Source organism: Lagopus muta, chromosome 7 (genome assembly GCF_023343835.1).
Source record: "Lagopus muta isolate bLagMut1 chromosome 7, bLagMut1 primary, whole genome shotgun sequence".
Taxonomy (NCBI): domain Eukaryota; kingdom Metazoa; phylum Chordata; class Aves; order Galliformes; family Phasianidae; genus Lagopus; species Lagopus muta.
The window spans coordinates 47,757,570-47,997,277 of record NC_064439.1 but is presented as its reverse complement, the minus strand read 5'-3'; the positions used below and the strand labels follow the sequence as shown (position 1 = coordinate 47,997,277).

At 41.4% G+C, this 239,708-nt stretch overlaps 1 protein-coding gene across 2 annotated transcripts; it reads left to right on the top strand.

Annotated features, from left to right (window-relative positions):
* The first annotated feature begins 16,655 nt into the window (after positions 1 to 16,655).
* Positions 16,656 to 230,276, top strand: ITGA9 (integrin subunit alpha 9). Of its 2 annotated transcripts, XR_007378066.1 has the most exons (29): positions 16,656 to 16,947; positions 24,478 to 24,605; positions 25,787 to 25,893; positions 31,236 to 31,359; positions 38,273 to 38,340; positions 40,566 to 40,695; positions 41,610 to 41,695; positions 44,056 to 44,124; positions 47,262 to 47,399; positions 49,436 to 49,541; positions 49,929 to 50,023; positions 52,644 to 52,734; positions 53,255 to 53,300; positions 56,243 to 56,397; positions 63,040 to 63,200; positions 119,355 to 119,510; positions 132,236 to 132,312; positions 148,975 to 149,125; positions 173,935 to 174,021; positions 175,573 to 175,652; positions 178,753 to 178,842; positions 181,221 to 181,329; positions 184,041 to 184,148; positions 199,212 to 199,337; positions 199,857 to 199,976; positions 201,686 to 201,787; positions 210,167 to 210,286; positions 225,368 to 225,656; positions 229,801 to 230,276. XR_007378066.1 is itself a non-coding variant. In XM_048950756.1 (28 exons), the coding sequence occupies exons 1-28, from the start codon at positions 16,781 to 16,783 to the stop codon at positions 225,464 to 225,466; spliced, it is 3,096 nt and encodes a 1,031-aa protein (XP_048806713.1). In that variant the 5' UTR covers positions 16,656 to 16,780; the 3' UTR covers positions 225,467 to 230,276. The 2 variants fall into 2 exon arrangements, 1 of the variants encoding a protein (XP_048806713.1); XM_048950756.1 differs by having other exon boundaries at positions 225,368 to 230,276.
* Positions 230,277 to 239,708: the final 9,432 nt, after the last annotated feature.

The following is a 239,708-nucleotide window of genomic DNA, read 5'->3' as shown; positions in this document are numbered from 1 at the left end:
AATATGTAAATAAGGCATAGCTTTAATCTAAATAGGGAAAATGAGGGTGAAGGCATGAAAATGAAAGCTTTACTTTGAGCGATGACTTATTGTTTCTTGGAGTATCATCACACATCCTGATAGTAGTGCTAATGCAACTATAAACTAAGATACTGCAGGCCACAGATACCTCTGATTATAAAATATCCTTGCTTAGACACCCGTAGCTAAAAGCCAATGACATATCAAAGTTTTGGCTGCCTTTTTACCAAAGGTTAGAGGATCCCACGTTTCTTTACAACAGAATGTTAGAACGCTGTGCTGCAAGAGAATGTGTTTGGATTTTTTTATGTTGAACTTTCCTCTACTTTTACATGCAGTCAGTGCACATTGCATGTACAACTGTGCACCCATGTGCACGAGCATAGAAAACCAAAAGATCTATTTGTAGATCTGTTTATATAGACTTAAAGTGTTTCCCAAGCATCCTCTAGTGTTCAAAGGCTTCATCTCTTAATTCCAATGAAATATGTGTGGAGCTTTTATTCCTGTATTACCTCAGTGCCCAAGCTGATGGCTATTGGCAATGTACGGCTGTACGGTACTTGACTGAATGCTGAGCTGGGTTCATTTTGTAATTCAGACATCCCGCACCCAGTCTTACTGTCTTGTCCACAGTTGTGCTACAAATAAGTAAATAAATAGAATTCCTCTGCAGACTTTGCTAAATGCAGCAGCTTATTTTTTTAGTTTAATTTGCTTTTTCATGAAATGACGACTTTCCCAATGCCATTACTGTTTCATCATGGATAACCAGATGAGCAGTAAGTGGCAGCTTTTCCCTTGCTTCCTTATGTCCATACCTAGATACAGGAATCCTTGTGTTCCTTGCTGGTCTTGAAATGGTGTTTGGTTGTGTTTATTCATAACTCTGCATATTAGAGATGCTAGAACAGAAGTAAGCATCAAGTTGGATGTTGTTCTATGCCTCTGATGTAGGAGTTGTCACCTTTAATTTTCCCTTTTCTTGCAGGCTGTCGTTTACATTGACTGCAGTCTTCCCCTGTAAGCAGTGATGCAGTTTCCTTTGTTAGAGTAATATTAAAGGCACGTTGGCTCAAACTTTGGAAGGACATCTCTAGAGATTTCCTTCATTGTAAAGCATTGACAGCTATTTTCTTCTTGACCACGTAACACCATGTGATGTTTAGAGAAGCCATCATTAAGCCTGTGGTAATTACATGTTGTCTTATGGCTGTGCTGGAAGATCACTGTACAGCTATGGGGGAGTTATAAATGTGGCTCAGGCATCTGCTGTGTCAGTCAACCTGCTCTTCTTGGTTGCAGCTTCTAGATCAGCCCAGGTCACAACGTCACCTCTTAGTTGTTGGACAAATGAGTACAGTAGTTACTTGGCTTCTAATTAAGCATGTCAAATTAACTAAAGCTGCTCCGATTTTGTTGAAAGCTTTTCTAAATGGAGACCCAACGTGGACCCTGGGGTCTGGAGGCCACCCCTGGGATTGATGCTGAAGCTTGAATCTGGGGCACTTTCTGCAAGAATTTTACTTTGCTGGTAGGAAGAGGAATGAATAGCAGGTATATGTGCTGTAATCTTTGTTGCTGTTAATATTTTGGAAACTTTATTGGTTTCCAAGAAAATATTTAGTCCTGTTATTTAGATCAATAATTCCTATTTGTTACAGTGCTGAAGTCCGCAAGAAAAATTGCTGCTGTGGTTAGTGACATTATGCATCATCCAGTTCTATTGGAGTAAGGGAAGCACTTAAAAGCCTTCTAACTTGGATCAAACCATGTATCTGTTGCAAGAGAGTCGATCAAACAAAAGCAGTATGTGAAAACTTAGAAGAGGCCCCTCAGTGCAGCCAGCATTTCCTATGCTCTGTGTTTCCCAAGAAAGATACCAACAACAAAAAACACAGCCAATCCAAAAATTCTTATGTGCGTGTTGTTGCGATGGTATCTGAGGTTTACAGTTTATGGAGTAGCGTGCTTCAAAAATAATAAATATTTCCTCTCCTTCTAGCTAGGACCAGAGTTATATGGCAGTGATAACAGCGGTACAATCAGTGGCAAAAATAAAAGAGGGAGGGTGACCAGAAAGACTTGGGTCTTCCTTTATGTAATGAAAGTAATAATTAGGTTGGGTTATTTTCAGAAAATGAATGTTTTGCCTTCCCATTCTGAACTGTACCTTCAGCTTCCCTGAGAAGTGTTATTGCATAGAAATAACTGTCCTCACCTTGCAGCCCTGCAGCCAGGACAGGTGTTATCTGAAAATTATTTAAAGAACAAGAAGCTTCAGCCCGGGATTTCAGTGCTGTTCAGCAGCAAATTAACATCTGATCCAAACATGAATTCAGTACTGGAGGTATTTTTTTTTTTCCCATGCAAGGCCTGCTGCATACATCGTTTCTAGACTGGCCTGTAGGCTCCTGTGCCAGTAGAAATTGTGTCCTACGGGGGTCAGTGCTGGGCTGATACTCTTTATTTATTTACTCTTCACTGTTTACTTTGACAGTGGGGTTGAGTGCACCCTCATCAAGTTTGCCAATGATAAGCTGTGGGGTGCGGTCAACACACTGCAGGAATGAGATGCCATCCAGAAGGACCTAGACAGGTTTGAGAAGTGGGCCCAGGTGAACCTCGTGAGGTTCAACAAATCCAAGTGCAAGGTGTTGCACCTGGGTCGAGGCGATCCTCACTACCAATACAAACTGGGGGGTGAAAGGACTGAGCTCAGGCCTGCCAAAGACCTGGGGGTACTGGTGGATGGCAGGCTGGACATGAGCCAGCACTGTGCCCTCACAGCCCAGGAAGCCAACCACATGGATGCTGTGTATGTTGGCAGATCAACCTAACATGACAACAAGCAGCGTCAAGCACGTATTCCTTCACTGCAGCACTGGGCACGTAGGAAACAGCTCCTCCCAGCGTGTGCACCTTGGCTCACATGCAGATTGCACTGACGGGTTGTATTCATGCACACTCTTGTTTTTCCCTGGAATTTCATGCATATGCTAAATATTATTTTTGAAGTCACTGTTATTTCCTTAGACATGATTAACATCAGACCCTTCTCCTTGGAGCATGCGCAGTCACCCTTGGGGGGCTTTTTGGCGGTCATCTGAGGCTTGAAGGAAGAAGGATGATAGTCTTTGTCGCTCCTCAACTTTTGACCCCTGCTGTCAGGACAGTGCTCAGTTTGGTGTTTGCCTCCTCTGTAAATGTTTTTTTCTCTGGTATGTTCCATTATGGCCCGCCTATCTTCCATTTGACTTTGTTTTACTTCCCTATCTTTAAGGTAGTACACATGGTTCCTCCAGATCCTGATTCTTGCAGTATTAGAGGTCCTCACTCCACAAGTATCCATCAAAAAAAATGTGGCCAGAAAGGCCAAGGGAGGTGATCCTGCCCCTTTACTTTGTGCTGATAAAGCTTCACCTGGAGTACTGCATCCAGATGTGGAGTCCTCAGTACAGGAGAGGCATGGACCTGTTAGACTGTGCTCAGAGGAGGGCCACAAAAATGATCCAAGGGATGGAACACCTCTCCTGTGAGAACAGGCTGAGAGATATGGGACTGTTCAGCCTCTAGAGAGACCTGAGAGAAGCCTGTCAGTATCTAAAGGGAGCTGTAAGAAAGAATGGGACAGACTCTTTAGTACCCCTTTAGCAACTCTGTTGTGATAGGACAAGATGAAATGGCTTCAAATAGAGGGTAGATTTAGGTTAGCTATAAGGAGGATGTTAGATACAGTGAGGATGGTGAGGCACTGAAATGGGTGCCCTATCCCTGGAGACTTTCAAGGTGAGGCTGGATCTGCCCTGGACAACCTGATTTAGCTGTGCACATCTCTGTTACTGCAGGGTAGTTGGGCTGTGTGACATTTAAAGGTCCCTTCTAACTCTAAGGATTCTACAATTCCATGAAATGTTTGTACAGATGGAGAGTGAGCAGGAGAGACCCAGAGCGCCCCTACTTTTCCTCAAAAGGAGGATATCCCCATGCTACTTAAAAATACTGTGGATGTTTTGATTTTCTTAAAGAACTCTGTGTTCTGCCAATGAAGAAGTACTAAAGCATTGAGGCAGTCCCTGGGAGAGGGGGTAAGCCTTCATTTGTGAGCATATCTTCCCTTTCTCTGTAGTGTTTTTCGATTCGTTTGGTTTTCCAGGTGTCGTAACCCACATAGGTGAAAATGGCAAATGTGAATGAGGTCTTCAAGGACAGGTGTGGTGGCTGCATGACTCTATGCTGTGGCCTGCTTTGTTTCTCCCTGCCGTTTTGGGCAGATATAAGCACCTTAGTTGTTTGTAACAGCGTGCAGTTAAAAAACAAAAAACATGGATTGTAAAGACAGTCTTTCTGCTTGAAGAGCTAGAGTTGACTTCACATCTTTTGGACAGCCATGTGGAAACTGCAGTGGACCAGCTGGCCCAGTCAGGAGCCCTGCAGGCCCAGAGAGCTTTGTGTGGATACTGGCAGGCTCCTCAGCTCCTCTTTCATGCACTGCCCCTGTGCGGATCTTTATGAAATATTTCCTCTATTGCACTTGCTGACCCCTTTCAGGACTGGTGCATTGGTGTCTCCTCAGGAATGGCAGCTGCCTGGGGGTGACTTTGTGACGAGCCCTCGAAGAGCGTGGATCTGCTGTTTGCTCTGCATGGCAAGGGGAGACTGAGCTCAAAAGGCAAATGCGTTAAGTCACAGCTTTATTTTTAGGTTGAGAGTAAGGGTGTATTTCTGAGAGAGATACTGACCATAGGGTAAGCTGGAATTAACATTTACTTTAGATAAGCTTTGCTATTGACTAAAAATAGAAGTTGGTTTATGCATTGCTACAGACATCCTCCAGCAGGATCTGGATGGTTTTCAGAACGACCCTTGTGGTTGCAGTAATGGTTAGAGGAGCCAATAAATGCAGTGGGCAGAAGATAAAAATAACTTCATATCCTTTTGACAAGGTGACAGGTTCTCCTGACGTCTCGTGGCACTGCTGCTGTCAATTAATTGTGAGCATATTTTGGCTAATGTATTACACTGTGATGTCTGGACTGACTTACCATGTGCTGGAGAAGGTGATTTTAATTAAATATCTCACCTGATTTCATGTGTATGGGGACCAACACGGGCTGGTCCCAGTTTTGTGAGAATGTTTCTGCAAGTCTGTATGTATGCACAAGGAGGGCAAGGAGGCATCACATATTCTCCCTTTTTCTGAAGGATCTGCATTTCTCTTAAATCTGAGGTTAGGTGAAGCTTGAAGTATCTCTTTCCTATGGAGGAGCCTATAACCATACCATAAAATTGACAATTGTAGCTGTTCAGTCCTTCTTACCCAAGCAAAGGGGCTAGGAGCATGCAGCTTTGCTTTAATAGTGATGCTACAAGAACTTGACAGCAATCATAGAATCCTAGAATGGCCTGGGTTGCAAAGGAGCACAATGCTTATCCAGTTCAACCCCCTGCTGTGTGCAGGTCACCAACAGCAGCCCAGGCTGCCCAGAGCCACATCCAGCCTGGCCTTGAATGCCTGCAGGGATGGGGCATCCACAGCCTCCTTGGGCAACCTGTTCCAGTGCCTCACCACCATCTGGGTGAAAAACTTCTCCTCATATCCAACCTAAACCTCCCCTGTCTCAGTTTAAAACCATTCCCCTTGTCCTATCACCACCCACCCTCACAAACAGCCATTCCCCTCCTGTTTCTACGCTCCCTTCAAGCACTGAAGGCCACCATGAGGTCTCCCCGCAGCCTTCTCTTCTCCAAGCTGAACAAGCCCAGTTCCCTCAACCTTTCTTCATAGGAGAGGTGCTGCAGCCTGCAAACAAATCAGCAGGCAAACCACAAAACTCTGACACTGACCTCCAAATTTGTCTTATTATCTTACACTGCTGGTCTATGGGTGGCAAGGTTGTTACCACCAAATTGCTCAGAATGTCTCTTACAGCAGGACTGTTCACTGAGATGTGAGAATAATGCAAACTGGAGAGTTTGCTGTGTGATCACAACTGCTGTGCCCCTCTCTCTCTGTTGTCTGTAGTGAATGCCACTGGAGGATTGCAAAGTTCTTGCCTCAGTGCCACCGTTTTTAAATTGAATTATGTCCGTAAAAGCTTCTTCTGGGATGGGGGTTTGGCAAAGTACATTTTATATGTATATACTTAAAAAAAAAACCTGTTGGCATCAACACAGTACTCTTCTTGTTATCCAGATGCTCCAATTAATGTTTTTCACATTACTAAGCTAGATAAGTAGGCCTCTTCTGGCATATCTCATGCTGATAACAAATCCTATGTAGTCCCACAGCTTACTTTTCTGAACTACTGTCTATGTACAGCACACACCAAATTAAGCCATAGCATAGCAGGCCATTTAGGAATAACTGGGTCACAGAAGGGTCCTGCATGTCAGAAATTATTTAGTTAAGGGCTGAAACTTCAACTGCCCACGCACAAAACTGCAGAAAGTGTCATTTCTGGAGGGGTAGAATATATTTGGGTCTCTCAGAGATGATAAATAGGTTATTGTTCATCTGAACTTTTCACACAAGTATTGTATGATAGTTAACATGTGTAATAATAAACATGGAGTGGCCAGCTAATGAGAAGCAGATGTGACAGGAATTCCAAGCAAAACGTTTGAAAGCTGTGATGTAAATTGGGCTTTTTGACAAGTGGTCCAAGCTCAAGTGACCACCAGAGTTTCAGAGGAGCATATTTACAAGGAGAGGCAGCGCTTTGCTGTATAAATCTGTGAGGTTCAATGTAGTACAGAAAAACGGTGGGCCATAGGACCCACTACATGGCCAGTATTCATGACTTTGTCATGTCTAGTACACTTTTCCTCTTTGTGTTTTTTGTTGTGGTGTAGTAAAATGCTTGCAGATTTGCCCCCTTGTTATGGAGATGGATATACTGTCACCTGGCTTGCAAAACAGACACCAGCTGGGGATGCAGTTAGGGCATTTAAGAAAACTGTGATAAGAATCAGTTGTGGCTCTGCCTCCAACTCCCTGTTTCTTGGATATTGATGCAAAAACTGTCTTTTGTAGCAAGTCTGATCTCCTTGTGATGCTGGGCAAATAAGGCTAATCCGGAGGGAGATTTGATTTATTGTTTCTCTTGGATGTATTTCTCCAGGTAGCCTAGCACTGTTCCCAGGAGCCCAGAGCAGTGAGACTTGTAGGGGTGGGGAAGAACTTCAGTGAGAAGTCACAATTTCACCATTCACCTCCTTTATTTATAATACCCGTGAGGTTATTAAAAAGATTATGGGGAAAAGATAAAGGCTGGGGCAGTGCCTTTTGAAACCTATTGGTTTGTTCCATCCAACATACTAAGTCTGTGCTGTAAATTCTGCTGTGGGAGAGAGCTGGCTGATTAGCCAACCACCATCGCATCAGACAAGACTGGGATAATGCTGGCAAGCAAGTTCAGTTACAAGCGTATGCACAAAGGTATGTATATCTATTGCATTTTGGCATCCAGCATCAAATATACTGAGGCAATGTAACGCAGGATGTTATGTGGCTGTCATGTAAAAATAAATATTCAATTTAATGGTTATGTTTTAAAGTGCCAGACATTCATACGCTTAGGAAGGGCTTTAGTATGAGTTGCAGGATCAGCTAGTTTTTGTTTTTGTCCTCACAGGTCTTCCACAGAAGCTTTTTTGTAGAGTAGGACTTAAATAGCATTTAAACTTGCGCTAGACCTTTACAAAGGTCACTCTGCTCCTCTGGTAAGGAGAAAATAAACTTGATCAAAGAGACAAGATGTATGCAGAGTTTAAAGAGCAGAACAAGTATTTCATAAGCAGGTTTTATGAGGTGAGCAGAAATACTAAATTTGAAGATGTAGATAAGATGTATTATTGCTGTTTAGATTAGCAAGAACACTAAACAGAAAATGTTCACTGGATGAGAAGATGAGGCAAGAAAAAAGAAAGCTACAAGAAGATGCTTATGAAATCTAGTACTTGAACTGTGGTGTCCTTCCTCACAGCAGGTAACAGCTCTGCATGTGAGTTGTTCTGCTGCTTTAAGCTTTCACTCTGTAGTGAGGTGCTCAGCTTGACCTAGAAAAGGCAGTTCTGTACATTTAGGAATTTCTTTGTGTTGTGTCTTGTTGTGCTTTTATTCTAGTTTTGGGCACATCTGCAATGTACACTCAGGGTAATTTCTGTGAATCACTTTTCTCTTGGGTGAAATTCAGTAAAACAGAAAACTTTGAAAACAGGATCCTAATCCAGCTGCACACAACCCAAAGAAGATCACTGAGAAATAGATTGGTTGCTTACTCTTCATCTCCACAGATGTTCCTCAGGTAATAATGACAAATAAAATAATGGTGAGCCAACCAAACTCAGGTTGGCTTCAGGTTGGAAAATTTCTTTTCAGAAAGAGTGGGGAGGCACTGGAACATTCATCATTATCTGGATTATCATCATTATCATCATTATCTGGATTAATCTACTCTAGATGTCAGGCTAATACATAACAATAATTCATTATTTAGGTAGAATGAGGTGCTGGGCCTACATTTAAGTACTTTCAGCAAATACACCATCGTTCCTTCTGTTTTTTGTATCAAGTGTTTCCTCTGCAAAAGTTTGCCACGAGGAAGAGCTCGCTGCTTTTTCCATATCTGGTGGATCACTCCTGATCCTGGTACATCAGAAAACAAATGTCTGCTGGCTGCTGATGTGGTTTGGAGCCAGATGAAAGCAGTTCTACTGAGGTACGATGCTCTGATCTCAAGGCACTGTCACTGCCCTTCCTGCTTGCCAGTGGCTCGTAATGAGGTGGGTAGATTCCACTTTACTTTAGCTCAGAGATTTCAGAAAGCAACCTGAGTTCAAATGGCTTGATTACTTTTGTTGATGTTTTGTTTTTCTGCTGCTGTTGTTTTCTCAGAAATACTGTCTCCTCCTCTAGTTTTCTTAAATATGTGGACCAAACTCAGGTTGGCTTCAGGTTGGAAAATTTCTTTTCAGAGAGAGTGGGGAGGCACTGGAACAGCTGCCTAGGGAGCCCAGCTGAGAGATCCAGTGTCAACGTTGTTTGAAACCACGAGACGGGTGGAAGTGTTGGTCATCAGATTCTGGAAGCAAATGGCCTTGTGATGAGGGAGGCAAGTGAAAGTTACAGCTTCCATTATGCAATTGCCAAGTGCTCAGTCAGAAAGCAGCTGCCAATGTTTCTGCACAAAACAAATAAGCTGTTTTTGGGGAATACTAAATGGGTATTGTAAGGGTGTTCCTCGGGTGGATGGAATTGTCTCATTTGTGGATGGTAGGCTTTTATGAATTCCATCTTAGAAAAATGGAAGATTAAATACTGAGTTTTCCTCTTTGTTTAGGCTGTCTTTCCTCTATGTTATATCTTGTTGATAAGAGATGTTCAACTGAAGAACTCGATTGAATTTCCTCAATACAAAACAGTGTGAATTCATACTGTAGTTGTCTTTAAAGTTTTGCCTGGGAGAGACACATTTCACACAGGCTTGTTGATGCGTTTTCTTGCACAAGAACAAATTTGAAATCTTGATCGCTGTTCATTGCTTTGAGTAAGAGTCAACCATTCCTTCTAGCCATGCTAGAGCTCTGCAATGAAAAGACGTGAGGAACAGGGAAAAGAGGAGGGAATTTGTGGAAGGACATGCATGAGTCCTAAACTGGTTGCATAGAAACTCTGCTATTGAGTTTAGCTGGCTAAAAGCACTGTTTGCAGACAACAATTTGGCGTTACTTGGCTATGGAGCTGTGACACTTCTGTGATAGTTCCTCTGCTCAACGCAGAGTGAGAGTAAGAGTGAAAGTCAGTGTTCTGCCACAGAATGATCACTGAATCGTAGAATCATTTGAGTTGGAAGGGACCTTTAAAGCTCGTCTAGTCCAACTCCCCTGCAATGAACACAGACACCTACAGCTAGATCAGGTTGCACAGAGCCCCACCATCCCTGATCTTGAATGTCCCCACGGATGAGGTATCTACTACCTCCTTGGGCAACCTGTTGTGTGTATCACTGTCATACTTCTCCTTATATAGAGACTAAATCTCCCCACTTTTAATTTCAAACAATTTTCCTTTTTCCTATCACAACAGACCCTGCTGAAGAGTCTATCCCCTTATTTCTTATAGCTCCCCTTTAGGTACTAAATGATCCCATAGCACGTGATCACCTTCAGCAGTACAGACAGGAAAAGGTTCAGAGAAAGCCAATAGCAATCTTACGGTTGGATTTGATATCTCCAAGGTCTTTCCAAGCCTAAATGATTCTGTGATATTTGTTAGCTGTGTTTCAGGGCTGTCATTACATTTTTGGTTGCAATACAGTGATTTAGGAGGTACTGACAAGGGCTAGCTTTGGAGCAGTGATGTGAGTGTTTTTGGAATTTCTCTGAAGTCACATGAGAGAGAAGTTTTCTCTCTTGACCACTGTTTTTTTTTAACTCAGCTGCAGGTACTCTGAACTGCCTTTTTGTGGAGCTTCACTTTTCCTTAAGCACAGCTCTCCTACTGTGCTGGTCTGTCTCCTTCCTCACAGTGGTCCTGATGGGCACCTGTCAGTGGAGGGTAAGGACAAGGGGCTTCTCCATTGTATCCCTTACAGGTGAGGTCCTGAGTCATGTTGTATTTACTTTTAAATATATTGCTACATGGCTTGTTTCTGAATTTATGACATATATACACGAGTCCTCCTGTAGACACTCTAACATATATATCAGAAAAAAAAAGTAAACAGAAAGAGAATTTCATTGCAGTATATTGCAAAATAAAAGCGTGTCTCCCCTTGTTACGGTGATAAAAGCTTTTGGTTCTGCTGATCCCTGGGTTGTGGTAATGAGGTTCAATCATCTGAGCGACCAAGGACATGGTATCACTGGTGTCAGCATGAAATAAAAACATGCAGTGACAACTCTAGCACTGAGGCCAATGCAGGTGAACAAAAAGCATTTCAAAATAAGCCTGTGTGTGGTTCTACAGTGTGTGTGTGTGTGTGTGTGTGTGTACACGTATTTAAATACATAGCATATGAATGAGTACAACGCCGTTGTAATTCTAACTATATGCAAACAAATATGTGACGGCTGTTGGAAAATGTGAGAGCTGCAAAACTTGACCACTACTTGCTGTTAGCAGTGCATCCCTCTGAGTCCCACTTCAACCCAAACACATGCTTACTTTCAGCACTGCCATCCAGTTCCCCTTAAGTCAATAAAGCATAAGCACGCACTCATGGTTAAGCAGAACCTAAATGAAGCGTGCAGCACTGCTAAATAGAGGCAACTGAGTGCAGGCCTACTGTGTGACAAAGAGAATGGAGAGATCCAGATGTACAGAAGAAAGGATCTTAACTGTATGAAAGGAGAAAAATGTAACTGATGTAATTCTTTTCTTGTACTTGGCTCTGATAAATGTATTCAGTTTCTGGTATAGAGAATATGATAACTGGTTTAGAAATATGTTTTGCATCACATGATGCATTTTCATTTGGTCAAATACTGACCATAAATCAGGTTGAAACATATCCCCAGTACTGAAAGCCTGGGCAAGGTTTACAACTAATGTTAGTGCAAAGTCTCCAAGGGGATAGAAGAATGGTGAATCTAAATTACTAAATTAATGGGATTGCTGCTGAAATGGTACAGTTTAAGAATTAGATATTTGAAAACAGAAAGTGTATATATATATATATATATTTTTTTTTTTTTTTGCATGTGAGGCTCTGAAAATTATGGCTTTCCAATCTATTCTAGCTGTCATTATGTGACAAGAATTTTGATTAAGTTCCAAGCTTCTATATCACCTAAGATTTGTACTAACACGATCCCCAGTCCAGATAAAGCTTTCTGGATTGAATCTACTTGGAAAACTCTGATAGAGCTCAACAAAAAAGGTAAGATACGGTGGCTTGAGAGCTAACAGCAGTACATGTAAGAGAACCATTTTCTTGATTCCCTGTTGATTCCTCCAGCTGAAGAACTGGCTACAGCCAAACAGAAGAATGAAGCATTAGGACTTAAGTGAGTATATAATCCAAAGTGATCACTGAAAACACCTCAGTCAAATTTACAGTGGAAACTTCACCTGATACATGCTACCTACCATAAGAAATTCCTCTTGCATTCTGGTGTAAAAATTGGGGAAGACATCTCCTCCACTTAATGGAAGTAATGATTGAATATATGGTTTAAATAACGACAATCACAGTCTAGACTTGCTGGTAAATCTAGATGCAGAAAATGATTTAATACCTGACATTCATCATCAACACTTGTAGATTCCATGAAACAAATAGGAGGCGTTACTTTCAGAACAACCTATGTATTTAAGTTTCAATGCCACACTCTTCTCCATGACAGCTTCAGCAGCACTGAGGGCCTGGGAAGAGGAGAGAGAAGTCTTTGTGCTTCTCTTTACAGTGTAATAAAGGTGGCTGTGTCCTTCGCTCCTGTTCAACGGAGATGCAACCAGGATCAATCTTTTTAATGAAGCCACAATGAAGGAGGGATCGAAAAGTTTGCTCTCAGCATGATTTGTGAGCAGAGCTACAAAACTGTCTGGAAAATTTCTCCTCCACAGAAAGACGGGAAGAAGCTCTGTCTCCTCAGCCTGTTACAGTGGAGTCAGAGCATGGATTAGATCATAGAGCTCTGTGGGAACGAGCTAAAAATAAACGACAGCATCATCATGAAGACTGATTTACAAACATTTACCGACTTCGTTGTACTGAGCACTGGCCAGTGAAATATGGAAAATGCCTGTGAAGAATCAGCTGGCTTCACTGCTGTGATGGGAAAGCTTTAGCACAAGTTTGCTTAAAGCCACCTCGCTAAGCACATTGATGCAAATGTGTGGGTCGTGGCAAGGAGACACAGCAGCTGTTCTGTCAGTGAGCTCATGGGGTGCCTTCCCATGGCTGTGCACCCTGAATGACGGTGCTGAGGTGGGAGAAATGGATATAGCACAGGCAGACATGTTCCCCTTTTCTTTCTCCCCGTGTGGGAGCACATCTGAGTTCACTGTGGAGGTGGAACAGCCTGCAATTGAATGTAAAACCTGAACACAGTAACATCACTGGGACACCACAGCACTAAATGCAAGGAGAAGCAAACAAGTAGCATAGCAAAAAGAGGTGTCCTAAAGCTAAGCTATTAAATAATAATATTAATATAAATAAATAATAATATTAATATAAATAAGCTATTTGTCAAAATAATGAAAATTGAATTGAGTTGGGTTTGTGCAGCGCAGGAGAAAAGCCGTATATATTTAAAATAAGAAATTATTAGATGAGAAGTTGCACTGTGGGAAGAGACCCCCAGGAGGGGAACTACCTGTTAAGAGTGAGTCTTGATGAACCACGTCTATGTGCAACTGATGCTGCAAGAAATTCAGACACCATGCATTTGTTTTCTCTCTTTCCTCAGCTGGAACATCATTGTGCTTTTTTTTTCTCTCCTTAGCTCTGCAATTCAAGTTATTAATGAACAAGTATTGTCAAGGGAGTTTTTGCTGTTGGTCATCATTTTACAAATAACTTTTCTAATTTAAAACCTGATCTTGAGACCAATTGCAGACAAAATACAGCACCTTAAGTTCCAGTTAAGTACTTAATTAATATAGATATGTGTAAACTACAAATTGCCCTTATGATGCAGGTATAGAACTTCCCTAGACAACGCAAACATCAAGGTTCAAGCAGACAGAACAGGGATATAGGATTAGCTACATCTGCATTTCTAATTTGAATAGTTCATTAACAAAGAGCTGGCATATTTACTGTTCCTTGTTCTCAGTGCTTACTGCTAGCATCGCCTTCATTTGAGGTACATTATTATTACACTCGCAGCTGCAGTTGGATGCTTCCCATTGCTTTCATTTCTTCCACGGCACGCCAAGATTTTAATATTAACATTTAACATTAACATTAAGCTTCAAGGTCTAACCTTGCAGTTTCTGCTCTGCCTGACAAAATTCCCATTGGGTTAAATGTTGTGAGATAATTTCAGTATTTGGATGCATAGTAAAAAAAGGAAAAAAAAAAGTGTGGAGGAGATGGGAGTATTCCTTCCCTTTCTCTGTATAATCCTGCTTGCCAGGAATGGAAGCAAAACAACCTGACACACTTCCATACCATATCAATTCCAGGTGAAACAAGCCCCCTTGGGAGCTCTGCAAGGTGAGAGACAAGCTGTGCTCATCTCATGCAGCCACTTTGCTTCCCTTGTCTCTCTGGAGATGAATGAGCCCTTCCTTCTCCCCAGCCAGTGCCAGCTCACATTTCCTTTAACTTCACTGGAGAGCTGTCTAGCATCGTTCAGTGCCTGGATAATTAACTGAAAAGCCCCATTGTTTTCTTGCTTCAAAGTGCAGAGAATTTGGCTTGGTAGTGCTAATGGGATTGCATGTCATCTGTGGAATTTGCTTAATCACTGCATATTGACTTTCTGGCTAAATCAGATTATTTTAGCCATATTGATTGGACAGTAATAAAACTGCTGTGAAAATCTTTTCATTAAGTGTTATGAATATCCCTGCTAATTCAATGAAAATGCCCCATTGTTTCCATTTGGTTCCCTCATGATTAAACCAATTCTTTCAACTTGCTTGTACAATGATGTCTGAAAGTATTGAGAAGTGACCTCTCCATTTTATTTGATATTAAGCACGTTGCCACTTGGTTTTAAAAGTGGAGAACATTCACTGTTCATTTCTACATAACCCGTTGTGTGTGCATGCCTACAGGCAGAACTGTGTGGTTTGTGGCCACGTCCCATTCACTTGTTCAACCTCTAAAGGTGATGCGTTGCTACGTCATCCTCACTTGCAGTTGCATCCCTCCAAAATTAGAAAATTGGAGAGTCAAAATGTCCCATTGCTTTCATAAACCACTGTGAGGATGGGCTTTAAAGAAATATTCTGCTAAGCTTTCTGCAGCACGTGTAAACTGCACTGATGGCTACAAACCTCCCTTCCTCTGCCGACTTTTTCAGCACCCAGTTCTGTAATTACTGCTGTTCTATTAAACTTGTCCCTGGTATATTACTCTGCTGACCTCTACTTTCTAGCATCACGGTCAACATGAAGAACGTCAGCTTCCAGGCAGTGACATCTGCACATACAAACAGCAGCAGCATGCTTGCTCCGTGGATGAGGACACCCAAGGTCAGTGCTTACAAACAATCCGGAGATGGCTTTTATCTGATGAGGATGCTTACCTGCAGGAACAAGCTACACTTCTGTAAGAGCTACATCAATAGCGTGAAACAGCTTACCACAAAATTACCTCCTTGCTGAACATGCATTCTCAGCAGGAACGCACAGTCAGCTCCATCCCACCTCAGGAAATACTGAGAGCTTCCTGAGAACTTCCTGTGCTGAAAGACTGTTCTACCTTCAATAAAGTTTTCCCACAACAGTTCTCAGCCAGCCCCAGCATCCAGAACCCACCTCTGCATCTCACTGTTGCTATCTGAAGCACATTCCCTGTGGAACACCAGGTGTCAAACACACTCAAGTTGTGCCTACGCCAGAAACTTTGCTCTGTACGTCCAGCTGCTTGCCAGATGAAGCAATCTCCAGCACATCAGAGCTCCTGGCCCCTCTCCTGAGTTTCCTGGAACCTGCTGTGCTTCTCCCAGTGCAGCTGCTCACAGATGAGAGGAGTACATGGGCTCAGATAGCTACAAGAAGGGCTAACAGCAACAAGTAGAACTGCCGGTTATCTCTGAGGGAGCACTTCTCTCAGCTCCCGGGGCTGATCCTCAAGAGCACGCTTCTAAGCTCACTTCCACTGGAATCCCAAGGGGATCCTGCAGCTTTTTTTGTTGAATAACACAAGTGTGGGCTCTGCAGGGCCACGAGCTGCACAACACCCTGCTTGCTCCTGCTGCAGAAGCACGTGGCTACTGTTGTACCCACTGGAGGTGGTCACCTTGCCTTGGCTCCTGCCAATTTACTGGGCGTTCACTCATTTTCAGTCGCAGATAGGCTATTAAAGTAATACTTTACACAATTACTTTCAGCTTAGCCATGAATGCTGCCACTTCACTTACAGCTCTGGTGGATGTTTGCTGGAAAACAGTGGTCTGGTCTTCCTTCTAGGTGCATGCTTGTCTGTTGCTCCAGTAAAAGACCCCATCTCTTCCCTTGATTTTTGTCCCAGTCCCTTCGGTGTGACATGAATCAGGCCCTCATTCACTGCACCACCACACCCAACTCGTGGTGCCTCGGCGGTAAGCAGCCCTGGTCCCCCATCACCTCTCTGGGGGCTTGGGGAAGCAAAAGGGCTCACGGTGAGGAGTCAGATTGAACATCAGGAGAAACTTCTCCGCAGGAGGAACGGCGCTACATTGGAACAAGCTGCCTCAGGAGGTGGGGGACACACCGTCCCTGGAGGCATTCAAGAAACGTGGAGAGACGGTGCGTCGCTGAAAGACACGGTTAGTGGGTAATAGTGACTGTAGGTGGACGGTTGGACGAGATGATCTTCGAGATCTTTTTCAACCTCCGTGATTCTACGGATCCGCAACAGACAGCGCCGGACAGACGCAGCCCGAGGGGATGCAGCCCGCGGCCACCAGGGGGCGCGCTGCGGCGGCGCGTTGCGGCGGGGCGGAGCGGGGCGCGCAGTCCCCGCGGGTCGCGGCGCGGGGCGCAGCCGGACCGGGCGGGCAGCGCAGAGACGCGGGGCGGGCACAAAAGCGCGGCGCTGAGCGGCGCCGTCGAGGAGTCGGCGCTGGAGCGGCTGCGCGGGGACTCGCAGGGATGCCGGCGGGGCGGCGGAGTTGGACGCGGGTGCTGAGCGCGCTGCTGTGGGTGGCCTTAGCGCGTTGCTACAACGTGGACATAGGACGTCCCGTGGTCTTCCGGGGTCCCAACGGGTCTTTCTTCGGGTACTCGGTGCTGCAGCACTACCACGACAGCACGCGGTGGTGAGTAGCGGGGCGGTGGCGCTGAGGGAAACGGGTCCGACCCGAGGAGCGGGAGCCGCGTGCCCCGAGGGCGGTGCCGGCCCGGCTGCGAGCGCGGGGTGCCTCCGGACCAGGGGACCGCGGGCGTTCGCTCGCGCCCCGACCCGCCGCGAGGGGCTTGTCGTGCCCGTGGGACTTTTAGTAGCGACGGGGGACGGAAAGTTCGCCCGCATCCGAAAGAATCGTGCCGCTGGCGTGCTTGTCCCGGTGGCTGGAAGGAGCCACGGAGCGGGCTCTGCCTCTCCCGGTCTGGTGAGAGGCTCTTTGTTAGAATTTAAGCTGCTTTCTCTTAATGGGACCTGTCCTTCTAATGTGCCGCTGCCAGAGAACGTCCACAGAGCTTCTCTTTATCTCCCGCGCCGACGGCTCAGCTGCGGTGGGGGAACTGAGGGGCACTGTGATAGACATAAGCGTATTCATGCCGCGTCCGGTTCTTTAAAAAATGGGCTTCTTTCAGCCCCCCTCCTCCCCCCAGCCCCCCCGGTTAAGACGAGTTGTGCGCTCTGCCTTTTGCATAGCGGCTTTCACGGGGCGGTCGCGGCCGGGGGCTTCTCGGGCCGCTTCACAAAGAGAGAGGAGCGCTCGGCTGGCAGCGCTGCTCGGCTGGGGCAGGAGCGCCGGGCTGGGGGTGCGAAAAGCGGCCTTTGACGGCGGGTGGGCGAAGGCTGGGGAGGTGGAAGGGGTTGCAGTGCGTAACGGGAGCTATATCCTCGTCTGGCACCTGCTGGTGTGACCCTTTGGGGCGGGTGGAGGGGTGCAGGTACCTGCGACGTGCCGCCTGTGTGGGAATTGAGGGCACGCATCTGCGACGCTCGCGTTTTGCTCCCGGTTTCCACAGTAGAGCTTGTTTGCTGAGGAGCACCCAGAAACAAAAGACGTCTGAGGTGGCCGAGTGGTGTTACACGGATTAATCGGGGGTTATCCCTGACAGGAGCTCGGTGTGCTCAGAGGCGGCACCGGGCTGTCAGTGATGATGGGGAAAGCCCTTCTGTCACTGCGGAACCGGGGAGCTTGTTTTCATGGCTGCTTCAGGGTCCCGTGCCTAGGGGAGGTGATAACAGTTAGGGGAGATACAGCCAAAAATATTCTTATTTTTCACAAGCAAACGCTGGTCACAGAATCATAGAATCACTCAAGTTGGAAAAGACCTTACAGGTCATCGAGTCCAGCCACAACCCAACTGTACTGCCCTAACTCTAACAACCCTCCTCTAAATCATGTCCCTGAGCATCGCATCCAAACGCATTTTAAACACATCCAGGGATGGTGACTCCACCACCTCCCTGCGGAGCCTGTTCCAGTGCTTATACACACATAGAGTATCATCCAGTGCTCGTAATACATAGATGGAGTCTGAAGATGAAGGCCCAGCACTGCGTTGTTCTGCTCTTCAAAGGATATGCAGCTGCCTTCCAGTTTTCTGAAGCTGTCACTCTGTGCTGCAGGGGCAGTGTCAGTTTTAAGTGCTTAATGAGTTTCTTCTGGAGAGCTTAAAAGATCTGAGCATTCTTTCTGGACATTCAGGCCATTGAAGGACTGAACCCTGGTCAGTACCATTAGCTTTGTCTTCTTAATGAGAAGGGCATGAAGGCTTGTGGTGTTGTAAAGCACTTTTACAAAGCCACATTCATACTGGACAAAGCCTTACTACGGATACCACTTCAGAGCATAAAATTTCCATTGTGAAGTGATTACAAGTTGCATATAATTCAAGGACAAGATGCAATCTTAGTTTTATTGTGTGAGTGCAGAGGAAAATGGTTAGCAGGATGGGCGGCAATCTGTCGGGTTTTTGTGTGCGTTGCTTTTGTGTGCGGAGCTGTTGCATGCAAAGCTGTAGAGCTGTTTTCTTAGTTGGCCTGTAGGGTTAATGGGTGATGGTTTTTCTTTCAAAATGAGATAGGCTGGGGACAGGATGGGGGCTGGTATACCAAATAGGTGTGTTGCTCCTAAAGTGACGTCTCATAATAACACTTTGATAAAGCAGATTCTCAGCTACAGGACGCTATTTTTGAACACAGCCTCCACCTTGAGCAGTGCAGTTTTGCCAGTGATGAACAAGAGGCATCGTGCTGCATTTGTAGAAATCTGCACCAGTGGAAGTGACCTGCTGTCACTGATGCCACTGCTGAAACGCGTCACCCACCACCTCACTGTGCTCATATCCATTGTTTGGTCTTCATAAATGTTCAGCAACTGTTGATGAGTGCCATTTTTTCTGCATGGAGAAATTCAGTGATCCACCTGTTTGAACAATGTTTGGTCAGGCTGCTCCTCTGCTGCCATCTGTTACAGGGCAAGAACATGTACTGGAAAACTGGTGGCAAGGTTCAGCCCCTGCTGCCATACCCCCACCATCTACCTCTGATGCTGTGGGCCCACGCAATAATATAGGAGCCATTACTTTTGGAGCAGTCCTTGTATGTAGTAAAAAGGTTTGCTGTTCATCCCACTGTAACATGCAGCTGCTGTTAACAGCCATAGTGTTATCTGTGTGTGTCAGTTTTGTTCTTAGCTTTATAGCTTTTCTTTCCATGAAGAGGCGTTATGGTTTGAGTTTCTCACATTTCCTCGGCCTAAGGACTGCTGTGGGAAGTTAACCTAGGTTAACTTTGAGCTGTGATACTTTGGTCATATGTGGCTTGCAGGGTCAGCTTGGCACTGTGTAAGCCTGTAAAAAATGAGATCAGTGCTATCCAGAGCCATCTTTTGCCTATGTGAATTTATTTAATGTGTTAACATGCTCCAAAGCATTGGAGTGTTATCGTGATAGCTCAGGGTTTCTTAATCTTCATTGCCCCAGGGCCCAATATTCCCTAATGATCATCAGAGCATCTTAGTTGAAATGTGTTCCTCTCAGCAGCCTGTCTGCTTTTTAATATATGTGGAACTTCACTGTCTCATAATAAAAAGGCATCTGTAATTGCCAGCTCTTCAACTTCAGTGTTTCACTCATTTTTCCACACCAGAAAAGCACTTACCTGCATTGTTTGCTACAAGCCTGTAGATTTTAAGCAAATGAGCTCAGAGTTGTTTTTTTTTTTTTCTCTGAAGATTTATATGAACCAAATATTCTGCATGAGGATTGTTTCATTTGAGATGTTGTGTCAGATGCAGACCCATAAATTAAGATGGAATATGAGTGTTCATCCTGCTCTACAGTTGTGATGCAGGTCTGTGCCTCTGACCTGTCTGAAATAGTTAAGCCCAGCAGTCCTTCCTTCTATGAGTTATTTTTGCACAGTTTCTTTCTCAGGAGTAGCTTGTCATCACAGATGTGCTGAGGTTATTGTTTTTCTGACAATGCCCCATTTTCCTTCCTTACCCGGGTTTTGTGACTGTAAATCTAGAGACATTTACCCAGCTCCCTATCGTCCCCATTTCCAGCAAAGCAAGGATCCAGGTGGTTGCTTGCATTTGGAGCATGGACAAGCTGAAGTGCTTCTGTTCTCTGGAAATAATTTTCAAGCTTGGACTAAAGACCCAGCAGAGTGACCAAGAATGTGACTTTCTCTGCTTTTGTGAGGAGACGATTCAAGAACAAACAACGTCAATTTTGCACCAGTAGAAGACGTCAGTGATGTGACATCTCTCATCATTCTTTTATTAACTTATTAATCTCCTTTCCCCATCTTGCTGGCACTCCCCCAAATCCCTCAGCAAGTCCAGGTTAACAACTTCATCTTTTCTGGCAGCACGATCCGGCACTAAAAAGTAATGGAGTCGGTTTAGCTGCACGGCATCCTGCTGTGAGAATTACAGCAAGGAATGAGCCTGGCTGTTGTGCTGCTGCTGCACCCCTTCGGCCCCATGCTTTGCTGGATTCTGCTGCTGCTGGAACACGGGGCTGGTTTTGCATCTCAGGCTGGTGGGTGCGAGTTGTTGGGGTACGGTGAGCGTGTGGGCGACCCACATAAGACATGGGAACAGATCAACCTGGTGAAGGGTGGACGCTGTGTTAATGATGCTGTGCTGCGTTGGTGATGCTAGATAGAGTTGGAGTATTTGGAGAAGGTGGAGAGTCAGGGCTTACTGGTGTTGCTTACAATCTGCTGCCCAAATAACGTTCCTCCCACTTCTAGTTCTGCACATGCTAGATGAACCACTGGGATTTTTATTCTGAGGGCTTGACGTGTGGCAGAGACCCTTCTGATAGGGAAAAACCCAAGCGGGCTGTGCTGGTGGGGCAGTCTCTCCTGGTTCTGCCTTTGAAATCTGCTGTGGTATGTGGGGATATTTAAAGACCTTTTTCCCCTGCCACTTAACATTGCAGTGAAGTGAGGTGCCCACACTCCACAGTCCTTGAGCTGTGATTGCCTAATTGCTGCTGGCGTGCTGCGGGCTGATGTTCGGTGGGTTTGGCATCCCTCCATGCCATTGGGCAGCTCGACACTTCCCTTCACTGCTCTTTCCACTAAATGTGGCACTTAGCTTCCAAATCTATATGTGCTGAGGGTCAATCACCAGCAAAGTAACAGTTACTGTTCTGCAGGAAGTAATTTTAAGGATGCGTAATTGCCCTGTGGCCAGAAATCTCCTTGTCATCCATTAATACTGGCTGATGCGGTGCCTGTGTTGTGATTTTTGGCTGCACAGCTGCAGAGCCATCTCCATACAGATGAGGATGTTTGTCCTTGACCATGTGGGTGTAGATTCAAGAAGAGAAAGTTAAATGGCCTCTCTGCTTACTGCTTCTCACAGCAGCTTACATACCAGTACTCGGTTCACAGGGTCAGTGAGATGTGGTCAACTCTTAGAGATTCCTGTGCACATCAAGTAAAAGAGACCTTAAAATGGCCCCAAACTGCACTTCTACTGCCCTTGGTTCTTCCCCTTGGTCTTCAGGGGAAGGTGATTCCTTTCCCCTGGTTGGGTTTCCTGCTCAAGGTGTCTCCCTGCTGCTGCTCACAGATATCCCAGGGGGCTTCCTGCACTGTTAGGGCTGTGGATAACCTCTGCCAAGAGTACCAGCCTCATCGTGAGCCTTTGCAAAAGGTTGCAAGGCTGCTCATGCTTGCTTTCTGACAGGACTCCTAGAGAAGTCCTGATGAGCTCTACCACAGCATTAGGGTATTTTAACCTAGGGCTGTGTTGGATGGTTGCCTGATAATAGCAAAACCCTCAGAGTAGTACTTCTGTGGCTTTTTACATATCTGTAATGTATTATTATCCTTAGAGCATTTAGGCCGGGCAAGAATGCACAGTGCTGAATCACAAGAGTATACGAGATTCTAAGGCTTTATTTTCTAAGGTTTGTAAATGGTACCAAAGAAAAACACCTTTTCTGGCTGCAGTGTTGTTTCATAGAAATCTCAGAAGATTTCCAAGGTGCTTCAACATGTAGGGAAGGCACAAAACGGACATTTGTTTTGCTCAGTGGGCTTCAGAACATCAGGATGCAGAAGAGTCTTCTTCCCAGGTCTGCTGAGGAGTCTTGTGACAGCTAGATAGGTGACCTTCTTCAACAGGTTAAATGCTTGTGTACAGATGCTAGCTAAAGATTTAAGGGAATCTTGTATTGACAAGAGTAATAGGCTAATACTCCAGCCTCAGTTCTTTGAATAAAACTGGACTGAGTGGTACATGGTCAATGGCAACTTGAGCAGCCAAAAGCGTGTGGCCCAGCAGATGGGGACCTTTGTGCCATCTCCCCAAAGGCGACTTCCCAGGGTCTGGGCAAGCATGGATCACATCAGCCAGAGTGGGAAATCCAACGAGGCTTCAACCTCTGGAGGAAGCGCAAGAGTGAGTGAATGAAAGAGGATCCTGAGATAATACAGAGTGTGGTGCAGGTGAACTGCCAGTTTTAGGTGTCTGGTATTCAGGACAATCCAAAATAGATTTGCTTCTGGCACATGTTATTGCTGCTTCCTTGTGCTCAGTCTGTATGAAGAGATGGCCACAGACTGTTTTCTGAAAGGTGTGTTCACTCAAGACAAATTTGAGTGATGTGATGTGTGGCAGTAGCCTACTCAAATCTGTAATTGCCATTTTTTTCCCTTTTAGCTTTTTTTTTTTAACAGAACCAATGAGTCTTTGTGATTCATGCTCCTTAAGCTCTGTCTGGGGTTCCAACCCAAGGTATCTTTTGTACTAATTGCCTATTCAGATTTACTTTTTTTGGGTTAGAAGAAAGCTTTGTTTAAACTGGAGGTCAGCACAGCTTACCTTATCTTATTTTTCTAGCAGTTCATAGAAACAGTTTCTTGCCGTTTGCAATTTGAACCTGTAACTCTTTAAGCTAGTAATATCCCCCCTTATTTGCTTTTGTTAGCCCTCACGAATGTCAGTAAGTGAACGACACACATTCATTGCCTGTGTAAATGAAATGACTGGCATCTGATTTTCTGCCTGCTGTCTGCGTGGTGGGGTTTCCATGTCAGGCTGTTATTTCTGGATCCTTTGCTCTGACTCCACAATGTGCTCAGGCCTTGTAGGCTTCAGCAACTCAAGCAGTTCAGCCATTAATTCTTCTCACTTGTGAAAATAGGACCTGTGGTATTTAGGACAGCCCCACTGAACTTGTCTAAATAATACCACTTAACTTGTGAGACTTGGGAAGAAACAGTCACTCAGTGTCAGGGTTGCTTTTCATTTTTTATTTCCATCTGCCATGGGATGGTTTTGTCATATCTGGAGAAGCATGTTAGAGAAGAATCACCTGGCAGCAGCTATTTCAGGTGGCCTGGGTTGACTGGGATACACGCATGCCCCAGGTCTCCCTGAAGAGGTGATGATGGGTGCTGGTTGGCTTTGGAACCTCACATTGGAGGCTGCTGAGGAGGATGACAGAGGGGTCATTTAAAAGAAGGAAAGCTGCTTTTTTAGGTCTGATACTGGGCTGCTGATCTGTGCTGTGTGTGGGCTGTGTACAGGGATTGACTTTGCAGCAGTAGTTCCCTTGGCTAAACCAAGAAAGGTGCCTCCACTGTAAGTAATGGCCGATAGCAAGGCAAGGCACTGTGGAAGAAATTTGCTCCTGTGTTTTGTGTTTGTTTTCAAGCTGTAATTACATAAAATCTTCTGCTAATAGGGTGCCTCAACTTTCTTAGCAATCATTAATCTTTAGCTGGCTGGAAACATTCAGGTTCAGGTCTTTTCCTCTCAGGGCTGTGTATTTTAGGTCTTTATTTTTTGTAATGCCAATAGAGATGTAGTTAAAACTGAGGAAAAATAAATGGGGCTGCTGTTATGTGTCTTAATACTTTCCTAAATGCTATCTGGGGTGAGAAAAGGAATTGCTTTACGAGTGTTACACTCCTAATGGAAATCTAGTTTATTAAAGTATTCATGGCTTTCATGCCTTCACTAGTGGAAAAATGCTTTTACTGTTGGTGTTGTTGTCAGTTTGTGAATCAATGTTATCATTTCACAAAGTTTCTGGAAAAACTGCTTCAGCTGAGGAATCCCTGGCAATGTGAACCTTGATGTTGTTATTTTTTATTTTTTTTCATGCAGTTAGTAACTTGTTACTTTGTGCTTGGTTTCCAGGGTCTTGGTTGGCGCTCCCAAGGCAGACTCTAGATACAGCACCTCTATTCAGTCCCCAGGAGCAGTATTTAAATGTCGAGTCCACACCAATCCTGACAGAAGATGCACAGAGCTGGATATGGGTCGAGGTGGGTAGCAGTGATACTTTGAGGGGAGGGATCACAAAGCACCCCATGTGGCTAACAGTCCTGCCAGCCTTAATGAGGTCCCAGCTTTCTCTATGCGAGTCCTACTTGTGCACTGCTTTATGTAGTCAGGATTGACTCTTCTCAGTCATACTGTCAGAATCAGCCTATTCCCAAAACTTTGATCTAAAACCTTCTGCTGGATTCTGATGGAGAAATTGAAGTCATTAAACATTCCAATTTTCTTGGTCATGTGATTAACATTATTTAATTCTCCACCTATAGTTAAAACTAAGTATCGTTTTGTAAATCTTTTCATGTTTGAGTTAAATAGGATTTGTTTTTATGAAGCTTGTGTAGATTACAGTAGTACTTTGGCTATGTTTGACTTGTCCATCTACAACAGTAAAAAGCATCTTTAGTGGATTCACAGATACTGCCAGTTGGGACTAAAAATGTTGTATAATCAAAGGATATCAAGATGTTATTATAACAATGTAATCAGGAGAGTTAGGCAAAGTGGACAATGATAACAAAAGAGAATAAAATGGAAGGCTTACTCTTCAGCTGGGCTCACCACAAAACACCAATAGAGGCAATCTCCAGAAGAGATCCTTCCCCTCTGGTAGCCAGCTCTTAAATGGGTCTAGAAGAGGTGGAGCCTGGCTCCATCCCTTCCTGCAGCACAGTGAATTGCCTTCACCTGTGCTCCTCTGGCTGGCTCATGGCTCACCTCAGGTGATCAATCAGAGGTTCAGGCCGTGACTCAGCAGTTCCCATACAAATGCAGACCTCATTAAAAAAAAAAAAAATTAAAAATAAATGCCCCAGATCTCATTTTCCAGGATATCTTTGCTTTGATTGCATTCTGGAAGCAATTGCACGTGTATTCCACTAACTTCACTTGGATGGCTTATTGAAGTAAAGCTGTGGGCATGCTGCAATAGCTGCTGGCCGTTTGGAATGGAGTCTGTCCTCTGCTATGGACAGTGTCTGGTAACATTGGGAGCATCACCCTGAGTAGAGCTTACAAGAAATAAGCTTACAAGAGCTTACAAGAAGTTGGGATGAAGGGAAAGGGAAAGTGCTGACAGGCAGATGTTTGATGGCAGTCATTTTTCCAAGAGATTTCTTTCTAGATGCTTATGTCTCCCTGCCTTGCTGCCGTTCTTTTCCTCCTGTAGGCAATTCTCGGGGCACGCTCTGTGGAAAGACGTGTAAAGAAGACAGAGACGATGAATGGATGGGCGTGAGCCTGGCTAGACAGCCTAAGGCTGGTGGAAGTGTGCTGGTAGGTCCGCTCTTCTCTTTGATCTCATTAAAATCGTCGCTGCTGTCTGACTTTAATGCTAAACACATCAGAATTAATGCGTTTGGTAGTGACTGATGGAGTCCAGCTTTAAGGGCGGCAAATTCTGTAGTCCCTTCCTTCCAGCAGAAGGAAAATGAGCTCCAGCCAAAAAGCTGTATTTGTAGACGAATGACTTCAAAGCGATCACACCTGACTTGTGTCACCTAAGGGCTTCCTCCCAAATCTGGGGGATTAAATCTTCAAACAGAATGAACAGAACTTTGTCTGTGAGGTATCTGCTGTTTTGCTCTTTTTGTAGGTTGTCTGTGTTTATGTATGCATTCATTTTCCACGAGCATATGCATTACGTATCAGAACTCACCGTGAAAAATGTAAGATGAGACTTTAGGGAAATATTTTGTCTTTATGTATATGTATTTTCCATTAATGAGGCGGAAGCACTGAAAGTGAAGATGAATTAGTTGTGTGTGGGTGGCCTTGTTGTCTTTGATATGGTTACCATGCAGAGGGTCAAGGAGAGCAGATGTGGTCCTTAGGATGTGGAACTTATTTCTGCAAAGCATTTCCTGTACTGGAAAGAAAATCTTAAGAAGAACTGGACAAACATCATTTTAAAATTTATGGGTATATTATGGTCAACATTTGCCTGTGCTTGCATCTGTTGTTGAGCTCCATCTGGGAACTTGTGAAGGAATATTAAATGAATAAGAAAAATTTTAGTGGAATGTTGTGCATAATGTATGGCTGGCAAATTTCAAGCTCATGTCACAGTACCCCTAATAACAATCTAATGCTAAATGCTACCTTTTTTTTTTCAGTTGGAAATTTGCAGCATCTTTCCAGTGAGGCAGGGAATCACACTGGTGTGTGGGCACCCATGAGTCTCAAACCTGCTAGCAACAGGAGCTCTGTACAGCACCTTCTCCACTGACCACCTACTCAGTCAAGTGGAGGAAGCTGCTTAATGTGAAGGCATTTTATTTAATATGTGGTGAGACACATTAGCACCACGAGTCTTTGCACAGTGACCTCCTGTAGGGGAACAGGTGGATTTTCTACCTTTCTGTGATAGTGCAGTGGTATTTTATCTGATTCTCTCTGTTGGTGCACAGCTTGCTAGTTTTTTAGAGGCTAGCTGGTTCATCACCTTAGTTGAATGTTTTAACTACGTTCAACTGTAGAAGAAAAGGGGAAAAGCAGAATGGGACAAATAAAATACATTATACAGCAGAGCACAAAATGAAGGCATTCCAACTAGAGGAGTGCGTAAGCAACGTGTATTTTCAAGGGATAACCCAATGTGTGTGCTTGGAAGAAGTCTGCTTGGTGACTGAGGAGTAATGTGTTCTGATCCAGGCAAACCAGCCTCATGCTATGATTCCGTGTTGGAAGTGTTCAAGGTCAGGTTGGATGTGGCTTTGAGCAACCTGATGAAAGGTGTTTCTACCCACAGCAGCGGGGTGTGGAGCTGGATGATCTTTAAAGGACCATTCCAGCACAAATCCTTGTGTGGTTCCAAGACACGTAATTCTTGCCATCTTCTAGTCACTGGCCAGAGCTAGACAAATTCTTCTGTCATATTCAGAAGCTAAGCAAAAGCAGCAGAGGAGAGGGAAGTATATGAAAAAAGCCAGGCAACTGCCAGAGCTAGGGCTGGCTGCTCACTCAAAACAGAACTTTTCAAAGTGAAAAGTTGAGGAACTATCAGGCTACTTAGCCCCAGTGTCTTCCCAGTAGTAGGAAGGCTGTGTTTTGAAAGGAGTCCTTACAGCTCTCTACAATTGTAGGAGGTTGTGGTGAGCTGGGGCTCGGTCTCTTCTTCCACATAACTAGCAATAGGGCTAGGAGGAATGGCTTCAGGTTGTGCTATGGGAGATTCAAGTTGGATATTAGGAAAAATTTCTCCAAAAGAGAGGTCGGGTGCTGGAATGGGCTGCCCAGGGAGGTGGTTGAGAAAGTACTTTCCCAAAAGATGTTGCAAGTGCAATATTTTTGTGGTCAGTACCCTGGATTCTTTTGTTAGTTTCATAAATGTGAGCATCTCTTTTTAAACCCATGTGAACTCTCCATGCTCTTATGTCCCATGTTAGAGCATTTAGTTCCACAGTGTAATTGTGGGTTGTAGTTGCTCCTTTTGCTTTGAGATTGCCTAGTGGCTTTGTCTTATCAGTTTCCCCAGATCAGATTCCCCTTCTTCAGATGGAAATAACAACTTCAGTGGAAAGAGGAAGGTTAGGAGTGTGCAAGAGGGTTGGCTAGTGTTAGGTAACGTGGATTATGTCAGCCCATCATGTGCCAGGATATTACTGAAAAAGAGTTTCAAACTGATAATGAAGACTTTAAAAGAGGAAGAACTAAGATTATGGATAAAAAATAAAGTTTGCAGTTTAGTGGCTTCCTGTCCTGGGTTATACTCAGTCAATATTTGCATTAATCAAAGTGCTACAATAATACAGCTGAGATTGCTGGCTCTTCCCAAACTGAAACGGCAAAATTCCTTCTTTTGCTTTTGTTGGGAGAGGAGCTGGGGACGGTGCATTATGATTTGGAGATAAGCCAACATGCTTTAATCTTGCTCTTTGGAAATACCTGCCACATCTGTTGTTACTCTGCTTTTTATCATGTGTTGCTGTTTTTCACTTTAAGCAGCTGACTTACTGGCACATTTAGTGATAAGCTTGCAAAGGAAGGGGTGAGGGAGGGGAACCCATCACTGTGCCAAAGCCTTCATAGTGAAGAGCAAACCAGAAGTGGTCTGACAGTGGTACACTTAAAAAGTCCCCTGTCTGGACTCTAACTTCAGGATTCAGAAGTCTTGGCCTCACATTCCTTTTTCTACAATGCAAAGCCTATGACTGGCATTCAGTCCTCAAGAAAGCAAAAAACATTTGCTGTTCTGAAGTGATCTGTCTGTTATATCACAGTGATGCAGTGTCTGCTAATATTAGAGACCTCTGCATGCTTGGTCCAGGAAGACTTTATTTTTCCTCAGGAATTTGCATCCTTTCCCCTGTGTTCCACATCAAATTTGAGTGATTCATCTCTGTTCCCAAAGCCTTTTCAGACATGTACTACTAAAGGAGGAAGGCTTTAACCGCCTTTGGTAGTGCATCACCTTAACTCAGCAGTGCTGAGACGTGCAAGGATCCTGCATTGTAATCCAAGCAAATAATTTGGTAAAGGCAAGAGAACCAGAAGCAAATGCAGACAAGTTTTGCCGTGGCAGGGAGACAAATGTGCTGGTTGCCTGATTGCAGAGAGGTGAATTTTTGGGAGGGAGGGGAGATACTGAACTCCACTTCATTGGGAAAATACCAAATTCTACAACTGTGGTCTGGGGGAGAGTGGGGAGAGCCATCAGCAGACTCAGGCTTACTGCTAGTTAATTGCTTTATGCTTGAGTATGTGCAGGACTGAGGGTATGGAGAAGTTTTCATCACTGAAAACAAAAACACGGAAAATATCACAAAAAAAAAAGAAGCTCACAAACAAAAATCAGGCAACTCCCCCCTTCACAAACAAACAAAAAAACCCACGCTGATTAGGGGATAGCACTCAATTACTGAGACACATCCACAGTCTCACCTTGATTTTTTGAGTGTACTTTTGATGTAGAGGCTGCTTTCCTTTATTTTTTTTTCTTTCTCCTTATATTATTCTCTTTCTTGGCCTCTGCGCTTCACTCCTGATTGCTCCTGAGCAAAGCCTGCTGCTTGTGATGAGATGCTGCTGCTCACCCTGTCTCTCTGTCATTTGTGCTCCATTGGGAGAGATTAGTAGGTAAATTTATGCAAGCCTCTGAGAGTTTTCAAAAGATAAAATGTCAGGGGATTTACAATATCATCATGCTTGATTTATCTTTCCATAATTAAAAAAATATATATGTATATATATTCTTTATCATTTTTCATTTGAGTTAGTGTCTAGAGTTGAGGTTGACTTAACGCCAGCTTTATTGCTATGTGTCTTTATGGTGCTGTCTTCAGAAGGAACGTGCCTGTGCGTATTTGTGCTCATGGTGCTGATCAGTCATAAGAGAAACTACTTCCTTGTTACTCAGGGAATGAGTGTTGCTTCTGGTGCTGTTGAATTTGGAATGAGCAGTGCATGGGGGATTAAAGTCATAAGCTGAGTCCCTGAAGCTGATCTGTGCTGAGCTGCTGACACGCATTTGTCTGTCAAGCCAAGTGCACTATAAGCATCCTTTGTATGATGGGTGGCAATCTATGGATTATTATTATTATTTTTTTAATTTGCCATAGAATCATAAAATTGTTTCAGATGAAAGGGACCCCTAAAGGCCTTCAACTCTCCTGCAGTGAATAGGAACACCTACAGCTAAACCAAAATCCTAGGAGCCCTTTCCAGCCTGACCTTGAATGGTTCCAGAGACAGGGCATCCACCACACCTGTGGTCAGCCTGTTCCAATGCCTCACTACTCTTATTGTAAAAAAAACTTCCTTATATCCAGTCTGAATCTCTGCTCTTTCATTTTGATACCATTTTCCCCTTGTCCTATCACAACAGACCCTGCTAAAGAGTCTGTCCCCTTATTTCCTGTAGCTCTGCTTTAGATATTGAAAGGCTGCTATCATATCTCCTCGGAGACTTTTCTTCTCCAAGCTAAACAGCTCCAGCTCTCAGCCTGTCCTTGTAGGGGAGATGTTCCCCTTAAATCATTTTTGTGGCCCTAATTTTTGCAAATATTGAGATGTTTCTATTGGCAACATGAACAGCTCTGAGGTGTTGAGGCAGGAAGGTGCTATAGAATGAGGACAAGGGAAGAAGGTGTCCCATCTGGGGATGATAGGGTAAAACATGGGGCTTGTGAAGGTGGCTGTTGCAGGCTTCTATGAGATAGCAAGGCTGGTGCAAAGTTTCCAGGAAAACTTGAAAGCATGTTAAGGAGGTGATTTGTAGCAGAGAGATTGCTTCTGTGCTCATGAGACCAAGCCTTAAGTGATACAAATTGATGCATCTACACTAATGTTCCCAGCTTAAACCAGCTGGGGACATGGCTCACCATGTGCATAAATTCAAAACCCTCGCTGTTTCACATCTCATTTCTTTTGATTCTGATTAATCCTTGTGCATGAGGCAACTTGTGGCGTGTCTGGCAGCAGTGCAGTGTTATTTTTTTGGAGCAAGCTAGCTTCTGGGAAGGTGTGAAGCAGTGTGTCTCTGTGAGGCATTTATCCTGAGCACTGTGCTCTAGTGAGGCCGGTTTAGCCTTTGTTGCTCTTACTCTGCATGCTCTGCCTTGGTCAGAGGGCTCTCTTGCAGCTCTTGGTCAGTAACACGTGTGGTGTGATTTGTTCAGGCCTGTGCACACCGCTGGAAAAACATCTACTACGAGACAGAATACATTCTGCCCCATGGCTTCTGCAACATCATTCCCCCCAACCTGCAGCCCAGTGGGAAGAAACTCCTGCCCTGCTATGAAGGTAAGGATGGAGGGGTGGGAGCGGGGCTTGCCTCCATCTCTGGTCTCTTGTTTTGTAGCTTCTGTGTTTTCCCTTTGTTTCCAAGACCATTTTAGCCCTCACTGCTGAGTTTGTGTTTATTTTATTTTCTATTTCTCACTGTAACACACAGTCTTGAGGCTTAGCTGGGGTTTTGCATGGAGGTGGGAGAGCAGCACAGCAGCAGAACAAATCCTGAGACTTGCTGTGCATGATTGCAGTTTGCTAAAGGAGCAGAACCGTATTTGGAGGCTATGGTTCTCTTTCCTGCGTATGAATTATCAGTAGATACAGGTCACTCATGCTTAGTTGTAGCACAGATTAATTTGGGAATACTAATTGAGAATCAATTTGCTTATGGAAATACTTTCAGTTTTTTGTTTCGATTTATCAGAGGACTAGAGAGGGGGGAAAGCTTGCTTAGTACTTGATTCATTCACTTCTGTGGCAGCTCAATATAACTGGTGCTGCACTTTGGGTTCTGTAAAGTGTTTGGGTGTTCCAGAGGTCTGGATTTAGGGGGGCACGGCAAAAAAAGGCTCCAGCACCCAGAGCGATGGGCCTGTGTCCCTGTTGTCTTCACTGTAAACCCCAAGTGTCAGCATCATAATTTTCCAGTTTTCTGATACATTTGAAATTTTGGTATCATGTTTCCTTTCCTTAAGACTTCAGAAGACAGCATCACCTCAGCCAAAAGCAGTTAACTAAACCAGGGGCGTAGGAATGCTGTTAGAAGGAAGATAAGAGATCTCCCAAGGTTTCTCAGCTCCCAAAGCGGCAGTGGGGAAAAGGCTATCTTGGTTTTTCCTTCCTGTCCTGGGCATCATTCTTTAGGATGCCCTTAGGAGCCTGTGTAAGCATAGGATCTGGAGGTCAAGGAACAGCATGGTTTGTTATGGGCAAAACCTCTGATTTTATTTGTTTGTTTTCATTGCAAACCAATGAGATTTTTGTCTTGAATGAATATGTCTGCTTGGCAGCAGCAGCACGCAGATGTATATAACAAGTTTACCAGCCCTGAAATTATTCATTATTTGAGATGTGAGAGGTTTTGAGTCTCTTGAACCAGCCACTCCAGCTGGTCTGTGGCAGAGTACACGTGAACTGTGTAAGCCTTCCTGTTGTGAGTGCTGTCCCATTGTATTTGTTCTTTCTTCTTCGTTCCTGTCAGCAAAACTGATCTTGTGCTTCACAGCGAGGTAATGTGGTTCAGATAGTCCAGTGCGAGCTGTGGTGATCAACACGCGTGCGTGGAGACGCTGCCAGGGTTTCCTCCGAGCCTTTGTCATCACTCTGATGTTTGCTTTAAAAGCTGCTTGTCTGAAGCCGTTGCAGGGAGGTGGTTTCTGGAGGAGACAAACTGCTTGTGTTTTTCTGTGCGTCATGTCTTGGGAGTAAAGCGGCTGCTAATCTGACAGGATATTTGCCAGGAATTGCTAGAAAATAGAAGTGTGTGGGCCTAGTGTATGCAAAGCAGCCAGTGGAAAATTGGCAGGGCTGGTGCAGTACAATGTTGGCTTAGCTTCAGTTCATGCTAGAATGAAAATCGGAGTTTTGGGACTGATTTATCCCTCTTCCCCCCCATCTGCCATTGTCAGACATGAAATTGCGAAGTGTTACAAGGGATGGCTGAGCTTGTTTGCTCCTGGAACTTTTAGGTTTCAGCAAAACAAGCCTGATCCCCAGTGTGGATGATAGCCATGTTACAGCACACAGATGGGTTCGTTGTTTGAGATCAGCCACGATCCACTCGTCTTGCAGCAATCCTTCACTTTCTGAAGGAGAAAGAACTCTGACACGCTATGGATTAAGAGAAACAGTCTGAGGGGGAGAAGCTGGGGGTTTCATAGGAGCAGTAAATGCAGTGCATAATGCTTCCAATGGGCCCCTAAAGCTGAAGCCTGTAATTGGTGCATCTAGGGTGATAAACCTGGTGAGAGGATAACGTGGCTGTCTGATCCACAACTAGAGCTGGCTCTTGCCAACTGGCAAAGCGTGCAGGCCAGCTGAGTGCACATCAGTTGCCATACATTTGTGCGTGCACACCTCAAGAAGGATTATTAGCTTGTGTAACAGAAGTCTTGTGCCTGAAGGGGAGAGGAATCTGACTGCTGGACAGGCATCCTTAATGCATGCAGTATGTTTTCCTTCCATGTAAAACAGGCTGTATAACTAAAGACAAAGAGGAAATGGAAGTTTCCTGACTGGGTGGTAATGGTGCAACAATGTGATGGTCTCAATCCATCTTATTCTTGTCCAGTTTCCCTGAAATGGCTGACAGAAATCTGGAAGCTATTGATTGCTAATGAGAACAGCAGCGAGCCTAATAGTTAAATGGAGTCTTTCTGAGTAGGAGCTAATCTGGTTTATATGAGCTGGATGTCCTTTGAGGTATAGCTGGGGTCTGGAGCCATGGTCTTCCAAGCAGAGCTTTCACTTGTTTACTTTTTTCTGTAGCTGTATCTTCGTTGTCCTGATGCATTCAGTTTACAGTGAAGAAGTGTGGCTGCTTCCAGGGTGAGAGGTAGTCCAGCTGTATGGAGAGAGCTGGGGTGGTTTCCTAGTCCTGTGGTGATGGATGCAGGGAAAGCTGGTAGGCATGTGGTTAGTAAATAAGGGGAACAGCACATCCTTACATGCCTGCCCTCCAAAGGGATGAGCAGGTTTGCCAAACCACACTTGGTTTTCTGGGAGGCATCAAAATATCCCTGTGGTGTGGTGCAAACCCAATACCACAATGCTAGGTCAAAAAAAATTACTACTTTTTCTTCCCACTGTGGTGAAACACAGAAAGATGGGGAAAAAGAGGCTCTCAGTGCAAATGACAGTGTATTTCAATTGCCCATTGTAATGCTATCTGAGAAGATGGTAGATGAAAGATGTTATTGCACAGTGAAGCTCGTGCTGTGTTACGATACTGAGGTTTGCTTATAGACTTGGATTTGCTCAGAGAAGAGGCATTTGTCTTCGTAGTCATCACACATCACAGCTCATCCTTCTTGTGGATTATTTTGTCCAAATACTTAGTCAGCCTTACTGCTTTCATAAACTAAAATCATTCTGGCTATAATACACTACCCTCCCTTTTTTTTTTTCTTTCTTTTTTTTCTTCCCTTTTTTAAGCAGTTATTCAAAATCACAGAGTCAACCACATCTCTCAGGCTCAGCCTCATCTTACTGTTTTGCTATCAACCATTGCCATAGCAGTTAGTGTAGTGGCTTGTGGTCTGCATGATCAGGGGTGTAGAATGGTCTGTGGGCAGATGTGAGAACAATAAAGTAGCATAAAAACAAAGGATTTGTTCATGGCAGCAGTTATTGCTTGCAGCTATGTGGAAACTACCGAGTTCACTGCATGCAATATTTAAACCTCATGCAAATGCTGCTATTCAGGTGTGCAAAAGCTGTGTGCTGATGAATATTTGCACAGTTTCCTGCTGGCTGATGGCTTGAATGAATGGGTGATGATGTGAGTGACAAGTATCACAGCTGTGACACCACTGGGGTGAAGGAGAGGTAGAAGCAGTCTTGTTTTTTATGCTCTTTGGGCTCATCTGCTGACTGGGAGGGGCAGGCTGGCTCTGTGAGGGCACTGAAGTCTGAGGGGCTGATATATGACCAGTCAGCACATAAGGAGCTGCTCTGGACTGCATGAGTGAGAAGGAGACCTGCTTGTGGGGATATCCATATGCTGTTGACAGTGAGGTAGGGTGAAGAGAGGAGTGGGTTTTCTGCTGGAAGGATTTTGCCAGAGTCCAAGAGCATGGTGTCTGCCCAGACTGGGCTACTATCCCCCATATGAAGGACTGCCTTTGTCGGCATCCTCTTGAAACATGATTTTAGTTTGCACTCCACTTCAGTGGAGTTTCAGATGCTCAAATAGCCTTGGCATCTGATGTGTTTGGGGCCCTGTGCTACAGATATCCCTTGCAAACTGTCATTAAGTTCTACAAGACCAAGTGCTGGGTCCTGCTCTTTGGCCATGGTTATGTCCAGATTCATCATTTACTTGTAATGCTGCAGTCCCTCTCTGCTATCTGCTATTACAACCACAGTATAACTAGTTATTTAAGTGAAATGTGTGGCCATTAGTTTGAGCAGCCAGTACTGCCAGTACCATAAATGACTTAAAAACAGAACACTACAGATAACCATGACAAAAACCATGAAGAAAGCCACGTTGACTATTAAGTATGAGCTTCTGTGGACAACCATTTAAACCATCAAATGTTTCCCATTTGTAATGCATTATTGCAGCCAGTCACCATTCAGTTCATTTGAAAGTGAACTGTTTTTTCCTTGCCTGACAATGAAAACAATGATGTGTGTTTCTATTCATTTTTTCTAATATGTATGTTGCTGATGAAAATCAGCTGTGTTGTGTTCTGTGATGTAGGAGTGTTGGTTTTCAAGTTACTCCTAGACCTGAATTTGGTTTCTTTTGTAAAGTAGGAAAAAAGATGCTATTATAAAACAATGCTAATATGCTCAATAAACTTTTGACGTCATAGGAATAGTAGTTTAATTTTTGTTTTATTTTATGAGAAGGAAAACTGTTTATCTCCAGAAATGAAGTGATCTCACGTGTTTGTTACACACAACTGGATAAAACTCTGGGCTCATCCTTGAATAGCTGTGTTGTATGGCTGAAGCTGTTACTGTTTCTTCTGTTGTCTCCTGTAGTTTTACATCCTCTTGGTTTGTATTTGCAGCTGAATTCAAGGGACACCTTGTGTGAGCTGGGCCACTTACCACAAGCATTTGCAGAGAAAGCCTTCTGTTGGCTTGAGTTCCATGGAGCTATGGTTTGGAGGATGTTCAGGGCTTGCATCCGGCTAGATTCCAGCCTCTGAGGGAGTTACAGTTGTGTTTGAGGCTTTTGTTTGTGCTGTGGAGGCTGTGATGTAAGGCACAACCTGGGCACTGTGTCATCAAAGCTTGGTCAAATAGCTGAGGAAGGATGGATTGGGAAGAAGTGTTGCAAAGCCTGTTTGTAAAAGGAGAAATATGAAAAAATTGAAAAAATCCCAAGAAAGAAGTTCTATTTCTTTCATCCTATTTTGAGCCATTCCGTGCAATTATTTGCTAGATACAATCTATGGCAATTTCCCCCCTTTGCTTTAAAGCAAATTTAATTGATTAACTGGTTGAAGGAGATGCATGAAGAAGCTGTGAGCCAAGCGTGATGCTGTTTTTGTAGAGAAATGCACCATTTCCAGCCCATCGCTCAGTCAGTGGGGCTCAGCTGCAGAGGCTGCTTGAGGCCTAGAGCTCTGCACTGGGTTCACCTCTTGCTAAGGTTCGCAGTCAGGGGGGTGCCTTTGGACTGCCACGACTAGGGGAGAATTCAGGAGGAGGCAGGATCTGTTTTGTACCTCAGTATGTCAGGTAGAAGAAGAATACCGTGGTTGGAAGCAGAAGTGCCTGATTTGGGCAAATGCAGGGCTTGCTTGCTGCAGCGCATCCCAGATGAGGCTGGAAACTCAGCCATAGGGGAAGCGTGAGCTTCAGGATGCTCAGGGAGTATTTCTCAGCAAATGCAAAAGGGAGAAACCACATACCCTCATCAGTCTTAATTACAAGCATTCGTGTCTACCAACAAGTATTTTTTTCCAGTTGGAGTGTGCCTGACTTAGCAAGAAACTATACGTGAGCAGCCAGCAGTCTGAGCCGTGGTGCTGCCTGAACAGCCAAGGGTGAACTCATTTCTTGGTGCTCTGCAGGCACGCTGCTGCACATTGCTGTTGTGAAAGGTGTGTGTTTGGGGACACGGCTGCTCTGGCAGTCCCTGTATCTGCCTGGGGCAGCTGTGCTGGGCATTGGGGCCTGCCAGCAGAGCGAGCCTCTGCTCTGCTTGCACTGTCCTGCTGTGCTTCCCAAGCGCCTGTGCAACTTCTGCAGATCCCTGAGGATCTGAGCTTCCTCAGGACCGCAGGAAGAGAATTCTGTTAATTTTTCTTGGTTTGTTTTTATAAAAATTAAATACAGGTATTGATTAAATACAGTAAGTAGCAACTTCCTTTCTCTCTCTTTTTCATCCAATGTATAGTTTTGTATCTAGTAATGTATGTATGTATTGCAAAACATGTAATACAGTTTAATATATACTTTTTATTTATTATCTTCCTAAGATCTTAAGGCTATAATGTTTATATATATCTGTATATAAGAAGATATAATTACAGGTTATGTGTGTTGTTATGTAGAATAAAGAAGTGGTGAGAAGGCAGCAGTTAATTCATTTTTGAGCCTCAGTATGATAAAATGCAGCTTGTGAGGAATTTACTTTGCTCCAAAGACACCATTTGCTCACAGATTCCCTGCTTTTTTTTTTTTTGCTTTTTTTTTTATGATTTAGGAATGAGTTAATAATGCTTAACAACATTGTAAGGGAAAAAAAAAATTCCAGGCTACAGAGGGACTGCTTAGAGCCTGAATTACTCTTTCTCCTGGAGGTTTTTTTTTTTTATCCTTTGGAACATACTGTAACATGCATTGCATGTTGGAAGTGGCAGTACACTGAAGCTGTGCACTCATGGTAAATATTTCAATGCAGTACTCAGGAAAAAAAAACCTGCAAGGTGGAACATGATTTCTTCCCCTCCAAGCCTTGAGCTTAGTGTATTTTTTTTTTTTTTTTTTTTTTTTTTTTAAGAGAAGTGTGGGTTTTTCTTGATGTTTTTGTTGCTGTCTCCTTTACTCCAGTGTCCCGAAGCATCTCTCCCCCAGTGATACTTGTGTGGTACCCCATCCCACCCTTTGAAGCCTCCAGGCTGCATGTAGGGTGGTACAGAAACTCAGCTGGGATCTGCCCGCTGTGCAGAGGTGGGGTAGCATCCTTGTTGCCTGCATGACCACAGACTGACAACAGTTCTTCTTTCCTTCTTTTGCCCAGAGTATAAGAAGAAGTACGGGGAGGAGCATGGCTCATGCCAGGCGGGGATTGCAGGCTTCTTCACTGAGGTGAGCAGAAGTACTGAGAGGTGGGAATTAGGTTTGTGAGTGGGCTCTCCTGGCACGTGTGTCCAGGGAAGGGAGCCTTCAAATGCAGCCATCATACAAGCCTAATTGCAGTAACACAGCAAACACTCTCCTGCCTCTATGCTGTCTGTCTATCTGCTTGTCCATCCAGGGCTTCGTAATGTAAGTAAATTCATCTTGACAGGTCTGTGAACAAACATGAATGAATAAACTCTGAAAGTTAACCTCAGGGAATGCTTTTGCACGTCCATTTCAAAACCTACACCAAAATATTTCTCTGTCTAATACTAACTGTTTTCTTTCATTGGTGACCTGAAACAATTTTCCCTGAAAGGGTTTGTTTGAACATGCATGCATGTGGCTGTATGTGCATCTGTGGGTAACAGAGCACTGGAGCAGGCTGCCCAGAGAGATTGTGGGGTCTCTTTCTCTGGAGACATTGAAAACCTGCCTGGATGCATTCCTGTGTGACTAATCTTGATGCTCCTGCTCTGGCAGGGGGATTGGACAAGATCTTTCAAGGTTCCTTCCAATTCTCTGACATTCTGTGATCTGTATGAATGCATAAATGTACACACGCACATATACACGTAAGGTAGGAAACATTTTTTTTTCCAGTTATGCTTCAGTTCTTCATTTCAAAAAGGTGGTTTAAAAAAAAAAATAAAAAAAACAGCATCCAGAGGTGGATGCTTGTATCTTTGTCAACCATATTTTAGCTAAGGCAAAGATTCCCTTATGTGAAATGTTTTTGTTTTTTAAACCTTGAAACAACGAATGCACACCTGTTTTAGTGCACATCAGAGTCTTGTTGCTGTCATGTGCAGTATACACTCACTCCTAACTATACATGTGCTGGGCTGCAGAGTTTGCTGTCCAAGCTGATACAGCCAGACTAATGATGTCCTCAGTGCTCTGGCAGGAGCTGATGTCCAAGTAAACCAGAATGGCAGGTGCTGGTGCTGCAGTGGCTCTGCCTGATAACTTGATGCTCAACAGCAGCAGCTGTTTCCTGGCTTCTCTGTTCTCTCTAGCTTGCTGCTGTTCCCGAGCTTTAAACCCTTCTTTACTCCCTAGTTCAAAAGATAGCTTTGAACTTTCATTGCCTGGGGCCTTGTGGTGGCTCCAGTGCTTCCAGACTGGGCAGGAAATGCAGATAAATCACTTTTTGGGTCAAAGAAGCAAGCTGCTACCATATTTTCAGTGCTGCTGATGTGTGTTGTTCCCGATGGTCAGTGATCCCTTGACCTCAAGAACACGCTGCTCCCAAGGAAAAAAGCTGTGGCTGAGCATATCTCACACTTTGGCTGAGTATGTGGTCCTGTCCCTTAGGTTTATTAGGAAATTCTCTTGTTTAACATCCCTGAAACAGCAGCCACTCAGTCCAGAATCTGGGGCATGGAATTGATTTGCCACAAGTCCACCCGTGGTTTGTATTGAAGGGAACAGTCAAGCACAGCAGCTGTCTTCAGTCTTTTCTGAGGCTGGAGAACTTCCTTAAGCTTAGTGCTCTTCAGGCTTCACTAAATCTTCTGTTGTGGTATTTAAAGCCACATCTGCTGCTCTCCAGGGGTGGAGATTTGCTGTGAGGTTTCTGGATGCTTTGCTACATGAACACACCCTGCATCTTCATCTCCTCCCTTCATTTGTTTTCTGGATAAAATTATTTGGTAGTCAATAATGTCTGGTTTTTTAGGCTGAAGATATAATTCACAAAACAACAAGTAGTTGTCCTGCAACAGGATCCCCCTTTGACTGTAGCGTGCTAAATGAATAAATAAACAAATCTCATGTCTTAATTTTGTCATATGCTGATGGTTCATGCTACTGCTTTGTCCTAGCAAAGGTGGGGGGGGGGAGGGAGGAAAAAAGTCTACCATTTTGCCAGCAGCGAGTGAGATGGTGATATCAAATTTGATAGTTTGTAATTGCCTTTCATTGAAGTTGCAATGCAACTGAGCAAAAGCAAGCTAAAGAAAAGGAGCCTTAATGTTTTCAGAACATGTGCAGTGGCCTCCATGTTTGAAAAGAAAGATATTCGTGCTTGCAGAATGCAGGTTCTTATAGATAGGCTTATAATTGGTGTTTTATGTTAATATCTTGTATCCTTCCCCATTACTGCACAAAGCAGAAATTCTTGTCCAGTTTTGATTATTGCCTGTATTTTCCCTCATTCTTTTCCCATCTTGCTGTTTTTCCTGCTGCAGGAGCTGGTAATCATGGGGGCACCAGGATCTTATTACTGGACAGGAACAGTCAAAGTACTGAATCTCACTGACAACACGTACTACAAGTTGAACGACGATGCTGTGATCGCCAGGCGTTACACATACCTTGGTAAGCAGCTCTGTGCTTGCTGTGAGAGTGGATTAGCTGAGCAACACAGTTCAGACCCTGTTAAAAAAAGTACCACTTGGAAGATGCTGCTTAGAGATAATGAAATGAGGAGTGTATGTACACATACATAGGTTTTGTCACTGATAGATATGAATTATCATGTTTACAATGCAGACAAGAGCCTCATACTTTACAGAAGATCAAGTCAAATGCAAGACAGCCTTAGAAGGAAAGTACTTCACTCTTCTTTGGCTATTATATATCATTTTAATGTAACAGATTAGATAAAATCTTTGTTCTCCTGTCAGATACGCTCTTTGATCTATCCTCCCTTTTTTACTTACATAAACATAAATCTTTTATGGCCATTAACTTTTCTGACCTTTTTGTCTACTGTCCTCTGCTCTCCTCTCAACCAAAAAAGCATGTATGCAATTTTCCTGACTTTTTCTGGGCAGTCATTTTAACTAAAGGAGGAGACTTCTGTCTGGCTGATGAGGGACTGTAATGCTTCCATGCAGTGATGTGCTCCCCTTGCTCTGTTTCCTCTGTCTACATGCTCCTGTTTTTTTCCTTGTGAGACTCACGGTTTTCAAACTGTTCTCTGTAACTGCTTTGCATGCACTTCTGCATGTTTTTTGCTGACAGTACCTACATCTTTTTTTTCCTTGACTTTTGTCACTGTACCAGAGGCTGTGCTGCCATTTCCCGTTGCCTTTTGCTCTGGAACTGAATATTGGTGTATTCTGCACAAAATGGTTTTGTAATGCTGTGAGGTACAGTTCAAGTGTAGCAATGAAACCTGATGAGGACACCCTAGATTGCTCAGTTGTTTCTCAGTCTTTTTCCTTTTGCTCTTTTCTTTTTTCTTTCTGTTTTTGTTATTTATCTTCATCCTCTCCTCTCCCACTCAGGATATGCGGTGACAGCAGGCCATTTCTCTCAGCCAACTACCACGGATGTTGTGGGAGGAGCTCCCCAGGATGGAGGCATCGGAAAGGTGTGGCTTTTTGTCCCAGTAATAATGTGGTTGGATGTAACTGGGCAAACAGAGTGGTATTGGCACAGTTCCCACATGTCAGAGAAGCCAGGAGATTTTTGTCTGCAGGGTAGTTTTGGAACACTGTTCAAGGAAGAGGTGAGGTAGTTTGATGAAGTCAGCAAACTTTCTCCACCTGTGCCCTCTGGTGCTTAACGTCCCTCCTCCCTCCCTTTCTCTCCCACTCAATCCTTGCTTTCTTCATACATTTGATAGTGCTTTGCATTCTGATGGGTTCCATATTTTCTTCAGGATAGCACCTATGATAGCATGAAATGCCATTTACTAGCTTTTTTGATGTCTCCTTAGTAGGTTAGCATATTGGTTTCTGCCAGCTGTGTTCAGAAGTCTTGGTGACGGGCTCTTGCAAAAAAACAAAAAATAAAAAGGTTTTCCTGTAGGTATACATATGTACAATCTCAAGGATGTAAGCATGTGAGTGGTCAGGAGGTGTTGTGCCTGCAATTCCTGTGCAGGACACGTGGCTGCTGTAGGGAGCAGGGTGAGGCTGTGCTGGGACCCCGCTGACACTTCTGAACCAAAGATGGAGGAGAAAGAGTAGGGAAAGGGAGGGAAGGATGCAAAGAATCAGCTTTCCCCACTCTTTAAAGTCCTTTGGGGGCTTACTGCCACCATGTGTTTCAGCAGAGATGTCCTGTCTTTCCATCTTCTTCCCTCTTCTGTTCCATAGGGGCATCAGCAGTAGCTGAGTTGTAACAATACAGAGTGGGTGGCGTCCATTAGCAGGAACACTATCCCTTGGCTTAGATTGTTTTTGGTAGTAACAGTGTCCTGAGAGTAGCAGATAAACAGGGAAAATGAAATAAAAGTAGAGGATGAATTTGGTATGTACATCTGATCTGGTATGCCTAGGACATAGGGGATATAGTAGCAGTTAGGTTACTGTTGAGGAGACGTTCACAGGAAAGCCACAGATTCCTTATCCTGGGTGTTCTGTTGCAATGGCTCCAGTGCATTTCCCTTCCAGTCTCAGTGGAGAAACATTTAAATTCTGTACAAGGAAGAGGCTAAAAACCCAGCTGCTAACATGAGTTCCATGAGGAAGCAGCTGGCTCTGCAGGTTAATGACTGTTGCTCTGGTTGCAGGGGCTTCTGTTACTATCCTTTGCATGGGATATGGGTAGCAGGGACAAACGATGAGGGCGGCAGTAAGAGGTGTTGAATACAGAACATTATGCTGAGCAGTCCTGTTGTGCTTTCCACACTCTTTAATGAGCTAATCCTTGCCACTTTCCTGAGAGAAAGTGATTATCATTGTCACACCCTTTCCATTGAGGAGGAAGCCAAGACACTTAGTGGGATGGAGTCATTTCCCAAATGGTACTGGGAGTGTCATTAAAACTGGGTTTGGAGATGTGACACCTGGCACCACATACTTGCTGCTAAACTTGCTGCTGCAAAAACTGGGGAGTTCTTTATATCTAAAGCAACTATCTGCAGTAAATGCATGTTGTGTTCTCAGTCGAGAATGGCTTTGAACTCTCGTGTCTCACCACCTACTAATAACTCACCACATATTCAAATATGTCAAGTGCTTGGCTGTGCTGCGTGGCCTTGGACGTAAGAAATCCTCTGTCCCAAAGACATCCTAAGGACTGTTGGGAAATGGCCTGTCCACTGCTGGAGGAGTCTCATATGCTGACTAAGCCAGCCTTTCTGCTAAAGGGAATCCCTTTCTGCACGCCATGTGCTCTTCAAGATTGGACTTGTATTAATACTTTTATCCCTAAGAGTTTGTGGTTAAGCAGTTTCTTCTACAGAAATGAGCAACAGGTGGAATGTGTTTGAGAAGTTTGGTGATTTACAGATTTTCAGGCAAAGCATTGCAAATGCACTGAGTGGTCCTACTGGGATTTTGCAATGATGCACATGCAGGCACTTGTGCTGGGGAAGGGAAGGATTGGCAGGAGAAGGGGAACAGCCTCATGCCTTTTCAGCACTTTGCCCTGCTCGTTCCCTAGTAGTCTACAAATGTAACTTGTTTGTGACATGGAGTGCTCCTTTATGGGGTGCTTTTAAATACTCATGTGTGCACATACGCGTGTACTCACAAAAAAGCAAGTGACAAGATACTGTACAAGCATCTCTGATGAAAGGAGGCCTGTGATTCCTTAGGAAAGTGGAGAAGTCAATACTTTGCCTTTTAAAAGAAGAATGAGTAATAAATAGTCTTGAAATCGGATCTTGATGGTAGCCATGGTTATGGTCATGATGCACATGCACTGAACAAGCATCAGTGGTGTACTGTTATGTACTTGTATTTTAGCATTGGTTAACCTTTTTCTTCTTTTGCTTTTCAGGTTTATATTTTCAGAACAGACAGACGATCAGGCTCTTTAGTAAAAATATTTCAGGCTTCAGGAAAAAAGGTGAGCTTTTATATTTGTATGCTATCATGTGAGGGTGGAGGAAGGGGAAATAATGGCAGGATCATCTCAGAGCATCACTTTCTATTCACGGCTCCATGAGTTTTCAAGCAAATGCTGTTTCTCCTGAGCCTTCCCGAACACGTAAGTCTGTACAGACCAAGTGTATTCCCTTTTTTCTGTAGTGGTGGTGACTGCAATGTCTGTTCAGTGGCCATGGGACTGAAATTGAGTGTCTTGCTGAATATTTTACTTGTTTCTTTAGCCTTGCACAAATGTAGCGGCAGCTTCGGCTTTTGCTTTCTCAGGCGTGGCACAGCCCAGAGGGAGAGATTTCCTCTGACTGGGTGTTACCAGTGGCTCTGGGTAGCCTGGAACTTGGGATTATTGCACAAAGCCACACACTGTTTTTCTCTGCCCCAGCGAGACATGGCAGTGACATGAGAATTATGCTATTGTGTGGAGGAGCTGTTTCATTACTTCAAAGAGCCATTGATTTTTCCTGTATCTGCCATTAATCTGTCTTGAGTATTGCTATTAGTATTAGTGCTCTCTGCTCTTCCTTAAAAATGTAGTGAATGCTAGTGGGATCCAGCTCCCCTGTGCAATGTTGTGTTTGAGTAAGAAACAGCCTGCACTCTTTGCTGGAGATGTGTCACATGGAGAATGAAGCAGACAGTACATCCAGCTGTAGGTAAAAACAGAATAAGTTGGTTTATTTGGGAATAATATACTGAGGACAAGATACCCTTGACATGGAGTTGTCTGTATTCTCCTGGGATGAGAGGAAATACAGAAGAAAAGGTTGCTGGTGGTGCCTTGCTCTGGAAAGACCTTCCAAAAAGATCTCAAGCATTTGACTGTATCAAGTTAGAAGTACTGCCATGTTTCATTTCTTTTTTTTTCCCCACTGAAACACTTTTGCAGTCTTCAAAGGCATGCCTGGAATAGGTAAAAACTGCAGTGATGTGTGGGTGGATGCTGAAGCCTGTGTTTGAGAGTCTCCAAAGTTTGTCTTTCTCTACACTGCAGCAGAATTGCCAGCATCATGAAAGGAAAAGCTCTCCCAGTTCATGGAGGGCAACTCCTGTGCTTGATTGCTTCCTGTTCATTTTTATCCCTTTTAACTTTTAAATGTCCCTAGGGATTTGCTCCTGGAGATCTGTTCTTCAGCCAAATAAACAGAGCTATCAGGAAGTTTCTAGATCTCAGCCAAAACTTTCTTTTTTGAGTTTAATGGTGTTATTCTTAACTTATCAAGTATTTACATCCTTCAAGTACTTCTAGGCTGTCGTCGCCTTATTTCCTGGTAATAAGTTTGCTACAAATTCTGTGAAATCAAAATGAAAATTGTATTTTCAGAGCAGCCCACCTTAAATCTCTGTTTAGTGACTGAGATATAACCAGCCGTGCTCAGCACTGAGCACTGAACAACGGTTGGAAAAAAAACTCTCACCAAGTGCTGTGTCCTTCGCAGTGGTGTGAAAGTTCATTGCTCTGCCATTCCTGTTGGACAGACTTCAACAGCGGGCAGTTTCTTCTTTCCCTTTTTTTTTTTCTTTTTTTCCTGTGGGAGGCTGAACAGGGAAATCAGATGCAGAGAGGAAGAAAGAAAAGGCAGTGTCTTGTTACAGATGTTAAGTGTACAAACGTCAGGTTCTCACAGCGCTGTGAACTCACCCACATTGCAGACGTACCACACTGCAGTTAAGTAAATAACAGCCTTCCCCTGAAAACTGTCTAAACACACAGTGAAATGCTTTGCATAAGTTTCACTCCTTACCCATGAGAAATTTGTTTAAAAACCTTAGTGGATTAAAAAAAAAAATAAATAAAAATCCACAAGGGAACTTAAACTAGAAAATAGCTGGAATCAAATTAGGTTTGAGGTCTGACCTTAAACCCACTCAAACACAGAAATCTGACTTACAGACTGAAACTCTATCCTTAACTCACCCCATTATATACGTGTAGCAGCTTTTAAATCTCACAGACTGTAAGGAGTAGAGTTGCTGCTGCGCATCTCCTGTTGTGCCCGGTAGCTCTGCCTTATGCCTCAGAAACCATCAGCTGTGAAGGCTGTGGGGTCAGGAATCTGCAATGATGAACATGAGAATATAGAAGAGCTGCATTCTTTTTAATCTCAGTAATTATTTTTGTAACCTCAGTTTTCCCTGGTATGTTAACAGCTCTCAAGTTCAAATATGAAGTGATACCTTTTCAATTTTCCTTCAGAAGTTGCTTTTAATTTAGTGAGTGTTATTTAGCTGATCTCAAAGAGTATGCCTTGTGGTACCTTAGCAGAAGTGGATGAAATAAGAGCAGAATATCATTCTTGCTTTTGGTTTCCATTTTGTGTGCTTTTAAATTCACAGTGTTGGTTCTGGTTGGAAGATTGTCAACGTCTCATATTCACCTGTGTTGAAAATGATGTAATGAAAGTGATTAATTTCTTAAACTTAAGCAAATTAGTTTTATCAAGCAAGAATAATTAGAGATAGAAAGTGACTTGTTTTCTCTGTATCAACTGGCAACTTTCTGATGACAATTTATTGACCATGTCAACTCACCTGTCTGCATGAGAGAGAAGGCTATAAGTGATAACCCACAGCCAGCACTGCTAATTGAAGGGGACTGATTTAAGCAGAGCAGGGGGAAGTATTCCAGAAATGAGTGGTAATTTCAGATGCCTCTTCTCATTGGCTTTTCCCCTTATTTTCCTTTTCTTTTTTTTAGTTTTTTTTTCAGAGGATTTGTTGTGTGGAAAGTTCAGCTCTTTAGGAAGTGTAGTACTAGGTGTGAGTGATCACTAGTAAGGTCTTTGTTTAGGAAACTTATTTCACCCTATTGCTGGTTTTAAGCATTTGACCAGCGAAAGCTAGGCTAGGAAGGCCTGGGTGTCTCATAGAGGATACAAGATGATGCACTGTTACAGTAAAGTGTTAAATTCTTGCCAGTTATTCCCTGAGTATCCCCTCGGGTTTCTCTGTAGGAGTATTTGTGAGTGATAAAGCAGCAGGTCATCATTTGAAATGAAAACAAAAGATTAAAAAAGAAGCAAACAAAAAACACGCCTAAATGATTTCCTCCTGTGTGTGGGCAGATACTGAATGCTTTGTTGTGACTCGGCTTGGTTACAGATGGGCTCTTACTTTGGCTCCTCCTTATGTGCAGTTGATCTGAATTCTGACGGGTTGTCAGACCTGCTGGTCGGAGCACCTATGTTTTCTGAGATCAGAGATGAGGGTCAAGTCACAGTCTATATCAACAGAGGAAACGTGAGTATGTCCAGGAACTACTTGGTAAGGGATTTTATGGGTGTGGGTCTGGGCAGGGTAAAGCTGATGTCCCCTCCAGCTCCGCACGCTGAAACTCTGTAACATGCAGTCATGGAAAACTCATCTGGTATCATGGTTTCCCAGAGACCAGCCCACATTCATCACAGAGTTGTGAATCTTTCAAGGAGGTCTGGGAAAGTTTCTGGTTTTATGTTGAAACTTTGCGGCACTTGTGGCTGTGCACGATTTCAGTGCCAAAACCAAGTGAAGTCAGCTGCTTTGACTGAGTTTTACTTTGTCTTTTGGGTGGTCGCTGGGACCTACAAATGGGAACAGAAACGGCTGGGGATTTAGGATTCCTTATGCGAGGAGAGCAGAGACTGAATTCACGTTATCTTCACACCGTGGCCTGTGGTGGGAAGGTCCTATCAGCTGATACTGTTGGATTTCTTGTGTGCCAACAGCAGTTTTGGAAATGTCTGAACTTTCTTCTGTCACTAAAACAACATCGTTATTATGTTCTATTTATAGGAAAACAATGAATGCTTGCTTATTGCACAAGTAACATTCAGGTCCAAAACCTGCTGTCTCAGAGGGGAACTTGTTACATACTAAAACTAAATTGATTTGCTTCAACAGAATTTTAACAACTCTGAAGTTTGTGTGAGACACAGCAGTCAGTGCAAGCCTTATAGGAAACATTTGAGAGACTTGCGAGTTGTCTTTGGTGTAGTTTTATTTTGTGTTAGTGCTTCTCCTTTAAATGAGCTTTACTTTTTCAGTTTGATCCCCAGATTGCCCAATATATATATTGGAGTGTGGCTGCTAGATCATCCAGCAGACAAAGTCCCCAATGCTGAGCCAATTTATACCTAATACTTCTTGCTAACAGTGAGAGCATACATGGATTCAGTTTATAAAAGATAAAAGTTAAATAAGAAAACACCTTCAACAAGAACTACTTGAAAGAGTAGTGGCTTCCAGGACTGTGGACTTTCTTTTGGGATGTGGCCATTAAAGCTTGCAGTTTCATTCTGCAGGCACCAGTGCTTAAGAGTTCATTGCAGTGAATCAGAGAACACTGCGCTGTACTACAAGCATGCATAGTGATGCTGGGTATAGCATACTTACATTTTTCCCTTTCTTAGGAGGACTGCAGAGAAATGAGTTGCACATATGGGCCCGAGTATCTCTTCTCTTGTGTTTCAATTTCATTATGTGGGATTTTCTTAAAGTCAGCAACTCCCTGCAGCCAAGAAAAAGATTTTATTACATATTCCAGAGGGCAGTTTACCCTCATTCACAAAGGAAGCAAAAACAAAACAAAACAAAAGCCAACAACCCTTGAGGTGGATACAGAGCTGGATTGTGTAACTAAATCTTGTTTTCTTGTGGAAATGTTCCTTTCCCCTTGAGGGAGGACTGCAAAAAACTGAGGCTTATGTATGTGACCAGAAAGTGGGTGGCAAGAAATACCAGATCCATATATGGCTTCTCATGGCATGTGAATACAAAGTTGATTTATTCTGATGTTTTCTCTGTCTCTTTATTTCATTAAAGCTTTTTCCTTGTTCTTCAATTCAGAAAGCTTTTTGGGGAGTTTGCTTTAATCCTTCCATCCAATACTTGAAAAAGTTTCAAATCCAGTTGCCCAAGCGTTCTCTGCGTAAGGAAGAATTCTCTTTGATTCACTGAGGTTTAGCTGAGTAAGCCTGGATGGAGGCTTTTACTCCTCAGATGAAGTCTGCCAGTGGAGCAAAATCTGAGCTGTTACATTTTAGATGTCTGAAATCTTCATGAGCTCAGTCTGTGCGATTTAGATTTATCATTTAGTTAACTTAGCGGTTTGTTTTTATCTTATCATTTGCCCGCTCTCTGTTTTTTGGTTTTATTATTAACCCTTTCAATTTTTAGCACCCAGCTGACCTACACTGAAAGGGGACTCCTTGGCAATGAGGGTGATAGTCATCTCACAGCTCTGCCCCTGCTTCCTGTGGCAGGGTTCCCCTGAGCCTGCTTTATTTCCTGTTTGCTAGGGTGTGCTGGATGAGCAGCTTGTCCTGGCTGGTGATGGGGCCTACAACGCACACTTCGGGGAGAGCATTGCTGCCCTTGGTGATATCGATGACGATGGGTTCCCAGGTTGGTGCCTTTTCCCAAGAGATGTCGGTGGGGCTGGTCGTGCTGCTCAACTCCTCCCTGGGCTCAACTCCTCCCTGGGCTCATGCTAAGGACAGGTTGCTTGCTTAGGATTTGCCTGCTGAAGTCCTTGGCATCTGGCTGTGTTTGATAACAGTGGATGAGAGCGAAGCCGTTGGTGCTGGTGCCTTACTTTTGGCAGCACGTATTAAGGGCTGACCTGGAGACTGACCTGCTCTCTGTACGCCTGAATTTATTTCTTCCAGGCCACTCAGGGCGTGCTGTTCCATTAAGGCTGAGCTGGTGTTGCTGCAGGTTGTCATCACAAGAGATGGGGGTATTATCCCTTTGCACGGAGATGGAACGTTTGTCATGTGAATTGTTTTACAGATGTTGCCATCGGGGCACCTAAGGAGGATAACTACATAGGAGCAGTGTATATTTATCATGGAGATGCCAACGGGATTGTACCTCAGTACTCAATGGTACGTGGCACCTGCTCTCTTTTACAGTATCTGACTGAAATCTTTTTCCTGGGACCTGCAGGAATTAGCTATACTTAGGGGTCCCCTTATAGGTAGCCTCATGCAGTTCAAGCTCTGCATTGTTTTCTCAGTCCCAGTTTGATGCTATCTTCTCCCAAGGTTTGTCTGTATCTCTGCTGTGAGGTAAAATACTGTTAATCAGGAGATATTTTTCTCTGTCATTTGTTCTAGTCTTACTTCTTGTAGCTTTCTGCTTGAAACAGATGAAGTCTTGGGATTTCCATGTCAGTTTTTAGAAGTAATAGCTCTATTTGAAGTGAAAATTTTGCAGAGATAAAGCATATATAAATGATGGAATGGCCGGTGAGAGTCAGGAGGCTGTGCTTTCTTCCCACGAAGGCAGACCATGAGAAGGAAGAGGACCTAAGTTCTCTTTCATTCTCCCCAGAATTGCCTTTACAGAGCTTGTTGACTTTCTGCTTTGGATATGAGAATACATGACAGTGGTGGATTAAGTGTACCACCTTTCTGGCCACTATTAGGAAGTTAAAGTTAGGCTGGAATAGGCTCACACTGCCCAGTGTGTCCCCTTGTCTCTGTCTAGCACATTTCTTTTTTCCCAGAGCCTAAGTCTTCCCTCCCTTTGTCCATGTGTTTGAAGTTCTGGCTGTTTTGTTTTGTTGCTGGGTGGGATCCTCCACAGTAAATCAGTTTAAGCAGAATTAAAAGAATTTAGTGGTTATAGTGGAGGCTTTTCTGACAGACCATCGAAGTGCAGTCCTTCCTTTTAGCATGTGTATGTCATGCACTGCTTTTTCAAAAAGGCAGTTGAATGTTTCTTTATGGATACTTATAAAATGCACTGATTTGTGGCATTTGGACATCTCTGAGAGCTGCTGGATGTGGGGTTCTCAGGCTGTTCAAAGGCTGGAGCATTTCAGCTGAAGAGAGTCGGGAACTTGATATAGGTTTGGGGTTTTTTGGGGGGGCTGTTCATAGGGAAATGCAACATTTTTGGAAGAGACCAGATCAGCAGGGTGATAAGGAAAACATCCCTCTTGCTATCTCGCCCTCCTAATTGGAGCGGCAAAGGCAGCAGACACAGTGCATGCCTCTCCACTTGCCCTGGAGGGACAGAGCCCAGCTCCAGAAGGTGGCAGGGTGCCTTGACACTGTTTCCCTGAGAAGGCACTATTTTTGTGCCATTTCCCAGGACCAGCAAACCACCAATTCACTTCCTGCATGCAACACCAAAAACTTGGTAACAGCTTCACTTTTTTACCTGTCTGCCCTGGATTTGAATCTAAAGGTGAAAGGGTCTGTATCCTGTTACTGTACCCCTGAGCCGTCTTAATGTGCTGGGTTTCCTTGATTAAATCAGCCAAGAGAGGTGCATGATGGTGGCTGCAGGGTATGCATTTTCACTCATTTATTTTTGTTAGCTTTTCCCCCACCTTTCTTCATTCCCATTGCTGATCATTGGTGCTGCCTTAGGTTACTGTCGTACTTCTGTACCGTAACAACCTGCAGATGGCTGTTGGGATGTGATAGGCAGGATGTACCACGCTAACTAGGAACTCCTGCCCCAGAATGTGATGTAATATGGGGAGGAAGTGCCCTCCAGTTGCATTATCTACCCGTGGGTGGGAGACCAGGGGGATCTGAACATGACAGAGCGCTGGGATCCTTCAAGCTGGCTGTCAGGGTGCAGATGCCAGAATGTCTTTCTTCCCCTCACCTTGGTGTCCTTTTTTCCCACAAAGTTCCTGTCTGACCTTTTGTCAGATACTGTGCAGGAAGATCCCATGGGCCACATGTCCCAAGCTGTGAAGAGCCACCAGCAGCCTCACAACTGCTTGGTGGGATGGGTTTCTTCAGTCTGCAGCTTCTGTAATCAGATGCTGGTTTGAATTCAGGTCTTGCATTGGTGGCCCAGCATACTGAGTAAGAGCTGTGAGACATTGAATTGCCACAGAGAAAGAGATTTTGGTGTATTAATTTGCTTTAGAAAAAGGCATTTGCAATTCAAGCTGTTTAGAGAAAGTTTTTTGTTAGTAATTAAAAGAAAGAAGTGATGTTAGGAGCTAATTAATCTCCGCGTTGGGGAGGCAGAAATGAGGTACAGCTTCTAAACTGACACAAAATACTGCATAATAGTTGATGAAAAACAAATTTTCAAGTGGGGTGAAAATTAATCATTTTGACTTGGAGTATGCTAGCAAACTTTGTGAAAAGAAATGGTTGCACAGGGTTTTCTGTTTCTCTTAATCATTAATTTTGCAAAGATGCTGCTTCAAACTTTTATTTACATAAATGAAAGTAATGAGAAAAAAAACCAACAACGAAGAAAGGAAAATCTCTGGGGCACAGTTGAACTTCCTCCTTTCCCCCATGAAATGTGTTTGATGTACTCTTTATTTGTCTTGGGTCTGCATGAGGGTTGCAATGCAGGTGTGTAAGCCAATGCTGGCCTCTCCTAGCCCTGAGCAGAAGGGCTTCCTGCAGATGTGTGGCACTCCCAGCCCATGAAAATCAGGCTCCAAGGTTTTTCTTCTTTTATCAGAGGCATCTCTGTGTTAGTGACTGTGAGTGATTTCACTTGGTATGTTTTCCACTGCAGAAGCTGTCTGGGCAGACGATAAACCCAACGCTGCGGATGTTTGGGCAGTCCATATCAGGGGGCGTTGATATGGATGGCAATGGTTATCCAGGTATGTGTGCTACTTCACAGCAACAGGATGGAGAACAGTGGAGCTGGTAGCTTCCAGGTTGCTAGTTCTCACAGCTATGGGAGGCTGTTGATGCTCCCTGTGTTCCTGCCTACTCTCTGTTATCTAAAGCTCCTGATAAAAATTCAACTTATTTCTTAGTTCAGATGTTTGGGCAGTCATGGTAACGAACTCAGGTATTAAAGTAGGGAGTGCTTGGTATCCTGACAAGCATCATAAGTTGTGGGGAAGCTGCTCAGTCATGATGATAAACTTACAAAAATGTAGTAATAATGATAATAATAGACAAATTCTGAAGTAGAAGTGAAGTGTCGTTGCAGACATAACCCTGTAATTATGTTTTGGACATAATAAGGGAGTGGCTGGTTGATTCTAGCCAGGAAAGCACTTATTTTCTAATGCATGCTTTGTAATTTACCAACTGACTTGGTGGTGAGAAGTGAATTCTGCATCTCTCTTGTCTGAATTGCCTCTAATTGTCTAAACATTACAAACATTTCAGATATGACTGTTGGAGCCTTCTTGTCAGACCATGTTGTACTACTAAGGTGAGATCGATGTCTTTTGTGCTCCATTGCTGTTTTAATGTTGTTTCTGCTTTCTGTTTATATCTAATGTGGTCTGTGTCCTCTACCCCACAGATTTTCTCCTTAATTTATTGGAGTCAGAAAGCAAACTGGATTGTTTTTCAAGCATAGCATTACAGCTGGTTAGCACTGAAGAACATGCATTTTAATTTAAGCAGAATTCTGAGGGATAACCTCAGTAGGCTTCTCAAGGCTGCGAAGAAACTAATGGGTTAAGGAGATATGTTGCATCTCTGCCTTTTGAGAAAGGTCACTCCAAGTTTGTGAGAAGTTTTTTTTTATTGTTCTTATATGTACATAAAGTACATAAACTATGATTTAAGGAAGCAGAGCGTAGCAAAAAGCCAGCTGCATATGATGCCAGAATTTAATTCTGCGAGTTAGAGTGAGACGCAGGATGAAGTAAGACTCTTCAAGGAAATTAAATATAGAGAAGTGAATACACACAGCATTTGGGTTACTATTCAGTTGTAGGCATTAAATGAAATAGCTTGTTTCATCAGGTGGAGAGAGATGTGACAACTTGGTTCAGCAAATTACTCCAGCGGGAGCAGACTGTATGAGCAGGCTCGAGGCCCACAGACCTAGGGAAAGGAATGGGAAGTTTTAATTTTGCCAATGACTCCAGTATTTCACTTGTAAATATTTAATAGAAAATTTCTGCCAGTAACAAGGTGTCATTAGAAGTGGAAATACCTGTGTCTTAATGGAAGATACAGGGGTGTGGTAAGGCTATCCAGACAAATGCTTGAACTGCTGAACAGTTGTGCCAGCTTACCTGCTGTTAAAAGCAGGGAAATCGTGGCTCTCTTTCCATTTGAGAAAGAGCAAGATAGAGAGACAGGGAGAATGAAATGACAGGTGTAGCAAGTGGTCAAGTCTTTTGAAGTGCTTTCTATGCCATCATCATGCAAGCAGAGGCAGCCAATTGCCTCTCTGTAAAATGCTGTGTGAAGGCCTGAAACAGGACCTCACAGCCCTGCTTCTGTGAAACTGCTTAAAGAACAGCTGTGTCAGGTTCTCCTGCACTGTTGTTCCTTGCAGAATGGAGAAAGGCAGTCAGAAAGATAAGGCAGTGTGCAATGCAGCAGGGTAGTGATCTCCATCAAAGTGTTCAGTTGCTGCCTGTACGTTTCTAGGGAGAATCGAGTGTTACTAATTATGTGGACAGATTGATTAATGGCCCCTGCTGCCGGTTCAGAGTGTGTCTCTTTAGAGGAATCTGTTTAGATTGAGATTAAGATGAAGAAATCAACTTTTTCTTCTTTCAGAAGCCTTTGTAAAGTCTGTTGGCCAAAACCAACAAACATTTTGCCAAGTGATATTAAAGGCTTTTGTGGAAGGCGTGGGGCTTGGGGCAGATTGCAGTTACTGTGTTGCTTGGGTGTGCATTTGGCCATTTAATGGATGTGTTGTGTTTTGTTTGTTTGTTTTTTTTTCCAGTGAATAACCAAGTGAGTTCACATTAAGGAAAAATCAAACAGTGCATCATGACTGGATAAATTTCTTCTTTCTAGAAGAAATATTTTTCTAGATCAATTACAACGTTTACTTCTTTATTTCTCCCCAAGCATTTAGAGAGTAATTTCCATAGTTTGACATAGTCCTAGAGCTCCTAGGAATCTCATTATTTTTCCTCCTTTTTTCTTCTCTTTCCTTCCCCCTGCCACCCCCTACTACTGTATATATTTCTATGATTAGCATCTATCTCCATCTTCCATATCGAACGGCAAACTTAGGCTTTTATTTCAGGCTGTGGTGAAGGAGTCTGAGCAGCTGTCTCAGAGATTGCTGTGAAGCTTGCTCCAGTCAATATGAGTTAGGTGTAACTACAATCCCTGCTCACTGCTCCCCCCTTTTCCACACCTCCAAATTAAGTGGCTTGTGGTGTGAGAGCCCTGAAGTGGTTTGCTCATGGCCTTGTGGAGTGCAGGGACTGTGCCAGAAGTGCCTCTACTGCTTGCTGCAATTTTGTTCATTTATGTATTTATTTCTAATTACTGGATTTGGTTTTGGAGAAGCATGTTCATGATGAACACACAAAGAACTGAAACACGGAGAATAACAGTTCTTGGGATGAAGTCTTTCCTTGGAGCAGCTCTGTAGAACCTGAATTTCTGAGCTGCTTTTCCCTACCAAGCTGGCAGCATCTCTATGCCTTGTGAGAAGGTGTACGTAAGCCCTGGTTGCCCTCAGCTTGATCTGCTTGATCTCTTCAGCCAGGACTACCTGTAGCAAAAGCTTGGTGCAGGACTTAAGGGCTGGAAAGCTTTCATTCTCAGTGCACCAGATGATTCCCGAAACTGAGTTCTGCAATGTGAAAAATGTATGTGTGCAGTCCTTAGCACCTGCTGGGTGAGAGTTGCCCAAATGTTCCCTTTTCTAGAAAATGTGAATGTGGTGTCTGTTGACCTTATGGTGGAAGAAAGAAACGTGCATAGATCCATATCCCACTTCATGCTCCCACCTCAACTTTTGAGTCACAGATTTTACTGTAGATCATTCTGTGGAAACCTAAGGCCTTTGCTTATCCTGTATTCACCATGCTCCTTCAATAATAGATAAAATGGGCTTATTATCCTTTATTGCTAATTTTGTCACTTTTTTTTAATCATCAAGAAGACTTTATGCAACTTTTGATAGAGATAATTGTTACAATTTCCCCTCCTGCCTGTTTGGAGTGTCATGTGGGTATTAAACCTCAATCTCATGCCTTGATTTTCCTTCAGAACCTAGTTGTCTTTGCCATCTATGTCAAGGGCTAATTCATTTTAGAGTTCAAATGCAATCTTCTGTTTCTCATGGTTACTTGAAATCATGCACATTACCAAATGTACTGTATTTTCCTTTGAGCAACTTATCTCTGAATGATTCTTCAATTCAGCTTCTGTATTGATCTCCAGATCCAGACCTGTCATTACCATGGATGTCTCCATTTTCCTGCCAGCGTCCATCAATATCACAGCTCCTCAGTGCCATGACAGCTTGCAGCCTGTTAACTGCCTCAATGTCACCGCGTGCTTTCGTTTCAGTGGCAAGCATGTTCCTGGAGAAATAGGTAAGGTACCTGTGCCAGCACTCTTAGGCTGACATGGAATTGAAGGTTACCTTTGGATCAGTTACAGAACTTTTCCATTAAAGAATTTTTTGTGATGACGTGAGGTATGCTGTTACAGGAAGTTGGAGGCTTCTGAGGTGCTTTCTTTGGCATTTGTCTTAATTTCAGCTGGGACAGAATTGTTTTCTTTAGAGTGTCTGGTATGGTGCTACGTTTTGGTTCTAGGGGAGAAACAATGTTGATAGGACAGCGATGCTTATGGTTGCTGCTAAGCTGTGTATACAGTGCCAAGGCCATTCTAAGTGTAGGGCCCAAGGAGCAGGGAGGGAACAGGATTAGGACAGGTGACTTAAACTGAACAAAGATATCCCGTGCTGTACTGTACTGTCACCATGCAGAAGGTGCCTGTTGATAATGCATTTTTGTGTACATATCCTCTATCATTGTTATCAGAAAGCAACTGATTTGCTCTGGATGAATAGTCTTTGAAAATCTACAAGGAGCTCTTGAAATGGAGCACTGTCAATCCGAACTACGGGTGTTCAGATTCGTATTTGTTCACTGCCAGATGTGAACAAATCCTTTTCAGTGCATCAGTTTACCCATCTGTAAAATGATTATAAATATCCCAGAATTCTACTGACTGTAAGAATATCTTCCAGGTTACTTAGTTACTGTAAACCACACTGAGTTTTTTGGGTGAATGGAATTGTATAAGGTATATAATTGTGCCAACCATTACATCTTGACTGCATTAATTTATTGCCTATGTCTTTTACATCGCAATGTTTATAAGTCTTAGGTATTGTCTTAAGTTTTATGGAATAGATACAGCGTTTCTAAATACCGTAAAGTCTGGATTTATTTAGCTTAGCCACGCTGTTTTAACTTGGCCATGCTTTAGGAATGGTAGTGGTCTTGTTCTCCTACCATTCACATGGAATAAGAACTAGAAGCAGCTTGTTGGAGTCGCTCTTTGCAGCTCAGCACTCTATCACCTGAAAGCCCAGGAAACAGTTATTGAAGATACCTCTGGATTCTAACAGACAGATACAACTGAAACATCATTTTTTATTTCTGCACCTTTTCCTTCCCTGTAAATGATGGCAGACTCTGCAGACAAATGCCTGCTTTGAAACAGTGATGTTTTTGCTTGCTTGCTTTTTAGATATTCTCATCTTCTGTCAGTTAGAAACAACTTGTCCTTGGGTGCTCTAGGGGTGTTTATTTGTGTCTTTAAATTCATGAGTAGAAGTACTTAATATCTCAGGTTTTTGGTGTTTTTTTTTTAAATAATATTTCTAGGGATACTGTTGAAAATGTGTCCTTTTGCTTTAATGTCACATCACCTGCAGCTCATAAATGGTCCGTCTTTGTCTCATTTTAAATCCATGTTCCCCTTTTTCACAAAAGGGCTATCTTCTGCTTTGCTGCATCTTGTAAAAGCCAATTGAATTCCTCTGCATGGTCATACAAACTGTACTCTTGATTTTTCTTGTGGTGAAAGTACATGTGCATCTTCTCTGGTGGCTAACATCTGCCTCATTGCGAGGAATTTTTATTCTATTAAGTAGATGATTATAATACTTCCAACCATTGTCTTTTTATACAATGCTTCTTGTAAAGTGAATAGTCTTGAAAACATTGCAGGCAGAACAATCTGAATGGATAAAAGCCCTCAGGGATATGATTTGGATACAGTATCTCAAACAAGCTTTCAGTTTGTAATCTAACAGGCCATTTTAATTATGTTGTAGTTGAAGAGTATCAACTAACAAAGGGTGGAACAATTCATGGAACTATTACAACTGTTCATCTCTGTGGCTAAATATGGGGAAAAAATATTCCTCTAAGTACATCACTGTCCAGTTTGGACTCTAAAAGGCACGCAGACATTTTGAAATGCTATGGTTAAGTTCTGTGGCAGAAGCACTGAGATGGTCTCAGCTTCAGATGTCTGGGAGCTGTCTGATAAGTCAGGCAGTGAGAGTACAGTGCTCACTGAAAGTGCTGCTCTGCTAACAGTGCTCCCTTTGTCAGTGTGGACTCTCAAAACTGCAGGTTGGGCAGTTTTGAGGCTTTTCTCTGACTTTTGGGCAGCTAATGTTGGTTACCTACTACAGAATGTTTAGAAAGTCAAGGTGCAGGCAGCATTCTTTTGTCTGCAATGCTTATGTGAATTTGTGCTTGTGTCATTAACAGTCTTGGGAAGAAAAGCTATCTTCTAGCAGTGTCTCACACTTGCATGTAAACCATTCCCACTCTTATTTTTCTCCCCCAACAGCAGTTGCAGCACTATTGGTCATGTAATAGCTATCTGGGAGTTGATGGTTACTAATCCAGTGACTGTATATTTCCTATCCCTTTTGTATGTACTGCTTGCAGACCGTGGTCTTCAGAAGTATGAACTTGTAGTAGAAATGATTTTGCCTGAACAAACATCCATGCCCAATTGAATCATGTGCTTTGCTGTAAATGCCAAGCATTGTCCATCCCTCACTCTCCCTCAGTGCTAGCTGGAGGGCTGAGCATCCGCCAACAAACACAGCCAGCCACTGGTATGTCTTGGATTTGTGAGAAATACAGTGATTTGTCTGTCCCCCCCAGACTTTCAGTATTTGTAGAATAATTCTCTCCTCCTGCGTCAGCTCTCACAGGGTGAGAAAGAAAGGAAGTAGCTTTGCTGGATTAGGTAGATGTATGTACTACACACAGTTTAATAAAAGAAAAGGAAGAAAAAAAAATCCCGTAGGCATCTTAAAGTGGCAGAAAATATTCTGTCCTCCTCTGTTAGCTTCTACACTAAGGACGCAGGTAGAGTTTAGATCTGATATAGCTATTGGCATGTAACATGGCTGCATAGCAGGGTGGCTGTGGGGCTACAGGAGGCATGAGCAGTACTGATGAAGACAAGAGGGACTCTGTCATGCCCTGGAAATAACGGTCAAAGGCTCCTGGGGGGTTCTGCACTGCACAGTCACTGTTATTCATGTCATCTTTTATGGGCTATACTGAGAGTTTGTATGCTCAGAATTGCCATGGTTGTTTTGTTCAGTGATGTTTCATGCTTTGCCTGGCCACAGCTACATCTCACGAACCTGAGCATCAGGCTGAATCGCAGTTCAGAAAAGGCAAGAGTGAGAAGTTCTCTTTTAGCCTGGATGAGCAGGATCCAGCAGCCTCTTCAGGCTTCACACTTCTGAGTGACCAGAACAAGAAACAGAAGTTGCTGGTATCTCCATGCATCAGTTCCTTTTATTGCATTCAGTCCGTCTAGAGAATGGATTTTAACATGTGGCCATGATCTAGATAATTTCCTGTACAACATTAAAATCTAAAAAACCAGTACCAGTAGATGGATTAGATGAATTTTAGTGGCTGTGAAAACGAAAGTTTTTGGGTATTTGGCTACAGTTAGATACCTTAGGTAATTCTTCTAACTTTCTCCTTGCTTTTTGCTTCAGATGTGCATTGCTTGTGTGTTGATACATTTCTGGGGCAGTTCTCATGCACCAAATGTTGTTATCTGAGCGTCTAGATTGAGATTTAGTTCAGAATAATGGATTATTTCATATTTTTGCTCTGCTTTGACATGTTTCTAGGATTGAAGAAACATGCCTGATCCAAAACCTGACAAAAGTAGGCACTCCTTATCTGCATCCTGCTGTAGTTTGGTGCAGCAGTGTTATTTGTCTCTTTTTTCCCATCCACTTGGATGCAGGCCTGAATCACTGCTACCCTCTGAATCCCTCAGCAGCATTGCTGGATGTGTTTTTCAGTGCATGCTCGGGGCAGCTTAGCTAACTTCCTACTTAGAAGCTAGGAATGACACAGAAAATTTGAAAGAAGATAAGAAGGCTTTCTGGGAAAGGATGGAAGGCAATGTCCTGTGCGTGTTGTCATTTGCCAGAGCAAACTTTCTAAATAGCTGTTTTGTATTTAAGAGTTTTCTCTGTGAGCAAAGTTCATGAATAATTTTATTCTCACAATTATTGGTATAGAAGATGAAGAAACGCGTTCCTCTTCCAAGGACTTTTCATTCTTATTTAAGAAGTTCTTTAATTTCTCCATGTGCTCTCCAACCCCAGGTCAGTGCCAGTCTGACAGCACGTTATGGGTGGGCTTATTCCTGCAGAGCATTTTGAACCCTGCTTTTTGTGCACCATGGTATCCTCTGAGTGGGCCGTGAAGGGTTTTGCCTACTGGCTGGGGATTTACAGGCCCTCCTTTGCTCAGCCTGCGGCGGTTCTTGTTTCAAACCATAGGATGCTGCTGCCTTGTTTCCCCTCTCTCCTCACTTGTGTCTTCTTCAGGCTGCCTGCTTGCGTGCTGTGCTACCTAAGAGTGGAAATCCACTATAAAAATGCTGTTTACTCAGCAGGTATGTTGCTGTGGTGGCCAGGCACCAGTTGGAGTAACTCTCTTGCCCTGCTGGCGGGGTTTGTCTTGCAGATGTGACCTGCAGTTTCCCAGAGGAGCTGTTATCGACACCTCTTAGGCATATGGGAAAGGAATAGTTACTAGAAAAATGAATCTGTTTGTCTAAGCTCATCAAATCCATGTTAGAGTTTTACTTTAATTGCCTGAAGTGAACAGGCAGATCCCCAGAAAGCATTGCTAGCTATGCTTAAAGCAGCCAGAGGGGGACTTGAGAGCATTACCTGCAAGAGTTAAATCTCCTGCTGGGTGAGAAGGAAGAACTTAAACCACCAGGAGGGATGAGTCTGCCAGTTATTCCCCCCCTCCAGTGGCTTTTTGGAAGCAATGAGGATGGAGAAGGGGGTGAGGGGAAAAAAGCCTTACTCATGATAATTCAGTTTTTCCACCGATGTGTCATCATTGGATATAACATAGAAACAAGTTGTCAAAATAAAGGGGAGGTGGTGGCCGGGCAGGGGGGGGGGATGGGAACGGCGCGGTTTGATTGAAAACATCCACTGCTGCTGTGGTAGCTGGAAACGTTCTGCTTGAGGCCTGCTATGGGGCTGGTGGCGGGACACAGCCTTTCTCAGGGCCTCTGTCCCTCTGGCCACAGCCTGTCCCTTTCTGGAGGGATGTGTGGCCTTGCAGACGCAGGCTGCTCCGGGTCTGCTGGCAGAATTCCTCGGTGTCGCCGAGAGGAGGGAGGCACAGCTTTCAGCCTGCACGCCTCAATGTGGGGTCTTGGAAGCAGACAAGGGAAAATCGGGGATGGGTGTGGGATGTGAACGCTTCAAAGGGAAAGACTGCTGGGATTTCAACCAGGCCAAACCCTGAGCTTCTGATCAGAAAGCATCATGTAGCGCAGTGAGGCAGGCAGGGTGTGACTTACAGAAATGACAGTTGCCCACACAGGCTTTTGCACCAAGTTTATGCTATTGTTAAATGAATTCTTCAAAGTAATGAGACGTTAGTGAATAATAGGGATTAGTGGTGATTGCATGGACGGCAGCATTGATTTTGAGAAACCAATTCTCAGTGATTTTAAAGAAACAACACAATAACAGCACAAAACAAGCAGCAGACAACAACAAAGAGCCCTTCCTGAAATCAGGTAGAAGTCCTCACTGAGTCTAGTCATATATTACATTCATGCTGGTTTTTGTATAGAATTCTAGATTAAAAAAAAATTATATATAAATGGAGCACTTTATCTAGCATCAATCACCAGGAATTTAAAACATGAATAAAAAAGTAGTAATATCACAAACACTCTACTTATGTAATTAATCAGCACCAAAGCTGTTGTGGGCTGTGGTATTCAAAGATAATTAACTAATTAAGCTTATAGTGGATCGATCTTATGGTACTGCCCTTATTGCCTTGATGGTGGCTGAAACCGGTACGGACTATTGCCTGCCTTTCCCCTGTCTGCAGCCAGCAGAGCAAGCTTTCATGCTTCTATTGTAGTTTCCCTGCCCTTATTGTTGACAGAAAAGGTACAGTTTGATTATTTCACTGCTATACTGCTCCTTGATACAGCAAGTTTTCTTTTGGACACAGATACATCCAGCTGCAAATCCATCCGTTGTGTTAAGCTACCTGTGCTGTAGAGCAGCAGGAAACAGGATTTAGGGAGATACAGCTGGTTAGTCTCTGAGGATGTCTTTTATAAGCTGCCAGGGATCTGTACTGTCTGAAAGGAGGATACCAAGTGCAAGGCAGTGATCTCTAGTTAAGGGCTAAATGCAAAGATGACTGTAAGTGAACAAAAGTAACTGTTGGGAAATTCTGCATCCTGTCTGGCTCGTATCTAGTTTGTCCTTTTGTATGAGGAAAGCAAAGCTTGAGGCTTTTGTTGTTTGTATCGTGTTTTTGCTTTTTCTGTTAACAGCATAGTTAATGCTTTTTTTTCTTCTTCTTTTTTTTCTTTCTTTATTAAAGTGTGCTTGTCTAGGTATGTTTTTACATGACTTCCTACTTCTGCTCAGCATCCTTCAGGAAGGGCTGGGAAGCCAGTGGCACAAATCCTGGGAGTATGTCAGTAATTAGATTTGGTTTTGCACAGCCACAGGAAACTTCGTGATTGATTGAGGGCCTGCAAGGCCTGACCTTTATTTAAGTGTGCATGCCTCAGGGGCAACAGGATCCATTGATAGGGGCTGAAATATAGCTATTGTTCACTTACATCCTTTGTTTTCTTCTTTTTCTTTTTTGAAACAGGTTTGAATTATAACCTGACTGCAGATGTAGCAAAGAAGGAAAAGAGCCAACAACCCAGAGTTTACTTTGTGACTTCTGGAGAGACGGTGGGACAGATCACAGAGAAGTTAGAACTGTCATACATGCAGGAAAAATGCAGGCATTTCCTAGCATATGTCAAGGTCAGTTCATTCCTATCTTTATCTGCGTTGGCCTAACTGCAGTTACACCTATTTTTATTTGTATTAATCTTTTTCCCAAAATAGCCAGACAATTAAAGTGTGCAGCGTGGCTCCATACGCACTTAGTTTTTCTACCAAGTGGATGAAGTTTTTCAAGTGGGACATTTGAACTTCTTGTTTGGCATGGCTTGTCAGCATGAGCATACACTGTTGGGCTTTTGAGACTTAATGAGGAATATGTAATTGCCTTACTTTTCATCTGGTACGTTTGTGGGGGAGTTATTCCTTTGTCTTGCTTTGTTGTTACCATCATTTTACTCAAAATAAGGAAGCAAAGTTTTATTTTGGCAAGAGCAGCAAATTTGATGTATTAGTTTTGTGAGGTGTTTTCCTTTGAACCTGGGGCTGATACTGGGATCTGCACGGGAATGACAGGATTATGTAGGATCTTTCCTGAAGCTGTTGCACTCTCAGGTTTGAAAAGCACACCAGTTTTCATTTGGGCTTAAAATTACCATTGGGATAACTGAATTTCATCTATATTGTAAACTGAGAGAATATAGAAGGCACTTCCCAGAGGTGGTGGGACAGAGAGGGTGTCTGTTCTTCATGTGACAAAACTCTTCCAGGCCTGCTAGATAAGACCTCATGACTTGTGCTATCTTTGCTCATAAGCAGCTGTTGAAGAAATGCTGTACAAATGCCATTTTATTTCCCAAGTAAACAGATTTATTTTCTTTTTAGCGCGTTCTCTCTATATCTAGAATGGATTTGAAAATTACATAGAAAGGAGATTTACCTTTTAAACTGCCTCAGTCTTGGAAGCACTAATCTGTACCACCACCCTAGAGAGCAGTATGAGGTAGTTTGATTGTGTGGGTGAGTTTCATATCCTTCTTGCTGAGGGACAGATTCCCATCGAAATGTATGACCTAACCTCAGAGGATGTCAGTTGGTACTGCCTTATTTTTGAGAAACCAGTGGGTCCAAACATCCCTAAATGTATAAACTTTTCCAGGAAACTTCTATGTACCTAAAATATCATGAGAACGGGAGATAAGGTTCATCCTTTGACTTTATCAACATTTTATGCATGGTTGTTGAGGGAAAATCAAATAAATAAAGGGACCACCACTAAGGAAATGATGTCATCTTAAGTTTATGGATCTCTGAGAAGTGACTAGATATCTTCCATGGTTGTTTTTTTTTTCCTGTTTGTTTCTGGAGCAAACTTTGGTTTTTGCTGAGGAAAAGCTTGTGATGGAAAATGTAGATATAAGATTAGATTTTCTTAGTAAGAGTAGCTGTGAATTTAATAATTCTGATCTTTCTCAAACAAGCACATCTGTTCAGGCTTCCATGTATTGAGTTTAGGTGAAAAGGAGCATGACCCTTTCTATCTTAAGCCAATGATGATTTCTTTCACACTAGTCCTATTGAAGTTTTTGGCTACTGTACAGAATATATTAAAAGGCAACATATGCCCAAAAATTGTTACATTTATTGTAGCATTTGCAGCTGATCTTGGGATTGCAAAGGTAAGAACTATTTTTTCTGGACAGTTTCTGGAAAAATTGACTTTTATAGTGAAGAGAAACATTTATAAATGTTTGGATGTGTTAACTTAAAACAGCTGGTTAAAAAACAAGGCTGGTGGCTTTGTATTTTATTTAAGTGGCTATTTTTCACAGTTGGAAGAATCGCAGGAAGCGTCATTTCTGTGTATAAGGGAGAATGCAAATAGTGGAGAGGGACAATCCGTGTAATTTCATGGGAAAGGTGATATCCTGAGACTATGTGACATTAGAAACATCAAAGAGAGACCTACAGACTCTGGAGGAGTGGAAATAATGAGGTCATGATCTCGCACTGATATCCTTAAGTAACAGCTAGTTTAAAAACAGCAAAAACAAGACGAAAACTCCAGACTTGAAACATAAAGAAGTGTCCAAAATTCTGACTGAAACTTTCCTTGATCACATAGTTTTATGATGGAATTGATGATTAAAGGCCTGGGCTTCAAGTATTTTTTAGTAAGTACTTTGCTTAAGCGTTCCTCTGCCCTTTGGTTTACTGTCGCCTCCATGGCTGATGAAGTTGTTTGCAGCTGCATCCTTAATCTATTCACTTTATTCTGTGTTTGAGTCCCTGGTGATAAGTAGACTCGTAGGTTAATATGAGGCTGTCAGTTTTGTGTAATGCCTGTGATGAGGGATAGAGATCCTGTCTGGACTTGTGCATGACCTCATGTGCCAGCTTGACAAACCATCCTGGGGAGGCAAGGCACCCAGTCCAATTGACATACAGCACAGATCTGTACATTGCCTTAGTTAAATGAAAGCCTGTGCCAAGCCTTGCGGGGTGGCATGGTCTTAGCAACAAGTAGTTATTGCATGCTGGTGATGTAAAACTGGAGGACTGAAGAAACTCATGGAAGAACTAGGTTTGTACAAGCTCGCTATGATCTCTTTTGAGATCTGAGGAGACATCAATGAAACCAAGCACTAAAGAATTGAAGGCTGCAGATGAACTGGCAAGGATAATGGTTAAATCATTCTGCAGTTAAGAATCCTCACTGTTCTGATCACGACTTGTTTTCTATTTGTGCTCTCAGGACAGGAGCTACTGTCCTTCTGCTACTGAATTTGAGTGCTAAAGTCTGTCTTTCCTCGTAACTGCACGGCTGATATAAATGGTTATCAAAGCTGTCCAGCTCAGAACTTGATCTTGTACAAGACAGGCTACTGAATTACAGTTCAAATTGGTAGAGTTGTGGTGGTTCCTGAGAAAATGTACTTTTTCTGGCTGGGGTCAGAGGATGTGGAAATTCTTTTTGAATTGATGAAAATGCTTTGAGTATGTTTCAGCACTGGGTGTGGGGAAGTAGAGGAGAGCCTCAGTTTCTTCCCCCCTCTGTCTGTTGGAAACTGCTTGTTGATTTCTAGTTCAGAAAACCCTAACTTTTTAGTATGCATTGACAGTAATTTCCAATACTCACAGTGCCTCCTTTGTCGTCTGCAAGGGCTGCATTTAATTTAAACAACCTTTGGAGGTTTGACTGGTAGTAGAAAATGAAGAGTTGGTACAAGTGGCCGTTAATTATGACCTTCAGAAGTACTGCTGATTTTCTTGTGATCCTGTGTAGATGCTGCTTATTCTTCCTCAGGAGATGCTTTGCTGCTGGGTGGTAACTCCTCTGTCTGTGATGCCAATACAAACCTTCTACTTCAACTGTGGTGAATCCAGCACCAGCTTATGTGGGTTCCCTTATATTAAGGGTAGATTTGTCTATGTACTGGGCAAGAGAACTTGATTCAGACAGCAAGGTAAGCTAGCTGTATGTGCAGGTTTACGTGCAGCCAAATATTGTTGTCCTTGATTTATCACAGAAATCACAGTGAGGATGCTGGTGAAAGCCCCATGTATGATTCGTACATGTATTAAAGAAGCTCTTTGTGGTTTCCTAGCTCACTGTATGCCAGCCAGCTAAGCTGTCTCTTGCTACCACTCTGTTGTCTGTGTGCAGAGTGAAGGCTGTAAGAGCTTCAAACACCATGAGCAGTCCTGGCACAGGATTAAACCGGACACAGCATTTATATTTTCCAGAGATCTTTATCTTCATTGACTGTCTGGTTGTTGCAGGCAGTCTCTAGTTGCTTGTCATATTAACTCTTACTGGATCCAGTCATAGCTGGTAGGGAGGATGGAGCTGAGAAGTGGTGAGACTTTTCATAGCAGCATGTAAGTGAGAAGCTCATGCTGTTTGTACAGCCAGGGTTGGAATAAAATGTTACCTGTTGAGCAAAAACTGTACAACTACATGTTTTGTTCACTGCTGAGCTCTGTAGCCAAAGGTTTTCCTTTCTACATATGTCACCTCTGTCTGCTGTGTACAGCTGTTATATCAGATCCCTGAAGATACTCTGAGCTGCTGATCTCACACAACTCAGTCTGTAGTACTCATGAAATTGAGTCACTGTATGTGATTGTGATTGCTTTTCCCCGTGCAGCTCTTTCATCTGTCTGAGAGGGATGCACGTGTTTTATTCTTTTATTCTTAATCCGCCATACTCTGCTCTTTCCTGGAGTCTGGCTGGCACAGCATTCTGCCCCACTGTCGTGTGTCATGTTGAGATGACTTCACCTTGATCATTTGCCAGGCATCTTCCTGAAAGCTGCCTGACAGGGATTAACATCTCCGTGTTAAGGTTTGACAAGCATTGTTACAGCATGAAGGGAAATGCCCGCAGACATTTAAGCTTATTTTGAAGTATTTATTTATTTTTAATAGAGAAGCACTCTCATTGGATTTGGTGGCTGAAGGCTGAGCCTCGTTGCCCGCGTGTGTTGAGACCTTCTCTGAGAATCTGGTGTTGTGAGAGATTGTGTATTGGGCATGGATGATAACCATGCTTTGCAGGGGAGGAGGTGAAAACCAGTGCCTCGTGAAGTACAGCTCCCCTGGGTAGTGACCCAGCTGTCCTGCTTGCTTCTCTGTGGGAGAGGAGAGAAACTGGAGCAAGTCAGGGGGATAATGCTTGAGGCACAGACTCATTTCACAGCAGCAGCTATGAAAACCTACTCATAATTATCTAGAATTTCACAGGATTTGAACGACTGGGCAAGCAAAGGGAGCAGTGACCTATTCCAGCCTTTAGCAGGAAGTTTAAAGTCACTAAGAGAGACGAAAGCTGCTTTGTAGCATTGCCAGGAATGATGACTGCAGTGAAAAAGAGCACTAAGACCAATACCGGAGTTGATATCTTACGACTCGTTCCTTTTTGTTTTATTTATATTTTTTCCTCCATTGCTGAGCCAGTGGGAAAAACTGTCAGGCATATCCAGATGTAGCCATAGCGTATGTTCAATATTAAAGGCTGTGGGATAGGTAAGTTGATCACAAAATGCAGAAGCTTATTTACAGGAGCATGTCTTCTGGGACAGTTTTGTTTTCCAAAACTGTGCAAAGTGTGCTTGTAATCTGTTAACAGCCTGGCTTCCCTCCGGCAGAATGAAATACATACTGTCTTGGCAACGTGAATATGGTGTGTTTTGTCACCTTGCTCTGATGTGATCAAAACTCTCCTTTTGGGGACCAAGCAGAGGAGAAATTGCGTGCTTGTTCTGAGAAACCCACGTGGGTGAGGGAAGAACAATTAGCTGCATTACTTTGGGTTCCTTTTCATTGCCTCGTAAATGCAGGGATTTAGATGCACCAGAAAGAGTGTTAGGAATTGGCAAGAAGGCTGACACCTTTAAGCATTAGCAATATCAAAATTTAAATACTATTAATTATCATGGGGTTGGCTTTTCCAGCAGCTTTTTGCAGGATTCATCAAAAGCAAGTTCCAGACCAAATTCAAAACTGTTCCATGCAATGTGGCCAAACTGAAGCAGCCAAATTTTCCTGGCGCTAATGTCGTTTCAGAGGAGACCCATGCTGCAAGTGGTGAAGTGCTGCAATAACTGCTAGGGCTGGTAGAGCCCTTGTGTGGCGAGCAGATCGTGTCAGATACTGTGCTATAAGCTGTTTGGGGCCTTTCAGCCACTGGGCAGTGTAGCCAGGAAGGCTGTTTGGTCTTGTGTCCTGAGGCCAGTGGGAGGTGTTCAGCTTTGAGCTTGATGGTGGGGGTTTTGTCCAGATGCTCTTCTTGCTCCATTTTCCCAGATTTTAAAGAATTCACTGTGTTTTTGTTTGCTTCGTCACTCTGATTGGTGATGTGATTGGATGGCAGATCACTTGTGCCTGGATGGAGAGTGGCTGTACAAGGCTTGTTGATGACAAAATCAATGAACAAGCAGAAAATAAATCCCTATCTTGTTTCAAATTGTAGCAAAGTAACTAATTTTCCTTTAGTTCACTTTTCTGCTTCAACTTCAGTCAGCGTTTATGAAAAAGGCCAAATGCTTTGTTTATGACCCAAGTGGAAATTTGTTGTCATGTGTAGCTGCTGTCAGATAAATTGCATATAATAAGTTAATATTAAAACATTAATAAATCCAAGTGCTAAGATGTTATGCTCCTGAAATGAAGTAGGTATCATATTGAACAAGGCTCAGTCAGCACTTAAAGCACAGCTTTGTTTTCCTTCTGTTTCTTTTTTACCCACCTTTGTTCATCTGCTGTGTCCCTTGCTAGTCCCTAATGGGATCCAGATCTTCAGTCTTGAGCCCTTTGACATTCTCGTTCCTTTGATATGTTCTACAGAGGGAGAAAAAATTGTATTTTTTTATGGACTCAACCTGCAAAAAATCACATTTCTTTAATTTTAATGGAGACTTATTTCTGAGGTGTGTACAAAGCATGACACTTTGTTATTGCTTTTAAACACTTAATTGCAGACTTATGCCTGGCTGTACATTTTGCCCACCGATGCCTTTTTGTCCGATACAGTAGTGACTCAAAAGAAATTTCATTTGGAAATTAAACCTTCTGGAGGAGCAGGAGGGACAGAGGTAGGCCTGGACAGAGGACAGCTCTTTTAGAGAGGGGAATACAAGAGATCATAATTTGGGAGAGGTCTTCCATGGAGCTCCTCTGAGAGGATTCTTTGTGTTTCCCAGTGACAGCTCTTCTAGGAAGTGAGCAGCCAAACAGATTAAAGAGGTGCTATGCTTTGTTTTAGCAAAAGTCATTCCAAAAGCCAGGTGATGATGGAAAGAAATATTTTTTTCTGCTTTTTCTGGCAGTCCTGGTTAACCAAACAGCTTGTTTTCTCAGGTGGAAGGAAAGAACAAAGGTGGCAATGCTACTGTTTTAGAAACATTCTAAGCTTGTTTTTCATACAGAGTTACACAAACTTAAGATGTGATGGCTCATTCTACTCTAAAAGTTTATTAGTACTTCTTTGGGACAAATTTACACTTGTGAGGTGGGGAGAGGGGATATGCTTAATCCTAAATGCTAGGCTCTTGCTACAGAAAATTACAATAGGGGACAGCTTGTTTGTCTTAGTGGTTTTCCTGTTTATAACACATGGAGCAGTATCAGTCTGTGCCATGATCTTGGACACACATCTACATGATCAGCCTATCCTGTCCAAACTGGGGAGTGCCTAAAATTATCACCTTTTCATTTTGCTGCCCTTAGGAAGGAATGAGCAAGGCACTTCATCAGAAAACACTGAAGGCATCTTCCAACAGAAAACTCCCCTGGGCTAGAAGGAAAGCAATCCCTTTTGATGGCTGTGGATTCTGGGTGTGTTCCAAATCTATAACCTTCTGATGGTCAGAATAGACATTGGTCTCCTGGGAGACTCTTAGAGATGCTAGGTTTGGTTTGGTTGGCAACAAGTAATGCTAATCCAGTGCCTTAATTCATATTGAAAGTACCTGATAACGTGTTTGAAGAAAGGTGGGAGTAATATGTTACAGGCATAGACTTTTTTTGGCAGAAAATGTCTCTGTTCTGTTTTCCCTCCAACTTGTACCTTCGGTTGTGGAACTGAATTCATCTTGAACTCCTGAGGTTCAGAAGCAGTTGAGGTAAGGCCCATACTCTGTGCCACCAACCTCACTTCATGCACCCATCTGCATTTCTGTATCTAATGGGATAGTTATAGCTGGTATGGCTGTGCTGCTGATAAAAAGTTGCTTCCCTGGCCATACGCTTCCAGTCTGTTGCAAAGTTTTCATCACTGATTCTCTTTGTACAACTCCGTGACATCTCCTAGAGTCTCAGTTATCTGAGGGAATGTTTAAAGTTCCGTATCTGGAACCTGCAAGTTGTCCTATTCTACTTCTGCTCCTCCAGATACTTGAAATTGGAAGCTTTCTGGGAGTTAGAACTATTTTCCAGTTGTCTACAATGTCTTTGACTTGTTGGCATATGCTTCAGCTTGTTCCCTGAGTTTATATTCAACATGTTCTTAAGAACTGGCTGCATTAGATAGGCTTTTTGATCTGCAATACATGAATGTACCTGATTGTGTAAGGCTAAGACTGGATAATAGCTATATTGTAATAACAAGTAATAATGAAAAGGAGTAGAATCCTTTAATAGCTTACACTGCATTTATTTGGTCCTGGGAGAAGACCCAGGCCTGGTGCTAAATTCTACACTGAAGTATAAACAGTTAGCACTAAATCTAAAAGAATCTAATGTGAGAGTAAAGTAAATTTACTACTTCCTTCTTTTGGCCCATGCTCTGCACTACTTAAGACTTCCTTAGTTGAGAAAATAAATTAGAAATAAAACTGATTAAACTTGTCATGACTTAGTAATTTTCATCCTATTAGCAGTCATCTAGAGGCAGCTCCTTGTTTGGCAGGAATGGATGTAAGGGAAGTGACATTAAAGTCACAGAAAAGAGTGTAAAAATAGAAACAATGACAAAAAAAACCAACTTAAAATAGAGTATGTCATATAAATTTGTACATTCTTTCACATGTTTTTGACCTGCTAGGATCTAGCAAGCATGAAGTGAAACATATCTCTAGCCATGAAAAGGAAGCTTCAGTGAACCTTGAGTGTATGTGGACAATCAACCAATGGAAAGGCTTTTAAAATCCATTCCAAGCAAGACATGAAGCCCTGTCACTGGGCAAATTTGGTTCATGCATTTTTGCTCTAGAATCTGGAAAGACTGGAAAAATTGTGGGTAAAAGATGTCAAAATATGTGCAAGGTTTTTACCCTCTTCCATCTTCCCCTCTCGCCAAAAACAGGCTGTGGATCATAGATGTTTTAACAATGGACTAGATAGCTGAGGTTGTCTCTGAGATGTCCTGAATGTTTTTAGGTTTTCAGTCCCAAATAGGAAATTTGGAGACAAAAGTCCCTGCAAGTGCAGCGTTGAAGCAGCATAACCTGGAAACTTTGATTTTGTTCTTCGGGTTGCATTCTGTCTTTTAGGTACTAACTCTTTGAAACAAGAGTGAAAAATTGTCAATCAGAATATATTTATAGTTTTCTTAAATAAAGCTTTCTATATTCAGAGAAAGCAGGTGGGTTCATGCAATTGTAATAGCTATAAACTACTCCTTTTAAATGATTGAGCAGACAGTTGTCTGTTATTGGAGGAACAACTGCTTCTTGCCCTGGTCAAGTGCCTGATAAATTCACAGAGTACAAATCCAATTTGATATGAGAAATATTAGCCCTGTGAAAGTGAGTTTAGTTTCCATTTGTGCTAGGTGACACCCGAGCAAAGCCAGGGGGACAGGACTATGAGCAACCTAGTCTAGCTGTAGATGTCCCTTTCATTGCAGAGGAGCTGGGCTAGATGATCTTCAAAGGTCCCCTCCAACTTAAACCTTTTTGTGATTCTGAGATGCCTGTTGCCCCAGAATAAGCTTGCCTGGGAACTGCTGCTGTTTTGTCCCTGTTCAGCGAGCTGCGCTGCTCATGGTGAAGAGGAGATTCCAGCTGTGCAGCTGTCACTGGCATCTCGTGAGCAATCCCCTGCCACTTGGAGATGTTGGTGGAGGCCCTGGCACACGCAGGCTTTCAACCCATCTACTGCTCAGCTGCAGGAAGGGAGCTGGAGGAGGAAGTTTCCATTTTCTTGTGTTTCCCGCAGCATTGTTTCCATAAAAGCTGCCCTGGTTTGCTCTCGGATAGCAGCAGCAAAAACCATGAGCTTGCTTTGGAAGGCTGAGCTCTGGATTGCAGCCAGGTTTGGAAGCTCTGTCCACAGCCTCTGCCAAGATAGCACAAGCAGTGCAACCCTGGCAATAGAAATCCATTGCAAAAACTATCCCCAGTTTTAGTCCGGGGTGAGATTTTGCCTGGAGACCAGAGGAGACTTTTCTCCCTGAAAAAAGCATTACCAAAGCCTTCCTGAACACACTGAATATTTCTAGAATGGGGGGCATGGATCAGCATTAAAGCTGTAACTGGGCAGTAATTCCACATCTGGCATTTCTGTTCCTGCTACATGCACAGGAGGAGGTTGTGCTGTGCATCTCTGCTTGGCTGCTGCATGGTCACACAGCTGTGGCAAGTGCATTCTTCACATGGAGATACTGCATGATGCTCTGCTGTGATGCTATAGCCAATGTAGGCAATAAATATTATCTGGAGAGGCTCTTTTTTTTTCATTTGCCCCTTTCAAGAACTTGAATGAGTGCCAGAATTTATTTTTAAACTTTATATAAACAATTTAAATATTTGTGATGGTTCATTTTTCTTTTCTTACTACTTTGGGAACAGGCTTTATTTTGCTTTGCATTGTTTCTGATCACTTTCGACGTTGGTTTTATTTCTTCCCTTCTGTAAGAAAATGATCTGATATCCTGTGTTTACCAGAACTGATGGGTTCAATATGAAGATGCTTGCCCTGGGGAATGATCAGATCACAGCAGAACTTCTGCTGTGCCCTTCTTCTGCCTTCTGAGACAGCTACCTAAAAATGTAATGTTTCTGACTGGACAATCTGTGCATACCTTGGTAGTGGTGTTCATGTTATCTCTTTTGTCTTGACTGAAAACTTCTGAGTGTGGCTCAAGAGACTGAATAGCAGGCAGCTAGTTTAATATGTTGTATGGGAACTGCTGAATCGCAGCCTGAACCTCTGATTGATCACCTGAGGTGAGCAATGAGTCAGCCTTGGGAGCACAAGTGAAAGCAATTTGCTGCTGGAAGGGATGGAGCCTGGCTGCACCTCTCCTAGACCCCATTTAAGAGCTGACTGCCAGTGGGGAAGGATCTCTTTTTGGAGATACCTCCTATTGGAGCTTTCCAGTGAGCCCAGCACAAGGGTGAGCCCTTTATCTATTCTTTTTGGTGTCATAACCTGCTTAGCCAAACTCTCTTGTGTGTAATCAATGATTATACAGGTGTTATAATTAAGAAATACACATGTACTTACATATTATTGTGTTAGTCTCTCACTGTTGTAAATATTTACTTTATATCTGTCCCCACTTCCTTAATGCGCTGTTTCTTCTATTGTCAGCCTTGAGAATGTTGCAAAGGCAAAAAGGAGAAGATGTTGCTTGATGGGGTTCTGTTGGTCTCTTGTAGTTGTTCTTCTGACTGCTAAACCTGTTTAGGAGTCACTGCTCCCACCTGTGCCAGAGCACAGAAGCTGCCACAATTCCTCATCGTTGCACCACAAAGTCAGTGGGATTATTAAGTTACAGCAGTGCATCTAACTTTAATGATTATGTTGCCTAAGACCTGTTTGTCTCTTCTGTGACTGGTTGCATCAGGTCACGATTTTGATTGTGAGCTGTTGGGATTGGGGGTCTGCCTTTAGTACAAACCCCCGTGTAAACAACAGCAGTGCTAGTGGCTAAAAACACAGCGAGGCAATTACCAGCATGGAGGCTTGGATGTTTGAGGGGTGATTTTCTTAAAGTAGACCCCCTGAAAATAATCCAAAAGGGTATACAGATTATCTAGCTCTTTTGGGAAGACAAAGTTTAGGCTGGAAGTCCTACAGCAGGTTTTCCTTTTCTATATTTTTTGTTCTGGATTGTCTGTGTTGCAGAGGTGTTTCTAAAATGGATGTGCTCTCATCCGTCTAGTTCCATTCAGAACTAGAAAGAAAATAAAGTCAGAACCAGTTCAGAGGTATATTAAGGAAAAAAAAACAACCTAATGCTTGTGAAAAGTCAGTCCTCAGTTCATGTAAAGCTTTGTGTGTGGTTTGTTTGTTTGTTTTTTCATTTAGCTGCAGTCTTTGCCACGTGAACAGTGCAGTGTTCTGCTGGTAGTTGAGAAGCAGCAAGTGAAATTAAATTAAGTAGGTATAAAGAGAAAATCAGGAGCATCTCTGATAAAAGTGTTTCTGTATATTGCTCTGTATGCATTAGGTATCATCCTAGTATCAACACTGAAGAATTCTTTAAATGATACTCTTCTAATTGTCATGTTTTCCCAGTATTCCTATATGGCTTTTTAATTTTTCCTCCAATCCTGTGAGTGTGTAGGGTTGGAGAACTTCTTAGGGACCTGTGTATGGGCATGTAGTGACAGGACAAGGGAAAATGGCTTTAAACTGGAAAAGGGTAGATTTGGGCTAGATATTGGGAAGAAATTCTTTTCTGTGAGGGTGGTGATGCACTGGAACAGGTTGCCCAGTGATGCTATGGATGCTCTGACCCTGGAAGCTTTCAAGGCCAGGCTGGATGGGGCTGTGAGCAACCTGGTCTAGTGGGAGGTGTCTCTGTCTACAGCAGGGGTTGGAAGTAGATGATCTTAAAGATCCTTCCAACCCAAACCATTCTGTGTTTCATGTGAGGTAAAAGGTAATCAAATCAGCTGGATGAACGCTTACGCTTTGCCATGTATTTTGCAAGGAGCTTGCTATAAAGCAGGTTAGATCAGTATCTGGGAATCTTCTTCGTAACAGCACTGACATTATTCCTAGAGGGCTGCTTTTCCTGCTACTGCCTCTCATCGCATTCTGCTGAATACATTCCTCCAGTGCCAGGCTGGATGGTAGGCGCAGGCCAGGAGACAAAAACCGATGTATTGCAGTTTACTCTTGCCAACAGCTCATTATTACCCTCAAAAAGCTTGATTTATGACCCCTGGAGAGCACGGTGTGTAGGTTGGCTTCGGTTACCAAGGAGCGTTCTGCCAAACTTACGCTCCACCAGGAGCTCACTGGTCCGTGCTGGACCCATGGCTGACTAGAGGCTTTGACAGAGGAATTCAGTGCACCTCTCTTGCAAACTACTCCTTGCATTCATTCGCATACAAACTTTGAAGTGGGTCAAATATTCATCTTTTTTTCTCACCGTTTGGTCTGCGCTTCGTGCTCAAAAAAGATTTTCATTCTGAGAAGTTGCAAGAAGTGATTTATTTATTTATTTTTCTTCTTGATGCATATTACCATATCTGGGTATGAAAGACAAGTCTATATCAAGCTGTGGTCTGCAGATGATTATCTTATGTACATAGTAAACACAGATGATAGAGGTCTTGGCCCATGGGACTGCTTCACTAGACAGATGGATGGAAATAACTTAAAATATGCAAGTTTTTCATTCCCTTAGGAAAGGCCCTGAGGTCAAAAAGTGTCTATACAAACAAATCTTTATTATTAAATCTGTGTTATTACCATTAATTTACTAATATTTTGACTAATATTTACATCTTCTCAGTATACACTTTCGGTTTATCCTCTATTTTATACTAGTCACACATTTCTGAGAAACAAGCTAGAATAAACTGTAGTCTTTTGTCTAACAAACCCTTATGCTGCTCCTGATTTCTGTTACTTTGGAGTTGGAATGATGTTGTTTTTTATGGTAATTATATTTACAAAGATTGTCCCTAAATGAAACTTGTTTGAAATGAAAACATATTTAGAAGTAAGCTTATGAAACATCTTCTTGATGAAAAAGGAAAAACACTAAGGGTGTATTATACAAAATACATTAACTTGTAGTGTGACTTGAACTTGTACTGTGCTACAGCATGTTGACAAAGTTATAGAATCATCAAATCACAGCATGGCTTGAGTTGGAAAGGACATTAAAGCCCATCCAGTTCCAACTTCCCTGCCTTGGGCAGGGACACCTCTCTCTAGATCAGGTTGCCTGTGGCCCCATCAAGCCTGGCCTTGAGCTCATCCGGGGATGGAGTATCCATAGGTTTTATGGTCGAAAAAAAGCAGAATTAGGAGCAGTCCTTTGCCCTTCAGCTCTGTTTACCAGGTCTACTCTTACCCTCTTTGCACTGGGACCTCCACTGCCTAATGCAGGCAGGGAGATCCCTGCTGGGAATGAGAGGCGGCTGCAGCGTGTTTTATTCTGTAGTTATCTCAAATAGATCCCTTTCCAGACTGCATTTTATGGATGTAACTACAGGGGTAAAAGGTATTTGTGATAAGCCACGTACAGCATATGCAAAAGTGCTCCATCGAGCAGGGCTAAGGTACCCTGGTGAGTGAGAAGGTGAGTATGGCCTTAAGTAGACAACACATGCAGATCAATTTTGTTTGATGAAGTCTATACCTACAGCTCATCGAAACTTTCTTCCGCCATTTCATTTGTAACTTTTAATGTATTGATACTTAAATCAACATTTGCATTTGTATCTTTTCAGCAGATACTCTTTAGGTTTTGTTGAAAGACTAAAAACAAGTGTAACTTTTGTTTCTGCATGAAGAAAGCTTTTTTTTTTTTTCCCCTGTACAGCCTTTCCTAAGTAATACAAAGGGACTGAGCCATGATGCTGAGCATATTTCATTCCAAATGAACTATTGGAGTTTGTTACCCCATAGTTCCTTAGAGAGAAACAAATGATTCTGTTACAGGGGAAAATAGCATGACTTAAGGTGTGGGTTTCTTGGTTTGTTTTGTTTTCTCCTGGAACAAGATACCAACAGTGCTCACTTAAGAGAGAAATTGCAAGCAGTGCTGGCATTAATGATAGTTCCAAGCATGACAGGGTGATACTCATCTCCCTGCTTTCTGTCTAGAGCTGTTCACTTCTGGTTGTCCTTATGATTACTGGTAAGAAATATTTCTAGGGCACGAATCCCCTGGCTTGCTCCTCATGTGTGTTAGGGGAAGGGCAGTTGTACCCATTGACTGCATCTCCACTGGCTCACACAGAAGCCAAGGGCGACTCATTGGAGGTAGCATCTGGAACATACTTGTCTACGTTTAACTAAATGAATCCCACTCAGTCCAGTCCAGTGTTGTCTGATGTTATTTGCTAGGTAAGAAGGGGAAATGATCAGTTGGCAATGATCTACTCATCTGTTTCCAGCATTTTATTTATTAAGGGACTTGAATTCCTTTTTAGCTGGAGAGCTGGGATAGAGAAGTGGTACAGTGAAAAACCTGCTTTTCCCCCCATTCTCTGCAGTCATATAACAAGGCAAACATTAGACTTTTAGCTATAAATTTCAACTCAATGTGGGATACACAAAGTCTAGTTGAGTGAAAAGAAATGAAAGCCAGCACAGCACAATGCTGTCATGTGTTCCTCTTCTTGTTTGCTGGCTGTGGGTTATAAAGTTATAGGAGTCTTTTATGCAAGCAAATCCTGCTAATTTTCTTCATCTTCACTGAAATGTGATGTGATGGCTATTTGTAATTAGTGAATGTGTACCCCTGTATTATGTCTCATTATGCTACATGTATCCCTGCCTTGCATTTAAAACAGCAACCGATATCATGTGGGAGTTGGTTGCGACCTGTCTGTTGGTAGCTGGATTAGTGGTTGGATTAAGACTCAGAGAACAACCCGACAGCTGTGAAAGGTGCTGGTGAAGTGGTTTTAAATGATGTTACTCTCACTGGAGAGTTTGAAGTAGCATTACAGCTTATTTTTTTGTGTTTGAAATGACTGTAAAGCTACCTTGCTTTTGAAACCTAATCTTTTGAAAATTAAGTGGGTGTAAGGCTAGAACTTGCTTCGTTGGAAACGGAGTGCATGTAAATGAGTTGTACTACTGCATTCACAGTATTTACTCATTTGTGGGTTTGAGGAGCAGGCTGCAATGTAGAGAGCAGAAAATGGGAACTTTAATACAAGGGGTTGGTGGGGACTCTGCCAGGATCAGGTACTGTAAGATTTTGCTGCTCCCTTGTAATGCCCACAGCTGCTTTAAACATTTCTGCGAGCAAGCAGGCACAATTAAATTCAGATATGACTTCTACCTTGACGTGGAGAAGAGTACTTCTCCTTATTGTTCTGTGAAAGCATTTTTTCCCTTCTGGATAGGAATAATAACTTTTTATATTTTGTGGAGGGCTGGGGAATGAATGTAAATCTTAACAACTGAAAATACGCTTGACGTGTTTTGGATTTTAATAACTGATATGATTTGGTTGTGAGAGCTTATAGACTTGTGTCTTCACTTGCTTTGTGCTTATCTGTATCACCAGAAAGTTGCATTACGCTTTCTTGGCTCCTCCCAGTCCCATCAAGGAGTAAGGTGTTGATGAAACATTTCTCCTGTTGTTCCTATGTTGAGCAGTGGAGCTGGAATTTCATCAAGGTTTTCCTGATTCATGTGCTTTACGAGAATTACCATGAAGACCTTTTACGTTTTTGTCTCTAGGGACAGAAAAATAGGAAAGAGAAATAAAACATGTGGATGAGACTATTAGGAAAAGCCAGAAGAAAATTGTATTCTCCTCTCCACTTTGTTCTGTTGTGTTTTTGGTTGTTTTTTTTAATTTATTTTGTTTTAAGTTCCAATTAGATGTAATTTTTTGGAGTTGTTTTCACTGCCTGGTAATTAACTTGATTCACTGCAAAGTAAACAGTAAGACCCACTTAATCCATCTCCAAACAATTTTCCATCTATTTTTAGGTCTGCTGTTAGACTGGAACGTAGCATCAGCATCCGTCTGACAGACTGAATTTCAGCTAGTTTCAGAGAGAGAGGTTACTGGAATGGAAGAAACAGTAAAGTATCTTTCATGTATTGTGGTAGGAAATAGCTGAGCCATTGTCACCTCCTCTTCTAAGTTGAAGTAAGCAGCTGTTGAAACCACACAGTGAGACCTAAGTAATGTCAGTGATACCTGTGAAAGCCAGAGAATGCATAGGGCTTGCCTCCTTATGTAAAGCTGCTACACTGAATGTGGTCTGAACTGCAGCAAAATCAATGGAAAGTGTAGTGCTGATCTGAAAGGGATTTCATGAAATAAATACAGTGACCGTGGTGGTACTTGGCTGGGGAAGAAGGTCATGGACGGTAATCAGATGTCATCACCTTTCTATAGCAGACAGCATTTTTGCTGAGACGTAGCAATGGATGTACTTTAGTCTCTTTTGAGTTTTTAACCCCATGGATGAAGGGTGGGTTTTTTGATACCATGGGAAGAGAAGAGCTGCAGGAGAGCACTTGTTCTTGCTGTCACTGGGTTAAAAAAAGAAAACAATAATAAAATATGCATCATTGCTGCTGTGGGCAAGCTTGCCTCTACCACAGCAGTCATCATCCCATGCTCCCTGGCCCAACCTGCATAGCAGTAGCCTGAATTTTGGATTCTCAGCAAAGGAGAGGGATCTGTTGCCTTGGTGGTTAGTGATCTGCTTGTGAGTACCGTCTGCCTTCTGTTAGGGCTTGCAGAGAGGAGCTGTGCATGTGCAGCCCTGCACTGCTCACATGCATTTGTAAGTTCACTTGCCTTCTCAGGAGATGAGAGCATCCCCTCTCACCAGAACCCTGGGAGGAGTGGTCAGATCCCAAAGGGTCACACTGTGTCTGTGGCTCATGGACCTGGCGTTTCCACTGATGGACAGCAGGTGTGAAAACAGCATCTGAAAAGATTTGCTCAACTTTGACTAACTCCAGCCTGTCCCATTTTCTTAACTTCTTAAATGCGTGGCAAGGAAGTAGTTAAAAGATGTTGCATCTTTCTTTCCCAACCATGTTCATCTTAAAAGCTTTGGAAGAGATGGAGTTTCTCACCTTTTGTGCCACCCTCTCTGAAGCCTTTTGTCCTTCTAGGACAAAAAATGGTCTATTTCTGCCAGTGGAGCACTGCTTTTGTGGAAGATGATGGTACTTTTGTTTTTTATTTCTGTAACTGTTTCCTGGTTTCTGTAATAAATGTAAAACTTTCTCCATGTCTTTGGCTTCTGCTTTTGCTGAGTTTAGTGCATTTCCTGCCTTAAAAGAACAGTGAGGAAAACTTCAAAGGAAACAACTGGACGGGCAGTCAAAAGAAGTTTGTTAGTGAAAGGGCACTTTAATCAGCAGGGCCTTTGCTGCAGGGGTGGGATAATGGTGACAAGGTGAAACAGAGCTTTGTGCCAGCTCCTCCCTGTAGCAGCAAAGCATGCTCTGTATTTATATGGTCACCACTGCATGCTTGACTGATATAATTTGCTCTCCCATGAATGGAAAAGTTAATCTCAGTAAAGTGGCTTATTTTTAGTAAAGCTACAAGAAATTAAAATGGAAGAGAGGCAGAGTTGGCCCCACGATATGCTGGATTAAAAAAGTCTAAATCAATATTCAACACAGAAACTTTGTTTTCTGTAGCATACCACTGCTGTATTTAATGTAAAAGCAATTCCTTTCTTAGTACTGAAACTAAGAAAGGGGAAAAACTAATCTTTTGGGCCTTCTCAAGATTTATATTTGTTTCATTTTAACATGTACTTTGCCACACTGCAACTTCTTTCCTTTTGAACTCGCTTGCTCATCTCTGGGTGAGAAAAGATAAAAATTGTGGGTTGCAGCATGTTGCCAAGCGAATGAATAGTGAGTTTGAACATTGTCCTTGGGGAATGTAAAGAAGCTCGTGGTAACTTCACTTCAAGCTTTATATTATAAGCAAGTGCCTGGTGTTTTCTTTTTGGAAAATCTTATGCCTTCGTCTTGTATGCAAACCAGGTACAGTAAATAATCGTCTTCTACATAGCTGCCTTGGAAAGCAGCTTTTGCTGCTGGCTTTTTAGAGAGCATTCCTCTTCTCTAACTCTCATGCCCACTTGCAGTCATCTTCTGTGACATGGACTTCATCCAGCTACGTGCAGGAACAGTTCTGAAGATGCCGTTCATGCCTGTGTTTCTCTGATCTGTTCCAGAGATACCACTTTTTCCCCATGCTAGCTGGCGCGGTCATTGATATCTACGCCAGGATCCACAAGAGTGGAAGCTCGGGCAATAGTGTGCAAGTGGTGTTTAAAATTTCAGTATGTAAACATGTAAAATAATCTAAGCGCTCTAGCTCAAGCTGAGATTGCGACAGGGAGATTGTTAACTTAAACAAATTACCTTTTGGGCACAGGAGTGCTGTTGCTACAAATGCTGTTGACTAAAATGATGTGCACCCTGCTCTTTACTACTTTTGCACGTAACCTTTCTGCAGCTAATGAAGCTGTCTGTATCAGCAAGCCTTGTCTTATGGCTTCTACGCAGGAAGTTCATGTTTTTTCTGTGGAGATTTATGGCTGTATAATAAACATTCTCCCAGATTAGCACAATGATATTTTAGGTATCAGAGGTGAATCAATCAGTATGTGAAGGAAGCCTTGGCAGGGCAGGAAGCTGACAAAACCACAGCGCTTGGAGTCTCCTGGCTTTGTTTTTCGGTTGCACGCATGGCATAAGGCAATTTGTAAAAGGCAGAAGTGTCCCTGAAGGCTTCTGATGGCTGAACTGCCATTGCTCTGTGCTCAGAGGGGAAGAAAACAGACTGCTTTTGTATTTGTTCATAAAGCAACATTGTGGGTTGCACTGCTTGAACCCAGCTGAATCTACCTACCAGTATCAACCAGAGTATGAAAAGGATGTTGCATGGAATCTGGTCTCTCTAAGATGCCTGAACATACAGTATTTTGCTGTATTTTTACTCCCATGTATTAGGAGAGAAGCTCACAGTATGAGCTTTGTACGTGCAATAGATGCTGCTCTCCTAGCTTCATCTTCCTCTGCTTTCTGTTGTCAGGTCTGTCTCTGCAGCTTTCTCCCAGCCCTTCTTTTTGTTGCCCTCTTCCTCCACAGGAGCCAGATTGAATCTGTTTTTTGATGTTTTTATGGCCCTGCTGCCTTCTGACTGCGTGTGGCTGCCATGCCTGCTCTGTCACCAGTCTTCCTAGAGAGTAACTTACAAAATGCCTTTCTTAATGAACAACCTCACACTGTACTGTGATTTCCTGACATTCACTAACCATTTTGTGCTCCCACGTTAACATTAATAATAGTTTCTTTTGCCTTGTTGTCTGGGAGTGCAGGTGTGGTTATATTCAATGATAAAGACATCTGAGTTGAACCACTGTTCCTTATAAAGCTATGTTAGCAATAGATTTAGCCAGCAGGTCAACTGAGGAGACTATAAAGTCAGTATCTTTCATAAAGACATAAGCACAATGCTTCTGTTCTGCTCTTTCATGTATGCCTTCATCTATGTATGTGTTTTCTTCAGTTAAACGTTATACTTTTGGCACAAGTGCTTGCTTTCTGGTTTGCGTTTGGACAGCAGCCTGGTAATCTACCATAACCAATATTTTGTCTTGTGGTAATGTTTGTTTCTTTTTGCACTGCCAAAAATTGATTTTTGTTGTTGTTGACATATTCAGGAACAGTGATTTTTTTTATTTTTATTTTTATTTTTTTTCCTTCTCATTTTTCTAGGAGAGTCCCCAAGAGCCTATAGTAGTAAAGAAATGGTTAGAAATATGAGAAAGTAGATCAGTTTCCTCTTGTTCCACTGCTACCCCTACCTGCTCTGTTTTTGGTTCCAGTAATTACATAATGTGCCTTACTCTCTAGTAACAGAGAGAGTTTTCAGTTGATTCTCTACAAAGGTGAAAGCTTTCCAATGGTTCCATTTGTGTTAGTACGTGAAGAGAAAAAATGATGCTCTCAAAAGGAAGCTATCATTCTCATTTTGGTAAGTAGAGATTTAATCCTGTACATGCATATGCCTGTATAGATGTCTTCTGAGCCACCAGTGACTGGGATTGCAGTTGCTTCTTCATTTTCATCAGAGTTCACTTTGTCAAGCTCAGAATTGTTCCAGGATGTAAGTACAGAGTGTGTTTGCCTGAGGATCCCATGAGCTTATTGCATACGTAATTATATGCCACTGTGTTTCAACACAGTGTAAACAGCATGACTCAGGACATGAAATAACAGTGAGCCTCGGCCAGGCAGCTCTTCAGACAGTCCTTCACTAACGTAATTTCTTTGACAACAAAAAAAATCCCTTGTTTTTTGAAGTCAGTCAAAGCAGTTCCTTTGAAGAGATGGGTATCTGAAACTTCAAAAATCAAGCTGCAGGTTCAGGTGTCTGTGTTATCCCTACCACTCACTTCTAGATGTACAAAAAATGCCTTTTTTTGTCAAAAGTTAAGCTGACACACAACTCCCGGGTGTCAGTGACATGTGATGATCCTTCCCCATGGGATTTTTGTGAGAACCTGAACTTTCCTTTAGGTAGGAAGTTGAAGTCCAAGGAAAGGTCAGGGAAGAAGCCAGCCTGCCATTTTCTTTTACAGGCTTAGCCTACAAAATGAGAATGTATGTGGAATTCTGTATGAGAATCAATGGGCAGGGTTGTGTTTCTGCCAGGAGCTTGTTCTAGGCTTGGTTTTAGTGGGTTGGGCTCTGTGTGACCAGGGCAAACTGAAGTGAGTCCATCTCCACTGCACTATAATTTGTGTTTGTGTTAGTCATGCCATGCTGAACACCATCAGTATTTTCACATCAGTAACTCAGTGGCATAGAAATGTAGCAGTGGTGTTTGTCTTTAGTGTATCTTTGATCAGAAGCAGCACAAGCAATATGTCTGTAAGCACCACTGAAAACTGCTGTGTTATTAGTTTAGAATGCCTTTTCATCAAGGAAACACATTTTGTCTGTTCAGGAATTGAAGCTTTAGAGCATGTGGAACTATAAAAATGTGGTGGTGGTGTTGCCTCTCCTCTCTCTTTTTTTTTTTTTTTTTTTTTTTAAACAAATCTTAAATGCAGATAAAAGCTCTCCAGAGCTTTAAAATCACTTTTATTTGTATCTTGGTGTGTGGTGGGTAAAAAAAGATACCCGAATTTGACTTCATTGTTCATCTAACCCAAAGAAACAACTCTAATTCCTTGTAATAAATCTTCCACTACCTTGGGCAAGGGTGGGTGTTACTGTAATTCTGAGAATCCCAAGTCAGTATATTCATACTCAGCAGGCACATTGTTGTATTTTTTTTCTACCAGGCTTTCCAATACTCTCTTGGTGTGATCAGTCCTAAAAAATGAATGTTTTCTGTGGCTGAGATTTTGAAGCAAGGACTATATGGAAGGTCATAAACACTCTCATACAAGAAGACTTTACCAAATGGTGCAGGAAACCTTGCAAACATTCTGAATGATGTCTGACTCAAAACTTCCCCCAGCATTGACATCTGAGGCAGGACTACTGCTCCGTTTCAGAGGCAGATCTGTAATGTACTATTCACTGATGAAGCCTCAGCCAGCTCTTCAGCTGGAAGGCTGTATTTTACTCAGTTTTTGGACTCAGTGAGAGAATCATTACAGATAGCAGAGTGAACTGGTTTATGTTAGATAAAGCATCTGTGCACTTCATTTCTAGCAGAAGCTCCACATGCTTTTAAATGTACTTTTTTCAGGCTACTGTCAGACAGGAAGCAGGAGGTGGTTCTTCCTGATCTGTTCATAGTGCTACTCACTCTTCTTCTTGTGAGTGGTACCCAATAGTATAAGTTATTTCTCTAAAGTGCCTGTTACATTGGATTTATCAAAATTAGATTTTGTTTGCCCTGGCCTACTATTTCAATTTTCTATATGCTTCTGAATTTCATCAAAGTCTTTTCTAGTTTTGGTTAAACTTAATTTGGCATCGCTTGCCGCTTCAGTGCTTGTCTATTTTTTTCCAATCACTTAAATTACATTAAACAGTGATCCTCACTTTTTTAATGTCAGATTGCCCTCTTAACCTCTAGCCATGTCTCTCCTATTAATGGTTTAACGTGATGAAAATTCTGACATGAATCACTCAGAGGAGGAAAAACGTTCATGTGAAAAAGAATGCCTGAAGCTTGGACCTGAGGACCTTGGAAATAAAAGCTTTTAGAGGCAACACCACATCAGTAGTAAAATGGCCTCTTAAAAGCACACGCACATACAAACTATTAGCAGTTTAACATGATAAAAATTCTGACATGAATGACCTGGAGAAGGACAGATGTTCATGTGGGGGGGAAAAAAAATGCCTGGAGCTCAGATTTAGGAATCTTAGAAATAAGAGCTGTTACAATCAATACCACATCAGTAGGAGTATTACCTCTTAAAAAAACACATGCACGCACAAAGCAAATGGTGAAATAATTACTTCTTTCCTCTCAAATGTACTCCATGTTTTATAAATTACTTTGGAAGCAGTGAAGTATCATCTGGACTCGATGATCTCTGGAGGTCCCTTCCAACCTCTGTGATTCTGTGATCACTGAACTAAAGATGTAAAGATAGGAAGTGTCTGCTCATCTCCATGCTTTGGGTGATTTCAGGTCTGGACTCTGCTCTGGTCTGGTCCTGTGTTTGATCTTTCTCAGAATAAAAACAGGCCCTAGAATGTTGCTGGTCCCTCTTTGGTTCACTGTGAGACATCCAGTAGCTTTCTAAGTGTCTGTAGTTTGACAAATGTGATGCTAAACATACTTGGAGTTACTGCCTCTAGCAAAGAAGAAATCCCAACACTTCATCTTCAAGGCACAAATCCCTACTGTTTGAACTTGAAGGAATAAGGGAATCACTTTATTAGCTGCTACCACAAGCTGTCACCATCTACTTTGTGAACCAGCCAGTATTTAACAAGTGCTCCTGACCACCCAGGCTCCTGTTTAAATCATCCAAAGTTAAGAAAGGAAAAAAAGCAATAACAAAAAACACACAAGCTCTTACACCACCGCCACCAAACTTGGCATGTCCTAGAGAGCTTTGTTTGGAGCTGGCATTTCTCTTAAGAGGAAATCTTATATATTTGAAGTCCTGAGGTCTGAGTTCGATTCTCTGCTGTAAAGCAGTAATCTGGTGTGAGGTTGGGAGGTATTTATGATTTTTCTTTTTTCCCCCCCTCTGCCTTGCCCTGGTCTCTTGCTCTTGTGTTGTGATGCCTGTTTTCTTCCCAGGCTTTTTGCACTTTGAGTGTAGTCTCTAACTTGCTTGCAGTTCCTATGGTGATCACTTGCTTTATGTACTTGAATATTAGAGGAATGATGTTTCTCTGAATCCAGCTTGGAATTCAGTGTAGTTCTGCCAAACAAATTAGTTCGCTTTTTTCTTTTTTTTTTTTTTTCCCTTACACTCCATTTTTTCCCCTTACTTTGGGTGTTTTGGCAAACACAGACATTACCAAATCTCAGTGCCATATCTTGGGTGAAACTGTGCAGATTGTTTACGTGCTGCTGCCAATGGTGTTGTAAGAGACTGAGCACTCCAGGGTCAGGGGCCAAGGTGATAGATCACAGAGATGCTTTTAAGTTGGAGGCATTGATTGTTTGCTTTAGAATTCTTCTCATCTTCCACACGCTTTGTGTGTACACAGATCTGCCAGCTGGGCTACATCAGCCTCATTCTGTAAATGTATTTTTAACTGTGCTTTCAATCATGTTCTCTATTTGAGACCTTCTGTTGGATTGTTCCACCCAAGTCTATTTTAGTGCATTGTCCAGCCAATGGTTTGAACTATGTACTCTCTGCTGTAGCTATCTGTTGATATTTTTCAACAAAAGCAGAGCAAGCTTTTCCTTGGTTGGCTGGTAGCAATGAAGTGCATTGAATGCCTCAAGCTGTTACACCTCGAGTTGTGAGCTTGCTGGATTTCTTAATAAAAATAAGGTCTAGCTAGTGGGAAACTTTGTGGGAATACTTGAAATGAAGACCAAAAAGCGGTAGCAAAGCTGATGTGGGGCTTTGTGTTTTGGCATTTCTTCCTCTGACTTAGCAATGAGCCAGTTTCCCAGCATGATAGTACTCTGCTATGGTAGGTGCTTTTATTTCAAGTGGACCGAAAGATTTGAGGCTTGGATCGTGCCTTCTGACTTAACTGTGGCAAAGTGAGAGCTTTGCTGCCATTGTCTATCTGAGCTGCTGAATGAAGGAGGCAGGGGAGGAAGGTAATTTTGGGGCTAGAGAGTGAGGGAGAGAAAGAGAAAACACCTAAGTATCTGCTCACAGGTTTCAGTTGAGATGCTGGTTACAAGATATCTCAAGCTTAGTTTTCAGGAAGTATCGGTATTACAGATAATACAGGTGAGTTGGAGCCAATATTTCATCCTTCTTCACCTCAGCTTCAGCTTATCTGCAGAGAACTACCAAGGGAGGCAGAGGTGAGGATTTGGTTAAAAGAGAAACCTGGGAGGCTGCGTATTGCTCAGGTCTTTATCTGAATGACTATCAGTAAACTGAGATATGTGCTTATGGAAAATCAGAGCTCCTAGTACTGCGTGGTAGAGGTCAACTGGTTGGAGTTGAGTTCCTCGTGGATGCTAAAAATTTACTTTGGTTGAAAAAGTGGTTGCGTGGCATGAGACTCGAAAGATAAACTCAAAGATGTGGTTCTGGATGCCTTTACAGATTACTGGAAGCTGGGACAGCACATGGAGGATATGTAAGTATCACCGTGTTTGATCTCTGCTTATTCTTCTCTGAAAAGATTTGCTATTTGTCATGGTTGAGAATGGGCACAGATTGAGATCATGCCCTGGTTTTATCCAGCGCTCTCACTCCATATTCTAAGCCTCATGAATATTGAGGAATGAATAATAAGTTATTTATAGTTGAAACCACAAGCTCGTTGGAGATACTCACACAGCATTTAAATGAAAGCCTGCTCATGCTTTGGTTGGAATCAAGCTGGCTGAGCAGCCATCAGTGACTGGATGTACAAACAGTACTTCTCATCCACAGCTGCACCCATAGCATTTTACAGGGACAGACACCTGCAGGCACGTTACTGGCAGGATAGTCCCTAAAGCTGGCTCTGACATCGCAAGGGGTGAGAGGGTGGGCTGGGAGGAGAGATGGAGACTGAGCCTATGCTGAGAAAGGGATGTGATTTAAAAAGAGAGTATTTCCTCTTGCAGTAGTTGTTCCTCCCAGTTTTCTATGAATGTTTCAGTTGATGAAAAGAGGATAGCAGCAAACTTACTTCTTCACTGTTGTTCTTTTAGCGGGTGTGTATTTGTTTCCAGATAATGAAAGCGAGGGGGGAAAGGTTCTGGAGTGACCATATTGTTATTAAACAATCCTAATTTTTATCAGTATGTGCTTTTAAGAAATCGACTTTTTGCACTGCTTCCTGTTTCTACAAACAGCTGACAGTGCTCCCATTAAATGAATAGGAAGCAAGTATTTTGCTAGATTGCAAGTGACATGAAAGTGAACCTAGCTTGAAAACCTCCTTCCTCTCTGCCACCTCTTGTTTAACATCTGCTTTCTTCTCCAAGATACTGTTGCAGAGGCCCAGGATGAATATCTTGGCAATTGGCACAGGAACACAAAATACCCAAGCAGGTTTCTGATTTTATCCTTAGTTGTAAAAATAGCGGCTTTATTTGAGTCTGGTCAACAGGCTGCATGACAACCCAAACAAGTTCTTTTGCTGATTCTAAGAGTGCTCCTTGGATATCTAATGAAAGGGAAAAAACAACTTTTCAAAGTTGAACCAGCTTTGGAAACCTCATGTGTTTTAACATTTTAAAAATGAGGGGAAAACCTGAACTCTGGGGTAATGACTAGACTGGAGAAAGATAACGTGATTTCAGACAATATTGTTAAGCCCTGGCAGATGTGTCGTGTGCTGGGATGGGCGGCTGAGAAGTGCTCCAGAAAATGTGATTTCTTTTACACGAGGTAGAATAGAGCAGCTACAGCTAATGGCTCTGAAAGGGAAGAAACAGTGACAGTTGGCAACGCTCAGATGTCTTGGTGTGTTTGGCCCCCTCCTGCTAAAATTATTAATGTTCCTTTTTCCTCATGTACACAGAAACACTGACGACAGCGTCTCAGGGATTCAGACTGTTTTGATTGTTTTTATCTGTGGAGCCCTGAGAGGTTCTGGGCAGGATTTTTTGCACATACAACACGCAAGCTGTTCACCTACCATTTTGTAGATCTGACTCAATCCAATTCAAGGAACATGTTTCCCCTATACCTCAGGGACAAATGCTCCTTACAGCAGATGAGCACTATCTTGATGTGGCATGGTAACTTGAAGAGGAGAGTCATGGATGAGCAAAGAGGTGTGGTTAATCTTCTAGAGATTGTCTTGGAAAGTGTAGGAGAGAAAGATGAGTTGTCTTATACACTGGAGTCATCTGTGTTGTATTCTTCCATGTTTCAGAAACTGCACTTTCCAAAATAAAATGGTGTCCTATGGAAGGATGGTGTCTACAGTGTGTATTCCCTGTATGGGACTTGAGTCCATAGGACAGCCAACTGATTTTTGCAACTGTATGTGAAGTATAGGAGCTGAAAGAGGAATATTTCTCCTATGAAAAGAGCCAGCTAACACTTAGTAGGCATGAAGATCTGTGACTGGGAACACATCAATGCAAAAAGGCAGAGATGGAGCCTGGTTGGAATTTGGGTAGCCCATTAGGACTGATTGAGGAACAGAGGAAGCACTCTGTGGCTTTAATACTTGGGTTTTCTGATTTGCTTCCAAAAGATTACGTAAGTGATTTTCTTATCTCGTAAGCATCAGTTATTTGGAGACTGCATGAAGTCTGAAGTCACAACCCTGACATGGAAAAGTGTGAGGAAAAGGAGAAAGAGCTGAAAGGGAGGACAAAGATTGGATTGAACAGAAGTGGTTTTCTCATATTTCTAGACAAATCTATAGGGGAAGAAAAAACCCTAAGTCTTAGATACTTTCAAATTATTTCCTTCTGTCGAAAACAAATTGTGTCCAGCTGAATAGCAGTGGAAGAAGCTATATGGTAAATTGGTGGAATGAGTAATTCCTGTTTCCTGTTCCCAAGCAGATCAGTGCTCCCACTCAACTCAGCTCAACTCAGTGTCATCTTCTGTGTTGCCTGTCCTGGTCCTGGCTGAATGTGCTGTGCAACTTTGGTTCATTTCTGCTCTTAAAGAGAAGAGGGGGGGACAGGAAAGCCAAACTGGTAACGTGTTCTTAAAGTACTTAGAGTTCCAAAATGAAACCAGTTAGCAAACTAGCAGAAAGCCACGTTTTGTTTACTCAAAACAAACAATGTGCGTGTGCAATGGAACAGTGAATGTGTGAGTGAAGACTCATGCCTTATTTCAGCTTTCTGTTGACACTCTGGGGATGAAGTACAGTTGTTTATAGTATTTGACAGGGGATTTCAGAGTAGATTCTTTGCTTTTATCTAGCAGAGTAAGAAGTGCTCAGGTCATCATTCGGCACAGTAGTAAATATTAACTTTATAAAACCAGTGTTGAAACTCTGTGGAAGCCTTTAGAGCCAAAGTACTCGTTGGTACAGACATTTGGGAACTAGCTGTCTAGAGATGAAAGGAAAAAGAAGGAGCCTGAGGGCTTCATTCATTGCTTGTCCATGGTGAAGCAAAGAAGCCTTCTGGGGCTGGGCACTGCTGTGACCTCGTGCTTCGATTCCAGCTATTCTTATAGGTTGCACTCCTATATCTGATAATGGCACTGAATTAAACTCTCATAAATGTGTGGACATCAAAATAGTTGCTGTCATATTTGCTGCCTTCTAGGGATGTTAAATTCAGGAAAACACTATGAGGGAGAGGGAATGCACCCAGCTGCCTGCTAGTTTGCAGATACTTTGTACATTTTGTTTCTGTACCAGGATGATTTGCAGAATGTAATGTTGGGTTAAAGAGTACCGGCTATTTGCATCATTATGAGATAACGTAATGACTAAGTTTTACTGAAAGGAACAAAGTTTTAGTGGCTGAACAAATCCTCTGGCAGCAGGGGAATTTTCCATTCCAAACACTTTTCCCACTCAAACTGTGAGGAAACCTTGTGATGCTGCTTGTAAAAAGTAACACTGGTGAGTTGACACTATTTGTAGGACAGGAGGTCACACAGCTTCTCTTCAGAGAGTGCACCAGATGTTCCTTCCTAAAAAGGACATGCTGTACTCTTTCCCCGGTGTTCTGGAGCCTCCAATATTCTGTATATCAAGGGCTGCAGCTTTTGTGCAGAAGTCTTGGCATTAGATATTTATAGTTACTCCTACACAGGATGACTCAGCCTCTCTTTTACGTGAAAGAACACGACTGGTTCAAGTGTTCCAAAAATTGTCAAGTGGGGAAACTTTGTGACTGAAATGGATTGTGCCCTATGGGTTTCACTACTGTGTGTATTTTGATTCGCAAATGAAGTCCTGTGGTAGTCTAGTGCCTGGGTTCTTTTCCATGGAAACAAAAAATAAGGGTGAGGATACACTTTCTTTCATTTTCACTACTAAAAAAGCCTCAGTGTGATGTGAGGGTGCACCAGGTTGTTTTCAGGGTGCCACTGGTTCATGTCCACTGCTTCTGATAAAACACAGTGAGTCCACTGTGAGAAGGAAAGATGTTGTCAATGTACTCAAGGCAATGCATAGTGTTTAACTTCAGTTTTGCATTTTTACTGGCATTATAGGTGGCCACTGTTCTTGCTGCTGTGCTGGGATTCCACCTGCTGTGCCATGTGATACATTTTCATCCATTTGCTTTAATAAATGAACTATCAACGTGTATTGTTTAGATGAAGGTTGGTTCGTTTGGTGCTCAGCACTGATTTTGGCCAGCTGTTGAACGAGGATAACGCTGAGAAACTGCCAGGCTACTGAGCAAAAAGGGTGGTCGCTTCTAACTTACTCCCCCTACACTTCCTCTGAGATTTGGGCTAGGACTTGCTGTTTGCAGTCCAAACCAATTACCATCCAAATAATAATACCTTGATTTACTGGAAGTCAGAGATAATGGAAAGGTAGTGTCTTCTTTGTGCCAGGAATTAATCTTTGGTTAAAAGACCCAAAGCGAAGGGTGATGGAACAGACATTTGGATGCATTCTAAAATGAAGCCAGTAGATTTTCATCTGCTAATTCTGGAGTCAATCTACTTCCTATTCTTCTCTCTCTCTCCTTTTATTTTTTATTCTAAACAATACTGCAGAGATTATGCAGTCCTATTACATGTTTCTGTACTTCCTGAGACTAAAGCAGATGCCAGCTCTGCAGGATGTGGATGCAACATGTAGCCCCTTTCTCACCTGAGGTTCACTTCATGCACAGGTTTTTTAGTTCACAAAATGCTGTAAATAAGTAAATTAAAGCAACATAAGATTCCAGCATTACATAACTGAATAGTCCACAGCACTCAGTTATGTCAACCTGAGTTCACTCTACACAGTTGTATCTGTGTTTAACTATGTCAGTTCATAGAGGATGCTAGAGATGATTTTCTTGTTCTTTCAGGGGCACTGGGACAAGTCTAACTACTCTTAACTGTTGAAATTGCTTCTTGTTTAGATGAAATGAAGTCAGTGAAAGCTATGTGGCTTCTAGAACGAAAAATATTTAAAACATTGCTTTTTTATTTTATAAAGATACTATTTTGGTAGCTAGTCAAAACATTTCTTAAACCTTGCTGTTGACATTTTGTATATGTGTGTGTATGTATTTGTATACATTTATATAAAAGTAAGGTGCTCTGAAAGTAATGCCTCCTTATTATTTCCATGGAAACTACAACTGTTACAAAGGGCACAATAACACTATTTGGTAAAGCAAATTCTCATCTGCAAGGCACTCTTTTTCAACACTCTCACCACTCTTAGCTATGCATTTTCACCAGTGATGAACAAGAGCCTGCATGTCATGGTCATAAAAATCTGCATAGGCATCCAGAACAGGGCTTTGTGTTTCAGCTGCTGTCACCACTGCTGAAATGCACTACCCACCTCGTACTGGAATCCAGTGACACACATTTGCTTCATCCACACTTCCACATCAGATACTCTACTCAGACTGCCCCTCTGCTGCTATCTGTCACATAGCAACAAAATGGAATGGGATATTGGTGGAAAGGTTTAAGCTCTGCTGCCATACCACCAACATCCACATCTGATGTTGTGGGCCATCATAGTAAAATAGGAGGCATTACTTTCAGAGTAGCCCTCATATGTATTTATATATTTACAAATATGTATAATTACGTATATGTGTATATATACACACACATCTATATATGTATGTAATTTTAAAAGGAATGCAGATACACTGTTTCCACTCATGACTCATGTAATAGTGCTGAGCATCTGGTAAAAAAAAAAAAAAGCCAACACAAAACCCTGTATTTCTTTCTGATCTTACGTCCCTTTGCAGTTCTAATTCTGAATTGGTTTGCCTTATTTAGTAACCCTTCTAGTTTTCTTGCTCCTTCTTGTCTCATTGATTATTCTGCACTCTGGAGCAGCGCTCAAAACTCGTGCCAGCATTGCATCATCTATTATGCAGCTGAATCTGAAAGCAGCATCACTAGACTTTTCCTCTTTCTTGTTTCTTTCCAATGGTAGTTGCAGTGGTTCTGGAAATTCTTGATCTGGGAGATCCTTCAAGGTGAATCTTTCAGTACTACACAAGTTATGGAAGCACAGTATGTTCTCCTGTGCCTTGTTTCTGTCTCATCATTGACCACCCTGTTGGCTGCCACTGGCATAGATGAATTTCAAATTTGTACCATGAATTCAAATGGCTGTAAATTAGGAGTAAGCCCTAATTAACCTTCTCCCCACTTCCCCAGGCTTGCTGTGAAATGACAGGACGTTTCACAGGGGGGAAAAAAAGCCAAATACCAAACCCTATGCCCCATATCCTTTTTTCCACCTCCTGAAACAGCCTGCAGCTGGGTTTTAGTCCTTCAGCTGTGCTAGTTGTTATGCCATTGGTGTGCAGAGGCTTGGCTTTAGCCCAAGTGCAGAACATTTTTCTCCTGGTCAGATGTTGCCTCTGAACCATGTGGCACTGAATACACAGTGGGTTGTGTTGTTTGTCTGATTGCTGTATTTGTATTAGCATGGTTTAATCTGAGCCTGGTTTTCTTTTGTGATATGAGTTAAATGGTGTGCAATTACACTGGGGGTAATGTACTTCTGTGAGCCTCGTGGGGAAACAATAGCTCAATGCCTTGTTTTATCTCAAATGTTCTCCCCTTGTTAATAAACAGGACAACAATAGGAATTTAGGCTGACAAATATTTTGCTTAGCACTTGTAGAGCACGTTTCTTTAGAGATTTCTTTTGTTTTGCAGGCATTATGTAATAAATCCCCAAAAAGTTCCTCCAGTATAAGTGAACAGTATGATTTTTATTTTACAAATGGGAAAGTGAGACAAAGTGTGCTCAAAACCACATAGGAAGTAACTGACAAAATGCTAGGATTAGAACTTTGGCTCCGTTTCAGGTAAGGTTCAACAGAGGTTGGCCATGTTGTGCCTTATGCAAGCTGTATCCAGCCTTAGAGGTCCTCCTCCCACTCCCCCCTACTGCAGTAAGGTCATTGAGGGTAATTTGTATGGAAATCATTTTCATTTATTTACTTAAAACGTTTGTTGCTTGGATGTAGTGGAACTTCTTTGTTGCAGTTTTCTGTTCAGCATCCATCTTAGCTGTTAGATGTGGCTAAGAGGCTGCGTAACCTCCAGTGTTGCACAGATCTCTTTAGGGAAGTCATTTTTTATAACAAACTGCAGTGGGAAATGACCTTTCTTCTCAGTAGTCTTCTTTTATAGTGTGCTGAAGAAATCCCAGTCTAGATTTGAAAGCAAAACCAGACCAGCAGAGAATGCGATGAAATGCTTCAAACTGGCTTGAGAGCTTCCTGTGACTGCATTTCTCCTTGATGTAGGTTGTTTTCAGCCTATAGATTTTAGTGGATTTTGGTAGAGAAATGTAACTTTGTTTCACATATGGTGGCTTTGGTGTTTAAAAACTTTGGGTTTTTTGTTTGTTTTGTTTTCCAGTTTGGCAGTTCTAGCAGAATGGCTCATATTTACATGGGAAAAGTGGGCTTTGCTCTTTTTGCTAAAAAAAAAAAACATTGCTGGGAAGCACTGCTAGCCTCTGTGATTTAATCTCCTGTGGCACCGCGTTGTGCATCACACGTTGGGTGGATTTGGTCCAAAACAGCTGCCTTGGATGATTCCTGGGCAGGCTTTAGGAGCTGCTATGGGCTATCCATGGCTCTGCATGGGGAAAAGTTGACAAGTGTCTCTGTGATCTGATTGCTACTGGGGATGCTCAGCCTACCAGGGATTTTTAAAGCGATTAAAAGCTCTTCTGTTACTGACTTTTTAAAAAATATCTCTTCCAAAGATTAAGTGCACATTTTGAAACCTTCTTATTGCACATCAAGTTATAACCATGTCATTGTCATACGTCTGCTGGTGACATCTCCGTTGGATTAGCTGCGTCTCTCTGTGAGACATTTCACATGTGGAACAGCATAAGCAGGCATGCAGCCATCTCCTCATTGCAGAGCTCCCCTGAGATCCTGTGCGGCCCTGACAGAGTTACTCAGAGGCTTTGAGAGTCCCCTTCATTCGCCTGCCCTTGTAGTTAAAAGAGAGACATGAGGGTAAAAGGAGGAACAGCCCATACTTTCCACAAGCCAAAACATATCCCTGTGCTGATGCTGCAGCTTGTGCAGGACTTGCCGTGATGTTGGGGTGAATTGAACTGCTTGCCACACAGGTTTGGCATGGCTGCTATGGAACGGGTTGTGAAGGATGTACAGGGGAAGCAGGGAGCTTGTGGTGTCCTGACTTTCCCTCCATCCCTTCTTCTTCCAGCACGGGAAAACCTCTGCTCCTTCAGGGGAAGCTGAATTTCCACCTCCAGCAGTGTTTGGGTTGGTTTATTTATAACACAGTAGGTGAGGCCCATCATTAAAGCAGCACCATGTTACCAAGGTGCTGTGTTTCCATGCGGGGGAAGGCTCACTGGAGCAGCTCCAGCTCACGAGTGAAAGCATTTTTTCCACTTTTGCCACCCTGTTTCTCCACAGGCAGTTCCACCCAGCCTACATTAGCCATCACAGTGAGGGGGAAGGAGCTGGGTGTCCCCTCTGAGGGCTGGCACAGCACTCCAGGCCTCACTTCTCTCTGCTGCGAGACCTCCAGCAGCTATGCCATCAATGGAGCTGCACCTGGGATCATCAAACCTCCAGCTGCAGCAGTTATCCTTAGGGGACAGATAGGTGGTGGCCAGGCCATGGAGACTTGTGGGTTTGGGACTGAAGCACAGATACCATCGTTCATACTTAGGCAGAAAGTGAGTCCTCGGGAAGCTCTGGGTCTGTAGGTTTCTAAACATTCATGTTCTTGTGAGGCTTTCATGGTGGAAGAGTACAATGTTTTTAGATGAGAGTGAGAGTAGCAGAGAATATAGTGGTACAAGCATGTCTGTGCAGCATAGAGCATTGATTAGCGGGAGCATATACGATTCTGATTATTAATCGAGGTTTCTTCATCTCCTCTGGACTCAATCTCGACTACTGCTAATTTCTAGGAATGCTTTCAGAGAATTAAAAGTAGATCAGATAAAGAAGTATAAATCCCACAGCAAACTTCACCAGCAGTTCTTTTCCACTCCCAAACAGCCAGGAGTCCCTGAAAAGCAAAGCTGCAGCTACGTAGTTATCAGTAATTCAGTTTAAGTAATTTAGTTTGGATATCACTACACAGTCTTCGGATATGACACAGATCATTAGGTTACGTCTCTCCCAACTCCTAGTGAGTGTTCCCTTTTCTTTTTTGTTCTGAATGTTATTTGCTTTATTGGCCCATTTGAGGAAGTCCACTTTCCAAAATAATGACAATATAAGAAGTTTAAGAATAAATGAAACACGAATAAACTTTTTTTTTTTTTTGAAGTTGTCTTTACCATGGATTGGCAAATAAACTACTTTTATGGAGGTAGTTTATTTACATCTTTTATTTCCCTTTCCTGTGTTTTTTGATATGAAATACAATGATTCTGAAGTCTGTTACTTGGAATAGTTTGAAAGCCTATGTAGTCTTTATACTCTGAAGAAGCTTCCATTTGTTAACATCATGCCCAGGAGGGAAATGTTTCTTTGTTATTGTATTGTTCTCAAGGGTTTTGTATTATCAAGTCAGTGGGAAGTTGACAGCTTGCAGATTGTACCTGGTCGCAGGGTATTTTCCATAACACAAACAGTGAGATGCAAGAGCAAGAAATGGCTCTGCCTGACTCAATATCCAAATTTGAAACAGTCTTTCTGTGCAGACCCTAGGGAAATCGAGGATCTATCCTAAATCCTTTTGTGCGGCCATCTGACTTTGGGAGCATTGTTTGTCAGCTGAATCGATCCACACTGGATGTCTGAATTACTTCTGTTGGGACAACATTGTGTTTCAAACACAAAAGCGTTGGTGGCAAACATACAGGCTTTTAGAGTATGAAACTGGTGTCCCATCGTGGTCAGCTTGGCACAAAGAAAGAGGAAAATACTTTCTTTCTCATTGTGCTGTGCAAGATGCATTGTGTGGCAACTCTCTTTTTTGGGTAAGAACAGTCAAATATGTAGAGAAGGCATTCATATGGCTTAAAATAATCTTGTGTAAATGGGTGTTCATGAGAAAGAGATGTAAAGAAACTAATCTTATTTTCTAAAGAGAACTTTTTTCTACTGAGATTTTGTTTGAGTAAATATGAGCTTAACTTGATATGAGAACAAGTTTCTGTAATTAAAATATATGTTTTTTTTTTTTTCCATCTTTCAAACACTTGGAAGGTGGAATTTCACAGTCTAGTAAAACTATGTAAGCTTTAAACGACTGCACTACTGCTAGTAAGCAGTAGTGCTTTTCCATATTAAATTATGCTTTGAAAGTGAAAGAAAAGTTGTAAAGCAGGAAAATTAAAAGATATAATGCCTAAAAAACAGAGGTCATGTGGAGCGCACGGGGCTTCAGGAAAGAACAAGTTATATGTAGGTTTTCAATCAGCACTGAGGAAAGAAACTTTGTAGAAATGAAAAAAGATAAAGACTCTTAGAAATTGATGTAAATACTCAAATTTTTGCATCATCAGAAAAGCAGGTATTTGTATATTTCTTGGTACAGTATTAGAAATCATATAGATATTCTGTATCATACTAGAAATTGTTATTTTGGTCAGACACCTGTGTGGGAAGGGAAAGCCTGGAGCAAGAGACATCTTTTTTGATCTTGTGATTTCTTTCTGGCACGTATCTCCTTAGTTAAGAGCAGTGAAAATCATCGTCATCTCTATGAGCCAGCACAAGCTTTGTCTAACTCTACCTCCCAAAGCAAAATGCAGGTACCTAGAAAAAGTGTAGCAGCTATATAAAACACAACTGTGTATTCTCATGTATGCATTTCTCCTCTATGTGGAATTCACAGATATCTGAACTTACAGCTTTGTGTTGTCGAGATCTGTTGCTGCATTGGATGTTACAGGAGTGAGAAGCAGCCTGGGTTAGTGCCATACTGGTTGGGAGAGTTTGATTAATGGCTTAATGTAGCCTTCTCCTCCATTTATGGTTGGTTCAGTTTTCTTCATCAGCTTTGTATTCAAAGCTTTTGTGATTTGGGACAGTAATTTTCTTGATAAACAGATGTGAATTTTTCTCTCGTTTTCATTTTGACTTTTTTTTCCATGCCAAATTCAGAATCAGTTTTTCATGAATAGAGTTAGTTTTGAACTGTTTCTTTCAAACTTCTCCTTACAGAGTTAAAAGTTTTAGGGTAGTTTCTTGTCACCAGAACAACTCACAGTTTTTCTCCTTCTGTTTAGAAGGCTTTCTGAACCTTGAATATAATTTCTTTAATCCTTCTATCAGAAGAGAATGAACAGCAGGCTCTGGAGTCTTCCTTATCTTTAATTACAACTGTAATATGCATTAAGCTTTTATCTCAAAGAAAATTGGTTTAAGAAGGAAAATGAGAGGCCTTGTAGATGCAAGGAGTATAGACTTTGTATTAAAGTAGATGGCTGATAATTAAATGGCTTGAAAGAGTTCAACTGGTTCGCTGCAGCAATATTTTAAAGCTCAGGTGACTAGAAATAGTATGGTGTGTTCTCTTCTAAACGTGGTCAAACTGTTAATTTGTACTTCACTGCTTTTTCAGAATGGATGCTTAGCCATGCTACAGAGCGATGGATGAATGCTTTTCCTTGGCTAAAAAAGCAATTCATCTCAAATGTAGGAAAAATATAAAAAAAAGCTTTTATTTGGAGAATTTTTATAGCTCAGGAAAAAACACAACCTGATCTTGCAGCAGTGCTGAATTCTGTTTAAACAGTTGATCATAATCGCGCTGCAAACAGGAACGTGGGACCAAATCAACCCTTGACTGTACTGCAGCTGCTTGGGCTGAGCACACTGATGTGTTTCAACAGGTAGTCCAAGGGCTGAAACATATTCTTTAGCAAACTGGGAAGTAAAGAATGGATAAAACGTTCAATCCAGAAATTCTTGGATTGCTAGTGGGCCCTCAGCCTAAAGAAGACTGGAACCGTATCAGGTTATTCTCAGGAATTTTCTTTGGTATTTATTGTGCTGAAAAACAACAAAGTCTGAGGGGGGGAAAAAAAGCAGAGCTGTTTAAATTAAAAAATAAAATAAAGCAAATTTTGTTTTCTGTTCAGTTTTTTAGATGGTAACTGGGTTTCTAGGATGTGGTGGAAGTCTGGGAAATGAGGGTGGGTGATTGCTTCATTCAAGCTGCATTTTTCAGTGAGGATGTTCCCTTGCAGTCTGCTTGTTTGTCTTGGGTAGAATTTATGCATCTGCCTCTTTCTGATTAGTTTGCTACACTGTCTTGATAAACTCTGTGCAAATTAATAGCTTCTCTGGAGCAATGACAGTTCAAGCCATGATGGGGCCTATTATTGGATTTTGGGGCTTTTAAAAAAACAAACAAAACAACTAAAAAACTCATTGATTACTTAAATAGAAAGAAGGAGGATTCAATTTGGGTAATGTTCCAGGTCATTTTCGAATATCCCCATATGCTCTGGTTGGAGCTGGTTGCAAAAGTACTGAGGAGCTTGGATCTCAGCAGAGAGTATTAATACATCTTTCATGTGTCTTCACAGCCCCACCCTTTGCTACTTTGATTGAACAGCAGGGGAGGAAAGAGCCTCCCTCGTAGCTTTCCAAAACAATTACAATACTTTTGTTCCTTTTCCTTTAGTTTGGCTTGCAAAAATTACAGCCTTGGCTTCATAGCAACTGCTGTAATTACAGCTGTGAGTGAATTTCAGTTATAGCACTCTTTTTTCACACTAACGTGCCTCTTCAGCAGATTGTTTTTTGGGGAATGAAATGTTCCATGCAGTGTGGCTGTGGGAGGAAATGGGACTTTCTCCACATGTCCTTGGGTTTGGGCAAAGTCGGAAAAACACACTTGAGCCTTGTTGTTTCTTTTTTTCTTTCTTTTAACATCTACACATCTTGCATTTGACATGATGCGTAGATGTAATTTGTGAAGATGAAATGGTCATCCTCAAGGAATATATTGTAAAAGTTGGAAAACTGAAGTACTTCCTGGTAAGCTCATGATAACAAAATTAATGTCTAAAAGCTCTGTGAGTGCTTTCGAAGTAAGTGCTTTCAGAGAGCCTGAAAAATGTGCTTTTTGTGGCAAGCATCAGATAATGCAGACTCCCCACGGACAGTGGGGGGGAAGATATGACATACATCTTCCTCTAAAAGTGGTGGAGAACAGCCATCCTTTTGGGATTTGGGGAGTATCCATGAAAGAGATGGATATGCTGCAGTAGAGTAAAATCCTTCAGTCCTTAAACAGCGGCTGCAATAAGAACCCGTTCTTGCTGTGGGGTTGGGCAACGTGGCAGACAAGTAACATTTTGAAAGGAAAAAATATCTGAGAAAAAAGCAAGGGTTGACATCTCTGTGCTTAATTCCTAGGTAAGCCATCCTTCTCTCCTGCTTGTGGGCTGTTGTAGAATAAGGATTTGCCTCTGGCAAATGGAGTTTCCATACTGTTGGGGATTCATTGCATGCTAGTGGGGCAGGGTCAGACATCTGGGGAAACATCTCCTTGGAAATCCTACACCAAAGTCAGATGGAGCCCCAAGACCAAGCCCACCATTCTAGTGTGCTTGGAGCTTAAACTGAGAACCAAGTACTAAATGCTTCTTCAGTGGATTTGATGGGGAAGAAGAGAGTGTATATGGTGGCATGTATGAGCCCTTGCTGACCTACAGTGCATTTGTATGAGATCAGTGCTGGATTTTTTTTTTTGTTTTCCTTGAATTAAAATTATCATTGCCCTGCTAAGAAGGTGGAGTACTGGTAGAGGGGTTTTTTTGGTTGTTTTTTTTAAATGGAGGTTTTTAAACTGGCTTTTAATAAGATAGGGAATCCACTTTGAGATTCATGACAAACCATATATGTTCAGTGTGGACTAAAATGGGTATTTGGAGATGCAAGCCTGTCCTTCAAAGTGGCTTAATAATGTTATGGCTTCCATTATGCATGCTGAATTGCTCACAATTGAGGGTTGAATGAGAAGATACTGGGGTTCCTACAAGCATTACCTGGTTGACATACGCTTTCAGGCCGTTTATTGGAAAGCCTACCAAAATTGTAATCTACATTTAATGCCTAGATTGGAATCATCAGGTGCTAACAGGAAAGCACGGTGAAGTGGATGCACTTTATAACAACAACAAAAGCAGAACAAGGCAGTTATCAAGAATGTTTCTAGAAAAAGCATCCCATTTATGTATTTGCTTAGGCAGGAGATGGAGGTAAGGGGAACAATTCACGAAACCTCTTGCTAAGCAGGAAGTGTTTTGATTCATTATTCAGATTGCTGGGATTATATGGCATCATCTGCTGCTCAACTCATGTAGGTTTTCCACATGTTCTTTTTCCAAAAACATTGCTTCCTCCATTGCACAGTTGTATTTATTTGCTATCTGGAAGTCCAGATATTTATACCGTATTATTAGGAAGAGGTGTTTTCAAGAAAGCGAAGATACGCCTTACAAATTCTTCAGCTGAGAGATCAGTGATCCAATTTTATATTGTTTTTTTTTTTTTTTTTTAAGGTAGAAACTAAGGAGAGATGAGAGTGCATGGTATCTCCCTTTTTTGGTTTAAAAGATACACAGTGTATAACTTGGTATACGCATGAATCCTGCCAGCTGTACAGAGGTCTTCTTTAAGGTTGACCAAAGGCCAAGTGCTTCCATTAAGAAAGAGATGCCACAGAAATTTTACAAAGCAGAAATGTCATTTGCTTTTCTCTGTGCTGCTTTCCCTCCCATGGCACATCTCCTCAAGGTCTTCCAAGCACTTCCTGGTATCTTTTTTGCCTTGTTAAAATCAGTACTTTTGTGCAGAGTGTAAAGAAGAGCCTCTGTTACAGGCCCAGCTGGTAACAAATCTGAGCAGATCCAAGGGGCTGGCAGTGGTCTTGGAGCAGGGAAGCACTCTACAGATCACTGGAAGAGCAGAAGGTGAGCATTAGGAGAAGCTGACAGAGCCTGTAGGATCTGTGAATAGTAGCTGAAAATGGTCTCTTGCATTATGTTACTGCTGAGTTCACAGAAATGAGACTTTGCCTGTGCTCCTCCTGAATAAGCAGGAGATATTGACAGCATCTGACCTCATCTTCAGTCTTAGCTTCTAACAGATGTGCAACAGGAGTTTATTTTTAGGAGTGTATAATTTGGAAAGCACGTCCAGTCTTCAGGATCACTGACTAAGGTATTCTTCTTTCCCGTCCCATCCTATTCAGGTGCTCTGTATTTTTAGATTGTCATATATTTGGGAATTTGTTTGTTAACGTGCTGTTTAGTCTCTGTGGGAATTGCCCAAAGCAATTCCTAAGTAGTAGTTTATATTCAAGCTATACTTTGTCTTGATAGACAGCCAACTTTAATTGTAGGTAGGATTTTTGTGTGTCTAAGAAGCAGACTTAAAGTGAGCCCTAATGGTGCTACACTTGAATTTTGAAAATGACTGATCATCAAGTAGAGGTCTCCCAGAATCTTTCAGCTGTCATATTTTATGATGTCTGTTATGTTGTAGTACAGTAAAAGCTCAAAGAAGAGAGAGAGAATATGTTAAAGTTTTACTAAACGGAAAGAAAACCAGGAGCCTCTGTTGATCTGATACACTCTGTATAGCTCTTGCTGTTGGCTGAAAGCTGTCTGGCAGCTCGTGAGGCTACCCAGAGTTTTTCATTTCAGGGAAATGATCAGACCAAGGGCAAATTTCAAAAATAAGCACTTGAACGGCATCAAAAATAAGCATACACGTGGTCAGTTGAAAAGATAGCCAGTTGATTTCCATGTAAAGCGGCAGTGCCATGAGGTCTAAAGAGAATGTAAGTGTGCAGGTTGCAGTTAGATGGGATTTTCAGAGAGCTCATTTTGGCCAGTGGTTGGGCTTGATGCTTGAGTGTGACAGTTCTCCTTTGGAAGTCGTAGGTTACAACATCAGGTTACAAATTCTTGGTCATGCAGGAGTCATTATTTAATGAGTTCAGTAAGTTTCTACACATTGGGTTGTGTAGTATCAGAATGCTTCCTTTGAGCCAGGGTTTTAAAGTCAGATATAAGGTGAATGGGGACGAAGAATGTGTCATGTGCCACTTGCAGAGTGGTTTTGGCACATCACAGGTATGTTTCAGGGCTGCACAGCTGCAGTGGGGCTTTGTATTCACTTGCACTTCACTGCTGAGACAGAGGTTTCCATCAGTTAGGTGCCCAGGTCTGTATTTCTTCCTTAGCATTTCATTCAACATAAACTTTTGACATGGAGTTACTGAGGTATTTTTTAAAAGGGATTGCTTTTCCTGTTGGGTTCCGAAGGAAGAAGATGAGCAAGTTTTCAGCACTATTATTGCAAATCCTAGGGCTAGCATCTCCTAGGCAGCCAGTTCTCATTTTAAATTGCATTGACATTTTGCTGTGGGGGAAAAAAGTGGCAGACCCTCACTCTTTTTAATGGCATTTTTGCAAAGTTGATAGCGGTTGTGTCGCATACACAGAACACACCAAGCATCTCAATGATTGTTTCCTAAAGCATTAAGGTGTAACAGCACATTGTGTATTTTTCTTGCCCATGTATTGAAGTTTTAGTAAAATGTTTCATCTCTCTATGGTAAGCTGGGAAACTGCTGGCAGAGGAGGCTTGTTCCGTTAGGATCCTAGAGAGGATCCGTAATGGTTTTTTTTTCTGTTTTGTTAGTTTATTTTAAATGCCCTTTCCAAAGAAAAGATGCGGTTGTTAATTTGGTCAGCTCTAAAGGTAGATCTGGAGATTATATGTGCTGCACACTGGCAGTTAAAGGAGTGGAAAAGTCAATTGAGGCTATTTCTACACAACGGAAAGGGTTTTCCTCTCAGAGGCCTTGGAAAATCTTGCTGGAGGTGGATACCTACTACCGTAACATAATCTGTATTTTTCCCTTTTTGTTTCCTTTTTAAATGTCATACGCTGAGAGAAGTCTCCTCTTTACTGATGGGTAGATGTGAAAACAGGAGTTTTTTGTGTGTGTGCATGGAAAGAGAATTCCACCCACTTCAAACAGAAAGAAAACCTAAAAATCATTTTATATTTTTAATGGAAGAGTAAGTAAAGCTAAGTAAACCTTTTTGTCCTGTCACTTATGATGTATCGGTTTATTCCTCCCTGCTTGCCTGAGGGCTTTTAAGAAGAAATCAGATCACCTGTGGGTGGTTGTGAGCCATTTTCACCTAAACACCTACTGTGCTGCATAGGAGCTTTTTAAAGGATTTTTTTCCATTCTTAATTAACAAATAAGGATAAAATAGAAATAGGATTCTATGATCCTATAATAAAACACTGTTTCTATTGAGCTGCACTATAGCAGTAAGATTAGGATCTAAATTTGCCTTCAAGCTCTTGTTGTTATTATTATTTTCACAATTTTGGATTATGGAGATTTGAAGCTGTTAATCTGGATAAAAACAGGGCAGTCGGTTTCTTCCATTTATCTTTACAGAGCAAAGGAAAAGGGGCAGAGCATTTTTAGAGGTTTTTCAACCCACATCAGTTCTTACGTTGTTCCCAGAGATGTTAAAGCATTTATGGAATATTGCCCTGCTATTCCATGGGATCCATAATGGGAGCATCAGTACTTGAGGGACAGCAGCTGTGCTGCTTGCCCTTGGGGTCTGTGGAATACTTTTCCTTTATGATTGTAGCCTCTTGAGAATGAAGTTGATGCATTAATGAAATAAATCCTAGCAGTAATACTGGGGCATCATTTGATGATGGTTATAAAACCATTCATACAGGTGAAAAGAGAAGCGTTTTCATGAAATGCTTACGCTTCTGGAAAGAGCAGGAAAATGCACTCATTTCATTAAGATTATTTTGTTCCTTTAATGCATTTGTAAATATGGAAAAATTCAAATAATGTTTACCAGAAGTCGTCACATTAAAATGGTCTGGAGAGTTAAGGATCCCAAGGACTGGCTGAAGAGCTCTCTGGCTCCATATTGCTAACTTTCCCTAATACTTGAAATTCAAGGGCAATTCCAGTAGGCATTACAGGTTCTGAAGTATCAGTATACCAAATAAGGGTAGGAAAGCAGATCTGAGGTGAATTGACATCACTGCACAGACAGTGTAATGGAAATGCCATTGTGTTGTGTGATTGTTCAAGAAATTGCTCAATGGAGTGAAGGAGTGGTAGGGGTTCTGGGGCTTGCAGTTCTTAACATCTTAGCTGCCATTATTTAGAAAAAAATAGTACAAAATCTGTAAATATAAAAATTAACAGTTGCACAGCAAGCTGATGTAAAAAGAGATGTCACTGTAGGGTTAGGTTGTTACTTCTGACGTTCTTCAGGGAAAGTTTAGTATTTATCAATACAGTATATAAGTGTCTGAAAATAAATACAAAATGACTTCCAGACCTTGCATATAAAAAACCCCCACAGTCTTTTAAAGGGGAGGATGGGGAATATTTTTATGAAGTGCTTCGAACGAGTTGAGTGACTTCAAGGCCAGGCTGGATGTGGCTCTGGGCAGCCTGGGCTGCTGGTTGGCGACCTGCACACAGCAGGGGGTTGGAACTGGATGAGCACTGTGCTCCTTTGCAACCCAGGCCATTCTAGGATTCTATGGTTCTGTGACTTGATCCAAATGTATTTCAGTGTAGTGAGGTCATATATCCACCTATGGAGGTGGAAGAGGCTTGTTATGTGGAGCAGGGTCTCTGTAGGTGATTTCAGAGGTATAGCAGACCAATAATTAACATGGCTTTTCATTGTAATGATTGGCAAAAAGGAGTCAGTTATTTGGGTGAGCATAGGGAATAGTAACTTGAGGTGATTCTTATTCCATAAAGAACATTGCTTGGGCCAGTGCATTCACTGACAAGCTGCTTTCCATCTAAAGGAGGTTGTAAGGAACTATAAAATGGCATTCAGGCATCAAAGGGAAGGCTTTGCTTAGAAATTTGAAGTGGTCACAGCATTTATTTTAATGAAGACCAAGAGATACTTAAGAAGGTATTTGTGAACAGTAGAGAGGTCTTTAATCTAGCATAGAAGTGTGACAAAAATCTGTGACTGAAAGGTGATGCCACATACACATTTAGAAGGCGCACCTTGGGTTTGCTGTAGGACTAAACTGTATGCATTTCTGGAAAATAAACTGTAATTGAACAAATGGTTTAATGTAATGGAGGCTTAATGAATGAAATGTAATATCTGGAATAAACAAGCAGGCAGACTAAATAATGCAGTCTGTTGCTACCTCTTGGGATCATTTATTTTTACAAAAAGGAGAATTTCAAGGAGCATCATGAATATCTCAGTGTTTGTTTTTAAGGATTTCCTGTTGATAAAGCATGGACAAATTATAACAGAGCAGTATCAGTTTTTGTGCACTGGATTTTTGAAGCAGTTCCAAAGCAGATAAATAGACAAAATCCCATAGCCAGTAGGACTGGGAAAAATATATATATATATATCTGTATCTATATATATAGATATAGGTATATATTTTTATATAGTTTGTGTCTGAGACTGAAGATATGATTTCTTAACAAGTAATGTAAAAATAAAGATAAGGTAAAAATATTACAACTTGCCAGTACCAGTGGGTATATATTCAACACATTCACAGCATAGTTGTTTGAATATGGTGCTGGTAAACATCCAAGCCTAGGCAAAGCAGTGCAAAATAGGCTGGTGCTTGAGCAGGCTGTTCTTGGGAGTCTGATGTGTACTTCTGACCTGTGACTGTGCCATGAAAGACTGTCTCGAATTCGACCACTGAAGCTTCCCACACAGATATTTCCTTGTTTTTTCTTCAGCTATTAGTAAACATATGCAGGTTGCTATTTGTTATTTTCAGGATTTGTTACAAGCTGCTTGTAGGATCAGAAAGCATTGCCATCCTATTCAGTGGCTTTGTTTTCTTTCTATCCCTTTCCCTTTGTTCTTTCCCAAGCTCTATGTCACAGTTATGATGCACTTGCAGCATCCTCCAAGTGCTCCCTGACCTCTGCAGCTTCTCCTTGTGCTGTCTGAAGCTTTTCCTCTGACACATGCACCGTTCTCCAGTCTGCTCTTACTTTGGCCCAGCCAATTTGGAAATGAGCAAACCCTGGAAAAATACGTGCCAAAAGATCACAGAGTAAGAAGACTAAAAGAAAGCTTCACCCCTTAAAATGAAACAGCCTTTTTTAACCTAATTTCACAGCTATGTCAAGTTATTTCTTGCTGCTGGTATTTTCAAGTCCAGTGCTGCTGAGTTTGCAGCCTTCAAAAGCAGCTTTGTTGTCCTTGGAATCGTGTTTTGGTTGTCTGATAAAGGTGCCATTTCAGCCTGTCCCCATTCTGGCATTTGTACGTAATCGTGTGACCCAGCCTAACAGACTGAACACACAAAAAAACCCAGCTCTTGAGGTGAGCTTGGTTGGCTTTGCATCCATTAGGTAAGAGGAAGCTCCTTCATAGAAGAATAAAGGGGACAGATTATTTTATAGATCTACTGCAAATAAATATGCTTATCTGGGGATTTTTGTTATAATTTTTTCTTCCTGAAAACCAGAAAAAGCCAATCTACAACCTGCCAACCCCCCTTTACCTCCAGTACTATCTTTCTTATTTATCTGACTGCTTCAGACCTCTTCCCATGGATATGTGTGTATGAGCTGGCATCACTTACAGTTGGGTCAGGGCTAACTTTGCCCTTTCCCAGCTCCCCTGGCATCTATTCCTTTGCACCACACCTCAGGATATTCCAGTTACCATGGGAGTGCTGCTGTTAGAATGAGAGCTATATAAAATAACCAGAAGCTGGCACACATCAGCTACGGATGTATGAAGTGGCAATACATTAACTTAACCATCTCTGCTTAAAATCCTTTTAGAGTCCATATCACAGTTCTAAAGGGCCTTTTTTTCCCCTGGAGAATACTCCATGAATATGCCTTCAGCTTCAGAGCTCTCAGCTTTTATCTGGAGAAGTGTATGATTAGCTCTTATTTGTGGAAACATTGAGCTTGTTTATGTTTAAAGCCTGCGGAATGCAAAGGGAAATGTGTTTTTCCTCGGTTGCCCTGAGAAGCATTCATTCATCCTGCACTCATCCCACCTGACAACCATCCTTTGTCACCCTACAACACCCTTGGTTCTTTTCCCAGCCCCAGGTGGCCATATCCTCTGGTGTGGGGTGGATTGCGAGGCTGCTGGAGCTGCAGAACAAGGGGAAGAGCCTTGCTTTTGCTGCAGCAAATGGCGAGTTTTCCATCTGATCACAGTTCCAATGTGCTAAACGTGCTGTAATGCCAGCAAGATTCCTTGTACGTGTGTGTCTTCTAGTTTTGTGTGGTGAGCACAGCCTGGGAAACTGAAGAGGGGGTTGTTAGCAGAGCTGTGTCCGAATGATGAGAGGGGCAGAGGACGGGAGGAAAGTGATGGGGGAGGTGACACAGGCAGCGTGTTTCTGAGGTGGTTGTCAGTAAGCTGAGATTTAGGTATGTGCAGAACAGGAGAGCTGGAAGCTAATGAAATACCCTTGGAGTCATCCATAATGCTTATGCTACGTAATGGATAAGTTTCCTTCAGCTCATCCCTATTACTTGATTAATAACGGTGCTTCCTAGTAATTAATAATTGGGATAATTATGTTGCTTTACAGAATGATGGATGGGAATTTGTCATCCTCAGAGGTTCCACAGTTTCCAGCACAATACTGTCTCCTCACTGTCTTCAGAAATTGCTGCAGTCATGTATAAGGAAGATGTAGCAGAGCTTTGGGTTCCGTTTGATAGTGCTAGGAGCTTTGTATGTCTTCTGCAATGTTTCTGTTGTATGCTCTTGTCTAGTTGGAACAGCACATTTAAATTGGGCGATTAGTTTTCTTATTCAATTCTATGCTTAAATGTTTGCATTTGTAAAAACCACATTGAAATAATGGAATTCCTTTTTATTGAAAAGCAGCAATTCATTAGTGATGTTAAGATACAGTGAGAGACTGAATAATTTCTTTCTCATTCCCATTTATACATGCACAAATGCTTTAATAATAACTGAACAAGTTATTTTTTATTTACTTACGGGAAAAGATATCCCCAGATTAAAGTGAAGAAACATTGGTGGGTTTTGGTTTGGAACAACTAAAGAATTTAAGTTTATAATTGCAAGCTTATTATAGATTCACTCTATTAAAAGCGGAAATAGCAGGACTACATAAAACAATCATCTGTTATGATGCACTTAAGATTCAGGTTTTAAATCTGATCTGAAACACTTTACACTGGTTAGAAGGGAATTCTGCTTTGTGTTTGTGGTGTGGGTTTTTTGTTTTTTATTTTATTTCAAAGCCTGTTTTAATGCATAGTAACTCCATGTGGATGGCAGCATGAAGAGTCTTCATAACCACCAAGACAGTAAATCATCTGTTGCTGATTTCATACTTCTGTGTGAGAATTGAGGCCAGAAATCGTACGTGGGTCATAGGGTCATATCACAGAATCATAGTATGGCTTGGAGTGCACCTTAAAGGCCATCCAGTTCCTACCCCCCTGCCACGGGTAGGGACACCTCCCATTAGATCAGATTGTCCAGGGCTGCATCCAAACTGGATTTGAACACCTCCAGGGATGGAGCATCCACAGCTTCTCTAGGCAGCCTGAGCCTGTGCCTCACCACTCTCGTATGGGAAAAATTTCTTCCTTATATGTAATGTAAATCTCCCCTCTTTTAATTTAAAGTCTTTGACCTTTGTCCTAATGCTGCACTCTCTGATAAAGAGCCCCTCTCCAGTCTTTTCTGTGGACTCTTTTAGGTCTCTGCAGTGAGGTATCCTAGAACCTTCTCCAGGCTAAACAAGCCCAGCTCTCTCTTCTTTTTTTAGACAGGAGAGATACTCCAGCCTTCTGATATCCTTGTGGCCCTGGTCATATCAAAGCAGTCAATCAGTCACAAATATTTATATATGACGTATGAAGGCTGCTCCAAAAATAATGCCTCCTATTTTATTATGTTGGCCCACTTCGTCAGAGGCAGATGCTGGTAGTATGGTAGTAGGGGTTGACCCTTCCCACCAGTGTTCCATTACATTTTGTTGCTGTATGACAGATGGCAGCAGAAGGACAGTCTAAGAAAATGGCATCTGAAGCAAAGGTGTGCAACTGAATTCCTCTACGAGGAAGAAATTTACATTTACACTTGCTGAACATTTATGGAGACCAAATAGCGGGTGGATTGTGAAGCAGTGGGTGGTGCACTTCAGCAGTGGCAACAGTGATGTGAAAGACAAGCCATGTTCTGCGTGGCCAGATCTCTATGAGCCCAGCAAGCCAGCTTTTGTTCATCTCTGGAAAAAAATGCATAACTCATAGTGGTGACTGTGTTGAAAAACAGTGTTTTGTAGCTAAGAATTTGCTCTGTCAGGTAGTGTTACTGTGCTCCTTGTAGTTTCTGTGGAACTAAGTAGGAGGCATTACTTTCAGAACAACCAGATATGTATCTGCATATGTGTTTATGTAAAGGCAACTATATGTACACATAGGTATATTTGTAGAAACATCTGTGTGTGTGTATGTATGCACCTACGCTATGTAAGTGTGTAAGTGCATAGACGTGCACAGCACACACTCGTGCTATTGGCAGCAGTACATTTCCTCAGGATTTGCAAAGCATGACTTAATGCTCCTGGAGATCTCCTGCCCAAGATTTCAGTTGTTTACATTTTAAAATTCATGTGGCAAAGTATACAATCACAGCACTTTTTTCTTTTACCCAGATTGATTTTAAATCCTGCTCTCAAGAGATCTATGCTAATAAATAATACCTCTTCCATTAGATTAGATCACGTTTCCTCTCAGGCCTCTGTTGTTGAGCTGTCTATTCTCCTGTGATTGAAAGAAGGATTCATATTTTTGTGTCTAAACATCTCTAGTTTTTTTAAAGTAAATTATTCTCCTCTCAACAGTATGTTTTCTTACGCACTCAGCCTCTTGCTCTGACTCAGGCAGGTTGAGAACTGCATTGCATTTATTGCAAGACTTCCAAGGACCTTTTCTATCAGATCTTCTTAATTAAAAATACTGTCAGCAAAATGTTGATGATAACCTTCTTTCATCTCTGTCTTCTGCAGAAGATTATTCTGCTTCCTTCCAATCCTGACAGAATGCTACTAATTCGTTCCTGTTGCTGTTGATTACTGGACTTATGTAGAACACTTCTTTGTCTCATACATGTGTTTCCTATAAAGCCACTGATGAAATGCTTTTTGACACAACAGTGTTGAAAGGATCATAGCAACACAGTGTTAGGCCTTCAAATCGAGTCAGCTTTAAATGAAGTGTTCATTAAAACATTTCTTCCATGGCTGTTGTGATTTTTGATAGTCAGACACATTTTCTGTCACTTGTAGCAGGTATTCAGTCACTCAGAGCATTTGAGATACCAGGTTTGCAATTGAGCCCAAAGATGTTTGACCTATTGAGGTACTTCCTAGTGTCTTGCTACATATTAGGGACATACTGTATGAGATGAAATGTACCCTAAGACCCACATCCAAGAAGGTGTATGGAACCTCAATCTGTTTGCACAAACCTCTTAGATCATTTATCCTACTGAGATGGTGTAGGTACCTACAAATGGGAACAGGCATTTAGAGTCAGGCATTTAGTGGGGTGGTCACTGGGAAGAGTGGAGGAATGTGTCTTGTATCCTAGCTCTTCCTACAGCTCTGGAATCTTTTACAGACATTTGGGAGGAGCCTTTTGATGATTCCCAAGAGGCAGTGATTTAATGGAGGTGCTTTTTCCCTTTCTTTGAAAAAAAAAAAAAATCAAGGAAAAAAAATCCATCTGGAGAGTGAGGTAACAAGGCAGCTTCATACAGAGACCTCCATGCTTAGCTTGTGCATCCATCAGGGTTGGAGGGATATCTTGCACAAAGAGAAACTGGTAGGTGAATTAACTCAGACTGTGGAACTGATGTATTTTAAGGCAGTGTTAGAGGAAATCTCTGAAGCTAGGTTTTAGATAAAAGCTTGTATCAGCAGAATATGAAATGTAGTAAATCCAGTGGAAAAGACAAGTGACTGGTAGGGTTACATATGTGCAAGAGAAGCGTGGGTTTACTTACTGTCTCAACTCGGTGTGTAATTCCCTACCGAATACGAATGGTTCAGTATTTTCAGAAAGAGTAACATAAGTGCTTTAGTTGTTACCCCTGTTATTCTTTCTTATATTCTTTTTTGTGAAATGAATCTCTCAGCTTAGGTGAGCAGTGAGCTCACCATCAGTTTTCAGACGTTTTTTCCAATTGTTAGTATGGCAGATAGCCAGGCATATGTTATAGAGATGGCTGTACCAGGCAAAAAGCTAGCTGTCTACGTGTTCCAGTTTAACCTGTTTCAGTCTTCAATCAGTCAATCAAAAAATAAGAAAATGATCCTTAGGGACAGAAATGGATGATTTAAACAAACAAACATACAAGCAAAAACCCATCCTGGAAGAGTTAGACTCAATAAAAGAAGCAACATTCAACTTTACAAATAAGCCATTGGGAAAACAAAGCTATTTGAAACTATATGGTCATAATGCATGTTAGTATTGAGCTGGAAATTGAAGCCTGGGCTCAGTAATACATGATATTGTATTCAGGTCACGTATGATTACTCTTCCTACTGATTACCATGAAAGGATTATCAGCAATATATTACTGTTAAGTCTCTGTAACCTTTGACATGGAATGTTTACAGCACTGATCTCAGTCTCTCTCATGCCGACATCAGTGATACCTTTATCATCCCTGGCTGATAGCGGGCAGCCAGATGTGCAGAGACACATTTTAACTCAATGTGAGCCTGTATCCAGCCGGGGTTTGGACTTGCAGCTCAGCCCCTGCCATCTCAAGGTGTCCTTTCCATGCATGCAGGCTGCTTGACGCCTGGTGTTTGTTCAGCATCAGATCCCTTCAAGATTTGCTTTTTCCTCCCTTACGTTTTTCCCATTATCAGGGTTTGAGGAGGGTTGCTGGCCTGCTTGAAACAATTGTGTGCTAGACTAACACAGCTGGGAAAAGGACAGAGGGAGCATTCCCATTCTTTCCAGCAGTAAATAATGCTCAAGTGTGTGACGCCCTGCAAGTCCTTTGCTCCTTTTTGCTGCTCTGAATTTTGGGATTCTTCAGAAGCCATGTAATGTTTGAAGTTTAGCAACAAAGATAGTCTGCCTACTTTTTGAGTTATAGCTGTCACAAGATCTTAAAAGAAGACAGAAGCATGGATTATTGAAGCGTTAGGCCTCTAATTGCCTTCATATGCTATTAATTTCACAAAATTTCACCAGTGATGTTGTAAACGAGCTTTTACCAACCGAGTAATCTTCTAGTTCTGTCTCATCTCTGAAACAGACTTGGCAATTGTGATTTTCCTCCTTTAACTACAGGCAATGTCTAAAATATACTCTGTGTGTGCATGTTGTGTACAGAATGGAAACTAGATCTCTTCAAGATTACTTTCACATGACCATTTTCTGTTTGACTTTGCAATGGGGAGATACAAATGCTAAAATTACATCAATCTGAAACAAATTATTTCAAGTCCTAGAATGTCTTTATCGAAGTAAATGCAGGAAGGCTCTCCTGAGAACAGAGGTGGGTTTTGTGTTGCACAGGATTAGTAACAGGTTGAGAGTAGAAACTTGGCTCATGCACTAGAAATTGGTAACCTGAGGCGTCTAAAACTTGGCTACAGTTTAGATTTGTTTTAAGTATTGTGAGGAACAGGATGAGCAAGTTACTCCTCATTCATTTTCAGGTACAAGAATGAGACCTACGCTTTCATTTGTTTGGAATGAATGGAAGCCTGTCTTCCAGTTTAAAGCCAATTTGTCTGCTATTTTTATTGTATTGCATAGCTCCAAAATCTCGTCTCCTATATGATTCACAACTTAGAGAGGGAGGCTGAGATAATAGGAGAATGTAATTCATTTGGAAGTCACGCACTATAATCTTGATTGGTTAATGAACCATTGTGCCTAGTTATTAAGATCTACAGCTGATATTCCATATGATAAATTGTGAAAGTAGTGGCCTTTAGTTCCAAAGACTGGTGGGGGCTTGAGTCATTTTTAAAATCACTGAGCAGGGAACAATTTATCCCTTGGCATTGAGTTGATGACATAGGTGTTAGTGACCTGTGACTTGACTGAAGTGTGATTAGCTATCATGCTAATGCTAGCCCAGCATTAGCATGATGGCTTTATATATTTTACGGCATTAATATGTTATCTACTAAATTAGGTTTTTAAAATCTATTTTGTATGTTCTAAGCCTTTAAAAATGCTTACAGTTTACTGTTAGTGCTTGTTTAAAACTTGAACGTGTTTAGACTATAATGTTCAAGTTGAGTATTTTAAAAGACACATTCTCAAATTTGTTCTTAGTCATTAAGCTAAACAAAGCTGAATTCTCAGAATACTGAAAAGCTGTACTGATTTAACTGAAAGCTCTGAAACTTTACATGGGTTGATGTCCTCAAGATCATGTCAGAGTAGAAAAAAGGCCTGATAGAACGTAACTTTCCCAAGAAGAATAAGAATTGAAGCCCTCAAAACATGCAAACCAGGATAAGTCAGGGGCAATCACGGAAACCATCCTATTGACTACATATATTTTCTCATTCAACACTGTTGAAAATGACTTCATTCTCACTTAATGTTTTGCTGCTGTAAAAGGGCCATGTTTCAACCTTTCATCCTGCAGGACTCTTGCGGTAGATTATAAAGATTATTTACATCTCAATTTGTTTTTCAGCCCATTGGCCATAATTAAAAATGGAATTTGGCAGTCTCCAGAGCCACTGCTGGAGACTTTCACCTTGCAGGAGAAAAGGGGATTAGATGTGATGATTTACTGGGCTCGTGCGTAGTCCCCTAACTGTACTGTGGCATTGAGCCTAAAGAAAGCTGAAATGGTATCCAGTCTTCTCTGGCAGCTGCTCACACCGTGAGAAGAGCAAATCCTATCCGCCATAACAAAGCCCTGTCCTGTTCCATCCACGTTTTCCTGACTTTCTGATGTGTGTGGGCTCTTGGTAGCTCGAAGTTAAGGTTGGAGAAGACAACCTTTAGGAGGCTGGAATCTGTGCCTGTGTTTGTGTTGTCACTGTGTGCCTTATTCTGTGCCCACAAACTGTGCAGAAAGTAATTTCCTACAGTCATCATCCTCCGCTGTAGAGGGGGAATCAGAAATGCTGTTCAGGATCAGAACTATGGCATTTGATAGTTGCACTGTGATTCTTTTTCAGATTTTTCAGACTTGTTACTAAAGCCAGACAGAAATGCAGTCAGAAATCTGGCAGCGGCTGGTTTGCTTGGTTGCTTTTTTCTCCCCTGCTCAGCCAGAAGAGAAAATGAAGAAGCTGTGCCCAGCTTCTAGCCTAGCATTATAAAAAAAAAAAAAAAGTGTATTTATTCTGGGTGGTGAGATGGCAGGCCTGCTCTTTGTTAGGGTGAGTGCCCAGGACCACAGTGTCTTTTGCAATTTCTGTAAGCAACTTACTGCTGTTGTAGATGCTCTTGAGTGTTCCTTTCTTAGGGTTACATCCTTGCTTGGTAATAACGAGGAAGCACCCTGGTTAAAAAAACCAACAGTTCATACCTAAACACCTTTTTCATCACCTCAGGGTGATGTCATGCAACCTCAGAGGGGAAGGTAGAGCATCCAGAGGAAGGAATACAGCCTTCCAGAGGAAGGCTGGCTAGGGATGTTTGCATTGCAGGAAGTTGCACTGGACAGGACGGTTTGCTGAGAGAGGAAAATAGCAACACCCTAGAGAAATGGCTTTGTGAGAACAGGAAAGCTACATGGCATAGCTGATGGCTGCTAGAAAACCCACCTTCAGGCCCCTGATCCAATTCAAGCACTGTGAAAAAACTTGCAGCAGTTCAGTGACATCTAGTTATTTGTTACTGTTAGGCATTGAACACTTGTTACATGGCTGCTTCTGTTGATAATATGAACTCCTTGAGTAGCATGCTGGTTTTGATGTGCTCCAGGCATCTTTGCTGCTAAAAAAAAAAAGCTGTGCTGTCCATGTGCTGTGACTTGCCAGGGATTCTTTTTCACGTTGCAGAAATGTCATTAACCTTCAACACTTTCTCAGCCTAGTGAAAAAGCGTAAATATATGTAAAAGCTGCTTGTAGAAATTATCCCCCTTGGCAAATCCACTCAAATAGGGCTTTTTCGATAGAAAAAGCAAGTAATACTTTCCTTGATTTGAAGAATTTTTCAGTTTATCTCAAAACTGTTTGTCATTGCATCTTTTACCTTCTAGAAATCAGAAATACCTGAAGGTGATACATGGGCAGCAGCACCTGGTTTGACTGCTGGAAGTAGTACATTTGGGTAGGCTGTATGAGGAAGAAACAGTGTGTATTTCCAGCTTAAAATAATGCTTCTCCAGATTGCATTTGGGCAAATATTCAGTGTTCTCATTTTGTACTTGCTTCCCAGATGGTCTGTGGTGTACCTGCGAGACAGAACTGTCTGCATCTGTCTTACTGAGGAGAAATCCCACGTAATGTTGTCTTCATGTTTTAAGATTGTGAGCAGAAGAAACTGAACATGTGGCACAATTAGTAACTGGGCAGCATTCATACTTTCATCCTTAATTAAAGACAAGTGTGGTGAAGGAATATCCACACATGTAATTAATCTAGCTGCTGGAAGTCACAATTTCAGCACTAAAATGAAAAGGCAAGAGACACCAGCAAACAATATGGGCACGCTCCTGCATTCATTGAAGTCAATGGGAAACTTGTCTTTTGACTTCAAAGGGGATTGGACTGAGCCCTCCCAGGTCGTGTTAAAACACTTAGGAATCGTAAGCACTTATTGTTGCCATACTGCAGTACCAGAGCTAGAAAAAAAACTGTAGGTGGGTTTTAATTCCACCCACTGTACCCACTTTCAGTTGTTCTTCGCAGACATAGTTGGCTGCAAACGGTTGGATTTGGTGGTGATCTGCCCGATGATTTGTTGTTTCACTGCTGCCTCATGCTGTGCTTTTAGTGGTCTTGTTTTTGAGTATCTATAATCTCCTTGTATGCTGATACTGTTCTCGCTGAAGTCATTGCACGTGATTTTCTGTGAGAGCAAAGCTAGTAGCTTATGTGAATCTTAGCACTGCTATTTCTGTGTTACAACTCCTGCCCCAGGAAGGAGCTGAAGAAGTGGATGTCCCATCCCCTGGTGCAGTACAAAGTCTAGTTGAGTGCTGGTCCATTTGAAGATCTGTTGTCTTTGGTTATCTTCTTATCTTCTCAGTTTCATCTGCATTGAATTCACACACAATTTTTTAAGTAGATAAAATTCAAGAGGGATGTTTGCTTGTGGAAAAGTAGGATGTCTGCCACTTCCATTTTCTGGTAAATTGGATTTTGGAAGTCAAGTCTAAAAAGAACACAATGAGCATTTTATCCTCTCACAGAAGACAGGCTTCAGGCTTCGCTTGTGTTAATAAATGGTATGAGTTTTGTGGCTTGGGCTCAAGCAACAAGAGAAGGCAATAATAATAATAAAGATTCATCCTATCAAACAAATGACGCGGCACTATTTAGTACATCTGATGTTAATCCTAAAATATAGTGATTAGAAAGGTAGAAAAGCTTTATTTTATGCAGGTGTTACTGCTCTTAGGGTGGTGGGTGCTATGAGTTTTGCTTTCAGAACAGCGCTGGCAGGTGGCTTTCCTCACCCCTGCATGTCTGTAGCCTTGTTTTTACAGCCACGCTGGTAACTTTATCCATTCATTCATTTAATTGATAATAATATTTTTAACAAGTGCAACACTCGAGATGGAATTCTGACTTTTTTTTTTTTAAGTAGGTGGAACGCACTGGAAGTGACCTGAATCAAAGCCTAGAATTTAGAAACCCTAGAGAAAATACACCCTTTGCTTCCAATTTTGTACTCCTAATGGAAAATATTCGGGTTTTAATTAGAAAGATTTGGTTTACAGGTATGGAAAATGTGCCAAGGATTCCAGTGAAACCAAGAGTGCTAGAAGAATAACTCACTTCTTGTTAACTGTTTTTTGATCTGACTTCCTTTGCTGTGACAAAAGTTTTTTTCCTGTTCAGCAGTAAGAAGACCAAAGATACAGAGGCCTGCTTCATGTCTGCAGTGTTGAAAACAACTTATGCTTTAATTGTGCTTACCACTGTTGTGTATAAATACCTGCCTACCTGTATGTAACGGTAGTATCTCTGTTTGTTTCCTTTTACAGAGGAGAGTCAAAGATGTCATATCTCCAATTGTATTTGAAGCTTCATACAGCCTTGGGGAACATGTAATAGAAAGAGGAAAAGAGGACAAGGAGCTGCCTCCTCTGAAGCCCGTTCTCCGTTGGAACAAAGGACAGAAGATTGCACAAAGGAATCAGGTCAGGTTTGGCTTATTCTATTTCCTTGTGGCTCTCTCATCTTGAACTGGCAACAGAAGTGGCTGTAAGAAGTGACTGCAAAGCTTAGAGTTATTTGTGCACGGTATTATCCTTCCTGTCATCGATATTAGTGTCTCTGAGAGGCAGTAAAGAATTGTGCTGGCAGTGTTGGGCAGCAAAAGAGAAGGTCACTTGCTTCTTTCAAAGTGTCTGTACTGGGCAGAAAAAGACTGAATGAGGAAAAGGAGGAAAAATCCTGCTCCTCCTAGCCCTTCCCTTTCTGAGGGCAGTTCTCAAGACAGACTTGACCCAGCTCTTCTTTCAGGTTAAAGCTTAGTCTTGGAGGGACGGAACTGAGTTCAGGAAGGGATGCAGGGACTTGTACCTCTGCTGGAGGGAAGAGTGGTGGGTGAAATGAAGAGAACTTTGCCTGGCCCACAGCCTTCATTTATCAAGGGCTTCTCACATTCAGCAATGTGGCAGGGGAAATCCCCTCTGCTGTTGTAATTATAGAAAATGCCTTGCTGAAGTAGAATGTTTCTTTTTGAGAGAAAGTAAAGTATAGGCTCAGCACTGTGTATGTATAGGATCCTATTTTACTCCTGCATTTTCAGAAAACTCCTTCATTATTTTTGCTCAGAACAAGAGAATTCCTTTGGTTTTCAAGCACTTGTCACTTAGAGAATGGGGATCCCAAATGTTCCCTAAGGAAATGAAGTGTACGTGGCTGGGCTGCCTATCTGTTTGTCTGACATGGTCTCACTAGTATCTTTGGAAAATACTGACTGATTTTGAGAGTTTTTTTACAAGGGTCATCAAGACAGTTCTTATGAAGGTACTAAATATTAGGGTTAATGAAAGCAGGCAATAACGTTAAGAAAAGAGGCTGCTGGTGATCTTTTGAAAAGCTCCAGTTTGAGTGTGGTCATTGTAGATGTAGGACAGAGTGCCAAGGAAGGAACCTGCAGGACAATGCCACTTCCTGCTGTGCTGACACTGGAGCATCCAGCCATGAGGCTACAGGCTCTGAATGCAAGTATGACTTCTGTGGCTTGCAGCACCGATTTGAAGAATCACTACAGGCTGAAAAGGACCCTTGGAGGTCCAGTCCCTTGATCAGAGCAGATCCATCTTCAAAGTTAGATCAAGTGTCTTGAAGTTGCATCCAGTCAAGTTTGATTTCCAAAGCGTGCTTACAGAGTTACAAGCTGGCATTGCTTGTGAAATGGAAACCATTTCTTCCTTAAACACTGAAAAGCCCGTCTGGAGTTTAAGACTTTTAACAGTGGATTATTAGGTCTGTTTTTTAACCAGATAGCTGATCTGGCATCATTATCTGTAGCACTGCTTTCTGGTGCTACCTGTAATTATGTTTTGTTGTTCTGAAATCCGCAGATCCCCAAATACTCCTTAAAGAAGGAGCAACTGAAATGCTTGCGGAAGTTTGCTTTGCCACATACATTGGAGTTGGTTTTTTTTGTTTTGCTATAACCCTTTTACTCAGAGAAAAGAGTATTTAAGAATGTTTTATAAGTGAGTGAATGAAGATTAAGTATAATAATTACTTATTTTTATGAAGAATGATGGCGATGCTCTTAAATATCTAAATGTTACCTTGCTGCAAACATACAATGGGAATTTCTAAAGAACTTTGGAATAAGAACAGTGTGATGAAAACTTGGATGTTACATAAACTAAACCGCTTGGACGCTTTACTACAAGGTTTAAACTCCAAAGAGCACATCTTACCCTGCAGGCATACTCTCTGATCAATATTAAAATACCTAAATGCTGAGATTATAAGCAGAAACAAAAATATGTTGGGAATTTCCCTGGCTTGTTTTCTTGTATAATTTGGGTGAGGGAGAGCCAGTTTAACGGCGCTTTTTCATTTGCTTTCCAGATGTTGTTCACTGAGCTTAGTAAGAAAAGGACTATGACACGGGGTGTGCCTTTGAATGCACTTTCAGCTAAGGAAGTGGGCAGAACTTCAGATTAATTGTGGCAGTCATGGTGAGAAAGCCTTGACTGAGCAGCCTCGAGGTACTGACAGGCTCCTCAAAGGCCAATTGCATGGAAAAATCAAGACTTAGTGTTCTCTTTTAGAACTTTTTTTCATCTTGCAAGTAGAAATTGTTTTTCAAGGGGAAGAGGAATAGTAGGAACAAAACTTTACCTAACAAAGGATTTACGTTTCCAGTGAAAACAGGGGTTTTGGAAAAGCCTTACAGTTTGGAAATCCAACTTGATCTAGTGGACGCTGTTTTCAGTGTTTCAATGCCCTCTAAATACTGGGTCTGACTGGCATTAAGATGAGTACTCAGCAAGAGAAGCGGAGGTACCACTTCTTGCTTTAGCAAACAGCACCATTTCAGAAGGGTGGAGAGAGAGACGGATCAGTTCAGTTTTACTTCCAGTAGTGAAGTCTTTCTATGGAGCTACTGGAGTGGGTTTTTTGGAGGTTCTGGACCCTGTATATCCAATAATTGGTGGTGTTCTGAAATCTAAAATGCTCTATCTACTGCTTAAAGGTACTGTTCGAGGTTGGCATTTTGCTAATAGTCTCGGGTGGCTAATTTCTGTGAATGGAAGTAGTGCGCAGATGGTGAAATGAAAGGGAGCTGTGGAGAGAGGGTGAGCCTTTCATTTGTCAAGATCCTACTTCAGCTCTGCTTGACCTGTTTGAAAAGCCAGTTGTGCAGATGATCACCTAGATATGAACTAAAGTGATGTCAAAGCTAAAATGATCACTTTCACTGGAATCTCTGTTTTTCATGACCCAGGTGTTCCCTGTACGTGTGCATGGCTTCCCACAAGGAGAGGACAGCCTTGTGGCTAGCAAACAAAAGGCAGGAAAGCTACCAAGTGGCCTCTTGATGTGAGAGTTAAAGATAATATTGAGTGTGCAAACTTTTTTGTGGCACTTTGCTTCCAGCACATCAAGGAGTCAGCCTGGAAACAGAGTTCATGGGCATGCACCAGAGGGATGGTGTATCCTTTCCTGATGACATGATCACTAAAGAGGATTATGCTGGACATGCATTCTTTAAATCAGTATTACTTTGTATATAAGAAAAAAGTTTAGTCTTGAACAAAAGAGCAAAACAGAGTTAAGTACTTGCAGTAAATGAGTGCACTGATGTGGAGTTTTCATTCAAAATTCATTTACTTATTGATCCCATTTATTTTAAGAGAGCAACTTTAAGTGCAAAAAAAAAAGTTTATATGTAAAAATGAGCATATTATTGACTGATCATTGAAGGGAGTTTCCTTCTGTTCCTAAAACTACTGGCCTCGAAGCAATCAAAATACAAGTAACAATTTGAACTTCTGGTTGGTGAGAGGAAAAGGATCTTCATGGAAATTTCCTAATAAACATTATGCAGTTGTGAGGTTTTATACATTGGTCATTTCTGTAAGCAAAGAGGCTGTAACGCTTCAAAATGCAGTAATAATGCAGTAGAAGTGGCCTGAGGACTCTGTGGCGTGGGATACAGCAACAGCTGTTTCCTCACAAACTTATTTTCTTGGTTCTTGCATATGCTTACCAGAAACTGTGGTTGCTATAGCTTGGTGTCATAGTCTGTGGTAGCAAAAGCAAATCCTTTGGGTTATGTGTACATGTCTATTGATAGATGTCTCGGCAACTTCTGTACAATAGTTAGGTGGAGACCAGTTACATGAAGAGGATGACAGCTGTCCAAGTTGTCAGAGGCTAGGAAGCTTTTGTTCAAACTGAAAACCTCTGATGGGTCAAGAATGGGTGGAGAAACAAAGCTTTTACTGTGAGCGTGTGTTACGAACTTTAATAAAACTTCCCACCCCAAGGATGACTTTCCATTAGCTTTCTCACTGCTTCCCAATCCATTTGCTACCTCTGTCCACTGGAAAAAAATAATAAATCTTCCTACTTCAGGGAAATTAATGTGTATTTAGAACTTGGTTTGGCTTAGTTCATTGTAAGTGGTTTGTACTATAGCATTTATTTTTGTATACCCACTGTATAAATACATGTCAACCAGGAAGGAGGGAGCTCTCCTGCCAAATACAGTGGGGATTTATTCTCTAGTATCCAGTAATGTATCTTAGAGCTTAAAATGCGGCATGCTAGAACTCGGTCTGTTTTGAATACTGTAATAAAATCACCTGCTGTTATGTGGATGGAGACACCATTTTGTTATAGGAAAATATTCTCAGTAGGTTTAATTGCGTCAGCGTCTTCAGGATTTTGGGAACGGTCTGTCATAAAACTGCTTATAAGTTGTAAGAGAAAATGTTTAGGACATTCTGTTCCCAGCTATGTCAGACTTGCAGTGAGAGTCTGGGTATAGTGCAGTATCTTTGGTGTCTGTGCGGCCGCTCGTCTCTGGGATAAACTTCACCTTTTTAAAGCAAAGTGCTATTTTTGGAAATATTTGTCTTTGAGCAGCTAACTTAAAGCTGACTAATTAGTTACACATAGATTAGCAAACTTGACAGGTATGAGAAAATTTAGAAGGATTTTGGTGAAGCTGAGTTATGAACACCTTTAGTAATTTTGACTTGCTGCATAAATATTGGCTTTTTCGTACTTGTAAGACATCCCCCCACTCCCAGCATCTCACACTGAGCACAAAGCAACAGTGGGTTTGCACAGACTGAAATGCAGTGTGGTCCAGGTTTGTCAGTGGTACCTTCTCCAAAACAGAGATGCCTGTGTGCTTGGATCAGGTTTCATCTCTGCCAGCAAACTGGGCTGTTTCTGGTGTTTCTCAGTGCAGGAATGACATCTCTGTCCTGCTTAGCTGCTGGAACACCTTCCATATCAGCTACCACGTTCCCCAGGCAAGGCTCATGAGCTTGGGTGCTTCAAGGGCATTTTCCTGTCTTGGAGGCCAGGACAGTCTAAATTACTGGTACACTGAAGCCCCGATGGCTTAGCATATCCGTCAGGGTGAATGGAAAGAGTGGAGACTCTTGGATCCAAGTTGAAGGAGGGAAGATTTAGGTAGGATGTTAGGGGGAAGTTCTTTACAAGGAGAGTGGTTAGGCCCTGGAACGGGCTGCCCAGGGAGGTTGTGGATGCCCCGTCCTTGGACGTGTTTAAGGCCAGGTTGGACGGGGTCCTGGGCAACCTGATCTGAATGTGTATGTTTGGTGGCCCTGCTAGGCAGGGGGGTTGGAACTACATGATCCTTGGGGTCCCTTCCAACCCAGGTGATTCTGTGATTCTGTGTGAGACTGTTTTACACCTGGGCACACAGGAGGTCTTTGGGAGACTGCAGAGTCAGCCAAATTGCTGTGCTCCAGATGAAACTTCTTGGCACTAAATTCCCTTTCCTCCTTGGGTTTCCAAATTCTCTTTTGCCTTTATTCTTGCAGTCTGTGCCATCATTACTGCTTAATCACCACTGTTCTTCCATCAATTGAGGTGGTTTTGCTACAAGTGCTGATTCCTACTCCTTCCTATGCCCTCCCTTAATTAGTGCCTTTCTTTTGCTCTGACCAAATTTGTCTCGAGTCAGTTCTGAACTGGCAGGGATTGGGTGCTGTTCGTGCCAGGACATCTGGGAAGGATGGGGGGAAAGACCCACCCTGAGCATGTGCTGGATTAAGCTGAGCATTGCATTTGCCTGCTCTCTTTTGTTGAATGGTGATAATGAGGAAAGATTTACAAGTCTGGATGAAATTCAGTACTGAGTGAGAACAGCAGGTGTCCAGATGTGTTACTGTACCTCCGAGGTGTTTATAAGCAAACCTGCTGAAGTAAGAATTAGTGGAAATTGACATCTCTGCTGGTATCCATGTTTCTATAAGCTTGTTCTTGAGCAATGACAGGCTTGGTCAGTAATGGTCCAGCTTGTTTACATTGCTGTTTGAAAGTACAGGCCAAACAGCGTAATGCATGGGACATAGCCTAGATCTCATGGGCTTCCTAAAGAACAACAGCCAGTATCACACACGTGTGTGTGTGTGTGTGTGTGTGTGTGTGCATATCTAGGTACACACAGATAGACACCTTCACATGTAAGCTGGCTGTACATGCCAGGGGGAATCACACTACAAGGTGATCTTGTCTGAGATCTGAGCACAAGCATTATCTGATTTAGCTTATAGATTCTCCAAATACATAGACAAGGCAGTGAGAGATGATCACATGAACTGAAATTCCTATGGGGTAATTTCTGCAGCTCCCTGGAACAGCGTGCATTTCATTCCCATACCTCTCTGTGGATGGAGAATTCTAAGTGGAAGAGATGGAGATCTTCTAGTTATGTGTGGAATGTTAAAAACAAAAATCATAATATACTTGAAAAGACACACAGACAGGTGACAACCTTCAGGAGGCTAGGCTTCATTAGCTCTCTTCAGACTTTTTCAGCACTTAGATGAAAGATCAGTGGAACTTGGAATACCCAACATCTGGAGAATAGTTGATACGGTAGTGTTAATACTTTCAGCTCAGAATGCCTCAGTGCTGGCAGCTTAGAGCAGCATTCATAAAAACAAAAGCACTGAAGGGCAGGTGGATTATAGAAGACGACTTCTCTGTATCCTTGGGAGTGTAAGTGAGCTGAAAGTAGACAAAAATTGCTTATCTGATCATTTTAAAACACTTTTTTTTGTTTTTTCAAACTATCATCAGTTACCACCTTTTTGTTGCATTTTTATTTATGTTTTCAATTATTCCATTGCATCATCAGCAATACTTTTAACTCATATGTGAAAATGTTAAGAGTATAGGAGCATACTTGGTAGTGGAAATAACAAGACTTTGGAATAGAAAATGTTCTCATTAAAAACCCTCCTGAGATGATATAATTGAATTACTCTGTAGTCATTGAAAATAAATGGAAGATTATTTAGGATGAGTCAGGAAATATATTGAGAAATGTGCTACAGAAGTCCATCCTATAATGGTATTGGGAGATGGAACAATAATTAACCCAATAAGTCTTTCTCATCTATTGTTCTGTGGATTTATAAGGTCTGAAATCCTGTGAAATGAGAACACTTTTTGGCTGATTTGAACTGCTAATAATTTCAGAAAGAAAAAAATTGCCTCAGCCTGAAAAATGAGTGAGTCAGACTAGAAATCTAATACAGCTCCAAAAGGCTGGGAGTGTATTTCTATTGCCACCAATTGTAATTCTTCACCCCAGGAGAATACGAGAACAAAAAACTGCATTATTAAAATTCACTCACTGCTGTGAGGAATAACTAATACATAGGTTCATCAGTACATGCTTGTGTTTGATAGCTAACAGGTTTCATGCCTGATCTTTTCTGAACAGCTGATTCAATTTGGGAGTAATTGTAAGTAATAACACTTGAGTGTTCTCTCTCCTTAGTGCTCCAGCTCGGTTTTCAACACTTAGTGAAAGGTGTAAATAGCAGGATATAGCTGGAATAGGGGAGAAATTATTGTATTTGGCCTTAGATGGCTTTATGAACGTCAGTCACAAATTGTGAGCCTTAGGCCTGGAGTCCTCTGCTGTGTAGAGTGGATGAATTTCTCTGTCTCCTTCCTCAGCTGCAGAAGTTCCACTTGTGTTGTGCATCCCTGTTAGTACAATACAATGGTTATTATCAGTCAGTTTCTGCTTTCTGATACGAATGCATTAGAAGTGAGCCAGGAAACTCCCCAAGCTCCACATACACTTCATCAGAGCACGCTTTCCCACCAAGAAAACTGATGCTCACCTCCATCCAGTGCCCCACACAGCACCAGCACGACTCTGGTTTTGTGATACCATTCTTCTATATGCTTACAACTCCCCTCATACTCCTGCCTTTGCCCTGTGATTCTCTGCCACTCGTTACAGGCATTGGACGTATTGTATATTCTTTTTTTAGCTTGCACTCCTGATGAAATCCTAGAGAGCTTTTCAGAGTATTAATTACTTTTCTACTGAGAATTTAAATCAGCTTGTTTGCACTTGGCTTAGCAGGATATTCGAGTGGATCATTCCATGTATACTAAAGCGTAAGATGTCTGAGAAGCAGCAGTAACTATTTTTTTTATTTGAGGTCAATAGATACACAGATAATGGCTCTATTTGTCAGGCAGCTGGAAAATGGAAAGACAAAATAAAGCTCTGAAGTCAGGCTTCTGTATCTGTGTAAGCACATTAATTTCCCAAGTCGTAGGTTTGTAAAGCCGTAACATAGGAAGTAGTTCCTGGAGAAAGCAGAGAGATCTGCTTACTGGTCAGTACTTTTGAAATCCAATCACACTACCTGCTCCTTAAATAAGTAACTTCATCACATAACATGCTAACAGCCATTGCATTAGGATGTAAAATGTAAAAAGTTATTAGCCTAACAAGCCCTCTCATTCTGCATCCCTGAAGTAGCAGAGCTTTTGTGTTACTGATGTGATACAGTTGTTAAGTCATCCCTACATATAACCTGAGTTATCCTGAAGTGTGTGGCACAGATCATGCAGTTAAAGGGGTTGATCCTCAAGTTACTGAAGACCAATTCTGCCATGTTGTAAAGGATGCACTACAAACTTGTTGTGGACTGATTTGTGATGAAGCAGTTAAAGATGTAATCTAGAGTGAATTCTGTCATCTAAACTGCAAATCATCGTGCTTTCAAGAGTTCTTTTGAAAATCTCATTTCTGCCCCTTCTCATCAAGCGTTGTCCTTCACCTGTCGCTTTCCCTCATCTCTGAAAAGCTGGGTGCAACGCCTACAGAATACAATATTGGCAGCCTCTCAGAGTGTGATGGCGTGTTTTGGCTGAGACTTGAAATTTTCACGTGCTTCCCTAAATTTTGGAGGGTTGAATGTCTTGAAATACTTTTTTCTCTGCTTATTGGATAACTTCCAGTACCTTCTGTGGGCTGGAGCACCATAAACACAGGTTTTTTCACTTTCCTCTGTCCAGTTCTCTTCTCTGCTCCCAAAAACTTAAGTTTAGATAGCATTTAAAGAATCCGAAGGAATTTGTCTAGTCAGGTTTGAAACCCCACATCATGTTCCTCTGAGCAGAGCTCTCAGCACTGGGCTGAAATTGGGCTCACAGAATGGCCAGGGTTGGAAGGGACCTCAAGAATCATTAATCTCCAACCCCCCTGCCACATGCAGGGCCACCAACCTCCCCAATTAATACCAGACCAGGGCTTCTTTTCATTTGTTTTCCTGTTGTCATTTCTCATCAGTCCAGTATCAGCAATAAGGAGGATATCTTCCTGCCAGCTTTGTGCTTAAGGATGTTTAGGATGTATGGATTCATCCTATTATTTTGTGGAGCTAAGGACTGTAGATTTGGCCTGGCCCCCGGACCACAAGAAGTAGCATTTAATCCACCACCTCTCTTCAAGGGGCAGACTGGACATGAAGATACCTGTTAGGAGGCTCTGAATGCCTGTCTACACACATCCTCTTCCCTGTCATTTTGCTCTAGGTCTCTCCTTACTGTCCATTTATTGTGTATATATGCCTGTATTCGCACTTGATAACAAGTATGCTTTAATGTAGTACCCTCTGGAAGACTTGGGCAGCAGCTGTCTCTGCTGATCTTTCAAGATTAGCAAAGATCTGTCACACTCCTTGATGATGAACAGTTTTCCACCCAGAAAAGCAGCCAGGCAGAATATCAGAACACCATGTTTGTTTGGGATGTCTGATGACTTGCTGAAACTGCTATAGAGCAGCTCCCTGTAGTTGTTGGGTTCTGAGCAGCAAGGGAGAATACAGGGAAGAATCACTGGATCTGCTGTGTGCTGTGCTGGGATTGCAGGAAGGCTGACAGACTTGCTGTGCACACATAGCTTTAGCTCTATGTTTACCAGTAAAGTCATATCCCAGAAGCACTGATATTATTCAGCTTGTCCTACTGAGCACTCGCACACCTTTTTGGCTTTTGGAAATGGCAGACAGAAGTTTGATGACATTCAGATAAGAAATGCAGCTGCGTTTCTGATTCAGGACAACAAATGTGAGCTTTTCTGGGAGCTTTTCACAACCTTCCCACCAAACATAAAAATCTTCTTGAATAAAGAATCTTCCTGACCATCTTTGATGATCTGTGAGATGCTTGGTACAACTAAAGTGGAATCTGGTAAGAATCATTTGAGTTTGAACTTCTGTAAAACCACTGCTCCTCTTCACCTTAGGTAACAGCAACTACAGAAATTATGTAGTGTTTCTATTGCAGAATGGCTGTATTTTCTTCTACTTCCCTCTTGCCTGTTCCGAATAATATGTATGAAAGTTGATTATTTTCTTCAGCATTTTGAATATGTGAAGACCTCAGTAAATCCCTAAAATTGTTATTTTAAAGTCAAGGCCACTTCAAAAATTATTTAGAGCTAAAAATAGTGATTGTATTGTAATAGAGCTTATGCATATCCTAACTCCAGATTCCTGCTCCTAGAGTGTGCAGTGTTGAGTTAGGTATGGTTTCTAGTCTGAAGAGATCACAGCACAAACAGACCAACTGAGAGTACAATAACAGAATATATGAGCACTGTTTGCAAGCATTATGATAACTTAATGTGTTTACCCCTTAATTCTTTAGGAAGTATTCAAGCAGGCAGGAATCAGTCACCTGGAATGGCAGAAGAAACAACAGACTGGGGAAGGAAAGGCTCAAGTTAGCAGAGAAAGGGAGTGGAGGAAACAGGACTGAGGAGCTACTGGGCTGAGGCTCTAGCAGGCACACAAAAAACAAGAGGTGGAATAGAGGCATGACAAGATCTATTCAAACCAGGGAAATACTGCAGAATGGCAGTATAATCCAGAGATATCATTAGCTTCTATGGAGCTGAACAAGCAATAGCTGCCCAGCTGGGTCCTAGCAGCTGAACGGACTGGAGATCTTTTCTCCCTGTCTCCTCAAACCAGAATGAGCCCAAGATTTTCCATAGAGGCAGAGAATTCACTGCTAGTCATTCACAAAACTGGGGACTCTTCTTTCTTTCTATCTATCATCTCAGTGCTATATAGGAACTCGAGTTTTATGATGTAAGATATGCCTGATGTTTTACAGAGAAGCTTGCTGTCCAGTGCATGGTGTGTTGGAAGAGATACATGCTCAGTGGTTTCAGAAAAATGAGATGTTTGTTCATTCTTTCTGAAAAAGCACTACTATAGATTTAGTAATAAAATTCCAAGATTGTTAGGTAGTTACTTCAGTATATTTACAGTACTTGGTTCTTTTAAAAGTGCAGATCGTATCTCTGATCACTCTGTTCTGTTTGCCAGGATTTCTGCAGTGCAAATAGGGAAACTGTCAGGCAAGAATATTTTTACAGTTTATTTTTCTTCGTCCTCTGAAGGTCAGAAAGTGTTTCCTATATATAGGTACTAAAATTGTTGAGGATTGGCTCTGAGGACTTTTGAAACTGTACCTCTGAAACATGCCATGTTTTGAGAGGGATGCTTTGAGCCAGTTCCTGACCCCAGGCTATTGGGATTCTTGTTCTCTGACCCCAAATAAAGTCTCTTATTAAGGAGGAAGAATAAGTTCAGCCCTTGTGTTTCAATGATCACTGATTTCCATATCTGAGGTTTTGAGAAAGTAAAAGATGGGAAAGTAAAACTAAAGGACAGAGTAAACCACTCCAAATGTACTGGCCCCTCCCAGATGTCTTTGTTCTGTTTGTGATTTAGCATAACATACAGAGTAGTTTGATATCTTCCAGTCCAACACTGACTGCCTGTTCACACCTATGTGGAGGACTCTAACCATGCAGAAAAAAGGGAACAAGCTGCATCCTTACACAAGAGTCTTCCTGAGAGAATGAAGACTAAAACATCTTCATGCTGTCCAGACTTAAGATTCAGAGTCTTTCTCCAGTGCTGATGTAGCCAGGCAGAGATTGTCAAACACGTATTACCTCCATCTTCTTTTAAATGAGTCTGACCATTGTCTGTGTCATGCATAAATTTGCTGTCTCTTTGCATTTATGTTTGAAATGTATTTACTTCGGTGATAAGCCAAAGCCTGTAGATGGGAATATTCATACTAAAGGAAGAAACCAATTGAGTCTCAGGTTTGTGTTGGCAATGCTCATTTAAGGTATTGGTCCCTTGAATACTTGCTGAACTGAAGAGCATTACATATTGGACAGAATGAATCCACCAGCCTGCTCAAATGCTCAGGAAGATCTCACTCTCTGTTCCTAGCAGCATGGGAAAATAGCCATGATCTTGACATCATTTCTTGGATGGATTTCATCATTTCTTGGATGCTAGGAGCATGTTCCCATTCTTTAATTTCACTAACTAGTGGCTGCCTTAGTTAACCATGGCAAACTGCTGTAGATAGATCCTAGAGTATTGCTGGTATGTAACTGTCTGTACTTTTTTGTTGCTTGCAGGATAGCAGAACAAATTGCAACAGATCACATGATCTTAAAGCATTTCTAAATAAATCCTTATCTTTAATGTAGGCCAGTGAATGTTTGAATTACTTCCTTTCTTCCTTTCTGGGACCGAGAGCAGTTTAATCAGTAACTTTTTCATTTTCATGCATATGTTTTGGAAGGAGAAAACAGGGTGCCAGAAATACCTTCTTTTCCTTTGGACCTTCTTTTTCATCTACAAGAGAAGGGAGGCAGTTCTGATAAAGATGAGATTTGGCTCCCCTTGAGTTTCATTGGCACTCACACCGTATGTTCCCATATCACAGATTTTGGTGGGTTTTGAGTTCATCCAAACATGTTGCCGTTTTGTGGGTGTTTCAATCTTATTCTTTTCAAGCTGTAACAGTTTTTTTCTGTTTTCCACAGACTGTTTTTGAGAGGAATTGTCAATCTGAGGACTGTGCTGCTGACCTGAAACTTCAGGGCAAATTACTGCTATCTAGGTGAGTAGGTGAACTTTCTCTTTTTGTTCTTTCTTAGACGCTGGTACACCATTTGTTTATGTAAGATGTGTTCAAAACTCAAACTACAAATGCAGACATCTTATTCCAGACTAGGGTGTTGGTGATGATATCATGTCTAGTGCAGTAAGTGTGCACAGAATCAGAACTGTGGTATTGGGTTGGGTGCATGCACAGGGCAAGACCTGTTCTCAAAGAGTTTGCAGTTGCAACAGACAAAACCAGTGATAGCGTAGTGGAGAGGGAGAGGGAAGGTTAATTCTGTCCAAATTAAACACCAACGTGTTCCATATCATTTTTAAAAGATGATAAAATACTGTTTGTGACATGGTAGAAGTAATCTGCATGGAGAAAAGCATTTTTGTTTAGAAAAAGTGTCATGGAGCGTTTTAAAAACTATGTTTAAGGATGTGATTTTTTTTGCCCTTTTTAATTTCTGAGCTTGTATTTTTCCTAACTAATTCTGCTCCTGTCTTTTTGTGAGTACCTCGGAGGTGTCTGATTTCACTTTCTTCTGAGATAATAAACCTAGTCAAATAGTCCAGAGGTAAAATTTATGTTCTGTCCCTTGAGACTGGTGATCCTAGGAAAACGCCTATTGTTTTGCCAGGACAGTTATTCAATTTCTGGATAAATCAGGCTAAAGGTGAACTACAAGCACCGTTTCTGTTTCCTTTTTTTTCCAGCTTTTTAGCACATTTTTAGAAATGGGAAATGCTGATGTAAGTGATTTAATTGTGTTCCAGAGGTTTTACTGTTTGCAGATGCTTGCTTTGCTTCAGGTCAGGAAAGAGAGGGGAAGAAATTCTGGTTGTTAAAAAAAAAAAGAAGAAAAAAAAAAAGTAATAGGAGATGTGCACACTTTATGAAAGTGTACAGCATGCTGTAACTGTAGTTGGAGAAGAAACTGAACCAAAGTCAAATCCATGAAGTTATGGACTTAGCCAGACACGACTGAAGTCCACAGGAATGTTTTGGGGGATTGGCTGGGAGCAAGGTTAGGTCTCAGGTTGCAGTGTACAAGCTTTGTCTGTGGTTAGTCTGGGTTTTTGACCTTTCATTAGGTCTTAGTAGTGAGAAAAATGTGTTTAGAGTAGAGGTGGAAACCTGTCTGTGTGTAGTGGGGAAGCGAGTGAGGGGGTTTGTCCTGCAATTGATGAATAATCAATTAAAAGCGCATTATAAAAACTTGTCAGCCACTGTGTGGGAATCAGTAAGAGCTGTACTTGTGACTGGAGTATCAGACTGTTTACTTTTATGGCTGTTATTTATGTTATCCTGACAATATAAAAGCCACAACTGTCAAAAAAGCTGAGGATATTCAAATGCAGCTTCTGTGATCGTATAGCGAAACGTCGAAGGAGCGCTCTCAAGCTGACTTTGTTCAGTGACATTCTGAAGTTCTGTTTGAAGTAAACAGGATGTCATAAAATCTATCACGTCCACACAGAATGGGTTTTCTTTAGGTGAAGAGCTGCATGAACTCCAGCTGTTAAGAATCATAACACAGTGAGTTATGTCTGAAGAAAAGAGATTTATTTTTAGCGGTCTGTAAAAATTCAAAAGCATGCGTAGGTTCTGATTGTAGAGGACTGGTCCTCTGGAAGATTGCGCTCATCTTTTCAGCGCCATGCATCTCATGCTAGAGACCTCTCTCAGACTTTTTTCAGGTATTTTGTGTTTATGCTAATTGTGTGTGAAAAGGTTTGTTTTAATGTGTTTGTTTTTGGAAGAGCGTAAAAGGTGAGTCTTACTATTGGCAGCTGGGAATTGAGTGACTTTATTAGCAAAATTTTCACAATGCCTTATTTTACACAGTTGTGTCGGACAGAAATTGGTTAGGAATGAAATAAATTGAATGTAGCTAAAACAGGTACTCCAGTAGATTGAGGTGAACAGAATGTCTATGGGAAGACAGTATGTGCATTGTGTCAGGTATACAGCAGCTCCTTGAAGGTCGTTGCTGGACGCGTGGATAGGGTGATGTGGTTGAGATCACTTACCTGACCTTCAAAAAACTTTCATTAGGATTTATCCCCAAAGATCCATGAAGAAAGTAAGTTGCCCAGGCTAAGAGGAGTGGTGGTTAAGTGTTACGACCTAATTAAAAAGCAGTCAGCAAGGGGAAATATAAACAGTCTGTTTTCCTGGTGGGGAAACTTCCACGAGTGTTTGAGTTGTGGCCAGAGGTATTCATGGTACTCAGAAATGATTGGGGAAATCTGCTAAAAATGAGTAGCAGGGTGGTGAAGTTTGCGAACCATATCGAGCTGTTGGGGTAATGAAAGAAAAAATGAGGAATGTTTTTAAGCAACCTGTGGCTAATCTGTGGAGTTTGCTGTTGAGGATGTTGTAGAAGTTGAGAATTTAAATGGTAGAGAAATGACTAATTTGAATGCTGGAAGCTGCAGAAATGTATCAGGAGAATAACATGATATGATGTCCTTGTTATTCTATGGGCCTCTGTTTTAGACATGGTTGGGTATAGAATCACAGAATCACAGAATCGTAGGGGTTGGAAGGGACGTCCAGAGCTCATCGTGTCCAACCCCCTGCCAAAGCAGTTCCCTACAGCAGGTCGCACAGGTCGGCATCCAGGCAGGTCTTGAGGGTTCTCTGCTGGGTGGACGGACTTATTCTGGCTGTTCTCACAATTTTTTTCATTAATTTGTGGTGTGTTCGAGCCAAAAGCTGTACAGAATGCTGTATACTGTAAGGCATAGTTTTGTCCATCCCAAGCTGTCAAATGTGTGCTGTTCAGAGCAGTTGAGCTCATATTACGTTATCATCAAGAGAACTGCTTGCTGAGGTCACGCTCAGGAAGTCAGGAACTACACAAGCTCCACCAATTTCCAGTTCACCTGGGCTATATTTCAATCACTAGGCTTACCCAGTGGATTAGGACTGCACGTGGCTTTGAAGGTACTGAACATACTGAGTGACTGATCTAATGTGGCATTTCTTGGGACACTCCTTCTCTCCCTAAATTTTAACCAGCCACCTCAAATGGGGGCCAGTTACTCTGAGAAATAACAGACAGCATGACCAGGTGACAAAAGTGGTCAAACCAAGCAGATACATGTGTGAGTTGGAAACTGCTGTTCTGACCAGATACGGCTGGGTTTGCCTCGTTGTTTCCTGTTGTTTCTTGTTGGAGCTGCTGCAAGTGGAAACTGTGCTGCTGGGTGAGCTGAAATCCTTCCCTGTGCTGCTGGTAGTGGGGAGGAGAGGAGCAAAGGGCATCAGAGTGGAAAATAATGAAGCCCTAATAAAAAATTTAGAGATGATTTGGGTGGGTGATAAGCTTATGATTCCAATGTTCTGTGTTTTTTAAAGTATTTCTACTAGAGTGAAAATTGTCCTTGGAAGTGTGAGCTGAAGACTGAGGTTCCATGCTGCAATGGAATAAAGACAAGCTCATAGAATTGCACTTATTTTGAGTAGAAAAGGGCATGTTTTCAGTTATCAAAGGAATCTTATTAAGGCTCGATTTCAGTTTACAGATGGATCTCTTTAGGGCTTGTCCTCTTTCATTAGCATACGTTTGTATGTCAACCCACCACAATTCGTTGTAAGTATTGTGGGATGATGTAACCAGCCTCTTCTTGCTTGTGGCAGATGACATGAAGGGCAGGTCACAGAGTGCGGTTTGGCAGGCTCAGACTGGAGAATGTGAAGAGCTTCCTTGCATGGGTGGTTTGTGCTGCACTGGGGAGAGGTGTGCAGAGATACAAGATTCTGGCATTCTGGATTCCAGGACTTGGAGAGTCCCAGCTGGCCTCATCTGCGGCTGAGAATAGTTCTGTGTCAAAGAGCAGGATGGCTGCTATGGCCTAAAAAGCAAAATGCAATCAAAGAGTGTTCTGTTGGCTGTTATTTTTAAATACATTGTTTAATTTTATGAATATATTTACTGCATATCATACTTGACTTGAATGCCTCACTCTGTTTTCTCAACACAGCAGATGTCTTCTCCATCAGGCTTCTGTAGCAAATACCATGTTTTTATTGAGACTGTCTGTAGCTACTTGTTTAGAAGCTGAACTGCATCTGTTTCCTCAAGATGTGTTGGGGAAAACTATGAAATGTGTGTTTTGTGAAGGATTAGGCATCCCTAGCCTTTAAAGTTTGTTAATCCATTCCTCCGGTTCTTTATATGGAAGGCAAGCACTCTGATCTTTTAAGAGTAATTACTTAAAAGGGCTGAGAGAACAGAGTTCATGTGGACACAAATCTGGTTTTGCTCCAGTGTCTCATTTGTGCAGACAACTAGCTACAGAGGTAATAGCAGTTTTCAAGACCTGTTTATACCTCTGTGGGAACCAAGTGAAAATCATGGAGAAGACATCCAGGTGACAGTAAGGCTGTTTGGAAAAACAGGCGTTCTTCCTGCTGTAATAAAGCAGCTTAAAGAACAGAGCAGAATGGCAGGTTCCTGATTTAGGGAGGAAATCCTGTCTCAATGTGTACATGACACTGACAGCTCACGTGCTGCAATGAGTAGAGCAGCTTCACAGAAAACAAACAGCAGCAGCAGAAAGATGCTGCAGCATGTTAGGGAGCTGCTGCATTCCAGCCTGAGCTGTGTGCATGGTGTGTAAATTAAGGTTGTAAGGGATGGGTCAGTCAGCCTCCTGGATGTAAAAAGATGTAATCAGTATTGCTGAGCAATTTCAGGAGAAAGTTGGTCTTCCATATATTTACGTGATGTGAGGTTGTCCTCATCTGTCATTAGAAACAGCTTTACTCACCCATTGGAACACTTATTCTTACGTTTATGCAGCCTTTTAAACACATTGGCTTTGGAACTTCTTCAGATGTTCTAGATCACTTGTTAGATTCAAATTTGTCTTACTTCCCTACAGACTAGTTGGGATTCATATCTGTACTTCTGCAAACTGTTTATTTTGGAAAAGTCAAATTGGAAGTACAAGCTGTTGAAAGCCAAAGAGGCAACAGGTGCATTTGCAGAGATTTTTAAGGTTTTGCAAATTGATTTCATTTTGCATTGGAGTGAAAGCTTTTTTGTGTGCAGTGGAATTTTGGGGAAATGTCCTTTTCCAGCTAAAGGTCAGGCTTTTGATTTGGGCCATCTCTGCTTCTGCCAGTCCCTCTGGAATTAGCCAGAGGAGAGGCAGAAACTCGGTGTGTCAAAAATTTCATCTAGCTTGAATTGTTTCCATTTTAATAAAACAATGATTTATGAAGAAAAGATATTTTCCAGATATCTCCTAGTTAGCTCCATAGAAGCTTATTTTTTCCCTTTCAAGTAAATTCCTTCCGTGGCTTACTAAAATATTAACATGTTTTCTGCCAGTACTTCTTTTGCTTATAAGATATGCTTTATCTATCCTGCATATGTCTCTGCTTGAGTGATCTTCTGAGGTGTAACCTCAGAGCTAACCCAGGCCTCACTGAAGACACCTGCGTCACTGTTTAAGGACTTGTTGGATGAGATCTCCTAGGAAGCTGTCCTTAGAGACAAAGGAGTGGAAGAAAGATGGCTACTCTTCAAGGCTGCCTTTCTGGGAGCACAAGAGCTCTCTGTCCGTCAGAATAAGAAGGCAGGGGAGGCAGGAAACCAACATGGCTTGGCAAGGACCTGCTGATCAAACTGAGGGGAAAGGAAGAGGTTGTACCAGCTGTGGAATCACAGAATGGCAGGGATTGGAAGGGACCTTGAAAGATCATTTTGTCCAGTCCCCCTGCCAGAGCAGGAACACCAAGATTAGTCACACAGGAATGCATCCAGGTGGGTTTTGAATGTCTCCAGAGAAGGAGACCCCACAGCACCTGTGGGCAGCCTGCTCCAGTGTTCTTTTACCCTCGCCATGAAGAAGATTTTCTAGTGTTTATGTGAAACCTCTTATGCTCCAGCTTGTACCCATTGCACCTTGTCCTGTCATTGGATGTCACTGTGGCTGTCAGGAAACAAGGGTATGTCAACTGGGGAGAATATGGGGATGCTGTCCGAATTTGGAGAGTGGGGATTAGGAAAGCCAAAGTGCAGAAAGAACTGAACTTGGTGAGGTATGTTAAAAAAGCAAGATGGGATTCTATAGTTACACTGGCCAGAAGAGGCAGGCCAAAGAGAATGTACCTCCTATGGTAAATGAGACAGGGGAACTGACTGACAGATATGGAGAAGGCTGGGGTACTAAATGAGTTTTTTGCCTTGATCTTCACTGGCAGCCAGGATTCTTATATTTCTCTTGTCCCTGAAGCTCGTATCCCTGTGCTTCTAGGTGGGAACTGGGCGAGTAAATCCCTGCCACTGTAAAGGCAGGGCAAGTCTGAGACTGCTTCGTGAGACTGAATGTACACACATATATAGATCTGGGGCTCCCAGGGTCCTAAGGAGCTGACTGATGTGGTTGCTGAGCCACACTCCATCATATTTGAAAAGTTGTGGCTATCAGGCCAAGTCCCCAGGGACTGGAAAAAAGTAAACATCATTCACATTTGCAAGAAAGGGGAGAAGAAGGACCTGGGGAACATTTGGTGGGGACGGGAGGGAGCAAGCAGCTTGGAAGGCCAGTGGTATCCTTGGCTCCATCAGAAGAGGGGTGAAACAGGTGGCCAGCAGGGACAGGGAAATGATTGTCCCTGTCTCCTCTGCCCTTGCCCCATCTTGAGTACCACATCCAAGCGGGAGGAAAGATGTGGAGCTGTTGAAAAGGGTCCAGAGGAGGGCCATGTAGATGATCAGTGGGCTGGAGCGCCTCTCCTATGAAGACAGAGGGAGCTGAGCTTGTTCAGCCTGGAGAAGAGGAGGCTGTGAGGAGACCTCATTGCAGCCTTCCAGTATTTAAAGGTATTATAAAAAGGATGGGAATCAACTTTTTACTTGGGTGAATAGTAGAACAAGGAGGAATGGTTTTAAATTCAAGGAGGGAAGGTTTAGATTGGATGTCAGGGGGAAGTTCTTCACAGAGAGAGTGGAGAGGTGCTGGAACAGGCTGCCCTGGGAAACCTGACCTAGCACCTGATTTGGAGCTTGGTGGCACTGTCTGTGGGAGGGGGGTTGGAACTTGCTGATCCTTGGGGTCCCTTCCAACCCAAGCCATTCTGTGTTTCTATGATCACCACCTTGTCAGTTTACTGAGCTTTGGAACAATTCCAAAGTTTATAAGCATAAGCATGATTTGTATTAGTGGATAAAGAATAATTTCATATAAGTAACTAGATATGCAACTGATAGAGGCATGTGGTTATTTTGCAAATATTATGCATGGCCACAATAAAGAATATTTTCACGAACCTATTAAAATCAGAGGTCCTCCTTATGGTTCACTAGACAGATGATCAGACTCTAAGCACCTAGATTTAAAGAATGAATCTCAGCAATTTCATATTGACTTGTCAAATTATTGCAGAACCTGAACTGAAGGAATCCAGAAGCTGTAGGAAAAAAAGCATGTGTTACGACAGCTTTGTCCAATTTGTTTTTCACCAGCACAAGATGTGACAGCGTAGACCATAACTGAGTGCAGTAACAGTGCAGATGTTCAGTGCCTTCTAAAGGAAAGAGAAGTAACATCAAATTCTGGTCAGAAGGATTAAAACTGCTCAAGTGTATCTCATGAATACAGTAGACTTTCAAAGAATTTTTTTTAAACAAAAAGGTTTTCACAGGTCAGAGGCTTTTTAAACCCATGGAGAAAAGCTGCAAGATTGTGATTTAATGTGGGAAGCAAAGTTGTTTCATAAATTTGACCAGACTCACGCCTCAGCACTTATCTTCCTTTGATCACACAGCGGGATTTTGTTTCCAGAGAGGCATCACATTTCATGGGCTGCCCCTTGTGGTTTTGTGCCTCTGAAGTGCATCTTAACAAAATAGTCGTGATGAGGAAAAACAATATCCTTTCATTTGGAGCTTAATTACACATTCTGATAATATCTGCTTTTCCCTTCCTCTTCATTCTTTGCAGATTAATTTGTTTTCGCTTATCTTTCATTGCACAAACACTTTCAATGATATTTTTAACAATCTATTTACCCTCGACAAGCTACTTTAAATAGCAGAGCTGGTCAAATGGAGCTAGTTTGCTGCCTTGTGAAGAACAAGAAAAGAAAGACGAGCAAATTTAGCATGCCTATTGCTGGAAAAGTGCTCGTGAGCTTTCAGTCCAGACCACATGTTCATATGGCTGTGTACTGGCATGGATATTCCCAACTTTTGGGATGCAGATACCAAGCTTTAACCCAATCCCTTTGCAGTCATGTACTGCCCAAAGGTTATTTGGTCTTGCCTGAGTACTGAGCCAACTCCAGATATTTTAAAGTGCCAAAAGAGTGATTACAAGGGAGAAGGAATGGAAAAACATTGGAAGAATGGAGTGGTTGTGAGTAGGTTGCTTCCTGCTTTCTCAAGAAATTATGTTTCACTCTTTGATTTTAAGTGATTTCATACAATGTAATTTAATACTACCTCAAAGTAATTTGGTGCTCTGTAAAGGTTGCTATGAAAATGCTTATGTCATTATATCAAACAATAGATACAGGCCACAAAATCCCTACCTGTGTGACCTGATGCAGGCTACCTGCTTTAGCAGGGAGTTTGGACTCAATATCTCTTGAGATCTCTTCCAATCCCTGCAGTTCTGTGCTTCTGTGAAAACATCATCATGACACACTGTGCTTCACCCAACACAGTGCCATCAGGGTGCGAAATTTCAGGTGTAGCATCTCATGAGTGCTTAATTTCTGCAGAGCTGCCAGATGAAAGCCACTTAGGAGTGGAGAGAGCCTGCACCCAGCCTCTGTGCAGGTCACATTTGAAGTGCAAGTTTACATCTGTATTAATGATAATTTCATTTTGTTGTTGTTGTTATTTTTTTTCCTTTTGTTTTTGATTATTTAAAAAACAAAAATTAAAAAGAAAAGATCTTCTGCCTTATTTGTAATTCCTTAACTGATATTTTATTCTGTGGCCCATTGAGAATGAAGGGAGCTTCAGACACTCTCGCTCAGCTGTGATGCTCAATCCCACCGCCCAACATTCAGGAGACTTTTCACTAGGAATCATCTAGTATATTGGAGAGGCCTCTGTAAGCAAATGCCAGGGCCAAATCCAGAGAGGTTCAAGTTGGATATCAGGGAAAATCTCTTCTCAGAAAGATGGGTGACGTATTGGAAGAGACTGCCCAGGGACATGGTGGAGTTGCTGTCCCTGTCCAAGAAATGTGTAGATGTGGCATGAGGGATGTGGTTAGTGGGCATGGTGCTGTTGTGTTGGTGGTCTTCTGAGGTACTAGATGACCTTAGTGGTCTTTTCCAACCTTAATTATTCTGTGATTAACACATTAGCGTAGATTAGTGTGTTTGTAATTCTGTTTGGATGTAGGTCTATTTGATGAATCCAGGAAAGAGAGATCTAGTTTCTAACTTAAACTTTTATCTTTTACCTACAAACAGTTGCTAGTGAATTGAATGCTGCATTTGCAAGGCACGTGGAAAACTTTGTTGTAGCAAGAGCACTTCCAGCATCTGATTTGCAGTTTCCTGAAAGGGGAACCCAGAAGAGCCTGCAATTAATCAAGATGTAGTACAAGTTGCATAGGGAGCACCATCTCAGGAACAAGTGAATGTTTCCCCTGTTGAGGGTGAAAGGGGATGAAGGAATGGAATTTTGGTTTCTGTTTAGCTGGTTACATGCAGAGCTTCATAAATCTCTCCCAGAATTAATAAATAAGGCCAGTTTGATAGCTCTGGGCAGTCCCTTCCCATAGCACTTGGTAATACCTTACCATGTGGTTGGTAATAGAGCCTTCAAATGATGAATGGTAGTGAACTGCAGTAGTGCACTGCTAACACAGATTCCTAAGTTGTTTTAATAAGAGGATACTGACTGCCAGTTAGGGACACCATACAATCCAATCATATAACTCCTTAAATGCTGCTGTATGTTCATTTTTGCTTGTTTGTTAAGAATCACTTGAGTTTACCCATTGGAATAGAATTTTTCTGTTTGTTCTCTAAGCTAGACCCTAAAAAGTTGTGATTTTGCACAGTTTAAATTGATTGTTTAACTAATGTATAGCCTGGCCTTCTTTGTGAACATCCCAACATCAGTGTTTTATGGATCTAAGATGGTTCAAGTTGTAGTTTTTTCTTGCTCCAGCAACCAGAGTATAAAGCTAACAGAACAAAAACTTAACATCTAGCAATTCTGTCTTATATGAGCTTCCTCCGGTGCTGGATGGCCTTGATACACTACAGACCACAGTGCAAAGCAGATGCATTGTTGTTTTGGATTTACAGAATATTTCTTGACTGATAGTTAGCTGCATGCATGCACACACATTTGTTGTAAAGCTAGCTATGTTAACTTTTTCTGTAGCATATCCTGCAACTACAAAATCTGTTAAAGCTGAGTTTTGTTTCAGTTCACCAGGAAAATCCTCTTGCTGGTTCTGCCTGAGCTGTTGGCTTAAAATGAAGGAAATGGGATGGTGTAGATTTATGCTGGTTATCATGTTCGAGGTTGAGATGTAATTTACTCTTGACATATAACACCTGCTACTGCAAAAAAAAAACTTCCTAGAATAACAAACCTGTGCTGCTTCTAAATTTTCCTCTCTAATTAGCTGCCTTTCATTGACCTCTGAAGGTGACTGATGGATGGGGCACTGGTCTTTTTCTCTCTTGTCAATGCTCAGCTGACCATTTTTTTAAAATTACATATTAAACCCCAGCATTCCAGGAATGAGGCAAGTAATCAAACCTGTCTCATCAGGTTTTAATAGCTCTGTTTCTGAAGGCATGAGTTCTATGATAGAACTGTGGTTTGCGTGATGACTTTGATTTTCTGATTCCTAGAAACAATATTTTGCAAAGCGCTGCTTGACTCATTCTCAAACTGCACTTCCTTTCTATGGCTTCTGGAAATCAGTCTTCATTTCTATTAATATTTGTACTCTGGAACAGCCTGCTCAGAGAGGTTGTAGGGTCTGCTTCTCTGGAGACATTCAAATCCCACTGGACACGTTCCTGGATGACCCAATCTTGGTTTTCCTGCTCCAGCAGGACACGATGATCTTTTGAGTTCGCTTCCAATCCCCGACATTCTGTGATTCAACATTACTCTTCCACTGGAAAAATACATCGATTTTGGGTTTATTGTTTTTTGTTTTGTTGTTTTTCCACATCAGGCTGATGTATGCAACTTCCAGCTACATGCCAGGCACCATTTATCTTCTCCATTTGTTTCTGCCACTAGTTACTAGCTTTTGTTTGTGCTCTCACCTTAGGACACATATGCTCACACATGCACAGACAGCTGTCTCAGGAGCATAGTGTCATTGGTTTGCCGGACACAACTTGTTCTAACAAAAGATGTTGGTGTGTTTGCATTTCTTCAAGGGTGAAAGATTAGAAGTTCTGGAGATGTTCAGCCTGATCTTGCTTTCATGTGACAGTTCCATAAACCAGGGTAGCTTCACTCAAACCAAAAGCTACTTGCTAGAGTAAACACAGAAAACGGAGTTGGCTTCTTCCCCATTGTCTCTTAAGTTCTGTTTATAAAGGGTTTTGAACATCTGGGTACAATTGAAATTACTGATAATAAAAAAGAGAGGCAACGGATTTCTGCAGTGCGATAAGATAAGCAGTGTTTTGATGTGGATGCTGTGCCCTGCTCTGTACTTTCTACTTAAATTGGAAGACATTGGTGGCTGGTAGTTGCATCTGTGGTGTAGTTACGGGGGATTCATCTGGATGAATTACATTTGAGGAAGAGAATTTCCAAAGGAGCCTTCAAAACGTAATAACTAGTTGTAACTGTAAAGCACTCTGTTTCAAGACTCGTGAGAAGAAAAAACAACTTCCTAGAGTGTTGTTTTTGTTGTTTGTTTTTTTTTGCAGTTGTTCACTGCTTAAATTTATCTATTTGCTTACGTTAAGATGTAGGAAAGGTGGAAAAGATAGCATTCTTTGTCACATCCTTGAATTGCAATGTGAGACCTGAAGAGCTGGAGGGAGGAGCTGTGCCCCACAGCACAAACAGCTCTACCTCCTCAGCTCTGGACTCGCTGCAGCAGGTGCCTTTTTCATACAGGGTGTTTGATCCCTTCCTATGGGGAAGCATTGGCCTGTGTTATTTCATCATCCCAGAGGGCAGTGTTGGTGCCGTTTTAGTGCCATGCTCTGCCAATGCAGGCCCTCTCTTCAAATTCTGTTAAGTTTTTCCCGTCATTTGGACTATCTGCTATTCAAAGCAGACTGGGAGAGCAGAATTCAACTCTGGAAGCAGAAATGGTCATTAATGAAACAGGCTGCTGGGCCCAGAACTAGCTTACCATAGCTGGCTCCCTGCATCTCAGTTTGACTGCAGGAATCGGCTCTGTGAGGTCTCCTGCAGCACGTGGTAGCTGAAGTTTCTGTGCAAGAGGGGCAAGGCAGCAGTTCAGCTAACACCAAATTAACCATGGCATACAGAGTGTTTGCCTGAGCCCTTGCCTGGATTGCTTTGAGCTTTGCACAAAATGGAATGCACAGGTGATAGTGAGGCGGTGTAAGCAGGTAGCGTAAAATCCAATAGCACTTCCTTCCTGTGGGGTTGTTTCACGTGGGTTGGCTCTGCTTGTGGGGCTGTTAACTCTCTGTTTTGCTTTAAGACTTAGAATGGATTCTCAGAAGATGAGCTGAGAATCTGAGCTTTTCATTGGCTGTTGAGGTCAAAGTGTTTACAGAGCTCAAAGTTCAGCTGGCCCTTGGGTCTGTGACAAAACTCCCGAAGGAGAAAGGTTTTCAGAATTTAGACAAATATACTGAAGAAATATTTGTCAGGGAGACAAAATACAGACTCAGTATCATAGTGAATGCAAAAAACAACTGTGATGCTGATTGGTGACACTGTAAATATTTGGATCTGTCAGTGTTGTTCTCTCAGATCTATTATTGATCTAAAAGAAAGATGAGACTTTGGCAGTTTAATTTCATCTGTTGGAGATAGGGGACAGGCATGTTAGCCTTCAGTCACCTCAAGCCCTTCACCTTCATGCGGTCTGCCCCCAGCTGTGGCTTCCCCTGGCCATTGGGCAATAGCAGTGATTCATCATTCATTCAGATTTGCTGTAAGAAGAAAAAAGCTCATAATATTAAAGGGAAAGTCAGTGGCCCAGACCAACAGGGTAAGTACAACCCCACTACATTCCTTGACCTATGTATGAGCTGCTCAGGCTAAGGGGAAGCGCTAAATGCTTTTTAAATTCTTTAAAAAATGTTCTCAAGTACAGGAAATAGAGAAATATGTCCCTGCATACCTTTTGGAATGCAGATTATGTGTCCCTTGATCCACGTTAATAAAAACACTAGCATCTTGCAGGGTGGGGAAATGAAAAACTGCAGATCTTTTCTATTTGTTTTTCGCAGCTGGTCATCCTTCCCCCACTGGCTGTAGCACAAGGCCTTGGGATGAGCACTAACAAGGAATGTTAAAGTGCATTTAAAAAGAAATTGTTTTATCCTGGATCTTGAAAATTGAGTTTCTTTTTTTTTTTTTTTCTTTCCAGTGAAAAGCTGAATGAAGATTTTTGTTAACAATTGATGCATAGTAGCACAGCCAGTAGATTTAAAACCATGGTAGAATTGTCATCTGTGTAGCATAAAATTGGATCCTGATTTCCAGATTTTTTTATTACCTGCAATCTCACTCATGTGTGAAAGCTGCAGGTATGTCAGATTTATCTCCCTGTCCATGCTAATAATAGGTAGCGTGATGTTTTGTGTGCATCTGTGTCCATGGACGCAAACAGGGTTGCCTGTATTTAATCTACAGATTAACCAGAACATCTATGAATGTCATGTTTAATGCACACTACCTGGCACCACGGTGGCAGCAGAGCTGCTCCCACACTGCAATAGGTTGTGCTATGAGCAGCGAATGGGGCCTGGGAGCTCCCCTGTGAGCAGAGAGATTCTAATCCTTTCCTTATAGCAAGTGAGCCTGATTTGTTCCAGATGCATGCAGATTTAGTTACTTGCAAGTCTACCCTTGAAATGTGACTTACAGCACAAAGAATCACTAGTGTGCCCTCAGAAAGTGGCTTTTCTGTTTCTGCTTAGGAAAATGTTGTTATAAACATCATCATTTAGTTATGATGCACTTTTAATGGGTGATTAATAGCTTTGCCAAGGAGTATGACACCATAATGGTGTTTAAAATTATGTCTGTGTGGTTACTTTTGATCAGGATTTCATCTGAAAATTTTCTTCATAATTCAGTAGGAAGGACAGGATATCTGGGTCCCTTCCAACTTGGGATATTCTGTGATTATCTCTAAGTTAAATCTCAAATTGCTGCTGCCACCAATTCGCAATGGATTCTTTCCTCCTTTGCATATAATTCTCTTAAATATAAAGTTACTTTAGAAGGGAAAGAAGTAGTGGCAATGTCTATGTTAAATTGTAATTGTTGGACACGAATGTATAGAGTGCGTAACATGTAGTGCATAACATAAGTATCATGTAACTTTCCTTCGCTTATTGAAGTGATGCCTCCAGATTTTGCTAACAGGTTTGGTAGATGTTAACTCAGTTTTTGAAGAGACTACCAGAAGTGAGATTATAAAGTTCATGGCAAATAATTCACAGTTATAAGTGGTTGTCTTTATTTATTGCCTTGCAAATATGTGCTTTTGATTATTAATGAATCCCAGCTGATCATTTTGTGTATCTTCATCATTTGCATGCTTTTCAACACTAAATGTTGGCATAGGGGCCAAAAACATTAAATGCTTCCAAGCACTCTCATATAGTTGTCTCTTTCATTTGGTGCATAATAAGTAAAGATTCCGAGTATTTTGACCTCTCAAAAGAGTTTTTCAGTGGATCTTGTGAAGTGTACACTTTTGCAAATGTTTATTTGCACTGATAGCTGATTGCAAGAATGTACCAAAATGTTTAGAAAGCAAAGTGTCCAATTATAGGTAGGATTGATTGCTGTCTGCAGTTCAGTGAAAGCTGGAGAAAGCAGGCATGTTTCCCAAAGGTTTAGACTTGCTTTTTAAGAACTTCTGATCGAACTGTAAGCCATAGTTTTGGGCTGTAATAAATGAAGATCATCATAAATAAGTACAGGAAACCAATGGCATAAATATTGCCTGCATTATGTGGAAAAGTTGCACTCAAAATCCGCTAGCATCAGCTTCAAAGCCTGAGTCTACACCATCTTGCTCCAGACTTCCTCTACATCAGAGCCTTGGTTACTTCAGCCTGTCCCTTTGGAAACCCAGGTCTGGAAACTTTTTGCAAATGCAGAGACAGGTCAGTTTGCTCTGCTGTTGGAGTTTTGGTAGGGCTGCAGCTGGCAGAGTAAGGTTTGTAAGTGCCGTTATCTATGGAAACACCCTACTGATGCAGATGCTCCGGTTGCAACCCCATGAGTTCAGCTGGAGGCTGCCTTAAACATGTTCACATCCAGCACCTATGCCACTTTCAGACAATCTCTGATATACCAAGGTGTGGTGTGCACCAGTGCTACCGTCCCTGGTCAATCCTTCAAGAGATGTGTGAATGGCAGGCTGCGTGGCCACCTCTGGATTGCTGCGTGATTGCTGCATGCTACAGCCTGGATGTTGTGCAACAGCTTCTGCTAGGGTGGTGGTGTGTGGGGCCTGCAGGGCTCTGCCCTTTTCTGACCAGCTACTTGATGGTTTCCCTGTGATGCTGCCTCAATTTCTTCAGGGTATATGAATGATTTTACATTCCAGTTACGATCACTGTAGCCAGTTTGATATGTATATCTTCCCTCTCCCTTTCCCTTTTCCTTTTCCTTTCCATTTTTGAATGTATACCTGGTATATTGAATAAAATCTTTCAGTATATTTTTAATTCTTAGACCTGGAAGCCTGATACTGTATTTTCCTGTCATTTATCTTAAGCCTGTGTTCTTGTGAGCTCATCTTTTGGGGAGACTAACATGATTAAGCGTATACCAAGTAAAATGTGTGTAGTTGTGATCTGTGATGCCTTACTACAGTAGTGTACCGATTCAGGATGTATGGCTGTTACCTTAATTCAACCATTCTCTTGATTTTTCCATTTGCATGAACATGACTCCATCACGTTAAGTCCAGCAAAAACATCCAATGAAAGATTGGTTGCATTCAGTAGATGGTTATTATAACTTTCATACATTTTTCCATTCATACTAATTTCTGGACTTCATTTAACCCTCTTTTCCTTGTTTTTCACTGCATATACTGTAGTTCTAAGATATTCAGAAAGTTACTAGAATGTTTCAGTAACATTGAAAGACAAAATCAAAATAGATTTTGTGTTTGAATGGGAGCATAATGTACATAATGTTTTGTACTTGTTGCTTTTCACCCATCCTATTACTACAGTCTTCAGCCATTTTATTCCCAGTAAAACCATATCAACCATGAAATGGTTTTACATGAAAGTTGTGGGGTTTTCTTAAAATCACACAAGGCAGTGTAAGAACTGCCATTCATGAGCTGCTCGTTTTCCACACATCTGCCCATGCCATGCACTGGCTGTACAGTATGTTGCCGAATTACTGATCACAGTTGTATTGAGACCCTTCTGTGGGAGGAAGTAATTGTGTGAAAAGATCTGTGAAAAGATTGTGTGAGCTGCTGAAAATTAAACTGATGTAATTGTTTTTGCCCACAGTGTTGATGACAGGACAGCCTACCTGGCTCTGGGAGCAGTGAGGAACATCTCTCTTAACATTTCCATCTCTAACATTGGAGATGACGCCTACGACACCAATGTTTTCTTCAACTTTTCTGGGGAGCTCTTCTTCATCAAAATGTGGCAGAAGGTAAGAAAGGCCAGTGTTGCTGTGAGCAAATCTCTTCACGTTGAACCGGCTTACTTGCAAGATGTTGGAACATGGGTGGCCTTGTCCCCAGTACTGAGACATTTCAAAGTTGTTTCTGGTTATGCTGGGCTTGAATTTCTTCCAGGCTCTTTATGGAGGTTTTCTCTTTTGTGGGTTTGAGCTGTGTAAATGATACCCTTTGTGCTTCTACAGAAAAGAGCACTGTTATTTGGGGCAAGTTAATGAAATAGAAAGGTTGTTTGCTTGAAGTATTAAGGTATTAAGGGACAGACCTGTAGGATAGCAGAGGTCACTGATATGCGAAGGCCACAATGCATTTGGCCATGTTGGTCATCTCCTGGCCTGGATTCTTCTATTTTCTCCTTGCAGAAACCAAAATGCAAGGCTGTTCTTTGCTCATGTTTCAGTGCAAGTTTGGTTTTGGCCAGGGCACATCATTAGTTCCAAGAGCTCAAAAATACTTTTTATTTCACCTGCGTGGGCTCTCATGAAGATTTTGAGCTTTAGTCTCTCCACAGTTAGATTAAAATGCTCAAGTATTTTCATCAGCTTGAGTTTATCTAGGGTTGTTATATAAATACTGAATTGAGGTTTTTACAAACTGGCTATGATAGCTGTCTGCTTGAGTAATGTGAAAATAATTGTGCACAACAATAGATTTACAATAACAACATTTTGTTCCCGCTTTCTGTTGTGATTTGTGTCTCTTGGAGCTTTGCTATGCTTTGTAAGCCATAAGAGCAGTATTAAAAACAGTGGCACAACTGTCACAAAGTATGGGATTAACATGACTCTTTGGAACGATATTTTGCCATTATTCATCAAATTTTATAGAGGAAAACTGATCGATTTCGCCTATTATATACCTCTTAAACTGTCTTGTTACATTAAAGTATGAGAAATTCTGACATAAGTTAATTCTGTTGGTTTTCAGATTAGGCTGTGACCCTACACACAGTTACAAACCTGAGAAAGTTCTCTTTGCATTACAAGCTTCCATTATGGATATTATGTATTTGCAAGCGTGCAGTTTATCAGGAGAAAAAAAAAACAACAACACAAGGAATAAACCAGAAATGCCTTATCCCAATATGCAGCTTCTCCTTAATGGAATTTTACTTGAAGACTACCAGGGTGGCCCAGCTCCTGTTGAAGTCAGTGACAGGGCTTCCATTGCTCCACACTAAAGAGGAAGCCATTTGATGTATGTTTTTTAAAATACAGTTTGTTTTTCAATACTGTGCTTACATATTGTGTATTTTACATGCAGATGAACTGCAACGCTAGTTGCTTTCGTTGGCCTTCTTGGCCAATGCTGCCAGGGAACAAGCTGAAGATGATGTGCTGTTCCCGCTGTTCCCCTTGGTGTTTTACCTTGAGCTGAGATCTAAAGCAGACTTGAAACAGCTGTGCTAAAGGCTGTCTAGAAGGAGCAGTTTCTGGAAGCAGATGACATTGCTGTAGGGTTATCTCACCACTCATTGTCTTTGCTAATCGAAGCCAGCATTCTTTAAAAAATACAGAATAATAAAAAGCAGCACATATCAAAGCAATATATAGGCTTCTTTCTTCCTCAGGTCTTACAAGCAGTAGGAAGACATGTTATTCTGTTATTCCACTGTTTGTGTGATTGATTTGATAACGTGTTTTTGGTTTGGGGGCTTTTTTGATAGCTTAGTAACGGTTTTCTTGGGCAACTTTGCTTCCTCTCAATGAGCTTTTGCTTCAAGACATGCTAATGGATTGTTGGCCACACCATGCGTCCAGGTGGGAAACTGGATTACAATTCATAGCCTCAATTAGTGTTATATTTTCCGTAAGCTCCCTGAACAATGCTTCTCTAAAATAAAAATATAATGGATTGTGTTTTTCATAAACTACTCCCATCCCTTGACATCTATGCATAATATGTACTGTGCATGTACTTTAAATAGATTTTGTTCCTGGTTGAACACTGCCCAGGCAAAAATCCAGAATATAAAGTTGGAGTAAAAATGATGACTCATAAGATTTCCCTTAGCGGAGCAATTTCAGAATCAAAATTGCTGTTTGATGTTGGAAGCTTCTCGCTGCAGTGCTTTCTAACAAGTAACACTGGGGTGGAAGAGAAGGGTATCTTGACACTTTTCCTGAGCACTGTATTCAAAAAGGGTGAGGGGTGCCTTGAGTGCAGGATGGTAACACTCCTGTGATAACAGCCCCTTAAGGAGGGCAGCAGTGACAACACAAGTGAGACCACCACAGGAGCCCGGAGCCACCACTGGAGCCACCACTGACCCCGGAGCACTGCGTGATGAGCTATTTAACCAATCCTTTTGAAAGCATGTCAGTCTTCTGTTTAGCTTACTTGTGTCTGCAGTGGAGATTCTGGCAGATTCAGTCTGGCTGTTTCTTGCTATAGACTGGTCATGATGAAAACTTGACAGTGCAAATCTAATGCTGTTTTCCCAATGGAGTTGCAAGATGCCACAATTCATGTTTGATAAGGAAAGGATGAACAAGCCCACTGCTGGTTATGGTACGCTCCCTGAAGTGTGTTAGCAGGGATAGCTCTTTGCTCTGTGGAGGCTGAGAGTTCATGAGCCATGATGGGCAGAGCATCTGGCAGAGCTTTGCTGCTTCTCTGCAAGGTGAAAAAGTGTTTGCTGACTGACGTTGAAAAGGCTCAATTTATTCCACTGTCTGATTTTCCTGCTGTGCTGCTGCCAGTCCTCTCTGCTCCATGGATGGAGCCCAGCATTTTCTTTCCATAGCATCTGACAGGCAGCCCTCCTCCTGTGGCTCAGTACGTGGTGTGGGCTCCAGAGGACAGCTTCTCATCCCTGCCCACCCTGTGGTGGTCTCACTTGTGTTGTCACTGCTGCCCTCCTTAAGGGGCTGTTATCACAGGAGCGTTACCATCCTGCACTCGAGGCACCCCTCACCCTTTTTGAATACAGGAAGAGACTGTTCTGGAGAAATGAACACCTAATGACAGAGCAGCAAAGGGGTGAAATTCCTGAATTCTTAACGTACAGTGTGGGTTTAATCTCCAGTAGCTAAATGTGCAAACTATTTTCCATTCAGTGTGGTTTCATTAAACATGTAGTGTCGTATGAAAGTAACAACATCCATGTAATTTTTCAGTTCTTCCTAACGCAGTGGAATTAAACTGAGATTTTAGAAGCCAGATATAATATTTTCTTTTTTTTCTTTTTATTAAATAATGTCAGGGAAAAAAAAAGTTCTCTCAAAGCTGAGCAAAGCCTGGGTTTCTTTTCAGGAGTCTGACAAAGTTTGATCATCAGTGTAACTCCTCCTGTGCAAGATTTACAGTTCAGATACAGCAAGAAGTGGTGTTTCTTACAGGTGCATGGGAGGATTGCAGTGTAGTCAATTTCAGGAGGTGTCCACTAGAATAAATGTTCCTTTTGAGATACGAAGACATGTAATTGCTCTCCCCCCCCCTCTCTCTCCCTCTTTTTTTTTTTTTTTTATTTATTAAAAAGAAAGGAGTTGGACATCTCACCTGTTCCCTTTGGCTTTAAGTAATGTTGATACAGATTGGCCATCTCTTCTGTGTACAGTAGATTTGCTAATTAATTAATTTTTTTTTTTTAATCTTAAAGTTCATTGTCCCATAATCACAATTCAACTCCAAGAATGCTACTTCAGAGCCTGAAAAACCCACTTAACAGATGTGTTGTTGCCACTTCTGTGTAGAATGCAGAATTCTGTTTGTGTGCTATGGAGTCTGGGACAGGAATAACAAGCTATCACTTCTGATTTTGACATCATTTTGCATCTATTGGAATTGCCATCTGACTTGTGAAGTTTTGCTGAAAATGCTTCTCAGAAATAAGCTCCTTACTAACCATTTATTAGCTGCTGCTCGGAGCAGAAGGGTATTTTTAGTATAGTTGCAGAGAAAACACCATAAGCTTTCTGGCAGCTGGCCCTTGTCAGAGATTTCCCAGGTAGGCTGATACAACAGCCACCACTGAAAGGTGAAATTCCATTCTTCTGCACCTGCTCTCATGATACAGCCTTTTCCCCTTCTTTTTTGGGAGTGGATATTCTTCAGGTTCAGTGTGATGAATGGGCTTCCCAAGGGTATCAGGTGAGTGCAGGGAGAGCAATGGAAGCACATCATCAAGGAGCTGAGTTTGGGTGTGAATGTAGGCAGGGCCATATCTTTATGAAATCAGTTCAGGAGGTTGTATCCCAATGGTATAAAAACAACATATGTAACATAATAATAATAATATAACCAACAATAACCCAGTATCTATAGCATTAATCTCTGGCTGCTCCTGAAGTTCTCTATGAGAGCCAGAGGGAACATCTCAGGGTTAAAGAGAGAGGAGGTCAGGAAGTCCTGCTGCTGACTGTCATTCCCAACCGTGGTTTATTTCTGTTTTCAGGCATGCTCCCAGCATCCAGAGCCAGCTGTGTTAGCACTCCTGCTGCTTCTCACAACAGCTTTCACCAGCAACAGCTGGATGAAATTTGTGGGGCTGGGCCCAGGGCAGAGAGAGCTGCAAGGTTATGGCTTCCTAGAATGTATGAATTTCTTGTAATTCCTCTGTGTGCATCTGAAACCTTGGTGCTCATTATGAATACAGTGATAACCTGAGTCACGCTGCTGATGGGCTCTGTGGTTTCTCTTCTGACAAGTAGTGCGGTGCCTTGTCTGGGTTAGCAGGCAGGTCAGGTACAAACCTAATCTGGCTGTTTGAGAGCTTGCTTCCATCTCCTGACAAAGAGAGCCCAGAAAAGCTGTGCACGCAGGAAGAATTTAATTTTTTTCCAGTTTGGAAATTCTCTTACACTAGTTGCCCATGCTGCTCATACTTTCTAAGGGTCCTGTCAGAGTAGGATTCTGATAGAGCCCAAAAGCCTAGGACACATGCCCTCTTTTAGATCCACTTGTGCCAGTGGAAGACACCACAGATCCTGGGTATTCTTAATATCTCTTTTCCAGTGGTTATTGCTCCTTTAGGTCCACTGGCACAGAAGCTAGCTGGTTAGCAGTAACCTCTTAAATTAGTGGTTTGAGTTAAGCTAGCTGATGTTGTATGGAGTGAGCTGGAGTTGCTCCTGTCATCCCCTCTGCTGGGGTGTCAGGATAGCAATCCCGAGTGGTGTGGAAACTGTAAGCTCTGTGCTGGCACAAGCATGCCTGTAAGGCTGTCCAAGCAATACATCACATATGTGAAGGGATGGTAACCCTTTGGCCAGGAGAGCTTTTATTGCCAGAATTCAGAAGTATGAGCAGAATAGCAGTCATCTTCACGTGGTGCTTCCATGCTCCTGTGAATCTAATGCTTACCTGTTGTGCTGGGGTGCATCCTTGAGTACAGCTGTCTAATTTCTTGACTGAGAAGAAAAAATGCTCGCAATTCAAGCTGTCTGACTTCATTGCTTATTTTACGTAGGTTGCTTTGGAAGTAATGCCTCATGTATTGCCCCTCACTATGAGGAAGACATCAAGGCCTTGGAGCATGTCCAGAGAAGGGCAGTGGAGCTGGTGGGGGTCTGGAACACGGGTCTTATGAGGTGCAGCTGAGGGAGCTGGGATTGTTTAGTCTAGAGAAGAGGAGGCTCAGGGGAGCTCTCTACAACTACCTGTAAGGAGACTGTGGCATGGTGGGGTTCAGCATCTTCTCCCATGTAACAGTGATAGAAGGAGGGAGGTTGTGGAGTCTCCTTCTCTGGAGATGTCCAAGACCTGCCTGGATGCCGACCTGTGCGACCTGCTGTAGGGAACCTGCTTTGGCAGGGGGTTGGACACGATGAGCTCTGGAGGTCCCTTCCAACCCCTACAATTCTGTGATTCTGTGAATTAGGAAAAAATTTTTCTCTGAAAGAAAGCGTGGTCAGGCACTGGAACTGGCTGCCCAGGGAAGTGGTTGAGTCACTGTTTCTGGAGGTGTTCAAGAAATATTTAGATGTTGTACCAGGGGACATGTTTTAGTGGGAAAACATTGGAAGGGAAGTGGATGGTTGGACTAGATGGTCTTGGAGACCTTTTCCAATCTTGGTGATTCTGTGATTCTACAGTTCTGTGATTTATTTCCACTGAAACTGTAGCAGGTACAAAGAGCACAATAGCACTGTTTGGTAGAGCCTCTTCTCAGCACTATTTCTCAGTGCTGTCACTGCCATTAGCTATGCATTTTTTCCGGTGAGGAACAAGGCCCCACACAGAACATGAATGTGGCACTGGAGAAGGTTGTCCAAAAATGCCCCATCCCTGGAGGCATCCAAGATTTGGGCCCTGGGCAACCTGAGCTAGTGGTTGGCACCCCAGTCCACATTGCAGGAGTTGGAAATAGATGACCTTTAAGGTCCCTTCCATCCTAAGCCATTCTATGATTCTAAGATTCTTTGCTGTGCTTATAAATATCTGTGTCAGTGGAGGTCATCGACTGTTTCACAGCTACTGTGATGATGTTGTTAGGAAAATGTTGCCCATACAGCCCCAGCTTTCATCATCCCAACCAGATGGAAATCAGAATGTGCCAAATCCAGACAGTATAGTGGGTGTGGTAGGGCAGTCCAGCCAAGACTGGCAATGTGCTCCACGGTCTTTAGAATGATATGGGGCCTGGCATTATCGTGTTGGCCTGAGTGGAAATTTGAGTCTTCAGCTTAGTCACTGGCACGAAGTAGCTCTTCATTTTGTGGTGTGACAGCTGTGCGTGGTTGTCTGGAATGTGACTGGTCTTTCATATCATTGCCTGCACTGCTGAAATGAACCACCTACCACCTCACTGTGCTGACACCCACTGTTTGGTCCCCATGAATGTTCAGCAAGCATCAATCAATGCCAATGGAGGAAATCAGTTCTGTACCTTTGCTTCATACACAGTTCCGTGTTAGACACCTTTTTGTCAAACTGCCCCTCTGTTGCTGTCTGTCACGCAACAACAGAATGTAAAGGAATGTTGGTGGGAAGGTTCAACCTTTACTGCTCTACTACCAACATCCACCTCTGACATCTTGTGCCAACATAATAAAACAGGAGGCATTACTTTCGGAACAACCCTTGTAATTTTCTTTTTTACTATGAATATGTATTGAAAACTTTAGAATCATAGAATGGCTTGAGTTGGAAGGGCTCTCAGTGATCATCTAGTTCCAACCTCCCTGCTGCGTGTAGGGTTGCCAACCACTAGGTCAGCTTACCCAGAGCCCCATCCATCCTGGCCTTGAACGCCTACAGGGATGGGACACCCACAGCTTTTCTGGGCAGCTCTTCCAGCACCTCGCCACACTCTCATTGAAAAATTTGCCCAACATCTAATCTAAAAGCCTAACTTTCATGCTTTGTTAAGGGTAAGAAGTAACATTTTTATCAGGGCAGAGATTACTGGATGTGTTTGCTATCCCCTAGTCTTAGCAGGTAAGAATTGAAGGCTAAGCTTCTGATCCAGACTTTCCTTTAGAGATTCACGTATCACTTGCATAGTGACTGAAGACATTTGCTGCACTGGATTTAGTTGTGTAACTAGTACTGATAGTCCTGTAAATTATCCTCTTACTGTGTGTATTTGAAATAAATCTTAGTTATTTTTTCCCAACAAATTAGCTCAATGAATAGAATACAAAATCCCCCAAGTCTGTTAGCACAATCCCTATTGGAATGATTCAGAAGTCATGATTTTGCAGGAATGTAGATCTTGTTCTGTTTAGTGCTGGAAGAACCAATGTGAGTTTGATCGTTTAAATCCTATTTTCAGGAGCAGCTTAACACTTAAAAATCAGATTGAAGGTTGATAACATGTACATTTCCAAAACCCTCAGGCCTTGCAAAACTGGATGTGGCTAACTCCAGCTGGCTTTGAAGATCCGAGTTTTTGCAGTCTTAAGCTATTTGTCTTGAAAAATGACTTGATGTAGAGAATCATCAAATACGTATCCGCAGGAAGCAGCAGAAATTCCAAATTCAAGAACAGAATACCTTTCATGACGTGTGTGTTTCTTTTGGGTGAGGTTAGAGTGAAAAATTGTTCCGTGATATCAAAAGGTGGCGTTAATGTATGTGAGAATAGGGGAGGTTTATTTGTTTTAAAACACCTTGTAGCACCTTAAAACAGTAGGCTGTAGTCAGACATTGCTTCTGAAGACTCAGTGGTGCTGGAGTAGCATGCCAGATACACTGAGTTTTCTGCTGATCAGATTGGGCTGTGCTCTGGGTTTTGTGATGAGGAGAGTGATTACCCTGGAAGTAGCTCATCATGACTGTTAATGTGACCGTTTCCATATATAACTGGATGTAAAAGTAGGGGTTTGGGGGAATAGCCTGGGATAATCTGTGTGGTTCCAATTAAGGGAGGTTTTATTTGACTGCCTAGCCCCGTTCTCCCCATGAACCTAGAAGGGGAATGACTTTCTGAAGGAAGAAGAGCGATGTGGATGAATACACTTATGTGAATTCACTTTTTTTGGAGGCCGGAAGGCAGCCTGTGCTGTAGCAGAGCCTGCTGATGATAAATAAGGTCCCACAAGCTGGAGTGCCACGTACAAAAGTAAGGAAGAATTTCCTCAGCTTTTAGTGGCTGTAATTGCAGAATGAGGTTGTTGAGCATGGGAGTTGTTTTTGTTGTAACCTGAAGTTTCAGTCTATTGATTTTCTGGTATGAGAGGTCAATTCTGTTCCTCTAGGAGTTTCCTTTCATCACTTCTGAGACAGGCGGATCAAGATGGTGCCAGAAGATAACTGATACCCTGAGCAGAAAATCCCAGAGAATTGTGTAAATATATACATTCAGGTTGCCAAGTTCTGTGGCAGGAAGTGGTGGTGATTGCTGTCTTTAATCTAGTTGTTCAGATTTCTCCCGTGATGCTAAGAGGATCTATTGAAAAAAACCCTCTTTAAATATTCTCAATAAGCATAAGGCATGATACTGCAGTCAGATTTTATAAAGATGTGCAAAGAACGACTTTAAAGGAAAAAAACAAAACATCCATGCAACAACAGCACAAACAAAAACTACCAACAACCAGCCAAACAAACACAAAACAACTCTATTTTATTTGCAGTCAAAAAGATTAGTAAGGTGTAAAGGCTTCTGAGCTGAAAATCTTCTAAGCTGAGGGATTTGTGTTTGCACCTAAGCAGTGAGCAGCTTTGGCTTGGTACCAGTGCTATGTTTTTCTGACCCTCCTATGAATTGATGGAATCTCCTGATTGATTCCGGTGTAAAAGGCAAGTCCCGGCCGTTATTTGTTCTTAATTTTTTTTTTGCATTGTTTCCTCTCCCTCTTTCTGCTCATTCTTTTTTCTTCCTTCAAATACACCCAGAAGAGCTTGATTTCTTTTAAAGAATGAGGCAAGGTTGGCTCCCTCCTCTCAGCATGTCCCTCCTTGAGCAGCATTTGCTCAGTCTTGTGTTCAGCCAGGATCATCCTGATCTCAGCCTTACTGCTAAGCTTTTGTTTTTTCCTAAAACAAGCAAACAAACAACAACAATTTTGCAACTTTTCAATGTCCCAGTGCAGAAGGTAATAATTTATATCTTTGCATTTCATCAGTGTCACTAGATAATACAGTATTTATCATGTCATCAGTTTCTTCTGTGGAAAAAGTCCTGGTGTGCCTCGCATTTGGGTTTCTGCGTGACCAAAACCCTGTGTGTGTTTTCAAAAGGCATTTGGTTTGGCATTGCATTTTGGTGACTGAGGTAGGCTGAGGTAAGGTTTGTTAATTCCAGTAAAATGCTCAAATGCCAAACTCATTATTACTGTTATTACCTTAACAGTATTTTCTGCACTAGAGAATTACCACCAAAGAAGAAGGGGAAAAAAGCTTTTTTTATTATTACAATTTGTTTTTAATCTATTTTTTTTTTAGTAGTAAGCTTTTCCACTTGCTTTTTCGTTGAACTGTGTTTAGTTGATGACATTTGAATTTATTTCCTGACCTTGCTCTCAATTTAAGCTTTTCATTATAACTCCAAGAGGGAATAGCTGTATTGCAGTTGAATACGCTAATATTCAGTATAATTGATGGCCTACACACAGGAGATTCCTTATGTGGGCATATATTATCTGTGCTTTCAAAAATACCACTAGGAAATGAATGTTGATTCTCTGGTTTCTGCCACCTTGTGTTTTTTTCTGTTTCTCATTTTGAGAAGCGTGTTTTTAAATATTTGTTTTTGTTACTGAAAAATAATAATGTTACAACCCACGAGTTATCTGTAGTATTGGAAAAAACAACTCTCCTGCTGTTGTTGCCAGGCAACTGTGATTCCATAGTGTGAGATGCATGTGTGTGCACATGTAACATCTAGCTGTGTAGTCAGGATGGAGGAAAGCTTACTCCAGGGTCCTTTCTCCTCCTAATGACTTTCGTGTCCCTGTGTTTTGCTTGGGCTGTTGAAGAGCACGCGCTCATGTACATGAGAATGTGTTACTGATATGAAGCTTATTTCAGTGTTATTATGCACAGGTCATGAAGGAATAATCTAATCCACAACAAGACAGGTTGTCATCCACAATTATTCGAAATAAATGTGTAATCAAATGAAGTGCACTGCTGGCAGGTTAAAAAACATGTGTAGGTTGGTTATGCGTGTAATGATTATGAATAATATAAAGTCATGCCAGTGTGTAATTCTGGGCATGCATTCTTTTGGACACTAAGGAGAACTTCATTTGCTAGATAACTGCCTTGTATCTACATATTTAATCATACAAATTTTCTGTAGTTCTTCTCTCTAAATTGGAAAGGTATGGATTTGAAGGATGGACTGTTCAATGGATTAAGAATTGGCTGGCTGGATGCAGCCAAAGGGTTGTGATCCATGATTCTGTGTCAGGGTGGAGGCCGGTCACAAGCGGTGTCCCACAGGGGTCGGTCTTGGACCGGTGCTGTTCGACATCTTCATCAATGACACAGATGATGGCATCGAGTGCAACCTCAGCAAGTTTGCAGGTAACACCAAGCTGAGGGGTGCAGTCGATACATTGGAGGGAAGGGAAGCCATCCAGAGGAACCAGGGCAGGCTGGAGAAGTGGGCCCATGTGAATTTAATGAGATTCAACAAGGCCAAGTGCAGGGTGGTGCACTTTGGTTGGGGCAGTTCCAGGCATATGTGCAAACTAGGAGAAGAACTCCTTGAGAGCAGCCCTGCGCAGAAGGACTTGGGGTCCTGGTGGATGAGAATCTGGCCATGAGGCAGCAGTGTGCGCCTGCAGCCCGGAAGGCCAGCTGTGTTCTGAGCTGCATGAAAAAGGGGCGGCCAGCAGGAGAGGGAGGTGATCGTCCCCCTCTGCTCGGCTCTTGTGAGGCCCCATCTGCAGCGCTGCGTCCAGGCCTGGGGCCCCCAGCACAGGAAGGACGTGGAGCTCTGGGAGCGGGGCCAGAGGAGGCACTGAGATGAGCAGAGGGCTGGAGCTCTGTGTGAGGAAAGGTTGAGGGAACTGGGCTTGTTCAGCTTGGAGAAGAGAAGGCTGCGGGGAGACCTCATGGTGGCCTTCCAGTACTTGAAGGGAGCATATAAACAGGAGGGGAATGGCTGTTTGTGAGAGTGGGTGGTGATAGGACAAGGGGGAATGGTCAAAAGCTGCATCTTCACATTTTTATAAGCAAAGGTTTTATGTTGGTTTGAAAACTGGTTATGAAACGGGCACTGTTTTGTAACAATTCTGTACACAAAGATTTGAGTGTTTTGGAGATCAGGGAATTTTTCCTGCATCGAAGTCTCCATTTTTTCATGTGTTTCCTGGCATCTAAGTCTCATTTTCACAGGATCATAGAATGGTTTGGGTTGGAAGGGACCTTAAAGATTGTCCAGTTCCAATACCCCTGCTGTGGGCAGGAATTAGACCAGGTTGCCTGAAGCCACATCTAACCTGGCCTTGAACACTTCCTTGAATAGGGTGCCCACAGCTAGTCTGGGAATCTGTTTCAATGCTTCACCATCCTTATAGTGAAAAATTTCTTCCTGATATAAACTTATCCTCTAAAAGAAAATCAAAAACAAATTAAAAAAAAAAAAAAAAAAAAAAAAAAAAACCAAAAAGCCCAGCCATTATCTTTCGTCCTATCACTGCACTCCCTGATAAGGGTTATCACAGTTTTATGATTTTTGCTATTAGTATTTCACATCATAACATCATGTCAAGCTTGGGGAATTAGAGTTCTGTGGTGTTCTTCTCCAGTGAACTTCTCCAGTTCTGTGGACTGACAGCTTTCCAGATATCTGGTTCTCAGGAGAGAGGAAGAACTGTGTATCCCAGACTTTGCATTCAGAGGGGAAGACCCACGAGCCATGGGACTCTCACTGCCTGGCACTGTGTAGGTGTGCTACCCAGCTCTTTTGTCTTCAGTTCAGAGTAAGGCCTTAGGTTTCAGACAGTCTCTCTCTCTCTCATTTTGTTTGATTTATTAGCATCAATTTCAATTATGTTGTTATTATAGTGTGTTACCTTGCATTCCGATATCATATTTAGTAAATCGAGCTTCCTCCTCAGATCATTGCTGCTGTTCTGTTCTTGGGTCCAGCTCCCATCTCTGTACCCTTCCCATTTCTCTTTTGGGCTGGTGGGCTTGCTGCTCCTCTGTCACAGACACAGACAGATTCAGATAATTCCATGACAGGGGTGCATTGCCAGCTTTCTTATAGGCTCCATATAAGAACTGAGAGGTTGCTAAAAGGTCCTCCTAGAACCTTCTCTTCTCCAGGTGGAACAGCCCCAACTGTCAGCCTATCTTCATAAGAAGTGCTCCAGTCCTCTGATCATCTTCATGGCCTTCCTCTACACCTATTCCAGTGTGTTCATGGCCTTAGTACTTCAGGTGGCACCTTGTGAGGGCAGAGTAGAAGAAGACAGTCACATCCATCACCCTGCTGGCCACCCCTTTTGTAGCAGCCCATGATATGGCTGGCTTTCTGAACTGCAGGTGTGTTACCAACTACTGACTTTTCATCAGCCAGCACTCTGTAGAGTTCTCAAGTCTGCTCTGAATCCATTCTCTGCCTAGCCTGTATTCATGTTTGGGATTGCCATAACCCAACTGCAGGGCATTGCGCTTGATCTTGATGAACTTCATTATGTTTGCATGGACCCACCTCTCAAGCCTGTCCAGGACTCTTTCGATGGCATCCCTTCCCTTCATTGTGTCGACCACACCATGCAGAGTGGTACTGTCTGCAAATTTGCTGAGGGTGCACTCAGATCCATGTCCATGTTACCACAAAGCTGTTAAATGGTATCAGTCCCAATGCCAGCAGCTGAGGAATACCACTCGTCACTGGTCTCTGCCTGGACATCAAGTTACTGACAACAAGTCTGAGTATGACAAGCCAGTTAGTTCTGATCTGCAGATCAGATCCACATCTTTCCTGTTTAGAGATGTCAGCAGGACAGCATTGAATGCTTTGCCCAAGTCCAGATGATATCACTTGCTCTGTGTTTTTTTTTTCTTTTCACAAAATCTTTAACTTGAAGAAATGATTCTTAACACTGGCAGTTGTGCACTAGATTACCTTGTGCAAGTTTATTTTTTAAGATGAGAGGAAGCAAACATATCTTGAATTCATCCTTGTAAAATCTTATCTGTATCTTCCAAGTAGTAGTATATACTGAAGTTCCAGTCACAGTTGGCTTACAGTTTAGAATTGTCTACATATCAGCCTCTGGTTGCTTCAGAGAATTGTTGTGTAAAGATACCAATTATAAAATAAAGTGCAAGTACATGGAGGAGATTGAGATGGAATGAGGTTTAGGCTGTTTTCAGCTTTGCATTTGTCTGTATTGATATCTCAAGGACTGTTCTTGATACTGGAGCACCTGTAGCCTGCACTGGTATCTTGCTTGAGAACAGCACCCAAAGCAGTGCTCCAAATGGAGAGGAGGTTGCTCAGCCCATTTTCCATTCGCCTTTCATATGGTGGAGGTTCAGCTGCCCAGGGTGCTTTCCTGCCAATTTGTTCCTGTTTTTTCATTGTCCTTTAGTTGCTGCTTGCATCATGGCAGTCTGTGATGCCAGGTGCTCTCAAAAGGGACAACTCTGCTTCTCTTGGAATAAAAGAAAAACATTATTTCAAGAGAAGGCAACAAAAGATTTGTCTGCCAGGGTAGCTACATAAGATAGCAGCTAGTGAATCAAGCACTAGTTAAACTGACTATGGCTTCATCTGCTCCCATCCTTACTCCCCTGTTGTTGTCTTGGACACCCATTTGCAGTGCTGCTCCCTTTGTCATTTCCCTTTTCTGTGAGGGCTCTATAGCAGAGATGGGCCTGGTCAGTGGTTTCTGTAATTCAGGTGCACTAGGGAAAGAGCAGTGGCCCCTTGGTCTGCAGCTAAGCAAAACTGGCTGTGCAGCCCATGTCCCTGAGCCTGAAAGATAAGAATATTAAATGATCTGTGTGATTAGAATTCACATGAGAAGTGATGTTTGCCGTCCCCTCCAATGCCAAATTGGAAAACTCATGCAGAAGTAAACAGTGTGTATCACAGTCTTCTGAAAGACCCCTGCAAATGTACACATTATACGCACGTGTTTGGCCCTTCAGTGATGATATCTATTGATGGTAATAAGGTGTGGGTACAAAATACCTGTGGTGAAGTGTCTGGGTCTGGGTTATTTGTGGATTGTGTGTATTACTGGCTTTGGCTGTAGGAAATAGTTTCTTTTGCTTGACTGCAAGTACACAATGTTTTATTTCACCTTGTGCCTTCCTAATAAATGGAGCAATGTGCATGTGAGTGTGTATGGAAAATTGAAGTTGAATTTGTATAAAAAATGGTACGATATGAATAAGTTGTTAGTATAAATACTTGTAACAGCACTTGATCAAGTTTGGAATCCTGTAGTCCCTAATCCTTCTCCAGCTAGGGCAGAATAGCTTAGCAGGTCTTACCTAAAGATAACAGTTTCCCCTTTAAATCACCATCCCCTTATCTCTTTGGATGTGTTCATTGGTTGCATCCTCAGGCTTTCAGGTGTATGGGGGATGTTTTTGTGGGGAACAGCTTAAATGTTTTGTTTTGTTTTGTTTACTTTTGTAGAAAATGAATGAACTGCCACCAGGTACTGACCTTACTCCAGTGTTTCTCTGATCCTTCTTTCACAGATTACATCCCAAAGCCACCCCTTGAGCTGAGCATTAAAAGCAAGGAGCTTTTGCATGAAATAGCTAGGTGAAGCTCTCAAAACTGCATGGTCCTACAGATCAGCAGAGTGCCTGGGAAATGGCACAGTGGGAGGCTTCCTCTTGGCAGTTCCAGTACCTCCAGTCTGGTAACTGCTGGCCACTACACATCTGTCTCCCTTGCACCTTTTCAGCTCCGGTGGTTCCTTTTCCAGCAGGAAAGCATTTGAGCCACATGGAGATGGGCAGGAAAGGCAGCTCTAACTTTCTGGCCCTGGGAAAACATTTGTTTTGGGTCATGTTCAGGAGTTAGAAAGGCTTAATCAGGAGCCTGAGATTATCCTGACTGAACCAGCAGACCCTGTGCTGAGAAATTCAGTGGGGATGCCAAGTGTGAGGTAACTCATGGTCCTTGGGGCATGGATATGGCTGCAGGGGCCGGAGCCCCAGCACAAGTTCCTAGACTGATGATGTCAGCAATGATGTAACTTTTAAGATACTAATTGCTGCTGGGGAGAGGAGAAATGCAATCTTGTCATTAACGGCCATATTCCAACAAAGACATATTTGCTGTGGTGAGAACTATTTTCTGTTACTGCTACTTTTCTGCCACTGTCTGAAAGGCTATAAAGGCAAGAATTAGGCTCTCATCTCTATCCTGAAACACAGTAAGGAGATTGCAGGGAAGGTGTGGTGTCTCCAGCCTTTACTCATCTGGGCAGTTCTACAGTGGGCACTGTGGGCAATTCACCTGCTGTTGTAGAAACAGGCTACCGTCTTCTCCTTCCAGGGCATGCACTCAGTTTATCCTAAATAACAGTCTCTATATCCCTTAGTCTTTTGTGCCCAAATTGAACTAGTGTTCTTCATATTGCTAATATTCTCTGGCATGAGCTGGGTATCGCTTGATGGGGTGAAAGTTGCTGTGTGGGCAAGTGGAAGCCTGACCTTTAAGCTGTTCCTAGTTGCTTCCTGAGTAAGTGTGACTGGACGTCAGCACATGGGAAAAAGGGTAAGGAGCAGCTTGGCTGAAATATAGTCAACCTCATAATGGATGCATGACAACTGACCTAATAGTTACAGGGGACAGTAGGTCTTGGCAATGTACCTTATTATTTTTCCCTCTGTAGAAGTAAAGATTAGCAGTTCTCACCTGTTATGGGGAAGAGAATGGTAGAGCTTGTGTAGTGGAAGCTGATGCAGCGTGAGAGCAAAGGAGATGAAACTTCTCAGGTTGGCAATAAATCCCCCTTTCTCCTTACAGCTTCAACACCTGCCCTGCAGGTCCTATAAAGAGAGAAGCTGCGAAACCACAACCAGTTTTATTGACTTGTTCAAAAACCTCTGAGATGGCGTGCTTTAAAAATCTGCTGTAGTATCTGTTCTCCAGTTAATATGTATGCCATGAGAGAGAAGGAGGAAAGATGAGAATGCTGGGAATATCCAGCAAATAGAAAAGCTTTTGTTTTTCTCTCCTTTTTTTTCCTCAAAGATTTTCTGTACTGGTTGGGATTGGTGATCTCATGGTCTATAAATAGGTTCCATCCAGGGAGGAGAGGAAAGAGGAGGGAGGCTCTAATTAATTATATAGAAATAGTTGTTTTTGCAAAATAAGCAGCAAATCCAAGATGTTTCAAGCCAGGCTTTCTGTGCTTGGGGGTGGGGTGTGCCTGCATCATTCACTAATGAGATCATGGAATAGGGCAGGAAATCTCTCTCTGAAGCCAAAGCAAACTGTTTTTTCCCCTCTTGTTCTTTTTTTCTGAAACAACTGAAGAGGTTCCTCCATCACCTTTCAAACTTGTTGTCTGATAATGAATCAGAGAATTGATTCACTATCGGAATTAGAGGTCTAGACACCCTGGTCTTCCAGCTTTGTGTGTGTGTGTTTGGTTGTATGCCCGTCAGCGTAGTTGGGGTAATGTAATTTTGCTTGCTCATGCAAGCACGAGCATGACAAGGGTCTCTGCCAATGAAACAGCAGTTTGTACAGCTGCAGAATTTCTGTACATCACATTTGCTGACTTAATTTACTGGGGAATATCCGCGTGTTGGAAGTATCTGTGTGAAGGAAAACTCGGAGTCCCCGTGGTGCCTTAAAACAGACCCTTGCAACACACAAAAAAATCTTTTCATTCTGTCGTATAATTAGATTGCCTGTCCGGTGTTCTTCAGTCATTACAGTCAGGGGAGTAAATAGATGTCAGGTTCATGACATACACTCAGAGTAAATACACAGAGACATACACAGAGTATGTCTGTGTTTAATCTGTATTTTCTTTTCTGTAATATTTTTCCTAGCATGCAATGATTAACAGTAACTTACATATAGTAGCTGTCACTGCCCCTGATTTATTGTTGAATTGTCCTTCACATTATTCACATTGTTGCTTGCATTCCACCAATATTTGGAAATAATTTAAAACAGAATAATGTTATGAAGCTTGGAAAATAGAGCTTAAAAACAAAATTAATGATAGAAATAAATCTTATTTCTGTGGCTCCTTGTTGCACATTTTGCTTTGGTGAGTGAAGAAGTGCACATAGAAGAGTTTCTGAAGACAAGGCTCAGAAGTTGCTTGAAGCTATTGAATTAACCATGCACCAAAAAATGGAATAAAACTCAAGAGGCTTTTGCTCTGAGAGCAAAACTCACAGCAGTGCATGTGAGAATTTTATTTTTGATGGCTTTTAAAGCAGTGACCACCTGTACTGGACCGTTGCCAACCATTCTGAAAGCTGCTGCCAGTAATAGGGTCTTTTTCCCAGGCCAAATCACATGCTTGGAGCTCATGAGAAGCCTCATGGCCTTCCCATGGGAATAGGGACTCAAACTCCAAAACTTCTGACCTCGGTCTGTTAGGTAGTGAGACTTTTAAATGTGAGTTACTGATGCTTTCAGCATCCACTAGGACCTGAGTGAGTTGGGGAAGGTCAGTATGTGGCAGTCAGGCCCAGGAATCATAAATGAAATATTAGTTTTAAATTCAGAAAGACTAAGACAACAAAGAGGCAAAAGCAGGCACTAGCTGCTAGTTGTACAAATGGGACAGAGACACAAAGAGCATTTAGGAACCATAACGAGTAACTTCTAAGAGGAATTTGCTGTAAATCAGACCATCGTGGCAGGAATCTTCTGCTTAAATTATGATGCAGTGCCAGGAAGAGTTATATGAACAATACCAGTAAAAACCACCTTCTGTTCCTGCAGTTTTAAAATCATAGAATCACAGAATGGCCTGGGTTGAAAAGGACCACAGTGCTCATCCAGTTCCAACCCCTGCTGTGTGCAGGTCACCAACCAGCAGCCCAGGCTGCCCAGAGCCACATCCAGCCTGGCCTTGAATGCCTGCAGGGATGGGGCATCCACAGCCTCCTTGGGCAACCTGTGCCAGTGCCTCACCAGCCTCTGGGTGAAAAACTTCCTCCTTATAACCAACTAAACCTCCCCTGTCTCAGTTTAAAACCATTCCCCCTTGTCCTATCACCATCCACCCTCACGAACCACCAGGACAAGGTTACCAAAATTGGTCACATTCACAGGGAAATTCAGCCTGGGCCAGTCTTTTTATTGAGAAAATCCCGAAGGTTTCAGGAACAGAGACTTTCCTAATTGCTCTGTACATGTGGGTAGCTGTGACCCACATTATTTGGTGACCTTTGTTGCTGTGGAAAGAAAGTGCATCAGTATACTCATGTGGCTGTTAAATGAATTTACAAATATTTATATCCTTGAAGCCGCAGTGAAGGCGTTAAGAGGATTGGGAAGCAGGGAGAGCTAAGGGCAGGATCAAAATAAAAATTATGCTCTCATAACCTTTGGGAAACACACAGGGAGCAAGAGGGAAGGTTACTGAAGTGCAACCGAAGGACTTAACCCAAGATTTGGAAGGGTTATTAGAAAAAGTCATCTCAAATATCATAGGAGAGGTGATCTTTATTTTATGTTCCTCACCTTAGAGATGTTTGTATTAAAATCACAGAATCATAGAATGGCCTGGGTTGAAAAGGACCACAATGATCATCCAGTTCCAACCCCCTGCTGTGTGCAGGGTCACCAAGCAGCAGACCAGGCTGGCTCAACGTGCAGCAACCAGCTGTGATCAGACACAGACATATGTTCAGTGATATCTCCTGAAAGTGAGAAGCTTTTAAAATGCAGTTCAGGTCTATGTAATTGTCCTCTTCAGTGGAACAGAAGGTTCGGATTTCATCTAAACTTTCACTTGGAAAAATGTCCCTGTTCACCGAAATTCCAATCTGTAAGTTGAAATTATTGAGACATGAGTATGTTCTTCAAGACGGAGTCCATGTGGATTATACATGTAAAAAAAAGTACAGATTTAGCAAAACGTTTTTCCTAGTGTCTGCTGTAAGCTTCTAACTGGTGTACAAGTCAGGTTACTTATGTTTTTACATAACTAGTGTGGAGAGTGAACTGTAAAATGTGTACTGGAGAGTACATACTGAGTATGTAGTATCTAACTTTGGAGGTTTAGCATACTGTAGGAGAGCAGGTAGCCCTCCTTAGTGCTGTTTCCTTCAATACTTGTTGTAGGACCTCTCAGATGAGGATGCTCTTTGTGGTCCCCTGTGGGGTCAGCTATGATGATTCTCAGACAGGTGTCACAGAACAGGTAAAGCAATAACAAGAGCATGCGCCCTGGCAACAAGAGCAGGATTTCTCAGTATGTACTTTTGTGCTCTTTGGAAAAGCTGCAGCAGCATCACAAAACAGAACGAGTTAAACAAATTCTCAACATCTTCAAAATGAGTGTTCTGTCAACATGTTATCAAAGCTTCCAGGACATTTTCTCCACCGTTCCAGAGTACTGGTAGCTAGGATCTGCAGAAGCATTTTTCCAACTAAGCAACAACAGAACAGGTTTTTATTTGAGTATTTGTGAGGAAACAGAAAGATAAACTGCTCTTAGGTATGTTATATAGCAAATTTTTCTTTTTTTTCCTTTCTCCTAAGAATGTATACAAATTATCCTAACAATTAGCAACAAGGATATTTTCAGTATCTTTCATTAGTGATTTTAACCCATTTTAACCATAACAGCTCATCAGAGGGCAGAATAAGAGGATTGGGTCATCTCTGGCACAGATAATCAACAGTGTTCAGAATAGTACTAACCTTCCCAAAAGTGCATAAATGCATACAACTTTAAAAAATAAAAATAAAATCAGAGCCATATCCAGGACATCATTTTGCCAGGTTCTCCAAGTTGAGTATTCTTCTGGTGCAGCTTCATGCTGACATGGAAGGTGTAATATCTACCAGTATCTTGTATGCTTAGGAGAGTGGAGAGCTGGCAGGCAATAAAGGAACGTTAGAAAGCTCTAAGTGCAAAATACAACACAAGTGACCTGTACTTTTACACTTGTTTGCTTTTGCTGATAGTCATAATCTGGTAGAAGAGCTGTCAAATAAATCAAGGTCTGGGTGCTGAAGGGGAGTTAACAGGCTGGGGGAGATTAGATGAGGAGTTGCTTGAGGTGTCAGGCTTGCAGCTAGTCTTGGATGGGGGTGGGAACAGGTTGGAGAGTGTGTGATTGACTCTGGGCTGGGGATGATGATGTGAAGTCAGAGAAGAGTTGCTTTTTCGTTGAGAAGAAATGAATAACCCTAAGGATGGGAAAAAATGGAAACAGATGGGAGTACAGGAACTGCTAGGTCAGAAAGGCAGAAATATTTTTCCTTTAAGACTGGAGGTTTTTGTTTGGACATGACATGAATGATGTGGAAGAGGGTTTTATCAGCTGATGAATAAGTCATCATTGCCGGCTATGTGAGATTCTTAAGGGAAAAATGCATGTGCATTCTGGTATGAAAACTGCTTATCAAGATGCAGCTGAGGATGTCTCAGCACCCTTTGTGCCATTTAATGTGTGCTGTCTGCATCTGGCCATCCATCCTCAGGAAGGGAAAGCATAACAAGTGTACTATGTTGGTATGTCACTGTGAAGACTCCCTAGAGGGAGTTTTTGTCTTTTTTCCACCAGCATTTCTTTTTTTTTTTATTATTTTTTTCATAGGACATTCCCTTTGTCTTAAATCTTAGATTTGGCAGTTAACGAAGTTGAAAATTACCCTTTAAAGTCAGAGTAAACAGTATATAAGAAATCTTGTTTAAAAAAGTCTGTTTCAGGAAGAGGGGGCACAAATGGCTGCTGTCTTTGAGCAAGATTTGGTTCTAATAAATGATCTGTAGGATCATCCCTAAAATATTTGAGTCCTGTGCTCAAACTGGCACTGGTCCCACCTTTATACCAGAACATTAGGCCCATCAAGTACTAAGGAAAAACAATCTTTCCAAATGCCAGAATGCATGTAATCAAAGACTTGCTTGGTACAATCTGTTCTAGTACTGACAAGCTATTTCCTTAGTGACAGCCTACCTTTTGCCGCCTGAAAAGCATGCAGTTCTCATGCAGTCCAGTAATGATCTCTGATGGGGAAAGAGCAAAATCTGGAGTTGTTCTGTGTGTTAAATCCCCAGATGTTCAGCTAGGTGAAGTCAACAAAAGGACAGTGTCCAGCATCCCGTCTGTGTGGTCAAAACAATTTACTCGTGTTGAAATGTTTTTTGTTCACCTTTCTCAAGCAAATGAGTCTCTGAGCTTTTTTTCTGGTTAAGTATCTGAGTTGTTTGAGGCAATAAGAACTGCATGTAGTGTTAAGGGCAGGGATATAAGGAGATATTGCTCCAGTGCATATCCTGTGTTGTCAGACAATAGTCAGATGTACTCTGAACTCCCATGTTCAGTAGCTGCCCACTTCTACCAAAACATGTACTGTCAAAGATGCCAATGGAGAAAATAGCTGGTGTCCCTTGGTGCAGGCAGTGTGGTGCACCAAATTAATACCTGAAAAAGCTGAGAGTTGGATCTGAGGCAGGAATAACACAAGCATTGTAGAACTTCTTTCATTTTCAAGTTTTAAATTTAACAACATTTCTGAGTTGCTATTTCTACCATACTATCTTAATATGATCATTATTGCCTCCCTGCACTACTCAGTCAGATGAAGCCACACAAAACATTTACTCTTCAAAACAAGAACCTCCAGAAATAAAGCCGTTTACATTTCTGAGCACCCCCTGATTAAATGCCCCAGCACATGACAGCATTATGCTACAGAATTTCCATGATTTCCATTGGGCTGCTCTTTCCTCGTGTGCCTCTTTCAATAGCGTTAGAACTCAGCTGTTTCATTGTTCTTGTTACAGTCATCAAGAACTTTTCTTTCTGTTTGGAGGAACAGACTGTTAGTCATCCTAAGCTGTTTCTTCATTTGTTATGCAGTAGTACTACAGCTCTTTGGCTAATTAGCTCGCTGTTTAGCTGATTGACTCTTCTGAAAACATGAAATGCTGTCAGATGTTTCAGAAGGAAGACAGAGTTGTCTGGATAATTCATGTTCTGTAACCAGCAGAGAAGCTTCCATCCGCTTTGGCTGCATTTTCTAAGCAAATTAGAAACTCTGCTAGGTAGTATAGAAATAGTGAAGAATACCAATCCAGTGATTCAGCAAACTTCTTTATGCCATTTCCTAGCTCTGAGCAGTTTGACTTTGCAGCGTGCATAGTGTTTTATTAATCATTAAACTGGATGGTATGCTAATGAAGTCAGAAGGTCCTTCTAGTCAATCTCAGCACATCTATTAAGCTGTTGCAAGCAGCGACAATAGAAATGGTCAATGCAGTTTTATCTGTCATTTCCTTAACTGACTGTTACAAACAACTGGCATCTGCCTGCCTGTTGTCAGGACTGCAGAGGCAGGCAGCCTCCAATTTGCAAAATGAAGAAGAATTGCACTTCTTCCATGATCAAGATGACTGTTCTTTCTGTTATCGTGTTTTTTGACATCTCTGAAGCGATACAGACATGGGGAGAGGAGGCAGCCTCTTGGGTCTGTCTGGTCACTGTCACCACCAGACAGCTATGTAAATAGAAATCTCTCTTGACTGAGCAGAAACAGGGAGATGATGAAAGAGAGTTCATAGGTTGCTACAGTCAGACAGCTAGGGATGCTGGAACAACACAGAACCAAGAATGTTCCCAGAGAAAACAACTGTGAAATTTTTCATTTGGTTGCGCAGCTGCTCAGAGTGAGTATTCACCGGATCATCCACATAAAACTAGAAGAGTTCCCAGATCGCTGAGTGGAAAAGGCAAGTGAAGGAGATGCTTCACCTATAAAGCACTTTCTCTGCTCTTTTTTGTTAAATGGAGGAGAAGATCTGACCTAGAATAGGAAGATGACAGCTTTGTACAACTGAATCTAGATAGCTGATTTGCTGGGCAGTGCCATCTTTTGTAATGTTGGAAATAGAATCATACAGAGGACTGCAAGGAAATAAATCCATAGAGAAAATGAACATGGAGGCCACTGCTCTGGCAGTTGGGTACTACTGAAGTGATTTCATGCCGTCTCAAAGCATGCATGGATTTTCCCCTTAGATTATTTTCTTTACACATGATACCAGTCAAATAACTAAATCAGGGGAGAAAAATGACGTTAGGGATATAATCATCTATTGACATGTGCTATGAATTGAACCATGATTTTGAAGATAGAGGGGAAACAAAAGGAAACAGCTGAAAGATCAAGAATGTGGATGCAGTCAGAGTAACAGGTAATGGTCTGACAGTCAGACAGGGTAATGTCTGTAGACCACTAATGCAGTGCTCAGATCAAAACATGAAACCAAGAGAGACATTTCCTGGAGATGCTTATAGTCTGGGTCCATGTTTTGGGAAGCCACTTCAACATGTGCTTGTTCCATTCGAGAATGGTACTCATGCAAATGCTTAAATTGAAGTACATATTTAAAGCAAAACTCATGAGTGATTTGGGAAATGTGCCAAGAGCAGACTGAGCTTGGGTTTCACAAACTATTGTAGATTCCTGAAATAGATTGAATAAATGATATATCCTGTATCTAAGAGATTTCCAGATAGATGTCCATAATTGGGTTAATTTTCAGATTCATATCTCTCAATTCAGGCATTCATATTACAGTTGCATACTTCAATACCACAGCTCCAGTGTTGATCTATTCAGTAGCAGGGCCTCGTCACTTCCTTGGCTCACTTGGGAATGAACACCTACATTTGCTCTGCTTAGCAGTTTTCTAGCTCTGCTAGGATGGGAGCACCTGGATCATTTAGCAGAACTCTTCTGGGTAGTCACCTGAAGGTGTGCATCCAGATTCTGGAGCTGAATCTCACTCTGAAAATTTTATGTTATGAACTTTTCCATAGAGACAAGGCATGCAACTGTCTTCTGATGATCTGGAGATGAGAATGTCCTAACCTGGAGCCAGACTCCTATTTTATGGAGCAATGGAAGGCTTTCTATTCAACAGATTCATTTCTGTTGTTTTAATGGGCTGGCTTTTATGTTAGTGCTCTGAACTTTTCAGTTTGTATTACTGACAGTGCTCATAGGCCATCATGGTTTAGTGTGAGGAGGGGATCATCCCCTAATTTACTCTACACCACCACTGTGTCATTAAAGAAGAGCTGGTACCCTTATCATTGTAGTTCATCCCACGAGACTAAGAGATCAGGACCATGAGTAACAGCGTTATGATGGGAAATGTTTTATTTTCTAAGATGCTTTATCTCAATGACATCTCTTGGTAGTCTTTCTCCATCGTTTTGTGGTCTTTTTATTTTCTTACAGGAGGAGCTGGGAATTTCCTGTGAGTTGCTGGAGTCAGACTTCCTCAAGTGCAGTGTGGAATTTCCTTTCATGAGATCAAAATCTAGGGTAATGTCATGATATTTTCATCTGCAGTGATGGTTTCTTCCCCTGTTTTTCTCCAAAGAGTGTCGGGAAGAATAACTGCTCTGTTAAATGCCTGTGGCTGATACCTTATGTAGCTTTCTAACACAGATATCCAGGCCTTGTATGGATGTGGGAAGGCAAACGTACTCACCAGATACAGCCAATAGCGATAACTTGTGCATTGCAATTAAATACTCTTGAAAAGATGATGCAAGAGTTGTAGCAACCAAAACCTCAGTGGAATATTAGAAAAAGACCCTGTCTCGTTTGTGTTGCCTTACTGTATTTTTATTTTTGCCTACTCTCAATTTAAATTGTGACTGCTTTCGTATGAACGACAATGAAAGTTTTGTAATAAATTTTTCATATTATGGTTTTCTGATAGCTCTGAAAGAAGGTTTTTTCTTTTGGTAGTAGTAGATGAACTCTCTTATTATATTTAGAAATCCAGCCAGGTTCTTTCTGTCACTAATCAAAACTATACAGTGACCAACCCAGGAACTGAGAATAGGCATAATTTTAGGATGATCTGAACAAAATGTATCTGAATTTTCTTACAAAATTTAAATTTTAAAAATTAATCCTTTCTGTTTGAATTGCCACAACATTTGACCTCATGTTTTTGTTGCTTTCTTTCTTAACATATTATTTGTTGCTTGCAATATGCTCTTTTGAAACATTTAAAAAGATATACAACGTAATGGAAAAAATGCAATAGCAAGTGGAAAAAATTGCAATAGCAAAATATCACCTGGAATTTAAGAATTTCAATATTTAGCTTCAGAGTGACGTAGTTCCCTTCCCTTCCCTTCCCTTCCCTTCCCTTCCCTTCCCTTCCCTTCCCTTCCCTTCCCTTCCCTTCCCTTCCCTTCCCTTCCCTTCCCTTCCCTTCCCTTCCCTTCCCTTCCCTTCCCTTCCCTTCCCTTCCCTTCCCTTCCCTTCCCTTCCCTTCCCTTCCCTTCCCCATTGAAATTAGCATGAATTTGGAAACCATTTCACCTGAGCTTTGGAGTTAAACACAAATGTTGCTGTGTGGAATATTTAATGTAGTGCTACAGTGATCAACCCAGATTTCTCAACTCAAAATTAACACCTGATTATGTCCAGCTTGGTTAGTGGCCTGGATGGTGCTTTAGCTACTGCTGGTTGTTCCCGGTGTCTGTGCATGCCTGTGCATGAGAGATTCATGGAAGATTTCTTGGCAGCAGTTAGTGCGTGCAATGGTGCTGAGGTAATTTCAGTAATGATCTCTTAATGCTAGAAGGCTCTTCCACTGGCAGATAATTTGCTCCCAAAATATCTTTGAGTGGCAATTCTAATAAAGGCCTTCTCACAATGAAAAATCAGATTCTGTAGTATTTGAACAACCTAGCAATTGTGAAGTTAAACCTTCACTACTGTGCAGTAGAGGGGGCTCTATTAAGAATATCAAAATATGCTACTTGTTTTTAGCTAGACCAGTAGGATATAGGTGAAGCTTCAGAATAAATGTGTTTTGAAACAGTCTCTAAATGCCACTTTTTCTTTGTGCAGTATGAGTTCAGTGTAATCTTTGACACAAGCCACCTGTCTGGACAAGAGGAAACACTTACCTTCCTTGTCACTGCCCAAAGGTAAGAGAACTTTTCCGTGTCTTGATGACTTGGATCTTCTTTGTTGCATGATATGTGCACTGCCTATGCTTAGCAATTGTGTGGTAGCAGTCATCATCACATGCATGTATAGTAAATGAGGTTGAATGACTGAAGCTAAATGCTTGTTCTTTGATAACACAGAGGAAACATGTGACTTACCTTCACTGAGAAGTGAGGTGGAATTGTGTGTAAGCTCTGTTTGCCAGGCAGTTGTGATTCTGAAGGAGCATTTTGTGTTCTTTCAGTTGGAAGGCCCTTGTGTTTCTCTGCTCATCCCTTTGGGCTGTGTATCAAGCTCAGCTCAGCTGTGCTTGACGATCAGCACCAGACAGACCCATTTGTTCCAGCATTTAAATGAAATAAGTATGCTTGGATGCAAACCAGAAAAGAAAAATGCTTTCATCAGATGCTCAGAGATCTTACTGACAGTTTCCAAAGCTACATGTCTATTTTTTCCCCACTCTGCATCTTCAGTAAGGTTTGACAGATGCATGGAACAGTTGAAGGGGACACTGTCCCAAGGGCATTTGCATCAAGCACTGCAGTAGGATGGTGCCAAATGCTAGCCAGTGCCCTTATAATGTAAACACAATCACTTTATCTGGAATGAAATAAAAGATGTGGCACCCAGGATGACCTGCTACAAAAGAGGTAGTCTCCATGGGTGTTTAAGGCAAGGCAATGTCTGGGTGTTTATTTGGAGACTGTAGCACAGCTTCATTAACCTAGGCCATAAATTGCTGCTCTGGCATGCTGAGTAGGGAACCGGTTGCTGCTTCCACAGGCCATCTTCATACCTTACAACATCAAAAATGGCATTTCAATGGCATTTCCAAACAGCTCGCCTCCCCATTCTGATGCCTCACAGACTTATTTGGAATGAGAGACAAGATCTTGCAGTTGCTGAGTGACTGCTCCTGTAACAGCTGTAGGTGGGGAACAAGATCCTGCAGCACGTGGGGCTGCTATGAAGCGCTGACAGTGAGACCTCACATCAAGTGGGCAAGGCCATGGCTTGCACATTATGCAAGTTTTACTCTGTGAAAGTAGCTGATCACGTGTTTAGATGACCCCATAATATTTCTAGGGCAGGAGTTGAATCAGGATCTGCTGGGTGAATGCCAGCCGTTGCAAAGATAGGTCACGGCTGCTTTAAATTTGCCCAGGCAGCATTTTCCAGCTTGTACCTCTCATTTCCATGCCTTGGATAGCACAGGGCTCTCCTCAGTCACCTCACTCCTTGAGATTACTGTGCTTCACCAGTGAGGAGGGTTGGCTGGTGCCTTTAGATGGGGTGAAGTTATAGATAGCAGCTTGTGCACATAGTGCAAATGCTCTGAGAGCTTAAGAGAATGTCTTTCATTTCAGAAGGGTGGACTGGAGGACAGTTGTTTTGTGAAGGATTCAGCTGAACCTCCAGAGACAGCAGTGCACTTCCCAGTGCAGAACTACCCTTGTTTCCTCCCTGTCTTTGGGCAAATTACTCAATTCCCTTGCTGTCAAATAATAGTAATATTTTCTACCACAAGAGTTGCTGGTCTGCAGCAGCGAGCCATTGATTGAAGTCAGCAATAAGGAAATGGACAGGAAAATTATGTGCTGTGGATAGACAACAAGAAGTATGGACTTTATTCCCACACAAAACTGGAGCTAGTCCTCCAGAATTGTCTAGGGATAGAGAAGCTGTTAGTTGTACTATGCTGTCATGGGAATGTAAGTATTGCTCTTCAGGTGGCCACTTAGCTTGTTCCTTGTAGCTGCAAATTCCATATAAGCACCTATAGCAAAAGAGAGTGAGAGACTGGTTCAGTAGTGAGACAGCATAGGAGAAACTAAGCACCAACAAAACTCTTCCACTGCTTCCTGGAGTGAACTATTTTGCTAGAATCAGACTCAGTGAGTGATGTTCTCCTTTTGTACAGGAACTTTGAAATGTATTAGCTGCATACATTTGAAATCTGTATGGAATTCTGCAAGCTTGTTCTACTTGCCACCAGAGTATCTCGGTATCTGAGATGAAAAATGCCTCCATTTCAGACTCTTATGAGTCCATCCAGTTTTTGTTAAGTCTTTTTTTTTTCTTCTTTTTTCCTGGGACCGAATTAAGCAACTCATCATATAAATGGTGTATCATTTGGGATGTTACAGCTTGCTTCTTTTCCCTCAGTGACATTGTCCTAAAGTAAATGGGAGCATATCTTTTCCCAGTTTGATTCGTGAGTAAATCCAGTGAACAGCAAGGCAGAAAGCAGTTAGTCACTGCTAGAGAGTCTGGAAATATATGCAACATATCTTCTGAGCTGTTACCCACCAAGCAGGCTCACCTCCAGGATTAGAATATTTACAAGCTTGCATGCTGTGCTTGCATTTCAGCCTTTCCTGGATTTAATATATAAATGTTCACACTGAAATAAAATGACTGAAATAAGAGATGATTACTTACTTTTCTTTCCTTCTGCTTTTGACCAGTGGTGGCAGCTGACTATAATATAAAGATAGAAAGTAGTACTTTCATTTTGACAACTAATTACATGTGAAGGGAGTAGAACAGTGAAGAGTTTATGGCTAGTTCTATATGAGGATGTAGCCTGCAAGGTTGCTCATAGCTATGAAACAGTGCTGTGAAGCAATTCAGGTACTTAGAAGTGAAATTTAATTTACTGAGTCAGGAACCCTCTGTGAGATGTATGTGATCCTCCCAAACTGATGTACAGTCGGGCTGGGAAAAATGAGTCCTTGCATTTATGCCTAGATGTCCTTGTATGTCTCCACTGTGAATGATGACAGCACTTCCCTTTGGATTGACTGCTTTTCTCAAATATGGTTTCTCAGCTTGTGCTTGTTCATGTCCCATCCACAGAGGGGTAACCATAAAGTATATACTGTGTACATGCTGTGCCCCCTCCAAAGTGGGGTGAAGAAATGTAACTCCTACCCTCTGAAAGGCTTCCTGAGGAGAGGTGACATCGCTCAACAAGAGGAGTTCAGAGCACAAAACATAGGGATAGTAGCTGTGTAACTGTGAGATAATACAAAGGCTGGGGATTTACAGTATGTTTATGTTTTCTTTCTGGCACAGTGGAAACGTAGAGCGCGTGGAGTCCTTGCATGATAATACTCTGACCCTATCAGTGCCCCTGATGCATGAAGTGGACTCATCTATCAATGGGTAAGTACCAGTCATCAAATGAAAACAAAAAAATGCCAGTAATCCTAACAATAACATTTAAACCTCTTGGAGTGAAAAACGGAATTTTTCTCTTTGTTTACAAGTATTGGAATGTTGATTTTTTATTTTTTTTTTCTTGTTTCCCAGACTCTGGAAATAAGGACAATCTCATTCCCTATCTGGGAATTTTATTTGTCATTCTTTACATTCCAGCACTGTAACTCTTTCTCACTCCTTTCTAACAATACTAATTCATTAAAATCAAATTTATTGTAGATATTTTTGTGATCATATTTGAATTCACGTGATTCTGTGGATACGATGGAACTTTAAATAAAATAAAAACAGGAAAAGTAAATCCTATCTTGTTCTGTAAGGCATGCCTTTAAAGATATGATTGAGAATCGCCAGGCCAAAGGTTAGGGTCGAATGTTATGGGATTTTAAGGATCTTGGTAGAGTCTAGTTGTTTGCCTTTCTGTTTAATTTCACAGTCAGAATTTGTTTCTGCTTCTATCTCCTTTCCCACTAGCTCTGCTTCTTAGTCTGCAGAACATCCAAATACAAACTGTGGAACATCACTCACCCTTTGACTGATATACAATACGTAGGGACTGGACGTGTGCTGGTTCCTGCCTTTGTACTCAGAGATCTCCTCTTCCTCTTAAAATTACCATTGTACATCTTGAGTGAATAATTTGGGATTAGTCCAAATAAACTGACCCCTAACATAGACAGTGTTCAAGTTGGAGTTGAGTGACCTGGTCAATGGGGGTGAAGTAGCATCAGTGTGGGCTGTGGAAGTTGACATTCATTTCCAAATTTGGGAAGTAAAAACTCATGAGTATTGTCCCCAAGAGGCAAAGGTCTGTTTAGCCACCATGAGGACTACCAGACCCCACAAGATGGCAAGCAAGGACAAAGTTCTTCACTATATTGAGAAGCAACATATTCTGGAAATTTTTGAGCGTTTTAAGAGTTAAAGACTGTGTAGAAATGTATCTCTGGATCCCTTAGTTGGCACTGCTTTTACACAGATTTTGTACAGCTTTACAGATACAAAAGAAATAACGTGCCTTTAGATCTCTGTTCCCCACCAACAGAATGCTACAAACCAAAAGCCTGGTATAAATTAGGCTTCTTTTTCTTCACAACATACTTATTTTTTTTTAATGCTTCTGAAGTTGTAGCCCCACCTGACTGTTTGGATGATTTCTTCCACTCACACATACAAAGTTTAGTTGACTCCAGCTCACAGGAATGTCCAGCTGCCAGGGAAAAGTTTGATTTATTGGCAGCTGCACCATTCCCAATTAATATAAATAATATTAGGAATACTCTTCTTCAGACAGTATGTCTTTAAAACCTAATTTAATTAGTTATCATTGTGTGGGTCTGTGAGAGCAAATTCTTGTGATAAATATCCCAAAGGGCTTGTAACATGCTTGGAAGGAGCCTACTGGCACAGCACTGTGGATGGGAGGAGTCAGGTTTGTCTCCTGCTGTTTGCCCTAGTGATCCCTCAACAGACCTGAAAAAAAAGGAGATGTACCTAAACAGGCTTAAAATCCTGCCTCAGAAAGCTCTGATCAAAAGAACAGCCTGGGAAAGAAATAGAGTTTTAGACAGATTCTTACTACAGTCTGTACAAAATTACATCAGGACCATTTCCATCCAGTGGTGCAGTCTGACATTAGGAAGCACAAAGAATGCTGAAAGCACTCCTAGTCCTCCTGCCTAGGATTTCTAGGTACTATCATGCTTCAGTCTTTTCTGATAGAACCTTACTGCATTTTACTTTGTAATAAGATGCTAAGAATGGCTGAGGGAACTTGGCCTCTGTGACTGGCTTAAAGCAAGTCATATCCCCCTCTTTTCTTCCCTTTAACCATCTGCAAATCATAAACCTAGTGATAACTAATGGGGTGTTTATTGATGAAATGCTCTGTAAATGGTAGACCAAATTGGGGCGTTATTTTAGTGAGTAAGTAACTGAAAATAATCCCGTTTGTTAGTACTTCAGATGAACTCAGTAGTGCGGTGATTTCACGTGTTACACGTGCTAAAGAACTTCCACAGATCATCCACAGGAAGGGCCACAGACCAGGAGGAGGTGTTTTGTGATAGGAAAGGAGAAAAAGTAATCCAAGTAAGTCTGCTTCCTTCTACGATAGGATGTTAAGCCAGATCACTTGAGATGCTGGTTGTGTAACCTACTGTTGTCAAGAGGAAATCAAATCAAAAATACTGCATTAGTGCAGAATGGCTCCATAGGACTTCCCATGGCCAGAAAGCAAGCAGTGAGATTTAAGCATACCACAAATATATTTAATTTTGGTGGCAATCAAAACTTACTAAATCTGTGTCTTGATCTTTCAGGGAAGTCTTCCCTACTTCCTTTTTCTATGGTGACTCTGTGGAAGCATCCAATTTTGTTCAGCTGGAAAGCCATGAATGCCGTTTCCAGTCTCTTAACTTCACACTGCAGGTAAAACTGAAATTCTTGCTTGACAGTACATTCTAACTTTGTATCTCTTTTATTCTCAGTGCATTTAAGGGCTTTGGTGCTTGCTTCTATAACACAGTATGCTGTGCAGTGCATTTTTGATTGGATGCCATATTTACAGGGAGATTCATGTGTACAGGGATGGTGTATTTCCTTGTCTGAAAATACTAGTACAATAATTACAGACAGGACATCTCACTGTCATAGTTTCATACTGCTACTGTTTGTTTGTGTTTTACTTTTCATAGTGTGCCAAGTACAAAATTACCCAAGTGCCACATCTTGAATGCAGTCTCGGGATCAAATGGGAGAAATAATTCTTTTCAGTGTCATGGTCATTGAGCAGAGGTGTGGGCAGTCTTCATCCATGAGAACAAGCACATACCTGTGCAATGGATTCTGACTAGGCCAAATACCTCTAATACAAAAATATTTATAACGTTACTGATGAGAGTCTAGTGCAGGAAAGAGAATGTAGAACCAGAAATATGGTGTGAGAAGGTTTCATTGCATGTCTCATAGCACATCAGTGTTATTCAGACGTTATCTATAAATTTAAAAGCACATGTCAGTTGGGATCCTGATCTTGTAAAGTGTATGGAACAGTTATTACAACAAGCTCTTGTGATGGGACCAAAATAAACTTGTCTCGTGGCCTTGACTGTCTCTATTACAAGCACTTCAAATCATTTTTGACCGCTAGATGGAACTAGGGAATGATAAATCCGGCAGAGGTGGGTGAATCGTTGATCGTGAAAAATAGTCTTTCACCTTTTTTCCCCTTTCTGTTCTCCTAGGCATGAATGCCACTCAGCTCATAATGAATAACACATGTCAGCCTCTGTGGACAGACTGTGGGCCAGAGCAATTAAACCCCCACTGTCATGCAGTGCCCTTAGCTATTTACTGAAAAGGACTGAAAGCAGAATTCCAGGACATTAAAGCTTTTGTGAACTAGGCTATTAATTCTTATGATACTGATTCCATTCTTGAGGTTTTCTAGGTCTTTACTTCTCCCCAGCCAGATATTGGTTAGAAACAGATAAGGAACATATGTACTGATGCTTTAACTGGATGATTATTTTCAATAAAATGAAGTGATAGTAGGTAATGAAGAGAGAGTCTATATATTGGCAGAGCCACCATTTATCCTCTCCTACCCTCTTGCCTTTCGTACACACACTTGTGAGTTGCAATATTAATAAGGTTGCTACCCATATGAGAGTGGAAAACAACACAGTAACAAGTCACAGATCTGCTCACCAATAACATGGTAAACCTCGTAACTGTTTGTCAGAGAGAAAGGGTAGAGTTTCATAATGGGCAGAGCATGGTTTATATCACTGTTTGCTTGTATTTAATGATTTGCCTGCCATTTATTAATCTTCTCCAGATGGAGAAAAGTAATAGTTTGTTAACCGAAAGAAGAGATGACTTACAAAATTACAGAGCTTTGTAGAGTTTTTTTATACATATGAAAATCTTTACCATGTAGGATATTAATAAGGAAAGAGATCTATGCATCAATGTTTGGGGGTAACGGGATGTGCAATGAAAATGCCTTTTCTGCATTAACTCTTGTGTCTGATCACAGTGATGTAACCAGCATTTTCTAAAATGTCTTACATGAAACATGATATTTGTATTTCATGCAGTTGTTACCATGCTCTGTTGTAGTGGGATTTCCCCCCTGCTTGGAGCCTCGGGGTTTTTGTGAGGATTTGACATTGTGAACTGATTCTCTTTATCAGTCAGGCATTTCTTCAAATACAAACAGTGTTTGAAGAATGAATATCTGTTGTTTTTAATATTGGTACTTTACATTGTTAAGAGACCAATTACTTCATCTTGTACTGTCTTAGAGCAGATAAATATTCTATTAGCTTAATATTTGTGCTGTTTGCATTTATACATGTGTTGCTAGAAACAATGAGGAGATATTTTTCCCTGATAAAAGGAAAATGCAGGTAGTCATGAAAACTTACTTTAATAGACATTTGACCATGGATTTTTTTTCTCTTCAGCAAGAAGCCTCAAATTTAGCAGTTTTCATTGGATACATTTCAGTGGTGTACTGAAAATTCTTTGACTTTTGGTTGAGAAGTTGTGGGGGATTTGATAGAAAGCCAACGTTTTTCCACTAAGAGTTTCATTTAATTGGAAACTCCAGATCTTGGTTGGAAGTTGTTCACGTGCATTTCTTGGCAGCTCAGTTCATCATGCCTACAGTTCAGTAGTCACAATCATCATTACTCTTCCCTGTAAGAAAAACACAGGCAGAATATAATGCAGAGGTTTCCTGATGGAAACTAGGATGTTGATAGAAATAGCAGTATGTTTTACAGTCTTCTGGGTGGTGTTACCAAAACACTTCAGTGTACTAGCAGAGTCTCTGTATGAAAGATAGAAGTCCTATGCTATTTGTATTGATGACTGCTAATTATCCTCCAAATCTGCATCTCACTTGTTGTGTGAGCTATCATGAAAGACTTTTAGGCAAAGTATTCCTTTGACTTCATCTGATACTGAAAGGAGAAGGTGCTATCTGAAAAGATTATAAAGCTGGCATAGTATGAGAACTTTTTCAAATGTACCTACGCTCCCAGCTCTGGTTATACAAATATTTCCTACTTGTGAGCAGTTATGTTTATTCAGGACTTTTTAATACATCTATATGCCTGTTTTTCTTACAGGTTTACAATGCTGGACCAAGCACTCTTCCTGGCGCTTTTCTTGATATTTCATTTCCAAACCGCCTCTCTGCTACTGGAGCTGAAATATTTCACGTTCAGCAGATGATGGTGAGTAGATTACCATGTATTCAATTGCTCAGAGAGGTAGTGAAATGTCTGCAGGTTTTGCTGAACACTACATTCAGGTTCTTAGTGACTGCTGGTGAATATGCACAGGTAATGGTGGTGATAGTGTTGAAAAGCTGAAAATTTGCTCTATCAAATAATTGTCTTGTGTTCTTTGTTGCAGTTTTCATCGAAATAAGTAGGAGGCATTACTTTTGGAGTCACTTGCTTATATTTTTCTGTATTCCATGCTATAAGTTATCCTTTCTGACCTTTAAACAAATGTAAATAGCAGTGAAATTTATTCTTTCAACATAAGATTTTTCAAAGGCTGATTTTACGTCAGCTACAAAGAAAACCAAAGTAATTTGTGGTAAATAAGACACATTCTTAGATTTCATCTTTAATATATTTTTATTATTTTCAAAGCTTTTGTTAAACCACTGAAATATCATCATTTATACTGCGGTGGCCAATACTGGGAAGCCTCATTACTGAGGTAAATTCAGAGTAGTCTGTTCTTACAAGAAAAAAAAACATCTCATTCCATCAGCTCATGGTTTTCTTGAATAGAAGTATTCTACTTGCTTTGTGGTTAGGTTCTTTTCTGGCCCTTTGGCTGAAAAGTGTTACCATCCCTCATACACAGGTAAATGTGTCACTGAATCACTGTCAGTGAGGATCCAATAAAACAATACTCCAGAGATTTCCAAGATTTGTGCTATAGAAGGGTATGATTGAGATATATATATCCACGAGGGTGGATGGTGATAGGACAGGGGGGAATGGTTTTAAAGTGAGACAGGGGAGGTTTAGGTTGGATATGAGGAAGAAGTTTTTCACCCAGAGGCTGGTGAGGCACTGGCACAGGTTGCCCAAGGAGGCTGTGGATGCCCCATCCCTGCAGGCATTCAAGGCCAGGCTGGATGTGGCTCTGGGCAGCCTGGGCTGCTGGTTGGTGACCTGCACACAGCAGGGGGTTGGAACTGGATGAGCATTGTGCTCCTTTGCAACCCAGGCCATTCGATGATTCTCATCTAAACCTTGCTTTCCCTTCCCTGTGTGGTCCCTTCTGATTTCCCAAGCAATGTTAACAAAAGAAAATAGCAATCACTCCCCAGTTTGTCACCATTTATTGCAAATATTCCATTATTTCAACAGTATGACTCCTGCAAGGCAGTAGCTGTGTACTCAGGTGGTGCTTCTCCAACTAGGCTGCAATAATTCCCCATCTTGCTTTCCATCACATCACATTGTTATGTTTTGTTTAGTCCATCCCTGTATGTGGATAACCACCTTCTCTTGGACACATTGCAGGACAGTGGATCCTGACCCATGTCCTTGACTGTTCCCATCTCTCCGTGCTGTGTGAATATGTGTGTTCACAGCCCCACCAGAGATGAGGAAGTCATCCTAACAGATTTTCTCTGCTGGTGTCTTCTTTGAAGTGGCACTGCTTGTTTCTTGATGCTGACTCTTCCAGAAATCTGTGCAAATTGTCTTAGACAAGACACCTGTTTTGCATACTTAAATTAGCTGGTGTGCATATTACATGGTGTATAAGGGCTAAATTCCAGACATAATTTGTCATCATTTCTACTTAAAACTCGAATTTGCACTGACAAGGTTATGCGGTCTATATGGTACTGGAAGGCTGCTCCTCAGAGCCTTCCCTTCTGCAGGCTGAAAAGCCCTATCTCTCTTAGCCTGTCCTCTTAGAGGAGATGCTGCAGCTCTCTGATCATGTAGTGTTGGGGGCTCCAGAACTGTACACAGTACTGCAGGTGGGGTCTCATGAGAGCAGAGTAGAGGGGCAGAATCACCTTCCTCAACCTGCTGGCCGTGTTTCTCTTGATGCAACCCAGCATACAGTTGACATGATTTCTCAAGCACCTCTGACTTGCTAATAAATATTACCCAAGCAAATCATGTCTGGGATAGTGCTTATCCCTGCTTTGCAGATAAATAATTGAAGCACCAAATGTTTTGCTGTAGGTTACACAAGAAATCTGTGTAATTTGTCCTATTTGTGATAGGCTCTGAACCCATGTCCCCCAAGCTGTGGTATGATAACAGAAAAAACGTTTTGCTCTCTTTCCTCATACTTCTCCCACACTGAGTTTTTATTGACTGAAAAGGGAGCTAAAATGATTCAGTTTTTCATCTTTTCTCAGACTAAATATACTTAAGCAAATAACCTAAAAGCTGCAGGTTGGAATGATCTACGAAAAGGCAAGGAAAGATGACATTCAGAAGTGTTTGTGTATATTAATTCAAGATTTCAAGCATTTGCTTGTTTTGAACTTTGTAGGAACTAGAGTGTAGTAGAGGTGATTGTGTTCTTTCTGTAATTACACCTTTTTCCAGCAGTCCTAGCTGTCAGCGTTGCTGGACCTTTCAGAATAGCTGATAATACAGAGGGTCAGGAATTGTTGTTTATCTGTAACTTAAACTGTTTTCTTTTTTTGAAAGCTCACAGTATTTTTGGCCCTTCTCTGGTGTACAGTACAGCAGGGAAATTTATGGGTGAAAAAGCATAGTAAAAACACTGGAGTTTGTGTTTCACATATACACAAACTAAGCAAACTAGTGCCAAGAGCTAAGTCCTTCATAGTGTGTTGACTGACCTAGAATTTCATTCAGTCACAAAAATAATTAAAGGAAGAGAGTCACGTATGGCCCACTGGAATGGTCTTCGTTTCTGGGAGGTGTTAATAGGAGTTATTACCTCGCTGCTCCTGGAGGAAATGACAGCCCTCACGCTTCCTCTTTTGCCGTTGCTCTAAGCTTTTTGGCTTTATTGCAGAAACTGTTTTAAGGTTTTCTTCCAGAAAAATTCAGGTCACAAAGATGTTTTGACATTCAGAGTTCTGCTTTGGAGATGGTCACATTCTTTTGGAGGGGTCTTGGGAGTTTATGCAACACAAAACCGCAGAAAAGTCAACAGTAGAAGCCAGACGTAAAAGAGAATGGATAATTGAAAGAAAATGACAGAAGAAGTGAACAGCCTCCCTGTCAGAAAGTTTAAAGAGAATGGAAATGCTAGAAATTTTACAAGTGATTTTAACTAGGGGATTTCACCACTAATATTGACTTTACATAGTAGATATTTAAAGCCTGCAGTGGTAAAGGATATTTTAGAAGCAAATAAGAAAAACTCTCCTTCTGTGTATTTTTCTATTTGCTTTCTTGCAGAGGTTTTAAGGCAGGTTAAAAGAGCGGTCCCTCAGCTTGCTGGTAAGACTGTCCTGCTCCAGGTGATGGCAAAGAAAGCTTCACTCAGAATTAAGGAGGGTTAGCATTAACAGAAACGTAGATTCTCCACTCTTCAAGCCATTGGTTATCTGTTCGTTCACAGAGGAAAACAGGACTCATTATACTTGTCTGTGTTTTGCTTTCGAACTGAAAGATTAGTAATTTCCTTTGGGTATCCAGCTAATTTGGAGGGCAAGGGAATCACTGCTTCACTTGCCAGCCAAGAAGCTGCTTTCCAGGGCATCCAAAAAGATTTTCACAATGGGAGCTTCTGCCAAATTAGCCAGGGCATTTCCTGAAGCTGATAATAAATTAGCAAGGAGTCTGGGATTACACCAGTGTTGGCTTTACAGAACTGGATCAGATTGTTGCCTTCCTGTTTATTTAATTTCCAGCTAAGGTAAACGCCATTATGAGGAGCAAGAGACTAACAGCTGGAAACCACATTTTTCTTTTTGCACCTGGAGCCAGCTGCAGTGCACATGGATGATCCTCACTCCTCATCTGGAAGAAACAAGCTGTACAGGGCTGCTGGTTGGTCAGTTGTTGTCACCAGAATTAAACAATTGCATGGTACTAACCAGGGCAGGTGCCCTGTTCACTTGTGGGTTTTTGGAAGGAGCTGGCTAGTGTTGCAAACGTTCCTTCACAGTGTTATGCACTGGTGCAGCCTCACCTTGAATAGTGTGTGCAGTTCTGTCCTCCGCTGTATAAAAAGGATATTAAGGTGCCTGAAAGGGTCCAGAGGAAATGGAGGAAAAGAGGAAAGCAACAACGCTGGTGATGGAGCTGGTAGACATGCAGTGTGAGGAGAGACTGAGACACTTGGGCTGCTCAGCATGGAGAAGAGGAGGCTGGAGGTGACCTCACTGCTCTCTGCATCACCTGGAGGAGATGCTGGGCTCTGCTCCTGGGCACCGATGGCAAGGTGGGAACAGCACAAAGCTGTACTAGAGGAGGGTAAGACTGGGCATTGGGAAACATTTCTGTGCCAGAAGGGTGGTCAGACACTGGAGCAGGCTTCCTAGAGAGATGGTTGGTGCCCTGTACCACTCAGTGTTCAAGGAGCATTTGGAAAATGTCCTCATTAATGTGCTTTAGCTGTTGGTTAGCCCTGAAGTAGTAAGGTAGTTGGACTTCACATCTGAAGTACTCTTCCAACTGAGATACTCTGTGTTCTAAGCATCGTGTGGGCCAGCAAGCACTGATTTTTAAGATCCTGCTTAGGCAAATCAACACCATGGGTATGAAAAACAGTGTTTATATCATTAGTGAGGTAAGAATCTTGTTAAAAGTGAGATGCATACATTGAAGGTTATTCTCTTCAAAGACATGAAATAAAAGTGAATTTTGAGCAAGAAGGTAGAAGGCAAGACATACTGTCCTCATTTTCTGATGAGAAAGACAGTCCCAGCATGTAACTTTTGGTATCTAAGTATAGTAATTACTGTTGTATTAATTGCTAATAATAGCATGCTTTTAATTATAATGTTTTATTACACTTGTAATTTCCTGGAGAGAGATAGGCAAAGGAGCAACTTTGTAGAAGCATCTACCTGTCTCCACTGGCAATATAAAATCTATCTGTTCTTCTTGAATTTCCAAAAGACTTTGCTAATTATCTCCAGAGAGAGAAAAGTGTTAAACTCTTGTTTTTTGAATCCTACTTCTGTTCACCTTGAAAGTTCCAGTTATCTCACATCCCTTGTTCCTGGTTCAGAGTTCCCATCACTCCTTGTTTAGAAAGCGAAGGAAGAATTTCTTTCTTTTGGAAGGACAAAGAGATGTAACCTAGTTGTCCTATTATGCTTTACATATTCATTTCACCCTTCTCCATTCCTTCTTTCTCATCAGGTAAGACCTGAATTGTGCATTTTTAAAAACCAGGTATTAGTAAGATTTGAATGGTAAAGAAAAGCTAGGCTGGAAATTAATAGAATTGGATTTGGAAAGCATTTTCCAGGATGTCTTTGAAATTAATGGTTGCCCGAGCATGGGATTACAGTACAGACTGTCGTGTTCAATAAGGATAACTGTTGAAATAAACATTTTCTTCATGAGAATGTTGAAAGAAAGAGTAAAATGGAATCAGTTCCAGAGTCAGGAGTCTTTTTGCCTGATGACAGGTTACATTTTTAAGGCTGGTTTTGGGTAGCACTCATGTCATTTTTCTTCCTGGCACTTGCACAGTAATATCTGTAAGGAGCAGGAAGATTTGAAAGAGAAGAGTCAGTACTTGCTGTCTTGTTTAATGAAGATTCCTAGGCTGCTTGTGGCTTTGTTTTGATTGTAGCTTTAGGATCTTTGCAATTTTAAAACTTCAAATCTAACATGTGCTTATTACCTGTATGTTGCTGTTCTCCAGGATAAGAATAAGATGCTTTCACAACTGCACTGCTGATGTTTAAAGCCATGTCAGAACTCTCTGAAGTGGTAACAGCGTGTGAGCGCTCTTTGAAGTGTCTGATGGGATTGTCAAGCTCACCGCTGCATGCTCTACCTAAAGAGACAAACCTTTGTATCATTATGTAGAAAACCCCTTTTTTTCTTGAAAGCCAGTTTAAAATTGTTTAGTTTCTGTCTTTTGAAGTTTCAGGCTCTCAAAACATCTATAGGCAGTCCCAGCATGCGAGGATATAAATATTTGCTGATAGTATTTATGTAGCAAAATGCTGTTTGTGCAGTTATGCTGCTGGTGGTTGCTACCACTGATACTAGATTCGTGTAGGGAGGTTTCAGACTTACAGCAAAAAAGTATTTTATCCCTTTCTGTTAGTCATTCCCCCCTGCAGACACTCGCATGCACGTATTTTGGCACCATGTTTAAAAAGCATAACTAGATTGCAGGAAATTATTCATTTCAGAGTGTGTTGTACAGAACTTGGTGACCTTCTTGCCTCTTCACTTTGATAGCTTCTTTAAATGGCTGTTCCAAAACATTTTGTGTAGGTAGCTGAAGGCTTTTTTTCCCTGCCGTGTAGAGCATCCCTGCCGTGTAGAGCATCTCTGTCATAGCAATTAAATCAGCCTTGGGAGCCCTGTCACTCTCAGGAGAAACTGGCACCAGCATGGCTGCAAGGAAGGGCAATAGTGTATGCTGCAGACCAACATGGCACAGTCATCTGCAGGCATGGGAAATGAGACCTCAGGGCAGCTCAGAAAGAGCTCCCATAAGCACCTTCCTAACATCAGCACGGTAAACTGAAGCTCCTTAAGTAAAGAGGAACTTAGTTCTTATTTAAGCTGTCATTGTTATTCAGGAGAAGGTGCCTAGCCATAACATTATTTCCTGAGCTAGGACCTTAAAATAAGTCCTAAACAGGGAAAAAAAATCATTAGAGTTTGCTTTTCTGGAGCCATCTGACTGCTATACAAAATCTATGCTTTGGTGAGAGTTCATTGCATTCGCAGTGTTTGAAAGTAATCTTTTCATGCCTTGCTGGATATTGCCTTCCAGATACTGTAAAACAGTGTAGCAGGAAAAGCATTCCATGACTGACTTACTAGTTTGGATTTTAGATGAAACCAGATTTGAACAAATTTTATGACATTTTGTCCAAATCTTTTAGCAGTGATAATCCTGCCGTATTTACTTACATAAGCAGTGAATTTTGCAGGTGCTCCTAAAAGTTCAGTGAAATTACAATTTGAATTTAAAAATACAAATCCCTGAAGAGAATTACTATAAAAATGAAAGCCATCCAAAGGAGGGACAAGAATGCACTGTGATCAATGTATTAGATCAGACCATGGTGACGACTGTCAACAACAATTTTCTTATGACTTTCTCATTAATACTTTCTAAGCCAAATAAGTGGAATTTATCAAATTACTTCATCGTTGAAATTTTGCAACACTGTGCTCCCCCCAAACTCATTACCTGTCAGTGTAATGTGGGAATCTGGTATTTCGAGTCAATTTAAAGAGTTGCTAGCTTGCAAAGTGCCCATAGTTCCTATTTTTATGACTGAATATATGTAAAAAGATGAATGATTTGCCTTTTCATACAGCTGAATTTAAGGTAAAGTATTTGTCTTTTGGAATAATTGGTTAAATATGCCAGCTGTTAAGAGATTCATAAAGGAAGCAGGAGGTTTGGTAGATACCACAGCAATCAGGAGTTTTGCTGAAGTATGGGAAAAAAAAAGTACAGTAAGTTTTCTTTAAGCTTCCCAGCCAGAGAATCCCCTTGTGGAGGAACTACTGAGTAACAAGGACTGAGTCAACACAATCTGAATTTCATTTTATTTTTGAAGGAGTATGAGACTTGCATCCTTTCACTGTTTCCCAGTGTTTGCAAAGATGTTCCTGCCAAAAAACAGGAGGAGAAATTTCAGGAAAGAGCATTTTAATTCTTTTATAACATACAGGTCTTTCTTAAACGCTGAATCATAAACTAGCCTTTTAATTTTATAAATAACACACCGGATTTTTGGTTTAGATGGTAATTCTGGAAACTTGAGATTTGAAAACAGTGCTATTTGTGTGTAGAAGATCTCATAACTGAGAATGATAAAAGAAGGGTTTACCCTGCTGCTGTTGATATATCTGAGTGTAAAAAAGCATTGTGTGGTGCTTCTCTCCTGACTAGAAGTGTTAGTCCAGTGTTGTGTGAGGTAATGGGTAATATCAATAAGCCATTCTTTAGGGGAAGGAGAACCTGAGGATGTCCTGGAAAGAAAGGACATAACTTGAAATACTAAATCTTTAATCTTCAAGGGTCTACTACAGATCTGCAAGATTGTCCTCTGAAGCTTCTACCTTCTCTCCAGAGTCTCTAAAGAGACTCTCTGTATCTTTGCAATGCATTCAAACATCTGCTGTGGTGGAATGTCCAAACAAATTCTTGCTCTGCAGGGAATGTATTTATCTGCTTGCTCTTTAGAGATTTTTGTCCTAAGCTTAACACAGCCACAGAGGAAAGTCCAATAAGTAGGTAAAGAAAAAAACACGCATTTAATGATGTTTTTTGCATTGCATAAAATAGGGTCTATAGAAAGAAATGTAGCTAAAACCTTGGTAAAAGCACTGAACTCCAAGTGATCTCAGCGTCTTTTTAAAGAAGAGGTGTACCTGGAGATTTATTGGATGCCTCACGTGTTGATTAAGCAGCTCAAAGTTCACAACAGGGAGAGGGATTGTACGTGTCAGTGGATTCTGGAATTTAAGCTGTTGAAGACATATATCATAATATATGCTCATGAATATTAGAGGTAAACTGTCCCTTCAGTGTCCATGTAAGGTGGTGTTCATTCTTATGCCTGAACCTTCTGTGTGGAAAGTGCAGATAAATCACGCGAGCGCTCAGTCTTGCTTCCAACCGTGTTCATCTCCAGCCAGGGAAGAAGCCACTGTCTAGCAAGTTATGTACTTTAAATCAGAAAAATCTTATTACTGAATCCTGTAAGTAGTATAAGGTCTTGAGAATAGCAGTTGTGTGCATTGCTGCTGAGTCTGTGCAGAGTGCTTGCAGTGCCAGTGCCTGTCTGGTGATGGCAAATGTTGCCACATTGCGCTGATTGAAATCATTTACTTAATTAAAGTGCACAGTTGAGTGTGTCAAAAGAACATCTGCAAGTTGCTGCAGATTTAGGCCAAACATGCATCTGGTGTTCTTACTGCTGAAGAAGCAGGAACCAGAGCTGCATTGTAATACTCCTCTGCCATGATTTAATGCTTTAGCATCCCCACTTTGCTGTTTACATCTTGTAGCTCCTCATGGCCATGTGGGTTTATGTTATGGATTATCTGTGTAATACTGTTTTTCCTTACCAGCACTACCATTTTCAGTCAAAATCTTTTTAGGCGTTGTCTAAAACGGGTTAATTAAAAAAATAATCATTAAAAAAAAAATTCCTTCCTGTTGTTTCAGTGCCTCTTAAATTTATTTCCAGAATCAACAAAACTGTTCTGAATCAAACATATTTCATTATCTGTGAATATTAAACATTTTTGGCATATGGAGCAAGTGCTCAGATAACATATTTACATAACTTATTTGTCTACTGTTGAAAGTCTGACCTTGTCTGGAATTTCTTGTCAGAGCCCTTATTTCTCCTCAGTATGTGTGACATGTGAGATTATGATGTCTATCAATTCATCTCCATTGCATTTGCCTACTATGGAGCGAATCAGCCTTTGAATCAAGTCATACATATACAGTTCCTCCCTAATACTAGAGTGAATATGCTACAGTTAGCAACTAAGTAAACAAAAGAGGGTCTGTTATTTATTATCCGATTTGCAAATGTGAACCACTGATTAAGCATGTGTACATAAATAAAACCATAAAAACAAACAAACAAAAACAACAACTAGTAAGAGACAAGAAATATGTAGAAACTCTGACAGCAATCTCAGGAAGCCTACAGCCAAACCATCCTTTGGAGCCCACATACTGCAAGGCTGATGTGAAAAGCATCCGTTTCAGGGAAGAACAATGCAAACAACTTTGCGAAACAGCTGACCTTTGTTCAGGCTTTGATTGTGTTTCTTGCAGCTAAAATTACAGTTTCAAGTATCTTGTGTCTCACAGTGTTTTCTGTGAGCTTGCCCCTGTGTTTTTTCCATGTTCCAAGTTGGGTTTGTTCGAACTTATCGCGTGCCTTCATGGCTAGATTCAGCCTTCTCATTTGTTTTGTGTCAACTTAGTTCTCTTGGTTTCCAGGCTGTCACTAACAACTGATGATGATTTATCTCAGGAGGGGAAACGGGCTTATTGGAAAAGCCTGAAAATTTTAAGACTTATTACCATAGTAAATTCCTTTGCATTAGTGCAAATCTAGTATTGTCTGTGAGGAATGGGCTGAAGACATCTTCTTGCCTGTTTCTCGTAAAATGCTAAACATTAAATATGAGGTTAGTGCTCAGCTTCTTATATGCAGCAACACAATGGGGAGATTGTATTAATGCATCATTGGAAGTGACAGCCGTTTTCCTCTTATTTTTCTGTCTCACTCCTCCAAAAAACTCCTTTCGTATGCACATACTTAACCCCATACTGGCTGCCAATTTCCACTTTCCTGTGCGTGGTCCTCAGCTGACCTCTCTAGTCCCCTGTTTTGAGACTGTATTTCACTTTCCTCTCCTGGATTGCCATGTTGTGCATGATATGAGGGTCTGAATTAAAAAAAAAAAAAAAAAAAGTCTTATTTTTGATGCATGTCAAACAGGGTTCAGATCAAGTCTAAAAACGTTCACTGGCTTTCAGATCAGCAGTGAAATTTGTTGCTGCCAAATATGGCCAGAAACCTTAAAATGTGTGGTAAAATAGCCCAGCATCCTCATAAACACCCCCAAAGACTTAGAATTGTAGAATGTCTTTGGTTGGAAAGGACCTCAAAGATTGTGTAGTTCCAACTTCTCTGCTGTGAGAAGGCTGGCCAACAACTAAATCAGGCACTAGACCAGCTTGCCCAAGGCCCCTTGCTAGACTTGCTAGAAATGCTGTGAGTGTAGATAGATCTTAGCAGAAAGGGTGTTAGGTGTTCCCTGAAGGTGAAGTACTGAGGCTGCGGGTGCGTTATTCCTGCCAGAATCCCTAAACCCATTAAACCCACATCTGACATGGTTTAGAAATGCAGATGGTGTTGCACTGATTTTGGGTTACCCTCTGTGTTCCTTGGGGACAGTATGGTGGTTGTCCTCCTTGCACTAGTGCCATCTTGCTGGAGTGCCAAGCCCAGCCCAAGTATTCTTATAACACCACGTACAGAAGGTCAGAGAGGATGATAGCTGTGGTTCATAACAAGACCCATCCAACTCTATTAAATATCCTATGCTTTTCTGGATATGTAATGCATATGGAATATAACTGGTATGCCTTACCTACAATTTTCACTCTGAAATGTCCTCCCACCTCTTTCTTTTCAGGGTAGTGCAAGCTGATATACTTAAAAATCATTATTATGTTAGCGGGTTTTCTTCTGCTCTGCAAGGCCTCTTAAATATTCAGCATCCACAGAAGTCCTATGGGAATTTCTTCCTTTTTGCAGATACAGCATTCCTAAAACATGAAGTAATGCACATGCTTTCTCAGTGGTTACGTCTTGTCTCTGAGAAGCAAAAAGTTGGCAGAGTAACCCGTTGTGTAGGCTGTTGTATTTAAATGTTGTCTCTCAGTCACGTTAGTGAGTCTTTTAATGGGACAGCAAGTTTCAGTAAGTTTAATAAAGTTGGAGTGTGACCTGGCTCTGAATGTGTGGCTGTTGATGAGTAGGGAAGGTGACACAAGGCATGGTTTGCTTTTCTATATGGTTATGGATTAGGAATAATACTAGCCACTGGAGACATATGGTGAATTTTAGAGACCTGTTATGCAAGACACTGTTTACAGAGTTCAGGCTTTTATCTGCTCCTGTTTATGCACATTACATTGAATAGAACAGCGGAATACACATACATATATGTTTGTCAACAAATAGTCATTTTCAGTTCCTTAAATTTTGGATATGTAGGTAAAACCCTTCTTAAAAATCACCACTGCTGAAGTTGGACCTAATTGGGTGTTGAAAGGTGCTGAGGGACTCCAAATAACCTCTCCCTCTTGAAAATTACAGGTGGGTTTCTGGCATCCACAGCTGTGCAGGAATGCAAGTGAGATCTGAGTGAAGTCTGTGCATTTTATCACTCTGCTGTTCTGTCAGGCTTCCCTTTACCTTGAAGCTGAGCAGTTTGACAGAAGTGCCTCTTGGCTTCACATAAAGCTAGAAAAAAAAGTAACATATAAGATGCACTGATTTTAGGGTGTTTTGCAGCATATGACAAATTAAGAATAAGAATGGCCTGGCATAAGAACCTGGTAAAAAAAAAAAAAAAAAGAAAGAAAGAAAAACTTTAAGAAAAATCTTGTAGGAGAAAATTTTATTTTTGTTGTTGATGCTGGAGATGTGGCTGTACTGCCAGTATACCAGGCTGCAAATAGTTTAATAGAGGATTTAAAACAGATGAATGCTTTCTGGAAAACAGAATGTAACAGCCTGCAGCAAAGACTGTTCTGACACAGCTCCTTGGAAATCCCTCCTTGGGAAGCAGCAGGGGATTCCTGCCGGGTACCCCACTCAGGGCAAGGCTTTTATTTCCCAAGCAGCCATGTCAGTGCAGGATTTAGGACAGTCTCCATTCTGTCCTTGTTTATTGCTGCTTGTTTGTGTTAGGAGTTGAACGTTGATTTTTCTCTGTCACTACTGTAGAGTCCTTGCACTGAATGCAAACGGAACATGCATCCCACTTCTGCTGTTTCTATGAAATATTATATCCCAGGGAAGATCATTTTGGTGGTAGTCCTCTTCTGCTTTTAGACTGCTAAGATTGCATGAAAGTTTCTAAAAAGCCCTAGTATATCACATACCTAGTAACTCCAAGACTTCGTCAGAGGCTGGATATGCACTCTAAGACTTGCACAGTTCTTGCTTCTATCAATGATAAGCATTTGCTCACGCAAAGCCTTTAGAAGAAAATTTCTGATTTTTTTTTTAATGTGTATTAGGTTATGAAATTGGTCACAAGAATTAAAACAGGTGTCTAGGGTAGTATCTTGTTTGGACGAGGAGAAGCTCAAACATGGGCATTCCAGTGTGTATTTTAAAGCTCAATCTCAGCATAATGGGAGCAGGAGCTTTGTGCAGGACTTCTGTCCAATAGTCTGGTTTCCTGGAGCTGAATCTTTCACTGGTGATAGAGTTTAATGAAAAGTTACCATGCTTACCTTTGTCTGACTGCTTGGCTGAACCTTCCCTTTATTCAGATAAAAATTGAGGAAAATAAGAGCTGATATGAAATGTGACTGACAGCCATCCTAAGAAAAACAATCAACCAAATGCCTGTTGTTTGAGCAGGCTAGATTTCACCCTAGCTCACATGATCCACTCATTTCAAAGAGTTTTGTTATTTTTTTCCTTATTCAGTGACTCTGATATTTCTAAGTATCCTTAAAGGTACAGAGAATTTCTCAGCTGCATTGGATCATTTCCTGCCCACTGAGATGCTGATAGATTGCAGATACGCAGGTTGCACCTGAATACAGAATTGCTGTCCAGTGGAATTCACCCAAATCCTGGAAGCGGATAGTGTCTACCTCATTCTCTGGAGTTGATGCCTATCTTTGGTTACTAAAGCAGGCTGTTAGTGAGCCCCTGCTCTGTCCCAGAGCAGCACAGGTGACAGGGGATGTTTGGTTCTGAACGTGTCCCTCCTAATATGGTCCGAGATGCTGAATTTAATAGCTGCCTTGAGCAGGATTACTGCATAATTGGCAGACAGGGAAGGATACTTCCATTTTCAGATTTAGTCCTCTGGAGAGGAGACTTCCTCTGTGTCAAGTAAAGTGTGTTAAAAAGAATGAGGTTGTCCAAGCTTCAGTTTTAGAAAATATAATCATTTACAGAAGAAAGGACCAGATATACGTTGCTTCATGCCAGATCATGCCTTTCTGTCTTCTGAGCTATTTCTGCTTTAATTTGTTCTTACATTTTGTTTATACAAGATGTAAAGCAGGACTGTTTAGAGACTGGGATAGTGTAGAAGCTCATACTGTTCTCTCCATATCTCTTATGTGAATCTGTCCAAATCTCTGGTAATTCCAGCTTTCAGGAAGAAGGAGCAGGTACTGAGCAGGTCTGGACTCTTTGCTGTTCTTGATTTAACATAAACTTTCTGGTTGATCTGAATCCAATTCCCACGTGAAAGTTCAAAGAAAATAAAAGTCAGTGTACTTTGTGCATCTCTTATGTACAATAAATAAAGAAATCTTATTCCAGATGACTTGGACAAGTGGAGAACTTTGTAGTCTTAATTTTCAGTCGATCCCAAGAAACTATAAACACTGGATAGTTCCTTGTGTATGTATCTAATGGGAATGTAAGAACAGATTATTTAAAGCCAGGATGTGAATACATAGTTCAAAGAACAGATTATGAAGTATTTGTGGGCCAGAGGAGCAGAAAAGCACTACCCTACTATGGGACTTGGCCATCACTTGTCTGGTAGACAGTGTTTAAAATGTAGATAAGGCTTTGTTTATCTTTTGGCAACACTTTGGCTAACTTGGCTGAAAAGCGCCCATGCAGAATGTGACAGAGAGCATGCAGCAACTTAAAAACATAATAATAAAATCTTTTTTTTTTATTTCTAAAACATTTATGATTTAAGTAAGGTAAAAGTTTTCATCCTCAGAGTGGAGGATGTGGAGAAGTTAGCAACAGGATATGCAGCAATATCACTTGGTGTCTTTTAGAAAAATCTCACACAGCTTTTAAAGATGGAGGCAGGGGGAATTTGCTGATGTTTTATTGTCACAGGTTGTATTAAATTCCAATAGATTTTCTCCAGTGAATATTCATAATTAGCAGAAAGGAAGAATGTTTTTCTTATGCAAGGTTATATTGATTGAAGATCATTTTTTTACATTATTGCACTGCGCTTGCTTCATCTCTTTTTCTGGATAAGTGAATATGTTAAAGATGCAATATACAAATAGACTTTCATTATTTTTGTGCTATTTATGTTGAAGGTAGGGGTGCAGATTTGGTGGCCACGATTGTGTGTTTACACAATGATTTCCTTTAGCTTATTTGTTCAGATAAAAACTGTGAAACAGTCCAGGTGGCCAAGCACCAATAAATAATACAAGAAATGTAATACACAAAGTAACACAGCTGACTTAAAATGGTATGTGGCTTATTTCTTTTGCCTCTTAACAGGAGTCCAGACATCCAGCTCAGATGGAGGCACCTTCTTTGGGCAGGTTAACTCCACCTTCTTGTGACATTTATTTTAATTCAGAATAATAACTGAGTACGTTTGTGCTTGCAGGTTGGTCAGGACAAAGGCAGCTGCTCTTTTCACCGGAACCGCAACCCGTGTGTTGTTCCCCAAGAGAAGGAAAATATTTTCCACACTATATTTGCTTTTTTCACAAAGTCTGGCAGAAAAGTATTGGTAAGAAAGTCCACGTGAAACATACAAACGTACAGTGCTTATTACTAAAAGCTTTGCATGGATCAGCCTGAGGAACTCGAGCAGAGAGCTGACCATCAAGCAGCTGTTTGATGTATGTAGACTAATACTGATACAGGGATATCTAGTAAACCTGTGGAGATACCCCACAAGTCCAGTTTTCTGATTTTCAAATGGCTACAATTAAGGGAGCTACCTGAAGTGGCAGCATGCACTTGGTAACCAGAGTCTTTGCTCACATTGCTGAAGGTGGGTGGAAAGGAGGGCTTTGGGCCAACAGAGCCCACCCTGAATTTTGGACGCTGAATTTCACTTATCTTGCTTTAATGCAGGCCTTACTACCTTGTTGTCTTCAGGTTTTGGAAACTGCTATTTCAGCACAGCAGAGCTGGCTTTTCGCAACTTACCGTGCCTCTTAGTCAGCAGGAGTGTTTACAGTTGCACAGTTTTCAGTGAATTAGCTCCTCCTTTGCCTAACAGCTTTTTCCATATTTTCTGTAGGACTGTGAAAGACCAGGCAGGTCCTGCTTAATTATACGCTGCAACTTAAGTTCACTAGCAAAAGCAGAGTCCAGTGAAATAAGTATTTACACACTGCTGAACACTGAAATACTGAAGAAGGTAAGTGCTGCCTTTGTCACCTGTTCTAAACAGCCATGCTTACATGCATTAATAGACACAGAACTCACATTATTCCCTCTGTTTACTAGTGAGTTATAAAAAAAAAAAAATCACGGTGTCAAAGAAAACAGATCTATTTATCAACAGCATGCATGGAGGTGTTAATCCTAGTTCTTATGCATTTCCCATTAAGACAGAAATAAATAAAGTTTAGAAATTTATACATTGAGAAACAGCAAGTGAAGCTCCCTAATTGTATGCATGGTGGTAAGGCAGGAGACTTCTGAAAGTGGAACTGATTTCTGAAAGTTCTCAGTCAGAAAGCTGAGAAATAGACTAAGTGCTTGTAAACTGTGATACATCATCATTCCTTCCATGTAAACAGAGACGTGGCAGTTTATTGTAACTTTTTACTTCAAATGATTATTATTCAAAGAAGATGCACTGCAACCATATTAATGCTGAGCCTGACATTTGTGACAAGAAACAAATGGTTGCAAGCTGACTCTTCTCTTCTCTGAAGTCACTGGATGAAATAGCAAATCTATAACATTTCTACATTTTTTCCTAGTTTCTTACACTTTAAAAAAAATAATGCCTGTGTAGTTATGGCAAGATGCTGTAAGGTTGTAAATGTATAAGATAATCAGAGGAGAAAATTGATAACACAAGCCTATTAAAATAAACCTGCATTTAAGAAGTGCTGGATTAAAAATATTGGAGAGAGCCCTTATTAGGGATAAGTTCCTAAAGTAATAGGTAGCTCTGAGCCTTTCCAGCTGAAATCAACTGTATCTGCTAATGTATGTATTTGAAAACAGAAGTTATTAGGAAGTCCAGAAGCTTCAGGTGTTTGTTACTTGTAGATAGAAAAGCTAAAATGTGTTAGCACTTAACTGAGTGCCTTGAAATGTGCTTCTGAGGAATTCTGTCCTGGGAACAGCCAGGATTCATCCCACATGTAGAACTTACCCAAGTCTCTGGGTCAGTATCACTAATACTTGACATTTGCTACCTATGCTTATGTTTCCCAGTGCAAATGGCTTAAGAATGATTAAGATATGAATCAAGATTGCTTATTAGAATGTGCCTGTTATAATGCAATTCATAAAGTATAGGAGAAATAATATACTAGTAAGGGAAGATGTACAATAAATATTAAAGATATTTGAAGTGCACACATTCAATTAATTATGCAGTCTTCTTTGTGGCTTATACTTGAGTGTGCCCCAGCTTTCCTGTGGTTTTTTTTCTGTTCATTTGAAAAATAAGAAGTTTTCTCCTGTAATGGTTAATATTGGGATTGTCTGCAGTGATTGGTAAGGTTCTCAGTCTTTGGCTTTTGTGGTAAATGCGGTAAACAAAGAAAAAAACAACACAATAACATAAAACAAACAGCTAAATAGAAATTGTGTTCCAAGTTCAAATACGAATGAATGCTGTTTGAACTCCAACATAGTTGATTTTATTTTAGTGTGATGGGATGTGCTTGCTTTTATCAATGTTGAGTGTAAAGTATATTTTTTTTCAAAGCAGGCTTTTAACCAGGATAGTACTTAGCTCTCAACCTAACCTACACTAAGCATTATCCAGATGTATTTATCACAGTACCAAGCGTTTCAAATGTTTGATGTTTTGTTTTGAGGACTTTTGATGTTTTGTTTATTTTCCCACCCATGAATCCAGTTCTTCATGTTTTTATTTTTCAGGACATTTCATCAGTTATCCAGTTTGTCACAAGGGCGAGGGTGCAGGTGGACCCTGACCTCCGGGTTGTAGAGGTGCCCAATGGGAGTCCAGAAGAAAAGACAGTAAGTAAATGAACACAAAGAGAAATGCTTCCTGTTCCCCATGGGCTAGAGTCCATTAAGAGAGCAATGCAGATTGGAATTTGTGGCTGGACTTGGGCTTGGCTGGCTGGTGAGAGTGCCCAGACTGTCTGGCTAGACTAGCAGTGCAGTTAACCTTGCTTCTGTGGTTTTGCTCACTGTGATAACCATGCTATTGTGAATGGTCTTTTGTGGTGCAGGAGAATCTGTGTTGTATTAGCCGAAGTTGTAATAGGCTTTGAGGAATTCATGCCAAAATTAGGTTTAGCTTCCTACTCTGAGGTTGATATCTGCTCTCATTCATTTTCCTTGAAAAACTAAAAGAGTCTTGAAGCTCCAGCAGTCTTTTCAGGTGTGGAATTCATGTGCAACGTGAAACTGCATTTTCTGTTGATCTTCATGAAGCTGGATGGAAAATTGAAGGGGGAATATTAAGGTTCAAGTGAATTCACAGTATAGATTCAGCTATAGGTCAAGTTCTGTAGGACCAAAACCTACAGGGCCAAAACTTCCTGAAAAAGGAAGGTGCTGAGTTTGGTTTACAACTAAGTTCTCTAATGCTTATGCAAGAAGATTGGACAGGATGCCATACCCAAATTCAGCTTGCTCTTTGCCTAGTGAAATTTTGTAGTGTCATTTCCTATTTCTATCTCACATGAAGATCAATCTCTATTTCTCCTCTTGCTGCGTACCCTTGGAACACAATCTAGATCCTTTTTCTCAGTTATCCTCTTAGCCACCGTAACATCACCAATCCACGCAACCATTCTCTTATTGGCTTCATTTCAGTGAGTGCTGTTGGGGTTTTAGTGAAGAATACTGAGGTCAAAGCACTCAAATCACACATTAAAGCAGTCTTCTAGGAGGTACTGGATTTAAAACACCAAAGGCAAAGAAACACTTGAATCTGCATCTACTATCTTCATCTGGAGAGCAGAGATCTGCTATAGTGTCCACTTTCCCCATCATCATTTAATTTTATTAGAACTGTCAAGAAGAGAAAGTCATTTACATGACAGGACCCATTTTGCCTTTTTGTTTTATTTTCTATGTCATTTTTCTGGACCATCCTAAAGAACATTAGAAAAAATAGACTTGGCAGCTGAACTGAAAAATACAGCCAGTCTTGCCTGGGAATGTGCCTTACAAATGACCTGCAGCCCTGACTGTTAATACGTTGCTAGATCTCTCTAATTCTGCAGTTAGCATGGAGTTAATCTTGAAAATTTATGGCAAAAAATCATTGGTAACTGAAGTAACACTTGACTGTGATATTCATGCCCCAGCTGCACTAGGAGAAGTTAGGATCTCTCTGCCAGGTATCTAGACCCTCAAATGATTTCAGAATGTTGAAATGATAAGCACAGTGTCAAATATATAGGATTACTATTTAACGCTCCCAATTAAGAAATGCTTATATCCAGGAATGCAGGCTCCACTGTATTTTGCTGTTATTTAATGATTGAAGGAAAAAAACAAAAAACAACAGCAACAAAAAGCCCTAACAACACTACAAAGCAACACTGTCCTTTTCCTGTTCCTGGAAAGCTTTTCATTAAGCCTTTGCAGTCATTGTGAAGTACAGCGTGTGTGCTGGGAAGCGATGTTAATCTTCAAACAAGAGCTTGCTCCTCGTTCCTGGGAAGCCCAAGCTGCAAAGGAGCCTGACTTATATGTTGTAGCTATGTAACATCGATTTATAACTTCAAGTCTTTTCTATTGTGAGTGCTATTTGCTTTCTCCTTTGTGCTATTTCCATGTCTGTTGGCTTCTCTGTTGCTGTATGTTTTGCATAGGGTCATGTTAAGGGAAAAAAAAATTAGACATGTGGTTTGGCTCAAGGTATTCATTTTTTCCTGCTCTCTTTTCTTGTGGAATGCAGAAGGGAACAACAGTTATTACAAGCCACAACTATTCTGCTGGAAGTAGAGACAGAAGAGATAAAATATCTTTGTTCGTACTCCTCCCTTCCATTTTAAAATCCCAATATATTTTCTTTTCATTGACCACAGACTGCTGTACCATATCCGTTTGCAGAGTAGCTCCTGAAGAGTTGGTTATGGACTACCTTTGAGTCTATTTATTAAAGTGTTCACCAACAGTGAAACACATTTTCTTCGACATTTTATCGTGGTAAATCTGAAAAGGTCTTCGCAGTCTACAGCTAAATACAGACTTATTAAACCCTTATAAACTATTCTTTAAGACCAGCTACCCTTGCTTCACTGAGCACTTTTACAATTGAATCTGTAATATCAGAGTACAAAATGTCTGTAAAAGAGAAAAGAGTGACTAATGTTTGCAGTGCAAGTTTATGATATTTCAGCTGTGTTATGTTTCAGCTGTGACAACAGTGGCAGTGGGTCTCCTCTACTGGATTTTTACGGACGCTCTTATTCACTGCTGGCAGAAACACATAGATAATGGTGATGACTATATTAAAAAAGAGTGTTTTGTAGCTGAGAATTTGCTCTATCCAATAGTGTTGTTGTGCTCTTTGTATCTGTTGTAGTTTCCATTAAAGTAAATGGGAGGTAATGCTTTCAGAGTGACCTACATTTCTGTAGGACCAAGCAGTCCTTGAAATTTGATTTTCAGAAATGATTTCTGTTGACTTGGATACGTTTTGATATGATTTGGGATGATGGATTTTCTTTCTCTAGTCACAACAGCCGATAGGGAGGCAATTAGATATGGAGGTTGGCAGCCCTTCCTGCAGCAGGAGGGTTGGAGCTTGATGATCTCTGAGGTTCTTTCCAACCCAAGCCGTCCTATGATTCTGCCTGTACTTCTATCAGACAAATCACATGAAGGTGAACAATTTCAGTCTCTGTCTTTGATGACTATTGGATCAACATAATGGCTGAAGGCAATATGTGGAGTTTTCAAGAAGCATGCTTTCCTTTCTTGAGCATGTGGATTACCATGAAGGTTTAGCTTCCGTCTTTCATGCATGTGAGGCAAAACCAAAAAATGAGTTCCACGAGACTGCAGTGGTCAAATAGTAGATCAGAGAGTTCACCTTGTGTGTGCTCAGCATGGCTTTTATGATTCTGGGCCTCATGATACAATTAAAATTAATAAATAAAAAAAGAAAATTAGTTTAGTTTGGATGAGCAAAGAGAAATGCATTACTAATTTTTAACCAAATATTGCTGAGCTATATTTCTTGTCTTTCTGAGTCCCAGTGCATCAGCATGTCCCTGTTCTTCTATGGACTTCAGCACTGTATGAAGTTGAGGCATTTGTGGAATTCCTGCTCAATTGTTTTTAAATTCTTACCTACATACTTTATGGAAATAGGGCACCAAAAACAAAAAAATCTAATCATTTTAAATTTGTTCATTAAGATTGGAATATAACATTCAGAACATAACAAATGGCTGACACAAGTAGAAGTTGCCCTTGTCCATACTCATCCAACATGTCAGAGGTTAGTGGTGGGGTGCAGCTCACTGTTAATGTAGAGCAGGCCAATTGCATTCCATAAAACGTGTTTGACAATTGAGCTACTTATGCTGTATGGCAAACTAAACTACCTCCCAGACTTCCCGTAAGTACAGCAGGAAGTGCGAAAGATAAATATGAAACTAAAGCTCCTCATACATCGTCAAGTGAGCTGTGTTTTTCGTGGCCTTTTCCTGGCACCTGGTCAGTCTGAAAACAAGTCTATAATCCTCTCCGTGTTTTATGACCATTGCACATGTTCTCCTCAGACCAGACGTCTGCTGCCCCATCACGCTCTCTCAGCTGCTGCCAGGCCTATTAATCTACTTGTGCACAGATTTCTTTAATTGCATGTAACTGTATGCTTCCAAGGTTTAATTTTGGGGTGTTTTTTCCCTTTGTGTTTTCATTGAGTTCACCCTCAGTCTTTTCTTTTTATCATTTTCCATATGTTCCCATTGCTGAAACTGCTGTCATTTCCTAATTAACAATTCACTATTGTTTTACAAAATCAATAGGGTAGCAGCGGTGGCACTCTACTTTTATTTTATTTTTTTTAATTGGGAATGACCTGCACCTCCAGCTTCTGCCTCCAGTAGAGAAAAAATGAAGTTATTGAAGTGTAGTTATAGCTTCTGGGTTTTTTTTTTCTGTTGTTTTGGTTTTGTTTTTTGGAGGGGGGGGAATATGCACATCATCTTATTCCAACAGTAAGATCTTGTTACTGCATTTTATTAAGAGAACTTAAGATTCAATCTGTGATTTCACTATTAAATACATAAATGAGTGAAGGAATGACTAAAGGACATGATAACTGAAAAGCTTTACTATTAAGACATTTTATTTCCAGAATCATTAAAAAAAAATAGATAAAAGGACAAATAAATAAAAGGACATGAGAATGGAGAACATTTTGTCACTCCAACACCTTTCCAGAGCTTTCTGTCTATGAGCTCTCAATTTATCAACCTGTAACAGGTGCTGCAGTCCCTGCTGTCTGCAGTGGTCTCACACTAAGGTGCCAGCCCATCTCCTCCATGTACCTGGTGAGCTGCAGGTGCAACTGGGGCAGGATGGGGCTGCCTGTGAGGAGGCATCAGCATGGCTGCTGTCAGCATGGCCATGGGATGAGGTAAGGAGAGCCCAAGGAGCCTGCTGCTCAGGTGTCTGTGGGTGCTGAGGAAGCTCGTGCTGCAGTGGGCCAGCTGAAAACCCAGGTCCCATATAAGATGAAGGGGCAGAGGTGGCAGCCACAGTTTGGCTGCTGCTCGGTGGCAGCAGGGAGGAGGCCAGAGGCTGGCACATTTCCCTACGTGCAGCTGCAGCAGGGTCTGGCAGGGCTGGAGCAGCACTGGTTTGGGTGGTGGCTTTCTTCAAGCACTTGAATGGTGGGGCCCGTGGGTGCCACTTTCTCTGTGCCTTCTTCCTTTGGCGATGCCAGCAGGCTCCTGTCTTGCCCAGCAGCCGCTCCCTGCATGGGCTGGAACCTGGTCTGCTCCTCAGGTGGCTCTCGTTCAGGTCTCCCTGCAGGGCAGGCAGCCACCTCTTATGCCCTCAGCGCATCTCTTCGCTGGCAGTGTTCAAGCAGTTGTGGATCATCTCTCTGGAAACATGGGTGATAGTAGAAGAGTAAGTGGAAAATTCGTAGGAGAAGAATTAGTTGCTATCCATTTGGGACTGAAAGACAGCAAGATATGGGAAGTGAGACTTAACTGCTGAAGATGAACATGGGTATTTAAAAGGTCATTCAGTCAGTTTAATCCTATAGCTTAGGCTGACTAAAACGAGGTATGTTGCAAATGCTTAATCTGTCACAGGCTCAAGCTGCAAGGAGTTCAAGCAGCCTTTGGACACTGTTCTCAGACATAGGGTTTGAAATTTGTGTGGTCCTGTGTGGAACAAGAAATTGGATTTAATGATTCTTGTGGGTTCCTTCCACCTCAGGATATCTTGTGATTCTAAAGTGATTCTTCTGCATCAGTCACTTTCATTACTCCTGCCTTCTCCATCAGCTGTGGCTCTGGGAGGTGCACTAGGACAAGGGCTGCCTTGTGCTCTGCACCTTGTTGGCTGCCCCACAGAGGCTGTGCTGCTGAGGAGGCCAAGGTTCACTCGGGGTTTACTTTCCTGAGTTGTGTGGCGGTCCACAGGTCCAATGGCAGACAGTGGCTGTTAAGTTTCTGTTTGGAGACACCACCTTCTGCCTTCAGCTTCCCAGCTGGGATGTCTTGCTTCCCTCCCTTCCACTGCTTGCTGTCCTGATTTCCCACTGACACTTCCAGTGTGTGTTGCACACTGTTTGCCCAGTATAGTTTGTTTGGGGCTTGAAGTTTGTGGGTTTTCTCTCTCTTTTTTTTTTTTTTTTTATCCCCAGTAGTTTTGTTTTGTTTGTATCTTAACCAAAACTCATGGCTGTGTCTGCATATTAATGCAGTTTCTGAAGGCCTGAGTTGGATTAGGACATAACATATGCAACATCCCTGCTCCTTTCCAAACCACAAAGCTGTGAACAGAGTATTTTTTTCTATGCTTGCCAATTGATTCCAGACTAATAGAAGAAATTAAATTGATAAGAAGGAGTGTGAACTGTGAATACAGCCAAGCTATTCTACCTTCAAACTGTAGGGATGATGCATGATTTGACCTCTGCAGCTATTCCTTACTCTGTGTTTTGGCAGCATGAAGTACAGTTCTGCTGTGCTGGAGATTGTTTCAAATTAACATTATTCTCCAAGTAGTGAAGAGAAGGCACCACCTCATCTTGCATCCAGTAATTGCTTTCTCCTTTCATTAAAGATGGCAATACCTACTATGTTAAGAGGTTTTTCTCTACCTTTTAGAATCCTAGGGAAAAATAACATTAATGCTTTATCATCTCAAAATTAGTCATCTGACTTGTCTCTGGAAGATGGATGCTACCCATAGCTTCTATGAGAAATGCTCTGCCACTGCAGATCATCTTTCCAAGCTGGCTCAGAAATCCGAGGAAGGCACAAGACTTGTCTTTGATCTCTCTGTCTGGTATTTCCCTTGCATGAGTCTTGGCTCTGAGGGAAACTCTGCTTCCCAGGAAACTTTCTGAGATATCTTAAAAGCCCTGACAAAGGCTTTGTGCTGATGTATGAAGTGCTGAAATGATTCTTTTTCTTGGAGAACTAGTCCATGTTCAAGAGCTATTTTGAGCTGTTTTGACACTAGTTATGGGAACATATTTGAAAAGTACTATCTTTGTATACTATCATTCCTGACTGTTCATTACGTTTTCATGTCTTGTTGTCATCAAATGCCTGATAGTATCTCTTTGGTACAAAAAAAACCAGTGCATGTGAATCAGCTGTATTCAAATTCCACCTCCAGAAATGTTGTGGCATTAATCAAAATTAGTCTGTGAGACTGAGATGATGGAGTATTTATTTATTTATGGGACCACCGTGACAAAATATAGACCTCTGCACTTGTGGTTTTCTCTCATCCGTGCCTTCAGTTTTTGTGGATGTTCACTGAAGCTGGCTATCCTTGCAAAAACAAAGAAATGTCTGTTAGAAGGATCATCCTGTCCTGCTCCCCTGTCAAATCATGGCTGTTTCCCACACCAGTTCAAGACTTCCTTGGGTTTGCATGAGACTTGGGAGCCTTCATGGATGGAGAACTCAGGGCTGTGTTGCAGCCTTTTCCTAATGCTTGGGTGGAGCATGCATATGGCTTGAATATTCTCTTTGCTGTCTCCTATGCAATGTTGTTTGAACAGCATCACCAGTGAGCGGTTACATTTCGTAGATCATTCACGGGTCTTTTATGATGAGCGAACTGGGGTTGCATAAGCATGTCAAATTCTAATTTCTTGATTTTCACACATTTTTAACTAGAGGTTTTTTTTTTTATTTTGTTTTTGTTTGATTATCAGTTTTTAACTATGAAAGATTGATTTAGTAGTGACTACCTGTGAAAGGGTTTGGCGTTTTTAAGCAAAGATAATGAAAGTGGTTTGTGAAGAAGGAAGGAGAATTCACTTATTTACTTTCCAAGCCAAACCAAACTAAACCAAAGCCAGATTAAGCAAACATGCTACCTTTAAAAAAGGCTGCCTCTCTGTGTTTGCTGGATATTAAATTGCAAAATTTAACAAAGAAGCAGCCATCACTGAAGAGAACCGCTTTGGAGTTTTCCACTGGTAAACTGGTTTTGACTGAAACAAGAGATTGAAAATTCCTGTTGTGTTTACATTTGATGCCATTCATTCCCATTTTCTTCTTAAAGCAGGCAGTTAAGGAAAGCACTTTATAGGATCTATTTCTGTGCTGTGTATGCTGTACGAAAGGAGAGAACAGCAGGTGTTCCCAGAAAAGTCTGTGATTGCAGATGCCCTTCTCTCATTCCAGCAGTGTATTTTTGTGAAGCACAGCAGAAACTGTCCATATTCAATAGCAATATATGCGAGTAGTCCCATTTTTTTGGTGAAAAAAAGTTAAGAAACTCAGCGTATCGTTGAAGTATTGCAGTGTCCTGTGGAGCTGGGAGCATGCCAAGTAAGCAGGATGTCAGCTCAGTTCCTGCCACTCCAAGGACTGCTGATTCTCACCTCTGGTGGCTTAGCACTAGAAGAAGCTTGCTGTCTGGAGTGGGATGAAGGAGCTGGCAAAATAAGGGTTATTTTTGAGTGGGAGCAGATACGCTTTATCCTTAGTGGGAGCTGATGTCACATGACTGCTCAGATTCTGTTTGAAGCTTCCAATCCCTCAAAAAAAAGAAAAAAATAAAAGCATGAAATTAAGAGCACATTCCGTATTTGTTTGATGGATGAATGGATGAAAGACGATCGGTCAGGCCACCATGCAGTGTATTTCATAACTTGAGTACAAGAGAAAGCAATACAGCTTCCAATCATAAAAAGATCTTTTTCTAATTGCTTTGTAGGTGGTCTTTGAAGCTTTACACAATCTGGAGCCTCGTGGCTATGTTGTCGGGTGGATCATTGCCATCAGTTTGCTGGTGGGAATTCTCATCTTCCTGTTGCTGGCTGTGCTCTTATGGAAGGTAAGGCAACAGATGCAACATAAACACTGAGGATGGTCCCAGGAAAAAAAGCTTTAATTTTTCTGTGCATGTAATGTCCATTTGCTCAAGGAATTAAATAATTGTCCACTCCATTACAGAAGTTGTTCAGCCAACAGGAATGCTTTCATATCCAGGTTTTTGTGAGGAACAGGGAAAGACCTCTGATGTAGAGAAGTAGAAAAATGGATTCTGTGGGCTTAGCTATTAAAAAATAAAACCTTCACTACTGTTTCAGGATGAAGGAGGATCCCTCACAAAACCTACTCTCTCTCACTTAGATACTTGGCACATTTTTCTGATGCCTGAGAATTGCTGATTTCATAAAGGATCCTTTGAAAATTAGGTCAGTTTTTCTGGACCAGCTAAAAGATGGGGTGCATGCATCGCAAAAACCACTTGGTAGCTACTGTGTTCAAGAAGTAAAGGCCTGGGAAAGAGCAGTATTCAGGTTTAAAAATTGTAGATCCCTAGGAATTACAGATGAGTAAAATGTGTTATCTGAACAAAAGGCACCAGGACCTGTTAAAAGCCAACCTTCACACCATCTTTGATAAGATATAATTCTTGTACCCAGACACTGTTATGTGGTAACACTGGGCTGCTGCTGACAGTCAGCAGCAGCCATCTGGTGTGGGTAAGTAAGAAGGTTAGGAACTTCAAGTGTTTTCATTCCTCTGTTCCCTTTTACCAACCCATAAATTTCAAAGGCCACGGTCAAGGTCAGGAACAGTCTTTGAGAGAAGTAAATCTTGAATGCACACATGGGAACTGGTCCAACCTGAAGGACCAGCAGCCTGCCTCATGTTCTGCAGGCTCTGCTCAGTGGCTGTGTGCGGACTGAAGGCCACAGCCACGCTGGGCTGCACAAGGACATGTCTCTTTTGCAAGCCTGTAAAAGGGTTTTACAGACCTGGGCCAAAAACTGGCAGTGAGATTCCAGCAGTAGATTATACAAGTGCTTGTGTTTTAGATTGTACTTCACAGCACTGTATAGATTTTATGTGGATTATAGATTTTAAGCATTTTTATGGTCAGCTTTGAAGATTTTTATGCTAATAATGGCCTGGTCAAAATAGGCTGCGCTTTTCATTTGGAAAACAGTGTTTGACCATATTGTTGAATACCTTAAAACTTCTGTTCTTCTGATACATGGGAAATGCTTTTGCTTTCTGTGGCTAAAACTGAAGATAAGAAAAAAAATGAGTTAAGATGTCAGAATAGTAATGAGAATGGGAAAATGTGGAATTGAATGAGGTTCAGGGTTTACATCCTTGTGACATTTTTGTAAAAGGACTTACTGCTGATGATACTTCTTTGACTCATTTTGTATTGATGGTTTCATGAAGATAGAAAGGTACTTAGTGAGCTGTTACAAAGTGTGCAAGGTGAGAGGAGAAGCAGCTCACACCTTGAGGCTTCACAAGAATCTGACACAAGTTTGCTTGCTGGTCTATACTAGAATGTATACACTGCTTTGTTTTCTGGCATAGTCTTGAAACTTGAGCCTTCTTGTGTGTTACTGGGATCACTCATGAGCACATGAAGAAAGGGCCATTTTGCTACGTGAAAGCTGTGAGGGAAGTTCTGAATAGCAGCAACAAATAATTATAACTAATTACAGGCTTATATACAGCCCTTTCTGCGTGCAGAAAGCAATGGTGGAGCAAAGCAAGGTGAGATTATATACCCAGAGTCCTACAGCAGAGATGGAAGTCATAGCAAGGCTTCATCAACTACATACCAGTGTTTTATCCACTGAATTTTATGATTGCTTAAGAAATCAATAACTGCAGTTTTGTCTTAATGGGAAGTGACTGAAAATTTGGGGTTTCTGGTACCAGGCCAGTATTTTCATTTAAATCTTTTTTTGGATCTTTGGATCCTAGAATATATAGAAGTAATACTTTACAGTCACTGATTTCTATATTTACTGAAGTTACTGACAGTTTTAAAGTTGTCTGAGATAAAACTGACATGGGAAAGTTGCCGTCCTACAAAGGAATCTTAATTGCTTGACTGTAAATCTTTGTTGGGCAAAACGGACCAAGCATATCCTTGAGTCGTGCCTAAATTTTGCATGTGAAAAAGTCCATGTTTTTATATATGTGTGTAAAATATTAGAAGTGAAGTTTTTGTTCGTTTGTTTTTGTTTTAACTGTGGGGTGAAAGAATAGCTATGAGTTAGTTGGAGATTTGGACATTGCAGAATTGCTAGCAAGAACTAGAAATGACACAAGCTTTAGGACTACAGCATAAATTTTCTAGTTTTTTTTGTTAAGAAGATAGCTAGAGTTAAGCTGTGGTCCTGGAATGTGACTTTTCACACCAAACAGAGCCAGAGCAACCCCTTTATCATGGTGCTGTGTGCTGGAGCAGTGCCTGTGTCATGGCCTGGCAGGGAAGGGACGTTCTTGTTGTGTGTTTGGTCAGACCTCAAGTGTCACAACACAACAGGCAAGTTCTTGAACACAACATTTTGCAAACAGACTGAGGAGCTACTTTCTGTTGCAGAAAAATATTACAATGCATGTAAGCATTTCACATTATATGTTGCTTGAATTAATGGCATTAGCAGGAGTGAGCTCTCAGAGAAATTTCAGCCCTAAATCCTGATTTGAATCAGAATGAAGTTAACTGTGAGTACAGTAAGATGAGATGGTAATCATTTCATTATTTGCAGATCAGAAATTGCACAGTCTAGAGACCCATGTCAATGGAATTAATGTTAAATGCTTGCTTATTTTACTTCACTGAAAGCTTATTTATCCATATGCATAGCATGAACTTGATTGGTGTTTGACTGGTGTTGCTTCTCTGCTTGTCTGTTTTAATACTTCATGTAGACTCCACATTTCCTCTGGTTTAAGTGCAAACAGATTCAGATGGACTGAGCAGCTTTCTCTGTCTTCCAGGAGATGCCATGCATAACGCAGACTGGCAAGAGTTACCTCATTTTTGCATATTTTGTTGAATAGCCCGATTTTAATCCCAACCCTTTTTGCTATTCATATCCTGTTCATCTGCTCTGGATGCTTTTGTACAGGCATCCATGGGAATGAGTTCCTGCTCCTGCTGCTTTGTCCTCAGCACATCTCACGCTCCCTGCTCATGTCTTGCCCTGGGTCTCCCATATATGAGAGGAGCTGGAGGGATTCTTATGCTGATGCCAACAATAATACATTTTGCTTTTTACCCACGGAGGTTGGCTTGCACCTCTTTGGTGGCTTCTGAATGCTTGTGGAGAGTAGAGGCTGCTTTGCTTCAGGACAACTACCCATGTGCTGAATGAACCCAGGGTTTCATAAGCACTGGCAGTTTCAGAAGGGAAAAATGATCATGGCTGGATTATTCTGGGGACTGCTATCTCACACACTGCTCGCTCAACAGTTAGGACTGCAGCCATACATGGGAACAAGAAACTCTTCAGAGCTGATAGATTTATGCACCTGTAAATCAGAGGAGAACTGGCAAATGAAAAACCAAAGCGTAATATATTATGACACAATAAATATTACACTATAACACAAATACAAAAATAGGAGTGCTACCTTGGAAGTGGCTTGAATAATGGAGTGAGTCATTCAATCCATATTGCTTTAGACAAAGTGCACAGAAAGGAAAGAAATGATCTGTGCTCAGAGGATGTCAAGGGGGGGGGAAGTGTTACAGAGCACCAGAATGGATGTCTGGGCAGCAGTCATATGTGGAGTCAGTGGTGTAAGTGATTTGCAAAACAGAGATTTTGTATTCACTGCAGTAATGCTGTCTTTTTTTCTCTGTGTTTAGTACAGGAGATGGACTTCTATCTAAACTGATTCATATAGAAATTAAGTTTATTTCTGAACTGAGCCTGCACCTGTTGTATATAGCTTCAATTTGTAGAAGAGGAGGTACTAGAATTGTTCTACAGCTTTTGGGCTCCTGGGGTAGAGAGCTAATCTAGCTGTCCCTTGCATTATAAGACATTCTTCTGCTCTAAACCTTGGATTTTTTGGCAGGATTGCAAACAGAAGAAAGACCAGCAGAATAGTACCCATATGCATGTGTTGTTTTTTGTTTATCAAAGGGATTACTACTCTTCAGGATGTCTGCCTATGTGATAGACCTATGTCTGTTTGCTCTTTGCCTTTAAATTAGAGTTTGAAGACTTCCTGTAACTTGTAGGAGAAATATTCTGAAGGCAGTTTTTCACTCAGTGTGCTTACAGTTTGTCCAGGCTTCTAACAGGCTTGTTCCATTGAGGAACTTAAATCCTGATCTATGCTGATCTTACGAAATCCTCACTTAAGCAGAGGCTGTATATGTGGATGGCACTGTCTCCTGGCACAGCTTTAAGGGGAGAAGCTTTGAAATACAAAGGTGGTTGGTTTTGTTTGTGAAGTTCCTTTGTGTTTTGTTTTTATTTTTAAGAAAAAAAGGCCAGGCAAACCTAAGAAGTTTTTTTGAAGGTCTATTTGGATTTGATTATCTGCTTTGATAAGCTATTTAGACTCTTTTTTTTTCTGGGACTGCACAAGTGACTTTGAAGGAACACTTGCATTCCGCTGCATGCAGTGTTTGTCATTACCTCACATGTTGTCGGAGCATTTTTCTCTTTCCCCTTTTTGGAAGGAGACACTTTCCCTTTCTTAGGGCCTCAAACATTTTGCCAAAACATACAGTTTGCTGTTTTCCAACAGAGGGGAAAAAAGAATGGCTAAACCTGCTCTTACTCTTTGCCATTCTATGTATCTCATGTTACAAGCCTGAAGACCTTTTCTTTCCCTTTTATCTACAGCTCAGGTGGCAGAGGTTAATTGCTACTTCCTGTCCTATCCTTGTGCCAACCCCTATCCTGGTTCCTGGAGATCAGGTTTTAGAACTGTGACTCTGTAATGAAATAAAACTTTTTTTTCTTTTTTTTTCTTTTTTTTTTTTCTTCAGACCATACGCACATATCATTATGGCACAAAACCTCCTTGGATTTTAGTATAGGGGCGAAGTCAAGCTTTCTGTGAGGGGAAATACATGTGTCCATATATATATATACGTATAAATATGTCTTTCCATGTAATCTATCCAGGGATAACTCTTTTCACTACAAAAAGCCTCCTGGCTGGGTGGTGTAACCCAACCATTATCACATCTGTCTAGCATCAAATGTAGGTTGTGGAGCTGGGGACAGGAGAAGCGTGGTGGCACTTAGTGGCATTCCATATCTTTGATGCAAGTTGCTTGTATTCGTAACTTGCATTCCTCTTCCTTTCTGTACATGGAATTCCAAGAATAAAGCAGTATGTACTGTGGTGATACTTTACTTTTAAGAATCATAATCATTCAGATAAACAAGGCAGTTGGCTCAGATTGCTATTGCACTTACTAGGGTCTAGTTACGGGAAGGGTGCATTTCAAAATGCCCAGAAGTTGTTTCTGTCAAGATGTGGATGTTTCTATCAGCTGCCTAAGAACTCATTAAAGAAAGGATATCTATGTTTCTCCTTTTTATTTCCCTTTCTCATGCTTTCTTCCATGTTCCGGTACTGTTTCTTTCTCATTTTTCACATTATCTCACTTATGAAAGTGTAAATCCTACCTGCAGGAGCTATATACCACAGACCAAACTCAACTGTCAACTGAAAATGCAAAACTTTGTATGTACTTCATTCATGTTCTCTGACATTTGTCTTGCTGTACTTCTCAAATTGCTGCTCCAATTCTGTGGAGTTTTTGTGGTAAACTTTTAATTTTGGTGGTTGTGCTCCACAACTTACCTGTTTACGTGTTTGCTTCATGGAAACTGTTACCTGCTATAATAAGTAATCTTTTGTCAAGGGTACAACATGCATTTTTTATACATATTGTTGGCTCAGCCCATCCAGAATTTGGCTTTTTTTGGTATTATCCTGTTACTGCCAGTACTAATTCAGTCGCGTGATGATTAGGTTCTGTCACTGAAGGCCAAACCCATATCACATCCCAAACATGGATGAATCTTCAGTGTTTGTAACACCTTGAAAACCTTGAGGGAACTGGGCAGTGGAAATGTTTGGCTATCTCTGCAAATAACATCTTCCAGGGCAGATGTTCTCAAAGAACACTCAGAGCTGTGTTTTATATAGTTTCCTTTTTCAAGACCAAAGTGAGTATTACTAAATATTTGTAGACCCCCCAAGAGCAAAAGGGGTTCTGTTTGGTGGCAGTGACTGAAATGCTTCTTTTGTTTTGTTCTTGAAGTAGGTTATTCGGATGATTTGCTCTGCTTTTTGAAATTTGACTAGATGTTACATGATGATTGGTTATAGACATCCTTGCATTTTACTTATTCTTAGCCAAGTAAACGGTTAATGCTACTGTTGTAGCTGAAACACTGCCTTCCCCAGTGGGTTTGCTGGCTACCATGTAGTGTTTGTTCACCTCCCACAAGAGTAGGGCTGGCAACATTTCAGTGGTAATGTGTCCAGTACTTGTGAAATGCCTTTGTTATCTTTGTGGATAAAATGAGCTATGTAAATGTACAACTGTAATAATACTGTGGCTGAGCATTCTCTGGTCTCAATGTCCTCCAAATGGGAGCGGTGCTTGCCAGGTCACTTTGAGAACATCCCAGCCGTTGCAGCTAAGTAGCTCTCACCACAAGAATAAATTGAACTCACTAGCAAGAGAGAGGTTGGGTTGTGGTTTGAATTGTCTTTCCAAAAAGAAGAAATATAGCCATCATTTTCAGGAGCCCAGACCAGCAGAAGAATATGTGTGTAGACTGAAAAGTTGCAAATAAGTACCTAAAGTTCCAAGGTTCCCTGCTGCTGGAATACAGCATGTGTGTTTATTGGAAGCTGTTAGCATCCCTCAGATCCAAACACCAAGAGCAGAGAAAATGTGACCTGCATAGTCTGAATTCCCTCTTCAGGCTTGGTGTCAGAGTGGGAAATGCTGTGTTATGACTTACACCAGCCGTAGCCATTTCCTCCTAGTTCAGCTAAAGCCATGCAAATAATTTATTCAGATAATTATGGACATCGTACAGCTTTAATTCATATACTTTTGGCAAGTCAGGGCTATCGAAATATGATTGTAAAGCTACAGTTTATTGATTCCAGAAGTAGTCTTTAACATTTAGTCCTTGGATATCAAAGAAACCCAGAAGTATTTCAGTAGTTTGTCTTTTCTTCTTTGGAGAGGAAATAGAAAATATGGATTGATGGATATCTTAAATTAATTGCACTTTCAGGAATGATTTGTTTAATTACTGTCCTGTTCCCTGCTGAGATAAAGAAATCACTGTATAATAACTTGTCCAGACATATCTGCAGCAAACACTGTATTCTTTCCAGTTCTTGAGACTGATAATCACAGATGAACTTTGGATGATGGCTGTGTTCATTCTGTGACTTTTTAAAAATAAACTACTGAGTAAAATTTTGCAATAGGAAAAAAAAGTCTTTAAACCATGTGGAAGTGTTTATGGATTTTAATGTTGGTTAGTTTGCTTTTTGATTAAACTTACAAGTATGCTTGCAACATCTGTCGTGCAAGTTACTGTACACAGTTGCTATCCTGCAAGAAGTTCATGCTTTCATTAAAGTGGAGTTGCCAGAACTCAGTGCTGAAGGAGCTTTCAAAGTCCAGTCACAGGAATTCTCTTTGTTTCCACAGACCAGAGCTTCCTTAGCAAAATACATAAGTCTCTCTGAAAGTAACACCTTCTGTTTGTTTCCATGGAAACTACAACAGATACAAAGAGCACAATAACAATAAAATTTGTTTTATCAGACATATCAGAGCCTGCATGCTGCACTTGTAAAAATCTGCACCAGTGGAGGTGACCCACCGTCACTGTCACCACCGCTGAATACACCATTCACCACCTCACTGTGCTCACATCCACTGTTTGGCCTCTGTAGACACTCAGCAAGCATCAGTGAATGACAGTGGAAGCCATTTTTTCAGCATGGAGGAGTTCAGTGGCACACATTTGCTTCAGATGCTCTTTAATGCTGCCAGCTTTATTCTGCACCTCCTTAGCATGCAGGTCCATTGAAAATAATGAACAACTCCTGGGAGAAAAGTTGTGTGAATGGTGGTTAGAAGAACACATCCTTGATGGCTGGACAGTGTGTTTAGAATGGGGCAAGCACTGCAGGGTATGACTTGTCACATGGTGAATTCCAAATCATGTGCATGAGTGACAGCAGCAAGACACGCTGTATTGGAAAAATACTGAAATACTGTGTCAGACTGACTGGACTGGTATCTGTCTCTAAGTGCAGTTATCTCATTTGCACACCCAAATGGGTCTTTTTCGTTATACGGCTCTTCTGAATTTGCATTACCTACTCAGAGTACTCAGCCTTCCTTATGTTCTTTGAAAACTTGGCTTTTGAGACAGACATAAAGCATTTGGTTAAATAAGTAGTTTATTTAATGCCGGCATGGGCTCAGTTTAGCAAAAAAAGAGCACGTTATTTTTTCATTATTACTTCAGCCTCACAAGGTTACTGTCTGAGAAAAAAACATGTTTAAAAACTATGCTTGTTTTACTACTAAGCCATATAAAATAGATTTCCTTTTAAAATCTATGGAGTCTTACAGGTCTTCACTCCAAGCACTAGCAGTAATATCTTGAGTTAATTTGCCAGTCTGCATGAACTTAGGAGGTATGTTGTACTTTTTTGTTCATTTTTTCTGCATAGCAACATGTATAGCAATAAATTGGGATTAGATACAGGTGTTAGATGTCAGATTCTTCCATGGTAGCTGAATAAAGTGTTTGTAAAGAGGGCTTACCATTGAGCAAACTGCTCAGCTTTTCTTTACCTTGTTCTCCCAGCTACAAAGCTCTATTTGTCATTTTGTATATACGCACCAACTCACTCACATAGCAACTGCTTATGAAATGGTGATGTTTGAAGCATATGTATTTATCTTCTTGCATGTTTAATTGAGCAAATGAGGACCTACGTTACTGAAAAGCAAAGAGATTCACCTCCCAGAAAGTCAGTGGAAGACTGAATAATCAAGCCAGACCACCGGAGTCCTCACGTTACCTTAACCACAATACCATCCTTCCTCCCAAATATACAGTTTCTCCTTAAACTCCAGCCAGTACTTATGGCTACTTTCCAAAAAGGCCTTTTCCTCACAGGGAGGCCCAGGCACTGGCAGTTTGCCAGTCCCCAGTGGAAAAGCTGATCCACAATATCTGTTCATGACCCCTCTGTACTGTGGCAAGGGTACTTTAATTGGGAGGAAGGAAATGGTGCATCCTCTTGGAGCTGGCCACATGCCAGAGTGATCCAGGGCCACGTGAACCCAAGTGCAAAGTGTTGGGGTTTTTTTTCTTCTTTTTTCCCCTGCCTTCTTGGCAGTAGAAAAATGAGATTCATGTTAATAAGCAACAATTGATCTCTGCAAGAGCAAACGCTCAGTGCTTCCAGTCCCAGCAGCACCAGTCTGCTGTGCAGAGATTCGGGGTGCTGGTGGCACCTTGCTGGGGATGAAGCTCCTGGTTCTCCCTTTGGGTATGATTAGCTGTACATTTTTTGAACTGCTTAGTTCTTTCAGAAGGGCCACCAGGTAAATGGCTTTGGACCTCTGCCTAGGTGAAAGAGATGGGGCAGTAAATCATTTCTGATGTAAATCCAGACTGTGGCTGTTCAGATATGACTGGATTGTGCTTACTGTAGTGAAGTAACTGTATAATAAAGATGGCTTGTGAATAAGGCACTAAACTCAAAGAATCCAGGTGTTGTTCAGTGGGAGATTTCTTCAGCGGCTCTTAAGTTTTGTTTCATTTCTGAGTTGCAAGTATATCAGTACTTATTTCGCTCTCTTTTTACTTGTTAGTTTACACTCTGGTCAATATAATCCATTAGAAGACATTTATCAGAAGCTCTGTACTGATAGAAGTCAATACTTCCTCGTGTGCAGCTTAGTATATCAGGATATGGTAGAAATGTAGTTAAAAATTTATACCTTGCTGATTGTCATTAGTGGCAAAAGTCTCTGGTAATGTTATAGATTCTGTGTGAACATTGTTCACAAACCTGTATTCCTTCTTCAGTTACAGTCTGCAAATACCAGTGTACTAAAGTCGGGTTAAAATATTATTTTGCAGGAGGATGTAGCTGCTCTTATCTTGTTTCTTAATGCACGATAATAATGAGAAAAAGACTAGTTTAAAGAAATATGTAATCTTACCATTCTTCTGTAGCCCACACTTACTTTATTTCACTCTTTATTAGTTTGGGACAGTGGCTGGCCTGTGGAGGCACAGATGGGAGGGCAGAAAATAGCAGCAGAAAAAAAAGGCAGTAATTTGTGATGATGTTAACACTTCAGAATTACTTTGGCTTGGATGTTCAGTTTGTGTGAGTGCTTGACGAATGCATCTTTGTGCAAGTGTTACGGGTGATTTTAAATGATTTAGAACTGACATGGCAGCAGAATGCAAGTGAAAGGGACTTTGAATACTCAAGATTTGAATACTCAAGACTTGACAGTGCTGTCGTGTGACAAGATATAACTTCACACTAACAGGTGTAATTCCCCAGACAACAAGAAACACAGATTTTCTGTTGCTTTGTTATTCTGTTTTGCCAGAAACATGCTTTCTGCTCAGATTATACTGTAGATGGCAGTAAGGTTTTGCTAGAAAAAGGTGCACGGGCTGGAACAGCTCAGTTAAGAATAAGTGTAAGATCTATGGGTGGTTTTAGATTTTGAATCTAAGTTCCATATTTACAGAGCTCTAATACTTATTTGAAGCATCTCCAGAAGGGACTGGCCGTTTGTCTATTCTGATAAAGACCGTATCAACTTTTTATTTCCATTTTATTTGTTTCTGCCTGAATTTGTGTGAATTTGTTTAAAAGCAAGGACACCCTCCTTTGCCATTTATCATGACATGTAAACCGTGGCAGTTTGTAGGTTTGCAGGCAGTTCAGTCCATCTCTCTCTTCCTGGGATGTCACTTCCATTGGGAGTGACAATGATAGCCCCAGGATTTTGGGACTATCCCTATATTTCAGAAGACTTCGATCTCCCTCAGAGAAAATGTACTGGGCCTTGGTGCCCCAGCATAGCTGTTCCCCTCTGGTGAGCCCTGTCAGGGTTAAGAATAAAGGATGAGGCAAGCTGAGTAGTGTCCCACTGTTGATGACTTTTTTTCGGCCACACTGACCCAGAAGGCCCAAAACTGAGGTCCTCTTCAGCTTTCTCAGATAATTTTCACCCAACTCTGACTAGGGTTTGCTTTTTTCCTGCATTGCCTTTGGTAGCTGATTGCTCTTCTTCCATTATATCCCTTTGTCTTCCCATGTACTCTCTCCTTGCCTCCCGCAATAAGGTTCTCCTGTTGCTCTTCATCTGACGAGTTCCTTCCCCAGGCACAAGTTTATTGATCAGAGTACTGCCATCAGTCCTTTCCTTGCCTGTGGTGGTATGCACTTGCACATTGCATGGTGGGCTCACAGATCTGGACTTGACTGGTCCTTTGCCATATTCATCCATGCATATGTACACACATGCATGCGCCTCTATGGAAAGCAAAAAGTGGGAGAATTGAACAATAGGAGAGAATCATAGACCATGAATCAGGCTGGAGGCCACTGCACTGGTCCATTGAAAATGCCACTTCTACAAATGCCTTTACAGCAGTGCTCCTGTTGTAGCTGGCGATCTCTCCTCTTTACCCTGTTTGAAATTCAGCAATGAGTCCCAGTTATCCTCCCTGGAATTTCTGAGTTCTCTTAAGGGCCTTACATTAGTAGAAAAAATACTGGAGGCAAAAAGTCTCTGATGTCACTCTTGCCCCAGTGAACTGAAACAGCATAAACTCTGTATCCATGTTGCACCATTTCTCTGGCTTTTATCCATGTGTCATCCTCCTTATTACCCCTTCTCCAGCATGTTAAACTCACTTGTTCTTTCCAGCTTGCCACAGGCACTTATCTGCCATTGCCATATGGGTTAATATTGCTGTCATTTTTAATGAAATCTGTTTGTTGTAAGGAGACAGATATGTGCACTGTGTGGTCTCTTGTGAAGCCATGATAAGTTGTGATTACTTTGCAGCCATCAAAAAAAAATCTTTCTGATGATCAGAAGGACTCTGTCTCATTAAGTGGAAGCATGCTATGTTGACCCTAAGAAGCAGTGTCCCATAACAAAGCATGCCTTTTCCTTTTAGGGAGGGCAAATGTAACCAATCCCAAACGCTGCTTTTAAAATGTCCCATAAAAAAATCTTAAGGTCCAGTTTCTAATTTATGTTGCATTTAAATTAAGCTCTCTACTTAATTCTGAATTATCCACAACACTGACAGTAAGTGAACATACATAGCTTCACAGTGAAATCACCTGTAGATGCTGGATCTCATGCTTCACTAATATTTATTCATATCTTCAGCTCACTTTTTTTGCCCTACTGAAAAGCTATACAAAAGCATTCTGTATCCAGTAATGAAATAGTAAAATACCAAAACTATCATAACCAACTTTTAAAGATAATTCCTGAAGCAGATGTTCACAAACAGACAATTTTTATTAAAATAACAGTGGGAGTTTGCTTTTGTTTGTTTGGCCCTAGAGGAAATTAAAAAGCCTTTCTATAATTCTGATTATAACTTCAAGTGAGGATTTTATTGAACCAAGGATGTTGTAGCATGAAGGATGGAAACCTTAGGGGTTTAAAACCTGTTTTCAAAAGCTACAAATTGAACTTCTCTTGTTAATCTTAGGAAACCAAGTCCCCTGGCAGTTCTATTTTCAATGTGCAGAACTTGTCGGTCTGTTACAAAACCTGATAATACAAAAATGGCACCCACTTCTTCGACACATCTGCTCCCTGAGCATATGTAAGGTGTATCTGCAGGTTCCCAAGACTAAAATAAGTACCTACGATGAATCCCACTGGTAGAAACATGGCGACGACAGAGGAGGAAGGATGTTCTAACTTATTAATGTTGTTGCCAATAAAATAATTCACTAAAGCTTCCATGTTGGAGCATGAAAATCTAAGGACAAAGCTTGCTGTCAGCTTTAAGTCTCCATTGATCCAAAGTACACTGGCATCGGTAAGATTTCACTAAGATTTTATGATCATAGAACTGTTTAGGTTGGAGGAGGCCTTAAAGATCATCTAGTTCCAGCCCTCCTGTAATGTGTAGGGTTGCTAACCACAAGATCAGCCTTCCCAGGGTCTCATTCAACCCAGCCTTGAATGCCTCCGGGGCAGCATGTTCCAGCACTTCACCACCCTCTGCAGAAAGAATTTATTAATTACATCTAACTTAAATGTCCCCTCTTAATTGAAAGACATCCCCCTCTTGTCCGATCAAGATGTTGCCATCTTGAGGTTTTATTCTCAGAATACATCCTTTGCACTGGTAGAGCTGTAGATAGAAGTGAAAAAAAAATCAGTGTGATGTTATTTTTTTGCTACAGGAGATGGAAGTTTACCTGGTTTTTTTGTTGTTGTTGTTTTGTTTGGGGTTTTTTTGAGCAAGTTTAAAGAACAGAAAACTAGTTAAACTCTTCTTTAATTCCTTTTCTTCCCCCGTGTTCCTGCGAACGCTACTCTTAAAGACACTGGGAGGCGAGGGAGTCATGGCTCTTCAAAATTTGACAGCATCCTTTTTGTGAGGACCTGAAAGACCATTATCAGCATGTTTGCATGTATTGAGTAGCAGATATGGAGGTTGGAGCTTGATGATCGTTAAGGTCCCTTCCAACGCAAGCCATTCTGTGGTTCTACGATTTAGGAAGCTGTGCTGGATGAGCACACTCATCAGTTTGAACAAGTTGTCTTCCAGAGCCCCGTGGGTTAAAATATACTTGAAGAAAATTAAAGTTGCTGAAGAACTGAAAGTCTGACTTAACAGAACCATACCAGTGATAAAACAGCACAAAATATTCCTACATATGGCCAGTTTGGGAATAAAGGATGGCAATAACTGACTGATAGAGGCAGTCTAACACATTGTGTTTTACTCAGCAGGAGTTAAGAAAACAGGTTTGGAGTGGTAGGAGTTATATAAATGTTTAATTATGATGAACAAAATATTGATTCAGTTGTCTATGTGGTGCACATAGTTATTTGGAGGAGTTATTTGTGAATACTTACCAAGGTCTATTATTAAAATCATTTTTGTTAATCTGAAAGGGAAAAAAAAAACGCCAAAAAACAGAAATATAAGAGGTTTATATACAAACTGAAATGAAAACTGCTAGCTTTTTTTTTTATTTTTTTTTTTTAATCACGAGAGTCTAGGAATTAAGAAGAATAGTTATTGTTACTGCTCTGCATCTTGTAGGATCAGACTTCTGGTTTGCCTTCTGACTTCACACAGCTGTTTGCAAAAAGACAAGGGAAATCATTTAGCAAAAAGAAGAATCTGAAGCTATCTGTTTGTTCCAAAGCATCTGAACACAGATTATCATTAAATAGAAAACTTGAGCTCTAAATTTAGATTCCTGGTAGGAAGAGAAGAGTAATTTCTATGGCTGATACTTCTGGAAACACAGGAGCTAAAATAACATCTTCACAACCATGATGAAGCACCAGTGGCAGCATGTACTGGCTTTTTTCAAAGAGTTTAAAAAAAGGCAGGTATGTGAAGGTGGTCTCACTGAATTCCTCTGATCTCTTTTGTTTCATGCATTTGTGGACAATGGGAGCACAGTTCATAAAACTCCAGTATCCTGGACCTGGCACCCAAGCGCTAGCTTGTACTTTAGGATTACATCCAAAGTTTACATTAGTCTTTATTTGATACCAATAACCCTGTATCTGCCATTCCTCGTCTATGTTTATTAGAAATATTTGGGGTTTGGTTTTGTTTAGTAGTTTTGTTTCATATAGGAAGACTTACAGTAGTTGAACTATAGTGTGCAAAGGACTTGTGAAGATTTGGGACACAGTTTGATCTCATATTGGTGTAAACAAGGAGCTATGACTCCAGGCTCAGAAATCAGACGTTCACATCGGTGCTGTTTTCCTTCTTTTTCACAATATTTTCTGACAACGTAAGTTTCAATCTAATGATGCTGTTACTTACCACCATAATCTCTTTTTAATTTGCAGATGGGTTTCTTCCGCCGGAGGTACAAAGAAATTATTGAGGCTGAAAAGAACAGAAAGGAGACCGAAGATAGTTGGGACTGGGTCCAGAAAAATCAGTGAACTGCCCTTGAGAAGGGAAAGCCCAGTCATATGACACGTGCTTGCTTGCCCATAGGTCCTGCTCTCGTATCTTCCATATGTGGAAGAAGGAATCTTCTCCAGATTTTTCGGAGGCCCTGTTGATGCTGTGTCTTTATCACTCTAACAAACTAGGGAACATATCCTGAGGCAACCACTGTGGCCATGTCAGGTGACTGGAGCTATTTACACTTCATTTTAGAGCTGAACTTTGAACTTTGGTAACCAAGCTGCAGTGCAGAGCAATATTTATGAATCCAACTATGTGGTATACCCTCAGGGGAAGACTGTTACCTAAAAATATTTTTTATAAATATAAGCTTTTTATATTGATCATGTCTTTATATTTGTATCGATGTTTTATAGTTTCTATTGAATAGCTATATAGTTCACTCAAGCACTGATATCTGGCTAAATCATTGGGAATGCGTACATGTATATATAAATCCTATTGTACTTTTAAACTTCAATGGAAGAGAGAAGATTTGCAGATCAAAATAGCTGAAAACCTCATATGCTTAATTCACAATGCTTGGTAATATTGTATATAGACCATTTAATGGCAGTAAGCCAAAATCTTTTAATTGTCTCTTTTTTTGAGTTGAATTTGGTGTCTGATTTATAAACTGAAGAACCTAAAGTGTTATACATATGTGATGTTTTGTATATGAGTCTATCCTTCACTGACCTGAATGGGAAAGAATGAAAATGCTTCCTCAGTGACATGTAGCAAGACTTGTAGCTCACCTTCTATTGCTGAAGAAAGCACGACATGTTTCTATTGGGGAATTTTTCTCTTGCAGTCTCTAGTATTTTAAGAATGGTCCAGGATTTGGCAGTTGAGATACCAAAAGGGTAAAATTTGGCCAACTACCATGGCATTGACAAATTCCTTGGAATTTAAATTATTTTTTTTTAATGGAGCCATATTAATATTTAATGTTAAGAAGAATGGCTTTTAAGCTACTGGTAAGAGTTGTGAGCTGTTGCTGTAAAAGCAAGTGATCAGTTGATGTAAGCTGTATCTATTATACCTGCCTTGTGAGTTTTCTACTTGAGTCACAATGTTTATAGCATAGCTTTAGGAGAGATAAGTAGATGCAAGCATTAAAATGTTCTTTGGATCCTGAGATTGCCTTTCTGCGTGTTCCTAGAATAGAATGTGCAAGGGGAAACGGCTTTAAACTGGAAGATGGAAAAATGAGGTTAAATGTTAGGAAAAAATTCTTTACTCAGTGTGTGGTGAATTGATGAAACAAGCTGCCCATTGAAGTTGTAGATGCCCTATCCCTGGAGGCATTCAAGACCACATTGAATGAGGCCCTGGGCAGCCTGACCTAGTAGTTGGCAACCCTGCACGTTGAAGGGCAGTAGAGCTCATTGATCTTTAAGGCCCCTTCCAACCTAAGCCATTTTGTGATTCTGTGAGTGCCATTCTTCATCAGGCGTTTTAAGGAAGTCAAGGTGCAGATGTTACTGAATCTCAGGTTGCCACTTTATTCATTAGCAATTCCTTATAAAATCAGTTGTTGAGTTGGAAAACACGGAATTGTAATTAATGCAGCCATGTATCTTCAAAAAAAAAAAAGTCTTGGGTTTCTGAATAGAAACAGTGAGTCTCTATGGGGCTTGGTTTTAGATTCTACTTGTGCTTTGCACCTTGTGTAAATAAAAATTGTAGTGTTGGTATAAAATTAATATAAGGGAAAGAATGATGAAGCTGTATAGTAGTAGATGAGAGAATAAAAGGAATGAATGGTAGCAGGATCTGTCTCCTTGCATTAGGGTAATGTAAGAGAACTGCTGGAAGTTTGGAAACCTGAATGCAGAAGACACGCAAGAAGTCTGTTTGAGAACATGCCTTATCCTTGCTCTTCCTTGTAAATTCATTATAGTTTCATATTTAAAAAAATTAACCTGTTTCCTGTTTGTTCCTCCCACTCTCCTAGTGGCATTAAGTGCTTGCTATTACTGCAGTATTGATCAGTGTTTGTTAATTTAACTATCTGCACCAATTAGGCAGGAAATGGTTTTTAAGTGAATGAAGAGTATTGATTCAGTGTTTGGGAAAAAAAACCAACAACTGTTAGTCTATTTGATTATCTTCCCTAAAAAATCATTGTTGATTTGAAAGATTGGGTCTTGCAAGTTATCATTTAAGATAGCATCTGAAAACAATCCAGCCATGACCACATGTAGTGGATTGCATCAGAGTGCAGAAACAGAAAGCTGAAGCCCTTTGACAGCTCTGTTGCATTAGTGACTGTTGAATTCCTTCCAGTACGACTCTTCTGACATCACTTAGATTTACTGGGTGTATTTAAGCCAATACATCTATTTTTCTGCTGTTAAAATACCTAGCAATACCAGATAAAAGTTAGACATTAAATTCATTAATTAGTATGAATTAAGTAAGCAGTTGCTTAAATATATACAGAAGAGCAAATAATGAGTCCATTTATTTAGCTGTAAGAATTTTTTCTATCTGTCCTCTCTAAAACTGAGTTTAAAAAAAAAACAACACGACAGATGTAAAAGTAGATTTGTTGAGAACAGAGTGAAAGGGACAAGAAAAACTAATAATGAATTTAAACTGATTTTGAAGAGGTTTTACCCAAAGAATGAGGAAATTGCCTTGGAAAAGTTGAAAATCCTCCATTGCATTTTCACTTTTTAAACAACAACTGAACAATAGAAATGCCAAACAACAGACATGCCGAAAATATTTCATTTTTATATTTTAAGAGTCAAGAGTAGCTTTTTCTTTGAAAGATCTTTTGACCATATATGAAGTATATGAAGAAGACAGTTAAAAACGGTGCAGTATCTGTTATTGATCCAACACAAGTCCCCACTAGATGAAAATCAAGACACTGGCCTGATTAGTGAAATAATCCACAAATTCTTATTATCATCACTGTTAGCTTCCCAGTAGTTTTGTTGACACAGTTGCTTTTGGTTTTGTATTTATAATCTTTATAATAATTCTTTCATTTTTCAAATTCCAGCGTAGCTCTTTGCTTTGTTCCAGTTAAGATAGATTTGACAATGAAACATATCAATACTGATATTAAAATCCCGTAGATAGGCCTTTCCACTCCTAAAAGAAACAGAGAAAAACACAAACAAACCAAAGAACCCACTAATAGTTGGTTGCAATTCCAGAAATCTTACGAAAATGGAGTGTAATTGAAGAATGTATAGAAAATTGTTGTGCTATGGTTCAGCTGGTTTTGTTTTGTTTTGTTTTTAATCTTTGGAAATAGCTTGCAGGGCTCTGGAAGTTGCCATGTGTCAGCCACTGGCTGAGTCCCTTTGTGCTGTGATGCTCGCCTGGCAGAGCTGGTGGAAGTCATTGTTGAGGTTCTCTCCAGTTAATTCAGTTAGGGACTGAGTCATCAGTTGTCTTGGACAACTTCATTTGAAGGTTTGCTGAGTAGTCATTAGTTTTGGTTTTGTTCTCGTCCTACTAAGAGTTCACTTTGTGCTGGCTCTAAGCTGCACAGGTGGAAGCTCATTTCAAACATGTAAGCTAGCACCTGAGAGATCTTTAGTTTAAGGTCTAAAGCCGTGTGTAGAATGTTTTCTTACCAACAGTAATCTTGACGTTCTCCTAGGGCAGGAAGAAAGTAATGTCAGAAAAATATGATTAGGAAGAACAGAAAAAAAATGTTAAGGAAGAATTCACTTAACGCAAAGCTGTTGCAAGTCCATTCACTTTCCATCTTGCAAGATGGAATTCAAAAAGGAAGTTACAATTCTTGCAGAGTCTGGGTCATCCACAGCACCAGGATGAATTTTATTTCCCAAGAGCTGAGATTTTACACAGCATGCTTTGTGAGCATTTCATTTGGAAACTGAGGGTCTTCTCCTGGAGGTTTTTACTCCTGGAGGTGAATTCCCATCAGTTCCTCCCAAGCAACAAAAGGGTGCATGTGTTCTGAGGCAGCCGTTGATATGCCATGGTACCTGGCCATTATTGCTAATACAAGTAGTAGGTATGTTTTTCTGAATAAACCTTGGTTTTAATTTACTCAAATGCAATTAGGAAATCACTTGCGCTATCTGAGAGAGAAATTGGGACTGTTGGGAACTCAATGCCCGTTACCCGGTCCTTTCAGAGTGAAAAACTCTTTTTTGCAAAGCCTAAAATACCAGATAAGAACAACCCGTTCTAACTTGTTGCATGAATAGGAAGGAAGCTCCCTTCATGTCAGTGAAGTGCAAGTAATTTAGCTTGCTGAAAGCAACAGTTGCACGAAGATTGTGTTTGGCAATATTTAGTACTGACTTTCTTGAATGTCTTCTCTTTATAGGCACATTTTGGAGTCTTGCACAAGTTTCAAGCCTAATATCCATGTGATGTGGGAATGTGTAACATTGCTTTCTCTAAAGGATTAACAGAGTCATAGAACTAATTTCTATGTTTGTCCAAATCCATGCAGATGCTACAGTTTCTTGAATATAAATAAAAGCAGGATTTGGTTCACATGCTGTACATTGATTAAACTGGGGTGAAGACTGTAACGACTTCTGGAGTGTGGTCTGCATATGCAGTAGGGTACCCACATCATCGTCACTCCTTTTTCTTAGAATGTCACTCCTGATATATTGTAAAATTCTGTATTTCTTTTTTTGTGAGCTTGTGGTTGGAAGAATGTGTTCACTCGTATTGATGTCACCTGTATTTAGAAGCTCGGGATCACCTGTATTCGAATTCACTTGCACTGTTTTGGAAATGTCAGGTTTACGGAAATACAACTTTTTGGAATAAAAAGTGGCTGCAAAATTATCCTGATAATGCCATCTTGTCACTTACTGTCCTTGTCCAGCTCAAGTATTTTTTCTGTCAGTAGGGTGTGACATTTTCACGTGTACGTTTGCATTAAATGCTATGCACATGTGCTCATCTGCTTGTGGTTAATGGACATCTTCTGTCATTCAAAAACTTGCATCAAAGCAAGGTGTGTGGAAATGAAGAATCCATCTGTGTGACTTTGAATTCTCTTTCTACCTGTATGAATTAGGATGAACATGAAGTTACTTCTTTAGAGGTATTTCTTTCTGCGAGGATTTGTGTTTCACAAGCAGCTAAGTCATACATTTGAAAGATTTTCTTCCACACCATTCATCCCCATGCTTACCCTATCAAAGGGGTGAGGAGCTGGTGAGAAGCTATACAAACAAGCTGATCTTTTTTCTGTGGCTGTAAGGTGTCCCTGACAGTAGGTATTTCTAACACCTGTTGAGAGGTTCTATCAGTGTTTTCTCATCATTCTCGTTCATCATTCATCATTGTTGGTTTGGTTTTTTTTTGTGTGGAGTCTCCCTACATAAGTTCCTAGATGTTCTCCAGCCATAGAGAAACCACTTGTTTCCTCAGCATTGTGCTGACAGCCAAGTAACCGAGAACAGGCAGAGCAAGGCTGGGCCCTGACCTGTGGTTCAGCACATGGGTGCTAGTGATCTCACTAACATCTGTCAACCTATCTGGTACAGCTACAGATGGTTCCCTGGTGAGGGTTGGTAGAAAAGAGGGACTTATAAAATTAACAGAAGATGATGCAGCTGCCACTGGTAACTCACATCTGAGGAAATATCACTGCATAGGATTAAAAAAAAAATAAATTGACGTGCAAAAGCTTTAAAAATGGACAATGACGTGGAAATTGTCATCAAAGCTGGGAGTTTCCTGAAGTCTGTGGGACTGAATCATCACCAATTCTAGGAGTTCCTTAAAAGTCCGCATGCTGGTTAAGGGGATGCGTTTACTCTTCCGAAGGAAGGTAGCTAAGTTGGGGTAAAATACTAAAAAGAGTTCATGATTTGCAATGTGAAATCAAGTCCTCTATGGAATCAAAAAGGAAATACTGAGCCAGAAGGTGAATATTAGAAATGGTTCACAGATGCAGCATTTTGGGTGAATTTGACCGTTCATTTAAACAAGTTAAACATGCATCTTCAAGGTGTGAATGTCTCATTGCCAGACCTTTATAAGCTGTATGTGACCAGACAGAAATACCCCTCCGTTCAAAGTCACGCTTTATTCATGTCATCACCTCTTGACAGTACATGCACTTGTGAACAATTACTGTCAAGGATGAAGAACAGAAAGAATAATATTCCATCAAAAATCTCTGACAAACTCCTTGAGAGCTCTCTGAGAATGGCAGGCACTGCCACTGAAGCATGGTGATGCACTAGTTTGCCAAAAAACAGCGTCAAACTTCTCACTAGTTCTATGCTTTTGTTGCTCCTTCTTTTTATAGTTTAATAAAAAATACATACAAAATAAGTCGTGTTTTAGTGGCATTAGTGCCTTTTTGTTACAGTGCAGCCCCTGTGCTGTGGAAGCATGGAAGCAAGCAATAACTACCTCGTCTGAGGAGAGAGCATTGCAGAGGTGATGCTGCCCTCTGTGGGGCTCATTCGCCTTTTTGCTTCGCAGTGAGCAGAGAACACTGGTCTGGTGCATTGCATGATCCTGTGTGCTGCTGAGGACCCAAGTGGCTTTCAGGAACTTCTTAGGACTTCCATGGCATAGTAGCTTTGCTTTAGAAAATGATGATGTTTCAAAAACCAAAAGCTTTTCCTGATTTATTTCTGCGAGTTTTGCCAAGAAGGAAGAAACTAGACCAAAACTAGATCAAACTCAAGGAAAGGAGAATGTTCTTTTGGCACGGAAAAAAAAAAGCTCATTTGGTTTGTGCTGCTCAGCCAGGGCCTGGAGCTGGAGCAACGTTTTGCTGCCTGCCATGCTGGCTGTTGGCCTGCTCTAGGACTGGGGTAACAGGGGCTCCTCTGAGAGAGCTTCTCCATTTAATATATACACCCAAAGTGAAAGGAACGCGTGTCATTTCCCCAAATCTTTTGTGTCTGTTGGGATGGATAGTTGCCTAGGTAATGTGCTTTGCTTTTGATTAAAATTTTTAGTGCCAGAATGAGAAAAGGAAACGTTGTGAGGGTCATTAAATATGCAAACCAGATCTCACGCTCCCCTCACCCTGGTTGATTTGCTACTAGAATTAAAATGCTAAGACAAAAGCACCTAGGTTGTGAAGACCGAGCTGCACAAATGGATTTATAGTTATATGGCTGCCCACTCCTGTACATACCAAGAGAAAACACATCCGAGGTTCAGTTTAAATAGCTGCAAATGGAGATATTTCTTCCTAAGTATTTTTGACAGAAGAGAAGTGAAATAGTAGGGAAAAATGAATCATCTTAACAAAGCAGTGATGGAAATTAGTTTTTCATAGCCACGCTATAATTTCCTGTGACTACCTAAAAAGATCTATTCATGAATTTCCAGTACATTTCTTCTTTGTTTTTTGTGTAGTTACTGCCATTTTAATGATTGAACTTGTAGATGTGCAATGCCTTCATAAGTTAACCAGCAGCTCAACTGCTGTGAAGAATCAGAAATTAATGAAGTATGTAGAAACCCTGAGCAGAAAGTTCCCTGCTGCAGACATATTCAGATGCTATGAACTGACTTTCATGAAATTATCCTAGATTTATACTAACACAAGTGAGAAGGGTCTCAAACAGCCTCCCTTGAAGCTGAAGGACACACATCATGAGACAAGCTTTGCACTAATCTGTGAAAGTGGTAATGTACAGTAATTTCTGTCATTGAAACGCTATTCCTCTGGGTTTGATGTCTGAGAGCTGTGTAATTCAATCCTAATGATGCTGCTCCGTGCCATATTCAGGAAGAGAAAAAGAACTGTAACAAAAATAGCGATCACTTCATCCAGCAGAGAGAGCGCTTCATGGAGAGGATGTGCCCTGTCCTATACCACATGCTCAATGGAGATGAGGTAGCTGAGAATTGAACAGGATTTGCCCCCTTACCTTTATTGAACTTGAGAGCTCAGGCTGACGACTGGAATTCCTACTGCAAATTTAGGCCGATTTTACTTCCAGGAAAATGACACCTGCTCAGTGTTAAGTCCAGGAAGCTAATGTACAGTCTTTGTTGGAAGATGAATGAGAGGTGAAGAGTGGAGTCATAGAACCAGGGAACAGTTTTTTTCTCAACCCACTGCTGCTGGGTCAAACCACAACAGCTTCATAAGTGTTAATTATCCTTTTCTCTCATTCTGTCTGAATAGGAAGGCTAACTTCAATTTAATTCATTTTTTTCCCAATTAGTTTGAAATGTGTCATTTTTCTTTCAGACCTGGAGAAAGGTTTGGCCTTCTGAAAACACAGCAGTTTCTCTGTTTTAAGGACTGCAGGAGGGTATTGGGCACTGTGGTCCTTTACTCAGTTTCCTTTTTGTCCAGCTCAACCACCAATTGAAACGTACCCTATGAAATCACTAATAAATGTGAAATATGAAGAAGATAGATACAAATAGACATGTGCATATGGCTGAGGCTTTTTCTGAAAGCAGACAGATCGTGCAGAAAGGCAAAGACTGCCAATGCCTCAACCCTTCAGAATAATGTAAACATTTTGTTTGGAAATTCTGAAATGTAATTAGGAGCATGGGATTGGAAGGACCTCAAGTTCAGTCTCCTATTTTCATTGGCGAATATTCCATATATTTCTTTTCATAAACTAACTGAACCAGATCCAGTTAAACCACTTACATTTCTTTTTCTTGTTATTCTTGCTAAAGAACTCTTCTAGCACCTCATTTTGATGCTGCTGTTAATAGTCATTTTCATCCCAATTTGTTCCCATGCTAACAGTCTAACTTAATTGTTCTCTTCCCTCCTTTCTCTTCTGAGTTGATCTTTCTTGCTCGTGGGTGATCATAAGAAGACACCATTTTCTAGGTAGGATATTAGATGCCTTGTCCATTGCTTGGCTTCGGAGTGGCTGCTCTCTGTGAGGTGTCTTGATCAACAAGGGACACTGAAGACTCAAGCACATGAGGCCTTTCTCAAGAGATTTGTTTTGAAGAGTCTGGAACTCAAGCATATTGATTTAAATGAGTATTTTCATCAGAGGATTCCCACCTAGAGCTGGTCACTTGCAAGGTCACCAAAGCATTCATTGGTCTTACTTATGCTTTCTATCTTTCTGTAGCTGTGCTCTTAAAGCATTATTAATTATTGATTAGTTACTTAAGCAATGCGTATAGATTGCAAAAAATGCTCTGAGATGGTGTAGACATCTGACAATTAAGGGGCCAGGTCGGTGTTCAGATGTTGAGTATCTTTAAGTTCATACCCACACAGCTCTATGGTACTGATGTGCCAAAATCATGCTTAGTAAGTATTCATTTAAGATCTGCTTTTGTGTAATAGGATTGAGACATGAGCACATCACCTGTATGACCTCTCTTTGTCTCTCTGAGTGCAGGGCTTATTTGCCTTCACTAAGCACTGCAAGTGTTATTTTAGATGATTTATTTGGTTATTTTTTTTTTACTAGAATAGCTGTCATGTACTTCTGAGTGCTGACATACCACACAGATAACATAGTCTTGCAAGAGGATAATAAAACCTTAGCGGTGTTTGCAAAAATAATGACTTATTTTGATTACAGGTAGCAACAGCTGACACATTATGAAAGGGACAGCTTATGGAGACCAAACAGTGGATGTTGGCACAGTGAGGTGGTGGGTGGTTTGTTTCAGCAGTGATGACAGCAGCAGTAGGTGATCTCCACTGGTGCAGATTTTTACAAGTGCAGCATGCAGGCTCGTGTTCATCAGTGGTGAAAATGTGTAGCTAATGGTGCTGACTACACTGAAAAACAGTTATGTAGCTGAGAATTTGCTTTATCAAATAGTGCTGTTTTAGTTTTAGTGTTTAGTGCTCTTAGTATCTGTTGTAGTTTCCATGCAGATAAATAGCAGGCATTATTCTCAGAGCAACCTATGTATTTATTATGTTTATAGCTGTACAATTTTGGAGAAATGGCTGTAAAGCCTGGCAGAGTGAATTCTAGATGGGTTAAGTTTTTGTTTTTTTTTTCTAATGATACAGCATCCTACTTCTCTCATGAAAACATGATGAATGCACCTTTATTTTGGCTGAATGTATCCAGTGTATATATTCATAAACTGGGACAATTTTGGGGTGTTGCTGATACATAGGAAAATACTCAGACTTTACCTCAGTGATTTTGCTTTCAATGGCATATGAACTTCCACAGAGAAGAAAAATCCCCAAATGATTATTGAAAGAAAATATAGAAAACTTATCACATCTCAATCAGGAACTCACAGTGCCTTACACAGTGGAGGCAGGACATCTGGGGAAATGCTACTCCCCATACCACCTCCTCTTTTTCCTCAGTGTCTGCCCCCCAGAGAATGTTGAGGGCAGGCACTTGTATATCCTCGTGCTTTCAGGGCGCCTCCATCAGCAAAGGAATCCTCCAGTTGAGCTATGCACCAAAGAACTGCTTTGGCTTCCTGAAGGAGTTCTTGTTGATGTTTCAATGGTTGAAATAAACAAAAACAAGTAAGTAAGTAAATAAATCTACACTTCCTTATAAATAGAAAAGAAATCCCCACAAAATTCAAATGTCATTTCAGGCAGAATGATAGGATGGGAGCAATGTATTAATAAGAAGAAGGAAGACCAGTTTTATATATACGTTCATGTTTTAATTTTGACCTTTGTGTCTTACCTTTTCCAGTTGAAGAGTAAATTATGCTAACAGTTCTTCCACCTCCCCCCAGAATATTTGCAAAGAAAATCTTTATTTCATACTAAAGATCTGAAAGCCTCCCAAAATCTAAAAGGTATTCCATATAGATACTGTCAATACCCAACTTCCCAATACCATCTCAAAGCTCACACAGATGATGCCAAAACATTCTGTTTCTGTCATTTAAAGGTTTTGCTCCTTCTGGCATAGATCTTTATAGTTTGTTTTACTGTCTAACATCCTCCCATCATACAGCAGAAAGAAAATACCTCCTGCCTGCCACCCCTACCATATGTTACTGCTACAAAGCATTTCAGGTTGTTCCCAGAGGAAAATTGTCCTTCAGACGCCAATCAACAATATTAACAACCAAAACACAACAAATTCTACTTTGCTTAGCTCATCCTGAAAGCTAAAAGGCTAGTTGGGAATGTGACTGTGTGTGTACCTAATGATCACCAAAGAACTGTAATTCAAAATTGTAATTTGAATCTCAAAATAGCAGGTGGTGGCCTCTTCTTCCATACCTTGCACCAACCACATCATGTGAAGTGCAAACAAATGTTTACACTTTGTTTTCCCATTTGTTCTGTGCTGGAATGAAAGCTCTGCAGGATTAAGTCCTCTCACCCAGGAGACTCTAAAAGCACTGCCAGTCTTTGGTTGGGTGTTGCTAGAGCAAGCATTTGAGCACTGAAATAATGAGAGGTGCTATGGGAATGTAAAGCCAGATCCTACTTTTACATGTGAGTAGAATTTCAGCAGGACTGTCAGCATTGCAGTGGATACATATGGACTGTTGCAATGCACAAGAGAAGTTATGGCTCAAACGATGATAAATTTAGTGCTGGTGATTTTTTTCCAGGAACAGTCATCAACTCGTTTCTTGTGGACCACCAATAAATGTTCCATTAAATTAATTACTGATACTGGGAAATTTGAATATGTATGAACGTATTAAAGCTGAATGGCTATCTGTCTTCTGAACTGTCATTTACGTGTTAATAGAATAACAGAATCATGGAATATTATGCAGTTGCCTAGCTGTTCCAAGATCTAAACCCTATTGTGTGAAATAAAATACAAGCTACAAAGCTTCTATAGCATTAGAAGATCCAATAGGATTTTTATCCTTATCCTACCAACTGATCCCAATGATGTAAAACTTTGCCAGTCCAGAGAAATGTGAAAGTAGAATGAAGCACCAAATTTTGGTTTGGGAAAAAGTGACATTTGTCTGCAAATTGTTTCAGTATGATAGAGCATCCTCTTTGTCATTCACTTCTGAACACACCCGGAATGATAGCTGCACTTTTAAAGGAGCATAAATTTTGACATCAGACAAGTTTTCATTGCAACTCATATTTATGAGATTGGCCTAAATTGCTCAGTAATCAACTACGTAACTTTGCCAAACAGTGAGCCCATGCCCTGTTCAGACAGTGAGGTGCTGTAATAGCCTTAAAATTATAAGCTGGTTTAATATCATATCTTCTAATGTAATGTTCTCCTCATTTGTCCTGAATTTCAATCCCTAGAGTATTCAAAGCCACCTTGGATAATTAGGATAATCTCCTTAAGTTACTCATCTCCCACTATGCCTACAGTAATACCACAGAAGTATATTGCTGTATCACTTAGTGCCATGCCACTTGTCTTACTGTTTCATTTCCTTCTGTTTTCCTCTATCTGTTTGCTTTATTAACCCAGTGCCCGGGACTACAGAAATCACAGAATCTTTGGGACAGGGATTCCTTCTCCTCTATTTTGGCACATCATCAGGTCAGTCTGTGACTTTGCACACTGAATTATGGATTCAGAAAACCTCATGCTACTTGAAATATGGATAGACCTTAAATCCTAGATACAAGAAAAAATAATAATAAAAAAAAGAAACACTTCAGTTTTCTGACAAAAATAACAACCAGCCAAGCAAACAAACAAAAAGAAAACCAAACCCCAAAACAACCAACAAACCAACACCTTGTTTAATTTAGGTGCTTTTCCTTTAGGATGGACACTTCCAACTCACCCATAGTGAAGGTAACTGGAGCAGCCCAGAGATTGTAACTGAGCAGGATTAAGCCCGCTGCCTATAAAGCTCATGTAGCTTCCAAGCAATCAAGTAGTGATCAGTTCATCATCATTACAAGCAGTCTGCCTAAGAAAACATGCAGGCTACTGAGGGCAAGATGACTGTAAAATTTTAGATCAGACCAAGTCTAATGTTCACTAATGGACATGAACCATTAGCCTTGCAGCTTCAGCCAACTGTGCTGAAAGAGATCCTGGTGACATTTTTGGATAAAGTACATTCGGGACCAAAGATTTGCTTTTGATTTAATGTATTGATTTTTTTTTTTTACTTTTTTCTTCTAATTGGGAACTAAAGTAGCTGAGGAAAGAAAGAATTTGGAAAGGCTACTGGCAGTGGAAAGGAATGGAGATTGCCCACTGACTCGTCTCAAATACTCCTTTCCTAGTTTTTTTTGCAATGTTCAGCAGCGGAATCTCTGAGTGAACATTTTCTCCCCACAAAACTTTATTTGTCTACTTCACAGTCCAGTGCTAGTGCTGTCAGGCACTACATGCCAAATGAAACATCAAAACTAAATCCGACACCGTATGAACTCCAAAAAAGCCAAGTTTATCTGTACAGACAGCTACTCACTGCTGGTCAGCAGAATAAACAGGAGGCAAAACAAAACATTTTTCTTGCTTTCACTGTTGTATTGTTAAAAAGTGTGATAACATCTTAACAGGGGAAAAAATTTACAATGTTTTCTACCTGTAGGAAGCAAGTAACCTCTGCACCATCGTTACGAGAGGTGACTTGAAAGATACCTGAATGTGCAGAGCAGTGCTCCAGTTCCTCTATGAGATTTAGCATCACATCATGGCAGTAACTCCTTTGATTAATTCTTTCACATGGGAGTGACCTTGGGACAAAAACTTACTACAACTTCATTATTTAACTATGTTGCAATCACTATTCTGAGCAAATGCCTTTTGTGCTACTGGCTGCCTTGGGGTTAGTCCTGCCTTTTTTAGTTCTTTTAAACACCACTTTATCATGTTGACTTGCAACAGGCTCCATTATATAAACCAGCTTGGCCAGCACTGAAAGTTACACGCAAAAGCCTGGAAAGAACTTCTTCACTGGCAGCCACTGTGATTTTGGACATTTCAAGCATTTATTGTCTTTGTGTAGACTTCAAAAAGTGCATTAAGAGAAACCCAAGGACGTTGAAAAGCTGTCTGCTCACTGAATTTTCTGAAGTCTTTAAACAGAATTTTCTTTTATTTGTGCCAGACTTCTGTGTCATTAGATACTACCACAGAACGTTTTGCATCTTCCTCATAGCATTTTGGTGAAAGTACCCCATGCAGCCAGAGGGGACACGCTGCTCTGCTTTCTGTAGTTGGTCCAGGGATGATTCCTCAGGCAATTCCCCACCTTTGAAGCCCAGTGAGCAATGGTCGTGCTCACATGTGCAAAGCATAGGGTTACGGGGTGAAATCTGAATCAGCCTCCCTGCCTTTGCAAAGATCTGCTTGGAAAACAAGCTCAGAGATTTTGGGATAGGAGACTCAGGCAGAGAGCCAG

What these genes read in the sequence shown, in the direction of transcription:
- ITGA9 (XM_048950756.1), top strand. Translation starts at nt 16,781, where the DNA reads ATGCCGGCGGGGCGGCGGAGTTGGACGCGGGTGCTGAGCGCGCTGCTG. An exon ending in GGATGGCAATGGTTATCCAG is followed by an intron (nt 52,735 to 53,254) that starts GTATGTGTGCTA and finishes CAAACATTTCAG; the next exon opens with ATATGACTGTTGGAGCCTTC. An exon ending in TTCACGTTCAGCAGATGATG is followed by an intron (nt 184,149 to 199,211) that starts GTGAGTAGATTA and finishes TTGTGCTTGCAG; the next exon opens with GTTGGTCAGGACAAAGGCAG.